At 44.1% G+C, this 283,568-nt stretch overlaps 1 protein-coding gene across 5 annotated transcripts; it reads right to left on the reverse strand.

The window, feature by feature from the left end:
* Window positions 1-18,001: 18,001 nt before the first annotated feature.
* LOC140191921 (formin-like protein 3) lies at window positions 18,002-200,010 on the reverse strand. 5 transcript variants are annotated; one of them, XR_011883960.1, is made up of 28 exons: window positions 199,533-200,010; window positions 118,049-118,132; window positions 116,211-116,291; window positions 115,111-115,187; window positions 96,974-97,057; window positions 94,770-94,922; window positions 87,810-87,918; window positions 87,521-87,597; window positions 86,372-86,465; window positions 82,521-82,595; window positions 80,771-80,881; window positions 77,375-77,524; window positions 75,501-75,602; window positions 74,229-74,484; window positions 65,185-65,274; window positions 62,439-62,563; window positions 59,500-59,702; window positions 56,611-56,845; window positions 54,372-54,440; window positions 52,487-52,567; window positions 47,968-48,097; window positions 37,376-37,539; window positions 35,481-35,582; window positions 34,396-34,491; window positions 31,845-31,968; window positions 28,622-28,733; window positions 27,839-27,885; window positions 25,358-25,442 (listed from the first exon to the last, which is right to left on the reverse strand). XR_011883960.1 is itself a non-coding variant. In XM_072249786.1 (27 exons), exons 1-26 carry the CDS (start codon window positions 199,644-199,646, stop codon window positions 28,642-28,644), a joined length of 3,078 nt encoding a protein of 1,025 aa, XP_072105887.1. In that variant the 5' UTR covers window positions 199,647-200,010; the 3' UTR covers window positions 25,358-25,442; window positions 28,622-28,641. The 5 variants fall into 5 exon arrangements, 4 of the variants coding, with proteins under 4 accessions (XP_072105888.1, XP_072105887.1, XP_072105889.1 ...); XM_072249786.1 differs by lacking the exon at window positions 27,839-27,885; XM_072249787.1 differs by lacking the exons at window positions 27,839-27,885; window positions 28,622-28,733 and having other exon boundaries at window positions 18,002-25,442.
* Between the last annotated feature and the right edge of the window lie 83,558 nt (window positions 200,011-283,568).

Genomic DNA, 283,568 nt, shown 5'->3' on the forward strand with positions numbered 1-283,568 from the left:
AGGTAGTGTTCATGGACTGATAAGTAATCTGATGGCAGAGGGGAAGAAGATGATCTTAAACTGTTGAGTGGGTTTCAAGCTCCTGTACCTCCTCCCTGATGGTTGTAATGGGAAGAGGGCACATCTCATATGGTGTGGATCCTTGGAGATGGGTGTTGCCTTCTTGAGGTATCACCTCTTGAGGTGTTCTTGATGGTGGGGAGGGATGTATGCACGAAGGAGTTGATTGAACCTACAGCCTCCTGTGATCCTGTGCTTTGGTGCCTCCATAACAGGATGTGATGCAACCGGTCAGAATGCTCTCCACTGTGCATGAATAAAAATTTGTAAGAGTCTTTGGTGACATACCAATCACAAATTCCTAATGATGCAGAACTGCTGATGTGCCTTCTTTATGATTCCATTGATGTGTTGGACCCAGGGTAGATCTTCTGAGATGCTGGCACCTCATTCATTAAGACAGCCCTGAAACAGGGATCCCATTAAAAAAAACTTGCCTTTACAGTTATTCTCAACTTTTTTTCTCCTGACACTTGCTGGTGTGGGAGTTATTTTCTCCCTCCTTCAGAATACAAAAATTCAGTTATTAAATGACGTCGCAATTACTTTCTTATTTTAATGTGACACAAAACTATATTTTGGATCAAAACAAATAGTTTCCATGTGACTTTTTTTTCCTAAAGAGTATAACTTGAACAAAGAATTGATCAAATGCTCTGTTTTGATGGATGTTGTCTCTTCTCTTACACTGTGCTGCTTTTGGAAGAGGTGTAGTTCTCACACAGCACAGAAACCAGCTCGAGAACCTACCATGTCCATTTATTTAGTAATACAGCACAGAGTAGGCCCTTCTGGCCCTTGAGAATGCTTCACTCTTCTATGAGATCATTACTGCTTGGTTACAACTGCATGATGCGTATAACACTAGGGAGTGGGAAGAATCCATGTGACATAGGTTCATGCACTTGACTTGAGAAAAGTCATTTTCAGTTCCACAAAACTGAAATAAAATGGCATTAGTCATCTAATTTTTTAGGGAATAGTTTTATGATGGAAAGGCACTGGCACTTCTACTATTATTGATCCATAAGACACAGGAGCAGAATTAGGCCATTCAGCCCATTGAGTCTGTTCTACAATTCAATCATGGCTGATTTATTTTCCCTCTCAACCTCATTTGTTTGCCTTCTCCCCATAACCTTTGACCTTTCTCCTCATAATCCTTACTAATCAAGAACCTCTGCTTTAAATATACCCAATAACTTGGTCTCCATAGCCATCTGTGTCAATGAATTTCACAGATTCACCAACTTCTGGCTAAAGAAATTCCTCCTCATCCCTTTTCTAAAAGGATGTCCTTGTATTCTGAGGCTGTGCCCTCTAGTCCTAGACACTCCCACTATAGGAAACATTCTCTCTCCATCTAGACCTTTCAATATTTGGTTGGTCTCAATGGGAACCCCCCTCATTCAAAGGTTTCAAAGGTACATTTAACGTCAGAGAAATGTATACAATATACATCTTGAAATTCTTTTTCTTCGCAAACATCCACGAAAACAGAGGAGTGCCCCAAAGAATGAATGACAGTTAAATGTTAGAACCCCAAAGACCCCCCAGCTCCCTCCCATACACAAGCAGCAGCAAAGCAACGACCCCCCCCTCCCCACCAGCAAAAAAAATTATCGGCACCCCTCACCAAGCACTCAAGTGTGCAGCAAAGCACCAATGAAGACACAGACTTGCAGTACCCCAAAGACTACTCGTTCACCCGGTAATTTGACATACCACAGGCTGTCTGTCTCCCTAATAAGGGAAAAAGGGATGTCTCCATTTCACAGCAAGGGGGCAGACATAACAGAACAACTCACTGATTTACAATGTTAAATGTGTATTGCATTGCTCTTACCGAGCTCTGTGCCAAAGAACTCGGGTCTCTGGGCACATAGCCAGCAGCCAGCTAGCTGACTTTGATCTTCTGTGTACTCCCATGACACACCAGGTTCCTGCGGAGGCACTGACCTCAAGTCTGCCCGCCTCCAGAGCCACACAATCCCATAACCCCGAAGGCGCACGAGTCTTCTGGGCCGCGTCCTTGGTATATTAAATAGTGGCCAGTCGTGAGACCCCGAGAGCGGGTCCCATTCCCACAAAGAACCAAAGTCATCATGTAACTCCAGGTCAGGGTCTTCAAAAGAACCCCGAAGGGGAATAATAGTGATATTAAAGATAGAAATAAAGCTGTTTCCAAAGATGCAAGCAAAGGGGTCACCGATAGGCACCATCGTCTTCTAAGCTCCACCCCAGAGCCATCAGATGCTCCTCATATGAGAAAGAGAGGTTGGAGAAGGGGCAATAACTTACATGGACGATCTTCCATGAAATGGGTGGATAGCAGATTTGAAATGAAGAGTTATATTAGAAAGCACAAGAGATCCTGTGATGCTGGAAATCCAGAGCAACATTCACAAAGTGCTGGAGGAGCTCAGGTCAGGCAGCATCTATGGAGGGAAATGAACAATCAAGGTTTTGGCCGAGGCTGTTCGTTTCCATCCATAGATGCTACTTGAGCTGCTGAGTTCCTCCAGCATTTTGAGGAACACTGCATTACACTGATCGTGACTTGAAATGGACAGAAGAATGTTGACGCATTGGGAAGTTTTCTGAGAACCTGGGGGCACTGTTGGTATGGAGTTTGTACGTGCTTCTTGTGACCATGTGGGTTTCCCCGGGTGCTCTGCTTTCCTTCCATATCCGAATGATATGCAGGTTGTTAGGTTAACTGGTTACTATAAATTGCTCCTAGTGTGGCTGGATGATGGGAGAATCAGGGGTATGTGTGAGAGAATAGGTTATAGAGAATTTCATTGGGAATGGGATTGACAGGTTGCTGAGCTAGCATAGTCTCGATAGGCTGAATGGTCTGATTCTACGTTGTTCAGAAATATGAAATGTAGCAAGAGCAGGAAGGACTGCTTCAGGTGCATATTCAAGGTTACTCTGTACTCCAGAGAGCAGTATTAGAGTACAGGAAGAAAGGTACATCGCATCCGGAGTTTCTCCTGTTAGCGGACGATTTCCCTCCACGCCTCTCTGACGTAGTGGGGAACCGCGTACGAGGCAAGTGACAGCAGTGGTTTGCCATTACCTTCTGCCGGGTGAGTTTCCAAAGAGATCACCAGCTTGTAACCCAGAACAGATGGAAAGCGTGCAAGGGAACCGGCTGGATTTAAACTCGGGACCTTTTGTCCCGGCACTGATGCCACTACGCCACCAGCCGGGTCAGAGTACAGGATATGGCCTTAATTAAGAATGATTCCCAAGAAGCTGATTATTCCACTAGAGGGTGGATCGTTTTACTATTTTCAGTTCCTCGTTCAGATCAGTCCTGAAACTTTGAAACTCGGGGGGAATTGTAAGTGGATCGATGGCAGGAAGTTAGTACATGGCATCCAAGATGAAGCCCAGGAGGCAGATGTGGAGAGAGGAATGTCGGCAGTATCCGTTGGGCTGACCTTGGCTAACCATACTCTGCTCTTGACTCACTTTTTTAGATGGATTAGAATGCGTGCAGGAAATAACGGCTCTGCCCAAGATCGCATGAAGTTGCAGAGAGTTGTGGTCAAAGCATAGTTTATCAAGAAAATCAGCCTCCCCTCCAGGGACCCCATCTACACTTCCCACTGCCTCGCTAGAGCAGCCAATATAATCAAAGATGCCACCCACCCTGTATATTTGCTTTTCTCCCACTTTCCATCAGGCAGAAGATATGAAATCCTGAAAGTGCGTACCACTAGGCTTGAAAACTGTTTTTATTCCATTGTTATAAAACTCAAACAGGCTTCTTGTGTATTAAATATGAACTCCTGATCTCTCAATCTATCCTGTCGTGGTTACAGTTAGAGAAAGTGCAGTCCAGTTAGACAATATTTTGCATGCTGCTACTGATTTCCCTTTGAATGACCTTGATGTACAAAAGTCTTTGGCACACGTATATCGCTAGGGTGCCTAAGACTTTTTCATAGTACTGTATTTGTCCGCGGAGAGCGAATTTGTAAATCTGGTCGGAGCAAAGGATGTTGGGGATGGCGAGGGTGGAGCGCCGTGGGAGGGGTGCGGGACAGGTGTCGGGGCCAGGGGATGGCGTGGGTGCAGACACAACCAGCCCTGAGACACCAGGCCTTGATTCCAAACAATTGCTTTATTGATCATTACAGAATGTATCTCTGGTGCTTCCCACTCCCTCCCCTCTCCCTTCCCCTTTTCCAAACCATGATTCCCCTCTCCCTGCCCCCTTCCCACTCTCAGTCTACAATAGAGACCCATGTCAGAATCAGTTTTATCACTTACATATGTCATGAAATTTGATTTTTTTCTGGCAGCAGTACAGTGCAATACATAAAATTACTACAGTACTGTACAAACGCCTTGGGCACCCTAGCTATATATATATTTGCTAAGACTCTTGCACAGTACTGTACTTTTATGTATGGAATGGTTTGTATGGATGGCATTCAGAAAAAAACTTTTCACTGTATCTCAGTACATATGAGAATAATAAGAAACCAATAGACCAATTAACGAATACTGAGGGGGGCCATTAAAGGGGAGTTTGATGATTGACAACTTTATTGTTTTTTAAAAAGAAATTCAGTTTCCACATTCAAAAGCCTCCTCAAACCATGCCCTCATTAATTTGTGCTTGGCTCCGGTTCAGGATCAACCACTTGTCATCTATTCCCCACTCAAAGCTTCTTTTACTGCCCTAAACTATATAAAATCCTTTACAAGTTTACACAACCTTCAGCGTCCTGGCTGTTTCTGGCTCTTCATGTGCCGATCCCCTCTAAATCTTCTTGTGAATCATGTAGTGCAACTTCCTTGGTGTTATCATATTGTGGCCATCTGCGGGCATGGTTGACAGTCCACCACAGCGTTCCTAGTGGCCTGCACTATTTATTGTTCTTGCTTCAAAATGTGTTCGTGGGATTATGGTGGCATGTTCAAGTTCATTTATTGTTACATTTTAGCCTGGGTTATACAGTTATTACTTGTGTGTTTGTGTGTCACCCTGACTGTAACTGGGGTGTGTAATAATCACCTCCCCCATCTGTATGTGACTGAGTGGGTTCTCCGCTAGGTCACAGCACCTGGTCTGGTTTTGTGCTTGTCGTTATAAAAACTGCTGTTGAGATAAACGAGCTTTTCTCATCTGTCATCATGGACCGAATGCTCACCACAATATCAAAGGATCTGTCCTGGGGACCAGCAACAACCTCTACTTACTTAAGTTTGTGTAGATTCAGGGTGTCAGCAAAAATATTGACAAGCTTCTATAGATGCACAGCGGGTTGCGTCACAGCTTAGTATGGAAAGACCGATGCCCAGTCCATCATCAGCAGAGCCCTCCACCCTTGAGTACATCTACGTGGAGTGCTGCCACAAGAAAGCAGCATCCATCATCAACGACCCCCCCCCCCCCCGCCACATCCAGGACCGTGGCCTCTTCTCACAACTACTATCAGGCAGGAGGTACAGAAGCCTTAGGTCCCACACCACCAGGTTTGAGGAACAATTATTACCCTACAGACATCAGGCCCTGAACCGACATGGATAACTTCATTCTCTGACCTGCAGACTTTCCAGGACTTTACAACTCATGTTCTCAGTATTATATATATTTTCTATTTGCACAGTTGGTTTTCTTTTGCACACGAGTTGTTTGTCAGACTTCGTTTATGTCTAGTTTTTGTTGATTCTACTGTATTTTTTTATTTTTCCTGAAAACACTTGCAAGAAAACAAATTTCAAGATGGTATATTGTAACATTAACATACTTTAATAATAAATTTATTTTAAACATTGAACTGTTCAGGGTAGCATGGCCCACTCTCTATGCCTTCCTAAGCATCTTCAACCCTTTCTCTGCTTTCACATGTGCCTTAAAGTCTAACTTTTGGATTGAGCACTTGGTCATTTACCTTAACACCTTCTGGGGCTTGGCTATCTTTTGTTTGACAATGCTCTTATGAGACTTGTAGAGGACCATACATATATATGGAAACCTCTGCTCCATGGACTCTGAGTACACTTTCCACTGCCTTGGGAAAACAGCTAACTTAATCAAAGACCCCTCCCACCCTAGTCGTTTTCTCCTCTCACCCATAAGACCATCAGACATAGGAGTAGAATTAGGCCATTCGGCCCATTGAGTCTGCACTATCATTCCATCATGGTTGATTTATTGTGCCTCCCTCCTGACTCCTATTCTCCCTACTGTGACGGGGTCCTGAATTACCCCTATGAACTGTGCTCGATTACACCTATGAACTGTGCTTTGGAAAAGAGAGAGAGAGCGAGAGAGAGAGAGAGAGCTATTTAACACCAACTTCTTGTTTTGAAAGAGAGAGAGAGAGAGAGAGATGAAGACTGCTCACAGGTTGTTTATACTTTCTTCAAGGACATTTGCATGCTGGCATTTCTTACACACAGAGAGGAAGGAGGAGTTATTTGAATGACAGTTGGTACTCAGTACGGTGAGATAAATAGGAGATCAGATGATATAGACCTCCAACACATGTTTTGGACACTGAATGAGCTTTGTTGTGCCCGCAGAAAAGGTGGGTTTTTGGAGGATCGATCAGTCAGATCAATCAGTGGCTCTTGCAGTGGAAAGAAAAGGCAGTGACTGGTGGGGAGTTGTCCGTGTGTCCACCCTTGCCTGGGTGATAGCTCCACCACAGAAAACCCGGTCTCCTTTTGTTGTGGTCACAGTCGGTGACTTTTAAAGGATTTCGGGGGACAACGAGAAGATCGACGTCATCAGCTCACCTGAAGACTCAAATCTCTCCCTCTCTCTCCATCACTACTCAACTCAATACCATGAACTGAACTGAACTTTACTCGTCATCGCAAGACTGTATCTTTTTACCCCTAGACTTGAAGAAGCTTGATTTTCATATATATTCCACACTTACTTTTATATAATCATTGCTAACCTGTTTGATTTATCTACATTTATAATACTGTATTGCGTAGTTACTAATAAATACTATTAGTTAATAGCAATACTGGACTCCAAAGTGTTTTCCATCTCTGCTGGTTCTTTATACCCATCACGGGGTACGTGACACTACATTCTTTGACACCCTTACTAATTAAGAACCTATTAAACTATTTTAAATCTACCCAATGACTTGCCCTCCACAGACATCCGTGGCAACAAATTCCATGGATTTACCACCCTCTGACTAAAGAAATTCCACCTTATCTCTGTTCTAAAGGGATGATGCCCTCTGGTCCTGGACTACCCCCACTATAGGAAGCATCCTTTCTACATCCACTCATCTGGGATTTTCAATATACAATAGGTTTCAATGAGATCCGCCCCATTCTTCTAAACTCCTGTGAGTGCAGACCCAGAGCCATCAGATGCTCTTCATGCTTTATCCCTTTCATTCCCAGAATCATTCTTGTGAACCTCCTCTGGACCCTCTCCAATGCCAGCACATCTTTTCTTAGATAGTGGACCCAAACCTGCTCACAATACTCCAAATGCAGTCTGATCAATGTCGTAAGCCTCACCGTTACATCCTTGTTTTGACACTTCAGTTCTCTCGAAATGAATGCTGACATTGCATTTGCCTTCCTCACTATTGACTTCACCCACTGCTCTACTTTCTCCACACCCACGATTCTGTACATTTGCTGATGCCACAGCTATTGGTAAAATTTCAGATGGTGATAAGGTGTGCAGGAGGAAGACAGATCAGATCGTTGAGTCGTGTCTCAACACCAACCTTGCAATCAACGTCACTCAGACCAAGGTATTGATGGTGGAATTCAGGAAAGGGAAGTCGAGGGAACACACACCAGTTGGCATCGAGGGATCAGAAGTGGGAGGGGTGAGCAGTTTAAGTTCCTGGGTGTCAACATCTCTGAGGATCCATCCTAGGCCCAACATATTAAAGAAATTACAAAGAAGGCACAACAGTGGCTATATTTTGTTAGGAGTTTGAGGAAAGTTGGTATATCACCAAAGATACTCACACATTTCTACAGATGTACTGTGGAGAGCACTCTATCTGGTTGCATCACCACCTGGTATGGAGGGGCCACTGCACAGGATTGGAAAAAGCTGCCGAGGGTTGTAATCTCAGCACGCTCCATCATGAGCACTAGCCTCCCCAGCATCCAGGACACCTCCAAAAGGTGATGCCTCAAAAAGGTGGCATCCATCTTTACAGACCCCCACCACCCAGGACATGCCCTCTTCTCATTGTTACCATCAGGGAGGAGGCACAGGAGCCTGGAGACACACACTCAATGATTTAGGAACAAGCTTCAACCCCTCTGTCATCAGATTTCTGAATGAATAATGAACCTATGAACACTACCTCAATGTTTTTTCTTCTCTTCTTGTACAACTTATTTAACATAGTTTTCTTTTTTATATATACTTATTGTAATTCAGAGTTTTTATTACGATGTATTGCAATGTAGTGCTGCCGCAAAACAAATTTCATGCCAGTGATATTAAACCTGATTCTGAACCCGCAAGTTAACCTTTTTAGGGAATTCTGCACGAGGACTCCCGTGTCCCTTTGCACCTCCGATTTCTGAGTTTTCTCCCTGTTTAGAAAATAGTCTATGCCTTTATTCCATATTCCAAAGTGCATGATGATGCACTTCCCTACCTTGCATTCCATCACCCACTTCTTTGCCCATTCTCCTGATCTGTCGAAATCCTTCTGCAGACGCTCTGCTTCTTCAAAACTACCTGCCCCTCCACCTATCTTTACATCGTCCGCAAACTTGGTGACAAGGCCATCAATTCTGCCATCCAGATCAGAATTGGAATAGTTTAATATCACTGTCGTGAAGTTTGTTGTTTTGTGGCAGCAACACAGTGGAATACATAATAAACTATAAATTACAATAGAAATATTTTAAAAAATTAAATAAGTAGTGCAAAAAAATAGAAATAATATTGAGGAAGTGTTCATGGGTTCATTGTCCATTGAAAAACCTGATGGTGGAGGGAAAGAATTTGTTCCTAAAACATTGTCTTCTGGGTCCTGTACCTCCTCCTTGACAGTAGCAATGAGAAGAGGGCATGTCCTGGGTGATGGGCATTCTTAATGATGGATGCTGCCTCTTTGAGGCATTGCCTTTTGAAGATGTCCATGATGGAATCCAGGAACTTGAAACTGCTCACCCTTTCCACTGCTGATCCCTCGAGGACTGGAGTGTGTTCCCTCAACTTCCCCTTCCTGAAGTCCGCAATCACTTCCTTAGTCTTACTGATTTTGAGTGCAAGATTGTTGTTGTGACACCACTCAATCAGCTGATTTATCTTGCTCCTGTACGCTTCCTTGTGAGCATCTGAAGACCGTCAACAATAGTTGTGTCATCAGCAAATTTCTAGATGCCCTCAGAGCTGTGCTTAGCCACAGAGTCATGGGTGTAGAAAGCGTAGAAAGCACGCATCCTTGCGGTGAGCAAGTGTCAGCTGACTGTGGTCTCCTGATGAGAACGTCAAAGACCCAGTTGCGAAGGAGATACAGAGGCCCAGGTTTTGGAGTTTGTTGATTCATACTGAGGGTATGAAGGCTGAGCTGTAATTAACAAAACAGCAGTCTGACATGTTGGGCATCAAAGGTTATGGTGAGAAGGCGGGGGAGTGGGACTAAATGGGAGAATGGATCAGCTCATGATAAGATGGCGGAGCAGACTCGATGGGCCGAATGGCCGACTTCTGATCCTTTGTCTTATGGTCTTATGTATTATTATTGTCCAGGTGATCCAAGGCTGGGTGGAGACCAGTGAGATTGTATTTATTCTACTGTGTTTCTTTGTATTCCACCAAGTCTAGGTGACTTGCCTACATTCACACTTCTCAGCTTCCCAAACACCTTCTCCTGAGTAATAGTGACTACATTCGCTACTGCCCCCGACACTCTCCAATTTTTTGGCCCATTGCTGGTTGTTCCACAATGATCTCCCAATCTACCTTGACATGGCCCTTGCATTTTATTTGACTACCGGCAGTGGACAGCGAGGAAGATAATCAAAGCTCGCAGCGGGATCTGGACCAGCTGGAAAAATGGGCTGAGAAATGGCAGATAGAATTTAATGGAGACAAGCGTGAGGTGTGGCACTCTGGGAGGACTAGCGAGGGTAGGTCTTACACGGTGAGTGGTAGGGCACTGAGGAGTGTGGTGGAATAGAGGGATCTGGGAATACAGGTCCATAATTCATTGAAAGTGGTGTCACATAGTAGATAGGTTTGTAAATAAAGCTTTTGGCACATTTGCCTTCATAAATCACAGTACTGAGTACAGGAGATGGGAAATTGTATAACATATTGTTGAGGCCTAATTTGGAGTAGTGTGTGCAGTTTTGGTCACCTACATACAGGAAAGATATAAATAAGATTGAAAGAGTGCAGAGAAAATTTACAAGAATGTTGCCGGGTCTGGAGGACCTGAGTTATAAGGAAAGATTGAATAGATTACAACTGTACTCCGTAGAACACAGAAGATTGAGGAGAGATTTGATAGAGGTATACAAAATTGACAGGTATAGATAGGGTAACTGCAAGCAGGCTTTTTCCACTGAGGTTGGGTGAGATGAGAACAAGAGGTCATGAGTTAAGGGTGAAAGGTGAAATGTTTAAGGGAACAAGAGGGGAAGCTTCTTCACTCAAAGGGTGGTGAGAGTGTGGAACGAACTGCCAGCACAAGTGGAGGATGTGATTTCAATTTCAACATTTAACAGAAGTTTGGATAGGTATATGGATGGGTGCAGGTTAATGGGATGAGGCAGTTTAAATGGTTCAGCATGGACTAGATTTGCGGAAGGACTTTGTTTCTGTGCTGCACTGCACAGTTCTAACCGTACTGCACTTCCTCTGTAGCTTTAACGCTACATTCTGCCTTTTGTTTCCCTTTTTTACTACCTCTATATATGGAATGACATGTCTGAATAGCCCACAAACAAAAGCTTTTCATTCACAAATACTGGAGGAACTCAGCAAGTCAGCCCTATCTACGGAGGGGAATAAGCATTCGACATTTTAGGCTGAGACCCTTCAACAAAACCCATAAGACCATAACTAACACACATAGGAACAGAATTAGGCCATTTGGCCCATCAAGTCTGCGCTGCCATTCAATCATGGCTAATCCTTTTTTCTTTCCCCTCCTCAGCCACACTCCCTGGCTTTCTCCCCGTAAGAGGACATCCTTGACAATGGATGCGGCTCTCCAGCAACAGTGCTCCTTGTAGATATGCTAAAAGGTGAGGAGAGTTTTACCCGTGATGCAAATGCTGAGTATACTCTCCAGTTGCTCAAGATTTCCAGCATCTGCAGAATCTCTCACGTTTGTATCTGAGTGTTTTGTAAGTTTTAAGCCACTTTGCTGTGACTTTAGGCCCAAGTACTATTCGAGAGGCAACCTGTGCTAATGGATCTTTGCTCTGCCACTTTCTTCCTCCCTGAATATGCAGTGTTTCACACTCGTGAATAACAGGAGACTTGACTTCAAAAGAATATGGAATGAGGCAACACCTTCACACAAAGCGTGGTGAGTGTATAGAATGAGCTGCCAGAGGAAGTGGTACAGGAAGGTGTAAATATGGTATTTAGACATGGGTAGGAAAGGTTTAAAGGGTCTGAGGTGAAGAGAAGACAAAGCTCATTTTGAGCAGCTGAATTTTTAAGCGCACGATTTCTCAATACCTTTTCCAACCAGATGCTCCTTTTTGTGAACCTTGCCCAGTAGGGGGAAGTGTTGGTTTATTCCAGGCTCTGCTCTCCCAGTCATTTCACCACTAAACTATCTGAAAGCAATCCAAATCCAGTCTTTTAGTTTAAACATCTGTAAAAATAAATGAAGATCAATAAAACTGCAGACACTGGGAACCTGGAATGAAAACACAAAATGCTGCAAAGAACTCAACACACACAAACTCCTGGCGGAACTCAACAGGTCAGGCAGCATCCATGGAGGGAGAACGCTGACGAGGTGTCTCGAATCTGAAAAGTTAACTCATTTTCTCTTTCCACAGATGCTGCCTGACCTGTTAAGTGTTTCCAGCATTTTCTGCTTTATGTCTGAAAAATAGCCTTCCTCAATTCAACATCCAGTTCAATAAAATCTTAAGTTTTCCAAATGATTCACTCAACATTTAAAAGAACTGTGAGAGGCAACATCTTTACACAGAATGTGCTGAGTAGCTGGAATAAGCCTGCCAGAGGAGTGGTCAAGGTAGGTACAATTGCAACATTTAAGAGACATTTAGAAAGGTCCATGGAGGGGACGGGCTTGGGGGGGCTATGGGTAAAAAACCGGCAACTGGGACTAGCAGAGGGTGCTGCAGTCAACATGGTCTAGCTGGGCTGAAGGGCTGTTTCTGTGCTTTGATTCTAACATAATCCAACTTTCCACTTCAAAAGTTGACCAAGTAAAATGAAAATTCGACGTCTTCCAGTTGATTTAGCCTTGAATTTCGGAGGGCCAGTTAGTGTAGAGTTTTGGTAGCCTCTAGCTATTTTCTTCTCCATAGGCAGACCATTGGGATAGAAAGCGACCTGCTTCCACTCCAGTGCTGTGGGTTATGAGGCCAATGTGGGACCAACAGCCTCTTCTGCAGATGGGGGCAGGGATGCGTGATGGGCTGGGTGGGTAGTCTGAGAGATGGTGCTCTTTCTCTGCTGCTTACTGTGTGCTCCCAACGCATGCCTCGAGCTTCCCAATCCCATCCTGAGTGCTCCTTCTCCACCTGAGTCAGAGATTCCCAGTCAGTGCAGGAGCTGCATTTCTTCAAACAGGCTTTCAGCACAGCCTTCAATCTTTGTCTCTGGCTTTTGGTCTCTTCCCATGACAGATGTCGGAACATTGTCATCTTGGGAGATAAGTGTCAGGTCTGCACACAACATGGCCTGCCCAACATTGCCAACTGTAAACAGGGCCTCAGTGCTGGGGATGTGATGTTGGTTCACATCCTGCAAGTGAATTTTACAGAGACATTGTTGCTGACATCATTCCAGTGCCTTGAGGTACCTGCTGGAGGTAGTCTGGGTATCAGTAGACTGAAGGAGGGCAGGGATCACTCCTGTCTGTTACACCGCGAGTCCTGAGCCATGTTTGGAGTCTTGATCTTCAAACGTCTTTTCCACAGTCATCCAAAGGGACTGGAATTGGGATTGGTTTATCACTGTTGCATGTACTGAGATACAGTGAAAAGCTTGTCTTGCATATTGTTCATACGGATTAGTGCATTGAGATAGAACTAGGTACAGCCAACAACAGAATGTGGAATAATATTTAACAGGATGCACTGGTGCTTGATAGTGATGGTGAATTTGGTCTCCAAATTTGAGGAAGGACATTCTTGCTATTGAGGGAGTGCAGCATAGGTTCACAAGGTTAATTCCCGGGATGGCGGGACTGTCATATGTTGAAAGATTGGAGTGACTGGGCTTGTATACTCTGGAATTTAGAAGGCTGAGAGGGGATCTGATTGAAACATATAAGATTATTAAGGGATTGGACACGCTGGAGGCAGGAAGCATGTTCCCACTAATGGGTGAGTCCAGAACCAGAGGCCACAGTTGAAGAATAAGGGGTAGGCCATTTAGAACGAAGTTGAGGAAAAACTTTTTCACCCAGAGAGTGGTGGATATATGGAACGCTCTGCCCCAGAAGGCTGTGGAGGCCAAGTCTCTGGATGCTTTCAAGAAAGAGATGGATAGAGCTCTTAAAGATAGTGGAATCAAAGGTTATGGGGATAAGGCAGGAACTGGATACTGATTGTGGATGATCAGCCATGATCACAGTGAATGGCAGTGCTGGCTTGAAGGGCTGAATGGCCTACTCCTGCACCTATTGTCTATTGTCTATTGAATCTGACAGCAACACACAAGATGCTGGAGGAACTCAGTGGTGGGGGAGGGTGGGGGGGGGGTGTCGGAGGACAGACGACGTTTTGGGTCGAGACCCTGCATCAGTCCAGTTTTTTAGGCTTGAAAGGATATAGATTAGAGTGAAGCTTTTTTAAGTGTATAATTTACAACTGTTTTTCTTGTGAATGTGAATCTGATGCTACAGTATGTCTGTTTTGCTGCTGCAACTTTTTCATTGTACTTGTGCATACAACAGTAAACTTGACTTAGACCTTGACATTCTATTCCCTTTCCTCAGTTCATTCATCTCTGCTATAACTCTTCCCAGGATGAGGCTTTCCTTTCCAGGACATCAGATGTTGTTCTCCTCCTTCAAAGAATGAGGTATCCCTTCCTCCAGCACTGATGCTGCCCTCTCCAGCATCTCCTCCACTTCCTGGGCACCCGCCCTCACCCCATCTTCCCGCTGCCTTAACAATGATAGAGTTCCTTTTGTCCTTACCTAACTCCTCATGAGCCTCTGCATCCAACAGATCATTCTTTGCAACTTCTGTCATCTTCAATGGGACCCTACCACCAAACACACCTCTACCTTTCCCCCACTCTCTGCTTTCCACAGGATCACTCCCTCCGTGATTCCCTTGTCCATTCATCCCCCCCCACACTAATCTCCCTCCTGGCATTTATCCCTGCAAGAGGCCTAAATACTACGCCTGTGCATTCACCGCCTCCCTCACCTCCATTCAGGGCGCCAACCAGTCCTTCCAGGTAAGGCAACACTTCACCTGCAAGTCTGTTGGGGTCGTCTACTGTATCTGGTGCTTCCAATGAGGCCTCCTCTTTATTGATGAGACCCAATGTCTCACTGGGGGACTGCTTCGTCGAGCACCTCTGCTCTGTTCGCAAAAAGTGCAATTTCCCGGTGCCCAACCATTAAGATCCAATCCCCATTCCTATTCTGACATGTCGGTCCATGGCTGCCTCTACTGCCACCATGAGTTTACTCTCAGGGTGGAGGAGCAACACCTCATTCTGTTTGGGTTGCCTCCAACCTGATGACATGAACATCAATTTCTCCAACTTCTGGTAACTTTTTCGCCTTCCCCCCTTCCTCCCCTATTCATTTCCCCATTCTGGTTCCCTCTTACCTCTTCTTCACACCTGCCTATCGCCTTCCCCCCTGGCGACCCTCCTCCTTCCATTTCTCCCATGGCCCACTCTCCTCTCCTGTCAGATTCCTTCTTCTCCAGCCCTTTCTTTACCTTTGGCTTGTACTCCTTCCCCTCCCCCTACCTTATTCTGGCTTCTTCCCCCTGCATTTCCGGTCCTGATGGAGGGTCTCAGGCCGAGATGTTGACTGTATATTCGTTTCCATAGAAGCTGCCTGACCTGCTGAGTTCCTCCAGTATTTTGTGTGTGTTGCTTTGGATTTTCAGCATCTCAGAGTTCAAAGTGATTTTATTATCAAAGTATATATATGTCACCATATACAACCCTGAGATTTGTTTTCTTGTGGGCATACTCAGAAAATCCAAGAAACATAATAGAACCAATAAAAGACCGCACCCGACAGGATGGCCAAACAGCCAGTGTGCAAAAGACAACAAACTGTGCAAATACAAGAAAAAAACAATCATAAAATAAATACCAAGAACATGAGGTGAAGAGTCCTTTAAAGAATCTTTTGGTCAAGGTTCTTGACCTTGACTTTTGACTCTGAAAAAGGCTGTTTCTCAAGCATTTGGTTATGTTGTCAGTTACATTGATTTGCTCAGTAACCGAAAGCACGATCGCTACCTCCTGTTTATACCAGTCAGTCTGCCCAGCTTTAACAATCACTCAGCACATTGCCCCGTGCTATACAAGTCCTTATATTTCTTCGTAATGATACAAACTCTGAATACAGGTTATCCTTCAGTATTTAGGAGCTGGTTTTACATTGGGACCGTGGCCCCTTTCCCAAACTCCCACACAAAGAACACAAGGAAAATCGAAGCAGGAGTAGGCCATTTGGCCCCTGAAGTCTGCAGCACCATTCAATATGATCACAGCCGACCTGCCCTGGGACTCATCACCCAGGGGATTAGGTTCCTGGTAATACAAAAAAAAGGTAGGTGTTGAGCCTGGCCTAATATGTAATAGAACATGATTGGGTAATTTGTAGGAAAACCCCTCAATAGCAAAATGCAGTTAGCAATAAATAGAACAGCAAATTCAATGACATATACCAGTGACACTAATTCTGATTCAATAGATGGAGAATGTATTATTTGTCATTTCCCATCTAGTTGCAATTTACTATAGAAACCAAAAACTGATTCATTTGCACAATTATCAAAAGTACCCGATTTTCCCATCAATGAATAACCAAAAACGCCGCGCTGAACTGAAAATAAAAACTGCAAAAGCTCTGTGAAGAAGCCTGCTAGCTAGCACTGGCCGCTGATCATCAAGGAGGCTGGCACACTGACAAAGGAAGAGGGCTGTGGTCGTTGGAGGTCAATCGTCCCAGTCTCATGCAGGAGTTCCTCAGGGCAGTGCTCTGGACCCATCCCTTCCCGTTTGAGAGCCATGCCAACAATTCTCAAGAAAACTTGGCAACATTCATAACAAAGTAGCCTGTTTGTCCACCACCCTCAGCAGTCTCTCCCCTCACCACCGGTGCACAGTGGCTACAGTGTGTACTGTCCACAAAATGCACGCAGTGCTCACCCAGGCAGATCCGACAGCACCTCCCAAACGTGAAACTTCTACCTCAAAGAAGAACAAGCGCAGTAAATGTGGGGAGCACTACCACCTGCAGGTTCCCCTCCAAGTCACACGCCGTCCTTACTTGGAAATGGATCGCAGGTCTCCCACTGTCACTGGGTCTCCATTTTGGAACTGCCTCCCCAAAAGCATTGTGGGAGCAGAGAAGGGCAGCTCACTCTCCCACCACCCCCACTCCCGTCTCAAGGGGCAGATAGGAATGGGCATTAAATACTACAGATGTCCATGTTTAACCAGTCACATCACCAAGATACTTCTAAGAATTTTGATGACAAGAGCTAAAAGAAAGATACAAGCTGAAATAGATAAAGAACAATGTGGTTTTGTGAAAGACAAAGGTACAAGAAACGCAATATTGATGTCAAGGATACTTTCAGAACAAGCTATTCAAGTCAAAAAGATTTGTTTGTTTTATCGACTACACAAAAACATTTGATAAAGTGAAGCACCATAAGTTATTTGAAATACTACAGAAAACTCTAGATCTAGATTCGAAAGACCTCCGCCTAATCAGAAATCTGTACTGGAAACAAACTGCCGCTGTAAGAATAGATGGAGAAGTGAGTCAGTTTACAAAAATCAAGAGAGGCGTTAGACAAGGGTGTGTTTTCTCCCCTGATTTATTTAATGTGTACAGTGAAACAATATTATAAAAAATAAGAGACATCTTGGTGAAAACATCAATAATTTCAGGTATGCAGATGACACTGTGTTAATTGCAAGTACGGAGGAAGAACTACAAAACTTAATTGATATAGTTGTTGAAGACAGTGCAAAAATGGGTCTATCTATCAATTGCAAAAAGACAGAATGTATGGTGATATCCAAAAAGAAGGAGAATCCTATCTGCAGGCTGAGAATAAATGGGGAAGACATAAAACAAGTACAGAACTTTTGCTACTTAGGAAGCTGGGTGACATCAGATGGCAGGTGCGACATGGACATCAAAAGAAACCTTTAGAACATAGAACATAGAATAGTACAGCACAGTACAGGCCCTTCAGCCCACATTGTTATGCCGACCCCAAACCCTGCCTCCCATATAACCCCCCACCTTAAATTCCTCCATATACCTATCTAGTAGTCTCTTAAATTTCACTAGTGTATCTGCCTCCACCACTGATTCAGGCAGTGCATTCCACGCACCAACCACTCTCTGAGTAAAAAAACCTTCCTCTAATATCCCCCTTGAACTTCCCACCCCTTACCTTAAAGCCATGTCCTCTTGTATTGAGCAGTGGTGCCCTGGGGAAGAGGCGCTGGCTATCCACTCTATCTATTCCTCTTATTATCTTGTACACCTCTATCATGTCTCCTCTCATCCTCCTTCTCTCCAAAGAGTAAAGCCCTAGCTCCCTTAATCTCTGATCATAATGCATACTCTCTAAACCAGACAGCATCCTGGTAAATCTCCTCTGTACCCTTTCCAATGCTTCCACATCCTTCCTATAGTGAGGTGACCAGAATTGGACACAGTACTCCAAGTGTGGCCTAACCAGAGTTTTATAGAGCTGCATCATTACCTCGCGACTCTTAAACTCTATCCCTCGACTTATGAAAGCTAACACCCCATAAGCTTTCTTAACTACCCTATCTACCTGTGAGGTAACTTTCAGGGATCTGTGGACACTTACCCCCAGATCTCTCCGCTCCTCCACACTACCAAGCATCCTGCCATTTACTTTGTACTCTGCCTTGGAGTTTGTCCTTCCAAAGTGTACCACCTCACAGTTCTCCGGGTTGAACTCCATCTGCCACTTCTCAGCCCACTTCTGCATCCTATCAATGTCTCTCTGCAATCTTCGACAACACTCCCAACCCACCCTTCTACTCCCACATCCAGGTCGTTAATAAAAATCATGAAAAGTAGGGGTCCCAGAACCGATCGTTGTGGGACACCACTAGTCACAACCCTCCAATCCGAATGTACTCCCTCCACCATGACCCTCTGCCTTCTGCAGGTAAGCCAATTCTAAATCCACCTGGCCAAACTTCCCTGGATCCCATGCCTTCTGACTTTCTGAATAAGCCTATCATGTGGAACCTTGTCAAATGCCTTACTAAAATCCATATAGATCACATCCACTGCACCACCCTCATCTATATGCCTGGTTACCTCCTCAAAGAACTCTATCAGGCTTGTTAGACATGATCTGCCCTTCACAAAGCCATGCTGACTGTCCCTGATCAGACCATGATTCTCTAAATGCCCATAGATCCTATTTCTAAGAATCTTTTCCAACAGCTTTCCCACCACAGACGTAAGGCTCACTGGTCTATAATTACCCGGACTATCCCTACTACCTTTTTTGAACAAGGGGATAACATTCGCCTCCCTCCAATCCTCCGGTACCATTCCCGTAGACAATGAGGACATAAAAATCCTGGCCAGAGGCTCAGCAATCTCTTCCCTCGCCTCGTGGAGAAGCCTGGGGAATATTCTGTTGGGCTCCGGGGACTTATCCATCCTAATGTATTTTAATAACTCCAACACCTCCTCTCCCTTAATATCAACATGCTCCAGAACATCAATCTCACTCATATTGTCCTCACCGTCATCAAGTTCCCTCTCATTGGTGAATACCGAAGAGAAGTATTCATTGAGGACCTCGCTCACTTCCACAGTCTCCAGGCACATCTTCCCACCTTTATCTCTAATCGGTCCTACCTTCACTCCTGTCATCATTTTGTTCTTCACATAATTGAAGAATGCCTTGGAGTTTTCCTTTACCATACTCGCCAAGGCCTTCTCATGCCCCCTTCTTGCTCTTCTCAGCCTCTTCTTAAGCTCCTTTCTTGCTACCCTATATTCCTCAATAGACCCGTCTGGTCCTTACTTCCTAAACCTCATGTACGCTGCCTTCTTCCACCTGACTGGATTTTCCATCTCACTTATCAGCCATGGTCCCTTCACCCTACCATTCTTTATCTTCCTCACCAGGACAAATTTATCCCTAACATCCTGCAAGAGATCTCTAAACATCGACCACGTGTCCACAGTACATTTCCCTGCAAAAACATCATCCCAATTCACACCCTATAGCCTTATAGCCTCATAATTTGCCCTTCCCCAATTAAAAATTTTCCTGTCCTCTCTGATTCTATCCTTTTCCACGATAATGCTAAAGACCAGAGAGTGGTGGTCACTGTCCCCCAGATGCTCACCCACTGAGACATCTGTGACCTGACCCGGTTCGTTACCTAGTACTAGATCTAGTATGGCATTCCCCCTAGTCGGCCTGTCAACGTACTGTGACAGGAATCCGTCCTGGACACACTTAACAAACTCTGCCCCATCCAAACCCTTGGAACTAATCAGGTAACAATCAATATCAGGGAAGTTAAAGTCACCCATGATAACAACCTTTACGAGAATGAAGAGTATACTGACCAATACTAAACTAGGCATGACAACTCGCCTCAGAGTACTGAAATGTTACATTTATCCAGTTATGTCATATGGCTCAGAATGTTGGACAATATCTAGTAACATGAGGAAATGAATTGAAGCAGCAGAGATATGGTTTTCGAGGAGGATGCAAAGAATATCATGGACGAAACGAATATCTAACGAGGATGTCATGAACAGAGCAAACACAAAAAGAGAAATAATGTATGAGATCATGAAAGGGCAATGTAACTTCATTGGACATGTGATTAGGAAAGAGGAGTTAGAATGCACAGTAATTATGGGAAAGATTGAAGGGAAGAAAGCAAGAGGAAGACAAAGACAAATGATGATGGAGACAGCAGCCAGAGAACTGGAAATGGATACCAATGAATTGATCCACTTGACCCGAAACAGGAGTGTGTGGGCCATGGCAGTCAAAACTCAAACTGGGCATGGCACCTGATGATGATGATGATGATGATGATGTCGATGATGATGTCGATGATGATGATGATGTCCATGTCTCAGAACTGCTGTATTCCAACATGCTACTGTGTGCAAGATATCACAGCAATAAAAAAAATGTCCTGAAGAAGTAATTGAACTATCACTGGGAAAACTTTGAGAACAAACTGTTGTCAGCATCTTAGCCTTCATACTGCACACTTGGAGATAAAAACTTACTGGGTCTTGGGGATATGAGCTGTGAACAGCAGTATGCTCTTCTGCCAATTCTCACCCCACCACAGCCCCTCACCCAAAATCTGGCTACAAGGTGTACAGTACTTGAGTAGTCTCCGACTATAGTTGATCTGTATTACTTCAACTTTCCACTCAAGATTTAACAGATAAATCACGACACTTAGACCAGAGAGCTGGATTTATAATAATTATTAAGAATAATATGTACAGAATTGTTGAAGAGACTGAAAGCCTCAACTTTGGCATAGTTTTTTTTAAAAACAGCTTATTAAAAAACATTGAACATTGAAAATAATTGAACTTTTCTTTACACGATAATGAAAAGATACAGTAAGCTACAAGGTTGCAGAGTCTGGAATGAAATGGAATGGTTAAAATACAAACTAAATACTTCATATGGAATATATGGAAAAAAGACAAAATAAAATAAAGTGGCAGCTTTATGAATTTGTACAAGGAAGGTAGAGAGGCTGTTTCTCCCCAAGTCCACTGTATACTTCTCCTGTAATAACCACTGGTGGGTAGACATACCACCAACCCTACTCCCTCATTATTATTTCAGCTGTTCTACTGGATGTTGACATGAACCTAAGCAGTGATGCAATCCATGACATCACTGAAAGATTCCATTAATACTTGGGGTGCAGGAGAAGTAATGTATATTGAAACTTTTAACTTTTTTTTTAACTGTCATTTAAAAAGTTTTGCTATACAGTTTAGTGCATTAGGAAATGAAAGGCCAATGAATTACTTTGAAACCATAACAACATCTTGCTTTAAATAGTTTTGTAGTCTTTGGACAGCAATGTTTACAAACATAATTTAAGAAAAATGTTTTCCAATAAATAAAACTGCTTTCACGCCAGGTTTAGGACACCGTCATCAGTAAACCAGCTGATATATATTGATTCTCCACAGCCCCTGCCTCCAGAACAATTGGGAGATTTATGGTCACTGATGCATGCTCCAAATGATTGCAAAGGTCATTATTTTGCCTTTGATGGGACTTGTTACCTCACTGGAGAAAGCTGGCTACACCTGTTATAAAGTTAGGTAAGTTTAGCGACAAGGTTTTGGCCTAATCAGGCCTAAGGCAATCTCTGTAATATAGCAGCATAATGGGCTTGAGAACAGGCCAGAAAGTGAGTGAAAAGGATTTGGAGAGAGTCTCATATACACACACAAGAAAAACAGAGAGGGAGGACGTGTGGCCATGGAGGCATTGCTACTTTTGGGAGTCTATACAAGCATTAGGACATAATGTGGTCAGTGTGACAAGTGGAGTCAAGGTGAAGCTTCCACATTGCACTGGCACTAAACTAGATTTCCATTTTTCGTAAAGTACTCTGTCCACTGAGTATTGACACTCACTCAATAGAGGAAATATTACACCCAAACAGTGTTCAGGGGAAATAACATCACAAGAGAACATCGCAATGAATAAAATTCAGTGTCATACTAACATATTCAGTAGAATTGTGTGCAGCCAGGACACAGTTAGTTGGTCTGGGCTTCTGCAGAGCTGCTCAATACTTGGTCACAGTAGTCATGTTTTCTTAACAAGATGGAGTTTAGACCACTGCAGGACCATTGTGTGGAGTTTTGAGCCTCCCAATAAAGGATAGTTGTAGTAGTTTTGGAAAGGGAATGGGAAGATTAATTTTAAATAGTTGTAGGCCAGTTCATAAATTAGAGCTTTTGTCATTGGAAAAGTGAGAGACAGGCTCTCACGGTTTCCTACATTATGGAAGAGGAGTAACTTAGAAATATTCATCCACAGAATGCCAGCATTGATGTCAAAGCCAACATTTACTTCCCATCTCTCAGCACTCTTTGAGTGCCATAGTAGAGCTGTTGACAGTTAACCAAATGGAGTCATATCTATGTCAGGCACCATAAAGATGGTCGATTTCCTTCCATGAAGGACACCGATGAACCTGATTTTTTTAAAAATAGAGGTCCAACAGCCTTGTGGTGTTATGGCTAATCTTTTAATTCCAGATAATAAAGTCCCCAGCTGCCTTTCCTGGGGTTGTTAGTTCAATAACCTCATGAGATGCTGCCAAATATTGCTTTGTACATTTGAAAATAAAAATGGGGTCACTGACTATCAATTGAAATGCCAAGAATAAGGAAGAAATTGGTCCAGTTGTTGGAAAGTGGAACACAGGACCTATCACTGAAAAGGGAATTGGATCGGATTTGAACAGGAAGAGATAAAAACTTGTGAGAGAAGAGAAACAGGATGAGAGTACATGGATCTAGTTAGGAAGCTAACACTGAGACAGGCCTGATAAGAAGAGTGACCTTCTTTCTGCTTCAAATGGTGATGATGTATTGAAAGACTAAGAACCTGGTTTAGAGTGTAGGCTGATTTTAAACATGGTCCCATACAAAATCATTTTCACTACTTCTGCAAATGACATAGGAGAAAACCATAGCTATAAAAAGGCGTCTGAATACCATATATTTACATGTAAACCTTTTGATTCTTGGCCTTCAGTTTAAGACTACAACCTTCAATTCTCCAAACAGAATGTGGACAGCTTCCAGGAACTCATTTTAAGGTTAAAAGCAATGAACAACTTTACACAAGAAAGTATAAATTTAGTACTGTCTGAAAAATAAAAGCAAACCTGTCAATCTTTAAATTGCTTTAAGCTTGCATTTGGGTAACAACATATATTTTGGGAACCATAACTTACCAGTGAAAACTGGACAGGTAGACTCCCTGGCCATGTTGATTTTGATAATTGCACATATTCTGCCAGTGTCTTCCACACCTACTGTGCCCACTCCACTCATCACCTCATGTAAATCCGTCTCTGGGACCTCACCCAAGAGGATTCCCATCCCCCGAAATGAGCTGCAGAAAACTACTGGCTATTTAACCACAAAGAACCCTTATGTGGCCCCAATCAGGAGAGATGCTTCATTTAAGTGAGCTCAGCAGAGATAATTGACCATGACACCACTCATTGACAGGTCTGACATTGGCGTGGTGGGGAATGCCAGGCATGATCCAAGGTGTGTATCATGGCATTAAGGGGTTTTGGCCTTGAAGTGCAAGTGTTCCTTTAATGCTGAATCAATAATCTTTCTTAACTAAAAACCATAACACTGCAAATGAATGGTCCTGAGAATGCTAACAATTCCCAGGATCCTATCCAATTCCAAACAGGAGATGCCACACTAGTTCACAAAGGAAGAGAGAAAAATACATGAAATAAGAATCAAATTAACTCCCAGATCTCAATTCCGATTGCAATGGACCGCAGTTACTTTAAATCAGGAGTGGACACGTTGGGTCCAGAATGTGCAGTGGCTCATTAACTTGAAGTTACTCTGTTGGACACAAGTTGCATCCAATGTAATTACCCCTTGGCAAAAGATTAACCTTTGAACTTTGCAGCAGTGATAAGCAAATGGATAACCTGGAATAGACTGGATGTCAAACTCTGGATAAAATCTATGTAGTTTAAGATTCACATCCTGCAGATTTCTAAGCATCTCCAAAGGACTGAAAACCCATAGTTACTACAAAAGGAGATTCATTTACCAAGAAAAATATACCTTTACATTCATGTCTAAAGAGATTATATAGGTCTAATATTTTTTTTAAATTGAGAATTCCCTAACAGAATGGAAAGAAAATTCTTGTGCCTTTGTTAAATAACTTCCCATATATATAAGCTGCAAGAGCAACTGGAGCCTTTGTTCCTGCTTTGAAGATGGTTCCCAAGAAAACCCAAACACTGAGAGAGCTTATTAGCTCAAAATGCTCAGAAGTTCCATGTGGGTTCAAAATCAATGCAAGGAAAGACAAGGAGTACAAACTTGCCTGGTGCTGTTTGGGCTAAGATATAGTCATGTCTATGCATTGAACTCCCCTCCTGAAATTTCAGTGATTAGATGTACATGATGCTACATAATATACTTAACATAAACAACACAGGCAAATTTCTACACCAATGGCTCCACCACAGAAGGCAGCTGCCATTTTACTTTGGCAATAACAGATGACAAAGTTTCTTTGGACTTGCCTCAGAAGGCCAATTCTACAGTGACAACAGAAAAAAAAATCTTAAATTAATCAAGACTACAAGCACAGTAAAAAAATACTTCATAATACTGATTGGAAAGGCATTAAGTTTTCATGGCACCCCAAGTTTGACTGGAAGGACACTTCAAGCTTTTTTTTTTAATCTCATTAATGGATGCTTTCTTCCCACCCAACTTCCAGCATCATTTTGAGAGTTGGGATGTCAAGTGCACTACAGGGTAAGTTTCGCTTGCTAGGCAGTGAGCGAGTTCGGTGGATTTGTTCGAGGTAAAAGTTTGCTCCCCCACCCCCACCTCAGAAAGTAGCAGTGTTCTTGTTTTGCTCCCTCAAAGCTTTTCTCGACACAATGCCATATCTTGTGCGCCTCTGTGTAGTGGATTAGAAGACACATGTTCAGGAATTTCCTCGTTTCAGAGTGTTGTATGAGCCAATGAAAAGTTCATCTCAAAATGTTCCTCCATGGAACAGATTTTAACAGGTTTTGGTCGCAATTTCACCACCTCCCCTATCCCTCTGATCTGACCCAACCCCACTCAAGTCTTTTCTTCAGAGGTGTTTCCATCCATGTCGCATCACTGCATCTGCACGCCGGTAAGGTTGATTTCTAAGATCTATGAGAGACAAACCAGAGAGAAGGGTAAAGGCCTTTGGCACCAGTGGCTTCACTGTGTTGACTGGACAGTAAGAGTCAATCAATGTTAAAGCAAAGCAACTCTACAGGGATGCAGGGAGGGCACAGTGGCAAGACGTCAAGCTTTACACAAGCAAAAGTTCAGCAAGCAATAGCAACGGACACGTTTTGTGTGCACATTTATCCAACTAATGGTGTGGGGAACAGCATTTAATTTGAAATGGACTGCTGTAACGGGTGTTTGGTATAGGCTGGGCATAATGCAAGTCTCCCCATGTATTACACTTAAACAGTCCCAAACTCTTTCCTTTTAGTTTTAGAGTTTCAGTGATTTAAAAAAAAAGTACTGCTGGTCCTGTCCTACCTCTCTTGTGAACAGGTAGCATTGCTGGGTGACCTGCCTCCTATCAGAAAGGAGGAAACTTAGTCAAAGGAAACCAAAACAACTCCATAATTCATGTCAAATGGGTAATCCCTCCACCTGCTTCACACAGGAGGGTGAGGAGGAGTGGATAGACATCACTACTCAACAAGAGAACCAATAGCAGCTATCCTCACATGAACCTGGACTGCTTTAGGTTCTTCCCTCCTACTTCATTATGATGCACTAACACTGTGCTCTAATTAATTGGCTAGGAGCCAGCAACGCATATGCTCTACATCAGCAGAGCCACAAAGGTGGGTGGGGTGGAGAAGTTGCTTGGAGAATGCTGCAGATATCTTCTGAAGGGCAAGAGGTATTAGATGATTTATGTTCTTAAATAAATGAGATGCATTCATTACACAGGAAATGGAGGTGGTCGTCCAGCCCCTTGAATGTCTTCTGCTGCTTAGCAAGTTGATCTCTGTCCTAACTTTAATACCCATTTATTTATAGATTCACAGAAATACTCAACCCTCCCCAACCTGCCTTTCTATCACCTTCAATCCTATGCTTTGAAGCAACTTGTGTAAGATCTGCTCAGAAGCCTACTTTCATGCCTGGCTGCAGAAATGCAATTACTTGACTGGCAACCAAGAGTCTCAAATTTGTCCCATTATCCAATCAAAAAGAGGCACCCTTCCAAACCTCCTTTCTCTAAAGAAGGTGAAGTAATGGTCAAGTGCAGATCTCAGAATATCATATTCTTCAGCTGGCATTCAACATTCCAGAAATATAACAGGGAAGATATTATTTTGAAAAGAGGATATCCCAGCTTTTGACTGAATGGGGAAAGTGCTACACTATTGGGCTGCAAGGAACAGGAAATCCTGTCAAATTGGGGAGCAGTGGGTTCCCATTATGGGGAAACACAAAAGCCTTTCACAAACTCAAGATGCCACAAAGTTCTTTGAAGAACGTACTTCTGGAATGAAGCCATGGTGGATGTATGAATATAGGAAATACCAAATAGTGCACAAACATATGGCACTCCTTAGTGATGTTGGATATAGGATAAGTATTGATCATGATGCTAGAGAAATGTTCTCTTCAAATACTGCAGTGGAATCATTTAAGTCCACCTGAGAGGTTAAATGGATCCTTTCTTTAATGTCTCATGTGACATTAAACCCTTGGCAGTGCAATACTTCCTCAGTAATGTATTAAAATACATGCTCAAGTCCCTGGAGCGGAACTTGAAACCATGACCCTCAGACACAACAGTGTGACCCACTGAGCCGCAGTTGAGAATGGGTAGAACAAAAACAAAATCAGTCAGGGAATCACCTCTGCTCTGGTGCCTGCCACACTTCAATAGCCTGGCACCTCTAAAGTCTCTGAGCACACTTGGGTGTATGGTATTAGGGGAACATCATTGCCTTCAGCTGAGCGAGGGAAACAACTTGGAAAACAAACTAGCTGGATAATAGTGTTGTGTCTATTTTGTAGGGAAGAGTTAGTGATGCATCATAACCAGTTGATTGGAACAAGGCAATGAGCAGACACATAACTATTTTCATCCAATTTGTAATGGTCTATAATAATAAGTGAAAAGGGGCCTTAAACTGCTATGCTGTCAAAGACCTACTTTATTTTCAATCTGTTTATAGATCACCACACTGGTCTGTGAAAGAAACGAGTCTCAGAGTTGCCTAGGAACACCCATGTTTGAGCCAAAGTGGCATTTGTTCCATAATTTCAATTGGTTGCCAATAAGTTCTCAACTTGTTTGGGAAGGATTAAACAGTCCCGTGTTCGAATGGTTACCGAAGGTAGATAAGTTGAGCTAGACTATAAAACAAAAGCATCTCAAAGCTGTCTCCTAGCTTTGCCTTTCCCTGAGGAACCTTTCTTGATGCTTGAGCCACATTAATATTTGACTTTGAGCTTGGGATGTGTAAGCTGGCGAGCACATTGCTTTCACAACTGCTCCAGGTTGCACAACGAATCCTTACCCGCGTTGGAGCGTTTGGAAAATTATGGATCACACTCTTCCCGTTCACTAAAGAAATGAAGAAAATGAAGATGAGTGAATGATGGCGAGCAAGAAGGAGATAAATTTCTGGGAAAGAAAGGAACAGAATTGTATGGATGCCAGTTTTAGCTGGAATGATAGCATGAACTGAGTGTGCTGAAGAGAGGAGACAATCCTGTGGGAAAATGAAATTACTTTGATAGTCCCAGAATAGGTAAAGCTTTTCCATTTAAAGGAGATGGTAAGATGTCACTTGAGATAAAATATTCAATTCCTGGTATAAGGAGAAGTAAAAGTTGATGAAAATAATTATGTGAGGAGAATAAGACAAGAGCAATGTAGAAATATGAAATCAGGCACACAAAGACAGACGAACCCCTTGGGTGCCCTGAAAGACTTGCTTCATAAGTTATGGCACTGCAATGGACTACAGGAGAAGTTTCTAGTTAGCCAACCACAATGCTCCTTGGCAATGGCTACTGAGAGGCAGTACCCATTCCCCACCTCAACCATCCTAGTAGTTCCCCTCTCAACCCGAGCATCGATCCAGGAGAGCTTGCACTGGGAGCTGAACGAGTTAGTTTAATGTAATGGCTGGGTGAATCCTGATCTGGCTACATTTAAGCCTCAGTTTTGCCATCCTCTGGAACAACAAAGGCTTTCTTTTTTGGGAATTCTAAAAGGACATCTGTTAAGTGGATCTGGAAATGAGCTTTAAGAACAACAGCAATGCAATGAGAGAGAGAACAAAAATGATATAAACCTGTCAAAACGGCAGAAACATTAACAATTGGACTCTTCACACAATGTTGTTTCACAGAAGAACCGGGAGCCACGTTTAGCAGTTCGGGCTGTGAAGGGCACACTCTTCAACACTGTGGGAAGAAGATTGTGCAAGAGAGAGGGGAGGAAGGGAGAGACAAATTGAGAGAGAGAAAAAACGAGGTGAGAAGGCAGTAGAAGGATTGGGGAAGGAAAAGAAAAAGAAGCCACATTAAATCACAGCATTGGGAACTGCCTTGTAATGCTGACAATGTAAACAACGCAACACGTGCAATGGAAGGTGAAACCTTTGTCAGAAAGACCATCACTTGTTGGATCAGTTCTGAATCATGAAGGAATACACATGGCTGGAACAGTTTCACTGAAAGTGAAGAGCTTGGGATACTAGATTGGAATAATCCCAAGAATGATCTTACCCAAGACCAACACACTGCAGTACTGTAAATGGAATGGGGCTTTAGCTCCACAAATTTCCATCGTGCTGTGTTGGCTGGCTGCTGATTGGAGGGCAGATACTTATCCATATGAAAACAAAACTGCAGCCATTTCCTTAACTTTATGCCCACCAGGCATAAAGTTATGCCTTATAAAGTTATGTTGGTCACACTCCCAATACCATTCTCTTGTCTTTGTTTTTAAGTTAAAAACAGCAGAACAAGAGAGGAGGGGATTCAAAACCAATTTTATACGAGGCCCAACACGTCGACTGTACCTCTTCCTACAGATGCTGCCTGGCCTGCTGCGTTCCACCAGCATTTTGTGTGTGTTGCTTTATATGAGGCAATGCCTGTGTTGAAGTATTGAGGAAGGAGTAGCAAAAAGTGTGCCCAGAGCCATGGATTAAGCAAGAACTGGGTTGCAAGTAATAATACATTGTAAATCATTGCTACCTGTAAATTCTACTGTTCCTACTCACTCCCAGCTGCGCCCCCCCCCCCCAATTATGCTGCCCGTATTCTCACACGATCTGAGTTTTCAGGCCTACACTGGTCCCCAGATGAGCTACACTTTAATTTTTAAAATGTTCTTCATTGGTCACAGGAACAGAGTCATAAAACATTAGTAGTGCACAAAGAAGCCATCTGAGCATCTCATTGAAATCTACCAAATGTTGAAAGGACTAAATAAGATGGATGTGGAGAGGATGTTTCCTCTGGCAGGGGTATCCAGAACTAGAGGGCACAGCCTCAAAATTGAGGGCTGATCTTTTAGAACAGAAGTAAGGAGGAATTTTTTTAGCCAGAGGGTGGTGAATCTGTGGAATGCTCTGCCACAGACTGCGGTGGAAGCCAAGTCTGTGGGTATATTCAAAGCAGAAGTTGACAGATTCCTGATTGGTTGGGGCATCAAGGGATATGGTGAGAGGGCAGGTGTATGGGGTTGAATGGGATCCAGGATCAGCCATGATGAAATGGCGGAGTGGACTTGATGGGCTGAATGGCCTAATACTGCTCCTATGTCTTATGGCTCATTGGATCTGTACCAGTTGACAGACGGCCCTCTGGCCTCATCCCACTTCCAGCCCTATGGTGAATGTGTCCTCCTCTCCTACCCTTTCAGACCCCTACCACCCTCTCTATGAGGGAAAAAGAAATACTTTCCTCATTCCTCTGAGTCCTTCCATGCCTTGTCCCCTGCTAAACCTCTGGAATCTCCACATCTACCCTCATTTGATCCTGGCCTCTGGACTTTCAATGGCCCACCAATGGAAGCTATGGCTTCACTTGCTTAAGTCCAAAGTCCTAGTCATCTGCCCTCATGATCCTCTCATTCTGATGGTGTTCCTGAACCTCAGACTTGATCATGCTCAACAACGTGGCATCCAGAGTTCCGAGCAAGAGAAGTGATTGCTGCGCTAAATGCAAGTTCTTTCTAAATATTCTGAATCTAAAAAAATTCTGCTTGAAAAAAAGATTTCTGCTGTGCTTTTTAATTGCAGTGATATAATATAGCCAGCAGCTGTTAACCAACCTTTATATTAAGATATGTGCTTTGTTGTGAATCCAGCATCAGTCATAATCAAAAGCACATACATGCAAGTATAAATGAGCTGGGATATTTTTAAAGCCTTCAGGTATTCGTTCAATTGGGAACAGCATCCAGACAAGATGATAGGGGTACACACACAAAATGCTGGAGGAACTCAGCAGGCCAGGCAGCATCTATAAAAGCACCCATGTACTCTTTTCCATAGATGCTGCCTGGCCTGCTGGCTTCCTCCAGCATTTTGTGTGTGTTGCTCAGATTTCCTCTTGTTTGTGATTGAAGATGACAGAGGTTTCACCTATCCAAATAAAACAACAAAAGAAAACACATCCCTTCTCACCTCCTACCCCTACCCATCATCAATAGATTACCTACTTCTAAATGATGTCAGAGACTTAAGCACTAGCACCAGGTAGCTGGTAGCGTATGAGAAAGAAATCAAAAAGGAATGCAGTCACCTCGTGCACACACGGGTTATTCATGTAGTGACAGCAAAAAGAGACGCTAATCTACCCGCTCTGGGGCTTCGTCATAGCTGATTGGGGGTTTCAGCGTCTGAGACACAGAGAGAGAATTTTGGACGGAAGAATTCAAAGACAAGCTGAACTGCAGGTGACCCGCCCCCTCCTAAGTCTGTATGGGGCAGAGTTGGCCCATGTCCCTTCACTTTTGAGTAGAAGTACAGACACACACAGTGAGCAGGTCAAGCTTACAACTCACAAGCACTAGTTGGCAACAAATCAGAGGCTGGATTAATGGACGAGTGATGTCGTTCACAACCCCTTAATCCAATGACAATCAGTTGATTTGATTCCTGACAACGAAAGGGTTCCCTACTCCAGGTGCCTGCGAGAGGCCTCTGCTGGGGTCCCTTCCACCTCGGGATTGAGCCATTAATATTTACACACAATATCAAGAAACGCTTGGCCATGCAGGCAAGCAGTTAAACGAGGCGATTGGTTCAAGCAGAATGAAGGAAATTCAACTCAAACAAGGCTGTTAATCTTGGCACTCAAGTGAGTTAACCAAGTCAAGTTTGCAGCAAGAAAATTAAGGTCAGTGGTTTGGACAAACAGCGCGGGGAAACATTCCAAAAATTTCACTGGAACTGAATCAAATGTACACAAACATGCTGCCCAACACACATTGGCAAATTATCAGCCTTGAAACACCCAGGCTCTGTCTAGGCTGGCCCTGCGCGTATCCTCACACTTTACCTGTGATGATGTCTTCAATGGTTCCATCTTTCCCTTCATACACCGACGGGTGATCTTTGACCTGGCGCCTTCGCAACTCAGCAATGAGCTCCTGATGTTGACGCTTGTTCCTCGAGCATGGAGACTGTAAGAAACAAAAGCACCTTTATGCAGAGCAGTGACTGAGTATGCTTGCCAGTGAATGCTCAGAAGCCGACACCAAAGCATACCAAGAGCCGAGACGGAAGCTAATTGGAAGGACTAAAATGCACGATGAAGAGATTTGAGGGGCTGGCAATATAAAACCTGCAATCATTTCAAAGGTTTGAAGAGATTACAAATTTGTGTCCAAGTCAAATAAAGAATTACCCAGGCTTACCACATTTTTAAAAGAACTTGGCAGAAGATTACAGTGCTGATCACTAAATGATAGACGGTGCAAAAATAAAACAAAGTACTCAAAATGTTCAGTTCTATTTACAAATCAAGCAAGGTTTTAGGCCACTAGATCGCTTCAGCTTTGCTATCACATGACCTTACATTTTGAAGTTAAGACCCTAAGTCCAACTTGGAATGTAAGGATTCAATGTGAAATATGGGTTGTGGGTTCATGATCTAATTTGCTCTTAAAAAAAACCAGATAATCATACTGTTATCACTTTATTGCTTGTGGGAGCTTTCCCTGCAAATTAGCAGCAGAAAAACAATAACTACACTTCACTAGCTGTTCTCTGGGTCATGAAAGTTATTAGAAAACAAGTCTTTCTCCCTTCATTCTTTTTTTTTTAAAAGAGGTCTACGGTGTACTTTATAGAAATAGCACTGCTCCATTATGCGAGCAGTGGCTAGTTGATATATGACAATGCTGCAACATCCCTTTTCATTATAAAACCTGTAAAACATGCTCTAGGTACTGGGCCCATTCTACAGCATCCAACATCCAAATGAAATTGAGGTTGTGGAGAGAGTGCAGAAGAGGTTTACCAGGATGCTGCCTGGTTTAGAGGGCATGCACTATCATGAGAGGCTGGATAAACTTGGGCTGTTTTCTCTGGAGCACTAGAGACCAAGGGGAGCTCTGATAGAGGTTTATAAGATTATGAGAGGCATAGAAAGAGTGGATGGGGAGCACCTGTTTCCTAGGGTTGAAATGTCTAATACCAGAGAGCATGCACTGAAGGTGAGAAGGGGTCGGTTCAAGGGGGGTGTGAGGGGTAAGTTTTTTAACTCAGAGAGTGGTGGATGCCTGGAATGCGCTGCCTGGCATGGTGGTAGAGGCAAATACATTAGAAGCTTTTAAGAGACGTTTGGATAGGTACGGGGATGTGAGGAAGATGGAGGGATATGGACATGGTGTAGGCAGGAGGGATTAGTGTTTCAGTGTTTTTGATCTGCTTTTTTGGCTGGTTTGGCACAACATTGTGGGCCGAATGGCCTGTTCCTGTGCTGTACTCTTCAATGTTCTTTGTTCCATGGAATGCCACATTTGACTGTTCAAGATTTGGTTTATACAAGGAATCACACACACATGCACACACAACTAACATAACTTGTTATGGATAATATTTAAGGCTGAGGAAGATTTGACCTCCTAATTATCTAAGGTAGGTGACTTGAATCCAATAAGGCAATCAATGAGACCCCTGAAAATGCCAACAAACTCGAGGAGCAGGCTCAAATAGTACGACAGGTCCCCAGGCTGCTGATTCGTTTCTTAGGTGACTATTTCTTACCCATCATGCACCTGGAATCAGTGGCTCAATGCAGAGCACTCAGACGCTAATTCAGATTCATTTTATTTATCACATGACATTGAGACATCCCGTAAAATCCGTCCTTTGCGTTAACAACCAACTAATGTGCTGTGGGCAGTCCGCCAGTGTCACCACACATTCCGGCGCCAACTTAGCATGCCAACAATGTTCGGCAGAATAACACACAGAACTTAGAATCTCCCTTTAGGATCAGGAAGTTCTGGGTTCAAGATCCGTTCCAGAGACTTGAGAGCGCAATCTGAACTGACTGCGCAATAATGCACCCTCCTTCGGATGAGGTGTTCTTTCAGGATGATTGAGTGGTGTTTTGAAGAGAAGCAGAAGAGTTCTCTTTGTTGTCTTTCTATCCTTTACTCCCCAGTCAACATCACTAAATGTGATCACCTGACTGTATGTGATTCACAACATTGCTGGGAGCTTGCTGTGCACAAATTGGCTGTCCAGTTTCACATATTACAACTGTGAATGAAAAGGTACCAATGTCTGAAAAGTCCTTTGGGACATCCAGAGACAGGGAAAGGCACGACGGAACCACAGGTTTGTTCTCACTTCTGACAACAAATTTGTTACCCGACCCATTATGGGTGAAGCCCAGAGCTTTCAAAACACAACAGCCATACAAATGCCCATTCCAGCAGTAGTCCTGGGAAGCAATCAGCCCAAGTGACCTCCTGTGCCTGAAGCTGATTGCTTCTATCCCCACCCGCTCCCCCACTGTCCCTGCCCCCTGTACCCAACCCATGATTATCTCTGGTTTGTGTGGCTCGAAGTGAGATTAAAGTTTGTGCGTTGCTTACCTTTTGGTCCTGTTGAAGTTTAGCTTCCTGTGCAAGCATCTTCTCCCTCAAAGCTTGTTCCTGCTTTTTCCTCAGTTCATTTTCCTGTTCTGCTTCCTGCAAACAGATTGGGAGAAGCAATCTTAGCATTCTGTTGTTCTGTATCTCCAGAGATCACTCGTCAGTGGCGAGGAAAGATGAGCATGAAGGTGTTCACTCTGTCCCTCCTGTGATCAAACTATTGGACCTCTCCTCAATAACCACATCTCAGAATTCATGCATACAAACCTGCAGCAAAGAGGAGGGGGACATTCAGCCCATCATGCCCATTCTACTCTGCAAAAAGCAACCCAGGACTGAACCCATGTCCCTTGAGCTGCAAGGCAGTGGCTCAACTTGCTGCACCATTGTGTCAGCCAAATCTCACAACTTGGTAGGATGTTTCCCTCCAAGCCTGTTGCCAAATCATTGAAGCTGTGTTCTCTAATTACTACACTGTCCTCTGGCAGTGGAAAATCTCCACCCACTTACTCCATTAGCACCCTTCAGAATCTTAAGTGCCACTTATGAAATCTTCCCTTAAACTCCTCTGCTCAAAAGAAAGGGTGTCAATAGGGAAGGGAGAGGAGAAGAAAAAACAATCCATTTTTTTATTTCAGTGTAATGCAAGCTGACAGTCTGAGGTGAAGGCACACCATAATGTCAGGCACATCATCTTAAAAGCATGCCTGATGAATTTTTTGCAGATTGTCTACATAATCTCATAATAATGATACCCCAAGGTGAAGCCTGAACAACAGGGCCTACCGTCTGGGTCGATTTGCTTCTCAAACAATTTTCCTTTCTTGTTCAATTTGCAGCTAATGATTCTGCTAGATAAAAGTTGTTTCAGTCTTCAAAGTAGGGAATTACCACATAAAACTTAAAAAGGCAGGTGGATAAATAACATCAAAGCAAACGCCTCATTAACCTCTGTGCAACAAATTAATGGCCACCTGACGTTTGGATGGCATTTGAAAATCTGTCTCCACACATTAACTACTGTTTGAAGACATGGCAATAGTAAACAGATGCAAAGAGAGAGCACTTCACTTCCAAGATTTTACCTTGTAGGATGTCACAAAACGGACAAAGACTGGGAAGAACACAGATGGGGGTGTAGTCTTGGGATTTTCTCCAAAATACTCAACCACTTTATTATATGCTTCCTGTACAGGGCAGAAAGGAAGTTAGGGTTATAACAGTAGTCAGCCTTATTCTTCAAAACAAACGTAGCAGCCATCTTCCACTCCCTTGCCAGTAAAGGTTAAAGGTTAGGGGGTCAAGCAATTAGGCATTATTGCAAAATATCAAGAATTAATGACCTCCTCTCCACCGCTGTTTTTAAGTGTTCTTTGCAGTCTCTCCCTCACTTTCTCACCAATAATGTTTATTTAAAAACTTGGCTGCAAGTTCTCTGAAGTCTGTAACATTTTCCCACACATTCCATTTTATCCTAGTCCCTTCCCACCCTTCAGTGAAGAGTTATGCAAGGATTCTCTGCTGGACCCAGAGCAAAGGACAGTGAGGAACACCCACTTTACAATTTATTTTATATATCCTGTACCAGAGTGTGATTCAGCAGACTATTGTTCACTTTGAGCTGTGACTATTGTAAAAAAAATAACAGCAAACTAACTTAGAAATCTGCAGCACCTCCTATTGCTTGTCAGCTCTCCCGGAATGCCCTGGAGTCCCCAGAAATTACAGATTCGTTTCCAAGAGGTGACTGTGAGCAAAACCTCAAGCGAAACATCAGAGCGACATTAAAGAAAGTTCCATTTTCTTTGCAATATTGGATATGGAATAAAGTGCTGTTAGACTAACAGTCAAGAACAATCTAACTGGTAATCAGCCATTTAGAATGCAGCATTGGAAACATAGAGACATGAAGAGGCCACTCTGCCCTTCAAGACTGTTGCATATTTAATTAGATAAAGGCCGATCTGCTCTCTAACGCTTTACCCACTTTCCCCCTGATTTCTTTTAATACCGAGATATTGCTTCATAGCCTCAATGCGCCTGATGTACTAACACATGGATAGTCATATGGCATTCAAAGCAGTTTTTGTCACCAATTTAGTATCTTCAGCTGTGGGCCACACAAGCAGACCTACACTACTTTCAAAGGGGTCCTAACTGAGCAGGCCAAGAGACCGGGAGTTGGAGCCGGACCCAGGCCAACTCCTGTAAGTCAGTCACTTGGCTGATCCTCCACCACAGTCCTGCGCTCCCACAAAAATAGTAGCAATCGCCAAGCTTGTGTTCTTGACCTAGCTCCACCATGCAGCAATCTCACATCTGGACCGACATCCTTTCAGCACCTGACACACCCCCCACCCGCCCCCGTCCCCGTCCCAACTTAATTCAACTTCCAACTGCCCCACTAATCCTTGCCAGCCAACCTGAGACACCAGGTTTCTCCGGGAGGCCTTTCCTCATACAAGGCCAATTCAGCAGCATCTGAGGCCTTGGGCTGAATTCACAGCCCATCCATGTTTTATGTTGTGGGTCAGTGGGGCGAGGTCAGGAGGGAAGAAGGGCTTTCATAATAGTCACACTACAAGGCATTGGAATTGTTATCATTCAATTGACTCACAAGGCACGGCAACCATCTTTTGTACATCAAGGTCTCACAACCCATAATGCAAGAAGGCACAAGTAATTGGCCAAGGGATAAACATTGGCTAGATACATGTGAAATAGTGGGAAGGAATTCTTTGAATCCTACGTAGATGGTGCCTTGGTTAAGCTTCTCAGCTAATATGTTTTTAAAAAACCATAACCCCTTTCAGTATATCAATGGCAACTCTTCTGCTGAAGAACTAAAACAAAGTAGATCCTAAACATTTATGTGTTTAGGGTTTACACTGAACCTGTACTCAAAGCCCTAGGCTGAGAACATGAGTGCAGGAAATACAGCTTAACGTGGGAAGGATACTTAGTGGCACATTCTACTTGCCTGTGCAGTTTTGGAATCTCGTTGCAGTTTTTCCAACTTCCCTTCATTTTGTGACAGGAAATCCTTCAGCACCATGTTGTGCTCATGCATACTGCTCTCCCTCTTCACCAGTTCCATGTTCTGGCCCATCTCCTTTACATCCAATAGGACGTTTTCCAGTGAAACTGTGGGAGGAAATAAAATGGTCAGGAAAGGACCCAGAAGCCATCTCCATCAATGCCTGTCCTGTTGGCAAAGAAAGCCCCCATGAGACCAGAGTGTGATTTGAGTTGTATCATCCGTGTCTCTCTCTCTCTCTCAGAAATTCAAAGAGATGTTTGACGCACTTCCCATCCAAAAGCTAATTTTTTCTTCTCGAAAACCAGCTGGATTCAATGTGAGGACATCTAGAGTGGTCATCATGTAGCACATTAGGTTATGATGTCCCATCTTACTGTAACAAAGCACATATGGTTGAAACACTTCATTCAGTAACTCAGAGCCTGGAGCAGCATGCACAAAATCAGAAAATGTCAACCAACTATTGAAAAGCCAGGTGGACATCAGGTCTGAACTGAGGCTTCTGACACAAAAGTTCAAAGTTCAAAGTAAATTGTTTATCAAAGTACATATATGTCATCATATACAACCCCAAGATTCATTTTCTTGTGGGCATTCACAAAGTACAAGAAACACAACAGAATCCACAAGACAGACAACCAGGATGCAAAAGACAACAATGTGCAGTATAAAACGAGAAGTATAAACTGTGGTCGGGCATGGCAGGGAGAGTTTTCTTCCTTTTCCTGTCTGCATGAGATGTGGGACATTTGAGAGACTTTGAACTTTTTTACTGTGCCATGGCCTGTTCTTCATCAAGTTATGGTATTGTTGCACTGTTGTAACTATATGTAATAATTATGTGGTTTTTGTTAGTTTTTCAGTCTTGGTCTGTCCTGTGTTTCTGTGATATCACACTGGAGGAATATTGTATCATTTCTTAATGCATGCATTACTAAATGACAATGAAAGAGGACTGCGTGTCCTCATAATCTAAACTAATAAAATAATAATAAATAAACATTGAGAAAATTAGTTATAGAGTCTTTAAAAGCGAGTACATAGGTTGTGGGAACAGTTCAGTGATGGGGCAAGTGATGCTGAGTGACGGTATCCCCACTGGTTCAAGAGCCTGATGGTTGAGGGGTAATAACCTGGTGGTGAGGGTCTTGAGAGCATGACCTGGATGCCAGGGGTCCCTGATGATGGATGCTGCTTTTCTGTGATGCTCCATGTAGTTGTGTTCGATGGTGGGGAGGGCTTTACCTTGATGGACTGGACTGTATCCACTACTTTTTGTAGACTTTTCCATTCAAGGGCATTGTTGTTTACATGGTGCAACCAGTCAATAGACACTCCAACACACATCTACAGAAGTTGGTCAAAGTTTTAGATGACATGACAAGTCTTCGCAAACTTCTAAGAAAGTAGAGGCACTGCCATGCTTTCTTTGTAATGGCACTTACGAGCTGGATCCAAAACAGATTGTCTGAAATGATAACACTGAGGAACTTAAGGTTGCTGACCCTCTCAATGTCTGATCCCCCTGATGAGGGCTGGCTCATGCACCTCCGGTTTCCTCCTCCTAAAGTCAATTATCAGCTCCTTGGTCTTGCTGACATTGAGCGAGAGGAAATGTAGAAAGCAATCTATCACTGGATTCAAACTGCTGAGCACTGAGAGGCAGCTTGCAAGGAAAAGCATTGGACCAGGAAACTTGATTGGTGTGAAAAAGGATTAACAAAAATACCACAAGGTTCCTGGTTGTGGTCCAGTGCTCAATGCAAGAAGAAAATAGCTGGTTCCGTCAACAATGTACAATGTTGAATGCACTGTGCTTGCTAGTAACAGCAAATACCCTCTTCAACCCCAAGAAAGATATCAAGCATCATCTTCTGAGATTTGTACAAAGTTGTAGAATATATTGAATGTGTATACACCTTTAAGAACTACACGTGCAATGGGGTATTACAGTTGATATATTGTTGTTAACTGCTTGTTCTCCATCAATAAAGGATGTTTGGCCAGATGCTATATCCTGTTTACTAGCCTCGCTATATGGCAAACCCACGCACACTGGAATGACAATGGGTATGTGAGGCATATTGAGGAAGCAGCTGGGCAGAAATCTGAGGTGAAAGAAAGGAGTTCAGGGTCTCTGGACAGAGCAGTAACGATGGCAGGCAGTGCAGGGGTTGGTGACAAAAATGGACGAGGCAGCCATTTGTTTTGTACATGGAATGGATGGTGATTCTCCTCAGAGTCACAGGAGTGGACAAAGAATAGAGTGAAGCTACAGTATTATTAGTAGTAGGTGTACTAAATACTAATGGGTTTGATAGTACTATGAACATTAGATGAGGTCTTTCATGGAGATACTGTAAGAATTCTGATTTTAATCTAGCACCACAGATTTCAGAAAATTGACAGGTCAAAGTAAATTTATTATCAAAGTACGTATCTGTCACCATATACTACCCTGGGATTCATTTTCTTGCAGGCATTTGCAGGAAAATAAATTAAACATAAAACAAAGACTGACAAACAACCAATGTGTCAAAGAAGATAAACTGTGCAAATAAATACATAAATAAATAAACGCTGAGAACATTAGTTGTAGAGTCCTTGAAAGTGAGTCCATAGTTTGTGGAATCAGTTCAGATTTCATGTGAGTGAAGGTATGCACGACAGTTCAGGAGCTTGATGATCATAGGTGAATAACTGCATGCATCCAGCTAGGGGCATAAGGACACTCTGGTAAATACTGTATATAATCAGGATAAGAACATTCACTATAAAATGCAACTCGCAGCCTTCTTTCTTAGACTGGGCCCTGCGGAAACGTTTGGTGTGTCGACTGGGAAAGAACTGCTAGACCTGAGAGCTGAGGCAGGTTGACTATGAGGGTGGCAGTGCCAGGCATGAAACAGCTTTTATCAGGGTGCAACCAACAGCCACAGAAGGTGCAAACGGACAGGCACATTTTTGTAGTCCCTTGGGTTTGGGGCATAACATGTTCCGAGGGTACCGGAAGCATTTGACTTGGAGCCGCATAAACTGCGAGGCAGCGGCAGAAGAGGATCTCTGCAACTTGCAGAGAGATAGGCTGTTGAGTTGCCAATGGAAACAAATGAGCTCCATCACTTACTATGATGATGGGCCAGAGCTGTATGCCTGCGTTCATGGGCATTGGTTAGATCGAGTTACAAACACAAGAAAGTTTGCAGATGCTGGAAATCCAAAGCACCACACACAAGATGCTGGAGGAACTCAACAGGTCAGGCAGCATCTATGGAAAAGAGTGTACAGTAGACATTTTGGGTCCTGAAGAAGGGTCTTGGCCCGAAACAGCGACTGATTACTCTTTTCCATGGGTGCTGCCTGGCTTGCTAAGTTCCTCCAGCATTTTGTGTGTGTTGGTTGGATTGAGTTATGTGAGCTGAGGACTGTGTGCTTGAAAGCATTCTGGAGACACATAAGCTGTGGGGTACATTGGTTTTGCCTAAGCCTACCAGTAGTCAATGGGCTCCAGAGGTGCCAAGAAGACTCAGGCTCGCAACGTGGCCACACCAGGACCACCAGCACTAACAGTGCACCAAGGCAAATGAGAAATCAGTAACAACTATTCCATTATCTGGGAAGCAAAGCTAAGGTGTGCCTGGGGAGGAAAGCTTGCTGGAGACAGGCGATTCTCTCTGTCAAAGTGAGAGATATGATTGTGGTACAGATAGCAATAGCCTGGCATCCATACAGTTGGTGAGTGAAGAGAGCCCTGCCAAAGAGCAGGAGGTAACATGGGCTGTCAGGTTAGAGGAAAAATTAAATGAAAGTAGTTTTTTTTTTAAAAGGAGGAAGTCAGGACTTGGGTCAAAACAATGATTGCCAACACAAGAGATAGACAGAATGGTAATCTAATGTTGTGGAGTCAAGGCTACCCTAGAAGTACATCACACCATATGGAATGGAAATATTCCCCATCCTGGGAATATTAATTGAAACATAAACTTTCCACAGTCCTGGATGAGTGCTTATAAAACACTGGAATACGCAGCATTGACCATTCAGTGTTACTGTGCTGTAGGGTAATTCAGCCAAGTGCTGCTATACAATTCAGGGAGACATGGGCAGAGAGAGAGCACGGTAGAAGCAACCATGGAGGCCAGCACAAGATGCAGAGAAGTAATGGAGCACAGTGGCAAGGCAACCAAGAATAGAGACCGAGGTGAGGTGCCTTGGAGTGACCGGCAACCCCTGCTAAGTCGTTTCAAGATTCAAGATTCAAAAACTTTATTGTCATTCTAACCGTACATCAGCTCTGCAGGGCAGAATGAGATAGCGTTTCTCAGGAGCAGTGCAATCATAACATAACAAACGCAACACTAAATAATAAACATAACAATAAATAGTAAAACACAACAGCCACATGTCAGTTAAAATCAGTTATAAGTGTCCAGTGCAAGTTAAAAGTGTCCAAAGCAGAGTCAGGTGGAGCAGCTATTTAGCAGTCTGACTGCCTGTGGGAGGAAGCTGTTTAGTAGCCTTGTGGTTTTAGTTTTGATGCTCCTGTAACGTTTGCCTGATGGCAGAAGAACAAACAGTTCATGGAGAGGGTGTGAGGGGTCTTTAATGTTTGAGTCTAGTGTACAGTGCAGACAGTGACCTTGCCTATTTTCTGGATGATGGGAGTCCTCACAATCCTTGGCAGCAAGCAGTGTCGGCCACAGAAAGCTGCTGGCACAATGGCTGCGACTTTGAGGAGCTCGACATGGGGTGTTGCCCTGACACCTTTTCCATTAGCTTGGAGAGTTCTGCTGTGGGGAGGGGTGGAGCTATGGCTTGCACTCCTGGAGCAGGACGCTGCTGAGAGGGGAGACACTGCATGGGTCCCTGGAGAATGGTTGCATTGGTTATTGTAATGGTATTGGGTTTGCTGTCTGTGAAGTTCTGAACTCAAACGAAGATCTTAAGCCCTCTCCCATATAGATAGCTATGGGTGCCCTCACTAACAGGTGGCTTTACTGTGGCCTCTTACTCTTCAAAGGCTAGACCACTTCACTGTTTATCCTTCATAACAATTCTAGCTGCCAATATCCACTATCTGAGTGGTGGGTCCTCCACCCCAAAACCAAGGAGGAAATAGTTCCAGCTAGCAATGTAGTTTAAACACAGTTTGTTTATGTTTTAGCGATACACATTTAGATTTAGATAAAATTCTCAAGACACATTTAAAACTCATCAAATATTTCTATCTTATAAAAGATTTCCAAATTACAAACGATTTCTAAATCACAAGCGATTTCCAATACACAGGTAGAGTTCTGATAAGCTAAAAGAACATATCAGCAAGTTGGAGACAAGTGAGTCGTCCATCGCAAAAATTGGAGGCAGAGGAATGGATTCTAGTCACCCCGGCTTTCTGACATTCTTCTTGTCGGTTCATGACTATTCTTGACAAGCTAGACTGCTCTCTGACATTTATACTGTTTTTTGCCACTTGATGAATTTATACACGTGTGATTTTTTTCACATATCTTCACTGGGAAATTCACACACACAGTTTAAAAGCTTCTGGGGATAGAGGTCCCAGACACCCAAAATTAACACTGTGAGGGCTGACTCACTGAGTACACAAATCTTCTGACGATATATCAACTATCCAATGTGCTAAGTGATAGTATCAATCTGGTCTGCAAGCTTCCTTTAACTAAATAACTTAGCCAGTGTTGACTGGTTTGATGTAGGACAGGGGTCCCCAACCTTTTTTGCACCACGGACCGGTTTAATATTGACAATATTCTTGCGGACCTGCCAACCGGGGGTGGGGGTGGTGTTCAAATACTGTTAAACTCACCTCAACATGTCTTTTACAGTTAGGGTTGCCAACTTTCTCACTCCCAAATAAGGGACATAAGTAGCAGTCAAATCCCGGGACACTTTACCCCAGGAAAGACTACCATGACCATGAAGCCTTGCGCGGGCACCTGTGTGCGCATGCGTGACTTGCGCATGTGATGTGCTCATGCGCGTTCATGCAGATTTTTTTCCCACAAATCGGTTTTGCCTTCATCTTCCCGACTATATTGTACATATATTATTTCTACTTTATATAGGCTGTGTATTTATCATATCATTCCTGCTTTTACTATATGTTAGTGTTATTTATTTTCGGTTTTATGTGTTATTGGGTATGATTTGGTAGGTTATTTTTTGGGTCTGGGAACGTTCAAAAATTTTTCGCATATAAATTAATGGTAATTGCTTCTTCGCTTCACGCCATTTCGGCACGAAAGGTTTCATAGGAACGCTCTACCTTAGCGGGGGAAATACGGGACAAACCAACTTAGCCTAATATACGGGATGTCCCGGCAAATACAGGACAGTTGGCAACCCTATGATCAAGGTTAACAGTGCGTGACAGGGAATGAGGAAAAGTGCAGCTGACTCATATTGTTTCATCACGGCCCAGTAGCACATGCTTTGCAGCCTGGTGGTTGGAGACTGCTGATGTAGGACCAGTCAATATAACCCCTTTGTTTTATACTGCATCTCTTATGCAGCCAGCCCTGTGATGTGGGCCAGCAGTCTGTGCTCTATAGACAGTGTGGTTTGTTTGCAAAGCTGTCCTTTTAACTTCAGACTGATTATTTCTTACAATTTATATTGCAAGAAGCTGAACAAGAAATATTGGTTGGGAGTTTAGCTTACTCTAAAATAACTCTTTGACCCCTGGAAGAGTCAGTTGCTGTGTTAGAAAGCTGAGCTTAACAAAAAAGCCCTGGGCCCCAGACAGTGAATATCCGTCACATTACAAGACTTCTGTTCTTCTTGGAGTTGCCCTATGGCCTGAACCGGGCTGTGGTTGAGATGGCTGCTCTGCAGCAGGAGTGTGTTGCTAGGTAAAGCCTGAAGACCTCAGGGTTGGCCAAGTTGATGCCAGCTCGACACACTGTGCCAAAGTATGGCTAGAGAGGCCAAGAAGTCTGATGGCTGAATTGCACTCACTGGAAATCATCCTGAGCGGGAAAGGCAGCACAAAGACTTGCTGCCTTTGAAATGGTCAGCAGAGGAAAGGAAAGGTCTAATGCCCATGAAGAGCCATAGTGAGATTTGCATTCTGGAACAGAGTAGACCTGAAGGCAAGAAGGCGGGAATCAGCAAGACAAGTTGGAAATTGCTACTGTTGAGTTGCACACACAAAATGCTGGAGGAACTCAGCAGGCCAGGCAGCATTTATGGAAAAAAGTACAGTCGACATTTTGGGCCAAAACCCTTTGACAGGACTGGAGAAAAAATGCTGAGGAGTAGATTTAAAAGGTGGTGGGAGGGGGGAGTGGAGAGAGAAACACAAGGCGATAGGTAAAACCTGGTGGGGGTGGGATGAAGTAAAGAGCTGGGAAGTAAATTGGTAAGATGAGGTGAGAGAGGGAAAAAGGGATGGGAAATGGAGAAGGAGGGGAGGGGGTGGTTGGGAGGCATTACTGGAAGTTAGAGAAATCGATGTTCATGCCATCAGGTTGGAGGCTACCCAAACGGAACATAGGGTGTTATTCCTCCAAACTAAGTGTGGCCTCATCACGACGCCATATCGGAATAGGAATGGGAAGTGGAATTAAAATGGGTGGCCACTGGGAGATCCCGCTTGTTTTGCCGGATTGAGCATAGATGCTCAGCGAAGCGGTCTCCCAATCTACATTGGGTCTCACTAACGTACAGGGGTCTTTTAGAATATAAAGAGCCATACTTATTCAGCACAGAAACAGGCCCTTCAGCCCATTGAATCTCTGCTGATCATCAACCACCTATTTACTTTAATCCAATCTTATTTTATCCATATTACAATCAACTCCCCCCACACTCTATCATCTACCCACAGACTAGGGACAATTTACAGTGGCCAGTTAGCCTACCAACCTGCACCTCTTTGGGACATGGGAGGAACTGGAGCACCCAGAGGAAATGTATGCGCTCACAGGGAGAACGTGCAAACTACACAGACAGTACCAGAGATCAGGATCGAATGTTGATCACTGGGATTGTGAGGCAGCAGCTCTACCATCATACATATCTTGCAAACAATTTGTAATTGCAATTATTATTGTGGTTAATGGAGTAGTGGTCTTTGTTAGATTTTGGGAATTCCAATTGATGTTGAGAAGTGCAAGTATTGTAGAGTATTCATGAATTTGTATGGTAAAATAACTCTTTAGTACAAGATGTAAGACTTATCATATGTGAAGCTAATTGAATTTATCTGCATCCAGGGTACAGTATATAGTGCAATGTTGTTACATACAGTGTGCCAAGCACTTCTGCCTCATCTACCATAAGCGGGACTTCCCAGAGCCCAAACATTTTAGTTCTCATTTCCATTCCTGTTCCAACATGTCGGTTCATGGTCACTTATGCCAAGATGAGGCCACCCTCAGGGTGGAAGAGCAATCTGGGTCACCTCCAACCTGATTGCATGAATATCGATCTTTCCTTCTGGTAAACAAAGCTCCCCCTCCTCCCCCCAAATCTATTCCCCACTCTGACCTTTCACTTCTTCTCACCTTCCTATTACTTCCCTCGGAGTCCCCTCCTCCTTCCCTTTCTCCTATTGTCCACTCTCCTCTCCGATCAGATTCCTTCTTCTCCAGCCCTTGACCTTTCCCACTCACCTGGCTTGACCTATCACTTTCCAGCTAGCCTCCTTCCCCTCTCCTCAACTTTTTATTCTGGCATCTTCCCCCTTCCTCCTCAGTTCTGAAGGAGGGTCTCGGCCCAAAACATCGACTGTATACTCCTTTCCATAGATCAGCGGTCCCCAACCACCAGGCCGCAAAGCATGTGCTACCGGGCCGCGAGGAAACGATATGATTTGGCGATATGAAACGATATGAGTCAGCTGTACCCTTCCTCATTCGCTGTCACACACTGTTGAACTTGAACATAGGGTTGCCAACTGTCCCATATTAGCCGGGACATCCCGTATATTGGGCTAAATTGGTTTGTCCCATATGGGACCGCCCTTGTCCCATATTTCCCCCACTAAAGGTAGAGCATTCCTATGAAACTGTTTGTAAGCCGAAATGGCATAAAACGAAGAAGCAATTACCATTAATTTATATAGGAAAATTTTTTGAGCATTCCTAGACTCAAAAAATAACCTACCAAATCATACCAAGTAACACAAAAAACTTAAAATAACACTAACATATAGGAATGATATGATAAATACACAGCCTATATAAAGTAGAAATAATGTATGTACAGTGTAGTTTCACTTAACAGAATCCGGAAGATTATGCCAAAACCGATTTGTAGAGAAAAAAAAATCAGCAGGTACATGTATGTACACGTCATGTGTGCACATGTCACGCATGCGCACAGGTGCCCACGCAAGGCTTCATGGTCATGGTAGTCTTTCTCGGGGTAAACACAAGTGTCCCGTATTTGACTGCTACTTTTGTCCCTTATTTGGGAGTGAGAAAGTTGGCAACCCTACTTGAACACCCCCACCCTCCCCCATGGTTAGCCAGTCCGCAAGAATATTGTCAATATTAAACCAGTCCGCGGTGCAAAAATGGTTGGGGACCCCTGCCATAGATGTTGCCTGGCCTGCTGAGTCTCTCCAGCATTGTGTGTGTATTGCTTTGGATTTCCAGCAGGTCGAAGTTTAAAGAGATTAGCTTTATTTGTCACATGTACATCGAAACATTAAAACAGTGAAATGCATTACTTGCGTCAAAGACCACCACAGTATGAAGGGGTGCTGGGGGCCGCCCGCAAGTATCGTCACGCTTCCGGTTCCAACGTAGCATTCCCACAACCTACTAACCCTAACCCGTGCATCTTTGGAAGGCGGGAGAAAACTGGAGGACCCGGAGGAAGCCCACGTGGTCACAGGGAGAATGTAGAAACTGCTTACAGGCAGCGACAGAATTGAGCCTGGGTCACTGGCACTGTAATAGTGTTATGCTAACCGCTATGCTGCCGGGCTGCAGGGTTTTAGTAATGTTACAGGTGCTGAGTGTGAAGATATGTGCATATCAGGAGAGAGACATTGGATGGCTCAAGTCTGGAATATATTATTGCGTGGCTGTATCTTGCTATCTTATACGTGCTATGTGTGCTTTGTACTGTGTGTGACTGTTGGTCCTATGTTTAGCACCTTGGCCCCGGAGTAACACTGTTTCATTTGGCTGTATTCATAAGTACTCATGTATGGTTGAATGACAATTAAACTTGAATTGAATTGAATTTTAATTGTATACTGTATGTGAATGGTTAACTTTACAGAGTAATATATGAGTTATGTTGTATTTATCCCTTTTGGTAGGGAAAGCTGAGCAGTGTATATTGTTGTGCACAATGGGACATTACTGTATCAGCTGCTGCTTTTTTTTTGGGTGTTGTTCATCACCACTAAAGGATGTCCTGGTGAAAAGCTCTATCCTGTTTACCTGCCTCACTGAACGACAATATAGTGAAGGAGCCTACAGCCTACAGAAGTCAAATTCTGCCAATCTCCTGTTGACAGGAGACAGCTGGAGGAGAAAATTGGCACAAACCTGTGGCAGCTTTCTCAATGTAGTGCAGCTCATTCCAGAAGGTGGCGATGTTGGAGTATTTCCTCTTTACAATGATTGCAATGTAGTGCAGCAGGGTCAGTTTGCGATCCGTGGATTTAGTATCTGAGAGCTGGACAAAAAATTCAGAATCAATGCAGAATAGCTTTAGCTTTTATTCCTTTTCACTGGACACCCTTGACAAACATCAGATTGCTATTGGGGTACCACAATGAGAGGAAGTAGCCCTGTATCTTGCAATCACTTCCCTGCTCGAGCCAAGTTGACCCTCCACCTTAAGGGGTGCTGCACCCCAACCCGGCAAGTAACCATGGTGTGAGAGTGAGAATGGGAATCAGTACCTCCCCAGGGTCTGGTGCTGCCTGGGTGTGGATGTCAAGATTTTTGCCACACATCAGGAAAGTTTTTCATGTCTGAATTCAGGCATAAGAAGCTCGCCAGCTTCAGAAGAGTAGGGGCTCAACTTAAATGGCCAGGACACACTATCACCACTAGAAGAAGTAAACTACTGTGGGCTTCCTAGAGAAGACTACTCTTGTCCCTCCCCCATACCAGTCCTCACCTTCCCTCATCCCCCATCCTGGAATTGTAGCTTAACTTAAAGTTGGAAATGGATCTTTCTCAAAACTGCCACATGAACTGAAATATGTTGAAGGGAGATTCTATGAATATTGGCTTGTACCACCTCAAACCGAGAGTGATGCCTGCAGACCCAATACCACCATTTATTTTCTATCTCTGATTGCCCCTAAACTGGGCAGGTGGTTAGAAACCAACTCCACCAGTTGTTCTGGAGTCACACACAGGCTGGAACAGAGATATTTTTCTCTGAAGGGCACTATTGAACTACATAGGGTTTTATAACATCCCAGAAGCTTCATAGTTAAAATTACTGAATTTTTAAAAAAATTTCAGATTTAATTTGTGACTCTAATTTAGATTCCCGAGCTGCTCTGATTGGATTCGAACTAGTGTCTCTGGATCACCGGACGCAAGACACCGCAGAATGCAAAAACAACTTCAAAGACTTGGCACAGCACGTCAATAATTTTGTTAGCATTATCAGGATAAGCCAGAATTTGTTGTCATTTATCATTCCAGGAGCTGAGTGGTATGCTGTGACATTTCAGAGGGCAGTTTGCAGTCAACCACGTTACTAATGGTCTGGAGTCACAAAAAGGCCAAGGCGGGTGAGCTTGGTAGTTAACCTTCTCTAAAGGTCACAAATGAACTCAGATGGGCTTTTGCAATGACTTGGCCACCATTCGTTACAGAATGGATTTGTTAAAATTTACAACTCACTATTTAATTTTTCTAATATACTGTATATATCTTATTGTAATTTATAGTAATTTTTATGTACTGTAGTGTACTGCTGCCACACAACAACAAATTTCATGACATATGTTAGCGATGATAAAACTGATCCTGATTCAGCTGCTATGGTGATGAACAACCCAGTGATACAACCAATAATCTACCATATTCCTAGTATGATAGGTACATTTCAGTTAAGACCATGAGATATAGGAGCAGAATTTGGCCATCTGCCCCGCCATTTCATCATGGTTGATGCATTTTCCCTCTCAGGCCCAATCTCCTGCCTTCATGTCCTGACCAATCAAGAATCTATCAACCTAAGAGGGGAAACTAGATAGGCTGGTTTGTTTTTGTTGGAGGGGGGAACCTGATGACAATATTCAAAATTATGTAGAGTGTAAGAAACCCTTCCCCAGAGCGCACATATCTAAAACAATGGGTTAGGCGAAGGGACAGGAGTTTTAGATGGGCTATGAGAAAGAACTTTTCCCCCAGAGTGGGGGACGGGTGGTTAGAATCTTAAACACACTGCCTGAGGGGGTGGTGGAGGCAGAGACGCTCACACATTTACAAAGTATGTAGACGAGCACTTGAATCATCAAGACAGAGAAGGCTATGGACCAAATGCTGGTAAATGGGATTAGTTCTGATGAATGTTTGGTGTTGGCAAGGAACTGGTAGGCTAAATGGTTTGCTTCTGAGCTGCATGACATCATTCCTAATTTAAACAGCAGCACAAACTTGTCCATCAAATATTTTGAGAGTGTGGGGTGAGGTCTACACAGTAGTCTTTTGGCTCCAAGATGGACTCAGCAAAGACTAACCATCCAGTTAAGCTCGTTTCATAGAAATGTTCTTGGATTCTAATGACTGCCAACAGAAGATGACATACCGCCAACTGGCAAACGCAGTATCATTTAAGTTAGCTTGTTGCTGTAATCATGTGGAAAAGAGGCACTTTAAAAATATTTTATACAGAAGCAGATTTCAAAGAAATGTCTTAGTGGAAAGAAATAGAAAATAAACTACTTGTCATGTAACTGGGTGCTCCACTGGCAAGGGAAAGAAAGGAGGCCATTCAGCCCCCAGAGCCTGTTCTGTCATTCAGCTAGAGCACAGCTGATTTGGCTATTTATTGAGATACAGTGCGGAATAGTCACTACCAGCCCTTCGAGCCACGCTGCCCAGCAATCCCCCGATTTAATCCTAGCCCAATCACAGGACAATTTACACTGCCCAATTAACCTACCAACCAGTACGTGTTTGGACTGTCGGAGGACACCCACATGGTCATGGGGAGAACATACAAACTCCTTACAGACAGCGATCTGTGCCATAGCTTCATTTTATTTATTTATTTATTTATAGATACAGCATGGTAACAGGCCCTACCAGCCTGCTGAGCAATTAATGCACTAACCTGACGTCTTTGGACTGTGGGAGGAAAGCGGAGCACCCGGAGGAAACCCACGCGGTCACGGGGAGAACGTACAAACCCCTCACAGACAACGGCGGGATTGAACCCGGATCGCTGGCACTGTAAAAACGTTACGCTATCCGCTGCCTACCATGCGGCCTTTCCAGACCTTGTTACGTATCCTTGATTCTCACTAACCAACAGGGAGAATCTGCTGGACATGCAAGGCTGCGATACTGGAATCTGGAACAACAAACACCCTGCTGGAGGAACTCAGCAGGTCAGGCAGCATCCGCGAAGGATAACGGCCAGTTACTGTTTTGGGCTGGGACCCTTCATCCAGACTGGAATAAATCAATTGAACTGAGGTCTCGAAAGCTCCAACTGTCTTTCAATTGGAACTTTCAACAAGTCTCAGAGTTGCAACGGTAACTTTGCTCCTCTTTCCACAGATATTGCCTGACATGCCGAGTGTTTCTAGCATTTTCTATTTTTATTTCAGAGTTCCAGCATCTGCTGTTATTTTCTTGATTTCCACCAATTGTCTTTCAGCCTTTGGTAAGAGATGGGGATAGCGTGGGAGTAGCACAGTCTCTTGATTTTCACTCCCCTCTGTTTCCACATCTTGCTGAGCTCTGCTTATATACGATTATACCAAAGGCCTGGGCACATTTTGAAGGTATTGACCAAATCAGCCTCCTGACCTGCCTGGGTGTTGGAAAGAAGTTACAGGGGATAACTTAAAGTAGAAAAAGACCAGGAAACAGCTGACTTCTGTGAAAGGGACATAAGCAATATCCATGAAAAAAATAATCTGCCTGCACCCTGCCCACTCATCCACTGTTAGATGCTGTATGAACCATTTCCAGCATTCCCTGTCTGTTTTGTACAACCCCCTTGAAAATGTGCTGATCACAGACTAAAATATTGGCAAAGACTTGGATGATTTTTTTAACACACTAGTGCACGAAATAAACAGTTGGGGAGCACATCCTGTTTCAGTCGGTAATGCTCAGAACACAAATGAAAAGAATGTGATTTTGATTAACTGAGTTGCTATATTTAGGCCAAGTTATGTATGTTTGTCCTGAAGGGGGAGGGGGGAATCAGGCAATGACAAGTCTGCCTTTATGTCTCCAGAAACTGTGAAGTTTGACCCAGTCCGGCTAGTTAAATGGTTCCTGTCACTGTCTCTCTAGCTCTCCTTAAGTCTCTTTCTCTCTCTCTCTCTCTCTCCCCTGCAGGGCTTCTCTACAGACCTGAATGCTACTCAGAAACAGCTGATAACATCCAGGTAGCTTGTGCCAGAGACAAGATGCTGGGCCACCTGAGGCTCCCTTCTGACACAAGGCTGAAGACTCTGCTGGTCTTCACTGAAGTCACATGTCTGCTCAGTCAGATGACCCACATTTTGGGCCCAAAGTAGAAACATTCACTTTGCCCCTGCTTCCGCCTTTTGCTTTCATAAGGCTCTCCTGTCAAGGCCCATAGCCCATAGACCACAGGGAAGGAGGTCAGCCATCCTGGAGAAAGAGTGGAACAGCAAATGAGGGCAATCACTGCATAATCTGATTTTAAGGCCCCTTCATAGTCTACTACACAATTTTCCTAAAATGGGGCTGGAGCACTCTCCAAAATTGTACACTTAAAGCATGACAATATTAACAAAGAGTACCCACATGGAGCAGATTACACCAGCCTTTAGAAAAAGGGTATCACGAGAGCATAATGCTGCAGAGAGGGTGAATGGGATCGTGTACATACCAGGTCCAGGCTCTGTAGTTTGAAACCATACACAGCTCCTCGTTTACTACTGTTCATGTAGTTACCAAGTGCCAAGATAATCTGCCAGGAGTGAGGGGTGGAGAAAAATAGGAACATTATTGGAAGCATTACAGTGTGCAAACTTTACAAAAGACAAGAGTTCTGTATAAACCATTGCAGCATTGAAGGCAGCTGTGATTTCAGACTGTGCTCTTGGAGTTCACAGTCACTCTCTGGGGTGGATGTATTGTAGGCCTGAGGCACCAAATTGGTTACCTTCCTCCACCTGCGGCCTTCTGGCACTGCTGTTCAGCTTGTTGCGAACGTCCAGCCTGGGGACAGTTTTGGAGCTGCTCCCAGTGCAGTGGTGCCAAGGTGTGGCTGTACTGTTGGAGGTGCCAACTCTCAGATGGGACTTCAACCTCAACCCTGTCTGACTTTACAGGGTGGAAACAAAAGAACCATGGTCACCATTTCCAAGAGGGTAGGGAAATGGCTGGATCAACATTGGTATGAACTTGGCATTGGTGGCCACTTTCTGTGTTGATAACACTTCATAATGATTGCATCAGTTACTGCCTGTGGGAGCGTGCTTTGTACAATATGGCTGAAGTGGTCACTCTCTTACATGTCAATGAGAGTTTGTTGGCCACAAAGCACTTTGGGAAATTATAGGGTCATAGAAACATAGAAAACCTACAGCACAATACTGGCCCTTCGGCCCACAAAGTTGTACCGAACATGACCCTACCTTAGAAATTACTAGGGTTACCCATAGCCCTCTATTTTTCTAAGCTCCATGTACCTATCCAAAAGTCTCTTAAAAGACCCTATTGTATCCGCCTCCACTACCATTGCTGGCAGCCCATTCCACGCACTCATCCCTCTGCGTAAAAAACTTACCCCTGACATCTCCTCTGTACCTACTCTCCAGCATCTTAAACCTGTGCCCTCTTGTGGCAACCATTTCAGCCCTGGGAAAAGCCTCTGACTATCCACACGATCAATGCCTCTCATCATCTTATACACCTCTATCAGGTCACCTCTCATCTTCCATCGCTCCAAGGAGAAAAGGCCGAGTTCACTCAACCTGTTTTCATAAGGCATGCTCCCCAATCCAGGCAACATCCTTGTAAATCTCCTCTGCACCCTATGGTTTCCACATCCTTCCTGTAGTGAGGTGACCAGAACTGAGCACAGTACTCCAAGTGGGGTCTGACCAGGGTCCTATATAGCTGCAGCATTACCTCTCGGCTCCTAAGTTCAATTCCACGATTGACGAAGGCCAATACACCGTACGCCTTCTTAACCACAGAGTTAACCTGCGTAGCATCTTTGAGCGTCCTATGGACTTGGACCCCAAGATCCCTTTGATCCTCCACACTGCCAAGAGTCTTACCATTAATACTACATTCTGCCATTATATTTGAACTACCAAAATGAACCTCTTCACACTTATCTGGGTTGAACTCCATCTGCCATTTCTCAGCCCAGTTTTGCAACCTATCAATGTCCCGCTGTAAACTCTGACAACCCTCCACACTATCCACAACACCCCCAACCTTTGTGTCATCAGCAAACTCACTAACCCATCCCTCCACTTCCTCATCCAGGTCATTTATAAAAATCACAAAGAGTAAGGGTCCCAGAACAGATCCCTGAGGCACACCACTGGTCAGTAAGGTGGTATAGAAATGCAAGTCCCTTTCTTTCTTGGCCATAGACAGATGGGTAACTATGGCATGCAGCAACTGAACGTCAAATATACCCTTTCCAGGCAGAATTGCATGGCTTCTGCGGAGCAGTGCCTCTTAACTGAGTTTGGGTAAATTTGCCCAGGAATTTCACATCAACCTTTCATGCCGATCGTACTGAAAACACTCACCTCCAACATTCCCTTCAACTTCTGTGAGGTCTTAATAGATGCTGAGGCTGCTATGATCGCATTCAATTGCTAAAAGAAAAAAAATTACAACAAATATATCTTACAGGACATCTCCACACATGTAATATTATAAAACCTTATATTAGACCAGTGGTCCCCAACCTCCGGGCTGCGGACCGATACCGGGCCATGAAGCATGCAGGGGTGCAGTGGTAGCCAGAGTGCACCCAGCACATCTTTAAGAAAAAAGCCGAAATAAAGAAGCTAATTACCGCCCAGAAGCCAGCCTTCGTTAGAGGAACTGAGGTGGAGAGGGTCAATAACTATAAATTCTTTGGCATTAAGGATCTACGTTTCTCTCTCTGAAAAGTGTCAGAGGATCTGTCCTGGGACCAGCACGTAACTGTCATTACAAAGAAAGCATGGCAGCGCCTATACTTTATTAGAAGTTTGTGTAGATTCAACATGTCACTTCGATCCTGACAGCCCAGTCTTTTCAGCCTGTCTGGGCTGGCGTTTAAATTGACCAAACAATGGAACAGCTAAAGGCTCCAGTGACCTTGAAAGAGGAGTGAACATCGCGTAGAGCAAGTGAAATCGGCAATCGCCTCCAATCTGGGCCGACATTTACGTGCCAGGTGGCACCTAATTAATTAGCTTGTTTATTTCGTTTTTTTTCTTAAAGATGTGCTGGGTGCGCTCCGGCTACCACTGCACCCCTGCGTGCTTTGCAGCCCGGTATTGGTCCGCGGCCTGGAGGTTGGGGACCACTGTATTAAACCATTCCACACTGACTGCTAGTCAGCAGTTCTGTAGCTGAGTGAGACTTCCACATCTGTCCTGTAGTGCAGCAATACAGAACACACTGCAGGTCAGATGATGGTCACTCTGCTGAACCCGGGGGCAGATTCTGTCCATACTGAGCTGACAGGCCAAATACACTTTGTATCTAGGCATCCCAACTTTATGTCAGCTGCAACCAGTGCATGTAATGTAGCCCTGTTCATTTGATGATGATCACTGGCCCTCTTTGTAAAGATAAGAGAGTTAAATGTGCTTTTCTTCTCTTTTGTTTTAATTAACTTATAGAAGAAAAATGTGTTTTCAAATAAATTACTTCCAAAAATTTTAAGTAAATTGAAGTGTTTGGATTATCTAAATGAATCTGATCATCAGATAATTTTGAAAATCGTGGAAACACCTTGTGACAGAGAAAGGTGTCTGAAAGTTAGTTCCAGGTAGGAGCTTCTGTTTCTGTCATCTGAGGCCTAGCTGAGGCTCACAGGAGGCAGCAAGGTATCAAGGATGTTAGAAGGTATACGACCATGGGATGGATGTGGAAGATAAAGACAAAATGAGAGCCCTTGAGTACAATCCAAACTATTGTAACACCCTGGGAAAGGTTTCACTGCCAATGTAATGGTTGTTCTGTAGAAGCAGTGCTTGGGTTATGGTTAGAGATAACAGGTGCTTTGGAATGTGAGCCGTCCAATCAGGGGAGTGGGTTTTTGTGTTGTGTGCCTGACACCGGCACGAGCTGGGGTCTTTTGTTCCGCGGGACATGAAGAGAGAAGACGCTTGAGGGAACTGGTCGTAGGATTCGACCCAGTGAGGGGACCATGGTTTGATGGAGCAACGCGCTGAGGATCGGTGAATATGACTTTTGGGAAGAGTTGAGCTCCAATTTGTACACATTTGACTGTTTAATTACAACGGGCCGTTTTTGTTTTTTCCTTTCTTTTCTTTCCATTAGTTAAGATTTATAAATATAATCCGTTTAATCGTATGCAGTGTGCTGTCTGTTATTTCTCGGCACTGAATTGCAACAGGGTAGCAAGTGACACAGCATCCAGACAAACCAGGGCTTCGGGTGGGAGAACCGCCCTAATCTCCCAGTTTTGCGGGTTTGGCAGGACCCGTAGTGTGTATTCCCTAGACTTAAGCAGCCAAGGAAACCGGGGGGGGGGGGGCGGGGGGTTCACTATTGTTTGAGGGATTCCACCAGGAAGTGGAAGGTTAACTTTGATGCAGACTCGAAGGCATCCTGAACACAACAAGTGACAGCTAAAGAGAAAGCTGAGGTGTGGGTACCAGGAAGGGAGGAAGGGCAAGGAATGGTGGGAGTTAGAGAAAGGAAGGGGGAAAGGGAAAGTTGGGGGTGTGGGGAGGGGACGAATGACAGAATGACAATACCCCACCAGCACCATCCTGATCTCAAGGTACTGTAAAGGAGTCCTACCGGATTTAACATCTGGATGTTTTCGACGAAGTTGCCAACAAATGTCATGATGGTCATGCGTTGGGGGAGCCGCTCAATTTTGCTGAAGTGCATCATGAAGCGGTCCTCGTTGGACAGCTCATCCAGTGGCTTCCTCTCCTTCTCATACTGCTTCAGGAGCTTCACCTCATTCTCGAGGGGTAGGAAGCGATTCAAACACTCCACAAAGTCGAGGGGAAGGGTCTTCAAATCGTACCTGGAAGAGGGGAGTCAATGCTTTAGTCCAGAAAACTAAATTCATATCACAAGTCTTTACACCTGTAAATAACACAGGGGAGACAAGTGTGGGGGGCATGGGATTTGTTTTCATGCACATCATAAACCTGTCATTTCAAGAGAGCCACAGAGCCCACATCCTTTACCCGGCATTACAAAATGGTTCCCATCACAGAATGGCTGCTTGCTGATATAGCGCAATATTCTCGCCATGGCATTGCTATGCTTGCAAACGCAGGACAAATTGACTTTTGAAGTCCAGCCCACATGAGTTCAGTTTAGTTTTTTTTTTGCAGCACCCTCACTTGGCGCATGTGGCAATTACTTGGCTTTCCAAAAGTGCAGGGAGTCACCCAAGAGTACCCACCCAAACTGTGATGGCTTAGACTTATCAATGGGCTTGGAATTATGCAGATAAATGCCCGTTTCCCTCTGGGACACAGATGATGCTCTCATTTCCAAAGCCAATCCAATACTCTCTGAATAGAAAGAGGGTTAAGGTACCCAATGGTGTTATTTTTGCGCCCTTTGTACATCGCAGTTGAGAATAGATGCAAGACTCACCCATACTGTGACAGCAATCACAGACCCAGTTATTGCATGAGCACTTTGCTTTGAGCCAGTCATTCCGTCATCTTAGGGAAGGGTGCACTGGGCACCAGGTGGCAGTTGCTGTTGGCACTGAGGAACACCAATGCCACTTTCCACCTTCAAGCAGAATAGGACAAACTTGCAGCCCATTTCCAGGCCTGTCCTGCTCCGGAAGATTGGACCAATGGGGGCAATGGCTGGGGTGAGGGAGGGAGTGTCACTTCACTGCATAACTCCCCAAGCATCTCCGAAACAAATGCTTCCAAGCACAATGCTCAGCTTCGAAGAGGTCTCGGTGTAGAGGGATTGGCAAAATCCACACGTCACACTAGTGAGGATGGCTCATAGGTTGTAGCAATGCAGAAAGATTGAAGAATGCAGCAGCAGCTCTTGGTATACGATAGCCCCAATTGTTAACCCCTGCAGAAATCCAACACTGTGTCCACACAGCTTCCCACCCAAGCTTTAGCCTCACAGAGTGCTCCCATTAATCATTACCACAGTGTACAAAGTGCCTGTCCCCAAGTAGGCTTAAAGGAAAATCCTCACACAGTAAAAATTTGGGTCTAGTATTTTTGGACTGGAAATTGTTGATGGTCATATTACTTGATGGAGAATTTATCACATGCCAATAGTAATTTTCTTGCTATAAAATGAAAATGACTCTAATAAAATGCTAAGTAAAGGAACGGCCTCTGAAGAGGAGAACTGTCCATCCAGTAACACCACCAAGGGTAACCTGAGCTTTTGCTTCTTTCATTCGACATTCAGTGCAACAAGTCCCTGCAAGTATTTTCCAAGTGAGTTAGAGGTGGCAAAGAGCCCATTTCAGAGCGTAGAGGCATACAGTCACCAAGGTTGCCTGCACTGTACCCATAAGCTCTGCCCATGAGGCTTCCAGTGTTGATGCCACACACGTTTCATGGCAGGTAATTCTTCAACTAGAACTGTGCAGATAAGTGTGACAACACTCCTCCCCAGATATGCCTGGAAGCTTTGGCGCACTTGCAGCTGAACGATGCAAGTAACCCTACCCAGATGGCATTCTTCATCGGCAACGAGGCTCAGTGAGATTGTACAGCAGGGTCAATAAGTAGATTGGAGATCCGGCTGAAGAGTGATTGAAAAGAGCCTGCAGGGAGCAGGCATCCTCTCGGCCTTCTGGAGAAAGTGGAGGAAGGGATGTCACAACACAGGTGAAGAGAAAACTGGTGTTGGAAGTGCACAAACCTGTTTCTTTAAAGTTCATGGAAATTTGAATGCCTTTCAAATTAACATAGCATCAAACCTCGGCACAGTAAAAGACACATGGCAGTGGACACATCATGCTGGTAAATGTATCAGAGAGCCAGGAGAAGACCAAGAAGTGAAATAAAATCAGTGACTCCAACATCCAGTGAGATGGGACAAACACGTGCAGTTACATTTACTGTTAACTGAGCTGGCTGGGGGTCTGTGGGCCGAGCCACTCAAGCCGACTACTGTAAGGTGACCATGGAAATGGGATGGGGCAAAGGATTGTGGCTGAAACTTTACGTGCCCAATAACTCCAGGGCTTGGGCAGTCACTGTGGACTGAATGGTGTCCTTCTGTGTGGGAGCAAGGGGAACGGTGGCAGGGTGGTAATACAACAGGAGTATTGACAGCAGTGATTGTGGAGGTGGTGGGATTGGGGTTGGAAGGAACATTCGAAGGTGGAGAAATGGGGCTGTGACACCAGGGGCCAGATGAGGGCTGGAGAAGACAAAGGCAGGATTAGAAGTGGGGGCGAGGGAGAAGATAATTCATGTTGAAGGTATTTGTTTGGGGCTGGTCCCATCCCTACCCCACCACCACCCCCAGAGATTCACCCAGATGATAAACCTTAAGTATTGAAGCCTTCCAAGCAAAAGAGATACAGGCAGAAAATTGGGAACCAAGCCTGGATTGGATAGAGGGATCGGGTGGGGCAGGGGAAGGTTCAGCAAAACGATTACGCAAATGCAAGCAGTCGTCAGCCCACACTTCACACAATTAAAGAGGTCTGAAGGGTTTACAACATACATTTGAATGGCCCTGCAAATCTCTTCAGTTGTCTTGCCAGCCTTGCGCAGCGTAATGGCGAGATTCTTTGCTCGGTTGGCTTCGAGCAGCGTCACTTTACTCAGTGCTTTCTGCGCACTTTTGCTTTTCTGACAGGAGATTTCAATGGAGGGTCCCTGGGCTTTCGTCTTGAAGAGGTCTTCAAATTCATCCAGGTCAAGCTCCTACAGCACAAAGTGATTGGATAAATACCTTAATTATTATTTCACATGCAGTGGACTCCCATGCTCACAGGCAATCTCTTTTGTAATCTGAGCTTCCCTATCCCTGAATTCTCCTCAGGACATATGGCCAGCTTTCTTCACTCTCTCTACCACTGCAACTCTAAGGCACCTTCACTTCTCCACGTTAGTAGATGATTCCAATAACTTCTCCTTTGTGCAAGACACTCTGTCCCTTTGTGGCATTTCTCCTGCTTCCACTCCCAATGCGTCCATCTCCCTCAAAAAATTTGAAGGAAGTACCAGGATCGGGTAGAGGGCAGACTGTGGAGATGTTTGGAGAGTGCTGATTGGGCCCAGGACTAGGCTGCGTGGAAGCTGGAACCCGGTGGGAAATTGGGCCCGTAGAAGAGAAGGCAAATGAGCAAATAACAGCATGGGAGCTTGAGAACATGAGAGAGTGATATAGAGATACCTAGATTGGAGGGTGGTGGTAAGGACAGAAGGTGATGGCATTGGGATGGAAGAAACATGGGCTTGGAATTTAGCTCTGAGTAGGCCAGAAGTTGTGGATGTAGCACCCCATGCCTGAGGTTGAGTTTGTCAGAATTCCCTGCAGTTGGCTAGGAAACAGGATCTGAGGGTTTAGGCTGGGAATGAGCAAGGCAGTGACATAAGAAGACAGGGCTCAAATTTAGAGGAGGGATTGGGGGTTGGGCAAAAATGTTACCAAGGTCCAGATGAGGAGAAACATGGAGGTTGCCTGATCAAAGCTGCCGGGAGGAAGACAATGAGGTCCTTGGGAGAGGAGCTCTGACACATAGAGCACAATGTGGGCCCAGCAGGCAGAGCTGGGAAAGAAGGAAAAGGACAATGGAAGGAGGAGCATGGCAGCATAAACAAGTGGAAGGCCCTCAAAGAGTTCATTGGTCCAAGGTGCGATGTGGTTTGAATAGAGCAGAGTCTCAGAGTAAAGGGGCACCACTTTAGAATTGAGATGAGGAGGAATTGCTTCAATCAGAGGGTTAGGAATCTGAAGATTTCATTGCACAGAGGGCTGTGGAGACCAAGTCACTGGGTGTACTGAAGGCAGAGATTGATAGGTTCTTGATTGGTAAGGGGGTTAAGGGTTATCGGGGGGAGAATGGGATTGGAAAAAAAATCAGCCATGATTGAATGGTGGAGGAGACACACTAGGCCCATTGATTTAATAATGCTCCACTATTTTGCAGTCTTATGGTCCAATTAACAATGTTAGAGGCTCACTCCACAATGATAGTCCCAAGCGTTCAGACTGGAGTGAGATTCATGTGCAGCTGATGGTTTAAAGCAATTAATATTCACACGCTGGCTCAGTTTCTTTTCTTGGCTTCATTTTACATTCTACCCCTCAAGACTCCCGCCCAAAACTGGCGGGAACCACTTCCGAGAAAATCTAGGCTGCAGGGAGCTGTTGTTGAATCTGATCCCCAGCAAGGTTGCTAGTGAGGGGTCGGGTGGGGGGTGGGGGGTGCAGTTAATAAGAAGCCATCTTAATTGCTCATCTCGCTAACCTGGTTTCTACTATACATAAGCAAAAAAATTCTGGAAGAGCTCAGCCAGTTAAGCAGCCTCTGTGGAAAGAGAAACAGTTAATGTTTCAGGTCAAAGGCCTTTCATTAGATCTGAGAAAGAGAGAAATATGAAGGGTCTTTGACCTGAAGCATTAACTTGTTTCTCTTTCCACAGTTGCTGCCATGACTGAATTCTTCCTGTACTTGTTTTTGTTTCAGATTCCATTACCTGCAGTTTTATTAGCTTCTACCATACTTGTGGGTGCAGTTAAAGTGAAGTCACAGAATGTGGTTGGATATTCTAAACTAAGCTCAACCTGATCAAGGCATTCACATCTCACTTTGGCTGAAGTTAGACTTTCCTCCACTATATGCACTCTGGGCTGAGTATGGTTGTGAGTATAGGTCCCCAGTCAAACACACCTCCCCAACATTCAGTTCCCTTCATTTCAAATGAATCAAATGTGCAGGGGAGAACCAGTGCTTGATGTTCTTTCCTCCAGTGTGAGTAAGCCTGGCTTAGCTCTGGATAGATGTCAGGAATTGCATAATGTCTCACAGCAACCCAAAAGCAATGCCCCTTCTACCAACCAACTCTGGAAAACTCTGCTAAAAACCTCAAGCAGCTGCAAGTTCGAGCTCTTCATCCATTCTGAGCCAATCTTGCCAGAGGTACAGTTGCGACATCTTTCTCGCTGCACTTTAATCTCATCGTCCTCTTTGCTCCTATAGCTCCCATCGTCCTTTTACATGGCTTAAAAATCAATATCTAGCCAAAATATCAAACCCACATGGAACAATCCTTGGGCCATCAAGTTTGATGGTGCAGGCAGGGGAGCAGAATAAATGGGGAAAGTGACTACTGTCCAAAAGAACAATGAAGATTGAGCAAAGTCAAGCATAACAACCATAATGAAAGATGATTTGACTCAAAACATGAATTCTGATTCTCCCTCCACAGATGCTGCCTGACCTGCTGAGGGTTACCAGCATTTGCTGTTTTGATTTCAGACTCAACATGCACATTGTATTACTCAGTAGGGCCGGGCAGGGACAATGGTGAACAAGCATTTGTCCCAGGTCCCTTGCTCAGTTCTTATGGCTCGACTTAACTTGCGTCCCATGGTCTCATCTGCACCACAGGGATGGTGAGGGGGAAAGTACGCAAGTCAATCACCCAGCTTACCTCTAATATCTTTTCATCATCAATTTCAGTGAAGACAGTCCCATTGATCTGGTTGGGTTTTAGTGCCATCCAGTTAAATACTGGCAAACGGAACTTTGTTTTAATTGGTTTCTTGATCCGGATGGCTGAAAGGAGAAATGGAAATACTTGGCTCAGATCAAAGCACTAGCTTTGGGTTAGTGCTTATATATGCTGGACAACCCGAAACTTTGTCCCAGGGCAGAAGTAGTATACAAGAGGGCAAAATGTTAAAGTGACTGGAGGAAAGTGTAGGAGGGATGTCAGAGGTAAGTTCTTTACACAGAGAGCGCTGGGTGCGTGGATTGCCCTGTCAGATGTGATGGTAGAGGTAGATCTCATTTAAGAAACTCTTAGGTACATGGATAATAGAACAATGGAGGGCTATGTAGGAGAGAAGGGTTAGATTGATCTTAGAGGAGGTTAAAAGGTCAGAACAGTCTTTAACCTACACTAAGAACAATCTAACCCTTCCATATTCTGTGCTATAATGTTCTATGTTCTCACTCCTGAGTCAGAAGCTGCAGGATTCAGATTCCACTTGGGATAATATCTGCAAATAGCTCACAATTCTGGATACCCCAATGAGATACCCATCCCCGGAGTGTGTGGGTTTACTGTGCCTCATTCAATGTTTTTGAGAGTCCATAAAACCCTGATACCACGTAGAACCTAGCCACCCCAAACACTGCCTGGTATAAAGATGATCAGGGGCATAGAATGGGAACTCACATCATGGGCCATCAATTCCGTCCACTCCTTCACACTGTTCTCTAAAGGATGTACACAACACTAATTATACAAAGGTGCCTGGTGTGTGAGGTCTGGAATAGACAGGTGAAATGTCACCTGTAATGGGGTTGGAAAGAAAAAGGACTGGATGCATTTCTGGAAATGCAGCAATGTTCCTACCAACCTACACACAGAATAAAAAGAAATGGACATTCTCACCCATCTGGTCTATGCCACTACATGCTGGTCCTATCTATTCCTCTACCATTACGTCACTGGCTTTGATGGGTTTCATCAAGCAACTTCCTCCAAAATGTGGGAACTGGCTCTAAAGAATGTGGGTTGAGTTGAGGTGTACCATACCCTGGCAAGCTCTGTGTAAAAATATTTGCCCCTTTTCTGTTTCTGGCACTACTACTAGTTTTCCCCCCTTGTTACTTATTCATAATACAAATCTCTTAACATAACCCCTCTCAAATACTTCCACTATGAATGTTCCCTCTCTCACTGGAAGTTCTGCAATATGGGACATACAGGCCAAGTACTTTAAGGTGCATCAAAGAGCCTTCCTCCTGACAAGTAAACTACTGACTGGATGATCATTGGACCGAGAGGCCATTTGGCCCTCTAAGCCACTTCTACCATTCAACTGCTGTCCCATGCGCTAATTCTATACCCTCCCATATACCCCCATGTTGCTATTTAATTGGTTAGCAAAAATACAACAGCCTAGCATTTAAAATTAACATCGGATTTGACACAATTGCTATCTGTGGAAGGGAGTTTCAAATTTCCACCACCCTCTGTGTGTAGAAGTGCTGCCTAACTTCATCCCAAACCCTGGCTCTGACTTTCAGACTCTGTCCCCTACTCTTAGACCCCTTGACCAGTGGAAATGGTTTTTCTCTGCCTGCCCAGTCTGGCCCCCTCTATAACTTAAAAATTTGATCAAAAAACTCTAAATTTCAGAGAATATAACTTCACTTTAAGCCCTTAAAGCAGAGTGTCTGATAGGACAGAAGATCGTTCAGGCTACATTATTTTAATGGAAGCCTCCTCCCAGTGTTGTTCCCAGATGGTGTTCCATGTCCAACCACGAACGGAAAAGAAAGGAAAGGGAAATTACTCAAGCAGCAGCAACCTTTTCAGACGAGACAGATAGAGAGGCAGATAGAGGGATTTGAGGAGGAAATTGCTGAGTTTAAGACTTTGATAGCCAGAGGCACAACAGCAATTGAAGAAAATTAAGAGGCCAGAGTTTTGGATGGGAAGGTGGTAGGTGGTTAAAGTTTATTAAGGCTGGTTGGACTAGAGGAGGTTACAGATAAGGTCCAGTACATAATGGGTTCAGCCCTCCTAACAATAGAGCACATCTACATGAAACCCTGTCCTCACCACCCAGACCATGCTCTTTTCTCGCTGCTGCCTTCATGTAGAAGGTACAGGTGCGCCAGGACTCACACCACCACCAGGTTCAAGAACTGTTACTACACCTCGACCATCCGGCTCTTGAACAAAAGAGGATAATTACACACATCTATTGAGATGTTCCCACAACGAATGATCTCACTTTAAGGACTCTTTATCTTGTTATTTCACACTCTCGTTATTTATTTATAGTTGCATTTCAACAGTTTGTTGTCTTCTATGCGCTTGCTCTTTCATTGATCCTGTTTACAGTTACCATTCTATAGATTTTCTGAGTATGCCCGCAGGAAAATGAATCACAGGTTTGTATGTGGTGACATGTATGTACTGTACTTTGATAATAAATTTTACTTTGAACTTTGATAAGGAGAGACAGCAGTTTCAGGAAACAAGGAAATCAGATGATAACGGCAAGGATTATTATCTTGCTGCAGTAACCACAATTATCAGTTAAGTGAAACAGAAAGAGCATGTGTCGTATCAAACACAGCAGAGCGTGGTACAGAAAGACTTGCTGTAGATACATTTTCCATTTTCTCATTGCTCCATAAAATACAAAGACCATTACCTGATAATCCATGGCTAAGGATCACTGATAGAGAGCTACCAGGTAATGGAGGAGCTGCAGGTGGTGGAGGTGGCACTGGTGGGGCTTGACCTGTGGAAAGAGATTCACAGTTTATTCCAGATATTACATAAATTAAAATTCCCCGGTTGCCGCGGTGGGATTCAATCATTAGTCCAGACCCTTGAATGACTGGTCAAGTAACCTAACTGCTGTGCACTCATACAAGTGGTTAGATCAGGAAGAATGCAAGCCCATGTGGGATCAGCTACAATGCCCACCAATTCCCATGTGACTGACCAACCCCCTCCCCGTACCACCTGTACTGTCCCAATGCCCAGTCTGAGGCAGTGTGGTGGGGTGATTTACCACTGGCACCTTGAAATGCCAAAGGTTAGGAGGCCTACTCGACACAGTACTCGTGCGAGCAGCTTGGGGTAATCTTAGGAATCCGGTCCTACATAGTGGGGCATTAGTAAAGCTGCAAAAATCAACTTGGAAAGTGAGTGCAACTATCAGGGAAAGCTGGTGCTCTTTTCTATATTTCCAGATTTCTTTATGCAATAAAAAAAGAGGTCAGTCTATGCCAGCTCAAAAAGCAATCCCATTTCCCTGTTAACTTTGTCCTATAACCTATATTTCACATGTTCCATCAACACCCCCCAGACTCTACCACTCACCCAGCTATACTAGAGACAATTTACAGTGGACAACTAACTACCAATCCGCGTGTCCTTGGAAGGTGGGAGGAGACCAGAGCACCTAGGGGAAAGCCCAAAACGTCACAGGGAGAACGTGCAGACTCCACATAAACATCACCAGAGGTCGGGATTAAACCCAAGTTGCTGGAGCTGTGAATCAGCAGCTATACTAGCTGCATCACTGTGCCAGGAGAGACATGGCTGCCCAAGTAGGGATTAACGTTATGAAAAGGTTTCCAGACCCTAACTTCAGATGCATTCCTGGCCCACCATGTGGACTGACCTCGCAAGTAAGGCACACGTTCTCATTCTTTTCATGCCTCTGGAACAAGTTTGAATTGGAGCTTTGGGTGGATCCACAGACTGTAAATCAGCAGATACCAAGGGCACAATGCAATCAGTCTACTATTAGGAAAGTGGCAAAATTTCCTCTCACTCATTAACCAGGGCAGAGGAGATGTCCAGTTCTGTCCCTGTGTGCATAAGTTCTTCCCTCTTTAATCCTTTGGGATTTCCTACTGAAGCTTCCACGCCACCTATGACCCCTTCCAACTCTTCAGCTGAAGTCAAAAGATACATCAAGTCATATTTTCCAGCGGTCCAATCAGATTGTAATTCATTAGCAAAGGCAAATAATAATGAGGTAGGGACAAGCAGAGCGGCCATTGTGTGAGTGGACCAGCATTGGAGTGGGGAGACTTTGGCTCACCAGGCCTGGGCTAGGTAAGTATGTGGTAATTTTCTTATTCTTCAATCTTCCTCTGTTAGCACATAGAGTAGTGAGGATGGCTCCAGGGGCTGAGTTGTGTTCTTTGTGTGAGATAGAGTCATAGAACCATAAAAAGTACAGCACAGAAACAGTCCCTTCGGCCCATCTAGTCCATACCAAACCATTTAAACTGCCTACTCCCATCAAAATGTGGGACTTCTGGGACACCTCCAGCCTCCAGGGTAACCACATCTGCAACAGGTGCAATTCCTCAATGAGCTGGAGCACAGCTCAATGACCTTCGGCTCATACGGGAGAATGAGGTGATAGACAGGAGCTACAGGGAGGTAGTCACAACTAGGTTGCAGGAAGCCAGGTAACTGAGTGACAGTCAGGAGAGGGAAAAGAAATGTGCAGCCAGTGCAGAATATCCCCTGTGCTGCAGTGATAGGGTCTCTGGCACGGAATCTGGCTGTGGCTCAGAAGGGAAGGGGGAGAGGAGGACTGTTTGATGGTGATAGGCGATTCCATAGTTAAAGGAGAAGTCTTTGGACATGATAGAGATACCCAGATGGTATGTAGCCTCCCAGGTGCCAGGGTCAGGGGTCAGGGATATCTCGGATTGGGTCCACAGCATTCTAAAGGGGGAGGGTGATCAGCCAGAAGTCTTGGTGCACATTGGCATCAATGATACAGGTAGGAAAAGGGAGGAGATCATGAAGAGCGAATTTAGGGAACCAGGTAGAAAGCTGAAAAGCAGAATCTCCAGAGTGGTGATCTCCAGATTGCTGCCTGTGCCATGTGCCAGTGAGGGGAAGAACAGGATGACTTGGCAGATGAATGTATGACTGTGGAACTGATGCAGGGGAGAGGGTTGCTGATTTCTGCATCATTGGGATCTCTTCTGGGGAAGGTATGACCTGTACAAAAGGGACAAGCTACATCTGACCAATATCCTTATGGGCAGGTTTTCTAGAACTTTTGGGGAGGGTTTAAACTGATTTGGCAGGAGGAATGGGAACCAGAGTGATAGGGCTGAGGATGGGACAGTTGGTTTACAAATAGGGCAGTATGTAATGAGACTGTCAGGAAGGACAGGCAGATGATGGGGCATAATTGCAGTCAGTAGAATGAGTTTCAGTGTAAAAGGGGGACAAAATCAAAATGTGTGAAAAATACAGGACTGAAGGTGTTATATTTAATACACATAGTATATGAAATAAGGTAGATGATCTTGTAGCGCAGTTACAGATTGGCAGGTATGATATTGTGGGAATCTGAGTCATGGCTGAAAAAAGATCATAGTTGGGAGCTTAACATCCGTAGATACTCATCGTATCGAAAGGACAGACAGGTGGGCAGAGGGGGTTACATGGCTCTGTTAGTAAAAAATGAAATCAAACCCTTAGAAAGAGGTGACATAGGATCAGAAGATATAGAATTATTGTGGTTAGAGTTAAGGAACTGCAAGGGTAAAAAGATCCTGTTGGGAGTTATATACAGGCCTCCCAACAGTAGCTGGGATGTGGACCACAGATTACAATAGGAAATAGAAAAGGCGAGTCAAAAAGACATTGTTACGATAGTCATAGGGGATTTCAATATGCAGGTTAGTGCTAACTTTGAATCCCAAGAGAGAGAAGTTGTAGAATGCCTACAAGATGACTTTTTAGAGCAGCTGGTGGTTGAACCCACTAGGAGATCAGCTATTCTGTGTTGGGTGTTGTGTAATGAACCGGATTTGATTAGGGAACTTAAGGTAAAGGAACCCTAAGAAGGCAGTGATCATAATATGATAGAATTCACACTGCAATTTGAGAAGGAGAAGCTAAAGTCAGATGTATCAGTATTACAGTGGAGTAAAGGGAATTACAGAGGCATCAGAGAAAAGCTGGTCAAAGTTGATTGGAAGGGGACACTAGCAGGGATGATGTCAGAGCACCAATGGCTGGAGTTTCTGGGAGCAATACGGAAAGTGCAGTACAGATATATCCCAAAAAAGTAGTAGTATTCTAAAGGCAGGATGACACAACCATGGCTAACAAAGGAAGTCAAAGCCAACATAAAAGCAAAAGAGAGGGCACATAATAGGGCAAAAATAAGTAGGATGTTAGAGGATCAGGAAGCTTTCAAAAACCAACTGAAGGCAACTAAAAATGCCACAAGGAGAGAAAAGATGAAATACGAAGGTAAACTAGCCAATAATATCAAAGAGGATACAGAAAGATTTTTCAGATATATAAAGTGTAAAAGAGAGATGAGAGTAGATATCGGACTGCTGGAAAATGACACCGGAGAGGTAGTAATGGGGAACAAGAAAATGCCAGATGACTGAATAAGTATTTTACAACAGTCTTCATTGTGGCAGACACAAGCAGTATGCTGGATGTTCGAGAGTATCAGGGAGCAGAAATGAGTGCAGTTGCTATTACTAGGGAGAAGGCTCTTAGGAAACTGAAAGTTCTGAAGTTAGATAAGTCACCTGGATCATATGGTCTACACTCCAGAGTTCTGAAAGAGGTAGCTGAAGAGATTGTGGAGGCATTAATAATGATCTTTCAAGAATCTGCTAGATTCTGGCATGGTTCTAGAGGTCTGGAAAATTGCAAATACCACTCCACTCTTCAAGAAGGGAGGGAGGCAGAAGGAAGGAAGCTATAGGCTAGTTAGTCTGACCTCAGTGGTTGGGGAGATGTTGGAGTCAATTGTTAAGGATGAGGTTTCAGGGTACTTGGAGGCACATGATAAAATAGACCATGGTCAGCATGGTTTCCTCAAGGGAAAATCTTGCCTGACAAATCTATTGGAGTTCTTTGAGGAAATAACACAAGTAGGATAGACAATGGAGAATCGGTGGATGTTGTGTACTTGGAATTTCAAAAGGCCTTTGACAAGAAGCTGCGCATAAGGCTGATTAACAAGATAAGGGTCCATGGTATTTCAGGAAAGATACTAGCATGGATAGAAGATTGGCTGACTGGCAGGAGGCAGAGTGGGAATAAAGGGAGCCTTTTCTGATTGGCTGTCAGTGACTAGTGGTGTTCCACAGGGGTCGGTACTGAGATCACTTTAAGTGGAACGTCAATGATTTGGATGATGGAATTGATGGCATTGTGGCCAAATTTGCAGACGGTACGAAGGTAGGTGGAGGGTTAGGTAGTGTTGAGGAAGCAGGGAGTTTGCAGAAGGACTTGGACAGATTAGGACAATGAGCAAAGAAGTGGCAGATGGAATACTGTGTCGGGAAGTGAACGGTTATGCACTTTGGTAGAAGGAGTAAAGGTGTAGACTATTTTCTAAACAGGGAGAAAATTCAAAAATCTGAGGTGCAAAGGGACATGGGAGTCCTCGTGTAGAATTCCCTAAAGGTTAACTTGCAGGTTGAGTCGGTGGTGAGGAAGGCAAATGTAATGTTAGCATTCATTTCGAGAGGATTATCACCTCCCCAGGGGTCCCCTCCTCCTTCCATTTCTCCTATGGTCCACTCTCCTCTCCTATCAGATTCCTTCTTCTCCAGCCCTTTATCTTTCCTACCCACCTGGCTTCACCTATCACCTTCTCGCTATCCTCCTTCCCCTCCCCTCACCTTTTTATTCTGGTGCCTTCCCCTTTCCTTTCCAGTCCTGAAGAAAGGTATTGGCCCGAAACGTCGGCTGTTTATTCTATAGACGCTGCCTGACTTACTGAGTGTCTCCAGCATTTTGTGCGTGTTGCCAAGGAAAATGCAATGTTAGCATTAATTTCGAGAGGACTAAAATATAAAGACAAAGATATATTGCCGAGGCTTTATAAGGCATCGGTGAGGCCTCACTTGGAGTATCGGGACCAATTTTGGGCTCTTTATCTCAGAACAGATGTGCTGATATTGGACAGGGTTCAAAGGAGGTTCACAAAACTGATTCCAGGATTGAAAAGCTTATCATATGAGGAGGATTTGATGGCTCTGGGCCTATACTTGCTTGAATTTAGAAGAATGGGTGTGGGGGGGGGGGGGGAAATCTCATTGAAACCTATCAAATGTTAGAAGGTTTAGTGGATGTGGAGAGGATGTTTCCTATAGTTGGGGAGTCTAGGACCAGAGGGAACCACCTCAGAATAGAGGGACATCCATTTAGAACAAAGATGAGGAAGGATTTCTTCAGCCAAAGGGTGCTGAATCTGTGGAATTTGTTGCCACAGTCGGCTGTGGAGGCTAAGTCATCGAGTATATTTAAAGCAGAGGTTGATAGGTTCTTGGTAAGTCAGGGCGTGAAAGGTTACAGGGAGAAGGCAGGAGTATAGGGTTGAGAGGGAAATGGATCAGCCAAGATCAAATGGCAGAGCAAGTTCGATAGGCTGAATGGCCTAATTCTGCTCCCATTTCTTATGGTCTTAGTTAGTTAAAAATGCAAATTAGGTAATTATTTAAGTAAGTGCTGGGTAATGACTCTGAACATTGCTGACCTGATCTCATTATAGTGATGTGTAGGGGTAAGGCAGAGACATGGTACCTTCATATTTCTCACTGAGGACAGGGGCATTGTTGACATCCAGACTTACTAAGTTTCAAAACTAATTTCAGGCAGATTACAGGCAAGCATTAGAACCTGCCATGCCCCATAACCTAATATATGCTTTGGAAAGGGCAAGGTGGATTATGTGGCTTTTGGGAGGAATTTAAGTGAAGAGAAAAGATTAAAGACGGGGGCTAATAAAGGGAAGACTTCAAGGTAAGGGGGTTGAAGTTGCAGGGACCCTGAAGGGAATCTCCGGAAATATTTACCACAATGAAGTTTCAAATCCCTGGGGTTCTCGGGATTAAGAAAGGAGTTAAGTGGAGTACACTGGCATCCTTTTACACTAAAGATTTAACAGAATCAGGTAATGTGCTAACTGAGACAAACAGTGCTGGTGGAAGAAACAATTAGTGCAGTTGTGGAGAGCAAGAGCTGATGTACAGTAGATAGCAGACAACTATATAATGGAGTATAAAGGTATGAATTAGGAGCCAAGTAGGTCACTCACTACATTTAATATGATCTGTGTGTAACCTCGACTCTACATTCCTGTTTACTCAGAATGATCTTCCTTATTAAAGTCTCCTCCCTAGTTGTCAAAGCACCTGAAATAGAGCTAGGCCATTATCTGACTATGTGCTGTAAGACTGTGTAGTGCATGCTCAAGAGTTTGGTTCTCTTTGTAAACTGAGTGAGGGTAAATATTAACTGGGAGAACAAGTTAAGACCACTGAGGCTCTATCAGATGAGCTGTATGCTAGGGGGCTGGGCATTATCAATGCAGGGAAGTGGGGTCTTAAAGGAAATTTAGAAGTTTGCCCTCCAATTCCTAATACACTTCCATGCTTTCTACTTTTTTTGACATACTTCTATTTTCTTGTTGGTTTAGCATGCCATCAAATATTCTGACAAATGTCTACAGATGTACAGTGGAGAGCATTCTGGCTGGGTGCAGCATGATCTGGTATGGGAGCTCCAGAGCATGGGAACACAAGTGGCTACAGAGGGTGGTAGACCCAGGCAGCTTCATCATGGGTACAGCTCTCCCCACTGTCGAGGACACCTTCGAAAGGCGATCTCTCAGGAAGGTGACACCCATCATCAGGGCCCCCCACCGCCTGGGACATGCCCTCTTTTCTCAATGCTCCAATCACGCAAGAGGTACGGGAGCCTGAAGACCTGCACCTCAAGCTTCAGCAACAGCTTCTTCCCCACTGCCATCAGGTTCTTGAACTGACCTGAAAAGCCCCAACAGTACCTCAGATTATATTCCCCTCATGTGCACTGATGGTAAGCATTATCAGGGATGCACCTCACCCTAACCGTGGACTTTTTACTCTCCTCCCATCTGGTAGGCGCTACAGGAGCCTCTGCTCCCACACCAGCAGGCACAGGAAGAGCTTCTTCCTTGAGGCTGTGACACTGCTGAACCTCTCATCACAGCGCTAAGCAGTATTGCACCCGTATTGTACTGTCTCAGTACTTTTATATTTGTGTGCTGTAGCACTTTTTTATTCACAGTTATTTTATAAATAACACTATTCCCTGCATTTCTGGTCAGATGCTAACTGCATTTCATTGGCTTTGTATCTGTACTCGGCACAATGACAATAAGGTTGATTCTAATCTAATCTAATCTACTTTTGTTTATTTTGTCACATATTATTTCTTTATAATTTATGCTTCAGTTTGCAGTATGTTAACTTATGTTTGTCTTTTTTTTAAATGTTCTATGCTGCTGCCACAAAAAGATAAATTTCATGGCAATTATACTCTGTGTCTGTACGTCTATAAGAATAAACTTGAACTCTACTGCCAAATTATACAGCAACCCTTTGACTCAAGTGATAGGTGTTCAGTCCTAGGTAGCCAATGACCTAATCTCATCTTGTGGCCCAATGTCACCGATCAAATGTGTCTAACATTTTAACAAAACTGGAATCAGATTTATTACTAATGACATACAGTATATATGTATTGTGAAACTTGTGCTTCCTCTCTGTGTGTAGGGGTCCTTATTGATGGATGATGCCTTTTTTGGGGCATTGTCTTTTGAAGATGTCCTCGACGATGGGGGAGCTAGTGCTCATGATGGAGCTGGCTGAGCTTACAACACTCTGCAGCTTTTTCCGATCCAGTGATTGGCCCCTTCACACCTGAATCAACCAGTTGGAATGCTCTCCACAGTAGTAGGCAGCCGTCGATCCCAGGGGATCATGGGTTTGCGCCTCTGGTGGACTGTGTCCTCTCCAGGGCGCGAGCCTGGGCGGGAAGATTTGAAGAACCGGCTGTTGCCCATGCAGTGGGCTCCCCCTCTCCACGTCACTGATGTAGTCCAAGGGAAGGGCAAGCACCGATACAGCTTGGCACCAGAGTCATCGCAGAGGCTGCCAGAGTGAAGTTGTAAACAACATCAAACTGCCTTAGGGACCCCAGCTCCGGATTTCTTCCTTGGGTTTACTCCCGAAGCCCTTCCCATGGGTGGGTCTGGCCGCAAAGCAGCGGAGGTTTAAAATCAGAGTTTTCCTCCTCCTAGGCGGGCTGCCGTCCAAGGCTGATGAGCCCCACCTGTCCACAGTACATTTGTAGAAACTTGCGAGTCTTTAGTGACATACCAAATCACTCAAGCCCTTAATGAAATATAGCCTTTGGTGTGCCTTCTTCATAATTGCATCAATACGTTGGACCCAGAATAAATATTCAGAGATGTTGACACCTTGGAACTTGAAACTGCTCACTCTTTTCACTGCTGACCCCTTTGGTATGTGTGATCCCTTGACTTCCCCCTTCCTGAAGTCCACAATCAATTCCTTGGTCTTACTGATATTGAGTGCAATGTTGTTGTTCTGACACCACTAAATTAAACAATCTATCTCACTCCCATACACCTCAGAGAATCAACCAAGGCATGCCGTCCTGGTCTAGCTGGCAGAAGCTGGCAGCATTGCACCCAGAAAAGGCAGGGGTCCATGGGTATGTGCAGTTTTCTTGTGGGACAGGAAGATGCAAGGGAGACCTGGAAGTTTCAAATCTCATGGGGTAAGAATGGACCACTTCAGATCTAGCAATCAGCAGCCCCACATAGCTTCAGGACACACTCCACCCACTTGGCTTCTGTGAATGGTAAGCACCCAACTTTACCTGGTAGTGGTGGGGCTATTGGTGGTGGAGGAGGGGTTGGGGGTGCAGACGATGCAGGAACGCTTCGGCTCAGATCCGAATCCATGGAAGATCGAGACAGTGTGATAGGATCTCCATCCGGGCAATCCCCAATGGATCCATGCTGCAGGTCGGCCATTTGCCTCCCCAGGTGAAACTGCCGCTGGAAAGCCTCCTCCTTCTCTTTGATCATCTTTCGCAGGGTGTGCACCTGGCTGCTGGCATCTTTGTAGGTTTCCTGTCAGGATATAAAGGTGTCAAAGGTCACGGGGAGAAGGCAGGAGAATCGGGTTGAGAGGGAGAATGGCATAGCAAACTTGACGGGCTGAGTGGCCTCATTGTTCTCTTATGTATGTCTTGTGGTCTTACAGTTGACACGAATGGCAGACTGCAGTCAAATCACATCTGGTGACTAAACTACTGCATCTGTCCAAGAGCAGATCCTCCCCAGCCGGAGGTGGTAAGTTGTCTATGCAAGTCACCTGGTCAATAACAACCAGCCAGGAGCTGAAAAAGTGGAGTGCCCCTAACCCAATTTCTGACCAGCCAGCGTTAATTCATTAGAAGGCTACAGGCTCTGGTACGGAGAGCCGTGTCAAAGACTGTGAATTAAAATGCATTCATTCACAGAGCGTGGACATCACTGACGTTGGCAGTGATTCATTTCCCCCTCTAATTGCCTCTGAACTAAGGAGGCAGTAGAGAGACAATCACATTGGTTGGTCTGGGTGATGAGGCCAGATTTCCTTCCCTGGACAACATGAATGAACCAGAGTGGCTTTCACAATAATTCTGTAGTTTCATGCTTGCCATTACGGAGTCTAACTTAATTTTTATTTGAAATTCCAGCTTTATTTATTTAATTATTTGAGGTAGTTCCCCAGTTGAAATGGTGGGATTTGGACTCTCCTTCAGCATCAGCAATCCAGGTTTCTGGTAACCCACATCTGAAGGAGCCTACTTTTGAAGCCCAGGTTTTTACTGGAACTTACAGTATACCATCTATGGTACAGGGAGCCCTAAACATCATAAAGAAAGTAATTGTGAATTTATGTGTTCAGCCATTAATTAGATCATATATTCCTTTAAAGGCTTGTGCAATTCTGTTGCCCTCACTGGAAACTGAAGGCAAGTACAAGTCAGTCCTCCCCAAGATGGAATGACAGCTACTGCTCTGCACAAGCTTGCTGTCTCCGTTAAACTGAGATTTCAGCAGCCCGCACATCCGGCCCAATCTCAGCCAGCAGGCCCTACCTTAATTGTTGCCAGTTCGTTATCTCGATGGAGTAACTGCTTCTCCAGTTCTGCCACCCTCATCATATTTTCATTCTCCAGTTCCTGCAGCTTCTCTGTTAACTGGAACGAAAGATAAGAGTTTCAGCTTCAGTCCATATGAAACAAATCCCTGTTCTCAGAACGTCCGTGTTACCCTGTCCAGGATATGGAACTACAATTCAGCTGAGGGCACAGACCCTGACGTTCCTACATTCTGGATGGTTAAAAGTGTCACCACAACAGGATTTTCTTACCAGCGGCTGGTCTGTCTCCAGATACACATTCAAATCGCATTTCCAAAAAGTCTTAAGCTAGAACATAGGAATGGTGTATTATAGACCCAATAAGTCCTCATTCCTAGCAACAGATATGGGTATAAACTTCCCACTGGTAACAAAAATAAAACGTTGGTACCACTAAAGCTGCTAACAATGCCACTAAGGCTGCAGTAACATGAGGTGGTCAACCCCTCCAGGGCTATAAGCACAAGAGATGCTGGAAATCCAGAGCAACACACAAAATGCTGGAGGAACTCAGCAGGCAGGATCCATGGAGAGGAGTAAACAGTTGACACTTCGGGCCGAGACCCTTCACCAGGACTGGAAAGGAAGGGGGAAGATGCTAGAATAAGAAGGTGGGGGGGGGGTAAGAGAAGCACAAGCGAGAAGCTGAAGGGCAAAGTAATTTATGTGTAGGTTTCGGCTAATCCAAACTATCACTCCCCACCCTAGTTCCAACTGCAAACCAACCCATGATGCCTGATCCGTGATGTTCCCAATCCTAGCTCCAGCTACACATCCACTATTGCTAATTCACTGCTTGGCAGCATAAGAAAGTAAATGCATCTGACTTCAGAGGCCAGGACTCTGTATATTGTGTGGAATCACACAATATATCGTATACCAGAACACCCAGGAAAACACGACAGGCCTTTAAATAAGCAGATCTGCAAAGAACACGTCAATGACTACTGAGGACTTAGTATAGTAATAAGCCACAGATAACGTAACTGCAATTCTACATCTCACTGCGAGATAGTGAATCGCCTCTGCAGAATCATAAACAAGGGAAGCATAAGCAAATCTATTTTATCTTTCAGAATGTTTTCCTCTGTTTTAAAGATTAATCATCTGTAAGCTTACAGGCATAATAGGCAAGCTTCTTATAACAGTGAGTGCATAATTTTCTTCCTGATGCAAAGTTGTGGGCAGAGGCTCCCATCCTAAAAAGCCAGTGACAATAATCAGCCTGTTATGACTTTATATGGGAGATGGTATGAGACAAGAACACAACTTAGCTGCAACCAGTTACTTTACATCTTCCTTCCCGTTTGCCAAATCATAGTGTTTGCCTGACTCCGTACTTAGTTTTAAATGATCAAGTATCAAACCCCAGTGAGCTCAAAAAAAGACAATTAATCTCCTATTACCTAATTTTATGCTGTCCCACCCAAAGTCTCACTTATCATCACAATCTTATGCCAAAGTCACAAGACTGAGTCTTCAAGTCTCACTTTACCAGAGTTGAGAAGTCGAGCGGCCTCCTCCTGTGCCTAATCTGTATGTTTGTAAATAGCTCATGATAGGAATTAGTCCACTATGTCTTTATATGGGAGATGGTAAGAGGCCAGAGCAGGACATAGCTGCAAATTATTGCTTCACAGATTCACACTTAGATAGCGCTCTGTTGTTGGTGCCAAATTTTGGAAGAGACTTGAACTGAAGCCCCACCTGCCTTTGCCGGCACGCAAAGCTATTCAATTTGAGTTGACGCCTTCACCGCAGTGAAAACCACCAGATTGCCACGCAGAAGGGAGAAAGGTCAGAGAACAAGGTCACAAAGAATTCACTCACGTGCGACATGTGCTCTTCCAGTTCATCTACCTTCTCCAAGGCTGCATTCTTGGTTTCGGCATCCTCGAGTAGGCCACCCACATCAAACACGTTATCCAGGTACGCCTGGATCTGAACCTGGAGCTTATCGCTCTCCGTGTGCTTCGATTTCTGAGGTGGGGTAGAAGCCAATTGAAACCATTGTTAGGGATGCAATAACAGGCTGTAATGCTCTTTGAGTAAACAGCATGCATTTCCAAAGCAGGAGTGAAACGGTGATAATGCCATTGACGTTGTGTGGAATGAGGAAGGCTGATTTAAAGGGCTTCGAGGCTGTGTTGAGCATAAGGGAACTTTCCACCCTCACATATCTGGTCACTTTGGAGTCTCTGCACAAAAGAAAAATTGGCAGAGACTTCAAACTGTCTGAATTTGAGTGTAAACTAACAATCTGCCATTCTTGGAAGGGACATGCTATTTTTTGAGCAAAGGATTTCATAGGCTGATTGTGGTCACGTGTCTATCTCCTGTATTTCCTCATGATATAGGAAATAACCATTTGGCTCATGGCATCTATGCCAACTCACAGAGCGATCCCAACATTCCCATTAGTTCCCAGTAACCTATTCTCTCTCACTTTCTTATCAACTCCCCTAATCCTCCTGCCCTCCACACATTAGGGACAGTTACAGGTGTCAATTAACCGACCAACCTTTAAGTCTTTGGAATGCGGGAGGAAATGGGAAAACTCAGGGAAAACCACATGGCTAAAGGGAGAATGAGGAGACTCCACCCAGATAGCATCAGAGGTCAGGATTGAGCCTAGGCCTCTGGAGCTGTGCAGCAACACAAGTTTTATCACACCGAGTGGTGAATATGCTGCCGGGGGCGGTGGTAGAGGCTGATACGATAGGGACATTTAAAAGATTCTTAGATAGGCACGTGGATGAAAGAAAAATGAAGGGTTATGCAGGAAGGAAGGGTTAGATTGAAATGTCAGCACAACATCATGGGCCAAAGGTCCTTTATTGTGCTGTAATGTTCTATGTTCTACATTCTTAACAGCTCTACCAGCTGCATCATTAAACGATAATAAAAGGTGATTATGGTCTCTCTCTGTTTCCTGGCCTTAGGAGCTGCTGCTGATCTCTGCCACATCCCACAGTTTGCTGCTCACTGCTGCATTAAGAAGGTCACACAGACTCCATGCTCAAGGAGAAGAGACTTCATCTACTTGTCCCTCAGCACACGGGAGCAGGAGAGTGGGCACAGAGATTCACCTCCATTGCAATTTCCCCAGTTTTCGTACATGCAGAGATTGTACTTATCCTTACAGAGATCTCCATGGCAACCACTCCCCAGGAGCACTGGAAGATCATCACCCCTTTGCACATTGGGCTCTGTCCTGGACCCTCTGATTCTCTGGGAACACTCTTCCATTTGCCAGCTTGTCCCAGTCCCTCTGATTCCTTAGGAACACCCTTCCATTCTCCTACCATCACTGCAGCATCCACCCATTCAGTAGCAGCACTCTTGTGTAGCTGGTACTGTGGTGTCCCTTTAAGAGCTGGCTGCAGTGATAACACTTGCTGGTCTACATGCTGGCAGCTGTGAGAACATTAACATTTCTGCTGAAATGGTCAGTGTCAGTGTGATGTTACATTGGGAAATCTACAATGTTGTTCACTGAACTTCACAATACAAAACTTCGCTTTTTATATGACCTTCATAAACAGCATTAACATGACCCACAACCCTACTTTAGTCTGGAATGATTTTCAGCCTCAAATCTTTTATTTGTTGAACTTATTGTAAAATCCTTTGATCAACATTTCCAGCAAGACATTTTTGGATTCAAGGCGAAATACTCAGAATGTAACTATGCTGGAGCATAATTCAAGCAATGTTTGGAAATGCTGGCCATTCTCCAGGGGATGGTGCTTCTATATATCACTAAGTGAACTATGTGAGATTAACTAACACACTGAGACAAAAAATTTCCAAAGCGACGGTTTAAGGTAAGAAGGGACATTATAAAACTGGATGACAAGACCTATTGTGCAAGAAATTGGGATTATTAACACTTTTTCTGTTTAAACACTATAAGGAGTTCCAAATAATGGCTATACTATACAAGGAATGTTTAAGCACTACAGTTATGGGGAGCAACTAATTCTCAATCTGCATGCAACACTGATTTGATGCCAATGCTGTCATTTTGGAACTTTGTTCCAGATATGAGGCTACTGTCATCTTCAGTAGTCACTGGCACAACCCTGGCTCCTTTAGAGGATTTGGATGCACAGGCAGCCCGTGTCCCTCTGCTCCCCTCTTGCTGTCTCTGGGCCACCTTGTCCCCCAGACAGGGAAGAGCACGACTGTGAACCTTGCAACATGTTTGGGGGATTTGCCTCTTGTGGTTGAACGGCCGGCCATGCGTGCGAGCTGTGGCGTGAGGTTTGCAGAAAGACTGGGTCTGCATTTGGGGAGCACAAGCTGCGTTCTGACAGTGCGTCTGCAGCAGGGTCAGATGTGTGGTCCACTGAACGGTGCCCTAGGCTGGTGGAGCAGTTACACCATAAGACACAGCAGCAGAATTAGGCCATTTGGCCCATCATGCTTGCTCTGTCTTTCGATCACGGCTGATTTACTTTCCCTGTTAACCCCATCCTCTCGCCTTCTCCCTGTAATATTTGACACCCTTACTAATCAAGAACCTTCAAGCTCTGCTTTAAGCATATCCTTTAACCTGGCAATGAATTCCACAGATTCACCACCCTCTGCCTAAGGAAATTCCTTCTCATCTCTGTTCTAAAGTTAACGGAAACTGGGGTCTGAAGATCCATCATTGACCTTGACCACTCATGTTTGGGCATTAAACTTGCAGCATTGCATTCAGGTACATGGGCTGGACTGATGGCCTTGACATCCTGGGAGATGTGCTGACCTTGTGACCTAGCCCTGTGGATACAGGACACTGCTCCTCCTCCTCCAGAGTCAGCACCCAAAATCTCCAGTGTTGTGCTATTTGTGACTGTTTCCAGGGCCAGATTCAATTCTTCACTGATTTCTACCATCTGACCCATCCACAGTGAAGCTCCCCTTCAAGAGATGAACACTGACTTGAAGCAGCACAGGGTTAGCTTGCACTGCTACAGGACAATCGTGACACAGACAATCCTGCTGATCTTCCCAGCCAACAGTTAGCTAGCAGTCATGCAAAGTTGACACACTGCATGTAGCAATCAACCTTGCTCATCTCTGGGGGCTTTATGACTCACTTTGGGGGGGGGGGTGGATGGAGAGAACTGACCACTGGCTTCAGTAATTCCTGTCCTTGGGAAGAAAGGGGGTTGTGAAACAAAGTAAGGAGTCACCATGTTCTGCCATTGCATAATGATGTTCCTCCACACTCACCTCCAGGAACTCGTCCAGACCAAGTTTGGTGAATTCAAACTGCAAGTGGACACGGAAGTTCATGTCCTCAACAGAATGAACCACGATGTTGATGAACTGCATGCACGCCACCTGGCAGAGAGCAAGGGGAAAGCAACAGACCTTAATGGCGACGTCAGAGTAACTTCACACGCAGCATTGAGCTGCAGAGTTAAAGACAAGTCTCATGAAGGTGTGAAATGCAATGTGGAAGGAGATTGAACGATAACTTTCAAATGGGAATTGGATAAATAATTGTGCTATAACCTTGGTACTTACACTACAATCCTTGCACCATTTTGTTGCTTTGCACTGCCGCTGGATAGAATGTTGTATTTATTGTTACTTATGAATACAGTTTACTCTGTAAGCTTCATACAAGCAAAGACTTTCATTGCACTCTGATGCTTACGGAAATAAATTAACCTGGATATAAATAAATAAAGGAAAGGAAATTGAAGGCTGTGTGTCTCATTGGACCATTTTCTCAAAAGGACTAGCACAGGCACAAGTGCTACAATGACCTTGCTGGAAGGGTCCATGGTCCTAAAATAATTATTAATTTGTGTACCATGTTTCCAATCCGAAGGCTCTTATCCTCCTACACATATTGTAAGTTGGATGATAATAACCTACAAATGAAAGGATTGGAAATAGAGTACATGATATTAATAATAAATCGGTCAACATTGATATAAGCCGGACGGTGGTGTAGTGGCATGTGTACTGGACTTTAAGGCGACTAGTCCCAGGTTCGAATTCAGCCAGCTCCTTGCACGCTTTCAATCCATGCTGGGTTGAATGTCAAGCCAGCAACTCAGCCTCGTAATTAAAAAAAGGACAAATTCTAAAGAAATGGCAAAGTTGCCACCTGATGTGCCACAAGGCACGGCATTAATATAAACTGCAAATCTGAATTTTTAAATAATAAAACATGCTACTCTATTTAAAGTAAATAGAGGACAACAGTGACATTAACAGATTGTGTTAATCACTCCACCTTTTTGGTCAATCCTGAACCAACACCATCTCCAGCTCAGAACTCAACTCTTACCCTTGCCTGCCAGTGAAACAAGAGATGATCAGATTCACCCTTCTACAGGTCCACAAACTTTCCATGTACTGCATCTGGAAGACACACTTGCTTACACTACTGCTAATGAAATCCTAATCATATGACACCACGTCTAGTCTATTGGATCTTTCCATCCTCACTGACAGGCTACGCAGCCCTCACAGTAGCGACAGCAAATGGCAGCACAGGTTTCAAGATTCAAGTTTCAAGTTGGTGGATAATGCCTCTTGCATTAACAACCAACACATCCGAGGGTGTGCTGGGGGCAGCTACGAAGTTGAAAACTGTTCTTCCCACCTACATCCCCACATGCTTCTTGGCCGAGCTTGGCCGAGAATTGTCCCATCCCAATTCTGTAACTATTTCTTTCGTGCCTCTGTCAAGTTCCTCGAGGCGGCCTGCTACACTCCAAGCACTGCAAAAGTGCAAGTAGTTATTACTGAACTCCATTCTATCTTTTATCCAACCAGAAACTCTTCACGAAGATATAGAATTTCCTAATGAACATCTCTGCTTCCCTTTCCCAATATTCTCATATTGCAGCCTTTATTGGCAATGGATCCTCGCGAGAGGCAAATAAAAGCCAGAAAGTCATTGACTGTCAGCCCCCTGTCCTATCCAAAGCTGAAATAAGGAGTGGACTTTTCCAAAGCTCACCATGAAATCTATGTTGGTGTCTTCATTCCGAAAATATTCCATCAGGTTCTCGAAGCGATGCTTTTCCTTGCACACCTAAAAATTAAAGAACCAGGATTAGGGTGCAAACTTGTGAGCAGGACAATTGTCCCTCTTGTGTTTGTTCTTATTGTCACCCATGATATTTAGTTTCACTGGCAACTGTCCCTTTGATTCAGTCCATATCTTCACTGCCCTCAGTCTATCTCCATGTGGTCTTATCCAGCTCAGAGGGGGGGGGGGGGGAGAATGAGAATAAATACATCATTTCCCAAAAAGGTGGCCTATGCTATTGAAGGAGCAGCCACACATAGCATTATGATAAAGCTTCTAACAATATTATAGCATAAGATTAGGTATTTCGGTGTTTCAGGGCAGGGTTTGAAGTCAGGGTGACCTACTCATTAAACCATGGCTCAGGGGTATGTCTTAGGAGATCAAAGTGCAGGGTTTGTTTAAGGGATATGTGCATTTCTGTTATTCTATTAAGGGGCACTGAATATACCAGTTCATTATAGGAACTAATTTCATTCCTGTCTGCCTGTCAGGCCAATTTATTTTGGAAGGTTCACTTTTATGTCTGCCTGTATTTATCTTAATTATATTTGGGTCATACCATTTAGTAACTGGATCTGTAATTTTTCAATCCAATATCTTTCTGAACAATTATGACCTGAAACCTAACCCGAACAGGGATTTGAGCCATTGGACCTCAGATTAAAAGTCTGATCTTTTATCATCTGAGGGTTAGGATTAGACTTGACCTTTGCTATTTCTTAGCCAAAAAGAAAACAGATCAACATAAGAGAGAAAGAGAGAGAGCTAATGTTTGTCATACCCTCTGACATATGAGCTGCAGTCCTGTTGAAGGAAAGCAATAAATTCATATCCTATCTGTGGTTAAACTAGGAAAACTGATTAGCATTGATCCTGATTAATGTAAAGCTGAAGACCTGGGGGTAGCACAATGATACAGCTTGCAGAGCTGCTGCTTCATAGCTCCAGTGACCCAGGTTCGACCCTGAGCTCCTGTGATAAATGCATCAGGTTGCATGTTCTCCCAGTGACCAAACAAGTCTTCTCCAGGTGCTCCGCTTTCCTCCCACATTCCAAAGTTAATTGGCTAATGTTAATTGCCTCTAGTACATGAAAATCAAAAAAAAACTACAGATGCTAGAAATCTGAAATAAAAACAGAATATACTGGAAATACTCTGCAGGTCAGTCAGTGTCTGTGGAAGAGAAACTGAGTTAAGGTTTCTGATTAATTAACCCTCTAACAGAACTGGGAAAGAGTAGAGCAAAACTTGTTTCTCTCTCCCAGTTCTGATAAAGTGTCTTCAACCTGAAATGTTAATTCTGTTTCTCTTTCCAGAGATGTTGCCTGACCTGCTGAGTGCAGCCAGAATTGTCTGTCTTTATTTATATTTGCCCCTAGTGTAGATGACTGCAGGAGAATCGGAGAGATCAGGGAGAATAGGTTGCTTGGAAATAAGTTGAAAAACCATATTGCTTTGTGAGCTTGGCACGGACTTGATAGGTCAAGTGGCCTACTTCCTTCTTCTATGTTGTAGAAGAATATGAGAACTTTGGGCAAATAAACAAGAGCACAGCATAGGGAGGAGATCTTTAATGTAATGAAGCTGAACTCAGAGCTCAATGGGCTACAACCAGTGTGTACTGCAGCAGACACACTCTTCTCCTACGTGCCCAGGTCTTTGGAAGGGAAACCTGCCTGGCATTGATATAAATAGTCACTGGCGGCAGCACCAGAGACAGCCAAACCTGATGGACTGCCTTGTCCATGCTTCACATTTGTGTCCTTGATGCTGAACCTGTATTGTGGCTGCCCTAGGTTGGCTAGAAGATAATCACATGTGCATCAGATACCAATGTTCAGAACTCCACCAGCACCATCACTTCCTCAGCATACCTTCACTGCTCCATACAAAAGCATTGCAGGAAGGACATAACAGCACTGGGAGAGATACAGGCGGGACTTACAAGGATGTTGCTGGGGGTGGAGAGCTATAGTTAAGAGGAGAGACTGTCTAGACTGGGCTTGTTTCCCCAAAGCAAAAGGAGTTTTAATTATGTAAAACACACAAAATGCTGGAGGAACTCAGCAGGCCAGGCAGCATCTACGGAAAAGAGTACAGTTGATGTTTCAGGCCAAGACCCTTCAGCAGGATTGGAGAAAAAAAGATGAAGAGTCAGAGTTAGAAGGTGGGGGGAGGGGAGAGAAAAACACAAGGTGATAGGTGGAACCAGGAGGGGGGAGGGGTGAAGCAAAGAGCTGAGAAGTTAATTGGTGAAAGAGATATAGGGCTAGAGATGGGAGAATCGAACAGGAGAGGACAGAAGGCCATGGAAGGAGGAAAAAGGGGGAGGAGCACCAGAGGGAGGCGATGGGCAGGCAAGGAGATGAGGTGAGAGAGGGAAAAGGGGCTGGGGAATAGAGAAGGGGGGGCATTACCAGAAGTTCGAGAAGTCAATGTTCATGCCATCAGGTCGGAGGCTACCCAGATGGAATATAATGCACTGTTCCTCCAGCCTGAGTGTGGCCTCATCGCGACAGTAAAGGAGGCCGTGGATTGACATGTCAGAATAGGAATGGGAAGTAGAATTAAAATGGGTGGCCACTGGGAGATTATAAAATGCATGGGCGCAGAGGTCTTAGATAATTGGTGAAAGGATTGGAAGGGATTTGGAGCAGACTCAATGGGACGAATGGCCTAATTCTACTCCGATGTCTTATGGGAATTTGGAAAGATACTTCAAGCAAAGCTTGGTGGTGTCTATGACTCACCATCAGGCTGCTGGAGGATGAAACTGTCACCTGGGTGACCTGGCCATAAGCTGCCTGGTAATGGACTAAGACCTGAGTAATCTAAACAGCTCCTCTTTTGGTTGTCATTGACAAAATGGCTTCATCTGTGCAGTGAACATCTCTGATTCTATAATACTGATTAAGAACAGCATCTTCTCCTGTTTCCACTGAATGCAGGATAGATGGGCATTGTAAACTTCATTGTGAGCAGTTTTGGGCCCCATATCTTGGAAAGGATGTCCTGAGACTGGAGAGGGTTCAGAGGAGGTTCACAAAAATGATTCCAGGATTGAATGACTTGTCATATGAAGAGTGTGTTTATCCACTGGAATTCAGAAGAATGAGGGGTGACATCATTGAAACCTATCAAATGCTGAAAGACCTCAACAGAATGGATGTGGAGAAGATGTTTCCTATGGTGGGAGAGTCTGAGACCAGAGGACACAGCCTCAGAATAGAGGGGCGTCCTTTTAGAATGGAGATGAGGAGGAATTTCTTTAGCCAGAGAGTGGTGAATCTATGGAATTTGTTACCACAGGCAGCTGTGGAGGCCAAGTCTTTACATTTATTTAAGGCAGAGGTTGATAGATTCTTGATTGGTCAGTGAATGAAGGGATGCGGGGTAAAGGCAGGAGATTGGAGCTGAAAGGGAAAATGGATCAGCCATGATGAAATGGCAAAGCAAACTCAATGGGCCAAATGGCCTAATTCTGCTCCTATATCTTATGGTCTTATGGTAAGGTTGGGCATTCCAACGAGGGACCACTGATAGGTCTTACCCAAGCGAGAGATGGGAAATCCACCCCTCAAGATAGTCAAATCATAATCACACCATGCACCGGCCTGCAGCACCACCCACCTCTCTCCCACTTTCTCACTGGGGGCAGGATTGGTAGCAGGAAGGATGAAGTTAGAGACCCTGCCCTTACTCCCCATTTAACACAGACATCAGCACTGAGATGTTGGGAATTCCTGAGCTCGTATGCAAATTAAAGCTCTTGTACCTCTTTGAAATGGTCGAACGCAGAGAGAATGATTTCATGTCCTCCTCTGACAAGGCAGACTGCCGCAAGTAGCTCCAGTACCAGGGCTTTGGTTCTGCAAAATAAAAGAGGCCCTTCTTTACAACTGGAGAATAGCAAGTGGCATAGACTAAGAGGCTATCATGTTCACACTCCAGCAGCCAGGCAGTTCCATGGAACAATGACATTGGGTTTAACAACTATTGCAAAATCATCACCTTCAGTGGGTCCCCAGCAGCCCAGGCAAGAGGTAAGGAATCACCAAAGGGGGTGTGAGATTTGGGAACCAGAGGCACCCCCACCCCAGCCACACCTTCCCACCAAAACTCACTCACAAATATCCTGCAAGGTTTGTAGCTGGATTATAATCAGAACGAACGTTGGCAGAGTCTGAAGGGAAGATGATAACTCAGTGACAGGGGAAGGAGGAAGAGGCCAGGACTGGGAACCTGGTCCGCTGCATCCGGTCATCACGGGAGGCTTCAGTGCCAGAGTACAAGTGAGGAAATTCCTTCCGGCCTTTCAACTGCAGTAGCTGGGCGGTTAAGCCTAAGGATCTGTGTGTGACTGCCCACCTGGTGTCACTTTGGTGACTCACTAGCAAGTGCTGCAGTGCCAAAGTTAGCACCTCCCTCCTCTCACTAAAGAGCAGGACTTTGCACATTAACCAGTTAGCAGCCAGTAACTCCCTTACATAGTTAAGCCAAAGGCAGCATTTATCACCCTATCCTTAAGTGACCACCCTCTTGATCCACTGTACTCCTTCCCATGAAGGTGCTGCCATAGTGCAGGTGGGGAGGGAGTTCCAGGGCTTAGACCAAGTAGTGATGAAGGAATAGCAACACACTGTATTTCCAAGGGAAGATGGTGTGTGAATGGAAGGGGAACCTTTGGATGGTGCTGTTCCCCTGTACCATCCTAAAGAGTGAGCACTGGGGAGAGAGATCGGACAGTGTCAAAATTTCACCCCCCTCCACCCCCCCCCATAACCTCAGTTTGCACTTTGCAAGGAGGACAAGGGAAAGAGGACACCTGATTTTTTTTATATATATATACTGATTGAGAAGTTGCCTGAGTATGTCGGTATGAAGAATTGTCTTCACAATGAGGCTCAAGGTGTTGGTTTCTTACCTGGGATTTTTGTTGTTCAGGCTAAGTGCAATTTCATTTACTGCGTGTGGGTGTGACATGACTAAGTTGAAGCCATACTGAAAAACAGAAGGGAGAATGGGAAGAGATATCATTAGATCATCATAAGACACCTCTATTTTACTGAATTAAACTTTTGCAAAGGTTGAGTCCATTGCAATGGCATCTATTGTGGATGGAAACAGGCTCTTTTACATATATTGTTTGGAATGTATAACGCTGTTTCAGTTAATCAGAAGCTTTGAGGAGCCTCAATTTAAATTTGCCATACCTGGTAGTTCATGACAGCCCTCAAACACATGATACAGAGGTGGACATCGTCCTTCTGGCTTACGAGTCTGGAATTCTTCAGAAATTTCCTGTCAGGCAGAGTGTTGTAGCTGTGGAAAACACTCAATGTTACTCCAGTCACCAATGGATGGGCTGCATACCCACCATAATATAGCCACCAGGACTAAGACCTTTTCCAGATGGTGACCCATTCCTCTGGCAACCTAGATGACTAGAACAAAACTGTGTTAAGGATTTCCACACTAAAACGCTTTGCTAATGCTTGCAGTCAAGATCACACACAAAGTTTGGGCTGCTTAGGTGAGGAATGCAATAATTTGCTTTAATATGGTGCCTCTAACATATCAAAATACCCCGACATGTTTCATAGGAGCACTACAAAACTAGAACAATAATGATAAGGACAAGTGATCAAAAGCTTGTAAGAGACACAGGTCTAGGGAGGGGATCCAAAGCTTAGAAGAGTTACTAAAATCAGGAATTGAAGAAACTGCATTGTTACAGCACCGTTGGTGACCTCAGGGTATCCCAAAGCTATTTATAGCTGTTCAAATATAGTCAGTCGAAAGTGTAGTCACTCTGTATTATAGGGAATACAGCATCTGGTTTCTGCAGAGTAAGAATCCACAGTCATATAATCTGTAGTGATATTTGCACAAGGTTAGGGTACTAGGGAGGACTTCCTGTGTTATTCAAAATGGTGTAGCAAGATCTTGCACATCTGAGCAGGTAGTTCCTCTGTTTCATGTCCCATTTTTTGGAAACAACACCTTCAACAATGATGTACTCTCTCAGCGCTGCACTGCGTGTGCCAGCCTAAACTCTTCTGCTCAAGTTATTGAGTGGGTCTTGAGCTCATAGCTTTCTGATTAAGGAGAGATAATGCTGCAAACTTTGCCGTAGTTGACACACCTCGAGGCCATAACTGGTGAAGGCTCAACATCTGTCAGCGTCAAGGTGTCTCAGAGCTTGATGAGCGTAAACCTGCTCAGCTAAACCTTTTTGATTTAATCATGGGTCCAACGCTGGCAGGTCATTTGTCTGAATTATATTTTAGTGGAAAACCATGAGGCAAAGCCCTTCCTGGACCATTTCAGTGAATGGCCCCACACTGCTAACACAACATGGCTCACAGCAGTTCTGAGAGCAATCTGAATGGAGTCTGGCTTTACTTAATTCAATCTCAGGATGTGACATCACCGGCAAGACCAGCATTTATTGCCCATCCCGAATTGCCCTTGAGAAGGTGGTGGTGAGCTCCCTTCATGAATCGTTGCTCTGCTTCTGCTCTCACACAGTGCTGTTTGGGAGAGAGTTTCAGGGTTAGACCCAGCTGTGATGAAAGACTGACGATAAATTTCCAAGTCAGGACAGTTTGTGACTTTGAGGGGAACTGGAAGGTGGTGATGCTCCCATTTGTCAAGAACTTTTGTCCTTCTTCATTTACAGAATAACAGGTTTAGGAAGTGCCGTCAGACTAGCTTAGGTGAATAACTGCAACACATATAAAAGTTGCTGGTGAACGCAACAGGCCAGGCAGCATCTCTAGGGAGAGGTACAGTCGATGTTTCAGGCTGAGACCCTTCGTCAGGACTAACTGAAGGAAGAGTGAGTAAGGGATTTGAAAGTGGGAAGGGGAGGGGGAAGATCCAAAATGATAGGAGAAGACAGGAGGGGGAGGGATGGAGCCAAGAGCTGGACAGGTGATTGGCAAAAGGGATATGAGAGGATCATGGGACAGGAGGTCCGGGGAGAAAGACAAGCGGGGGGAACCCAGAGGATGGGCAAGGGGTATAGTCAGAGGGACAGAGGGAGAGAAAGGAGAGAGAGAGAGAAAGAATGTGTGTATAAAAATCAAAGAAAGTGTCCCGAAGGTGTGGAAAGGTCTGGGATAGGGACACCAAGTACCTCCTCATGGCGGAGAGAGTCGCCTTCAGAGCTTGACGGGAGAAGCGGCGAGAGGCAGAGTCAATAAAATGTGAGTACCTGGGATCCTCAGAAGGTCCAAACTGAGAGGCTCGAAAACGAATCCTAAAGCCAACTGGAGTAAGTTGGCGTTATCCCTGTTGTTTGTTAGGTGAATAACTATTCTATTTTGTAGTCAGTACACACTTTCGCCACCAAGGCACCAGTGGCGGAGGGAGTGAGTGCTGGATGGGGTACGACTTAAATGGAACTGACACAAGCTCTGCCTCAGCTTTCTAAATGGTGATGTTAAGGGTTGGACAAGTACTCCTGTCAGGCTGGCTAGAAACAGAGAGCTGCAAGCTCCTGGGGAGAGGTGTTGTTTATTTAATTATTATTTGACTGGACAGCTTTCCCCTTCATTGCTCCATCTAGTCATCAGGCTGTAGACCATAACACTGGACAGCACCTTGTGCTCTTCCCCCAACACATCCCATTACATACCATCAACCTGATGGATGTTGAATTAAGCAGGCAAAAAGATCAAAGTCCAAGAGTGTCACTGTGTCTGCCAGTGGCGGATGCACAGAGAAAGGAACAGCAGCCCGTGCCACGTGATTGGTCGAAGGGAAAACGACCACCCATAGACAATTAGTCAATTGAGCAGTCATGATCCATCAATATGCCCCCTTGTTTCACCACCAGAATATCTAAAGACATGACCATATGTTGGAAGGAAAACACACGCTGCATAAAACTGGAAGGTCATAAATAACCCACCACTGTCATCTCCGTGGTATTTAATATCATGATCTCAAAAACCAAAACCACAATTATAAACTTCACAGTGATGCCAAAACAACCATTGGAGACCCACCTATGGCCAAACACAGGTCTTTTGAGCACATGGCCATTGGAATTGAGGAATTGCGGGGAAAACAGTGTAGAATGACTGACCTGAGTGCCTATTTTGATTGGACTTTGCAGCAGACTCCCTACCCGTTCCACTGAATGCCTTTGCAAGCCAGCTCAACATTACAGGAGCCAGCTGTGCAGGACCGAGACCCAGGGGTTGCGCAGAAGCTGATGATAAATAAAAGGGCTTGCTAGGTAGCTGTCACTGTTATTAATTTCACTTATACTGAAGATAGTCAGGCTCTTCCAATTTTAGGCCAAGCACGGGCTCCTGCTCCATGGGAGGCACACATGACATAATTTCAAACATACTCTGACGTTTAAAAAAAATCGGAGCAAACTGGCATGAACTTTGGGTTGGCTCAGGGCAATCTGAACTCAGCTTCTATGGGTGGTGTCGCAAAGGCTGATAGAACGAAAGGGAGCACGAGTCAGGAGGACGCACAGTACAAGGCCCACCTTCTGAACAGCAGTTCACTCCAGCAGGTTATGAGGCACCAACATTAAGAAATGTACTGTCAAGACATCACGGCAACACTCTCCAACGCTTCCACACCCCACCCTCCATGCTGGGGAGGGAGGAGGCTGAGTCAGAACGTCAATTGGAAGAAATATGCTGTGAAGCAACCACTAGGAATGGAGTTGTTTAACATTAAAAGGCTCACAGCATAGCAACTGGCCCTTTGAGCCAGCAGGTCCACACCAATCATGAGACACACTTTTACATGAATCAGGCACTAATCCCGATTTTGTTCTCCTCACATTCCCATCAATTCCTCCCCTCACATTCTTCAACCCACCTACTCACTAGGGGCAACTTACAATGGCCAATTAACCTACCAACCCACAACCCTTTGGAATGTCGGTGGACACTGGACCAGCCAGGGGACACCCATGCGGTCACAGGGAGGACATCCAAACTCCACACAGAGAGCGCTGTAGGTCAGGGTTGAACCAGGATCTGTGGAGGTGCCAGGTAGCAGCTCTACACCTGCACCACTGGGCCTCCTCTACACTTGGGGAGATTCATTTTCTCCCAGCATGTGATGCAATGCTTCTGAGCAGTAGAAGATACTTCTCAGGGAAAGCAGTATTAGCATAATTCCAAACATAAAAAAGTCTGCAGATGTGGGAAATCCAAAGCAACACACACAAAACGCTGAAGGAACTCAACAGGTCAGGCAGTGACATTTTGGGATGAGACCATTTTTCAGTCTTCAAGAAGGGTGTTAGCCAAAACATTAACTGTTTACTCTTTTCCATAGACATTGCCTGATCTGCTGAGTTCTTTCAGCATTTTGTGTGTGTGTGCGTGTGTGCGTGTGCGTGTGTGTGTGTGTGTATGTGTGTATGTGTGTGTGTTGCTTAGTATAATTGCAAAGCACCAAAGGCCATAAACCTAGAAGAGAGACAAAAAAAATTCTTCAAGTTAAACATGTGGGATGTACAAGAGCTTTAAACATGTGGGATGTACAAGAGCTCTTTCCCAAGGCAACTGTAGTACAAAGTTCCTTACTGATTGGCCGGAGGTTTTGTTGAGCCCACGTTCCATGAAATGGCAGGGTATCGGCACAAAACTTCAGCAGCACATACAGGAGGCAACAGGCAAGTTATCAGCACATTGTAAAGCCAAGATTCCAGGGATGCAATGGTTTAACTCCTACTCACTTCCATCCCCTTTAGGGTTAGCAAGGTTCAATACAACTCCTGTCTTCATGGTGGATCACTGGCAGTGGCCCTGTCCCTTTAAGTGATCTGTCAAACTGGGAGCACAATGGTTTTGGCTGGTAGCTTGAGAAGGTGACGAAACCTTTTCTCATAAAGTCAAGCAGAATTCCTCGTGTTTGCGTATTAAAAAAAATTGTAGTGCAGCCCCCATTTGTCTTCAAGTTTGACAGTTCTTATATAAGCACATACCACACATAAACCACACACATACTGTACATAAATATACATTAAAACATGTTTAAAAGGAACATTGCCACTTTTAGTGTCCAACCGTTTTTTGTTTGCATTTTGCTGGATCTGGAGCAAGAGGATCACTGGGATTGACATTCCACTACAGTCTTGATAAGAGCAAGAATTTCATTAGTGTCCTTTGAACTTTACGTTCATATTGGTGATGCACTCATTCCTTTATGTTTAATACAGTGACTGGGAGAGGGAATGATGAGATCACTTGTCTCGTGTTGCACCTCTGGTGTCTATTCCTGGAGGTTTCAACGCAAGACCTTCCAACCTTCAACTGTTCTAATCACCATGCTCGCTGTCATTCAAAAGGGTGGCTAGGGGCAGGCCAACAGAGTCTTAATGACTGGAGCTCTTTCAAGGAAGCAAAGGAGGGATTTATGGTTCTAGAAAGGGCTGCCCTTGATCCACTTGACTGAGGCACAGCAAACATCCCTTGTCACTGATGTCCTTTAGGGAGAAAATCTCCTGCCCTGCCCCAGTCTGGTCTCCTTTTAAATGCCCTCTCAGTCAAGCATAATTAAAAATGTACAAAAATATTGGCATTGCCACTGATGCCACATCATGAGAATGATAAGATCTTAAAAAAGATCAATCAAAATGAATTCTCTATCCAAAGGGATGAGCTGCTGAGTAGGTTCAAGACAGAGTGATAGATCATTTGATATTAGGGGAATCAAGGAAATGAGGGTGGTGGAGGAAAGTAGGGTCAGCCTTGATCTTACTCAGAGCAGAGCATGTACAAGGGGATGAATGACCTTCTCCTGCTTCTTTTGGGACAGCCACTCTCTGAGTGCTGGCAAAGCAACGCTTCCTTTACTGACGTGCCCTTTTAGGGAGAATTGTATTTACACCGTCTTATCAGTGGGTTCACTTTGCTTTGCTGCACAATAGCCCAGGGTGCTTGGAGTGGGGAGAGAAAATAAAAGGAAATGCTCAATTCAGATTGCCATGCTGCTCTCCAACGGTAGTGCCCTGACAGCCAGAATAACGGGCATGTGGGACTGACTGCACATCTGCTTCACAAAGTACCCATGTGTGCTCCAGACGCTCGTGCTAAATCTTTGCTCCTCGCCAAGCCGCAGCAGTAAAAGCCAAGGCCAGGGCTGGACTGGTGAATCCAGCACAGAGGGTGAGTGAAAAGGGCAGAGTGGGCTCACAGAGACGGTGGAAGGCCTCCCTTTAGCTCGCCGTTTGCAGACAGGGTGTCGAGCCACCAGTCTGGGCTGTTAAAATAACTGCAAGTCTATTGATGTGTAAGTGCTGCACCAATTTGACTGAACACGTGGATTGATGAATTATTCTTCTGAATAATCTAAATCTGCGTAAAACTGTCGAGGCACCCAGTGTCCACTCAAGCTGAGAAGCAGCGTAGGGACAAGTCAAAACTAAAGCTCTCTCCGAGAAAAGACCTATCTCAGCAGTGTGTCCTCTGCTGAAACATTGTGAGCTTTATTTTCTGTTTGTTTCCATTTGGCTTCTAAGAACTAAGAACTGATAAGTAGGGAGAATTTTGCTTTGTGAACTTTATGTCCACAAGGACACGGATTGACGTGACCCAGGCCCATTCCTCAAGGTGCTGACATCAGCTTGGCCTGAAAATGAACCCAGATACCGAAGTATAATCTACAGTAGTGATATTTACTGAGAGGCTGCAAACAAGCTAACAGCACTTTCACTGAGCTTTGAACAATACTCCTCTCATTTTGTATTCATTTTTTCAGTTTTGGGCAAAATCCGCATTTATTGCCAGTTCGAAATTGCTCTTGAGAAGGATGCTGTTGAGCTGGCTATGAATGAGTGGCCTACCAGCGCATTTAAAGGTCAACCATATTATTGAGCCTGGAGTCACATATAGGCCAAACTCAGCAACGATGGCAGATTTCCTTCCTGGAGGATATGTGTGACCAATTGGATTTTTTACAATAATCAGGTAGCTTTCATGGTCAGCATTACTGAGACTGGTTTTTTCTCCAAATTCAGATGATTAACTGAATTTCAATAGTACAGCTGCTGAGGTGGAACTTAATCTCAGGTGTCAGGATTAGTTTTTTGTGCGGGAAGGAGGTGAGTAGGTGACGCTGATCTTTCTGCAGCTGAACCTAGTAGTCATTACATCCCTGGCGTCTGTTAGAAGCCGAGCCGTACATACCGTAAGATAGATTGCCTGGCAGAGCGAGAGAGGCTGTTGCTGAAAGCCAGGGGCAGGACATTGCTCTGGTGCAAATCTTCTATAGACCTGCCCCAGGGTTTTGACTTGTCGAGTGCACCATCATCACCATTCTCCACAAGGTCAAAGTCAAACCTAGGTCACAATGGGATAAAAATCTCTTTTGGTCACCCCCATCCACAGTCAGTTAACATGTTTCCCCTTTGAGGACAGAAGCTCCCATCCATCTTCTTCCATTATACCAACAGGAAGAGAATACACATTCATTAAAATGGTTGCTGCTAGAAGTTTAGGTGAGGATCAAGGAGATCGCCAAGGTGGGATTGTCACTTTGGAAGAGTTGTACCTGCTTTTGGACCTTGCTGTCATAACACCAATTCCAGAACACTATTTCTCACCAGTGGTCATGCCCCAAGAATAAAACCCTTAGAACCGTGCCCTGGAAAGATCCAGTTCAAGGCAGATGGGCTTCCTGCAAAATCTACATTGCAGCTCAACTCCGCCTGGTAGTAGAAGCCAATTTCAATGGGACCAAATTTCAGGGGAACAGGAGATATACATCAGGGGATTCACATTCCAGTGCAACCAAAGGCAAATTTGTACCCACTGGCCTTTCCGACGCGCAAAATGTGCCCAAGGGAGCTTCCGCTGTGGAAAAGCATGGAAGTATGGAAAGTTGGTACATCGACAGCAGCAGCTGGATGGTAGAGGGCACTTCGGAAACAATGCGCATTCAAAAGATCCGGTTACTGAAAGCATCGAAGAATGGTGAGAGGCTGCAAAGATGAAATGAAAACAGAGCAGTAAAACAAATGTCATTAGTAGTTAGTAAGCCCTCTGGAAACAAAATCCAAGCAAAGTTACCAATGTAAGCTCACACAAACTTTCTCTTTCTGTGGGCTGTTTGGGAGTGTATCATAAAGTCTGTGGAGGTTGCATAGAAAATTTAATCTCCAGTTCCTGACAAACAAAACATAATGTTCTGATTTAAGATTTACATGAAAGAGCTGTCAATTTTGAGGGATGTATCTCTTGACCTCTGAGTTTTGCTGATAAACCAGTGAGTGTGAAATGTAACCCGAATAAGAATCAACTCGCCTGGATTTGGCAAACCAAAATGTGGGTAGCTCCAAAACCCTTGGTATGTGGCAAGCGTTGACCTGTGTTGTATTTCACACCCAGAGGGTCATTGGTGGGAGGCTTGTTTTATAGAGAAAGGTTTTATTGCTGGAATTGTATCTGCTGGAATTTAGAAAAGTGAGAGGGAACTCGGTTGAAATGTATTAGACCCTTGAGGGGTCTTGATAGTGTCGATGCAGAGAGCACGTTTCCTCTTGTGGGAAAATTTAGAACTAGGGGTCACTGTTAAATATAAGGGGCTGCCCATTTAAGACAGAGATGAAACTTCTTTTTTTCTCTTAGCAGTTTGTGAGTCTTTGGAATTCTCTTCCTCAAAGGGTGATGGAAACAGAGTCTTTGAATATTTGTAATGCACAGGTAGTGAGGTACTTGATAGGGGTGAAAGGTTCCTTAGGGTGAATGGTACTGTAGGGTTAAGTTACAGACAGATCAGCCACGATCTTACCGAATGGCAGATTGATCTCGAGGGGCCAAGTGGCCTAATTGATAGGTTTCCATGTCTGTCACCAAAGTGAGGAAAGTTAACCTGGAAATCTGCTGTGGTGGAAGTCACCAGGGGGAAGCCCAAGATGGATAAACGCCCCAAGGTAGATGTGAGATGCCCAGGTGCACAGAGTGTAGCTGGTGGTTGATGGGAATTAAATCTGTTCACAGGTGGTGAATCCTACATGGTGACAGGATTAGCCTGGCCGGAGATGGATACCACAATTAACACTGCAATTTACATATAAAATACCACAGATGTGCAGAAAAGTAACACTCTCCTTGCTACTGGGCCACCCAAGAGGTAAGAGAGCACATTTCCACACAATTCACTTACCGCAAAAGTATTCAAGGGACTTTAAATTGTTTAGGTTGCCTTAATGAATCCACTCCTAACATCTGTTGTGCCCAACTTCTGGTGTTGAAAGATTTCAAGGACAGCAAAGATAAGAAATGAAAAGCAGAGAATGAAGTCTTTAACAGAACTGAAATTTAAAACATGATGCGTGAAACAACCAAGATGGATAAGTGTGATACCAGATAAATCTCCTCAAGCTACTTACATGACTGCACATTGTGCAAAGGAGAGATAGTCCACCAGGACATTGAGACCTTGGTTTTCATCGTTTAAAAATTCTCTAACCCACCTAGAAAAGAGTAAAATAGAATTAATTAATGCACTGTCATACGCTGATTCTATTCCTTTGATTTGACAGTATTACATGTGGCAGGAGTGAAGAATTATTAATATTTACCAGTGCAATATTACTGCCTCCAACCCACCAGACTTGGGATAAACAGCCTGTGTGGGCTAAGGGCAATCATAGAACTTAGATCAGTACAGCACAGGAGGAGACCATTCAGCCCATGACATCTGTACTGACCATGATGCCAAATTACATTAAAACTACCTAGCTGCACATGGTCAATATCTTTCCATTCCCTACATGCTCATGTTAGCGACTAATAGCCATGGATTTCCCTCTACCACCACCCCAGGCAGCACATTTCAGGTACCTACCACTCTCTGGGTAATAAACTTGCCCAACACATCTCCTTTGAGCTTTCTGACCTCACTTTGAAGCCATCCCTCTCGTACTTGACATTTCACTGGTATTTGACGTTTGGCAGGTCATGGTGTGGTCAGGGACTGACTTGCAATTCCCCCTCCTTTCTTTTATGACTCTCCACTCAACCTGCCTAGTGTGTGGCTTGTGGTCCCCTCTCTCTCCTTTCCTTACCCCCCTGGACACCGAGTGTGACACTAACATTGACACCTCACTCCAAGATCAACTACTTCTACTTCTGCAACATCACTTAACCATTCCTGTCTCTCTCATCTGCTGCTGAAACCTTTCCTCACATCTTTTCTTTTCATTAATCCAACACATTCCTGGCTGCCATCTATCAGTCTATCATCCATAACCTTACATAGCTCCTAAGTCTCAACTTAAATCAAATCTTATTCACATTAACTTACATTTACACAAAAGCTCAATTAAAAAAAAACTCTCATCCACATTTTTGAGTTTCTCCATAGTCTCATCTCTCCATAATTCCAACCTCCTCCAGCTTGAAAACCCCCCAATAGATCTATATACTTCTCTGATTCTGGTCTCTTTAATTTGCCTGGATTTTAGACACTCCACTATTGGGGGCTATGCATTCAGCTGCAAGTCTCCCCTTCCTAAACATATCTGCCTTCTTTGGGATTTTCCCTTAAGCCTATATCAACTGATCTGTTACTCTACACTGCCATCATAAAGAGCATCCTCACATCAGCCATTACTGTCTGGTTTGGTGCAGCATTGCCTCACAACATACAAAAACTACAGCGAACTGTCAGGTCAGCTGAAAAGGACATTGGCTGCAGTCCACCATCACTGCAGGACTTGTATGTGTTCAGGACAAGTCAAGTCAAGTCACTTTTTATTGTCATTTCAACCATAAACTGCTGGTACAGTACACAGTAAAAACGAAACAACGTTCCTCCAGGACTATGGTGCTACACGAAACAACACAAAACTACACTAGACTGAGTGAGACAACACAAGGCTACACTAGACTACGTAAGACAACACAAAAACTACACTAAACTACAGGCCTACACAGGACTACATAAAGTGCACAAAACCGTGCGACAAAGAAGCGGGCAGGAAAAATCATTGTGGACACAACCCACCCAAAAAATTGCCTTTTCCAAAAACTCCCTTCTGGAAAGTGCTATTGGGCTATTAAAACAAAAAAACTTCTCACCATCTTGACAGTTTCTTCCCCCAGAAAGTTAAACTGATCAACCATTCTTGTCAGCCTCCTCCACCCCACCCCCCATCCGCTCTGTCTATTACTCCAGTCACTGCACTGTACTGTAAACACTTCAAACTTCGTTTTATAATGTTGTAAATTCATGCTGGTATTTATGTATGTGTGATTCCATATCCATACTTTAACCTCTAACTTTATTTTTATATGATTCTTTATTCTTTAATAATTGCTGAATGTTGTTTTGTTGCATGTCACTCCCTGACCAACACGTGACAGCAAATTCCTAATACATATAAATGTATGTGGTGAATAAAGTTCTGTTTAAATCCTTAAAGTTGATCCTTATTTCCTTGTGGAGATGGTACAAAGCACATGGAATGCATACTACATTGTTCTTAGACCATAAGACGTAAGAGCAGAATTAGGCCACCTGGCCCAGCAAGTCTGCTCCGCCATTCAATCATGGCTGATCCTTTTTTTTGCTCCTCCTCAACCCCAGTTCCTGGCCTTCTCCCCGTAACCTTTGATGCTGTGTCCAATCAAGAACCTATCAATCTCTGCCTTAAATACACCCAATGACCTGGCCTCCACTGATGCATGTGGCAACAAATTCCACAAATTCACAACCCTTTGGCTGAAGAAATTTCTCCAGATTACTGTTTTGAAAGGGCGCCCTTCTATCCTGAGGCTGTGCCCTCTTGTCCTAGACTCTCCCATCATGGGAAACACCCTTTCCATATCTACTCTATCTAGGCCTTTCAACATTCGAAAGGTTTCAATGAGATCCCCTCTCATCCTTTTGAATTCCAGCGAGTACAGACCCAGAGCCATCAAACATTCCTCATAAGATAACCCTTTCATTCCTTTAATCATCCTTGTGAATCTCCTCTGGACCCTCTCCAATGCCAGCACATCTTTTCTAAGATGAGGGGCCCAAAACTGTTCACAGTACTCAAGGTGAGGCCTCACCAGTGCTTTATAAAGCCTCAGCATCACATCCTTGCTCTTGTATTTTAGACCTCTTGAAATGAATGCTAACATGGCATTTGCCTTCCTCACCACTGTCCAAGTCTTTCTGCATCCTACCTGTTTCCACAACACTATCTGCCCCTCCACCAATCTTCGTATCATCTGCAAACTTGGCAACAAAGCCATCTATTCCATCATCTAAAACATTTATATACAGCATAAAAAGAAACGGTCCCAACACCGACCCCTGCGGAAAACCACTAGTCACTGGCAGCTGACCAAAAAAGGATCCTTTTATTCCCACTCACTGCCTCCTACCAATCAGCCAATGCTCTAACCACGTTAGTAACTTTCCTGTAATATCATGGGCTCTTAACTTGGTAGCAGCCTCATGTGTGGCACCTTGTCAAAGGCCTTCTGAAAGTCCAAATATACAACATCCACCATATCCCCTTTATCTATCCTACTTGCAATCTCCTCAAAGAATTCCAACAGGTTTGTCAGCCAGAATTTCCCCTCAAGGAAACCTTGCTGACTTTGTCCTATCTTGTCCTGTGCCACCAAGTACTCCACAACCTCAACCTTAACAATTGACTCTAACATTCTCCCAACCACTGAGGTCAGGCTAACTGGTCTATAATTTCTTTTCTGCTGCCTTCCTCCTTTCTTAAAGAGTGGAGTAACATTTGCAATTTTCCAGTGGTCTGGCACCATGCCAAAGCCCAATGATTTTTGAAAGATAAGTTCTAATGCCACCACAATCTCTAACGATACGTCTTTCAGAACCCTGGGGTGTAGTTCATCTGGTCCAGGTAACTTATGTACTTTTAGTTCTTTCCGCTTTTTGAGCACCTTCTCTCTTGTAATAGTAACTGCACCCACTTCTCTTCCTGCACACACTATAACATCAGGCATACTGCTAGTGTCTTCCACAGTGAAGACTGATGCAAAATACTCATTTAGTTCAGCAGCCATCTTCTTGTCCCCCATTATTATTTCTCCTGCCTCATTTTCTAGCGGTCCTATATCCATTCTTATTTCCCTTTTATTTTTAACATGCTTGGAAAAGCTTTTACTATCCACTTTGATATTATTTGCTAGCTTGCTTTCATATTTCATCTTTTCCCTTCTTAGGAATTTTTTAGTTGCTTTCTGTAGGTTTTTAAAAACCAACCCAATCCTCTATCTTCCCACTAATTTTTGCTTTGTTGTATGTCCTTTCTTTTGCTTTTACAATAGCCTTGACTTCTCTTGTCAGCCACGGTTGTACTATTTTACTGTCTTTTCCTATGTATGAGGAACTATGTAAGTGAAAAATAGAAAAGGAGATCATTATCAGCTGACATTGTTGCATCATTGGATAAATACCCACAACGCATCTGTCCCAGGGGCAAGAGCCCAACATGAGAATGTGGAGTTACAAAGCATCAGCCATGATCTTTCTGTTTAGGAACGCAGGCTTGAGGGGCCTACTTTTTGTATAACGTTCCTGTGAAACATCTTGGTGGTTTGCTGACATTAAAGACACTATAAAGTTGTTGGTTCATATTCAACCAAATATTTAAAAAAATGGGAATAGGATGAGGAACCAGGATTACTCTGATGTAAACAGGATATTTAAGCAGAAGTAGGAATGGAAGGACAGAGATCTTGGAAGGTCACAATGTTGAAAGAGGGTGAGAGGGCGAGACCACAGAAGAATTTGACAACAAGAGGAAGAATTTGAAAAAAACTGGAGGCATTTAATTTTAACATTTAAAAAAGCCAACTGCTACAAGACAGGCAAGACCTCTCCCAGAAGACACGGCTGGTTCTGGACTGCAAGCAGGAGCTCTTCCAGTACATCCTGCCTCTCCTGAACAATCACAAGTCTGTCCATTTTCATTATCGAGAAGCGGCAATAGACTGTCTGTTCTGATTTGGAGGAAGCAGTTCATTTCCTCCCATCACCCCACCCCCACCGCTCCACCAGCTCACGCTAGCAAAGTGAAGCCCAGGAGCTGTTTTCCACATCTGTGCTGGCGCTGTGCACAGTGCAGTGTGCGGCCATTTAACTTCAGCCTGTTGATTCTGAATGCACCTATTGCCTAAAATAGCTGTGCCTGTAATAGGCAGGAAATGGAGGCCAAACATCAGATAGGATGTGTGCTGCAGGCAAGCCTGTTTTTTGTCATGTATAGATTTGGCATGACTTGGACTCACAGATGTTGCTGCAGCCCATTTTGATTTATTTGTTATAAAGAAGAATTATCCCCTTCTTGGTTGACTGATACTGCCCCTATTTCATCCTGCATCCTTTACCACTAGCTTCTATTTCCATTTGTCATCCCGGCAAATGTGATGCTGCCCCCCATTTAAAAGCATATTATTTCCTTCAGTGATGTATTTTTTTCTAATTTGATTAAGTAAGAATTAAAAGAATTCATACAGTCACCCTAAAATAAACAGCTACTTTGTTGATTGGGTAAATGCTGCATCTGGTGTGGTGACTCTGGCAAACAGACAGGACAGAGTTCCAGTTTAACTGCAGGCCCAAGTTGAGCTCATCCATTTCAGACTTCTAATGTACCGCTGACAGCCTTGACAACTCTGAACTCAGGAAAGGAAGACAGAAACCATCCAGGGTTAGTGACTCCGACAGTCAACCAGCAAATCCCACTGGGAGGTGCTCGTGTGTGGATGACAAGGTGGGGGTTGGGAGAGAGGAACGAGGTGGAAAAGGACCAGGCGACTCTTGTCTGTTTGGATCTTCATAGTAGAATATCTGTTCAGAACAGATCCATGAAGCATGGCCACTCGGATATGGCAGTGGTGGAATTGGATCCAACAGGGACACAACAAATAAAAACAACACAAAATGAATATGCTGCTGCCAGCAGAGTTTCAGGTACTGGACAATTGTCTCCAACCCACAAGGCTCCTCTGACAAAGATGCAAAAGTCGCAAGTGGACCCTTAGGTCAGCCTTCCCTTACTGTAGTCTCCTCAACATGCCTGCTCTCTCTATTAACTTGGCCAGCTTTTGGTCCAGAGAACCAAGCAGGCCTGGGCTATTACCATCTGCCCTGGAAGACTCCCATTACTTCTGTGGGGTCACACCGTCTGCCTTAGTTATCCGACTGGGATCAAGATGGACGATTGAGGGTGCAGGAAAATGCATCTTCTCTGTAAAGGTTGTCAATAAACCCGCAACACAAGGAGGGTGAGGGAGCTCCACCCTCTTCCCTGTCCACTTCCAGGGCTTCCCACTGAAGAGGGTGCAGATCAGGTAGAGAGGAAAGGGAACAGGATGCAGAGCCAAGGTGACAAGACGAGGTCAACTGCGAGTGGGACTAATGTGTGTCCGTTCCGGAACTCACATCCTATATCAACAACATTCCGAATTATTTTTATTTTGGCATCATCTCCTTCAACCCACAAAATCTGTTTATGCTGTGTGCAGCGTTTTCAACAGACCTTCCCAAGCACACTGGATACATGTTTATCTGCAAACAACTCAGCAGAAAAATTCTTAACAAAATGCTACACACTATCACTTGTAAGGAGATACAGAACACTTCCTTGAAGCACACTTTCCCTTTGCACAATTAAAAGCAGAGGATGCAAAAAGTGGAACAAGAAAAACTTTAAGTATAATAGCGAAATATAAAGTTCTAACGAGCAGTAAAGACTGGAGTCCTTTAGAAAACAAAAAAAATAAGTTGAGAGTGAGGGAGGAGGCCAATTAATACATAACCTTAATGTGTGACCTTTCTGCAAATGGGTTCAGTTCACAGGCCACCCTGATGGCAATTAGGCACAATTTGTCAGACTACGCATTGGATTGTTTCCAATTGATTTATTGAGGACTGTGATGTTGTTCTCCGATGCAGATCCCTTTCAAAAAGAAAATCCCTACAACAAGGGCTCAGCATAACCCAGACCCCTGTCCTGGTCTAATTCAGTGCTGACATGCATCCCAGATCCCTGTGGGGTCTTAGTGCACTGATGAGGAGCAGTGATGAGTTGAGCCAAAGACCACAGCCCCTTAGACAGGAACTTGTGTGGGAGCAGTGGTCTAGCCAAATATGAAATGCTTATCATATATATACTTTTTCTTTGAGATATACATCTTAGATCATTTGGGGCTGATGTTCTGCAATGGATAGAAATATAAGATAACATTCCAGTCATGTCCATCCATCAATGCTGATATGTGGGTTGAACAGTGGGGTTATATGAAGCTTCACAGAAATGCAGTAAAGCACAGAGTACAGCATAGCGCTCTCTCAGAAGATCAAGGGGGATAAAATTGGATGCAGGCAAAAAAAACAGGTGCATGGAAAATGATGCACAATTAAATCCGTCAGTCTTGAGCTTTGCTCCCTCACAAGCTCAGCAAGGAGTGCAGATACCCGGATGTGGAGGCGGAGTTAAGATGGCACTAAATGGCGATCCCTTTGCTTGCATCTTTGGAAACAGCTCTATTTCCATCCTTAACATCTTTATTTTTCCCTTCCAGGGTTCTTTTGAAGACCATGACCTGGAGTTACACGCTGACTTCAGTTCTTTGCGGGAATGGGACCCGTTCTTGCGGTTTCAGGACTGGCGGTTGTTCGGCACGCCAAGGGTTCGGCCTGAGAGTCTCGATCATGTTTGGAAGCCTAAGCTCTCAGGGCTCTGGAGACAGGCAGATCGAGGGCCAACGTCACAGCAGGAGACCCATGTGTCATCGGGGAGTCTAGAAAATCTTTCGCTGTGGGCCCGAAGACCCGAGATCTTTGCGGTCTTCAGGCACAGAGCTTGTAAGAAGTGATGAAACGGACTTTTAAAATCGTAAACTAGTTTGTTGTTGTTATGTCTCCCTGCTCGCTGTGAAAATGGGGGACACCTATCTCTCCCTTATTAGGGAGAGAGAGAACCTGTGGTTTGTTGAATGCCGGATGAAATGCGATAGTCTTCGGGGTAACTGCAAGTCTGTGTCTTTGCTCACGCTGTGCTGGGTGGCGGTGCCGATGCTTGCTTTTTTTTGCCGGTGGGGGGAGAGGGGATTGTTGCTCACTGCTTCTTACGCACGGGAGGGGGGAGCTGGTGGGGGATTTTGGGGTTCTCACATTTAACTGTCATTCATTCTTTGGGGCACTTCTCTGTTTTCGTGGCTGTTTGTGAAGAAAAAGTATTTCAGGATGTATATTGTATACATTTCTCTGACATTAAATTGGACCTTTGAACCCTTGAGATTTGTCAGTGTTGAGCCCAAGTTGAAACCAAAGAAGGAATTGCATTGGAGATGGTGAAAGTGAGTGCACAACCTGGGACAGAGGCTTTGACTGAGGAAGTACCCACGTACCCTGTCCTACTCTAATCGGGGATTGAGGAGTTCTCGTGGCAGAAACTCTACAGGGCAGAAGGAAGTGACTGGCCATGGAGTCAATGCCAGGACTCAAGCTACGAGGATTTGGATGCAAAGTCAATAACCTTACAGGAGTGTTAAAATCAGTCAGTGCATCTTCAATTTTATTTTTATATAATTCTTTATAATTGTTGAATGTTATTGTTTTTGCTACATGTCGTGCCAACACACCATAGCACACTTCTAATACATGTAAATGTACATGTCGAATAAAATTGATTCTTGATCCTTAAAAAATGCCAGCCCCCACCAACTGCTTAACTCGTTGCATATACAACTCCGAGCATTTTGTCCTGTTATGCAAGCTGTCTCACTCTCCCAACTAAATAAACAAAAAACAATAACCCTACAACTGATCCTTAAGGAATGCCACTATTCACCTTGTAAACAACCATTCACCATGGCCTCTGTTGTCTTTTACTGAGTCAACCTATTGCAGAAGCTTTGGAATGAAAAGAAGCACCCCAGCTGCAGGTACACCATTCCTGTAGATGTCATATCATCATTGCCGTCATCATCATCATCATCCACTCGTTAAGTTCAAGCAAAAGCCCTTGGAAATCAATTAGCAAATTACATTTATTAATCAGTGCCATCTTTAAGTAGCTCTGGGTGAGTTGGGTGAGCAGACCTGACCTGGTGAAAACATTCTGAGAAGGGCAAGAAAATTCAGCACGGCCCCATTGACGGTCACCAAGTTTTAGAAAGCATCCTATCCAGATGTATCACAGCTTGGTAAGGGAACTACTCTGTCGGTGACTGCGAGAAACTGCAGAGAGTTGTGATCAGAGCTCAGTACATCACAAAGCCAAGCCTCTGGTGGATGGGCTCTGTCTATAGTTATTGGCTGCTTCCGGAAAGCAGCCAGCATAATGAAAGATTCCTCTCCTCCCACCCAGGACGTTCTCTCTTCTCACCCTCCCATTGGGCAGAAGATACCAAAACTTGAAATCACGTATCCCCAGGCTCAAGGACAGCTTCTGTCCTGGTGTTATAAGAAAAGACCTCGCTAATTTTTATAGATGCACCATAGAAAGCATTTTTCTAGGGTGCATCACAACCTGGTATGGAAGTTGTCCTGTCCAAGACCGAAAGAAGCTGCAGAAGATGGTGAACACGGCGCAGCACATCACACAAACTAATCTTCCATCCTTGGACTCACTTTACATCGCACGCTGTCGGAGCAGTGCTGCCAGGATAATCAAGGACACGACCCACCCAGCCAACACACTTTTTGTCCTTCTTCCCTCCGGGAGAAGGTTCAGGAGCTTGAAGACTCGTACGACCAGATTTGGGAACAGCTTCTTTCCAACTGTGATAAGACTGCTGAACGGATCCTGACCCGGATCTGGGCCGTCCCTCCAAATATCCGGACCTGCCTCTCATTTTTTTTTTTTTTACACTACCTTACTTTCCGTTTTTCTATTTTCTATTTATGATTTATAATTTAAATTTTTAATATTTACTATCGATTTGTAATTCAGGGAGTGGGAAGTGCAGAATCAAATATCGCTGTGATGATTGTATGTTTTAGTATCAATTGTTTGGCGACAATAAAGTATGAAGTATAAAGTAAGACCTCTTGTATGATAAAAATGAACTCCTAACCTCACAATCTATCTTGCTGTGGCCCCTGCATCTTCTTGTCTACTTGCACTGCGCTTTCTCGACTGGACATCTACTGCCATCATAATCAAACCCACTTCACAGCGTAATCTACATGCACTGGTGCTGCACGCAGCCATACGCTCCTTAATTTGGTGACCAAAGGTGTGCCGACAAGCAATGGACACCAGACTGGAACCAATCTCAGCATTCAATATATCCGAAGGTAGGCACCACCAAGTGGAATTTTGTGTCTCAAGACTCTGGCAAAGAGACCCATTCAGAGCATCAACCTGTCGTTCCCTCTGTTGGATGCTGAGTGGACTCGAGCGGGCTTGAATTCCCAACAACAATGCCTGTGTCATGATGTAATCCATTATCAGAACTTTGAGAGCATACTTTTACAGCAAAGTATGTTTAATTTTTGACAAGGCCACTGGAAGTAAAAGGCACTTCAGAGACTGAAAGCAGGCGTGCTAAAAGCAAAACCCCTACACAGAGGGAGGGCATTGGGTTCATTTTCTAAACACAGTGCACATTCCAAATATACTTAGGGCAGGAGCTTCCGACAGGAGATCTGCAACAATCCATTAGTCCTCTTGTACCACTGCTGTCAGAGTGCCTTCCCAGGCCAGATGCAGACATACATCTGATCTCCAAACATCCTGCTGAGAGGCCTATGCAACAATGCAATGAGTACCCTGGTACTCCGTCATCTGCGAGGGGAATGTAAGACGGGAGCAGTGTTATCACTGCATCCCAAGGATTCGGCAGTCTGCAGGAAGCCATTGTATTGCAGATAATGTGAGGCTTTTCCTCCCTGCTATTTAAACCCAATCTGCTGTGTAATTGAGGCTGTACAAAGGCATTTCCGAAGTATATTTCCACCATTTGCTAACTTACAAACTCCACCCCAACCACCATCCCCCATCCCGAATTTCTTGCAAGCCGCCTTCCTCTTCATTTCAGCACCTCCCCAGCTTAACCCTTCCACTGCCGTCGTCATTTGCCAGTCTCTAGGCCTGCAGTTATTGCTTATGATTTATTTTGCTTGTGCATTAATTAGATATAAAGCTGCATCCCGACTGGGGCTTCCCCACCCATAGAATGCATGACAGCTCAGAAAGCCAGGAAGAGAATTACTTTACCTATTTCACTTACAACCTGTGCCGCATCGAGTCTTATGCCAGATCTCAGAGCAATCCGATCCTCCCATTAATCTCCCTGTAGCCTTTTCACTTCCACCTACCCATCAACTGTCACTGGTCCCTCAACTTCTCAGCTACACACTTGGAGGCAATTAACCTACCAACCTGCATGTCTTGGGATGTGGAAGGAAGTGGAGCATCCGGGATAAACCCTGATGGCTGCAGAGCAACAATGCATCGGGCTGCTGGACCGGCTTCGCTCGCCACCGCGCTGGACTGACACCGCAGCTGACTCGGGGACTCTACAGCTCACTTCCTGTGTATTATTTGTTTACTTTGTGTTTACTATTTGCACAGCTTGCCTTCTTTTGCACATTGGATACTTGGCAGTCCCTGTTGTGCATGGGTTTTTTTAATGGATCCTAATGTGTTTCTTTGTCTTGTGGCTGCGTACAAGAACATGAATCTTAAGGTTGCACATGGTATACATACTTTGTACAAGAAATTTGAACTTTAAACTTTAAACACAGTCACAAGGAGAACATGCAGACTCCACGCAGACAGCTGAATGGAATACGGGTCACAGGAGTTCTGAGGCAGTGCCACTACAGAACCCCTTGGTGTAGTGGTCCACATTCCCAGGGCATTACAGCTGATGAAGAATTCTTGAAGTATGGTCTCTCGTCATGTACGAAATATAGCTGCCAAATCACAGACAGCAAGATCCTATTGCAAGCAATGGGATTATGTCCAGATAATGTTGAGATGCTGACCTTTAGAAAATTATTGTCTAGAACGCTGAGAATGCTTCCCCTGATATCCCTCTGAAAGGATACATAATGTTTTTTACATCCTGCTTGGTTGCTGCTTCTTCTGATAATACAACTCAGCTTACTTTTGTGCTGATAATTCTGCAGGAGTCAAACCCCAAACCTCTTGACCCAGATGCTCCCCACTGAAACTTACAACAAATTGCCATATGCTGGTAATTACGTCGAACACAGAACAATGGTTGCAGCATAATCATGCTTTGCTACAGGAAGTGGTTGAAGCAGAGACTATTGCATCTTTAATGATAACACTGTTTAATATTGAATGAGAGAAAGGTGCGAGAGGAGAGAGAGAGAGCGCGCGTGTGGGAGAGAGGGGGAGAGAGAGATGGGGGGAGAGGGGAGGGGGAGAGAGGGGAGAGGTGGGAGAAAGAGGAGGGAAGGGAGGGAGGTGGGAAAGAGGGGGGAGAGAGGGGGAGAGGGGAGAGGGGGAGGAGGGGGAGAGGGGGGAGAGGGGGGAGAGGGGGGAGAGGGGGGAGAGGGGGGAGAGGGGGGAGAGGGGGGAGAGAGGGGGAGAGAGGGGGAGAGAGGAGAAGGGGGAGAGGGGAGAAGGGGGAGAGGGGGAGAGGGGGAGAGGGGGAGAGGGGGAGAGGGGGAGAGGGGGAGGAGGGGGAGGAGGGGGAGGAGGGGGAGGGGGGGGAGGGGGGGGAGGGGGGGGAGGGGGGGGGAGGGGGGGGGAGGGGGGGAGGGGGGGGAGGGGGGGAGGGGGGGGGAGGGGGGGAGGGGGGGAGGGGGGGAGGGGGGGAGGGGGGGAGGGGGGGGAGGGGGGGAGGGGGGGAGGGGGGGAGGGGGGAGAGGGGGGAGAGGGGGGAGAGGGGGGAGAGGGGGAGAAGGGGGAGAGGGGGAGAAGGGGAGAGAAGGGGGAGAAAGGGGAGAGGGGAGAAGGGTGGAGAGGGGGTAGGGGAGAGGGGGTAGGGGAGAAGGGGGTAGGGGAGAAGGGGGAGAGGGGAGAAGGGGGAGAGGGGAGAAGGGGGAGAGGGGAGAAGGGGGAGAGGGGAGAAGGGGGAGAGGGGAGAAGGGGAGAGGGGGTAGGGGAGAAGGGGGAGAGGGGGTAGGGGAGAAGGGGAGAGTGGGGGAAGAGGGGAAGGGGGTGTGGAGAGATAAGGGGGTGTTGGGAGGGAAGGGGGAGTGGGGAGGGAATGGGGAGTGGGGAGAGAGAGAAGGGGAGTGGGGAGGGAAGGGGGAGTGAGAAGGGGGAGTGGGAAAGGGGAATGGGAGAGGGAGAGGGAGGGAGAGGGGAGGGGGAGGGAGAGATTTTGTCTTTACTGTGGCAAAGAGCTGGGCACAGACAGATTGAGTTAATTTGTCTTCTGTGCCGTGAGCCTCTGTGCGTCCAATTTTTCTATTGTTTTTAAAAAAGTTTAGAGGCTGGTTTTGAAAGTGAAAGAGTTGTGTCATCTGTGATAGTGCTCTCCCGTCTTCGGTGGAAAGATGTGGGTTCAAGTCAGACATCAGAGACTCGAGCACGCAACCTTGGTCAACACTCATATGAGTGCAGAACTGAGAGAACACTGCACTTTTGGAGGTGCTGCCTTTCAGTTCAGGCATTAAGATCCCTATGCTATTTGAAAGAGCAGAGGTATCTCATCAACATCTCTCACTCACAAACATTCAAAACAAATTCATAAAATACTAGAAAAACTCAGTAAATCAGGCAGTATCTGTGGAGTGAAGGAAGGTTATTTTATTCTCTATTCGTGGATGCTGCCTGACATAGAAACACAGAAACATAGAAAACCTACAGCACAATACAGGCCCTTTGGCCCACAAAGCTGTGCTGAACATGTCCCTACCTTAGAAATTACTAGGGTTACCCATAGCCCTCTATTTTTCTAAGCTCCATGTACCTATCCAAAAGTCTCTTAAAAGACCCTACCGTATCCGCCTCCACCACCATTGCCAGCAGCCCATTCCACGCACTCACCACTCTCTGCGTAAAAAACTTACCCCTCACATCTCCTCTGTACCTGCTCCCCAGCACCTTAAACCTGTGTCCTCTTGTGGCAACCATTTCAGTCCTGGGAAAAAGCCTCCGACTATCCACACGATCAATGCCCCTCATCACCTTATACACTTCTAATCCTTCGTCGCTCCAAGGAGAAAAGGCCAAGTTCACTTAACCTGTTTTCATAAGGCATGCTCCCCAATCCAGGCAACATGCTTGTAATTCTCCTCTGCACCCTTTCTATGGTTTCCACATCCTTCCTGTAGTGAGGCGACCAGAACTGAGCACAGTACTCCAAGTGGGGTCTGACCAGGGTCCTATATAGCTGCAACGTTACCTCTCGGCTCCTAAATTCAATTCCACGATTGATGAAGGCCAATGCACCGTATGCTTTCTTAACCACAGAGTCAACCTGCGCAGCTGCTTTGAGCGTCCTATGGACTCGGACCCCAAGATCCCCCTGATCCTCCACACTGCCAAGAGTCTTACCATTAATACTATATTCTGCCATCATATTTGACCCACCAAAATGAACCACCTTACGCTTACCTGGGTTGAACTCCATCTGCCACTTCTCAGCCCAGTTTTGCATCCTATCAATGTCCCGCTGTAACCTCTAACAGCTCTCCACACTATTCACAACACCCCCAACCTTTGTGTCATCAGCAATCTTACTAACACATCCTTCCACTTCCTCATCCAGGTCATTTATAAAAATCACAAAGAGTAAGGGTCCCAGAACAGATCCCTGACTTTCTGAAGATTTCCATCATTCATAGATACATAAAGTTATCTAGCATGGAAATTGACCCTTTGGCTCAACTCATCCATGCCAATCAAGATGCCCATAGAAGATAATTTAATTTGTTTGCATTTGCGATCATATCGCTCTGAACTTTTCCTATCCATGTTTCTGTCTAAATGTTTATTCAAACATTGTAATTGTACCTGTATCTGCCACTTAATCTGGCATCTTGTTCCATATACCCACAATCCTCTGTGTGAAAAATTGCCCCTCCAATTCCTTTGAAATCTTTCCTCTTATCATGAAGCTAAGCCCTCAAGTTGAGACTTCCCTAACCTGTGTAACCTATGTACCGTATGCTCCTTATAATTTTGTAAACCTCAATAAGGTGACCCCCCTCAGTCTATTTAACTCCAGGGAAAACTTTTCTGACCTATCCAATCTCTCCTTATAACTCAAAAGCCTTCCAGTCCCAGCAACATCCTTGTGAATCTTTTCTACACCCTTTCTAGTTTAAGCACATCCTTCCTATATTGTGGTGACCAGAACTGTACACCAGCCTAACCAACAATTTGTACAACTGTAACATGATGACCAACTCCTATAGTCAATGCCTAAGCCGATGAAAGCAAGCACACCAAACGCCTTCTTCACCACTCCATCTAACTGTGTTGCCACTTTCAGAGAACTATGTACTGATATCCTAAGGACTCACTGTTCACTAACACTTCTCAGGGCCCTGCCATTCACTGTATGTCCTGGCCTGGTTTAACTTCTCAAAATACATCATTTCACACTTGTCTGAGTTAAATTCTATCAGCCATTCCCTTGTTTGCTTTCTGAGTTGATCTCGTCCTCCATTTCTGTTTCAAACTTCCAGTATCTGCAGTGTTTACTTCAACCCAAACCATATATAATCAGCATTCTGTAGATCTGTTTATTCATATGCATGAGGGGCCGAATGGCTTCTGGAATCATCCATAGTTTATTTACCATCATGAACCTACTGCCCTCACTAATTACTGCTCTTGTAAACTTATGATTTGGAGCCCCATCGTCCAGGCCATGCTCTCTTCTTGCTACTACCATTCAGGCAGGAGGTACAGGCCCCACACCACCAGGTTCAGGAACAGTTATTAACCCTACATCCATCTGGCTTCTGAATGGGCATGGTTTGTGTCACACACCTCAACACTGAACAGACTCCACAACCTATAGACTCACTGTCAAGCACGCTACATAGCGCACATTTCATTTCTGAACACATGCGCTGGAGAAAAGGCTGTTAGAATAGGAGTGGCTGAAGATTAACCAATCACAGTCCGAGATGAAACTTCCTAAAGTGGAACCATTGTTTGTTGCTGTTCAGCCCCTCCCACAATCCTCCCTGTCCCTTTCTGTTACCTGGGCTGCAGCATCCACTGGTGGGGGTGCCAGGAGGGATTTGAATCTGCTCTTGCTCAATCCACTGCCTGACAACCAGTTCCATTCTTTCATCAATCCTATCCTCACTAAGTACCACTATTTCCCAGCCTCTCCCACCCCCAATTTCCTCCCCCAGACTACTTCCAGCATTAAATTTCAATTCCTCATCCCCATAAGAAGCAGGAACAGGGAGGGGCTATTCCGCTCCTCCAGCCTGCCCTGCCATTAATCAAGGTCATGGCTGATTGCCTTCCTCAACTCTGTTTTCCTGCCCAGCCCCACACATCACTTAATTCCTTTAATATCTTCCGACTATAATCAATGACTTGAGCCGCCACACCCACTGGGGCAGAGAATGCCAAAGATTCACCACCCTCTGAGTGAAGAAATTCCTCCTCATCTCAGTCTTAAATTGCCTCGGTTTTGAGACTTTGACCCCTGGTCCTTGACTTCGCAGCTAGGTGAAACATCCTCCCTTCATTCTGACTGTCGCGCCATTAAAGATTTTTGCAAATTGTAATGAGATCTCCTCTTGCACTTCGAAGAGAATACAGGTTTAGTCTACTCAAATCTCTCCTCATGAGGTAAACATTTACCTCATGCTGTTGACTCTTTAGTGTATGGGTACTTGATATATATGATGAGTGGACCATCCTCCATCCATAGAAACACCTTGTACTGACATTTCATTTTGCTCAGCCTTTAAGATTTATGATATTTTACTTAAGAAAACTTTTCCAGGAAGGCATCCCTTTTGTAAATTGAGGAATGGCTGCACAGTAGGTACAGTCTCATGAAATCCATTGTAATCATAATAAGTCACCTTTACACCAGAACTCAAATCCTCTTATAATAAAGACCAACATATTATTTGCCTTCCTCACTGTTTCTTGCATTTGCATCCTTGACCTCAGATGTTTCTGTGACCTCCTCCCCACAGTTCTCCAACATTTCCAACATCATGGCAGATGCAATTTAATGTGGATAAATGTGAAGTTATCCACTTTGGTGGCAAAAATAGGAAAACAGATTATTATCTGAATGGTGGCCGATTAGGAAAAGGGGAGGTGCAACGTGACCTGGGTGTCGTTATACACCAGTCATTGAAAGTGGGCATGCAGGTACAGCAGGCGGTGAAAAAGGCGAATGGTATGTTGGCATTTATAGCGAGAGGATTAGAGTACAGGAGCAGGGAGGTACTACTGCAGTTGTACAAGGCCTTGATGAGACCACACCTGGAGTATTGTGTGCAGTTTTGGTCCCCTAATCTGAGGAAAGACATCCTTGCCATAGAGGGAGTACAAAGAAGGTTCACCAGATTGATTCCTGGGATGGCAGGACTTTCATATGAAGAAAGACTGGATGAACTGGGCTTGTACTCGTTGGAATTTAGAAGATTGAGGGGGGATCTGATTGAAACGTATAAGATCCTAAAGGGATTGGACAGGCTAGATGCAGGAAGATTGTTCCCGATGTTGGGGAAGTCCAGAACAAGGGGTCACAGTTTGAGGATAGAGGGGAAGCCTTTTAGGACCGAGATTAGGAAAAACTTCTTCACACAGAGAGTGGTGAATCTGTGGAATTCTCTGCCACAGGAAACAGTTGAGGCCAGTTCATTGGCTATATTTAAGAGGGAGTTAGATATGGCCCTTGTGGCTACGGGGGTCAGGGGGTATGGAGGGAAGGCTGGGGCGGGGTTCTGAGTTGGATGATCAGCCATGATCATAATAAATGGCGGTGCAGGCTCAAAGGGCCGAATGGCCTACTCCTGCACCTATTTTCTATGTATGTTTCTATGTATTTCTTTATCTTCTCTTCTCCATAGTGCTAACTCAGGCCTTGTGGTCTGATAATTAACAGAAGAGCCTTTAACCACCTCAGGACAACTGTGTAATATTGTCATGAGCCCTGTGGGCCTGTGCATCTGCATTTGTTAATTGGTGTCTGATCCAGAGTCATTAAGCCCTTATACTTTCTGTTTAATCTTGTCAAATTTATTGTGACTGGCATAGGTTTTCAACATACCATATTTATTTAAAGTGGATTCCCAATTAGAGCAGGTTGCGGGGTCCTTGTGTGTTTCAAGCATGGTTCGTCTTGTGGAGTCGCTCGTTTGACCACCGATGTTCTCTTGGAATCCCTATGAGTAAACTCTTGTTTCTGTCTCTACGTGGAAGTCTGTCGTTCCTCCTCACCCGGGTCAGTCATTTGTCAGCGTGCATCATGACAGCAATACTCTGCATCAACTCTAAGGTCTGCCAAGCCTTCTAAATAGCCTCCCCTCACCTCCCCTCATCTCCCCTGTATGCTTCCACTCTTTCCTCATGTTCCTGCCTTGCAACTGCTGGCTGCCTGTAATGCAGCACTGTGCACTCACCCAATGTAATTAGTCCGGAGGGAGATCTCCAGCTCTCGCAGCACCTTTGTGGATTCCTGCACGCGGCGTCTAAACTTCTGTAAAAAATTAAGAAAGGTCTGTGGGTGCAGAGCTGATTAATTTTAGCCTGGGGTGATGAACAGAGGGACATATTAAAGGAGTTTTATAGTGCTGCAATACACTGCCCTGTAGGTACAGATAATGGCCATTTTCACTCTGCCTCGCATTGTGCATTCATCCTCCCTATCCCTGCACTCTATCCCCTCTCTCTCCATGCATCCTTTCATTCCTTGTTCCTCACTCTCCCTCCCTTTCACACTATCCACCCCCTCACTCTCCACACCACCCTCCACTATTCCTCATTCTCTCTCTCTCATCCTCCGCCTCAATCCGTCTCCCTGCTTCTCCCTCCCTCCTGTCCCTACTCCTTCACTGCCTCCTTCACAACTCCTTCCGCACTTCCTCCCTGGTTCACATTGGAACTGACGTACCACCAGCTCCGCAAGATTAACACTGAGAGTATCACGGTGCTGAAGTGGATTGTCTGAGAGGAGAAGCTGTATTGGAGATGAGTACTCTCCATGACTGTCTCTGCATCCCCTGAACTACATCCACTTGTCCATGCTGTAACAGAGAAAATTCAGCATCCAGCCTACTTTCAAGATTCCACATATTTAACCAGTTGGATTTATTCTGATTGATGCTTACTCAATCAAAGATTAGCTTTATTTGTCACATGTACATTGAAACATACAGTGAAATGAGTCATTTTGTGTCAACAACCAACGCAGGCCAAAATGGTGCGAGGGGCAGCCTGCAAGTGTCGCCACACTTCCAACATAGCATGCCCACAGCTCACTAACCCCTATGTCTTTGGGATGTGGGAGAAAACCGAAGCACCCAGAGGAAACCCACACAGTTATGGGGTTTAATACCTATCCCACATACAAATCAGCCTCACATTCCCCAAGGCTAAAGAGCAACTCACACATGCTCACAGAAGTTATCCTTAAGGACGTCTTATTCAATGTGTTGCTGCAATACTCAAGGTTGTGGCCCTCCTTATAAAACTGTTTCACTGGTGTACATAGTTCTTTTACCTTCCTGGTGACCCCTGGGTCCAGGTAGCTCTTGAGTTTCTGGATGTAGGTGTGTGGGGGGTTCTTCACCTGAAACCGCTCCTGATCATACAAATAGAAACAGTCAGTCATTCAGGTTGAAACACGAGAACCAGGATCAACAGATGATGGACCAATTTACTGAACCTTTAGAATGGTCTACCCTAGAAAGCTAAGGACACTGAGACCTCATTCATTCATGGACTAGAGCAAGGGTTTTTTTATTCACAAGGGGGAATTGAGGAATATGGGATTGGGCAGAAAAGTGAAATAAGTGTAGGATCATCTGAAACAAAACAGAGAGTGGTGGAAACATTCAGCTGATCATGAAGCATCTGTGGAGAAAAAAGCAAGATCAATGTTGAGGAAAAAAATAATTTCTGACAAAGGGGCTTTGACTTGGAACTTTGTTTTTCTCTAAGTGTTTCTATCAATCCCTGTTTTGTTTCACCTGGTGCATTTTGCTTTCGTGGGATATTGTTGAATAGCAGGACATGCTTGCTTTCCATTGGGAGATAATTATAGTGGGAAAGTGGGGGCAGAAACCCTGGCTGATTTATTTTCTGTGACCTGTACCAGAGATGTCGAAAGCCAAAAGTAAGACCACATTCTCCACCTGTCAGTAAGTGGAGAACAGGTAGCTTTGGGCCAAATGGAGATCAGACTTGTATCTGCCCACTGGACACTATGAGGGGGCATGACTGAACCCATAATAAATGAACTGAGTCAAACAGCCTGTGTTCAATCTCAATTGCACCACTAACGGTGGCCATGCCTTCAGTAATTCCCTCCATAAACCTCTCTGCCCCTCTACTGCTCTCTCTCCTCTAAGGCCAACCAAAACAATTGTGGTATTCTGTCCCAATGTCTCCTTCATTGGGGTCTAATTGTGTCTGAGAACATTTCTGTCAAGCACTTTGCTAAGTGTGCAATGTTTTCCTTGTTGTAGTCAATTGAGTTGTGGAAGCAGAATGGATGCGCCAGGCTCCCTTTCCTCAACTTATTGGTCTCCCTGGAACACGACGGGAGATTTTGCTGGGAAGCTTCACCCATTGGAGGACACTAGAAAAGACAAGTGCACTCCCAGTGAGTGAAGTGAAGGGCCGTAAATTCACTGGCATCCCCCTGTGACTGATGCGTCAAGTTCCTCTCTATGGAAACTTTTTCGTGCAAATGTGCATTTAAAATACTTAATCTCCACCTCCCACCCTACGCTTTCCAAATCCTCACTTCAAGGTACCTGTCAGGCTGACCAATCTCTCATAACCTTATCACCAACATCTCAGGCCTTCCACCATCTGAATTAGAATCCAAATAATATGTCATGTTAATTTTTTTTGGATATGAGAATACTAAGTCAGTTGGATACTTCAAATTTCAGTGGAATACACAGAAGACCAGCCTGGGTACAGAACTCTCACAGTCCAGCGATGGTTAATTGGCCAATGTAAACTAGCCCTTGTGTGTAGGTGACGTACAGAACCTGAAGTTGATGAATGTGTGGGGAGAATAAAACAGGGATGAGTGTGAAAATGACTACTTGATGGTTAGTGTGGGCTTAGTGGGCTAAAAGGCCCATTTCTGCATCATATAGCTCAATCCATCCATGACTCTGTGTTGAACACACTGCAAGTCTCACATCCTCAGCAGAGCAGTGAGACAGTGGTCTGGAGATAGAAGTTTGTCAAGGCAAAGCCCCGAATGAGAGGAGGAAATCCAACTCCACATCACCCCCAGCCCTCCCCAAACAATGCTGGGGGCGGGGGGGGGGGGTCACTGCATCCCAACCTGTAAGGTAGATCTTATCAGATTCCAAGTACCTGATCACAGATGAGATCCCATTTCTTCTCATTGTCATACTGCCGTAAGAGTCGTGCTTTATCTGGAGGAAGATTCATAGAATTCTGCAAAGGAAGCAAATAGGGAGAATATTATTTCCCAGTGGAAACCCTTTCATGCCTGCTAACATAACACCACACAATGGCCAAGAAATCTGGGCAGATTTCTGCCTTTCCATCCAGACATAGAAGAGGCCCATTATAGAAACGGCCTGATAATTCATAAATGAGTGAAATCAGTAACAGCCAGTGGATCGGCAAAGTCAGGTCACACACCTGGGTGTGTGTTGGATTGAATACTCCTTGAGTACTCCCAGCCACTGAGACTTGGACAGGTCCTGCCCAGCTTCTGGGCTGAGGATAATTTGCCAGGCACTGAGCTAGGCATACATACTAGCAGCATCTGTAATGTCACACCAGACCCCCAGAAACATAGATTGGCAATGGCAGAAGCAATGAGTGAGGTACAAGCAATAAGCAAGAGGAACTTGCCAAGCAATAAGTGATTCAGGGTGTCCAAATCCCAATCACCAGTTGCCCACACAATTGAGGGAGAGCTTGGGATCCAACAGCAAAACAAGCTGAACCTGTGTCCGTTGGGGGACAAAGCCCAATCTGAAGCATTCTTCTGCAACTTGCTAATCCATTTAACTAGCCTGGCAGCCTCTTGGCATCTATACCATACCTTCTACTAGTCTGACTGTACACCACACAAAAAATTAGACTTGTAGATACCCTCAAGTCATTTGCACCCACCGGCAGTTTTGTACAAATGAATGTTAACATCAATCAACGTTGTATAGAGAAATGCAAATTTCAAACATTCTGGAGCCCATAGTGCTCCCAACACCTAATGCCTGCACTAAGGATTGAGAACAGGTGAATTGTTATTTTGTGGGACTGTACTCCACCCCTCAGATATCCTGGAGAGCTGCACAGAAGCGAGTATCCTTGTTGAACATAGCACCCATTCCATGCACGCCTAAGTAATACAAATCAAAGTGAATCAGTTTCTGGTGTTGGTGGAGTCAAGATCATCTATTCTGATCCATCCACTAGTGCAGGCTAGTAGGTTTTTGGTTTAACCTCTGGTCTGAAGAATGTCTCACTACAGAGCAGTAGTAAGTCCCAAAATAGAGACTGAATGCAGAATAGAGATGGAACCCAGCGATTTTTCAACTTATGTCACGTGAATTCATCTGCAAGTTGGGATGATAACAAATGTGCTAAAAGATATTGCAGAGGTTGGATACAATCAGGATGCAAGATATATTAAACAAAGTCTGCAGATGCTGGAAATCCAAAGCAACACACAGAAAATGCTGGAGGAGCATTTAGGTCAGGCAGCATCTATGGAAATGAATAGATAGACAACATTTTGGGCATGAAGAAGGGTCTCGGCCCAAGACTGCCTGACCTACAGAGCTCTTCCAGCATTTTGTGTGTGTTGCAAGATATGTTGGCTATTTTGACAGAATAGATCTTGGAAAGAGTTACTTTAAAACATTCTCTTTAGCTAAAGCTCACTTGCTAAGGGAGAAGTTCCGAAGAGCAGTCCCACACTGTGATATAAATCCAAAGCCAAATGTGTCTGCTTGGATGGCATCGGCTGCGGGTCTTGTTATAACGCTTCCCAGATCACATTCATACCTCGACAACTCAACGACCTCAGGCTTTTTGAGTTCTGCACAGAGCTCAGCGCAAGCATGGCCGACGTGCAGGTGGCTCTTCTGACACAGACCCTGCCGTGCCCAGTAAAGTCAGCAGCAAGAATTTGGCAGGGAAGGGTTTCCAGATCAGCTGGGTTCCGTGAGCACTCAGCCTTCTTCAGAGGTAGAGGCCTTGAGAGGCTTTTGCTGGGGTGGAGAGGTTCAAAATGCAGGAAGGTGGTCAGAAGCCCACTTGCTTCAGTGAAGTAAAATGACCCATTGAGGTAGGGTGGCATAGGAAGAAGAAACATTTGCTATAACATCTACCACACCCTCAGATTTTTGAGCCGTTTTACTGACACCCTGTCCACCTGTCCTTTCTGTGGCTGGGAGGATTCAGAGTACCGTGCTTATAGGTAGTGTGAGAGGTTACAGCCCCTGATTGAGTATCTGAAGGGGTTGCTCCTCGAGTTCTGTTTTTGCACTTCAGCCCAGTGTTCCTGATATACAGTCACCCTGTAAAGAGGAGGGTGCGTCGGTTGGGGGATCGACTGGTGAGCTTGCTCCTGGGTCTAGCCAAGATAGCCACTCCCAGGTCCAGGTGGTGAGCAGTCAAGCGCTCTGCCCGAGCTGACTGGCTGCCCCTCTTCCGGGGCTTTTAATCATCCCCAGGTGTCCTTGGAGTCTCTATTGGAACAGTGCGAGGGATGGGGGAGTGTTTTGAGAATGGTCCCCCACCCCCCCTCCCCGGAATTGAGTGTTTTGTAGATGATAGCAACCATATTTTAATTTGAAATTGTAGATAGTATTGTAAGTCACTGATCATTGTGTGTATTTTGTGAGTGAATAAACTTCTGTTGTTTTGTGATAAAAAGCATTCAGGCAATTTGTGAGCGTAACCAAGCAGGCTGAGCAGAGCTGAATTCATTCTGCGTTACTTGCATCAGAGCAGCCCAGTCTGACTGGCACAGGGGAAGGTTACACCTGCTGGGACAAAGACAAGGCCAATGCTGCTCTCTCAGTCGTAATCTGGGAAGTAAAGGCTCAAAAAAACCAGGGCATTTCGACTGATGCCAGTTCCCCATTTGAGGTATTGAGCTCTTGGGGGTTCCTAGAAAAGAGGTTTCTCTCAGATGACAAGTTAGGAACATATTGCTTATAACGAAGCAAGAAGCCATTCGCCCATTGAATCTCTGCCAGCTCTCAGGGTCATCTCATTCCCTCTCTTATTTTCTTGTAATCTATTTTCTCTCTTATGCCACCAACATATTGGGGGCAATTTATAGCCACCTATTAACCAGAGCACCCAGGGGAAATTCATGCAGTAACAGGGAGAACATGCAAACTCCACACAGACAGTGCCAGAGGTCAGGACTGAACTCTGAAACTCTATCTGCTGAGCCATTATGCTTCCCATCTGGGTATGCAAGATGCCCAAGACTACGTGGCCTGGGCTAGAAAGATCCCAATAATTAGGAGGCAGCTTTTCTGGCTTTCTGGTGAGAAAAGCAATAGATACACCAGGAAGGATCAGAGAGTTGGACAATCTGGACACTTGACCACAGACATCATCCAGTTGTTAATAAGGTATTCCCTTCCCCGACATTTTTATAATCCTAGCTCCCATAATCTATTTATTCAAGACTAAACTGAACCTACAAACCTGAGCCAGAGACTAAAATCAAACATTAAATTGGCTTGGATCAAGTTTCAAAAAAGATGAATTTAAACCAAACAAATCAACTTTATTTTATTCCTTTAAAAACAATACCTTGATAACTTGAGATGTATTGCGATCAGCAGCTGCGCTACACAGAGCAAACAAATGCCAGGTTCAGCCAGGAGTGAGGCTCAGGCAGTGCAGCCTTTTCCCTGGATGGTGGAGGACAGACCCAGTCCCCTGCCATAACCCTCAAGTGTGAGAGTTTGGGTGAGACTGAGCACCCCGCACCTGCGGAGGGGAGCGAGTACAGCTACATGCGCCAGCGAGAGCGTGGGAGGGCAGGTGTTTCCAATCGTGACTGATGGCACATAATTGCCAGAGTGATGCAGACGTGAAAGGGAACTTTGCTCGTGCCATGTGTGAGAACGCTCAGGCGAGTAAAAAAAAGAGAGCTTGCATGTGTGAGTGAAAATTATTGTGTTCGTGTGCACAAGTGAATGCATGCATGGTTGTGAATGCATGTAAGTGCATAGGTGAATATAGGTGAGTGAGTGCACGCACAGATGCCTGTGAGTGACAAGGGGACAGTACGGTTTGATTCCACTGACAAACCCTGCATTAATATCTCCCCTCCATTCACGTTTAAGATCTGCACGTGTTGAGTGGTTACTTCACCTGCCAGGGTGTGAGGAACCAGATATGTCAAGGGTCGCGGGTGCTAGGCAAGGGGACCAGCAAGAGGCTGGTTGAGAAGCGTGGCTTCACAGCTTTCGCAACAAGGAACATGGCAACCGTCCCTGCCAACATTGTCCATCAACAGCCTGAGCTAAGTACTTGAGCTTTGTCTTCGGGAAGAGATTAAAGAGACTTCAACATTACTGAGAGCACATTGTGGACTATCTCATATTAATTAGCTATATAATTCATGATGACACTACCTTCACCTCCACTGACCCACATTGGCTCCCAGTTAAGCAAAACCTTAACTTCTTACTCCCATTTTCAAATTCTTCTATCGTCACATCCCTCCACTTCTCTAATCTCATTTGCCACTTTAAACTTCTCAGATCATTGCCCTCTTGAACAATAGAGCTCTTTCACCTCTGAAAGCCGTGACTTTGACTCCCTGGGCAGATAAAGTGGAAGTTGAGGGGATGTTTCCAATACTAGGGGAGTCTAGGGCCAAAGAGCACAGCCACAGAATACAAGGGCATCCCTTTGGAACAGTGATGAGGAGGAATTTCTTTAGCCAGAGGGTGGTGAATCTGTGAAATTCACTGCCACTGATAACAGTGGAGGCCAAGTTATTGGAAATATTTAAAGTGGAGGTTCTTGATTAGTAACGGTGTCAAAAGGTTACGGGGGTGAAGTGCAGGAGAATGGGATTGAGACAGAAAATAAATCAGCCTAATTCTACTCATGTGCGTTATGGTCTTATAGTCCTCTACTCAGACGCTTCTCAGCATCTTCAACCAAGGATAAAAACAGAGAATGCAGGGAAACAAGTACCCTCTGATGAAAGGTTGTCAATCTGAAACACCAATTCTATCAGATACTGCCTGACCTGCTGGGTGTTCCCAGCATTTTCTGGCTTTAAATTTTCAGATTCAGCTGTGTTTTGATTTTCAATTGCTCTTTTTCCAAAGTTTCTGCCACCCTTCCTAATCCCTCCACATATGGCTCAGGGCTGAACTTCCTTTAATACTAGATCTGTGAAACTCCTTTGGACATTTTGCCACATTACAGGCACTTGAATGCAGGCTCTGGTTGTTTGCAAAAGTAATTCCCTGGATTAAAACCACTACTATTTAAATTGATGGAAGTGGTAGATTTGTCCTGGATGGTGTCAAGCTTCGTGAGGGTTGTTGGAGATGCACTCATCCAGATAAGTAGAGAGTTCCCAGCCTCCTGTTTTTACCTTGGTGATAGAAAGGCTTTCAGATGTCAGGTGGTGAGACCTCCTCCTGTAGCCACGGTATTAATGTGACTGGTCCAGTTGAACCTTTTGTCAGTGGTGACTGCAAATGTTGACGGTGATGGTAATGCCACTGAATATCAAGGATAGGTGGTTGGACTCTCATAAAGACTCTCCCTTCTTGGAGAGGATCATTGCCTGGTACTTTTACGGTGCCACTGGCTGAAAAGAGTGGTAGAAGAAGATTTGACCACAAACTCCAAAGAGAATTTGGATAGATTTTGATAAGGGATGATACTTGCAGAGATATAGGGAAGAGGCAGGGGGTATAAACCTAATTGGAGAGCCCTTTCAAAGGACTAGTTTAGACTCAATGGACAAAGTGGCTACTTCAATACATGGTTAATTACTTTTTCTTACTAAAGAAGGTGTACAGGAGTGAGACAAATCAGCTGGTCGAGTGCTGTCGCAGCAACAACCTTGCACTCAACATCAGTAAGACCAAAGAATTGATTGTGGGCTTCAGGAAGGGCAAGACGAGAACACACACCAGTCCATGTAGAGGGATCAGAAGTGGAAGGGATGAGCAATTTCAAGTTCCTAGGTGTTAACACCTCTTAGGAGCTATCCTGGGCCCAACCTATCGATGCAGTTACAAAGAAGACACGACAGCAACTATTTTTTCATTAGGAATCTAAAGAGATTTGGTACATCACCAAAGATACTCACAAATTACTACAGATATACCATGGAGAGCATTCTAACTGGCGGCATCACCATCTGGTATGGGCGGGGGGGGGCAGAGGGGGGCACTGCACCGGATCAAAATAAGCTGCAGAAAGTTGTAAACTCAGCCAGCTCCATCATGGGCACCGGCCTCCCCAGCATCCAAAATATCTTGAGGCTTCACTCCTTGAAAAAAAGGCAGCGTCAATCATTAAGGACCTCCAGCACCCAGGGCATGCCCTTTTCTCACTGTTACCATCAGGAAGGAGATACAGAAGCCTGAAGGTACACACTCAGTGATTCAGGAACAGCTTCTTCCCCTCTGCCATCCGATTCCTAAATGGACATTGAACCCTTAACATTACCTCACTACTTTTTTGCCCTACTTATTTAATTTAACTTTTATATTACATTATATATTTATACTTTTATACACACATATATTTTTTTTTACTGTTATTCACAGCTTTTATTGTTACGACTGCCACAAAAACAACAAGTTTCACGACATATGCTGGTGATGTTGAACCTGATTTGGATTCTAAAAGAAAGCAATGGGTAGATACGGGGGAGGGACGATTATTCAGTACCAACTTCAGAACCCTCATAGGTAGTCACAACCACCTCTGATATCAAGAAAGAAAAAAATATTTCCACAGCTTTGGAAGTGAAACTTACAAGATTGTATAATAATGCAAACAGCATCATTTCCTGTCTGGAGTGCAGTGGAGGGGTTGGGGTGTGTGGAGGGGTGGGGGATGTGGGGTTCTACTGCTTTAGGCCACACACTGTGCACATCTCACACAGCGTTCCAGGGACATGAGTAACTTCCACAGGAGGAAACCCTACTTGTGCACTTTGCTTATTTTTTTAAAAAAACAAATGAAAACTGTTGCTAATGCGGGAGGAATGCAACGAGTTTGAAATTCTAATCAAACCCACTTCAGGCCCACGGCTTGGCTCAGTCAAAGTGATGTATACAGCACTTTGCCAAGGGCAGCTGAATTGCACCTCCGTCGCAGTGCAGATCTGGGTTTGCGTCAGACCAGCACACACCTTGAGAGGAGCTCACTCCCTCCCGGCCCGGCTCCACTGGCTTACAGCACCTGGCACTCAGAGCGAGCAGCAGGCTAAGTTATTAACATGTCCATACTCAGCCAAGCCATGCGTGCAAAGTAGACGTCTGGATTGAAAGAAGCAACCTGGATTTAAATAGCGCTTTTATCACTCCAAAACCTCACACGGGGAGGATGAGAAAACAGGCTTGGACAGAGGCAGGAAGAGTGAAGAAAAGCAGAAAGGTTTAAGGGAGAGAGTTCACAGGCACAGAGCTCACAGATGCCAATGGTGGAGAGATTAAGCTCAGGGCAGAATCCTCAAGAGGATTAATTTTTACTTTATAACAGCTTAGGAAGTGGTTCAGACTACTGAGTCTATGCCAGCTCATGGTGCAATCCCATCATCCATTCACTTCCTCTGTAACCTATTTTCCCCACACTCTGAAGAACTCCCTCCTGATTCTACCATTCACCGACACACTAGGGACAACTTACAGCAGCCAATTAACCCACCGATCTGCACATCTTTGGGATGTGGATGGAAACAGGACCACCCAAGGAAAACCCATGCGGTCATGAGGAGAACGTGCAAACTTTGTGCAGACATCACTGGAGGTCAGAATCGAACCTGGGCCCCTGCAGCTGTGAGGCAGCGACTCTACCTTCTGCACCTCCGTGGCAAGTTGGAATAAGATACAGATGGGGAGATTCAAAGTCACAGAGGAGAGGATTCATCCATATCTCAGAAAGGATGTATTGTCATTAGAAAGAGTCCAGAGGAGGTTCACGAGGATGATTCCAGGAATGAAGGGGTTAACACATGAGGAGCAATTGGCAGCTTTGGGCCTGTACTCACTGGAACTTAGAAGAATCTGTGGGGATCTCATTGAAACCTACCGAATGTTGAAAGGATATGGAGAGGATGTTTCCTCTGGTGGGGGTATCCAGAACTAGAGGGCACAGCCCCAAAATTGAGGGTTGACCTTTTAGAACAGAAGTAAGGAGGAATTTTTTTTAGTGAAAGAGTGGTGAATCTGTGGAGTGCTCTCCCACAGACTGTGGTGGAGGCCTATTCTGGGACCCTTATTCTTCATGATTTTTATAAATGACCTGGATGAGGAAGTGGAGGGATGGGTTAGTAAATTTTCTGATGGCACAAAGGTTGGAGGTATTGTGGATAGTGTGGAGGGCTGTCAGAGGTTACAGTGGGACATTGATAGGATGCAAAACTGGGCTGAGAAGTGGCAGATGGAGTTCAACCCAGATAAGTGTGAGGTGGTTCATTTTGGTAGGTCAAATATGATGGCAGAATATAGTATTAATGGTAAGACTCTTGGCAGTGTGGAGGATCAGAGGGATCTTGGGGTCCGAGTCCATAGGATGCTCAAAGCAGCTGTGCAGATTGACTCTGTGGCTAAGAAGGCGTACGGTGTATTGGCCTTCATCAATCGTGGGATTGAATTTAGGAGCTGAGAGGTAATATTGCAGCTATATAGGACCCTGGTCAGACCCCACTTGGAGTACTGTGCTCAGTTCTGGTCCCCTCACTACAGGAAGGATGTGGAAGCCATAGAAAGGGTGCAGAGGAGATTTACAAGGATGTTGCCTGGATTGGGCTGCATGCCTTAAGAAAACAGGTTGAGTGAACTCGGCCTTTTCTCCTTGGAGTGACAGAGGATGAGAGGTGACCTGATAGAGGTGTATAAGGTGATGAGGGGCATTGATCATGTGGATAGTCAGAGGCTTTTTCCCAGGGCTGAAATGGCTGCCACAAGAGTACACAGGTTTGAGGTGCTGGGGAGTAGGTACAGAGGAGAGGTCAGGGGTAAGTTTATTTTACGCAGAGAGTGGTGAGTGCGCAGAATGGGCATCCGGAAACAGTGGTGGAGGTGGATACGATAGGGTCTTTTAAGAGACTTTTGGATAGGTACATGGAGCTTAGAAAAATAGAGGGCTATGGGTAAGCCCAGTAATTTCTAAGGTAGGGACATGTTCGACACAACTTTGTGGGTCGAAGGGCCTGTATTGTGCTGTAGGTTTTCTATGTTTCTATGTATATTCAAAGTGCAAGTTGATAGTTTCCTGATTGGTTGAGGCATCAAGGGATATGGTGAGAGGGCAGGTGTATGGATTTGAATGGGATCCGGGACCAGCCATGATGGAATGGTGGAGCAGACTCAATGGGCCAAGTCCTCTCTGATGTCTAATGGACCTCAGGACCCAACAGCATCCACAAGATTGGAAAAGGAAAACTGTACTTGAAATAGTCAGAGTATTTGGCTCTAGGAAGGGTTATCGAATGACCCTCAGGTGACATGGGAAGTCAGAACATCTCACTGGTTGGAATAGTTGGCACTTCAGGCTGGAGTAAAAGCTGACCTCCAGGTGACAAGTCTGGTCCCTCTTCTCTTGAACAAGGGAGGAAAAAAAATCACAACCACCTCACAATTCTAAATGGTATTTTGAGAGAGTAACTTTTTATTTTACTTTCATCTGGAAAGGGAGGAAGAGGAAGAAGACAAGGTTGGTGGGGTGTGTTGTGGCTAGATTATGGGGAGCACAGGGAAAGTTGTGACCCTTCAAAGTTCAAAGTAAAATTTATTATCACAGTACGTCATGCAACCCTGCGATTCTCTTTCTGCAGGCATATGTAGCAAATCTATAGAACAGTAACTGTAAACAGGATCTGTAAACACCTAACCTGTAAAAAAAACTGTACAAATGCAGATAATAAATAAATAGCAATAAATAAGAAGCATAATAAACAATGTAAAATAGTTTAAATGAGTGAAGGTATCCCATTTTGCTCAAGAGCCTGATGGTTGAGGGGTAGTAACTGTTCTTGAACCTAGTGGTGAGAGTCCTGAGGCTCTTGTACCTTCTACCTGATGGCAGCAGTGAGAAAAGAGCATGGCCTGGGTGGTGAGGATCTTTGATGATGGGTGCTGCTTTTCTATGGCAACATTTCATGTAGATATGCTCAATGGTTGGGAGGGTTTTACCTGTGATGGACTGGGCCAAATCCTCTTGTAGGAATTTCTGCTCAAGGTCATTGGTGAGAAGGTACCATCTCAGCAAGAAGTTGGCATCAGTGCCTCGCAGTAATGAGGAGAAAGTGCCCTTGTTGCCTGGTCTATAATTGATTTGCCATTCCTACTATCTGACATAGTGCAGTAGTTTACTGTCGCCCTGAACTGAAGAGGGGTTGAATTATATTTCCTTGATCAACATGTTTATATGAAGAACATGCAATTTATACAATTTCCACCCCTGCTTTCTGCTGCAGAATGAGCTGGATCAGCCAATTGTTGGTGAATGGGACCTTTGTCTAAAATTAGCTCAGTCTGACTAGTGAGAGAAAAAAAATCCAACAGCAGCCCAGCCCAACTTGGAAAACCCAGGAAGGTCACAAAGTCCAAAATGTGGGCATTTTGGAAGCTAAAATGAAGTCTTAGCCTTTATAAAGAGTAAAGGTCACACTTTTCCATACAGCAGTCCTACCCAGGCTGGATTTGAAATGCTAACAGACCGACTTAAACACGGGCCAGTATTGAGAAAGGAGCCTTTTAATTTTACACATTCAGTAAACTGAGAGAAAGAGAAAGAAAAGAAAATGGCACAGAATTCCTTTGTTGATAACCTGGCACGGAGAGTTGAGGGACTGGCATTGTGTGATGAGGTGCTGGAGTACACACATCAGAAAGGTCTGCATTTTGATTGTAAGTCTGTTTGCTGATCTTGGCTGGGACAGCCACAAGACAGCTAAAATTAGCCATTAATACCTCCAGGCAAGATTTGGGTTCGGCGATCGAGAGAGAAAGTAAAAGAGAGGGAGAGCAAATGAAAGAGAGGAGAGAAGGAAACAGAAAGTGAAAGAGAGAAATAGAGAAAGAGGAAGGAGAAAGACAATGTGAGGGAACGTAATAGGAAGTGAAATAATGGGAGAGAAAGGCACTGAGAGGGAGAAGTAAAGAGAACGAGTGAAAGGAGGGATGGGAAAGAGAGGAGCAAAAAGGAAGAGAGAAAAGAGTGCAAGAAAGTGAGGGAAAAAGAGAAGATAAAAAGACAGAGCAAAAGAGAGCAAGAGGGGGAAAGGGAGGGAAATAAAGAAAGGGAGAAAGGGAATATAATTCTAGGGCTCCAGTGCCTCTTGCTCATGTGCATTATTCAGAAGAGTAGAGTGCAGGTCAGGGCCAGTAATGCCAGCTCGCAGTGGTCATATTCCATGTCCTCCCAACACGACAGGTTAAATCGTATATACTGCTGGCCAACAGCTCTGCAGAGTGCTATCTGCAACGTTCTCCTCAATGTCCAGCTCATCCCTGACTTCCACACCAGAAAATTCAAAAACAAAATCAGCAATGAGCTGAAGTCAGCTGATAGCATACCTGCTCTGCAGCTCAGTGCCAACGAACACTTTGTATCTGGCTCATCGGCTTTACACCAGAAATTGCTGACATCAACAGCTTCTCATTCAATTAGGGTTGTGCTGAGAGCAGGTGAATGTTCCATCGAAGAGTCACAGATGGGAAACATTAACTGTTCCTTCTCCCATAGGTGCTGCCTAACTTGCTGAGAGTTTCCAGCATGTTCTGATTTTGTTTCAGTATTCTTATATCTGCAGGTGTTTTTCCCAACTTTAAGTAGCTTTTTTATTTTCTTTTATTTTACTTTGTCTTTTTTCTTTCTAAATTAATCTTAGACAGTTTAAGGGAGTTCATAAAAACATCTTTTTATTTTAGAGAGATGCAGAATCACATATGTTTAATATAGCCATGAGAAGTGTATCAGTGGAAGCTGGTGAACTAGAGCATTTGGTGGGTCAGATCAGGCAAGATCCGACCTAAATATTTTCTATATGTAGCTATTAAAGAGCTGAGATCAAATCAAAATGAAAAAGGGAACAACATAATGCTATTATTTCCCCTTAAAGCGTTATCTAAGATATTCAATCCTGAAGGCTCCAGAACACAGTTGACTGTTGCTTTTGTAAAAGCTGAACAGCCAACTTTGAGACCATGTGATCAGGAGAAGCCAATGCTCATCAAACTGTAGAGGTGCAGTACTTTTTGTCCAAAGTCAGACAGTAGGCATCAAGGTAGGAGACAAACCCCTTACAAGACAAGCATAGTTACTGGACATGGGTGCAAAGGAGAAGGACTGTCTGACAAGGAGTGAGGTTGAGTGATGAATTCGAGAGAAACAGAAACACGAGGGATTCTGCAGATGCTGCAAACGTTGAGTAACACACACAAAATGCTGGAGAAACTCAGCGGGTCATGTAGCATCCACGGAAATTAAAAACAGTTGATCTACCTTCTCCTTCAGCCTTTCACCTATCCCCTCCCAGCTTCTCAGTTCATCATCCCTCCCCCAATCCTTCCCCCTCACCTGGTTTCATGTGTCACTTTCCAGCTTGTACTCCTCACCCCTCCACAAGCTTCCTATCTTAGCTTCTTCGCTGTTCCTGATGAAGGTTCTCGGCCCAAAGCATTCACTGACGATTGCTCTCCATAGAGGCTGCCTGACCTGCTGAGTTTTTCTACGGTAACACATTCTGTTAGAATGGGGTACCCTTCACTGTGATCACTATGTCACAAGGTCCATTTAACACTGCAGGCAGGATCCCAATGACATTACGCCCGCACAACACCGCCCCCCCTTGCATACAGGGAGGAAGCAAACCTCCAAAATGGCCCCCCTCACGTAAGCTGTAAACATTGCACTGAGGTGCCATCAGCATTGTGTGAAGACTGCTTGGTGTTTGAATTTTGCCTTCTGCATCTCTGCTGTTTACTTTGACCTAGCTTCTTCCAGGGGAAGAGAGGACAACCCACGTGGGAAACATAGGACACCAGTTTCTTTCACAAAAGTTGAAGCAGTATGTTAGATGGAATGAATTTTCCCTCAACCTCTGTGTTGTTGCCATAGAAATGCAGGACTGACATGTTTCTTAACTCCTTATAGTGTTCTTCCGACAGCTCCTCAAATATAACAATTCTCTGCTCATCCTCATGAATGGAGGAACTCAGCAGGTCAGGCAGCATCTATGGAAATAAATGACGTTTCGGACCTAGACCCTTCATCAGGAATCAAGAAAGCCCTGGCTGTAAGCAATACCTTTGTTGTGTTTATGTGTCTCCCAGTGCCACAGCTGTTGGGCCACTGCCTCACAGCTTCAGTGACGGGTTTGATCCTGATCTCGGGTGCTATGTGTGTGGAGTTTGACCTTGTCAGTAGGTTAAATGGCCACTGTAAACTGACCCTAGTGTGTAGGTAAGAATCTGTGGAGAATAAAGATATTGGGGGATTGGGATTACTCTGAGCTGGGCATGGCCTGGTTGAGCTGAAATGGTTTCTTCCTTCTATGCTGTGGAAAATACGAAATATCCTTTCATTGAAATACAATTGTTGTTGTAAGGTCAGATACACGACAGCCAATTTGTACACAGTAAGCACCCACGAACAGCACAAGAAGTCAAAGTCAGCTGTATGGTCCTTTGAGTCTGCTCTGCCATTCAAAAGACTGTGGCTGAACTGACTTTGCCTTCAACTCACCTTCCCTGCATTACCCACGGCGTTCAATTGAGTAAAAATCTGCCCATCTCTCCCTCAAATATATTCAATGGCTCTGCCGCCACACCTTCTCTGGGGTGGAGAATTTCAAAGATTCACCAAACCCTGAGAGAAGTCCTGTCCTAAACTGGCAGAGCACAGTACGTGTGCTTGCAACACTGTGTGTCCAACAGAATGATCAGCAGCACTGGGGCTCCACAGGGGACTGTCTTGTCTCCCTTTCTCTTCACCATTTACACCTCGGACTTCAACTACTGCACAGAGTCTTGTCATCTTCAGAAGTTTTCTGATGACTCTGCCATAGTTGGATGCATCAGCAAGGGAGATGAGGCTGAGTACAGGGCTACGGTAGGAAACTTTGTCACATGGTGTGAGCAGAATTATCTGCAGCTTAATGTGAAAAAGACTAAGGAGCTGGTGGTAGACCTAAGGAGAGCTAAGGTACCGGTGACCCCTGTTTCCATCCAGGGGGTCAGTGTGGACATGGTGGAGGATTACAAATACCTGGGGGTACAAATTGACAATAAACTGGACTGGTCAAAGATCACTGAGGCTGTCTACAAGAAGGGTCAGAGCCGTCTTTATTTCCTGAGGAGACTGAGGTCTTTTAACATCTGCCAGACGATGCTGAGGATGTTCTGTGAGTCTGTGGTGGCCAGTGCTATCATGTTTGCTGTTGTGTGCTGGGGCAGCAGGCTGAGGGTAGCAGACACCAACAGAATCAACAAACTCATTCGTAAGGCCAGTGATGTTGTGGGGATGGAACTGGACTCTCTGACGGCGGTGTCTGAAAAGAGGATGCTGTCCAAGTTGCATGCCATCTTGGACAATGTCTCCCATCCGCTACATAATGCACTGGTTGGGCACAGGAGTACATTCAGCCAGAGACTCATTCCACCAAGATGCAACACAGAGCGTCATAGGAAGGCATTCCTGCCTGTGGCCATCAAACTTTACAACTCCTCCCTTGGAGGGTCAGACACCCTGAGCCAATAGGCTGGTCCTGGACTTATTTCATAATTTACTGGCATAATTTACATATTACTATTTAACTATTTATGGTTCTATTACTATTTATTATTTATGGTGCAGCTGTAACGAAAACCAATTTCCCCTGGGATCAATAAAGTATGACTATGACTATGAAAATGGTTGGCCACTTATCTTGCAATTATGTTCCCTAGTTCTAGTTCCCCACATTAGGTAACCACATCCTTTCATCTGTCTGTCAGAATTTACATACTTCAACCCGATAACCTCTGACTCATTGAAACTCCAACCTGCTTAACCTTTCCTCATTTATAGGCATCCATTAGTCTCGTGAGACCGTGGATTTGCACCTTGGAAGGTTTCCAGGGCGCAGGCCTGGGCAAGGTTGTATGGAAGACTGGCAGTTGCCCATGCTGCAAGTCTCCCCTCTCCACGCCACCGATGTTGTCCAAGGGAAGGGCACTAGCACCGATACAGCTTGGCACCGGTGTCGCGCAGAGCAATGCGTGGTTAATTGCCTTGCTGAAGGACACACACGCTGCCTCAGCCAAGGCTCGAACAAGCGACCTTCAAATCACTAGATGAACACCTTTACCATTTGGCCACGCGGCAACACAACACACATCAACCCCTTCTTCTCAGAAATCAATCCAATAGATCTTTTTCTGCACTGCCTGCAAAGCAAGTCTACTCTTCCTAATTAGTTCATCCACAGTGTGTCATTACAGACAGCTGAAAACCTCTGGAGAAGTTTGGGTAGCTTGGGGTACACGGGCTTTTGGTGCACAGCTGGGGTAGGAGGGAAGAAGGTGATCAACAATTGAGGTGGCAAGCCTGAAGAAAGCAAGCCTCTGGCAGCAAGAGTGTGGTAGAGAGAGTGAGAAAGCAAGGGGTAAGGGGAGGAGCAGGGGGCTGAGATGAAAGGGTTCAGGGGCAAAGCTAGAGACAGCATATTTGGGGACCAAAGTGGGCAAGCTCACGTGGATATGTCTGTGTATGCTTGTTCACATACTGTGTCTAACAGAACTTGGCCCCTACTTGTCATGGACACCCATGTCAATGGACCCCTCAGCCCCTGCTCCTCCAGAGAAAAGCAACTCTACTTTGGCCAAACTCTAATCCAGGCAGCATCTGGTAAACCTCTTCTTCACCATCTCCAAAGCCTCAACATCTTTCCTTTGATAGTGTAAACAGAACTGAATACAATAGTCCAGATGCTGCCTAACCAGAATTAGACCATAAGAGCATAAGACATAGGAGCAGAATTACCCCATTCAGCCCATCGAGTCTGCTCTGCCATTCCATTACGGTTAATCCTTTTCAACCCTGTTCTCCTGCCTTCTCCCCATAACATTTGACACCCTTACAAGAACATACCAACCTCTGCTTAAATATATTCAATGACTTGGCCTCCACAGCTGCCTGTGGCAATAAATTCCACAGATTCACTACACTCTGGCAAAAGAAATTCCTCCTCATCTGTTCTAAATGGACATCCCTCTAGCTTGAGGCTGTGCTCCCTGGTCCTAGTGTCCCCCACTATAGGAAACATCCTGCCCACATCCACTCTATCTAGACCTTTCAATATTTGATAGGTTTCAATGAGATCCCTCCACGCCCTCATTCTTCTGAACTCCAGCAAGTACAGGTCGATAGGCATCAAACACTCCTCATATGATAACCCTTTTATTCCTGGAATCATTCTCGTGAACCTCCTCTGGACCCTCTCCAATGCCAGCACACCCTTTCATAGACAAGGGGCCCAAAACTGCTCACAATACTCCAAGTGTGCTCTGAGCAATGCCTTATAAAGCCTCAGGAATACATCCTTGCTCTTATATTCTAGTCCTCTCAAGATGAATGCTAACATTGCATTTGCTTTCCATACTACTAGCTCAACCTGTAAGTTAACCTTTTGGGAATCCTGCACAAGGACTCCCAAGTCCCTTTGCACCTCTGATTTTTGAATTTTCTCCCCATTTAGAAAATAGGACATGTCTTTATTTCTTCTACCAAAGTGCATGACTATATACACCCCTACACTATGTTCCATCTGCCAGTTCTTTGCCCATTCTCCTAATCTGTCTAAGTCCTCTGCAGACTTCCTGCTTCTACAACACTACCTGCCCCTCCACTTATCTTCATGTCTTTTGCAAACTTGGCCACAAAGCTATCAATTCCATCATCCAAATCATTGACATATAATGTGAAAAGAAGCAGTCCCAACATAGACCCCTGTGGAACACCACTAGTCACCGGCAGCCAACCAGAAAAGACTCCCTTTATTCCCATCCTTTGTCTTCTTCCAGTCAGCTAATCTTTTGTCCATGCTAGCATCTTTCCCGTAATACCACGGGGTCTTATCCTGTTACGCAGTCTCATGTATGGCAACTCGTCAAACGCCTTCTGAAAATTCAAGTACACAACATCATTCAATTCTCCTTTGCCTATCCTGCCTGGTATTTCCTCAAAGAATTCCAACAGATTTGTCAGGCAAGATTTCACCTTAAGGAAACCATTTTGCCTTTGGTCTATTTTATCATGTGTCTCCAAGTACCCTGAAACCTCATCGTTGATAATGGACTCCAACAGCTTCCCAACCACTGAAGTCAAGGTAATTGGCCTATAAATTCCTTCCTTCTGTCTCCCTCTCTTCTTAAGAGTGGAGTGATATCCTCCAGAACCATTCCAGAAGCTAGTGATTCTTGAAAGATCATTACTAATACTTCCATAATTTCTTCAGATACCTCTTTCAAAACCCTGGGTTGTTGTCCAGCTGGTCCAGGTGATTTATCTACCTTCAGACCTTTCAGCTTCCCAAGTATCTTCTCCTTAGTAATAGCAATAACACCCACTTCTGCCCCCTGATACTCTTGGATATCTGGCATATCGCAAGTATCGTCCATAGTGAAGACTGACACAAAAACCTCCACCATTTCTTTATCCCCTATCACTACCTCTCTGACATAATTTCTAAGCAATTTGATATCCACTTTCACCTCTCTTTTACTCTTTATAGATTTGGAAAAACTTTTGGTATCATCTTTTAAATTATTGGCTAGCTTCCCTTCATATTTCATCTTTTCTCTCCTTATGGCTTTTTTAGTTGCCTTCTGTTGTTTTTTTTTAAAAGCTTCCCAACCATCCAACTTCCCACTAATCTTTGTTATATTGTATGCCTCCTCTTTTGCTCTTATGCTCTTTTTGACTTCCCTTGTCATCCACGTTTGCCTCGTCCTCTCTTTAGAATACTTCATCTTTGGGATGTATCTCTCCTGTGCCTTCCAAATTGTCCCCAGAAACACCAGTCATTGTCTTTCTGCTGTCATCCCTGCTAGTGTCCCCTTCCAATCAACTTTGGCCAGTCCTCTCTCATGCCTCTGTAATTCCCTTTACTCCACTGAAAAACTGATATATATGATTTTTCCTTCTCCTTCTCAAACTGTGGGGTGAATTCTATCATATTATGATCACTTCTTCCTTAAGGTTTCCTTTACCTTAATATCCTTAATCAAATTTTGTTCACTGCACAATACCCAATCCAGAATTGCCCTTTTCCTCATGTTATAAAGTTTTATAAAGCTGCAATATAACTTCCCAACTCTTGAACACACTTCTTCAACTAACAAAGACAAGCATGCCATATGCCTCCTTTACTGCCCTATCAAGTTGTACTGCCACTTTCAGGGAGTTATGGACTTGGATTCCAAGATTATCTGCTCATCAAACACTTAAGAATGTCTCCACTAACAATGTATTTTCCCTTTACATTTAATCTCCCAAAGAACAACACTTTGCATTTGGCCTGGTGAAACTCCATCTGCCATTTCTCTGCCCATATATGCAACTGATCTATATACTGCTGTATCCTTTGCCAGTCTTCTGCACTATCCACAATGTCACCAATCTCTGTATTGTCTGCAAACTTAATAACCCACCCATAAAGGTCATTTACAGCAAATACGGTATATCACCAACAGCCAAGGTCCCTATACAGATCCCTGCAGAACACCACTAGTCACAGACCATCAGCCAGAATAAGTACCATTGACCACTACCCCCTATCTTCTATGGGCAAGTCAATTCTAAATCTAAACAAATAATTCACCATGGATCCTGTGCTTCTTAATCCTCTGGATGGGCCTCTCACTTGGGACTTTGTCAAACATCTTACTAAAGTCTATGAAGACAACATTACCTGTTCTATCTTCATTAATCACCCTCATCACTTCCTCAATAGGTCATGTGGTGAAATCTCCAGGAATATGGCCAGTGGATGCTGGAAGCACTGGCTCAGAGTTGAACTCTATTCTTCCTCAACACTACACTCCAGCACAAGGCGCTGGAGTCCTGGCTTAGCTAGCAGGATCTTCCCCTCACACAGGAGGTTGTGAATTCCAGACTCACTCCAGAAGCATAAGCATAATCATAGATAACGCTTGAGTAAAGCACTGAGGGGGTGCAGTGCTGCGGGAGGGGCGGTACTGAGGGAACATGGTGCTACAGGAGGGGGGTACTGAGGGGGCACCACTCTGTGGGAAGGGCAGTACTGAAGGAACATCACAGTGTGGGAGGAGCAGTACTGAGGGAGCACTACACCTTCAAGGCGGGAGGAGAAGATGGCAACGCGACGCAGCTTGCAGCGGCCACTCTGGTGGTGGTGTCTGTTATTTGTCAAGTAGGGTGCCGTGCACAATCCTGATTTGATGGAGATGGATGTGAGAACACGGAGGAACATCTGGTGAAACTTATGAAATGCTGCTGCTTCTGTGTGGTCCAGAATCTCCGGAGGAGAAGGCCCCGAGTCCTCGGCTTTGCTTGTTGCTCGGCAGCCGAGGCAGGGTCGAAGCACTTGGCAGAGGATGGTGCTCGGTGTCGGAGGCTTGAAGTTTTCGGACGGACTCAGAGTCCGCTGCGGTCAGGTGCTTCCAATGGTGCTGTGTTGGCGGTGCTTGGAGGTTCGTGGCAGGAAGAGTTTCTCCCTTCTGCCGCCTGCATGAGATGATGAGGCTATCAGGACTTTGAGACTTTTTCTTACTGTGCCCATGGTCTGCTCTTTATCAAATTATGGTATTGCTTTGCACTGTTGTAACTATATGTTATAATTATGTGGTTTTGTCAGTTTTAGTCTTGGTTTGTCCTGTGTTTTCTTGTGATATCATTCTGAAGGAACATTGTATCATTTTTTAATGCATGCGTTTCTAAATGACAATAAGCAAGGACTGAGTGTCCTCATAATCTAATCTAATCTAATCTACACTGTAAGGGGGGGGGGGTGGTACTGAGGGAGAATCATACCAAGGGAGAGTTGTACTATTGAACGGGCAGTACTGAGGGAGCTCCATGCTGTGGGAGAAATGGTACCGTGGGAGAGGCAATATTGAGGACAGAGCAATGCTGAAGAACTGAACTGTGGTAGAGGGAGTACTCAGAGTGTGATACTTTGATCGAGAGCCAGTGCTGAGAAAATGCCTCTCTGGAAATGCACACCATCCAACTTTCAAAAGGGAAACAATCCAGAACCTGGCCTCTCTCGACAAAGATGCTACCAGGGCAACCAACATCCGATCTCATGGTCCTGCCCAGTATTCTACTGCCACACAAGCAAGCTCCTCTTGGTTCTCTGGACCAGCTCAAAGGCAAATGACACTAATTGTGGATGGAAATTTCCATGGCATTCTGAGCACCTATGCGATATTGAAGCAAATATTGCCTTATTTTCCTTATTAATTTACAGATTCCCAGGCTGCTTCACCCCTAGGCTGCCATGTGACACTCCTTTCATCCACAAGCCTTTGGTTGACAGCATCAGCAGCTCTGCCAGGGTTAAAAAAGAAGCCTGCGAATAACAAGATGGTTTGTGCAGATACTCAGAAGGTATTGGTCAAATACAGAAACTGGTACTTCACTTGGTCTCCCACCATCCCCATTTTATAAGTTGAATGAGGAAGCCTTGTATAATCTTTACATGCGGTTGTCAAGCCTTTTGAGCATTGTTTTGCTATTGAATGCAAAGTAGTACAAAATCACTTAGTCCCACAATGCTGGATTGCTACCTCACCCTCCCCAACAATACAGACACAATAGAAACCAGAAGCCCTTCACAGGTCAGTCAGCTTTATTAGTGTTCATTAAAAGTTGAGGATGGCTTCAGAATCTGGACCAAAGTTTCTGGAAGCCAAAAATCACACAAATCTTTTTTACACTCATTCTGAGAAAGTCAATTTCTACAGCTCGATGAAATGAGTCAAGAATTAATATGGTTGTCCAAACACTGGTTCTCCGTCATGGGGCCCCACTTCTCAAAGTCTTCCAGAACCATCTTGGTTACAAAATAAGGAGAAATCCATGAAAAACCCAAGAGAAGGACAACGAGTTAGATTGTTACAAAGGCAGTCATGGAGGGTGAGAGCAGAGGAAAGTGCTGGAGCTGCTCTAGAACTAGAGCCCAGATACGTAGATTGTCAGATTCATTTCTGCATTAGTAACTCCAACAGGGTAAATTCCTGGTTGGCTGACAACTTGCCTCCACCAGTCCTGTCCCTCTACAAAGCACTGCCCCATCCCGTGTTTCCCCATTGGCTGTTCAATGTTTGCACTCTAGTCAGTTTCCCCACACTGATTGGACAAGGAAAAGACTATCTGCCTCCTGACTGGCTGGTACATAACAACTTCCTTCCTAACTTCATGGGAGTGATAAGCCCAGGATTGCACACGGGTGCAAGCACAGTACTGGTCCCATCCTCACGCCTAAAGCTGCATAGGTATTAGGTTTGAGGAGGGGAACCAGTACTATACACACACCCATAGAGACAGAAACAGATGTGTGCCTAGATTGTTGAAGGGATCATGGATATGGGAGAGAAACTCCAGTCAGTTGTACCAATGTCCCTTTACACCTCCCAATATTCAAGAATTATTTTTTGCTTCACCCCACTGCTTCCGAGCGAAGGCCATTCCAGATTCATTCCATCCTCTGTGCAAGGTAGTGCATCTTACTTTATGGATTTTGCAGGTTGGTGACTGTATTAAATATATACACCTGGATTGTATCTGTATCCTTCCAGAAGCAGACTCTATATTCCCCTAAACAACAGGAATTCTGCAGATGCTGGAAATTCAAGCAACACACATCAAAGTTGCTGGTGAACGCAGCAGGCCAGGCAGCATCTCTAGGAAGAGGTGCAGTCGACGTTTCAGGCCGAGACCCTTCGTCAGGACAAAGGGTCTCGGCCTGAAACGTCGACTGCACCTCTGCCTAGAGATGCTGCCTGGCCTGCTGCGTTCACCAGCAACTTTGATGTGTGTTGCTCTATATTCCCCTTCTCCCCGTAAATATTCCCAGTCTCTGCAGCCTCTCCTCCTCTTGAGGGGCCCTGATTCTCTCATTTTTGTGTGATTGGAAGTGCACCATTCCTCACTCAAACGTAGTCATTTATCGCTTTTCAAAAAGTGATGCTGAGGCCGGAAGTTAGAAGTAAACAGAGACCACTGGAAATGCTCAGGCCAGGAAGCATCGGTAGAAATAGAAACAGTTAAAGATTCCGGACAACGACCTTTAAGATGCTGCCTGACCTGCTGAGTATTTCTAACTTTTTCTCTTTTTATTATCATGGTTTGAAAGGCTGGGATCTAATCTACTGGGTCCACTGCTGAAAATCCTGTGTACTTTCTTTCCAACCAGCACGTACGGGTTCACCAATATCTCCCAATGACCAATCACCATTCCCTCACACTTCGCTCATCAATATTTCAATACCAGTTTAGCTTGCATTACCAATCCTGAGTGGATCGGCCCACATAGAGCAACATATACCTCAAATGGCCCAGTTCTCCCAGCTATCCTGGTCCCACTGAAGATTTTCCTAGTTTGGCGTGTTGTGCACAACTTGGAATTTTTGTTTCTCTTCCCATTCCCAAAAGACTGGTGTGTATGAAAAACAGCAACAGCACCGCCACACCCCCACACCCCCACTCCCATCCTCCAAAAATTAGTGCATGGAACCTAATGACTGTTTCTAGTGTCCACTTATTCATGCACTTGTTAAACGATCAAACTGTTAACAGCAGACAGTGGCACAATTAGTGGCATACGTCCAAGAGAGTCAGCTCCTTTTTGCTGGAGGAGAGATGGGAATGAGAGGCACACACAGGTGAAACGAAGAGTCCAAGTCCCTCAAGTCTGCTGGAGTTACACACTCTCAACTCCCCAAGGTCTTAGTGACGTGTTGCAGCCCTTCCAAACACACAGGCTAGCCGGAGTAATATACTTCTTGTAGCCTGCATTAGCTCGGTCAGGACAACTCATGGATTTGGTCTTGGTGACGATCATCCACTTGCAGGAAATGAAGTTGCTATGGTGACCGAAGAGTTTCCTTGCCAGAGCTTGGTCAGCTGGATGCTGTGTAATGAAGGGGAAAACACAAATGGGTGGAGCAGTCGCTGACTTAAGGCACAAAAACGTGTTGGTAGGGCAGGGTCTGGGAGAGGGTGCGCAACATCTAAGCCATAAATGGTCTCAGCTCTGAGGCAATGTAACTCTCCTCACTCCCAAAGTCACAATATGAAAGAAGGAAGAACGGAAAATGTGTTTTTCTTTATGACTCATCGATCATAAGGGCCCACAAGAGGCACGAAGCTCAACAGGACACTAAAAATAACCAAGCAATTTCAGAGGCTAACTCCAAATCCTTCATCCACAAACAGGAAGATCCCTGTGGCTGCCCAATTACTGTTGGCCAAGTCCTCAATCTTTTGATTTCTCAAAGTTGAACAGTCAAATGCTGTTGGACCCAAATGAGCTCATGGCCAGTTTGAGTGACCACTAAAAGAACTGTTTGTATATGTCTTCACAGCTGCCAACAGGCACTGCCCTTTTATAATAACCAACCACCATAGCCAATGGATAAACAAAGCCAGTAGTCCCATTGTTTGATTCAGCCAGTAATTACACTAACCCTCAAAGCCTCAAGTGCCTGCACCAGACAATTCCACGTATACTCAGTTATTAAAGCAGTGTTTTCACTTTCAGTGGCTTGCGAGTCATTCCCGTGAGTGCTTAGCATCACTTGCATCACCAGACGATGCACTTGTTCAAGCACTTATCCTACACAGAATTACACAGGCTAGGGAGCAACATTCCCAACCACCATAGCCAATGGATAAACAAAGCCAGTAGTCCCATTGTTTGATTCAGCCAGTAATTACACTAACCCTCAAAGCCACAAGTGCCTGCACCAGACAATTCCACGTATACTCAGTTATTAAAGCAGTGTTTTCACTTTCAGTGGCTTGCGAGTCATTCCCGTGAGTGCTTAGCATCACTTGCATCACCAGACGATGCACCTGTTCAAGCACTTATCCTACACAGAATTACACAGGCTAGGGAGCAACATTCCCAAATTATGTACATCTGCCCGGTATTTCATGGCCCCCATCTAGCCTGGTGCTACACTCCCCAATTGTTCTTGCAGAATATCAGGTCATAAAATTAGATTTTATTTGAAAGTCCCATGCTCTGCTCACTCGAGAGGGTATATAAGGAGGTGTCTCTAAGGGGACTTGTTATTTGATTAATTTAGGCCTGAGGAAGACGGTCGGGTTTACTGTTGAAACATTGCAATCAGTATCTGCAAGTATGTGACTGTTAAGGCCAAAGATTTAAACGGATCATGAGCCGAGAGTTCAATATGACCAGCACCAGGTTAGAAAGGTATCACTTCCAAGTTGGTGTAAGCCAGGTCTCTCTGACCAGAGTACCTGGCAGCCTCCATTCCAAAGTCAGCACCCATGGAGACAATTCTTTCTTTAAAGCTGCACTTTACCCTCAAAACCCCACCGGAACACAATTCTTTCCTTGTCCAACAGGAAAGACGGGGGGAAAGTGGCAAACTCTTTACTGTTTGGACTTGCTTCAATGGTCTACGTTTGTGTTCAAAACAGACTCTCCTAACTGTACACTGGTCCTCTCATTCCCATTGGAAGCCCTTCCACAGACCTATAACCCACCAATAGAAGTAGATCCCCACTTGAATCTGCATTTTACAGCCATGCTTCTTTGCCAACTGAGATAGAACAAACCTTCCTCCTAGGCCTCAGAAAGTGAATAATTGTGGCAACTGATGACAGGACACAGAGAGAGCTCACTTTTGGGAGAAGTAGGGGTGGGAGAGAGACAGAGACACAGTATTGTGCAAAAGTCTTAGACAAATATATACTATATAGAGCTAGGGTGCCTAAGACCTTTGCACAGTACTGTAGTAATTTTATGTATTGCACTGTACTGCTGCCACAAAGAAAAAGCAAATTTCATGACATATGTAAGTGATGATAAACCTGATTCTGACATTGGTCTCTATTGTGGACTAAGATTGGGAAGGGAGCAGGGAGAGGGGAATCATTGTTGCGAAAAGGGGGAGGGATCGAGAAGCACCAGAGAGACATTCTGCAATGATCAATAAACCAATTGTTTGGAATCAAATAACCTTGCCTGGTGTCTCAGGGCTGGGTGTGTCTGCACCCACTCCACCACCCACCCCCCCATCTCTGGCACTCCTTCTCTGCCACCTGTCCCCCACCCCTCCCACAGCGCTCCACCCTCATCATCCCCAACATCCTTTGCTCCCGCCAGATATACAAACTCGGTCTCTGCTCCATATTGACAAGTACGGTACTGTGCAAATGTCTTAGGCACCCCAGCTATAGATATATATATACGTGCCGAAGGCTTTTGCACAATATTGTATAAAGACAAGGAGATGCAGAGATAGAGCTATGGGGACTGAGCTACAGAGGGTGTGTGTGTGCTGGCAGAGTCTCACACAGCAGTCAACACTTTTACAGATGCTCCCCAAGTATTACTTGTATCAGAGGGCCACTGGTATTCCAGTGCACTGCACCAAGCCTCCCCCAACCCCAGAGCAAACAGGAGTTCAAACTCAAACATTCTGAAAGGGAGGCCAATATTTTCTAGCACAGAAGCATTAGGGACTCTCCTGTTTACAAGCTGTTATTGGACAGGAACACTGGCCAATGTAAAGTCTTCATCAACTTTCTCACAATGTGGCAAAGCTCTCCCAGCATTTGTAAATCAGAGTGAATTATGTTTTACCGTTCAATGCTGGTTTTGGGTTTACAAAAGAGCTTTATTAAAGTTCTGAGGTGTGGCACTAGCCTTTTTTAAAAACTATTTCAGCTCAGTCTGAGTTATCTAATTATGCAGCTTTAACAAAGCACAGTACAGACGGCACAGTAGTCTTGTTTTCAGGAAAAAAATAAAAGAAATAAAAGAAAATTTTATAAGGGGCAGCCAAAATCAACAAAACACAGCTGTAGAAAATTAATGAAAACTGATTGCCAAGCTCAGACCGTCAGTAAATTGCCTGCAAATTCTGCTCTCTGCATCCCTGTAGTTTCTGAAAATGAGGCAGTTGTCTGTGGAGGGCTGGAAGACGGCTGAACTATCAAAGCTTTCGCACCAGAAGCCATGCCCGTTTCCCCCTCTGCCAGAGCAGCCCCAGCATTTCTGAGGCTTCGGTCATTGAGAAATACAGCTGAGACATGGTGCCTTCATGCCGACCATCAACCACCCAGTTCCACTGATCCCATTTTATCCACCCCACACTCCCATCAATTGCACCCAGATTCCACCACCTATCACATACTAGGGGCAGTTTGCAGCAGCCAATTAACCTACCAACCCCCATGTCTCCGGAGGAAACCGAAGCACCAGGGGGAAACCCATGCTTGTCACAGGGAGAACTTGCAAACTCCACACGGACAGCAGAGAAGTTGGGATTGAACTGGAGTGTCTAGAGCTGTGAGGCAGATGATCTACCAGTCTGTGAGGGTCATGGAATCTCCTGCTCCAGTTCTAGGTTACCACCATCCCTAAAGTACCTCATGCTTTCCACTGTCCCACTGCATTGAATAGACAAATTGTTTATATGACTAGACATCATGTCTATGGCTAAAAATATGGACACTGTAGCCTTGCCCCAAAGGAAACTCTGCTTGTTAGTCATCATACGGCCAGATTTTATGCATCTGTAACACACTGATTTATGAGCATGTATATCTCAACTTGACCACTGGAAACTGGAAATACAACGCCCAAAGCAATTTCGCCCAAATGAGGAAGGAGGTTGAGGAGGCCATATTTACACTTGCATCAAATGAGGCTCATGCCCCCACATCACAAGCTCATGGATCCAGGAACCAGAGCAGAAAATCCAGGCTGACACTCTTAGTGTCTTACTAAGGATTGTATTGCTGGAAGTGTTGTCTTTGAGATGAGACACAAGAACTTAAGAAATAAAATCAAAAGCAGGCCATTCCGCCCCTTGCATCTGCTCTACCCCAATAAGGACTGTCTTCTCAGCTTCATTTTCTTGCACTAACCCCATATCCCTTGATTCTCCTAATATCAAAAAAATCTATCAATTGGACTTCAGTATACTTGGAGCCTCCATGGCCCTTTTGTGTCGAGAGGCCCAAAGATTTGCCACCTTCTGGATGAAGAAGTCCCTTCTCATCTCTCTCCTGAATGGCCAGCCCCTTATTCAGAGACTGTGGGCCCTGGTTCTGGACTCTTCAGCCAGAGGAAAATGGTCATCCCACAATATAGCCCAATCAGAATTGTGTGATTGTATCAACAAGATTGCTTCCCATTCCTCTAAACACAAAGGAGAATAGGCCCTGTTTGCTTAATTTCTCCTCATAAGGCACTAAACTAGAGCTCCATCTGGTCTTTTGGTTGGACTTAAAGATGTTTGGCACTATTCCAAGAAAGAGTATAAGCATCCTCTCCATTGTACTGAGTCCAATATTTATTCTAAAACCAACCACATTGAGACAGAAACTCTGGTCACTTATTCACTGCTGCTTGTACAAAATGGCTGTTGACTACTTCAAAGCTGTTCCAGCAGGCTGAAAGCACTTTGGGGATGTCTCGATGCTGTCAAGGATGTGAAGTAAAAGTCAGCCTCATTGCAGAATGGATTAGAATTCATCTGAAGCCTAATTGAGGGATTGGGGCCAGGAGTTTGGTGGGGAGGGGTCACAAAGCACCCTGCTCCATTGAGTGATATCAACAGGATGTTGGCACTGCTGTTGTGGAGACATGGACCTTAGGCAACTAACCTGGAATCCATCCACAAAGTCCTGCAGGTGACCGGTTAGAGGAGGTGTCAGGAGTTTTACAAATCAGTGTGGGCAGCTGCCCTCCCAAGCCAGCACTTCCAACTCCAACTGAACACATTCTGAAGGGGAAGGAAATAAATGAGGAAAGAGGAAGTCCTCTTCGAGGCCAGAACTGTCACGGTCCTGATCGGTTATTCCCTGGTTCCCTTTAAATTTCCTTTGTGTCACAATCGGGACCGTTGACTCCTTGTTTTCCTGTAATTCATTGTTTCCCCGTGTTTCTTGGGCTCTGTAATTAAAGGCACTTGATTCTCAGCTGAACGAGTAGTACTTAGTGTCCAGCTTACAGCTACTCGGCGCTAGACCGTCACCTGATGTCACCGAAGCAAATGTGAGCAAGTCACCTTGCCGGAGCGAGCCTAGTCACTTCACCGGAGCAAGTCAAGTCTTCTCCCCGAAGCGAACGCCAGTAAGTCGCCTCTCCTCACTGGAGAGAGCCCGTCAAGTTACCGCGCCTGAGTGAGCCTGCTATGCTACCTCACCGGAGCGGGTCCGTCAAGTTAACCTGCTGGAGTGAGTCAAGAGCCACTGTCTGTAGTTCCGGGGCCGAGTCGAGAGCTTGCCGCTACTTGGAGCCACTTCGTGCCAAGATAAAGAACTGTCTATCGTGTGTGGTTTTGTCTCTTCGTGTCCTCGCCTCCGCTGGGTAGGTCCAGTCGTTTGCCGCTACCCTGAGTTGCGAACTGTCTCTTCGCGTTCTGTGTTCTGTGTCCTGTGTCCAAGAAGAGTCCCAGCTATGTGTCCTGCGTCCAAGGAAAAGTCCCGGCTCTGTGTCCTGTGTCCAAGAAGAGTCCCGGCTCTGTGTCCTGTATCCAAGGAAGAGTCCCAGCTCTGTGTTCCGATGTTCTGAGTTCCAAGTCCAGGCTCCGATGTTCCAAGTTCCAAGTCCCAATCCAAGTCCAAGTCCAGGTCCTGAGTCCCAATCCAAGTCCAAGTCCAGGTCCTGAGTCCCAAACCAAGTCCAAGTCCGGGTCCCGAGTCCCAAGTCCCAAGTCCCAATCCAAGTCCAAGTCTGGGTCCTGAGTCCCGGGCCAAGCCCAGGCCCTGAGTCCCAGTCTAAGTCCAGGGTCCGAGCCTAGCTCCAGCCATGCATATTCCCGCTTCCGCTTCATTCATTCCTTGATGTCTCTCTGTACAGTTCTTGCTTCCCTGCTCTCCTAGTAACTATTAATAAACTCTATTTTTGTTAATGCTACAAAACGTGTTTGCGTCCTGAACTTGGGTCCATCCGTGCTCCGCACTTGTGACAAGAACATTTGCCTGGGTGTGAAGGCAGAAGACATGAGTAAAATTCTGAGTGGATGTTTTGCATTTATGAAAGAGGAGAAAGGTAAAGGCATCAACACCAAGAAGGAAGAATGTGACATGTTTGCAAACCATGGCGAGAGCATGGAGCCCTGGGAAACTTGTAGATTGTCGGGTATATGAGGAGTGTAGAATGGCATATTGGAACAGCAGCAGCCATACTCTCACTCATCACTCACTGCAACCTGTCTGAGTATATCCCTGGACTGGTAGTACTGGTAGATCGAGGGATATGCCATGAGGTTACAGGTCATGGTAGTGGACAGCTCTGCAGCTGCTGGTGGTTCACAGAGCATCGTGATGCCTACGTAGGGACTGCCAGATCCGCTTCAAAGACTATCCCAATTAGTTCGATTGTAATGCCACAGAACACAATGGAGAGAGTCCTCACTGTGAACACAGGCACAAAGACTTGCAGTAGTCACTCCTATCAATGCGATCAGGGACAGATGCATCTGCCACAGGTAAATTGGTGAGGAGGAGGTCAAGTAGGCTTATCCTTTGTGTTGATAAACTTACTTTCTGCCACAGACCCCAAATGGCAAGTATTGTCCTTCAGGGCTTGGCCAGCTCAGTCAGTGCTTGGTGATGGACACTGAAATCCTGCCCACCCAGAGTACATTCTGCGCCCTTGCTACTTTCAGTGCGTCTTCCAAGTATGTTCAACACTGGCTCATCAGTTGAGGGAGGACAGTAAACAGGAGGGGGTCTACCTGACCGAGGTATTGCATCGGAGAATTGCACACTAATTAATCTACAGCATGAGTATTGTGTACAGCTCTGATAATGGGAAAGATGTGACTGCACTGTACAGGTTGCAGAGGAGATTTATGAGGACGTTGCAAAGCCTGGAGAATTACAGTTATGAGGAGAGATTGTCTAGGCTGGGATCATTTGCTCTAGTGCAAAGGAGACTGAAAGGAGATTAACCGAGATATAGAAAATTAGAAGAGGCCCTGACTGTGAAAACAGAAAGGCTCTGTTTCCCTTTGCAAAAAACTAGGTGACCAGGGGCACAAGTTTACATTGGTTGGTAGAAGAATTAGAGGGAAGCCGAGGGAATTTTTTTTTTCACCTGAAAAATAGCAGGGGGTCTGAATCTCACTGCCTAGGAGGGTGGATGAAGGAGAAACACTCACCACATGTAAAAAGCGCTGAGATGACGACAGATGGTAGCTGACAAGGGGCGGCACGGTAGTGTAGCAGATAGCATAATGTTACTACGACAACAGAGAGCTGGGTTCGATTCCACCACTGTCTGTAAGGATTTTGTACATTCTCCCTGTGATAGCATGGGTTTCCTCTGGGTGCTCCAGTTTCCTCGCATATTCCAAAAACATACAGATTAGTGGGTTAATTCGTCACATGAGATTAATTGGCTGGCACAGGCTCTTTGGGCTGGAAGGGCCTGCTACTGTGCTGTATCTCCAAACTAATTTTAAGAAACTAAAGGAGGTGTATTCTTCAGCATCAGATTGGCTTCCTTTTGATGATTTTACAAGAAGTTATTAAACCTCACATGCTTTAGGGCCATTATCAGCAAAGCCTTTCACACCCTAGATGCATTGCCCTTCCATTGTAGCTTATCAATTGCACTGGTGAAAGAACACCACAAGATGGTTCCAGCTGAAGAGCCTTTCTCGCTCTCTTAAACCCATGTTAAATTACCCATTAGCTCCAATTTATCACAAACTTTGCCCTGATCATGATGTTACTGGGAAAGGGGCTGTGGGTCAGAGAAGAGGGACATCTATGGGCTCGTATTGCCTTGGCAGTAGAGCATTGTGGGATATAATCCAGAGAACAGCCGGACACTTGCACAACTGCTGCTGACTGCAGATACCTCAACCAGAAAGGAAGCAGGTGTGTGTGTGTGTGTGCTTGCCTGAGTGATAAAAGGGACCTTATAAAGCTACGGGAGGACAAATATATTGCAACATCAGGAAAGAAGGCAGCACTAGGCTTGGACAAAAAGGTCATAAGACCCTCTGCTTCTAATAGCAGAGTTGCTCCCAATTAAAAAAACTGAGTATGATTATGGCACTCAGCAGTCTTTGGATCAGCATTCATCTCACTTGAGAACACACCAGTATATTCAGTGTAGTCAAAATGATGTACACACTTCTCAGTGCAAGCCAAACCACAAATGCCACGCAACATCAGTTTTATTTCCAGCTCTCTTCCTCTACTCTACTGAAGATCACTTTCTCACTCAAGTGGTAAAAAATTCATCGTGGACTTGAACCCTGTCCCACCTTCCTGTAAACCAGTCCTAATTTCAGGCCATTCAGCCCACCAGCCCTGCTCTATTCTGACCCCTGCCAATTCTCCTCCACGTAATTATTTGATTGCAGATTTGTTTCTCTAAAAACTTATCACTGAATGAAATTTTTTTCAATTCCTCTGCCAACTCCTTGTATCCCTTAAACCTGGCTAAATAACTCTTGGCTGCATGGCAACATATTCAACAGAGCAATGCTGCGACGGTACCCTGCCAGCCTCGTTTGCAGAGTTTGAAACCCTTACCCTCTGGCCCCGCAGGAGTGTGCAACAGCAACTGATGCACATTTGGCAGGCGAGACAGGAACAAAGAAGCAGCAGAATATCATTGGTATCCATAGCATATCTGCCAAAGAACTGCGTCTCAGAACTTCGCAAGGTCAGACCCACAGAAAGGAGACCCAATACTCAAACAGATTTCTCAGGAAACCTGGTTGGCTCTGGCTGTACCAGTTAACAAAAGCTGGCCCTTCTGTAACAGGTTTCCTTCATTGGCATGAGTGCCAATGGTAGCTAATTTCACTTGTTCTGCTCGCTTTACACTTATGACTGTGTTGCTAAGCACAGCTCCAATGTCAAATTTAAGTTTGCTGATGTCACCGCTGTTGTAGGCCAAATCAAAGGTGGTGACAAATCAGCATATAGGAGTGAGATTGAAAATCTGGTAGTTCCATCTGGAACTACCTGTCCTGAATGCGGAAGAACTTTCAAAGCTGAGATTGGACTCATAAGCCACTTGAGAGCCCATAAGTAGATCAACAGAATGAAGACCATCACCCTCGACCTCGAGGGATAGCCACAACGATGGTGACAAATCAACATTTAGGAGGGAGATTGAAAATCTGGCTGAGTTGGTGCCACAGCAACAACCTCTCACTCAATGTCAGCAAGACCAAGGAGCTGATTATTGACTTCAGGAGGAGGAAACCAGAGGTCCATGAGCCAGTCCTCATTGGAAGATCAGAGGTGGAGAAGGTCAGAAACTTTAAGTTCCTCAATATTACTATTTCAAAGGAGCTGTGCTGGGAGTACACAGGTGGACTTACGAAGACGGCGTGACAGCACCTTTACTTCTTTAGAAGCTTGCGAAGATTTGGTGTGACACCTGAAACTTTGACAAGCTTCTATAGATGTGTGGTGGAGAGTCTATTGGTAATGTGTATGTACTTTGATAATAAATTTACTTTGAATTTTGAACTATTAACAGTCATCTGGTATCAATTAGAGTGCAGCCAACAGGGGGAAGACACAATCTACCACCTTAAAGCAAAAGATGCTTAGAGTCGTTAACTGCAGCTTTTACATAGAAAATCCACTGTAGCCAATTATAGGGACAAAACTGTACCTTCCCCACAACCAGGGGGATTGAGGCTAAACTCAGGTTGGAGGAGCAACACCTCATATACCATCTGGGTAGTCTCCAGCCCCTTGGTATGAACATTGAATTCTCCAACTTCTGGTAATTCCCTCCCCCTCACTTCCCCTATCCCTATGTCACTCTGCCCCTCCTCCAGCTGCCTATCACCTCCCTCTTGGTTCTGCCTCCTTCTACTACCCATTGTGCTTTCCCCTATTCCTTCCTCACCTTTCCTGCTTATCACCTCCCCCAACCCTTGATCTTTCCCTTTAATGGTTTTTCTCCTGGAACCCTCCCCCCACCTTCTTTATAGGGCCTCTGCCCCTTCCCTCTACAGTCCTGACGAAGGGTTCCGGCACGAAACGTCGACTCATTGTTTCCACGGATGCTGCCCGACCTGCTGCGTTCCTCCAGCGTGTTGTGAGTGTTGCTTCCTACACACTTCTGTTTCATTTGAGATTCATTTCCTTCATTTGAGATTCTCCAATTAACGGAAACACCTCAATATCTATTCGATAACACTCCTTAGGATCTTACACCTTTCAATTAGATCACCCCTAATTCTTCCCAATTCTAAGAATATAGCCGCAGCTTCCCTGTGACAGGTCAACCTTCTCACCCCAGGAATCAGCCCCATTAATCTCTTCTACATCATACTTCATGTTCAAAGTTCAAATTAAATTTATTATCAAAGCACATACTGTATACATCACTCTAAGTTACTATGCAATTCATTTTCTTGCAGGCATTCACAGTAGAGGAAATACAATAGAATCAATGAAAAACTACACACAAGTGGACACTGACAACCAATGTGCAAAAGAAGGCAAACTGTGCAGATAAAAAAAAACAAATAATAGATAGATTGAAAGATCGGTAGATAATACTGAGATGAGAAGGAGTTGTAGAGTCCTTGAAAGTGAGCCTATAGGTTATGGAATCAAATGAGTGTTGAAGTGAGTAAACACACCACCTCGCTGTTGGTAGCAATGAGAAGAGGGCATGTCCCAGATGCTGGGGAGGCTAGTGCCCATAATGGAGCTGACTGAGTTTACAACTCTCTGCAGCTTATTGTGCAGTGCCCCCACCTCCACACCAGACGGTGATGCAGCCAGTTAGAATGCTCTCCATGGTACATCTGTAGAAATTTGCGAGAGTCTTTGGTGACACACCAAATCTCCCCAAACCCCTAATGAAATATAGCTGCTGTCGTGCCTTCGTTGTAACTGTTTCAATAACGTTGGGCCCTAGTTAGATCCTCAGACATGTTGATACCCAGGGACTTGAAATTGGTCACACTTTCCACTTCTGATCACTCAGTGTGCAGTCCCTCATCTTACCCTTTCAGAAGTCCACAATCAATTCTTTGGCCTTACTGATTGGTGCTGCAGCAGCACTCAATCAACTAGCTGATATATCTCATTCCTGTACGCCCTCTTGTCACCATCTGAAATTCTGCCAATCCACACTGTTCAGAAGCCTGATGGTTGAGGGGGTAATAACTATTCCTGAACCTGGTGGTGTGGGACTTAAGGTTCCTGTACCTCCTTCCCAATGGCAGTAGTGAGAAGAGAGCATGGCCTATTCTTCATGTGTTCAGAGTACACAGCTGACCCAAGAGTTTGACTGACTCCTTTCAAAGGATAGCTCAATCACTACCGAGCTAGATTTCTGATCAACTTCTTTGGTAAGGCACAATTTGGTTCAGTGCAGCCAACTCACAACCCCTACTGCATATATCCTTTCTAAAATAAATAAGTCAGAAAGATGCATTTCTTTTGCCTCTTCCAGAATAAGCAGTGACTGCCCATTGTGTAACCCCAGTAAAGAATCTGACACCTCAGCTGGATGAGCTATAACTGCATGGTGCAAATGGAACAATCTGTAGAATCATCACTGCTCCAAAGTGCTTCCTAAATAAACTTCAAATATTTCAACTCCTTTGGCTCAGCCCTGTAGTCTAAACAAGAGCTGCAATCTACGGGCCACGTCTCATAGCAACCGCAGTAGCAGCTTAAGCTTGTCAAGGAAGGAGGGAGAAGCGTCACACAAATAAAACAAGGCCCAGAAAGGGGATTCAGGGCTTCAAAGCTGATCTGGATCTCCTCACTGGACTTGGGCCATAGATTAGATGGATGAGAGTGTGCTCTACTACTTCTTGTGCTCAGGCTGAACATTCTCAAGAGTTGACCCCAGCCTCAGCGGCCCTGGTTTGAATGAGTGGACATTAGTACAAAATATCTGTGTTTGGAGGCTGAACTTGACCATCATCATGCCTCCTCATGCTCAATAGCAAGTTACATGCATCATGGCAAAGCCTCTAATCCTTTGGCTTTTCTGCAGATACTTCCCGGTATGGAATATGTTATACTCCCTCCAGCTCGGACCGAGTCCTGTCTCCATTATTTTGTTTAAGCTTGGATAGCTATCCACTCAGCAATACCGATGAGGAAAGATCCCTCCTTCACTGAAGGAGCTCCAACATAACCAGCTTCTTCCATTCTCTCCTCCATCTGCTCTATCAATGTCACACAGTAACAAGGAGAGTCCTCAACGGAAGCAGCAGATGGCTAGACACGTATTCCCGGACTTCAGCGTCTTCCTTTGAATTAGTTTAATGTTTGTTAAACAAAAAGGCAGTAAACAGAGGAATTCATTGGTTCATAAAGAGTGATAATAATTATAAAAAAGCAGAAATGGCTGGCTACATCAGAAAAACTGACACATCTGATTACACAAAAGATAATTGGAATATGTATATTGAGCTAATTCAACTGTATTTTGAAGCAAGTGAAATAGCCAATGAGAAACAAGAACCAATTTTGCAAAGTTATTGGGTTTAAAGGCATACAGCTTCCTTTGAAGTTTGAGTGCTCCAACTAAACCAGCAGAAATGAGCTTTGCTGATATTGTCAAACTAATGCAGAAACATTTAGAACCAAAGCCATTGATGATTACACAATGCTTTAGGTTTCATAAGTGGAATCAAAAAGAAGGGAAGTCTATTTCAGCGTACATGGCTGAATTGAAGAGATTACCTGAGCATTGTCATTTCGGTAGTGGGCTTAATGATACACTAAGAGATCATTTAGTTTGTTGCATCTTACAAGAAAGCATTCAAAAATAGCTCCTAACTGAAGCACAATTTACATTTAAGAGAGCAGTTGAAATTGCTGTTACAATAAAAACCACAGAGAGATGCAATTGAGTTGCAGTCAGGAATGAAAATGAGCATGAATAAAATTGCAAAGTCTAAACAGAAACTAGACTGGCTGAATAAATCATGTTACCGTTGTGGCAGAGGCTCACATACACCAAGGTGAAATTTGCAGAATATGCGACAAAGTAGGATACATACATAGCGCATGTCAGGCAGACAAAAATAAATGGACTGCATAGGGAAGAGAAAAAGATAAAAAGTCAAGTTGTACCTCTAAAAAGAGCACTAGTCTGCATGCTGTTGATGAAAAATCTGATAATGATAAGAGTAACACAGGACTGACTAGCCTTAGGATTAACAATGTGAAAACTAACAATAGACAAGAAATATGGCTTGCGCCAGAAGTGAACAGCAAATTAATTAAAATGGAATTGGACACTTGTTTGGCTGTTTCAGTCATTCCACAAAATGAGTTTCAACAGCGTTTCAAAGATACTAAACTGAAGCTTGCAGATATCCAACTGGAGAAAAGATAATTCCTGTGGGAATGACGTTCTTAACAGTGGAATACAACAACCAACAAACTACATTGAACTTATATTTTGTTAAAAATAAGAGGACCAGCATTATGGGGATGTGATTGGTTGAGACAGCTTTTGTGAGTATAAAGAACCATGAATTTCAAGTGCGAGACAAAAAAAAACTGCTTTTAAAAGAAGATGCAAAGACCAAAGCCCAGCTGGATGAATGGAAGGCCAAAGAGAAAGGAGTCAATGGAGATACAAAAACAGAGGATTCGTCAGAGGATATTGTGGATGGGGAAACCAAGAGGGGAGATCATATCATAAAGGGAGCAATAGCTGGATTTATGAGAGATTACTCTAGTAAACTAAATGGACATTCCCAAGGTCAAGATGCACAAACTGGAAGAGAGAGGGAAGAGATGGAGAGAAAGAATGTTAGTGAGAGAGAGAAGGGATGTGAGAAAGGGATCAAAGTAGATCCAGAGAGAGAATGGGAGAAGAAAGGTGATGAAAGCCGTCAGAACCACTTCTTGCAGTCTCAGGGTCAACTCCTATAACCACCACACTGTGCTGGCGAATAACCACCTTTCCTTGACCTCTACACAAAACCATCTGCACAATGCATTAGCCGGAATGTCTGGACAGCTGTATTCCAAACTGCACACCGCCTGCAGCTGAATGCACAACACAGCGATCACCATACAATGATTTCAAGCAAAATCCAATGTTCACAGTTAATCAAAGCCTGTAGAGGTTCTGAGTTCTTCTCACCAACCACCTACACTCCCTGCCTTCCCCCCCACCCACTTGCCCCCTCTACCTCCATAACACCCCATCCCTCAATCCACCTCTTCCCAGGTGTCTCCCATATTGGGCTTCTGGTCAGCAAGTGTGTGCCTTTGAAGGGTGATAACCGCTTTCGATACTTGAAGGGTTAATGGCTGGAATAATAAACTGGGAGGCGGGGAGAAGGTTAAGAAAAACACACATAAAACAAAGAGAATTTCAATCCAAAATCAAACTTTGCCCTTTTTATTTCGAGTTTCCTGTCAGCAGGATCAGCTTGAACTGATGCTCAAGAAGTGAATGAGCAGATGGATTTTCTTTAATTATATTGTGACCATATAATGCAAAATCCACGATGGTTTTCTGTTTCTTTGTTTCAAAATATGCACATAATTCAAACAGGACTTTTAACAGGGACATCATGAATTCCCAGCACAGCCTGAAACCAAAAGGCCACTTGGTCCATCAAAATCACACAAGTTGTCCCGAGAGATACTCCCATCAGCTCCCTTACACACCTCATCTCTTTTTCTCTCTGTATTCATCCAGTCCCCTTTGTATCAACTATTCTACCACCTATCAAGCAACAAGCTCCAAATCCCAATCACTCATAGAAAGACTATTTTCTAGTAGGTCATTTCTGCTCCTTTGATTAATCACCTCAAAGCTCCATGTTCTGGTCACTGGTTCCTCAACTGTTGGAAAGAGCAGTTTGGGCCTGATGAAGGGTCTCAGCCTGAAACATCGACTGCTTCTTCCCCTCCATGGATGCTGCCTGACCTGCTGGGTTCCTCCGGCATTCGGCACGTGTTAGTCTGTAGAGCTGCTGGCTCACCGTTGTAGAGGCCCAGGTTTGATTCCGACCTCTGATGCTGTCTGTGTGGAGTTTGCACGTTCTCCCTGAGACCACATGAGTTTCCCCGGGTGCTCTGGTTTCCTACCACATTCCAAAGACCTGTGGGTTAGTGGGTTAATTGGTTGTGGCAAATCGCTCCTTGTGTGCAGGAGAGTGGCAGAGTGGGGAATTGATGGGAAAGTAAGGAGAATAGAATGGGTTAGAGTAGGGTTAGTTGAATACAAGTGCTTGATTGCCAGTGTGGACTCAGTAGGTCAAAGGGTGCTCTATCACTCCAAATGCTGTTAAACAACTTACTCCAAATCCACCTGCCAAGCACTTGTGAGAGTGCATTGTATTGAAACTTGAAGACCAAGCACTCTCAATAACAGCAGACCAAAACAAAGCACAATCACCCATTCACTCCACCAATTTATGGCAACTGTTGTATTTATGCAATGCTGGGCTGCAAAATCAAAGTGTAGAACACCAATAGGGTGACAGAGTGGGAAAAGGATGATGATGGATATCAAGAATTTGCAAGGCAGGGTGGTTTGTGTTTACAAAGCCTTCAAAGAGCTTAATCTATTTTCACACTCAAAACAGACCTGTGTGGTTTGAGCGACGTCCACATGATAATCCGAAGTATTTCATTAAAGGCTCACTTTCAGTACAGCGTCAGAGAGGAATGACAGTTTAACAAAGAGCATCTCGTTTTACAGTTACCCCTGTGTAAAAACGATCGACGGCAAAGCCACTGAAAATCATGATGTCATCCTGCCTTCCAGGTGGCATCTCACTCTGGAGAAGGTCACAGGTCATTGAGATTGTCAGGCCAGCTCTGGTACCCAGGGCCAATCTTCTTTTAACTGCTTCAAACATTTAAACATTTCCTCCATTGTACGACCATGAGAAATACAAGCAAGAACAGGCCTTTCAGCCCCTCAAACCTGCTCCATCATTCAAGAAGATCATAGTTGATCAAACCGTTCTCAGGTCCATTTGCCTTTAAATCTTGATTCCCCTTACTAATTGAAATTCTGTTTCAGCTTTGAATATACATCAGGATTTGCCCTCCACAGCTTTCTGGGGCAATAATTTCCAAATACTCTCAATCACTTGAAGAGAAGTCCTTTTCATCTCAGTCTTACTATAAGTGCTCACCTCTTGTTCTGTGACTTAGCCCTCTGGTTCTAGACTCTCTGCAAGGGAAATCATCCTACCAGCATTTACCCTGTCAAGCTCCCCAAGAATCTTGTGTTATTAATGGGGTCACCTCTCATTGTTCTAAACTCCAGTGAGTACAGGCCTAAACTGCTCGACTTTTCTCAAAAGACATCCTCTCCACATTAAAGATTACCTTGGTGAACCTTCTCTGATTTCCCTCCAGTGTTATCTTCTCTAATAAAGTGACCAAAGCTACTTGGTACTATTCAGTACTCTAGATGTGGCCTTACTGGTGCCTTTGACAGTTGTAGTAAGACTTCCCTTGAAATAAATGCAACCGTTTTGAATCACTATTACATTAATGTACCCAAGGCCAGGGGACAAGGAGGACAAAGTGCAGCCTGCTGCTGGATTAGGGTCAGTACTCTTACTGGATGTGTTCCTAGAAGTTTTCACATGGATTACCATTTCCAATTACCCTGCCTAATGAAACAACCACTTTACCCTTTGCCAACAACCTTTATTGTCAGGAAAGATGACCTTCATCTGGTCAGGGAAAGTGAGGAGGTGATAGAGACGAGCTATAGGCAGGTAGACACACCGGGGCCTGGGGAGACAGATAAGTGGGTAACAGTCTGGAGAAGGAAGGGCAAGAGTCAGACACTACAGAGTACCCCTGTGGCTGTCCCCCTTAACAATAAGTACTCCTGTTTGAGTACTGTTGTGGGGGACAGCCTTCCTGGGGGAAGCAACAGTGGTCGTGCATCTGGCACAAAGACTGGCCCTGTGGCTCAGAAAGGTAGGGAAAGGAAGACTCTATAGTTATGGGGTCAGACAGGCAATGCTGTGGACACAGGAAAGAAACACAGATGGTAGTTTGCCTCCCAGGTGCCAGGGTCTGGGATATTTCTGATCGCATCCACGATATCCTGAAGTGGGAAGGAGAACAGCCAGAGGTCGTGGTACATATTGGTACCAATGACATTGGTAGGAAAAGGGAGGAGGTCCTGAAAACGGACTACAGGGAGTTAAGAAGGAAGTTGAGAAGCAGGACCACAAAGGTAGTAATCTTGGGATTACTGCCTGTGCCACGTGACAGTGAGTATAGGAATAGAATGAGGTGGAGAATAAATGCTTGGCTGAGGGATTGGAGCAGGGGGGCAGAGATTCAGATTTCTAGATCACTGGGACTTCTTTTGGGCCAGGCGCGACCTGTACAATAAGGATGGGTTGCACTTGAATCTGAAGGGGACCAATGCCCTGGCAGGGAGGTTTGCTAAGGCTACTGGGGAGAGTTTAAACTAGAATCGCTGGGGGGTGGGAACTGAACTGAAGAGATGGAGGAAGAGGCGGTTGGCTCACAAATAGAGAAAGTTTGGAGACAGTGCGAACGGGAGGACAGGCAGGTGATAGAGAAGGGATGCGCTCAGACCGATGGTTTGAGATGTGTCTATTTTAATGCAAGAAGCATCATGAACAAAGCAGATGAGCTTAGAGTGTGGATCAGTACTTGGAGCTATGATGTTGTGGCCATTACAGAGACTTGGATGGCTCAGGGGCAGGAATGGTTACCTGGAGTGCCAGGCTTTAGATGTTTCAGAAAGGACAGGGAGGGAGGCAAAAGAGATGGAGGCATGGCACTGTTGATCAGAGATAGTGTCATGGCTGCAGAAAAGGAGGAAGTCATGGAGGGGTTATCTACGGAGTCTCTATGGGTGGAAGTTAGAAACAGGAAGGGGTCAATAACTCTACTGGGTGTTTTTTTATAGACCACCCAATAGTAACAGGGACATCGAGGAGCAGATAGGGAGACAGATTCTGGAAAGGTGTAATAATAACAGGGTAAACAACAGGAATTCTGCAGATGCTGGAAATTCAAGCAACACACATCAAAGTTGCAGGTGAACTCAGCAGGCCAGGCAGCATCTCTAGGAAGAGGTGCAGTCGACGTTTCAGACCGAGACCCTTCGTCAGGACTAACTGAAGGAAGAGTGAGTAAGGGATTTGAAAGTTGGAGGGGGAGGGGGAGATCCAAAATGATAGAAGACAGGAGGGGGAGGGATGGAGCCAAGAGCTGGACAGGTGATTGGCAAACGGGATATGAGAGGATCATGGGACAGGAGGTCCGGGAAGAAAGACAAGGGGCGGGGGGGACCCAGAGGATGGGCAAGAGGTATATTCAGAGGGACAGAGGGAGAAAAAGGAGAGCGAGAGAAAGAATGTGTGCATAAAAATGAGTAACAGATGGGATACGAGGGGGAGGTGGGGCCTTAGCGGAAGTTAGAGAAGTCGATGTTCATGCCATCAGGTTGGAGGCTACCCAGACGGAATATAAGGAGTTGTTCCTCCAACCTGAGTGTGGCTTCATCTTTACAGTAGAGGAGGCCGTGGATGGACAAGTCAGAATGGGAATGGGATGTGGAATTAAAATGTGTGGCCACTGGGAGATCCTGCTTTCTCTGGTGGACAGAGCATAGATGTTCAGCAAAGCGGTCTCCCAGTCTGCGTCGGGTCTCGCCAAAATATAAAAGGCCACATCGGGAGCACCGGACGCAGTATATCACCCCAGTCGACTCACAGGTGAAGTGTTGCCTCACCTGGAAGGACTGTTTGGGAGGAAGTGTAAGGGCATGTGTAGCACTTGTTCCGCTTACACGGATAAGTGCCAGGAGGGAGATCAGTGGGGAGGGGTGGGGGGGACGAATGGACAAGGGAGTTGTGTAGGGAGCGATCAGGGTTGTCGCAGTGAGAGATTTTAATTTCCCAAATATTGATTGGCATCTCCCTAGAGCAAGGGGTTTAGATGGGCTGGAGTCTGGCAGGTGTGCTCAGGAAGGTTTCCTGACACAATATGTAGATAACCCTACAAGAGGAGAGTCTGTACTTAATCTGGGTATTGGAAAATGAACCTGGTCAGATGTCAGATCTCTCAGTGGGACAGCATCTTGGAGATAGTGATCACAATTCTACCTCCTTTACCATAGCATTGGAGAGGGATAGGAACAGACAAGTTAGGAAGGCATTTAATTCGAGTAAGGGGAAATATGAAGCTATCAGGCAGGAACTTGGAAGCATTAATTAGGAACAGATGTTCTCAGGGAAATGTACGGCAGAAATGTGGCAAATGTTCAGGGGATATTTGTGTGGCAGTCTGTATAGATACATTCCAATGAGACAGGGAAAGGATGGTAGGGTACAGGAACCATGGTGTACAAAGGCTGTTGAAAATTTAGTCAAGAAAAAAAGAAAAGCTTATGAAAGGTTCAAAAAACTAGGTAATGATAGAGATCTAGAAGATTATAAGGCTAGCAGAAAGGAGCTTAAGAATGAAATTCAGACATCCCACCCTGCAAAAACTCATTTCAGGGAGATAGCACCACCATTTTAGGGAGGTAGCACCCCGCCCCCCCCCCCCAGTTGACCTCCAAGGGCGCATGCATACGGGACATTTGATTATGAAAGAACACAACAATTTATTTGACACATATTGAAAGTATTTACATATATATATATATATTCCTTGTTGAGTATTTTGTTGGCAATCTCAATGCTAATGCAAATAGCTTTTCTATTTCTTTTGCAAACTTTCCTTGTACTGTGATGTGGCTCTGCTGAAAAGAACTATGAAAAGAACTGTGAAATACTTGAGCAGCCTTCCCTGCGATTAGCCTCCCTAATATGTTGTGGTCCCTAAAAGAAATATAAGCATAAGGTGTATCGTTATTATATTGTCTTATGTAATACTTTGTTTAGTGATTCTGTCTGATCTGTAAACCAATCTGTCATCTGTAAACTGAATATATGCAGAAAATGTGACATTAAAATATGTACTTATATATTATCATGGAGTCATTTTTTAATTCTGTTACAACTTTAAGCACATCTACAGGAAGTTTGGCCTCATCATGTAGGACATCAATAGAGTAGCTCCTTAGCAGCCAGTTTAAATAACATTAGCTATGCTAATGAACGAATGACACTTGTTAAACTCACCTCAACATGTCTTTTACAGTCCTAACCCACCATGAGCAATAGAAAAGTCACTGTTGCAAACAGTGCAGCGAGCAACACTGTCATTATTTTTGACCCCTACTAGGCAGGGGTACACTTTAGTGTAGTCTGCGGTGAAGTGCGTTTTATATTTTCTTTTTTTGAAACGCTTTGCCATGGCGGTGCAGGACACTAAACTGAACTGATGTGGAGAGACAGAGGTCGACCGTAAAGCCTGCCCACAGAGAAAACTGATAGGTCTACTTAGCACAAAGAGAGACCAATCAGGATGCTTGCTCCCGCTCCCGCTCTCCCTCTCATTTCCGGGATATTGAATAAAATTTGCGGCCGTCAGGGAGCTGCTATCAATATGTGGGAGACTCACAGAACTTCCGGGAGAGGTGGGATGTCTGGAAATTAGGGAGCCAGAAAAGGCCATGAGAAGGCCTTAGCGAGCAGGATTAAGGAAAACCCCAAGGCATTCTACAAGTATGCGAAGAGCAAGAGGGTAAGATGTGAGAAAATAGGGCCAATCAAGCGTGACAGTGGAAAGTGTGTATGGAACCGGAGGATATAGTAGAGATACTTAATGAGTACTTTGCTTCAGTACTCACTGCGGAAAAGGATCTTGATGATTGTAGGGATGACTTACAGCGGATTGAAAAGCTTGAGCGTATGGACATTAAGAAAGAGGATGTGTTGAAGCTTTTGGAAAGCATCAAGTTGGATAAGTCTCCGGGACTGGATGAGATGTACCCCAGGCTTCAGTGGGAGGCGAGGGAGGAGATTGCTGAGCCTCTTGCAATGATTTTTGCATCATCAATGATGTTCCGGAGGATTGGAGGATCGGAAGGTTGTGGATGTTATTCCCTTATTCAAGAAAGGGAGTAGAAATAGCCCAGGAAATTATAGACCAGAGAGTCTTACTTCAATAGTTGATAAGTTGATGGAAAAGATTCTGAGAGGCAGATTTATGAATATTTGGAGAGGCATAACATGATTAGGAATAGTCAGCATGGCTTTGTCAAGGGCAGGTCATGCCATACGAGGCTGATTGAATTTTTTGAGGATGTGACTAAACACATTGATGAAGGTAGAACAGTAAATGTAGTGTATACGAGTTTCAGCAAGGCATTTGAAAAGGTACCCCATGCAACCATGCAAGGCTTATTGAGAAAGTAAGGAGGCATGGGATCCAAAGGGAATCTGCATTGTGGATCCAGAATTGGCTTGCCCACAGAAGGCAAAGAGTGGTTGTAGACAGGTCATATTCTGCATGGAGATCGGTGACCAGTGGTGTGCCTCAGGGATCTGTTCTGGGACCCCTACTGTTTGTGATTTTCATAAATGACCTGGATGAGGAAGTGGAGGGATGGGTTAGTAAATTTGCTGATGACACAAAGGTTGGGGGTGTTGTGGATAGTGTGAGGGCTGTCAGAGGTTACAGCGGGACATTGATAGGATGCAAAACTGGGCTGAGAAGTGGCAGATGGAGTTCAACCCAGATAAGTGTGAGGTGGTTCAGTATGGTAGGTCAAATTTGATGGCAGAATACCGTATTAATGGTAAGACTCTTGGCAGTGTGGAGGATCAGAGGGATCTTGGGGTCCGAGTCCATAGGACACTCACAGCTGCTGCACAGGTTGACTGCGTGGTTAAGAAGGCATACAGTGCATTGGCCTTCATCAACTGTGAGATTGAGTTTAAGAGCAGAGCGGTAATGTTACAACTATATAGGACCCTGGTCAGACCCCACATGGGGTACTGTGCTCAGTTCTGGTCATCTCACAACAGGAAGGATGTGGAAACTATAGAAAGGGTGCAGAGGAGACTTACAAGGATATTGCCTGGATTGGGGAGCATGCCTTATGAGAATAGGTTGAGTGAACTCGGCCTTTTCTCCTTGGAGCGACGGAGGATGAGAGGCGACCTGATAAGAGGTGTATAAGATGATGAGAGGCATTGATCGTGTGAATAGTCAGAGGCTTTTTCCCAGGGCTGAAACGGCTAACACAAGAGGGCACAGTTTTAAGGTGCTTGGAAGTAGGTACAGAGGAGATGTCAGGGGTAAGTTTTTTTTTATGCAGAAAGTGGTGAGTGCGTGGAATGGGCTGCTGGTAATGGTGGTGGAGGTGAATATGATAGGGTCTTTTAAGAGAGTCCTGGATAGGTACATGGAGCTTTGAAAAATAGAGGGCTATGGGTAACCCTAGTTAATTTCTAAACTAGGTACATGTTCTGCGCAGCATTGTGGGCCAAAGGGCCTATATTGTGCTGTAGGTTTTCTATATTACTATGAAATCAAACTAGATTATGGTGGGGGGGGGGGGGAGAGGGGGGGACACCTTATTTTGTCCCAGGAGATGAATGTGCCATTCGTGGAGATTCCTGGCAAACCCTCGAGTGGTAACCCAGCTTTTGTGCCACAAAATAAAAGGTTGGTTGCTTTGAAATTTTTAAGAACATGTGCACTAAGATGGAGGAACTCCCAATCTCCTGGCTGCACACACAAAACACTGGAGGAACTTAGCAGGCCAACCAGCATTTCAGGCCAAGACATCAGGATCTCGGCCCGAAACATCAACTATGCTAATTTCCATAGATGCTGCCTGGCCTGCTGAGTTCCTCCAGCATTTTGTGGGTGATTTAGCATCTGCAGATTTTCTCCTGTTTGTGAATCTCCTGGCTCAATTGGCTTCAGCTGGGAAGTAAAATGTATGGAGGGAAAAGAATTCATCATCGGGGGAGGGGGCAAGCAAGAATGATTAAACTGGCTTCCAGGTTGTGAGAAAGTTGCAAGGGATCTCTTGTCAGTGGAAGTAGGCCTTCACAGTTTCTGTTAGAAAGCGCTGGGTGACACAGGTCTATCATCAGCACAACCCCACCCACCAAACTTCCCTTAGCTGAGGGCAGGGTCAGGGCACATTATTGTCTTTCCAGCTCCAGTCACCGTCTGGGAATAATTAGCATCACACAACAGACCAGACAGAGACTGAGGCTGGGAACCAAGGGTCTATGAGCCTCCAGAATAATCTGAGGCATGTATTGCCCTCTTGAGACTTCGAGGGGATCATTACATTGGATAAAATGCATGTAGGACAGGTACTAAGGGTGCTTTTTGATTTACAGTAATTTAACTTTACTGCTAATTAGATGACTACTTAAAGTTTCAGGCCTGACCTTGGTTTAATAGCAATCCAGTATCAAATTTTCTGGTTAAACATGCTCCAGAAAACAGCACAGGGACAGTAATTGGCCACTGTAACAGCCCTTTGCTGAGCAGTTCACCCCAATAACACATCATCACTCTTGAATGGCTGACGATCAACACTGGTGCACCTCAGGGGTGTGTGCTTAGCCCACTGCTCTACTCTCTATATACCCATGACTGTGTGGCTAGGCATAGCTCAAATACCATCTACAAATTTGCTGATGATACAACCATTGTTGGTAGAATCTCAGGTGGTGACGAGAGAGCGTACAGGAGTGAGATATGTCAATTAGTAGAATGGTGCCACAGCAACAACCTGGCACTCAACGACAGTAACATGAAAGAGCTGATTGTGGACTTCAGGAAGGGTAAGATGAGGGAACACAAACCAATCCTTACAGAGAGATCAGAAGTGGAGACAGTGAGCAATTTCAAGATTGTCAAGATCTGGGTGTCAAGATCTCTGAGATCTAACCTGGTCCCAACATATCGATGCTGTTATAAAGAAGGCAAGACAGTAGCTATATTTCACTCAGGATTTTGAGGATATTTGGATTGTCACCTAAAACACTCAAAAACTTCTACAGATGTACCATGGAGAGCATTCCTACAGGCTGCATCAATGTATGGGTGGTGGGTCGGGGGACGGGGGGCGGGTGTGGGCTACTGCACAGGATCGAAAGAAGCTACAGAAACTTGTAAAATTATTCATCTCCATCTTGGGTACTAGCCTCTGTAGTATCCGGGACATCTTCAAGGAGCGGTGCCTCAGAAAGGTGGCGCCCATTATTAAGGACCCCATCACCCAAGCCCAAGACATGCCCTCTTCACATTGTTACTGTCAGGTAGGAGGTACAAAAGCCTGAAGGCACACACTCAACAATTCAGGAACAGTCTCTTCCCCTCTGCCATCCCATTCCTAAATGGACATTGAACCCATAAACGCTACCTCTGTTTTTGCACTATTTTTAATTCAACTATTGAATATATGTTACTGTAATTGATTTACTTATTTAATCTATAATATCATACATTGTACTGAACTGCTGCTGCTAAGCTAACAAATTTCACGACATATGCCAGTGATATTAAACTTGATTCTCATTCTGAAGTCCTGTGGAAGTGGCCACAAGTGCCGCTGAACTATACGAGGCCATTCATGGTGTACCAAGAACAAAAGCATTACCAACAGATTTTCACTCTGCCATTGTCTGGCAGGAGGATCCAGACATATCAGGACCTCAGTTCCAGCTCTTTCATCAACTGCCCACGGTAGACTGCCCATTGATGGCTCTGCACTTGCACTCATTGGAATTTAGAAGAATGAGGTGGGATCTCATTGAAACATACTGAATATTGCAAGGTCAAGATAGAGTGAATGTCAAGTCAAGTCAAATGTATTTATAAAGCATACTTAAAAACAACCCATGTTGACCAAAGTGCTATACAAACCATAACAGGTAGCTAAAATCACAAATACAAGAAACACAGATATAAGCAACAAGGCACACAGCTTACAGGCTCAACATAAATAACACATGAGCCTAGGCACAAGCCAAAAATCAGTGGAGAGGATGCTTCCAATAGTGGGGTAGTTTAGGACCAAAGTTCAAAGTCAAAAGCAAACTTATGATCAAAGTACAAATATGTCACTCTATAAAACCCTGAGATTCATTTTCTTGTGGATATACTCAATAAATCCAATAACCATAATAGAATCAATGAGAAACTGCACCAACCAGTGTACAAAAGGCAACAACTCTTCACATACAAAAAGAAAGAAATAATAATAATAAATAAATAAGCAATAAGTATCAAGGAGATGAGTCCTTGAAAGTGAGTCCATAGGTTGTGGGAACATTTCAGTGATGGTTGGGTGAAGTTGAGTGAAGTTATCCCCTTTGGTTCAAGAGCCTGATGGTTGAGGAGTAATAGCTGTTCCTGAACCTGGTGGTGTGAGTCCTGGGTCTCCTGTACCTTCTTCCTGATGGCAGCAGTGAGAAGAGAGCATAGTCTGAGCACTGCTTTCCTGTGACAACGCTCCATATAGGTGTGCTCAGTGGTGGGGAGGACGTTATCCGTGATGGACTGGTCTGTATCCACTACTTTTGTAGGATTTTCCATTCAAGGGCATTGGTGTTTCCATACCAGGCTGTGATGCAGCCAGTCAATATACTCCCACCACACATTTATAAAAGTTTGTCAAAGTTTTAAATGTCAACGACAAATCTTCGCAAATTCCTAAGGAAGTGGCGGTGCTGCTGTACTTCCTTCGTAATTGAACTTCATATCATAGTCAGTGATGATATGAGATTACGGAGGAATTTAAAGCTGCAAAGATTGACTCATGGACCTCTGGTTTCCTCCTCTTGAAGTCAATAATCAGCTCCTTGATCTTGCTGGCATTCAGTGAAAGGTTGTTGTGGCACCTCTCAGCCAGATTATCAATCTCCCTCCTATATGCTGATTCATCACCACATTTGATTCAGCCTATTAACAGTGGTGTCGTCAGCAAATTTGAATATGGCGTTGGGGCTGTTCTTAGCCACAGTCATAGGTGCAAAGTGAGTAGAGCAGAAGGCTAAGCACACAGCCTTGTGGTGCACCTGTGCTGATGGAAATTGTGGAGGAGATGTTGCCAATGCGAACTGACTGGGGTCTGCAAGTGAGGAAATTGAGGATCCAGTTGTACAGGGAGGTATTGAGGCCAAGGTCCTGAAGCTTATTGATTAGTTCTGAGGGGACGATAGTATTGAATGCCGAGCTGTAGTCGATAAGGAGCATCCTGACGTATGCACCTTTACTGTTCAGATGTTCGGGGTTGAGTGAAGAGCCAATGAGATGGCATCTGTTGTGGACCTGGTGTGCCGGTAGGTAAATTGGAGCGGATCCAAGTTGCTTCTCAGGCAGGAGTTGATATGGTTCATCGCCAACCTCTCAAAACACTTCACCACACTGGATGTAAATGCTACTGGACAATAGTCATTGAGGCAGATCACCAGCATCGGTACTATTGAAGCCTGCTTGAAACAGGTGGGTATCTCAGACTGCCGAAGTGAGAAGTTAAAGATCTCAGTGAACACTCCAGCCAGTTGATCAGCACAGGTCTTTAGTATTTGGTCAGGTACCCCATCTACACCGGCTGCTTTCCATGGGTTCACAGTGGTCGAGTGTGTTGGAACCTCTGGTGCTACAGATTATATGCTGATGGTATTTGGGCAGGGATTTCTTCAGACAAGCCTGATTGAAATCCCTAACGATGAGGTGAATTGCATCAGGATGGACTGTTTCTCGTTTGGAAATGGCATCATGCAGTATCTCAAGCGCTTGATTATAGTTGGCTGCTGATGCTATGTAAACTGCGGTTAGGATTATGGAGGAGAACTCCCTAAATAAATAGAATGGACTGTTAGGTGTTCAAGGTCAGGGGAACAAGAGTTCGACAAAACTGCCACATTGGAACACCACAGAGAGTTTATCATGATACACACACCTCCACCTTCTATTTGGAGGGCTCAGCCTCAAAATAGGACATCCCTTTAGAACAGAGATGAGGAGGAATTTCTTTAGCCAGAGGGTAGTGAATCTAAGGACAACTGAGAAGGCCAGGTCATTGAGTGTTTTTAAAGTGGAAGTTATTAGATTCTTGATTACTAAGGGAGTTAAAGGTTACGGGGAGAAGGCAGGAGAATGGGGTTGAGAAGGAAAATAAATCAGCCATGATCGAATGGCAGAACAGAGTCGATAGGCCAAATGGCTGAATTATGTTCCTATGTCTTATGGTCTCATTGCTACACTTCTGTTCAACTTCTGCAGTCTGCCTCCTCCCATCTCCCCCAGATAACCTCAACTTGTGAGGGAATCGAGAGACCTGGGGTTAGTGCTGGAAAGTGGTGTCAAGGTAAAAGATCACTTATTGGTTTTGTGAAAGGGAAATCATGTTTAACCAATATACTGGAGCTCTCTGAAGGAATAACATACTGTAGATAAGGAGAAACTGATGGAAATACCATACCTAGATTTCCAGAAGTTTTTTAATAACGTGCAACATGAAAGCATACTGTGGGAAACTAATAGGTCAGCATGTAGAGGTAACATATTCCTGTGGATAGGGATGTGAGTGTCCTAGTGCATAATTGACAAAGGTCTAGTGTGCAGATACATCTAATCATTTAGGAAAGCTAACATAATGTTATTCTTTATTTCTGGGATAATCAAACACAAAACTAGGGAGGTTATGCTCCAGTTATATAGGGCACTGATGAGCCCACATTTGGAGCACTGTTTACAGTACCAGTCTCCTTATTAAAGGAAGGATGTTAATATGTTTTGGAAACAGAGCAGTTAGAGGTTTACTTCAGTAATACCTAGAATGGGTGGGTATTCTTATGAGCAAATATTGGACAGACTAAGCTTGTATCTTCCAGAGTCTAGAAAAGTGAGAAGGGACTTTATTGAAGCATAGAAATTCCTGAACAGTTATGACCACCTGGATATGGAGAAGATGTCTCCTCCTGTGGGAGACTCGGGAACTAGAGGTCGCTGTTTAAAAATGTGGGGTTGACTATTGAAGACAGATGAGGTGACCTTTTTTTCCCCCTCAGAATGCTGTGAATCTTTGGAAATCCATTCCTCAAAGGGTGATGGAAGTCTTTGAATATTTTTAGTGAAGACAAAGATACATTCCTGATAAGGGGGAGAGATATTACTGAAGTAGGCAGGAACGCATCGTTGAAGGTGCAGTCAGATCCGCCATGATTTTATTGAATGACAGATTAGCCTTCAGTGAAAGAGTGGCCCAGTCCTGTTCTGAATTCTTGTGTTTTTATGGTTTACATGATCTCCTCAGCTGGGGATGTTTGTGTGACTTCACATCATACCTCATTGAGTGGCACTCTCTCACCTCAAAGTCAGAAGGTCATGGGTTCAAATCCTTCTTCAGGGAGCGCACATATCTAGGCTGACTGTCCATGTCTGTGCTGCTTTGTTAAAGGGGCTGCCTTTTGGAAGAGATGTTAAAGCAGGAACTTGCCAGATAATTCAGGTTGAACAGGACAGATCCTCATTTCAAAGTAGGACCACTTCCTGATGTCCTAGCTGATATTTATCCCTCACTTAAGTTGTGCTGTTGTCTCACAGTCCCAGCAACCTGGATTCCCACCTAACCTCCAATACTGTCCGCGAGGAGTTGGCTGGTCATTCAGCCCAAAAGGTCATAGTGGAATCCAACTCCAACCTTGGGCAGGGGAGGCTGGTTGTCAGGCAGGGGTGATGGGAAGTCCTTGGTCTGTCAGGTTAAGAGCTGCTGCTTATTCAATGAAACAAGGGTTAAAACTTGGCTTTGCAACCTGCTGTAATCTCACACAGAACCAGTAATTCCTATTCTGCAAGGGACAGAGAAAACTCCCTCTGCTAAATAAGCAGCTCCAACCTCCTTTTAAACTTAAATACAGGCTTAAAGCCATGGACTGGATTCAGATTCCATGCAGGCTGTTAATTAGTGTCACAGCATATTCAGTTTTCTGAATTTGCCCATTATGAGAAAGAGGCTACTGCTGACCAAGGCTCTGGAGATAATTTATTCAGTCTTAAAACCAGTGATTCTTATGACCTGCAGTGTTTGCCAGCTGCAGTTTCCTAGCTCCTCTGCAGGAACAGTACACCCCATTCCAACAACTTGTCTGATCCCACAGGACAAAGTGAACAGCAAAGAAACCCAACCGTAGTAGATAATCTCATCCTCAGCACTAGGCAGTAAGATGTCCACTGTAAGATCAGAAGCACTGGGTTCCCCTACTGACCCATGCTCCCATGTCACATTGTACATCAGGACACCACACCTTGAACTAAACTGGCTCCACGCAATTCTGTCCTCTCACCAAAGCTCCAGTTTTTTTTCTTAAGACAAAATGGAAGCAGTGAGCCATAGATGGAGATTGTGGTTGCCAATAACCAGACCCTCAATCCTCCAACTATGCGCTATCCTGTCAGTGCAGAATTGACATACTGGTAACTTTGGACCAACTTTATGTGTACAGGACACAAAAAAAGGGCAATTTTACAGGTATGCCATTCATTTCCAGTCTACAGAAGCAGCAGAGTGCACCATTTACAAAATGTGCTACAGTTACCTGCCCAGGTGCTCCGACAGCACCTCCCAAACACCAAGAAGGACAAGAGCTTGAGGAACAGGGGAACATCACTGCCTGAAGGTTCCCCTACAGTCACACACCACCCTGATTTGGAAATGTATCACCAGTCCTTCACCATAACTGGGGCTAAATCCTGGAACTCCCTCCCAAACAGCACTATGGGAGCACCTTCTCCAGAAAGACTGCGGCAGATTAAGGGGAGATTCAGTAAGTTCCAGTCAAGGTAGCGCCAACTAACAACGATTCCTCGGGCGACATCTTCCAGATGGTCAATCGTTTCAGTTTTTCTACATCTTCTACTTATTCTTTTTATCTCAATGTTGTGTTTGAAACTGTTGGAGCCTGGGACTTACAGTCTGTAGTTTGATCAAGTGAGCTAGTGCTCTGGTGTCCCCGAGAAAATTCCAGAAGAGAAGTGTGAGCACAAGATACCATGAGGAGAAGCTCAGAGATGAGACGAGGGGCCATGATCGAATACATTTCTCACTGATTAAAGCATTGAGGAAGATTGAAACATCAAGGCAAATGCGAAGGGGAACAAGTGCTTTTTGGAGGGGCTGCTGGTTTGTATCGCTGCTCTCAAAGATGTTATCAAAATTCTGAAGTTTATGGATTGGACTATAGTTCATTTCGGCCTCTTTCAGTTCTATGTTTTTTTCATGTTCTCGCCCATTCTTTCTTGGTCTGGATTGGCAGGCTGGGGGATTGGGTGATCTGTTAGCTTTTGTGCAAGGGAAGGGTTGTAAATTTTTGTTTTCTTTTCGTGTGTGCGGGATTGACGTCTTTCTTTCAGCTACTTATGTGGTTTTCCGTATTCTATGGCTATCTGGAGAAGACAAATCTCAGAGTTGTATTCTGCATACATACTTTGATAATAAAATGAACCTTTGAACCACCACCTTCTTGAGGAAAAATAGAAAGTAAATGATGGCCCGTGATAGAATGGAGTCTGTTCCCACTAAAGTACTACTTCAAATAATATAGCCTGCTCCCACTTACAACTTCTAATAATACTAACAAGCAACAGATAAATAAGTACACATAATCTTTCATTGGCTTATACACCTCCAATGCTCCCCCATTCCTCCCTTCCTCCGATAACCACCTTCTCACAAGGTATGGTGACACTGGTGCTCTTATTACAATGATCTAGGGATTATCCTGACACTGATCACAATCTTGGTTTTGAATTTTATCTTTGGTTTTGGATGCGTCACCGGACAATAATCAGAGACGAAGGATACTGGCTGATCTTTCACCTTTGGAAGCTTGGGGCCAATTGAAGAGCTGTAATCTCAGCCCTACATTCAACTGATCAACTCAGCACAAATGCTTGTCCTTTCCACTTAAATATGTAGCTGATTAACAGCAGAAGCAACCCCACACAGAAATGCCTGCTTGCCCCATTGGGCAAGGGATAAAGATGGGAGGTGAATTGGCTTCAAGGATTTGATGCTGATTCTGGAAAATGTCAGTCTTGTAAAATGGTGATGTAATTTCTCTTTTAAACCAAATATTCATAGCTTTACCCAAGAGGAGATTACTTTACCTCCACAAGATCCCATGGGGTAGCCCTGTTTAACTGAACTTCAACATGGTTAGTGCCAACACATACACATCTGAGGGGGAGGGAAAAAGGAGCGAGAGAGGGGAGAGAGAGGAGAGAGATAGAGAGATAGAGAGAGAGAGAGAGAGAGAGAGAGAGAGAGAGAGAGAGAGGGAGGGAGGGAGGGAGGGTGTGGGGGGGGGGGGTAGAAGAGCAACTGAAGGCACTTCTGCCAGCTGTGGAACAATTAAACTTAGAGTGTTCAAATGACCCAACTTGGAGAAATGCATTGTCTTGTTGTGCTGTTGCACTGAGAAGGGAGCAGTCAATAGCATTTGCACAAAGATGCCGCTAGACAAACACCGAGGCATTCACCATCAAAACCTCAGGAGCACCAAAAAGACTCGTGTCCTCGTTCAGCCACCATTACACTTGTCGGGCATCAAAGTGGGGAGCTTACTGTTCCCAATGACACAATGACACAGAGAGACTGGAAATGCACTGCATATTTGGGGGAGGAGCGGTAGGTACAGTGCACAGATCTAGAGGATCTCCTGCCTCACAGTTGCAGTGACCTGGCATTGATCCTGACCTCATTCATATGCTATGTGGAGGTTGTTTGTTAGGTCATCAGGTTACTGGCCACTGTAAATTGCTCCCAGTGTGTTAGGTGACTGCTAGAATCTGGGGAGTTAATGGAAATGTGGGGAGAATAATATAGGATTAGAGTGGGATTAGAGTAAATGAATTCTTGATGACTAGCCTGTTTCCATATCCATGTTTCAAATATTCTCTGAGTAGCCAAAGATAATATCAAAATCATGAAAGGAATGGTTTCTTCCTCTGGTACAATAAAGTTGTGAAGGTAGAGCAAGGAGCAGAATCCTGAAGGAGTTGTCATCAAATGTTTCACCAATGAACCATGTTGCTGATAACAGAGCCCATACATTTCAGAAAACTTGTTCTTCACAATCAAGGCAGGCATGATGCCCAATCAAGAGCGTTACCTTAGGTGCCATGCAGGAAGGTGCTGCTTGTGTTTCATGGGTAGACGCAAGCAGTTTTAGAGGAGGGCTGTTTCAAAAGGGTGTCATTGGGAGTAGGGTCGAGTCTACCTGAATCAACCTGGAGAAGGGAATGGTTTGCTTGCTTCAGACCACTTTGGTTTGGGAATGGAATCACCTAGGATCATAAGATTTTGACTTGGTGAGGGTCCTTTATGATGAAGGCTACCTTCTTGAGGCATCACATTTTGAGGGTGTTCTCGATGGTGGGGAGGGAAGTGCCCATGATGGAGCTGGACGAGTCCGTGACGCTCTGTAGCTTTTTATGATCCTGTGCATTGGCGCCTCCAAACCAGATGGTGATGCAACCAACCAGAATGTGCTCCACAGTCTACCTGTAGAAACTTGCTAGTCCTCGGTGACGTAGCAAATCTCTCCAAACTCCCACTGAAGTGGAGCCACCTTCTTCATGATTGCATCAACGTGTTGAGCCCAGGTTAGATCTTCAGAGACGTTGACAACTAGGAAGTTAAAGATGGCTCACCCTTTCCACTGCTGTCGCCCTCACTGAGGATCTGGAGGTAAATTATTTGCCACACGATACGCAGCCTCTGATCAGCTCATGTGGCCACAGCATTTACATGGCTGGCCCAGCTGAGTTTCTGGTCAGTGCTGCATTGTAGTTATTTATTGAGATACAGGGAGGGAGAGGCCTTTCTGGCCCTTTAAGCCACGCCACCCAACAACCCACCAATTTAACCCTAGCCTAGTCACGGGACAGTTTACAATGACCAATTAACCTACCAACTGGTATACCTTTAGACTGTGGGAGGAAACCCACACTGTCACGGGGAGAACATACACACTCCTTACAGGCAGTGGCGGGAATAGAACCGGTTCTGTAAAGCGTTGTGCTAAACACTACACTTCACTACTGTGCCACTGTAGAGACCCGATGGACCTAGCTCAAACAGATCACATGTAATAGGTTCACACTGTATAAATGTGTACCTGCTCCTTGGTACAAGGTTGGGACTAAGAGCTGAAACAGGGAAGGGCGAGTGCAGAAATGTGCGGTGCATATTGCAAGAGAGCTCGAAAAGTCTTCACTCTTGGTGTAAATAGTTGTCTGAAATACTCCATCGTGTTGCCTTCCAGATGGTTGGTTTCTGAAGTGCCTCACTTCAAACCTAAGCTCCTATCCTACCATCCAAACTGAATTTATAACAACACGCAATACTTTTACTGACTTGACTGATAAGCATCCAATTCAAATTGCAATCTATTTTGAACAAACTAAAAAAATGCCAAACCCACTTCCTCCCTGCTCTCAGCCAAAAGCAGCACAAGCCTCTGTAAATCACGCAGCGCAACAATAGTTGAGAGAAGGCCACTGTGGAAGAAATGCAACCATTTCCAAGGGCCGGGAACTTCACCCGACCCAGGCCCACACACGGCCCACTCCTACCCCACGGGACAGCCAGGCAGTGATCCCACACCACCCTCTGATGCCAACTGCAGGGCTCCAAAGTCATTGAGCAACTTTTGCGTTGGTGGCAAGACAATTCTCTGTTGTCAGCATTGAAGAAAGTTGCATGGACTAGAAATATTAAAACAGAGTTTGACTTCTTGCCCCAAAAATTAAAAGTCCAACTCGACAAGGCTTGATGATTTGGTCAATGATAATTATTTGCTTTCTTTATAACTAGAACACATGCATTTACAGCTTGTGTGTTGCTTGGCTATTCTTGCATATTTCCTTTTGAGAACATTACATTTCTTCCTTCAGTCTATTTTGCTCTGAGCATGCTCCATAGCTAGGGTGCGGCAATATAGAAAGCAGCCATTGTTTCCATTATGCTTGGCAGTTAATCTGTACAATTAATCACAAATACGAGGGCTAAAAGAGTTCACAGCTACTAAGTATAGTGAAGACCTCCTCCATTCAGGGATTAGCTAACCCAGACTATAGAAAGACTATCCACATCTCTTGCACAAAGTGTAGGTCTAAAGCAAGAACGAATGACAGCATAGGCTGGCAACACTCAGCAGGTCAGGCAGCATCTGTAACAACAAAATCAGTTAATGTCCCAGTTCTGATGGATACTGACCTAAAACATTAACTCCTCTCTCAACGGATGCTGTCATAGCTGCTGAGGATTTTTCACATCACATGTTAATACATCTTTGAGTTTTGATGGTCTCCTCGCCGTGTCCATCATATACCACACCCACAGGCAGAAAAGACTATGTATAACACTGGAACAAATGTGCTGCCATAAAGCCAAGAGGAAGAACTAAATATTAAAATGGGAAGGCCTGAAAATACACAGCATTCTTAACAATACTCAAGCTGAAGTGTTCACTACTTCTCTCTATGGATGCTCCTTGGCCTGAGGAAGATTTCCAGCTTTCCCTGGGTTTATTACAGATTTTCAGCATCTGTAGTTTTTTTTTGCTTTTGGTAAAGCTAAATACTTTGGGAGACACTACAGCCTTTAGACAGCAAGAACCAAGTGCAAATATTTCCCCTATTTTCCCAAAACACATGCAGAAAGTCCAAGCTGAGAGAGAAGCATTTCTATTGGTGCAGACCAGGGCTGGTAAGATAGGCGCAACCGCCAATCAGCAGCTTTGGATGTCCAGAAGGAAGTGAAGGTGTTATAGTATCACCATGTCAGAATTATGAAGCGTCTCTTCAAACACATTCACTACAGAATAAATAGCAATGGGTTTTCTGACTAACCCATGGAGGATGTGAGCTCCTCAAAGATTTTCCTCTGGGTGTGCCCAGGCCTGGCCCTGTCCAATGGGCTGAAAGCTCACTTTAATCAACCATCCCACACATCGGAGAAATCATCCCAATACTCAATGAGCTGGCTGAATTGTGCTTTTAACTTCTGGGTTTACAGAAAAACAAATGCAAGCTTGGGAATTCTTTAAAAAATAAATAAAGAAAAAACAGAACAAAGAGGTCAGAGAAAGTCTACAAAAGGAAAAATTCTCACAGAAAAACTTGCCACAGTTAGGCTATTTTTTGCAGCATAAGTTCCTGCATTATTAAGGTAGGAGTAGAATCGTCTGGGTTACAGTATATGAGTTCCAGGTTGTTTATTTACCCCTACTGTGTGAAGACCTGGGGGAATTCTTTTTTCTAACAGCTAAAAATGCTTTCATTATACCCCTCTTGCCCTTGCAGATTTTCTACTCTCCACACCAATCACCAAATGGATTTCATTCTAAACTGACTTGAAAGCTCCAGTTACCTCATCTAAACACAATGTAATTAAACCTACCATGAACAAAATCACAGGAGTTTACCAAGATGATAGAAATTTTCTACAGGGCAAAACTAAACCCCTGACTTTTATCAACAATTGACCTCCTCTCCTTTCGGAAACAAGGTGGATCTGCAGGAATAGCAGATGCAATGAGGTCATTGAATTGCTGCAATAGAGAGAAAGAGAGAGAAAGAAAAATCAAGATGATTTAAAAAGTGGGTTTACAATAAGAGACAAAGCCCCGTGGCTACAAGGACATACATTCTACACACGGACCTCACCAAATCCAAATCCTAGGCCAGATAGAAATGTGCACCTGGTATAACTAATGGGCTTTCCCTGCAAAATTGCCCATCAAAATGAGGACTGCATATTCTTCTCCTCCTCTCCCCCTCATGGCACGGCCTTGCCCTCTCACCCTACCCAACACCGTATCTTCCTTCCACAATGCTCCAAACTTTCAACTCCTCTCTCACACCCACCTCCATCCCCGTTCCACTTCCCATATCCCTCCCATCTCCTTGATGCTCCTACTAATCCCTGCTAATTGGCTCGCCGACACTTCAAAGATCCTGCCTTATTAGCTGCTTACATCAAGTATTAGAGGGCTCTGCTTGAAAATAAACCATGCATGGGGCATAGAGACAGGCTCAAGGGTGCAGAGTGCAGACAAACATAGGCAAGTAAGAAATCAGTGCCCCTCTGGCGTTGGATGTGCGATACAAGGCAGCCAAGATAACAATAACTGAAATTGTATGACGATCAATTCTCAGATAACTGCAGTGCAGAATAATCCCATCTGGGATCAGCGAAGGCACCAAAGATTAGCAAACACAGTACCTCTTTCAGAGAATGCCACAGGCCCACAACTCGTGAACTGCACACGTGCTCCAGATCAGCTTTGCCTCCCGTGGTGTAAAAGGTTGGATTGAATCACATGTTGAATGCCAACACAAACTTATGAAAATTCTCAACTAGGCCAGAGGTATATAATTTATGGCAGTGTTAGTCTGTCTTGGAATAAGGGGCAGGCTGTTTAGGACTGAGATGAGGAAAAATTTCTTCACTGAAAGGGTGGATAATCTCTGTGACCCTCTGCCCTGGAGGACTGTGGGGACTCAGTCACTGAATTTATTCAGTGATGTATTTCTGCCTATTAAGGGACTAGAGGGCTGTGGGGGAAAGTGCAGGGAAATGGCTGGAGGTAGAAGATCAGCAGTGATCATGCTGGAGACAGAGGAGACTGCAGATGTTGAAATAGGGAGCAACAAACAACAATCTGCTGGAGGAACTCAGTGGGTTGAACAGCATCTGTGTGTGTGTGTGTGTGTGTGTGTGTGTGTAGAAATTGTCAACATTTCAGTTTTGCAGGGTTTCATGGTTCCTTCCCGTCATAGATGCTGCTCGACGTGGATGATATTGATAAAAGTAGGACAGACTCAAAGGACCTAATGGCCCACTCCTGTACCTATACTTCTTGTTTGTCTGATAATCCTCACTTTCACGCTACCATCGATCCCATTGCAACTTCTCAAACATGACAAGAAACTCTCTATTTGCCTTTGACAGCTTTTCTCCCTCAACTAGGATGACCAGAGACTTCTTGCAGCTTTCAGTGGGAATTGGGAGGAATCTTGATGTATGCAGAATGACTACCACTTTTTGCAAAATGCTGGAGGAACTCAGCAGATCAGGCAGCATCTATGGGAAAGAGTAAGCAGTCAATGCTTTGGGTCTCAGCCCAGGCAGCTGACCCTGTTTCTGACAGAGGGTTCTCTCTGTTTATTCTGTTTCTCTCTTTCCGAGTGCTTTCAACATTTTCTGCTAAATTTTAGATTTCCAGCATCTCCAGAGTGGTTTTAAGTCAGTGTTGCCTAGACACCAACCTACTGATTTAAGTTAATTGGAAAGAGACCAGAGGAGACAAAAGCTTTTTTTAAACTGCTTTCTCAATGCAGATGCTATGGTCTGCGACAGATTCACTCAAAAGGAGAGGTGGAAGCAGGTTCAAAGAGCCAGCACACTCCTGATGCGCCTTCCCCACTCCTGCTCGCTGTCAGTTGGGTGGGCAAGGCCAAGACCTCCAGGGCCAACTAACCTGCCAAAAGTCACAGATCACACATACAACAGCGTAGTGGGTGAGGTGCTGGGCAGCAGATGATACTTGCTGGATCACATTACAAATAGATGAATTAAAAGCAGGAGTAAACCACTCGGCCCCTCAAGCCTGCCCTGTTGGCATGGCTGATCTAACTGAAAACTCAAAGTTCTACCTTGAGAGTCATTTTCTTGCAGGCATCTACAGGAAAAGAAACACAAACTGTACAAATAAAAAAGTAACCTGAGGACATGAGGTGTAGAGACCTTGAAGCAGTCTGTAGGTTGGAGAATTAGTTGATAGTGGTCTATCCCATCCACCCACAGTAACCTATTACTCCCTTTCATTGTAGGAGACAGCCAGACAGGGTGGGAGATGGCCCAGTGGTGGGGGCCTGGAAGTGGAATGCAGAGAAGCAAACTTACATAATTAATTAATGCCAGAACAAACACTTCTATGCCAATTACACAAGTCAGTCTTAACTGAAGCAGAATGTGAGCTCTTCTCATTTCACATGGGGAGATTGGAGAAACCATGTACACCAGCAGGGAAAAGAGCTTTAATCCCCTTCGCCCACCAGCTGAGAACTGCACCCACCCCAAGTGGAAATCTGGACACTCCATCCCAGCTTCCCGCAGTCACAGGGCCCCCCCCCAGCCTCATCACTGGATTGCTGGACGCACTAGAGGGTGGTTTGCCGCAGCATCACCTTGCACTGAGTGTGATGTAGACTGTACCTTTAATCAATCAATATTTGGGTCACATAGCAACAATGGCTTCTTCATTTACTCCTGCTGCTATTCTCACCTGTCTCACTGTATGCACAGCAGCCCACATCCTGCCCCAAGCCAAGTCTGCTTGCATAGCCACTCTGCTCGCCAAAACTCCACACCACTGCTCACTAAAAATCAAGCCCTCGCTGATGAATTGCCCTTCCCTCACTGCGGCCTCCCCACCTCTCGAAACTCTCCTGGCAGCACTCACTGCCTGCGCTTTTCAGTCTGGCAGCTGCTGCTCTCTGCACCAACCTGGGTCAAAGGCAGAACGGTCGGCTATCTCACAGTCATTCACATTACAAAAGAAGAATACTTCCTTCAGAAAGAAAGGCAGATTTGCATTTACATGGCACCCATCATGACCTCAGCTCCTGAGAGAGAGCCATGACTGATTTATGGTCTCATTCAAAAGTCTCTGATAGTGCAGTTCTCCATCAGCTCTGAGGAGCCCCTGGGAACACCACAGTAGGCTGGGTTTGGCCTGGAACAAGCTGCTGTAGTGCAGGGATGGGTGCATTGCCTGTTGAGCCACTGTAACCAGCTTTGCTCCTCCAAGAGGACCCCAACCTTGTCATAGGGTTTGGAGGATTGTGTGCCTCAATGACTCGGAGACCTATGTTGGCTGGAGTCAGGGCTTTATGCTTTGGCTCTTGGTCGGGTCACCCATGCCACACAGGTCAAAGGGTAGAGGCCAGACTAAGGTTGGTCCACCACTCCTCCAGGTTCAGGGGTTCAGCTCAACCCTGACTGGTCAAACAAAACTGTTACAGAAACAGCAATGAAGAATCCTTCTACATCTGAGTGCGACGGTATTACTGAGTCTCCGCCCAGAACTTGCACGACTGACAGTAGTGAAAACTGACAGGAAGCTACTGACACGATGAAGGAAGCCGTGAACACCGCCAGAGATGGAGGACTTTCATTGCTGCCCGAAACGCCAACAGCATAACGGGCAAAAGAAGAAACAGCTTTGCTAAATGGGCTTCTCGTGACTCCCTCACCAATCACATTTTCCAGGCGTGAAGCTGCTCTGTTTGGCAGACAGAAATGATCCTCTCACATTATTTTAGGGCAACACTGTGGCACAACTCCATGATCTCAATTGCCAGCTGTAAACGGATCCTACTGTAACTAGGTGTTAGAAGAATTTCAGGGGTGTGAAAGAATGGGTTACAGGTAAGTTAGTGGAGGTGTGATTGCTCTATCAACCAGCAAGGATCTGGTAGGTTGAATGGCCTCCCACTTTTTTTCATCTGAGAAGCCAACAAAGGGACCAAGAAGTTCCACAACTGCAAGACTGATCAAGGATTAACCATAAATTCAATGCAGCAGTCAGCTAGCTGAATGCAGATAGTAAAGTGAAGGAGAAGATGAAAATATGGGGGCTGTGTGTGAAATACGTTCATTTAAAAAAAGGGATTTGTTTGTGTCATGACTGACTGGGACACAAAGGCTGATCAATCAGCCTTTTGAAGGAAAGTTCACCGAGGAGGTGGGAAAGTGCAGCACAAAATAAGGCGGAAAGCTATTTCACCAAATGTCAGACACATTTAAATGCTGCCTGCGCAGTTAATGCCAGAGTGTTACTTCATGCAAAAGTAGGGAGGCTCTCACTGAATGTCATTTGGGCTGGTTGCAAGCAGTAAAGCAAAGTGGGGGATGATAGTCGCTGGAAACAGAGTTGGAATTTACAGATGGGGGAAAGGGGGGATGTTGGTGCTAGTGGAAAACATTACCTCAGCAACATCAGACACAACTGTGCTTTGACCATCAACATCTTCAGGCAGGCCTGTCACTGCATGAGCAGCCCGAGTGGCTGCTCGGGGCAGGAGCTACGAGCTTCCTGTGGAAGTGAGGGGCTTCACACCTTGTGGAGCAAGGCATGAGGAGCGTGGCTGGGGACCCAAGAGTCTAAAGAGCCTTTGGGTTTTGCATCGATCTGCTCATCTTGTTGAAGTTGTCAACAGGGGCATTAGAAACAGAATCAGCCCCCAAGGCCTGCAAGTATGCCAGTCTTTGTTCTCAGACTGTTTTCCAGTGTTGTCCTGTTAGGATTCTCCAAACTGTGCACTATCAGTTGTGGAGAGTGTGTGAGGCCTGGATTTAAGCCCTGTTACAAGTGGTCTACCAATGCCCAGCTTGTGAGACTGGGCAACAAGAAATGGATGGATTATTTTTCATTTTAAGTTCATTTTCTGGGATGTCCACATTAGTGGCAAGGCCCTCTTCATTGTCCATATGCAATTACCCTTGAGAATGTGATAGTGAGCTCCCTTCAATGGGCTGGACATCCTCCTTTAGTCCTGCGATTGGACAGCGAGGAGCGGCCTGGTGCTGAACAGCCACTGGACTGCATCCCAAGACTCAATACAGAGCCTGGCAGTCTGTGACATGATCATGCAACAGGCTCAGGTTTTGTGTCAGAAAAAAACAATCCATAAACCCCCAGGCTTGGGTCAGATTGGATTTTACAGTTATACCCAAGCAAACTTCTTTAGTAGCTTCAGGGGAAGGTTGGTGGTGGTGGGCCAAACAAGGTGAACATCTCTACAAGGAATGTTCAGCAAGAGGTTCCACAAGTGACACCCTGCTAACCGTCACTTTAAGTTAAGTTCAATCTGTGAATTCTCAGTTGCCTGGATGATAATCAGACTTATTAGCTCTTAGACAGGGGTATGACAGAATTAAGACATAGAGCCTTCTTGGTGCATTTGGCTATATCAAATTCAAGTAGTTGTTGGACTGCACAGGAGACAGGTGTTGCCATGACTGTGTAAGAAAGCTGGTCAATTTCAATGGATGGAAACCCGAGGCTCTACGTAGCAGATGAGGTCATGTTACACTAAGTTTAGGTGATTACCAAATTTAACATCTAGAGTACTGGAATTCTGCTAGTTGAAACATACAAGATTTCCTGTGGTGCCTGCTGCCATCCCCAAACTACTGAAGAGGATAAAGCTAGGGACGTAAATCAAAATTTCTTATTTAAAAATCAAATATTTTTTATATATCAACTATTTCCTAAATGCAGTTTCCCACACAAAGGATAGGCGAATACGTATAGTAAGTATCAAAAATTGCATTTTGGACTTCTCAAATAAAAGGGGAAAAGCCTTGGATCAGTCATTTGCAAAATATAGAAGGTGACTCAGTGTCAGCTCACATGCCCTGTTGATTAATTCAGCTCCGGTTCAGTACATGGACTCCCTAAGCCATGACAACATTGACAGCAGCCCATGCCAAGCCCAGGGAAACTCAGTGCATGCTCGAGAACACAGCACCTTGTTAATGGATTCAACTTCTGGATGCAACACAAAATTCAACAATTTCAGGTCATGATTTTGCTGCCAAATTAGCAGCTCCCCTAGACCCATATCTCACTGCTTTTTCCGTACCATTCCCACCCTCTTTCACCTTGCTCCATCACCCGTTCCTATCCAATCTAACAAAATTTCACGACACGAAGTTAACAAATTTCACGACACATGCCGGTGACAACAAACCCGATTCTGGTTCTGACCTCTCCTGCCTTCATAGTTTTGATACAAGATCACCAAGCAGTATTGTTAGCTCCTTTTCCTTCTCTCTCCACAAGTGCAGCCTGACATGTTGGCTGCTTCTGGCATTTTATTTCAGATTTTACGCAACTAGTGCTTCGTATCACAGTTCCCTCCATCCTCTCCTATTCACCTTCTCCTGTTGAAACGTCTTGCAGACTGATCAGCTGTGATTAACCAGCCTACATCAGCCTTTCTCGGCCAGTACCTCCACCACTATTACAAACACGCCCTTTGTTCCCTCCGTCCTTCCCCCTTCTCCACAACTTGTAGACACAGCTCGACACATCACGAAAACCAGCCTTCCTCCACGGACCCTGGCTACATTTCCCACTGTCTCAGTATGGTAGCCAGCATAATCAAAGACCCCACCCACCCCGGACATTCTCTCTTCTCCTTTCTCGCTCCCAATTGAGCAGAAGATACAAAAGCCTGAAAGCAAGTACCACCAGCATCAAGGACAGCTTTTATCCGTCTGTTATAAAACTATTGAAAAGTCCCCAAAGTATGATGCATTGAACTCAAGACCTCACAATCCACTTTGTTTTGTGGCCCTCACATCTTATTATCTGGTAGCATTGCAGTTTCTCCATAGCTAATGTACAACACCTTATTCTGCACTCTGTTATTGTTTTACCTCAATGTATTGTTGTAGTGAACTGATCTGTATGAAAGCTATGCATGGCGAGTTTTTCACTGTACCTCAGTACAATAATAAATCAATTCACCAATTTAAAACACATATTTGATATTCCCCATTCTGATGAAGGGTCATTGACCTGAAGGATTTGCTCTGTTTTCGTCTCCACAAATAACTGCCCAAATGCTGACTATCGCTGATGCTTCCTATTTTCATTTCAGCTGTTGTATTGCCACTTGCTTCCCATTGGTTTGCTCCCCTCCCTTCTTTCCCTGCTTGGTACAACCAGATCTTGCCTGTTCCTGCTTTGGACAAAGGATAATTGACCTGAGGTAAGACCATAGGAGCCGAATAAGGTCATTTGGCCCATCAAGTCTGGTCTGTTGTTCAAACATGGCTGACTTATTCTCCCTCTCAACCTCATTTCTTCTGCTTTCTGTTAGCTGGTTTCTTCTCCACAGGTGCTGCCTGACTTGTTGAGAATTTCCAATGGTTCCTTGTTTGATTATCTTAGATTCCTGCTCAGTTTATTGTGGATCTCCTGATTTCAGACAAAAGTTAATAACTGCCCTGGGCGTGTGTGCCCATACAGTCCATGAGAGGAGAGAGGGGGAATTATTCTACAATCCCAATTACTTTGGCTTTCAAATCCTTCCAGTCTTGTAAAACTTGTAAAATTAGTCAGCTCTGTCATGGGTACCAGCCTCGGGAGTATCCAAAACGTTGTTGTTGGTCTGTCAGAGATAGGTGCTGCACAGTAGACATAAAGTGAGGACAAGACTTTGATGGGGTGCATTGTGTGCCCAAATAGTCAACCAACACCTAGCCTCATGGTCAAATTGAGAGAACAGTCATTTCAAACAGGTGGAGGGAGCTACAGTCCTTTATGGCACCAACCTCCTGGATCCTGTATGTCAAAAAGCTTTGGGGAGAGAATTGGGTGGGGTGAAAAAACTTAACTGATGGACATGCTCAACGTCTTACAAGTTGCATACACCCCATTTACTTGTCATTGCAGGAGTTTATGTTTTTTTAAAGCATAAAACCTAACAACTCCACACATATCCCTCCGGTTAAGACCTGAAGGTGCTCCCACAGCACTTGGGGAGGCAATTCAGGATCTAGACCCAGTGATGATGGAGGAATGGTGATGTATCTTCAAGTCAGGATGGTGAGCTACTTGGAGGGCAACCTGCAGGTGGTAGTATAACCATGCCCTTGTCATTCATAGTAGAGTTTGCAATTTTGCAAGATGTTGTCGAAGTAGCCTGAGCTAGTAACTGTAGTGCATTTTGAAGATGGCATACACTGCAGACACTGTACGTCTGTGATAGAGGGAGGGAGTGTTTAGGGTGGTAGATGGGACGTCAAAAAAAAAGAAAGATGTTTTATCCTGGATGGTATTGAGCTTCTTGACAGCTGGACCACTTCATCTTGGATGGTGTTATCTATAGCATGCCACATTCTTTGTAAGCTTTGTTCCAGTTTGGTTAGACTTGAGTTTAGAAAATAAGGGGTAAAGTTAAACTGTTACCAGTGTTTCAAAATCTCTACTTGTCTACTTTACTTCCTCTGTTTGAATAATGAAGTCGAGAGGACACCATCTTAAAAGAGGAGCCAGACCATTTGGGAGGGAAATTTGGAAGCACCGTTTCATGGAAAATGTCATGGAAATCTGTGTACAATTCCATGCCCTAAAATGGCTTTAGTTGCTTGGAGAGGAGTTCAGGGATCCATTGAAGCTTTCAGGGATGATACTCATTATTCTTTGTTGACTGAAGATATTAAAAGGTATGGAGCAAAGACACTCACCCATGCGAGTGTTGGGCCCGGCCTGCTGGGTTGGATGGAGTGCTTGCCACCCCCAACCCGCTTCTGTCCCAAAGTTCTTATGTGCATCCAGCGTTGGATTTACAGTACAAGCCCAGGAGCATTATCAGATAAATTATGGCACTGGATCATTGAGAAAGATCACCAAGGTTTTCATCCTCAAGGAGGAGATGGAGGCTGAGGCTTTCCAGATCTTGGAGCCTTGGAGGCTGAAGCATGCTGCAGGCCAGAAGTAGAGGAGCACCAAGATCTGAGAGCTGGCCTGCCGAGGAAGAGTTGTGCGAGAAGACAGGACAAGGGTGCAAAGTCAGAGGCCACAGCACAAAAACAGGCCAGATGCCCTAACAAACCTTCGCTGTCATTAAAGCCCCACACTAGCTTCCCCCCATTTTACCCCATCTCATCCTAATAGCACACTCCTCAACTTTCATTTTTATTAAGATATACTTTATTGATTATATATACAGTTCAACACACACAAAATGCTGGAGGAATTGAGCAAGTCAGGCAGCGTCTTTGGAAGGGAATGAACAGTGGAGCTTTGGGCTGAGTGCTTATATATACAGTTCGCACCCCCTCCTTCCTGTCTCTTGCAATCTATGATAATTGTATCGAGCATTCGCTACGGCAACAATTCTGAATACTAAGCTATTTTAGTAAAGATTTCTCCTCAGTGACATCTATTAGTGACTACTTTGTACCTCTAGTCCCTGGTTCCGGTCTTGCCCACAAGCGGAAACATGTCTGTCTCAACCCTACCAAACACCTTCATCATTTTAAAGGTCTCTTGAACAGGATGAGGTTAATTGGAACTCAGCACAATCAAGTGAAAACAAACACAAAGTGCAAGAGTGCACAGCCTCATTCCCTCTGCCGCAGAACCATGCCAGCTTCAGACACAGATGACCCCGGCAGAGCGACTTTCCGAAAGGAAGCCCTGACGTTCAGTTGCAGGAGCACGCCCGTGAGGGAGAGCTGCAGATTTTTAGCTGTTGAGGCAGGATTTGAGGGTGCCCTCGCAGTTTCAGTTTATGTTGACAGGAAGCTGCTGATGGAAAGCTTGTTACTGAACTGATAAGCCAGTGTCCACACATGACAAGATAGACAGCGGTAGAGTTTCTCTTCGTGGTGAGAAGATTGAAGAAATTTAGAAGGCACTTTACACACCCCATAAACCACTTCAGCTGTAAAGGCATCCGAACTCCTGGTAGTGTTTGCAATGCTGGTGAGCGGCACTTCCAGAGTCCGCCCGCGGTAGGGAATTCTGGCAGACTCCAGAAGGGCAGGTTTCACCACTTTTCCTGGTAAAACCTGCCCTCCAACCTCCTTCCTGAACCCACCAACTGAAACGACCCCTGACCCACACTTAGGTCTCGGCCAGAGGCACTGAGCAAAAACAAAGTCACCTGTTTCATAATCCTCCCACGGGCTTTCCAGGCTATTCAACATGGATCTGTACATCATTTCACAAGCTCAGGAAATCCCAAATCTCTTCACAGCCAACAAACCACTTTTTGTATTGGAAAGTCCAGCCACAACTGATGTAGAACGACAGCAGCCAATTTTCTCATATGATAGTGGTTCTGTTCTCTGCTGCCACTACTCCCAAGAGTGTTGAGGGCTGTTCCAGCATGGTGCCAGCATTAATGTCACTTCTCAGGCAGGAGAAATATTCGAGTAGGAGTGGGGAAAGGATCCAGTGTTCACAGACACTGAATGAGATCCTGCTGAGGGCTTTTGGGAAACTTGGGGCAAAATTGATTAGAAGACTTCACTCTTTGAGTTGTGATGTGAAAAATACACAGGTTGGTGTAGGGTTCAAAAGGTCAGGCAGCTCAATGCAAAGTTGATAGCTCAATAGGTCAAAAAGGAAAAGGGGTTCAATTTGTGAGAAACCAGCACCAATCGTAGGTAAAGAGGGAGCTGTTCCATTGGGCTGGGCTCCAGATAAGAATGGGTTTGAGACACGAGAGACAGCAGTTGCTGGAATCTGGAGTAACATGCAATCCGCTGGAAGAACTCTGCAGGTCGAGCAGCATCTATGGAGGAAAAGAACTGTCCATGTGTCTGGTCAAAACCGTGCATCAGAGCCCAGCAGGCTGTTTGTTGCTAAAAATAGGTTGGAACTGGGATCCAGATAAGTTAAATAATAAGCTAGGGCTTGCAACTGAAAAACTTGATGACGGGTTTGGGTTGAAAAATTACAGAAAAGAGAGGATAAGGCTATAGAACAAAGTAACTGCATACAGAATGACAAGAAAGGATAAAGTTTAATTGCAATATTACATACGTAGCTACGTCATATCAAGGAAAACCCTAAAAAGTTAAATTTAAAGGCACCCTATTTGAATGTGAGAAACACAAGAGAGACAAGTTAATCGCATAAGTCAAAATTAATGAATTGGATCTGAGTTGATATAGAAACATGGCTCAAAGGTGACCAAGGCTGGGAAATAGACATGCTAGGGTACTTGACATTTAGAAAGGACAGCTGAAATGGATGAGTCGGGGGTTGGAAGGAAGTTGGAGGGGGGAAACAGGGATATCCCTGATGATAATAAGAGAAGAAAATACATAATGAAAAACAATCTTCGCTTAGGTGAACAGGAACTGGAAACAGTATTGGATAGAAGGAAGTACAACTAGTCAGCATTGATTTGCCTTTATGGTTTACAATAGCAGCAACACAATTATTGAGAGAATTAATTAAGAAATACATTTGAAGCAAATGTGAAGCACAAATAATTGTGAGGGATTGAACCTGGCAAAGCAAATTGGCAAGAGAAGAGTGGATAATAAGTTCATCAGATGAATTTTGGGACAGCCTCCTGGAAGAACACACCACGCAACCAACCACAAACAAGTTATTTCAGATCTAGCCTTGTATGATGTGACAGGGTTAATTAGTAATTTCAGAGTAAGGGATCTTCCCAGAGAAAGTGATCACAAAATGATAAGATTTATTTTTAGTCAGACTGAGGGGGGGGCACAATTTAATTGGAAATTAAGCGGTTTTATCTTAAACAAAGCCAACTGCATAGGCGAATTGACCAAGCTAAATTTGAAGGTTTCCCAGTAGATAAATAAAGGCATATATTGAGAAATATTTAATTAGTGGAGTATATATTTGTTGAAATAAAAGCTCCATAGTGACCTATCTGTAGCTAACTAAGAAGGTTAAATATAGTATTAGGATGAGAAGAAAAGGTTTATAACGTTGCTCGGAAAAGTAAATGTGAAGTCTGGGAGAGAATGTGAAAGCAGCCAAGGCTGACCAAAATATTTTTTAAAAGATGGATATTGAGAGTGGATTGTTAAGACATTTAAAAAAGTAAAATCTCCAATTATGTAAAAAGAGAAAAATCTTAAGAAACGAAAAGGTGGGCGAAATTATATATGTGAAATAAAGAAACTGTTGAAGCATCAAAAAGTTATCTTTTATTGTGACTTCATTCAATGAAGAGAGCAGAAATAATGTCTAATCACAGTGAGGAACTTAATTGAAGTCTGCAGAGGGAACTTAAGGGAATATAAGATGACAATCCCCAATATCTGACAGCTTGTGTTCCAGAATTCTAAAGGGGTGGTTGCAAAGCTACGAAATGCATTGGTGATGATAATCTAAAATTCCATAGCTTCTGGAACAATCCCAGCAGACTAGAAGGTGGCAATGATATTCAAGAAAGGCGGGTGTGACAAAATAGGAAATATTAGCCAATTACTCTAACATTAATTGGAGGCAAAATGCTGGAATTCATTATCAGTTACCTGATAAAGAGGCTCATGGAAAACAGATGCCGGAAATCTGAACTAAAGAACAGAAAATGCTGAAAACACTGAGCAGGTCAGACAGCAGCTGCGGACAAAAAAAACAATAATGTTGCTTTGACCTGCAGCATTGACTCTGTTTCTCTTTCCACAGATGCTGCCTGACCTGCTCAGTGCTTCCAACATCTTCTGTTTTTATTCTTGATAATGTGCCGTTTAAAAAATTGTAACATGATGAAAAGAGGGTGAACAAGTTTTAACGAAAGGGAAATGGTATTTGACAAATCTTAAGAGGCTGTGACCAGTAGTGGAGATAAAAGGGAAACCAGTGAATGTAAATTTGGATTTTAAGAAGCCATTTGAGATAAGATTATTACTAAAACCAGGGACCATAGGGTTGACAAAATTACATTAGCACAGATAGAGGATTAGCTAAAAATGGCAGAACTAAATAGGAATAAGATTTAAGCCAGTTCTGATGAAGGGTTTCGGCCCGAAATACTGACTGCTTATTCCTCTCCATAGGTGCTGCCTGACCTGCTGGGTTCCTCCAGCACTGTGTGCGTGTTGCTCTGGATTTCCGGTATCTGCAGAATCTTGTGTTTAAGATAAAGATTTTTTTTTTCTGATTGGTCTGCTGTCACGAATGGGGCGCCACAGGAAATTATCAAAGGCTTGTGCTATTTACAATCTACACAAATGACGACTGAAGGTTACAGAATCCATTAAGTTGCTGATGATGCAAATCTAAGTTGAAAAGTGAGCTGTAAGGACACAAATGTCTGCACAGGGATTTAAACAAATTAAATGAGTAGGCGAGAAGATGCAGTATAGTGGGTGAGATTATCCATTTTACTGGGAAGAATTGAACAGCATTTTTTTTTGAATGGTGAGATATTATAAATGTTTGTGTTCAAGGGGATCTAGGTAGCCTACTTCATAAATGCTGAAGATAAATATACGGGTAGAGCAAACAATGAAGAGGTAGGACAGTAAGGAGGTCTTGCTAAGATTACACAGAATTTTGGTGCAGCCACATTTTAAGAACTGTGTGCAGTTTTGGTCTCCGTGCTGGAGGAGGGATACACTGGCACTGAAGTCAGTAGGGTAGAGAATCACTGGATTGAGGACTTGTTCTATGAAAATCTATCAAGTAGGATTGGTCTCTGCTATCTATGAATCGGGGGAACCCAAGGTGATCCCATGGAAAGATACAAGGCTCTGCGTGGAACTGAGAGGGTAGGTGAAGAAAGACTGCCTCTGTTGGCTGGAGAGTCTGGAGGAATCACTACCTTGGGATGAGAGGACGAACATTTCAAATGGAAATGAGGAGAAACTTCTTCATGCAGATGGTCAGGAATCGCTTCCTCCAGAGTGCTGTGGATGCTCGAAGCGAAGGCTCATAGATATCATTGAATCAGATTCAAGGAGCCATAATAGACTATGCCTGCTATTATTTTTCAGGAAGCTCCCATAAACAGCGGTGAGATAATAACAAAATAATAACTTGCAGTGATGTTGATTAAGGAATCGATACTGAACAGGAGAAAAAAATGAATCACCTGTTACTCAAAATAATGTCAAATGATCTTTTACATCTATCTAATTGGACATAAGGGTCTTGGTTCAAAGTATCATTTGAATGATATTCCTTCCAGACAATATAGCCAATGATACAGTAAATAACTGGAATGCACTTGAATTAATTAACCTCTTGGAACAGTGGAAAGCTGGTTGCCAATTTGGACTGGGGTGACTGCCTAGATTTCGTGCTCAAGCCTCAGTAGCAAAAAATAAACCTAGAGCCCTTTGACTCATGGAGAGTTGCCAGGTGAACCACAGCTGACAGTTGGACTCATGTGCCAGCAGGAATCTAAATGAAGGGAAGGGGTTGGAGAGGAACACAACCAAACCTGATTTTATACATTCAACAGCATCAGGAGTCAGTGCAGCAGGAAACATGGCTGAGGCTTATTCCCCTATACCTCTGACTATGGGGTGTATCACACCGGCCTGAGAAGCATTTTTGTGGAGATCAGTTGCATGACAGCAATCCATAACTAAACCTTGCTGCTCCAAAGGCTCTGCTCAATTCAAGTAAAATGACAATGCAGCGATCAAGAACAGCATTCTTTGCTTATGAAATCACTTACGCTAAATCATAATACAATTGGAAATAAGTAGATTCTACCCCAATAGAGAGCAGCTCCATTGCTGCTCTGGTGGAGAGCATCACATGTAAAAGGGAGTTTCTACTTGTCCGCTGCGTTAGGATCGAAATAGATACAACAGCCTGCAGTTAGGTGTGCATTGCACTTGCTCCTTCGGAGATCCAGTTATCACACCTAGTCTTGAAAGCTGGTAATATCTTCTGCCTCAACCACTAACCTGGGGAGTGAATGCCCACAGACGCTGAGTGCTCTGTGCGCAGAAGTTTCTCCCGCTGCCAACTCTCTTCTATTTCATCTTGGATGCGGAGTCACTAATTCTAGAAGGCTCAACTTCTGAATGCTATCTGCTTCTTCCTCCGCTGACCCGCCCTTTCACCGCTTTAAAATACTCAATCACATACACAGAACCAAATTATTCTGTGACCATTGGATCAATTGCCCCATGACACTGAAATCAATATGTCTAGAGTAACTGAAAGAATCCTTCAGTGACCAGGATGTGGATAGGAGTTGGAAGAACAAGATAAAGGCAGCTTGTATGTAGCATGAATATCCTACAAAATTCAACATAGTTCACTGAATATTAATATTTTATTGAGATACCACACTGAAGAGGCTCTTCCAGCCCTTCGAGTCACACCATCCAGCAATCCCCTGATTTAATCCTAGCCTAATCACGGGACAATTTACAATGACCAATTAACTGACCAACTAGTACGTCTTTGGACTGTGGGAGGAAGCCGGAGAACCCAGAGCAAACCCACACAGTCACCGGGAGAATGTACAAACTCCTTACAGGCAGCAGTAGGAAATGAACCCAAGTTGCCTGTACTGCAAAGTGTTGTGCCAGCACTCTCTGTGAGGAGTCTGTATGTTCTCACCATGACTGTGTGGGTTTCCTCCGGGTGCTCCAGTTTCCTCCCACAGTTCAAAGACATACCGGTTGGTAGGTTAATTGGTCATTGTCAATTGTCCCGTGATTAGGGTAGGGTTAAATCAGGATAGCTGGCTGGCACGGAAGGGCCTATTTTGTACTGTATCTCATAAATGAATAAATATACCACTGTTGACTTAGAATATTCAATATGCTTTGGGCAATATTTACACTGGAGATTGATGAACCTAGAATGATAAAATTATTCAAGTGAAACCTCCACCTTCACCAGTATTTGAATGTTTGTTAAGGCTGCTCTGGGGCCTGATCACATGACCACACAGAAGAAAAACATTCACTTTTATGGAGCAAACAAATCTGACACAGCTGCCCCAGCAATTGAAATCTAATAGAGGTGGGCGGGGGAGGGATCACTCCATTGTCCCAATGTCTGTCCCAACATTCGATTAGATCATAACTCATTTGTACCATTAATCCACTTTGGTGACCCTTACATAACAAAAAATAAGGCAGCTCTTAACTGAACCACGCGAATTGAACACAGGATCACACAAGCACCCATATTTTCACACCAACCGTTTTGGAGGACTGATGGGGGGGGCGGGGGGTGGCTGGGGGAGAAGTTTCCAAGTTTTTCATTATCCTTTGTGTGAAGAATCACTTCATCCCAAACAGCAAAAATCAGGCTGCTCCATCTTTATTCTGGATGTCCACCCTCTCTCGAGGAAATGGTTGCTCTTTACCTACCCTATCTAATCCTTAAAATCGTTTTAGCACCCAAGTTATAACAGCACTCAAGAGAATAAACACAATGTGGTGCCTAAACTACTCACTTTCCCAGATCTTGCATTCTTCACCTCGAGGGGGAAATCAAACAAAAAACACCCACTCCTCTCTCATAGGAAACACCTGCATTTGTCGTCAAAACTACTTTCTGACATGTGATGGCTTTTTAGCCAATCATAATTAAAAAGACAGATTTCTTATAGTACTTTCAAGGAGGCCCCAAAGTGCTTGACAGTCACTGAAATATGTTTAAAATGTTGCAAGAGATGCAGCAGGAAATTTGCACTCAGCAAGCATTCTGCAGTGTGCCATGGACCACAAAATCTGACTTTTTTTTCTGATTTTAATTGAGGATCAGCATTTCCCATAATAACGTATTGTCATACAGCACAGAAATGGACACCTCGGCCCACCAAGTATCCATCTGTACCAATCCCATTTACCATTATATGGCCTGAGGCCTTAGCGATTCAGGTACTTGTCCAGGTACCTCTTAAACACTGTGAGAATCTCTGTCCCACCACATCCACATGAGAGAGCAGAAGGGACCTTGGTTTAATGCCTCACCGAACAGTGCAGCACTTCTGCACCATTACACTATGGAGTCAGCATGGACTGTTGTGCACAGATCTCCGGAGGTGAGTCCTGCGCAGAGCCGCAACTGACAACAAAATCAATGCAAATCAACCACAAAACTGCCCATCTTCCCAGGCATTTACATGGCTCAACAGATGGGTTATGCCAACTGGGTTTGGCAGTTCATAACACTCCCAAGACACAGAAAGGAACCACAATGCAAAAAAATTTACCCAAAGATTGAACCTTTGACTTTGGCCAAGAGTTGGAAAATAATTGCCCAAAGTGAGATTGGTTGCAAAGAAACAGCGGAAATTGCTTCCAAGCATGTGCAAAATTCAGCTGGGCTGTGTGTATATGCATGGGATACCAAATGAATTGTCTGCTGCGGATGAGAGACATGTACAGTGAGGCATGCAGGTCACTTCATCATCCAGCACCCCAAACAAAGTAATTTCAAATGCAACTAGCTTATCAGTGCCCAGACAGACCCCTTTTTTAACAAGGTGATCTCTCAGGCTGTGAGTGAATAGCCTCTTTTGAAGACTTCAACAAAGGTAACCCATTATTCCAAGAAACAACATACCCTTTTACAAACCTTTTCTGTAACAGACTTACATTGGTTTGTATTAGTTCATCTGGAGAAGAGTTAGCCCATTCTGCAACAATCAGACAGGATGATTTCCTCCACCTGTTGTGCTAATCTCATTAAAATGTGGCTAGTGCTCTCCAGTGTCAGTTAAAACAACAAAAACAGACATTTTATATTTCCATAGCAACACACACAAAATGCTGGAAGAACTCAACAGCTTAGGCATCATCATTGGAAATTAGAAAACTGTTAATGTTTCTGGCCAAGACCCTTCATCAGGGCTGGAAAGGAAGGGGGGAGGGGAAGGAGAACAAGTCAGAAGGTGATAGGTGAAGCCAGGTGGGTTGGGGAGTGGGGGATGAAGTAAGAAGCTGGGAGGTGATGGGTGGAAAAGATGAAGGGCTGGAGAAGAAAGAATCTGATAGGAAAGGAGAGTGGACCAAGGAAAAAAGGGAAGGGGGGGCACCGGGGGAGGTGATAGGCAGGTGAGGGGAAGAGGCAAGAGGCCAGATTGGGGAATTGATGGGGAGACAAGGGGGAATGGAAAATTATCAGAAGTTGTTGAAATTGATGTTCATGCCATCAGGTTGGAGACGACCCAAACGGAATACAAGGTGTTGCTCCTCCAACCTGAGAGTGGCGTCATCGAGGCAGAAGCGGAGGTCATGGGCTGACATGTCAGAAGGAGAATGGGGATAGGAATTTCAATGGTTGTCCACCAGGAAATTCTGCTTTTTGCAGGTGGAGTGCAGGAGCTTGACATAGCAGTCTTCCATTCCATGTCGGGTCCGACCACTGTAAGGGAGACTGCATCAGGAGCACCAGGTACAGTAGATGACCCCAACAGATACATAGGTGAAGTGTTGCCTCACCTGGAAGGACTGTTTGGGGCCCTGTATGGAGGTGAGGGAGGAGGTGAATGGACAGGTGTAACATTTTGGTTACTTGTAGGGATAAGTGCCACGAGGGAGATAAGTGAGGAGGTAAGAACCAGGAGGGTGATGTGGAGATATTTCCACATTTTCTTTGGGTATATTTCCTGGTGGCCAACCACTTAAATTCCTATCGCCATTCTCCTTCTGACATGTCGGCCTATGACTTCCTCTTCTGCCATGATGAGGTCACTCTCAGGTTCAAAGAACAACACTTCATATTCCATCTAGGTAGCCTCCAACTTCCAATAATTTTCCCCCTCCCCCTTCTCTCTTCTTCAATTCCCCAATCTGGCCTCTCACCTCTTCTCCTCACTTGTCGATTACCTCCCCCCAGTGCCCCATCTTCTTCCCTTTCTCCCATCGTCCACTCTTCTTTCCTATCAGATTCTGTCTTCTCCATCCCTTTACCTTTTCCACCTATCACCTCCCAGCTTCTCACTTCTCCCCCTCCCCCACCCACCTCGTTTCACCTATCACCTCGGACTTGCCTTCCTTCCCCTCCCCCACCACCTTATTCTGGAATCTTCCCCCTCCCTTTCCAGTCCTGATGAAGGGTCTCAGCCCAAAACATCAACTGTTTATTAATTTCAGTTCACAGAACAAAGTCATTCCCCCACTAACCTTCTCTATAAACTATTTCCCCCACATTCCCAACAACTCCACCTAGATTCTATCACTCACCTACACACTAGGGAAAGTGTACAGTGGCTCATTAACACGTAACTTTGGGAACATGGAAGGGGAACCTATATTGTCACAGGGAGAACCTGTAAACTCCAAACAAACACTGGAGGTTAGACTCTAACCAGTGGCCCTAGAGCTTCGAGGCAGAAGCTGTGTGCCACCTATTTGCATTTATATAGCATCTGCTCCAATAACCAAACGGTTTCACAGTCAGTGCAGGAAAAATGGCAATTGATTCAGGCACAGCAAGCTCCCACAAATAGAAATGTGACCGAGTAATCTGATTTAATGATCCTGGCTTGTGGAACAAATATTGGCTGGAACTTTGGGGAGAACTTCCATATCTTTTCACTAAAATTTCATGGGATCTTTTCTGTCAGCTGAAAAGTGTTGCTTTAGTGTACATTTTCATTCTACTGTTTATACATTCAACTGAGTCATACTCCATCAGTGATGGGATGGCACATTGATGTGGAAAGCTATGGTTTGGGACTGCAAACCACAGTGATGAGATCAGTGGTACTGAACCTCAACAGAGAGTGAGTAGATTTAAAGTTTGTGTGAGAGACAAAGAATGGGAGGAATGGGGCAGGTGAAATTGTTCCCCTAGGAGCTGACATGGACACAATGGCCTTCTTCTGTGAAATGAGAGTAAGATGTGTCACCCAGTAAACTTTCAGGTTTGACACCTTCCTTCCCCATAACTTCTAGCCCAATGGCTTGTCGCAACTATTGTGATACCAGGAGCCCTATAACTGCCCCCTGAGCTGAAAGGGAAAAGATATATAGGCCCCCATTTATGTTCACTGTTGGCTGTGAAACTTTGACTTGGGAATTTTCTCCCTAAACTACTCTACCTTTCTAACATTCCTTGAGATCTACCTCCACCTCTCTAATACATGGCTAGGCACCAGATTTTGGCAGGCAAAACTTAGGGATGGTTAGGATGTTGTACAGATGAAAGTTTATACAAAATAAACAAAACCCAGTTCACTAACCTCACATGAAATCACTAACATCACAGAGTTGGGCTAGGCTATTGAAAGAATATAAAGCAGCTTAACCTGACTAAGAATTAGATTCCACTCTTGCTTAATGCAAGAATTCAAATCTGTTCAAAGCCCAAGTGTGTTAAATAGCCCCAATACAACAGCATAGACCTAGTAATTATCAAGCTTTCGAAACTCGACACAATAGATGACAGGCCCTTGAGCTGGATCCCACCCCAACTCTCAGGTCTTTAAGCGCTAGAGTAGAAAACAAGGGAGAAGCCAAAGTTTCCTAAATGCTCTAGTGTGACCTCCAATCCCTGGCAGTCATTTGCTTCAAGGTTGGGGGGGGGGGGAGGAGAAAGAAAGGGTTAAACTTTAAGATTCACTGGGTAGCACATCTTTCTCACTCACTAATAATGACACAGAAAGAGGCCATTTGACTCATCTGATCTATGCCAGCTCCCGGGGGACAATTTCATCTGTGTTACATAATATTCACCTAAAATCATGGAGCGTTACTGGTCCCATATAAGGCCAAAACTAAAAAGCTAGCTTCCTCATTTCTTGCACCCTCTGCTGTCCATCACCAACTTACTACCTAATCCTTTCAACATAGCCAACAGTCCTGTGAGCTTCACAAGCATGTTATCAGATAGAAAGCAACACCAATCCAAAGGGGCAAGCGTTTGATGCTGGAGCAATTCAGGAGGTCAGACAACATCTGTGGTGGAACATTTTGGAATGAGGTCCTTCATTTGAACTGATGAAGGGTCTTGACCCAAAACATTGCCTGTCCCTTTCCCTCCACAGATTCTGCTTGACCTGTTGAGTGCCTAAAGTTTTTCGTGTGTTGCTCCAGATTTCAGCATCTGCAGTCTCTGGTGTCTCCACCAGGCCACGGGAAAGAACTTTAAGGTGGGTGATAAAGATGCAAGTTTTAGAACACATCTTAAACAAACAAGACAGGGGTCAAAAAGTTTAGGGAGGAAATTCCAGAGCTTGGAGCCATTAAATCTGAGGAAGGAGAAAGCAGTTGTAAGTTCTGATGAAGGATCATTGGTCCTGAAATGTTAAATGTTTCTCTCTCCACCAGCTGACCTGCTGAGCGTTTTTTTTTGGCATTTCATTTTTATTTCAGGTTTCCAGTATCTGCAGTTCATTTTTTTTTAGCTATTTTAGGGTAGGAAGTGGCGGAGGGTTGTTGGAATGGGAAGATTAGAGATTGGGGAAGGTGGGGAACGGGGACGCGTGCGGTCAAGACAGGTAACGGAATAATAATTTTGAAGTAAACGCAGTACCACATCAGGAGCCAAAAAAACAATTCCTGGAGGAACTCTGCATCCTGAGATCTGAGTCCTGGTACAGGGCTTCGACGCAAAACATTGACAATCCACCCGCCCCCCCCCACGCCCTCCTCACAGATGCCGCTCCACCAGCTGAGACCCTCCAGCAGATCACTTGTTGCCCCAGGCTCCAGCAGCCACGGTCTTTTTTCTCTGCTGGAGCAACTCATCGGGTCGGGCAGCATCGATATTTCGGGTCAAGACCCTTCATCCGAAACGTCGACTGCCCACTTCCCTCCACGGATGCTGCCCGGCCCGTTGAGTTCCTCCAGCATCTTGCTTTTGTCTCGTTCTAGGTTCCTACATTTGCGGTCTCTTTGCCAGGCGAACTAATCTGGGTACAGAACGGGGCATCGGGCGGCAGCAACAAGCCAGGAGAAGATAATAAACAAACACGCTGAATATTCCCTTGGCGATGGCAATCGCAGCATTTCATCATCAACGTACCCCCGACCCCTCCTAGACCAAAGCACCTTTCACCCCTCTTCTTCCCCACCCACAGAACTACGGAAGATGAACAGACTGCATCAACAAAAGGAGTGGAATCGAAGCGAACGACCCATCAGCGCATCTCGGCTGCTTCGCTGTTACACTCATCTGCCATCTGTTACTGTGCTCAACACTTGTCCCAGCGAGGTCCGGCCGTGACCACTTTGTTACGGAGTTGAGATTATACCCAAATGCAGGAACGTGCAGTATTCGGATTTCTTTCTAAAAAGACTCTGCGGAACTCGGTATTTACAACACCGAGGAGAGTGGCGGAGGGAGGGAGCAGAAATTTATTTCACAAGGAGCTAAAAATCTCTTTAAGATTGCAGGCTTCTTAGTGCCTCTCCGCCCCCAAAACAATAACAAGCCACCTCCTCCGGTCTGTGCCCTGATTGCAACTTTTTAAAGCAAGCAGATTACACTTATTAAACATACTTTCAGTTCAACCCAAACTCTTTCCCCTAAGACCCTCGGTTATTAAACTGTGTCCCTGCGGGAGGCAGGGAAGGGGTGGGAATGAGAAGGAAGCAAATTACACAGATAGCGGATAGCTTGTTGTCCTCTCCTTTCCGACATCTGCATTCCGTGACTGTAAAGTGAACTGTCAGCCGTCTGAATAAGACTTAGCTTCCAAGTGTAAGTGAGGAGCTGAGATATACACACGCTAATTACCCGAGTTCAGTCATGTAACTTGAAACGCGCCGTGGTGACAGCGCCGTTTGTCTGCATCGGTTCCCAGTAAAACGCAGCGAAAATAATCCCTTTCCCTTTAATTCACTAGAAAATGGTGACCGTTACAGGAGTATAGGGGCGCTGGCGAAGCCAGATTGTTAATTCTTCACCGACTCTGAGGATCGGACGGCAAAATAAACGGCTGATCCAGCGGCGTATTCGAGTTCAAACGGCACCGATGGAGGTCCAGGGGAAGAAAACTGATTAAAAGTCAAAACTCAACTTACCAAAACCATCGCAAACCTCTCCTCCAATTCGCATTGTTCGGGCATTGGCAATTTCAGCGGCATGGTTTGAGCACTCAAATTCGTCTGCACATCCAGACTTCCAGTGTTTCCCATCTCATCCGGGGCAATACAAGAGATTCAAATTCCCCTTTTTGTGTTGAATTCCCCTTGGGGAGGGGGTACAGAGTGGGAGACTCCCAAGAATTGATCTCCCGCAGTGTCCGGTCTGTCCAAAACTTTTCAAAAACTTTGTCCAAACGTTTTCTTCTGGGGGGAAAAACTTGCCAAAATATTTTTTTCTCAAATTTAAAGTTATTTTAACCTTTCCTCGCCGTCCTCAGAATAAATCGGTTTCCAGCAGTTGGAAATTACCCCACAGGAATCATTTCAGCAGCTTTCTGCCTGCCTGCCTAACTCGCTGTGTAGTAAGGACTCTCTAGCTCCATTCATTGTTCAGTGTCAGTTTCTCGCAGCCTCTCTCCGCTGTAAGCAACGAGGGAGCGTGAGCACGCGCCCATTCACTAATTCGGGGGAAAGCTTTATTTCCATTGGTCCGCGCCCGTTGTCAATCATGCTTATGACAAAGAAAGGGACGGGCCAGTGTGACATGCTGAAAATGGAAGTTCCGCTCATTGTATAGAGGATATTCCCTTCTGCCATATTGGTCTCAGGAAGCCTGGAGCACTGTAGGGTATCCCTGCAAGAAAACAATCTGCCCCATTCAGTGCACATTGCTTTAAAAAGAAAAAAAAAATATGCTTCACTGCCCTCTGGTTAAGCAACGCCTCAGATTAAAAATTCTCAAAACATCAAATAATGTTTGAGACGTTCAAGAGGGGAGGCAATATCTGCTGATGGACAAACAGAGTTAACGTTTCACGTAGATGCCCTTTTCAATAGAACTAAAATTCTCACTCCCTCTTTCAAATCCCTACATGGTCTTGCAACTCCCTCTTACTGTAACGTTCCACCTTGCAACCCAGAATCAGGTTTAATATCACTGTCATATGTCATGAGATTTGTTGTTTTGTGGCAGCGTTACAATGCAATATATAATTTAAAAAACTACAAATTACAATAAGAAATACATATATATAGGTTAAATAAGTAGGGCAAAAAGAGAGTGAAAAAGAAAAAAAATCATGTGGTAGTGTATACGGGTTCATTGTCCATTCAGAAATCTGATGGCAGTGGGATAGAAAGTGCTCCTAAAACACTGGGTGGGTGACTTTAGGATCCTGCACCTCCTCCTTAATGGTAGCAATGAAAAGAGGGCATGCCCTAGGTGATGCAGTTCTTAATGATGGATGCCATCTTCTCGAGGCATCGCTCCTTGAAGATGTCCTTGATGCTGGTGAGACTAGTACCCATGATGGAGCTGGATAACCCTTGGAGTTATCCACACTCCTTGGCTCCCAGTCAATCCTGAATTTAATCATTCCACCACCTTCAAACAGCCTTCAGACACTAAGGCCCTAAGATCTAAAACTAACCCCCCCCCAAAAAAAAATCACTGCATCAACCTTTCCTGTAAGAAATTCCTTAAAACATCTAACCAAGTTGTCTGTCCACCTGCCCTGTCCTGTTCGGCTTGTTGCCAAAATTTGTTTGATGACACTCATACGAAGCACTTTGGACTTCTGTTTTCTACATTTTGGTGCCATAGAAATGGACTTTGGTGTTATTTGTCTGGTGTCCTTGTCTCGCTCTCTCCATCATTTGCCTCTAACCATTTACTTGATTATTACTTACTGAAAACCCCTAACATTACCTCCAATTATATTTCTTTTACACTCTCTCTCTCAACTTGCTATGTTTAGTTTGTTGTGTATGTTATGTGTAATTTATGTTAGTTTAAGTTCAAGTTAACTTATGTTTGTAATGCACTGTACTGCTGCTGCAAAAAGCTGGTGTTCATGGCCTTTTCGCTTGTGTACGTATGCCTGTGACAATAAGCTTGAACTTGAAGCATGGTGATAGCTTGGCAGAATGACATTCAGACCATCAAGTTCATGCAAGCTCTTTGTAAAAGCCGTAACCTCTTAAATCTTCCCAGAGACCTTCAATTTCTTTCTTTCCAGCAATTCAATCTATCTCCACTAATCCCCACCCCCAGCTGTGCATTACAGATCTTTAACTACTCACTGTGTAGGAAAAGCACTTTCCTCAAAAAGCTAAGACTTTTTTTTTAGTTCTTTTCCCTTTATCTTCACTTGTTTACTTTCATTTCCCACCCCTCAAACTTCCAGTTACCTCAAGGTTATCACCAGCACAGAAATTCTGAGCCAAGAAGACTGATCCTAAATCACAAGCTGCTAATTGAATTTCCTCCACTCATGCTCTCTACTGCTGACATTGCGTTTCCTTGATCCATTGTGCCTCTGAATGCAGACAATGAAGATATTTTGGCTACTTCTCCTCTTCAAACCCTCCCAACCAATCACAATGCTTACTTGAATCAGCATGAGCATTTCTGGCTGTGGGATTGTGAGTTGTGAGGAGGATGCAAAGAGGCCTCCAGGTGGGATGCACTGGCTGAATGAGTAGGCAAATACATAGCAGAGACATTATAATGTGACTGAATGTGAAGTTATCTCCTACAATAGGGAAGAAACAGGAAGAGATTTTTTTAGATGATGGTGGACTGGGAAAAGTTGAAATACACAGGGATCAAAGTATCCTTGCACAGTTGCCACCGAAGCAGCAAGCAGTGAAGTCAAACGATTTATTGACTTTCATTGCAAGAGGTTTTTTATACAACAGCAAGGATGTGTTGTCTTGGTAAAGCCACAACTGGAATACCTGTTCTGTCACACCTTGAACTGGTCACCAGAGGGAGGCAGAGGTGACAACAACCTCTTCCTGCTCACCTGCCTATTGGGCTAATTATTAGTTCATTGTGCCTTATTTGTAGCTCTATAAGTTCCTTGTATCTTTGCTCAATCTTGGAAGCATCTTTTGTAAGTGAAGCATTGTCTTTGTTTGCAGGAATTGCTAGTTTCTGAAACTCTGGTTAATGTTTTTGACTTTCTGGACCCTCTGTCTGTACCTTGCCTGCTAAGGAATCCAGTAAAGCCTTGTTGGATTTTTTTCCCTCTAATTTCGTGTGACTTTTCTAATGCTAGTTTGACTGTGAGGAGGTCCTGATCACTGACATTGTACGTCTCTTGGCAGGGGACAGGTATCAGGGAAAGAATGAAAAGAGGTGAGCCTTATTATCTGTCACAGACATCAAAGAACAGCTCCAACACCAACCTTGGATGCATCTACCTCAACAATAAATTGTAGTTCAGCGTTTGGTACATCAGTATTGGGGTGGAAGTGACTTGCCTCTAATTCATCAAAAGGAGTTTGTGCCTCGGTCATCCAATGAATATGGGACAGAGCCTTTGGTAAGTGTAGGGATGGGTGTGGAAATTGTGCTGAAGTTGGGAATGAAATACCTATAGAAATTGGCAAAGCTGAGAAACCTTTGCATCTGCTTTAAGGTTATTGGCTGGAATCTTCCCTGACTCCATCTGCATGCCTTCTGGAGAGAAAACATAACCTAGGAAGGAGACTTTGGAAGAATGGAACTCATTTTTCAAGCTTCACAAGTTCTCATAGTTTCTGGTAGACAATTTGAACATGCTGAATGTGCTCCTGGAGAGTGTTTGAAATGATTAGTATATCATCTAGATGCACAAACAAAACTGTTCATCGTTTGCAGAACATTTTTTTTTGAAAGCCTGAAAAACTGTAAGGGGCATTTACCAAGCCAAATGACAAGATGAAATATTCCCAGTGGCTACTAGGGGTGCTGAAGGCTGTCTTCCATTCATCACCACCTCTGCAATGTATCAGATTGTGGGTACTATGCAGATTGAGCTTTGTGAAAATGGTAGCTTTCTGTACAAGCTCAAACACAGATGACATCAATGGGAGAGGATAATTGTTCTTGATGGTAATTTTATTGAGTCCTCAATAGTCAATACAGGGGGAAGAGGCCACTGTCTTTCTTGGGAACAAAAAAAAGCTAGCACTGACTGGTGAGATGGAAGGGTGGGAGAAGCCAGTCTTCAGAGCAAGTTGAATATATTCATCCATGGCCTTGGTTTCTGGAGTGGAGGGAGAATACAACCAACCTCTAGGGGAACAGCACCAAGGAGAGGTTCAGTAGCACAGTTTTATGATCTGTGAGGTGGCAACTCAGTAGCTCACTGTTTACTAAATACCTCTCTCAGATCATGATATTTAGGAGGCAAATGTGTAACAAGATCTAATGACTGGTTGAGTAAGTCACAGGAACTCACCCCTTCAACTGCTGCAGCTGTTTGTTTGTCCACCGGAGCTACTGGGGACACAGGAGAGATGCAGGAATTCAGCTTCCAACAGAGAAGAGATCCAGTGGCCCATGAGAACTGTGGGCCATGAATCCGCAGCCAGGGATAGCCAAGAATCAGAGGGTCTCAGGAGGACTTGAGATACAGAGAAATTGTTTCAAGGTGGGTTTTCCCCTATGATCAAACAAAGAGGCTTTGTTCTGTACTTTATTACTCCAGAGCCAATGGGCTTGCTATCTGTTGCTTGAACCTTCCAGGGTGAAGGACAGGCCTCAACTAGAATGCCCATCTTCTGTGCCAATTCTGTCAAAGTTATCAGCTGCACTGGAGTCCACAAATGAGTCTTCTCATTGGGGTCATTCCATTCATTAAGGCCCTCCAATGCACCCCCCCCCCAGCAAGTTTTTGGCTTTAACTGCTAACTCAGGGCATGAGACATGCAGGTGGCTAGTAGCTCCACAGTAAGACAGCACCTTTTCCTCAGGTGTCAGGCGAGTTCATCCTAACTGCATTGGTTCACTTTCTGGCTGTTGGCTAGAATGGGTAAGTTCAGGAGATAGTGACCTCTGTGACAACGGACTTGGAGTGACACAAGAAGTATGGCAATCTCTCCTCGTGAACACTCATCAATCCAGATGGCCATGGTTAATAGGTTGTGGGCAAGCTATGTTGGTGAAACTTGAAGGCTGCCCCTAGCACAATCCTTGGACTGTGATTGTTAACACAAATAACTAATTTCACTGAATCTTTCAATGCACATTTAACAAATAAAGCTAATCTTTAGATGCCTTGGAGTACTTTTCCAATTTAGATTAGATTATGAAGACATGTAGTCCTCTTTTATTGTCATTTAGTAATGCATGCATTAAGAAGTGATACAATATTTCCTCTGGTGTGATATCACAGAAACACAGGACAGACCAAGACTGAAAAAACTGACAAAACCACATAATTATAACATATAGTTATAACAGTGCAACCATAACTTGATGAAAAAGTCCATGAGCACAGTAAAGTTCAAAGTCTCTCAAATGTCCCACATCTTACGCAGACGGGAGAAGGAAGAAAAACTCTCCCTGCCATGCCGACCACAGTCCGACTCTGAGTCATCCGAAAACTTCGAGCTCTGATCAGCTCTCCGACACCGAGTACTAAGCGCCATTTTTGTCTGAACAATTTCACCTCAACCTCGCTCGCCAACAGCAGGCAAAGCCGGGGATTTTGAGGCCTACCCTCCAAAAGATTCCCAACCATGCAGTAATGACAGCAGCCAACCAGTGTTTCAGAAATTTCTCCAGATGTTCCTCTGTGCTTTCACGTCTGTGTTCATCAAATCAGAATTGTCTGCGGCCCCTATTTAATAGAATTTGTCAATTCTATAGCAACTGAGGTACCTTAAATACTTCAATAATCAGCCTCTGTGCCACCCTTATGTTTGGCTAACATTGTTGGCCTGGGCCACACCTCACCTGTTATGAGTTTGAGTTGCTCTGGATTGTAGGTGTTTCCTAGTGGTCCCGTCTTCTTCCCTGTCAACGTGACTGTTAACTCACAGCAGGCTCATCCACTCTTCTATTGGTCCTTTTGGAAATTTACTTAGCTCAGCTTGGACTCAGCTTTTAGCTTGAGTATTGCAAAATGCTAGCTTCCGTCTCCCCTCAACAAATGTTGATGTTAAGGAACGTGGATGAACGAAAAATGAAGGGCTATGTGGGAGGGAAGGGCTAGATTGATCTTGGAGTAGGTTAAAATGTCAGCACAACGTCATGGGCTGAGGTGCCTGTACTGTTCTGTTTCAGGTGCATATTAATAAAGGGACCATCACAGAGGAGCAGAACTGGTGACTGTCAGCAAATTGCAGCTTTGGTATTTCTTAGACCAAAGTGAAAGGGTGCCAATGCAATGCCACTTCCTTTCTGTTGGGAGTTCCGTTGTGCCATGTCTGGTAATTTGAGGGCAGTCCCCTGTATATAGGAGGGAGTTTCTGTGGCATCTACAACATTTGATCACTGCAGTGACAGGAGGTGACTCATGGGGGAAATCCTGACTAAAGGCTCAGTTTCACATAGACATTTCCCTCGTGTTTCTTTTAATTTCCTAACCATAAAAAGCCAGGGCATTTGTATTTTAGAAAATGATATTTGTAGCTTGGCTGTTGGACAGTTACAGACTAGATCATACTTTGCAATATATTGCATTGTACTTTTCTCTTCAAACAGAATTGACTGAATTTGATACACTGCTTCCATAATAGAACTTTAACTGTACTTTCCTAACTCCCAAGTAATTTTTACTCACATTATGCATTCTGAGACTTGTTACACAAGCTTTGAGTGTTATATAGACATGACCTTGTCAGGTATATACATATCTTAAATGTGACTTCTATTCCCTATGAACTTCTGCTTACCCAAAAGTCTTTTGCCTGTATCTTAAAACACAATGTCCTATTCACTCATCTGCTTACAGCTCAGCTTTAACTCGGTCTGAATTTTAAAATTCTCATCCTTATTTTCAGATCCTTCCATGGCCTTGCCCCTCACTACCTCTATGATCTTCTCCATACCCGAAACATTTAAGCTGTTAGTACAGAGGATTTTCTGGGCTGCACTACAGGGACTCAACCAACTCCCACTATAATCATAAGGACATTAGTGGAATGGGTTTGTGCTCGCAACTCTCTAATGTATGTGAATTTAATGTGACTCTTCAAAAACAAATGCAAATTCTCAAATCATCCCCAATTTATTCTCTTCCAATTCTCCCCCTGGATAAACCCCCTAAGTTTAATCACTCCAGCTTGGCGATTGCCCATTCAACTGCCTGGGCCTTAAGCTCTTTAATTTGCTCTGAAAGTCACTCTGCCTCTCTACCCTCCTTCAAGGTGCTCCTTTACAAGCTTTAGGTCCTTTGCTCCTGTATCTGCGGATGACTTTCCTGCAAGTCATTTCAGCATATTTTTGCTACGTTCAAAATCTGAACATGTATGGTGTGACGGAGAGTGCTTGGTAAACACACCCTTACACATGGGCATATTTTTTTTCTCTCCCTCCCTCCCTCCCTCTCTCTCCCTCTCCCTCCCTCCCCCTCCCTCTCCCTCCCCCTCCCTCTCCCTCTCCCTCCCTCTCCCTCTCCCTCCCTCCCCCTCTCTCCCTCCCCCTCTCTCCCTCCCTCCCTCTCTCTCTCTCCCCCCTCCCCTCCCCCCCCAACTCCAGCCATTTTTCTTTGGTAATAAGCCACGTATTGTAACATATGGAATCATATATTCTAGATAACTACATGTTTTTATTATTTATATGTGGCATGATAGCACTGCAGGTAGTGCTGCTATTTCATCCGGTGATACTAGTTTTATTCTGATCTCAGTTGCTGACTGTGTTGAACTTGCGTGTTCTTCCTTTGACTGTGTGGGTTTCCTCTGGGTTCAAGGCTTGCTGCTTGTTCGGTTCATTGGCTCCTGTAAATTTCCCCCTAATGCAGACTGGGAGAATCCGGATGTCAATAGGCATGGTTGAGAGAATAAGTTACAGGGAAATACGTGTGAAAATGGGATTGAGGGATTTTTTTCTATGACCTGGCATGGAACTAATGGACTAAATAGCTTACTTCTACATTATAAGAATCATAAACATCTATGAGAATATTCTAATGCCTGGCTCTAGTTATCTTCCCTCTTCTGGTTGATGTTTGTACTGCTGCCTCCGCAGTCTGCAGCACATTTGGGTAAAGTTTTGTTTAACACAGTGGGAATTGTTTTCAAAAATCTAAAAAAAACAGCAGGTTATTTTAGAAATCCACAATTATTACTCCAAAGATAAACATCAAATTACTGGCAAAATTCTCAGAGAAGATCCCCTGTTGGTTACTGAAGTACCAGATTGGTTATTAATCAGGTTATTTCAGGAGATTCTAAAAATATCACCGGTAATAATTTTATGCAAGTGAATTAAGTGAGATTAAACAGCAATTTACAAAAGGAATTTGAAAGGGCTGTTGGGAAAGAGGTGAGTCTATTGGAGCTAATTAGCTCTTTCAAAGAGCTGGCACAGGCATAATGGATTGAATCAGCTCCCACTGTGTGCTATAATCCTATGAAGGCACCTTCCTTAGTGCAAGATCTAGACAGTGAGTGACTCATGTGGAGTGTTATATCTGAGCTTGATCCAGTCCTTAAAATACTAATATACTCCCAGACATTTTCAGGCAGCAACTAGGGACATGTTTTCCTTCTCCCTAAGCCAAGGGTTTTCTTGCCTCAACTGTTTCCTTTCCTGATTCAAGCAAAAAGTTAGATTGTACTAAGTTGAAGCCGTATATCTGAAGTGAGTATTAATGATTGAGTGATGAAAAATTGAACACAGTAGTCATAAATTTGTTTGCACAAGCAAGTTGTGCATATTTCTGGGCGAATTCTTGCCATTGGTACTGTGGTGCAGTCCTTTTTTTGGTGCAAGATAGTCTTGTACTCTAGTACTGTTATTTTGATCTTCAGCCCATACAAGTGACATCAGTAGTCATGCAACACCCAAATTCTGTCTCCAGTGAGAATTGGCAGCACATTGATGACTGATATTGTTTGCCAACAGAAGCAGCAGCTTTTATTGACACTCCGCAGCTGTGTTATTTAAGGACCAGGCACATCTTCCCCTCAGAAATAGTCAGGACGATGCACAACTCTCTGCCAAATAAGGTTCATGTAGACTAGCCCAAACATGGATTCCAGTCATCACGTCCCCAGATGGTTTCAGCAGCTTTCCTCTCGAAGTGTAGTGGCGAGAAATTCCCACCGAAATCTTGCAAATAGAGGAATGGTTCCCTGTCAGTCAGATGAAAAATAGATGAGAAACAGGAGAAAGCTATCTGACAGATGAGATGGCACCCAAAACCACCTTTAGCTAGGCTTCATAGGGAGTCACTGTCCATCAACCTTTCTTGCGGGAGCATTGTCTGTGTGGCTCACTGTTCCACAATGTAGTCCTGACTTCCATCTATGTCCTCAGCAAGCCTCCACTACAAGCTTGTACAGGGGTAGGAAATGCTCTCAAAGTCAGTTGGTATCACCCTCACTCTCAGAAACCTTGCCCAAGATTGTAAGAAATTGCAGAGAATTGTGAGCACAGCCCAGTCCATCACAGAAACCAGCCTCCACTCCTTCAGCTCGGTCTACACTTCCCTCTGCCTCAGGAAAGCAACCAAAATAATGAAGGGCCCTTCCCACCTCAGTCATTCTCTCTTCTTCCCTGCTTTTTGGACAGAAGTTACCATAGTTGAAGAGTGTGTACCACCAGGCTCAAATATAGCCCACATGAAGGTTCTTGGCCTTAAATTCCCATTCATAGATGCTGCCTGACCTACAGAGTTCCTCCAGCACATTGTGTGTATGCTCTAGATTTCCAGCATCTGCAGTACCTTGTGTCAAAGGTGACTTGGCACTGTTAATGGACTCTTGAATGAACATCTTGTACAATAAAGATGAACTCCCAATCTATCTTGCTGTGAACACAAAATAATCTGCAGATGCTGGGGTCAAAGCAACGCTCACAACACGCTGGAGGAACTCAGCAGGTCGGGCAGCATCCGTAGAAACGATCAGTCAACGTTTCAGGCTGGAACCCTTCGTCAGGACTGTAGAGGGAAGGGGCAGAGGCCCTATAAAGAAGGTGGGGGGAGGGTGGGAAGGAGAAGGCTGGTAGGTTTCAGATGAAAAACTATCTTGCTGTGACCCTTGCACTTTATTTGTCTGCCTGCACTTTTTTCTGTAACTGCATTACTACATTCTGCATCCCATTTTCTTTTAGAACATCAACATAGTTATGTATGGCACAATCTATGTGGACTAACTCACAAACAAAATCTTTTCACTGTATCTCAGCACATGCGACAACAATAAACTAACATCTGATAGGCCATATGCGACACTTTGATGCTCACTGCTATAATGCAAAATCAAGAAAAGTTCAATTATCATGGTGAGGAACTCACTTTTGGTGACTGAATCTTTAACACTCAGAACTGCTGTATTGCAGGTCTCCCCCAAAATTCAAGCACTTAATAAGGTCTGCAAAGGCTGCAGCAGTTATCTCCATGGCAATGCTATGCAATAAATGCTTTTTGTATGAGAAAGCTGTCCCATGTGCAAGTTCCTCTATCTTCCAGATAGGCTTCTGCCTCCACTTCCCATTGTTGTACCGTGCACTCATACTGTCATGGCGAGTGCTGGCAATGACTGAACCCAGATGCAGAGGAGGAGCAGACTCCCATGTAGCGATGGAAGCAAGGGATTATACATGGTCATACCAACAGAGCATTGATGGTGCAACCAAGCGACACCGCGAAACAAATCATTCTAAACACACGGGCTCCGCGATGAGTGCTGAACGGGAGTCCGCAATAAATAATTGTAGAAAGCAGAAAACCCATGCCAGTCACAATTAACTTGACAAGGTTAAACAGAAAGCACAAGGCTTGATGACTCTGATTAAGACAACAATTAGCAAATGCAGGTGTTCTAGAAACCGAGAAGCCCAACGCTGTATGGCTCGCCTCAGATGCCCGCAGTGTTAATGATACATACCATGACAGTATTCCCCAGAAACTGGAACAGTGTTGTTTGTTTGATGGGGTAACTCTCTGGGAGTCACCTCCTGAGGTCAGAGCTGATAAAATCATAGCTATAGAGTTGTACAAGGCTGAAATGGGCCCTACAGCCTAACTCATCCACACTGACTGAATATCTCTGGTAATCCTGTCTCCCCACATTAGGCTCATTCTCCTATGTTCCAGTGAGAATAAGCTCATCCTATGCAGTCTCTTGTTATAAGTAAAGGTATCCATTCCAGGCAACATCCTGATGAATCTCTTCTGCACTATTTTTAGTGCGACCACAACTGTACACAAGCGTTGAGGAAAGGTGCTACTGACAGGGGAAATCTGACCAATAACCTCTGCAGTTCCTGAAAAAAATTTCTGTAAATACAAGATTTTTTGATCATTTTATATATATATACAGCTAGTTCATATTCTGTCCCTCTGCTGGTTGCACAAGGAGAGCACTATCGTTGTCTTGTAACTGGCTCTCATGAAATTCACAATTCTTCTGAACTTCAGGGAGACTAATGCTGGAAAAATCTCATGTTTCTAGACCATTGTCATTTTTGCAAAAGTCACACTCACATTTTGTGAAGCTTGCAAAATGATCCTTGTAATTAAGTCTTTGTCTGCTGGAGGTTTCATAAGTTGCAATGAGCAGACTAACTTCCACAGGATAGCATGGAATCAAATCCAAATGCTGTAATTGTCACCAACAGTTAGGAGCAGCTCTATTAATTTAGACTTTACTACAAAAAAGAATTGCAAATTTGCACCACTGTGATGTGATATGCTGTGCATTGTGAATCACTACAAACAGCTGCATTTTTAGTCTAATGAAATTGTTATCATACTCTCCATTGACTTTCATTGAATGTCAAGCAATTGCTGGCTTTGCACTTAAAGTGGAAACCAGAGTTAACACATTTCCTGTGCCAGAAGTGCCAAGCAACAAATTGCCATTTAGATAAAGTAGGGAGAAGTAGGGAAAATGGGGCTGGCTGGATTGTTCCTACATAGGACAGGCTAATTAGTCTTTTGAGGTGTAACCATTCTGCAGTCAATATTACAATATAGTCAATCACAGCAGCTAATCCACACACAGCAGGCTCTCACAAATGTAAAGCAGTTGGATAGGACATCAGTCCAACACCCCTTGTCAAATAATTGTGATATCCTTTACAACAAGGGAAAAGGGAGTGTCGCTTTAGTATCTGACTGAAAGATAGAAGCCCAAACAATGCACACTCCCTTGGAACAGCCTAAGTAATCAGATTAGGTCACTAGACTGGGATCTGAATCCATGGACTTCTGATTGAGGAAAAAGAGTGCTGCCTATTGACCCTGGAGAAAGCCATTCTACCCTAGGCAGGAAGGCAGGGGGAGTTTTATAATTAGCTTCAGCACTTTAATTCACAAATGAAAATTTGAAAAAGGTTCTTGCTTCCAATGCCTAAACAATAGAGTCTTGCTGTCCAGTGTGCATGGCTGTCAGCTGAGGGCCAGCTCAAGTTCAAACTCACCCACCATTAAATAGCATTCACTCTTCAGGCTCAACGGAAGATTACAATAGTAGCTTACCTGGAATGATACATCAGCAAGAGCCGATGCCTTCATCAGAGCAGGAGCAATTTTTTAAAGAATTATATTAAGTTCAATAAGTGTTATGTAAATTGTGGTCCCAGGAGCAATGAAAACTGACAATAGGCTGTTTATTTTTCTCTAAAGCTGCACATCATGACATAGCCATCCCTGGACAGAATGGAAACAAGTGGCATTTCCCCAGTCAATCAAAACTGAAGCCTGTATTGCTATAAGTGACTGAGATTGATTTTATGCACATAAGTTGCACTTAACCATCCTCGACTCATTGTATTTGACTGGGGAAATTGTCCTGCTTTTATCAGGAGAGGTTACAATAGCTCCTTAAATAGATTCCCAAAGTATGACTAAGTTGATGTACAACAGGAGTTTGCTGTAAATTCAGCCACACATCCCATCCTGCTTCTGTTGGTTGACATAATGTTGTCTAGAGTCATTTTAATATTGTGTGTAATACAAAGGCTTCATTTTCTCTCACCCTCCACTTGTGAAGTCACTGTAAAGCACTTGGGAGTATGTTCTTAAATCAAAGGCACACTCAACTGAAGACATTGTCAAAGCAGCAAATTACTAGTAATGATGACAAATGACCAGGTGGGAATCGGGGTATCGTATCACAATAGGCAATACATACAGGGACATAAGTGGTGATTTGGTGGAGGTTGGGTTTGGGGGGTGGGGGGGGGGTTGTATTATTAAAGCCTAAGGGACAACTACAGCACACTTGGCCTCTGTGAGTTTAGTCAATGCCAGACTGAAATGAATCAAATGGGAGAATTAACAGCCTGTGTCGATGTTGCTTCAGGCTTATGTTTAACTAGATAATAATGAAACAGTTGGTGTGTTTGCTGTATGGTTTAAGTCAATCAGGGTTATTTTGAAAATGCACAGATGGTTATCCTCAACTGTAAGACTACTGCATAATTTTGAGGCAAGTGTTGCTATCAGATATTGCAAACTTTGTTTCGCCACTGCACCACAAACAGCGGTGGCCAGCCATTTCAATTCTACTTCCCATTCCCATTCCGACACGTCAGCTCATGGCCTCCTCTATTGCTGCGACGAGGCCACGCTCAGGCTGGAGGAGAATCAACTGATGGCATGAACTTCCAGTAATTGCCCCCCCCCTTCACCATTCCCCATTCCTGTTTCCCTCTCTCACCTTATCTCCTCCCCCTTCCCTTTCTTCCATGGCCTCTCCTATCAGATTCCCCCCTCTCCAGTCCTTTATCTCTTTCACCACTGGACTTCCCAGTTCCTTACTTCACCCCCCTACCATCAGTTTCACCTATCACCCACCACCTTGTACTTCTTCCTCCCCTCCCCCCACCATCTTACTCTTGCTCCTGCTCTTCCTTTAGAGTCTTGATGAAGGGTCTCAGCCCAAATCGTTGACTATTTACTCTTTTCCATAGGTGCTGCCTGGCCTGCTGAGTTCCTCCAGCATTTTAGAACAGAGAACATAGAATAGTACAGCACAGTGCAGGCCCTTCGGCCCACAATGTTGTGCCGACCCTCAAACCCTGCCTCCCATTTAAGCCCCCACCTTAGATTCCTTCATATACCTGTCTAGTAGTCTCTTAAACTTCACCAGTGCATCTGCCTCCACCACTGACTCAGGCAGTGCATTCCACACACCAACCACTCTCTGAGTAAAAAACCTTCCTCTAATATCTCCCTTGAACTTCCCACCCCTTACCTTAAAGCCATGTCCTCTTGTATTGAGCAGTGGTGCCCTGGGGAAGAGGCGCTGGCTGTCCACTCTATCTATTCCTCTTAATATCTTGTACACCTCTATCATGTCTCCTCTCATCCTCCTTCTCTCCAAAGAGTAAAGCCCTAGCTCCTTTAATCTCTGATCATAATGCATACTCTCTAAACCAGGCAGCATCCTGGTAAGTCTCCTCTGTACCCTTTTCCAATGCTTCCACATCCTTCCTATAGTGAGGCGACCAGAACTGGACACAGTACTCCAAGTGTGGCTGAAACAGAGTTTTATAGAACTGCATCATTACCCCGCAACTCTTAAACTCTATCCCTCGACTTACGAAAGCTAACACTCCATAAGCTTTCTTAACTACCCTATCCACCTGTGAAGCAACCTTCAGGGATCTGTGGACATGTACCCCCAGATCTCTCTGCTCCTCCACATGACCAAGTATCCTGCCATTTACTTTGTACTCTGCCTTGGAGTTTGTCCTTCCAAAGTGTACCACCTCACACTTCTCCAGGTTGAACTCCATCTGCCACTTCTCAGCCCACTTCTGCATCCTATCAATGTCTCTCTGCAATCTTTGATAATCCTCCACACTATCTACAACACCACCAACCTTTGTGTTATCTGCAAACTTGCCAACCCACCCTTCTACCCCCAGATCCAGGTTGTTAATAAAAATCACGAAAAGTAGAGGTCCCAAAACAGATCCTTGTGGGACACCATTAGTCCACAACCCTCCAATCTGAATGTACTCCCTCCACCACAACCCTCTGCCTTCTGCAGGCAAGCCAATTCTGAATCCACCTGGCCAAACTTCCCTGGATCTCATGCCTTCTGACTTTCTGAATAAGCCTACCGTGTGGAACCTTGCCAAATGCCTTACTAAAATCCATATAGACCACATCCACTGCACTACCCTGATCTATATGCCTGGTCACCTCCTCAAAGAACTCTATCAGGCTTGTTAGACACGATCTGCCCTTCACAAGGCCATGCTGACTGTCCCTGATCAGACCATGGTTCTCTAAATGCCCATAGATCCTATTTCTAAGAATCTTTTCCAACAGCTTTCCCACCACATACGTAAGGCTCATTGGTCTATAATTACCCGGACTAGCCCTACTACCTCTTTTGAACAAGGGGATAACATTCGCCTCCCTCCAATCCTCCGGTACCATTCCCGTGGACAACGAGGACATAAAGATCCTAGCCAGAGGCTCAGCAATCTCTTCCCTCGCCTCGTGGAGCAGCCTGGGAAATATTCCATCAGGCCCCGGGGACTTATCTGTCCTAATGTATTTTAGCAACTCCAACACCTCCTCTTCCTTAATATCAACATGATCCAGAACATCAACCTCACTCATATTGTCCTCACTGTCATCAAGTTCCCTCTCATTGGTGAGTACCGAATTTTTTGTGTATGTTGCTTATTTTATTACACTTTGCCCATTTATTCACAATCAGATTCATTTTTCTTTTGGGGGTGAGGGAGGGCAAATTTCCTGCTCATGGTGTGGAGTATTTGACCAGCATGGACATGAGGTGGGTTAGGGATAACTACAGGGGTTGGACTTCATTCGTCAAAACAGCGGTGTTTCCAATGCCACAAGCCTAACCTGCTCCCGTTATCCTGCACTTCCTTCATCTGCTGATCTAGTTTGCCATTGTGGATAATCTTATTGAAGAAATGTTTGGCTAATTGCAGTGGACTACCGGGTTGCCTATCCTCTGGTTCCTCCTGTGTTTGATGCCGGAGTGCTGGGTTGGGGGAGGGGGCGCTGTGACGTCAGGTGGCACGACACGTGTTGAGCGCAGGCTGTCATTGGCAAGTGGCACAGTTAGGTTGCCCAAACCAGATTTCTGTGGCCTGCAGTAGCTGGATATATTGACAGGGTTTATGCAGTCTGAGAAACCCACTTTTCACAGGTAGGTGCTTTATTCCTTATCATTGCTACCGCCCGCCTTTCCGTTTGGTGTCTTCCAGCGCCTTCCATTCTATTCCCGATCATATAACCGTCTGCTCACTCCCGAAACGTCGACTGTATTTTTTTTTTCCATAGGTGCCGCCTGGCCTGCTGAGTTTCTTCAGCATTTTGTGTGAGTCGCTCACTCCCAACCTCAGCCCACGTCATGGTCCTCTCACCCACTCCCATTATCTTCCCAACTACTCCTCGAACAGGAGTCCTCCACCCCTTCTAAATGGTCCTTTTGATTCTTTCCATTTTCTCTTTTCCCTGCTCCCAATAAGTCTCTCCCTGCACAGTTCTCTCTCTCTCTACTCCATATTACCTCTATCTCACAATTCTCTCTCTCCTTTTCTCGCCTGAATATTGTTTCATGAACTTTCACACACGATCCTCCTCCCCTCTCTCTCTACCCCACAGTTCTCTCTCTCCTTTTCCCACTGAATATTCTGTTTCATGATCTTTCACACACGATCCTCCTCCCTTCTCTCTCTACCCACAGTTCTCTCTCTCCTTTTCCCGCCTGAATATTCTGTTTCATGATCTTTCACACACGATCCTCCTCCCTTCTCTCTCTACCCACAGTTCTCTCTCTCCTTTTCCCGCCTGAATATTCTGTTTTATGATCTTTCACACATGATCCTCCTCCCTCTTCTCTCTCTACCCACAGTTCTCTCTCCTTTTCCGGTCTGAATGTTCTCTGTTCCATGATAATCTTTCACACATAATCCCCTCCCTCCCTTTCTCTCTCTCTCATATCATTCTCTGTCTCATCATTCTCTATCCCCAACAAACAAGAGAAAATCTGCAGATGCTGGACATCCAAGGAACACACACAAAATGCTGAGGGAACTCAGCAGGCTAGGTTCTTATTTCAATGGAAAGGACGTTTCAGGCCAAGACCCGTCCGCGGCACTCCTATAATTCTCTCACACACACTGATTCACTCTTGTCCCAGTCACGTCTCCACACCATCATTGCCTCCCCCCACGTCCCCTTACCACCACTGTTATCTCTATCACTCTGTCACGCCCCCCTTTTCACCTCTAATCTGCTCCGTAAATTACAAAGAACTGTATATGCTCGAAATCAGAAATAAAGGCAGAAGATACTGGCAACTCTATGATGCCATCTATGAAGAGTGAACTACTTGATGTTTAAGGTCTAAGACCTCCCCTGTCAGCTCCTCCCTGGCGGAAGCTTACAGAGGGAAGCGTTCTGGGTGGGTCTCGCTGTGGGAGATTGGTTCGATCACTGCTGGAAAGACATCATTCCATAGCCAGTTGTAAGTTAGGCACTGCCTCACAACACTTATGTACAAATAATTATCTGTTACTATATCTTAAATAGCTTATATTTACCATCCTTGACCCCCCCCCCCATCTATTCTGCCTCAGCTCTTTATCATTTTAACCCCCAATTGAGACCCTCTGTTGATTGGGGTCGACTATGGATATCGTGTTGCAGCTGTCTACGTGATTTGCAAGCCAGGGCAGTATGATATGGAGAGCAAGCTGATACCCATGTGGCAGGCTTTCCCTCTCCACGCATCTGATGAATCCAAAAGAACGGCAGAGACCGATAAGTTTGCCACCAGAGATGTTGCAGGAGTCACCATTCAGTGTCGGACTGCCTTAGGGACTCCAGCTCCGGATTTTTCCTCTGGGTTTACTCCCGAAGCCTTCCCCATGGGTGTGTATAGCCACAAGGTAGCGGAGGTTTGAGATCAGAATTTTCCTTCTCCCAGATGAGTTGCCAATTATGGCTCATGAGCTCCATATATCCGAAGCAACTGGTTTTAAGGCCCTGTTAAATCACTTTATATACAGTAGTTGTCCAATAATCAATCTATGATAATGCAAACAGCTGCATATTTTGAATTAAGAGACCACCTAATTCCAGGTTGTTTGCTTGTTTGCTTCAACAATGTCCTTGAAATTCAAAGTTGAAAAGAGTGCCGCATCTCCATTCTCTGTACTGGCTGTGGTTTATGCCTTGATATATTTCTGCAAGATTTATTGTGCAATAATTGTTGAATGATATGAAGAAAATATATTTGCTACTTTCATCTTTGTGCAATGTCTATAGATCATGCACCAGTCACTGGACAGGGCCTCTGCTCATTCTGATTTAGTGGTCACACTGAGCTATTGCTCCTCTTAAGTTATCCCTGTGAGGAAGCATAGCTCAAGACCTGCCAGAAAACTGAATAAGAATTTATTGTGGAGAAGATTGATTGCAATGGCGCAGGATATTAGAAATCTAGAACTGGTTTTTAAAAGGCCTACAGAGATCTGTGTTTTTTTTTCCCAGGAGATCACTTATGATCCACTCTACTTCCTGCTCTTTAGGCAGCTCACTGTGGTTGAGGGAGTAGCTTAGAAACCCCCCAGCTCTGCCAGTCTTGCTCACCAATTGCTCTTTAGTCCCTGGTTCAGAAGCTTATGGTTCAAATTCTATGAGTGACAGGTACCAGAGGTAGCACCCTTTTGATCAGCTGTTGTCTGCTTCTAGATCTCAGACAATGATCTTGGATGAAATAAATTGCATTTCTGTAGCACTTTTCAGGATATCCTGGTGAACATAACAGCCAGTGCAATAGCCTCCAAGTGTTGTATAATTAGGTGGGCTCTAGTGAACAGACAGCAAAGATCGAAAGCAAGTTGTCAGAGGTACTAGACAGGGCTGGCCTTTGAGCCCCTTACTATCTGATATTGCCCTGGAGCCCTTGGCAATCGCTATTTGTGATTCACCCAATATATTTGGCATTATTCGTGGGAATGGAGCGCATAAAGTATCACTATATGTAGATGACCTGTTACTATATATCTCTAACCCAGAGAAATCCATCCCGGCAGTAATAACACTACTTGCTCAGTTTAGTAGTTTTTCTGGTTATAAATTGAATCTTAATAACAGTGTGCTTTTCCCATTAAATATGCAAGTCTCAATTTATAGACAATCACCATTTAGACTGGTTACCGATTATTTTATTTATTTGGGTGTTAAAATTACTAAGAAGCATAAGGATTTATTTAAAGCTAATTTTTCACCCTTAATTGATCATGTTAAACAACTGTTTACTAAATGATCCCCATTGTCCTTATCCTTGATTGGTCAAATTAATGTTATTAAGATGATTATTTTACCCAAATTTCTGTATCTATTTCAGGCGGTATCAATTTTTATCCCTAAATCCTTTTTTGACATTATTGATTCTAAAATTTCTTCATATATATGGCAGAATAGAAATCCTAGCTTAAGAAAGAAATATATACAGAAATCAAAAAAGGAAGGTGGTTTGGCTTTGCCAAATCTTAGATTTTATTAATGGGCAATTAATATTTGATATTTAACATTTTGGACACAAGAGTTGGATGAAATTCAATGTCCATGATGGATGAACCTCGAGTGTGAGCCTGTACAGGGGTTTTCATTGGCTTCTATTTTAGGAGCTGCGCTTCCCTTTGCACTTACTAAATTGAATAAACAAATGATAAATCCAATAATTAAACATGAAATATGAATATGGTTTCAATTTCATAAATTTTTGGACTGAATAAATTTATCGTGTCAAGTTCTATTATATCTAATTTTTTCTTTCAACCATCTAGAATCGATCAAGCTTTTCTTTTATGGAAAACAAAGGGAATAACATGTTTTCCTGATTTATTCATGGATGATTGTTTTATGTCTTTTGAACAGTTGTCTAATAAATATAGTTTGCCTAGATCACACTTTTTCAGATATTTACAGATTAGAAACTTTCTGAATGTTATTTTACCTATCTTTCCGATATCACATCAAATTGAAGTTACAGAAAAAAAATTAAGCTTAAATCCCTATCAGAAGAGTTTAATATCATTTATTTATGATTTAATTATGAAAATAAGCTTAGGTACTTCTGATAAAATTAAGAATGAGTGGGAAGGAGAACTTCAGATACCTTTGCCTACAGAGAAATGGGAGAAAATCCTTCAACTAGTTAATACTTCTTCAATGTGTGCCAGACATCCTTTGATATAATTTAAAGTGGTTCATAGGGTTCATATGTCCAAGGATAAGTTAGCTCGTTTCTACTGCCATATAAATCCTGTTTGTGATAGATGTAATTCCGAGGTAGCTTCCTTGACACATATGTTCTGGTCTTGTCCTCTTCTAGAAAAATATTGGAAAGTTATTTTTGATATTATTTCAGTAGTTCTGCATATTGATTTACAACCTCATCCTATTACTGCAATTTTTGGACTACCAGTGATAGACTCTAGTCATCTATCCTCGTCAGCTTGTCGTCTAATTGCATTTGTTACATTAATAGCCAGAAGATCCATTTTACTTAAACGGAAAAATTCCAATCCCCCTACTACATTTCAGTAGTTTTCCCAAACGATAGCATGCCTAAACTTGGAAAAAATTAGGAGTGGTACTATGGATCCTTCGGTTAAATTTGAAGAAACTTGGAGGCCATTTATTCAATATTTTCATATGATGTAAGTTGACCCTTTCTGAATCCTTTGTAGTAATTTTTTGTTCATGTATAGAGGAGCGGAGTTAACAACAAATAATAATTTTAGCCGATATAATATGACAGCCCAATCTTTGTGTTTTTTTTAGTTTAGGGTTTTTTTCTCTTTATAAAATATCTTTTTCATGGTTAGTTACTATGAGATTGGGAGGCTAAACTATATTTGTTACTTGGAATCTGTGCTTGTACATGTTAACCGTTATTAATGTAATCCTGATCTTTGTATCAGTATTATTATGTTTATTAATTTTGAAACTTAATAAAAAGATTGAAAAAGAAAGAAAGGAAACAAGTTGTTAAGTTTTAGGGCGGCATGGTAGAGTAGTGTTTAGCACACCACTTTACGGTACTGGTGACCCAGGTTCAATTCCCACCACTGCCTGTAAGGAGTTTGTACGTTCTCCCCGTGACCGCGTGGGTTTCCTCCAGGTGTTTCGGTTTCCTCTCACAGTCTAAAGGTGTACTGGTTGGTGGGTTAAATGGTCATTGTAAATTGTCCCGTGATTAGGCTAGGATTAAATTGGCATGGCTCAAAGGACCAGAAGGGCCTGTTCCACACTGTATCTCAATAAATAAATAATAAAAAAATCTGGTTTGGCCCTCGCTGAGGGATGTCCTTTGTCCTCCTGTTAGTAGCATGTGACTGCATCACATGGCACCGTCCAGCCACTTTCTGGGATCTCCTCTCTAAAATAAGCTGTGATAGCACATAACTACTTCACATAAAGGTGAATCAACAGTTGGGTCATTGTTCTGGAGCAATTCCATTAGCATGAACTAAATTAAGCTGCTAGAATAAATAAGTGGATTCAGCTAATAAATAACTGAAGATTGGGAAATATTCCAAGAAGGTACACATTCTAGATTAGATTCTGTGCCACTGTCAGGGAACTTTAAACACATTCAGTGATTTAGTCATTCATTAATAGTGAGAGCATGCAAGTTCACTTGCAATTCAGCAAGGAAATGACTTGTGTGATCCAAGTCTGATTGGTAATAATTCAAAATCAAAATACTTCGAATGCTGGAAACCTGTAAAGCTTAGCAGATCAGGTGGCATATGTGGAGAGAGAAACAGAGTTAATACTTCAGCTTTGATTGGTCATCCCTAAGTTCACAGTATGTTCAGGGTGGGCCATGATATCCATGGTTAAAGAATTACTGCCGCTGCCCTTAAGGAATTAATACGAACTGCCCATGACTGCATGGGCTTCCTCCCATAGGCAAGACATACTGATTGGTAGGTTATTTGGTTATTGTAAATTGTCCTGTGATTAGGCTTGGATTAAATTGGGTATTGCTGACCAGCGTGGCTCCAAGGACCTGATCCGTGCTGTATCTCAATAAATAAATTACATGATCAAACTCAGGGAGCATGGCAGTTCCAGGAAATTTTATACAATTCCGAGACCACATGTTGAAATGTGGTCTTGCTATGATGTCTCCTATTTTGTCCCTACCACTCTCCCGTTCATTCTTCCACTACATAGCAATAGCCCCCCAAGATCCAGTTAATTCTTCTTAGCGACCATTGCCTGACTGTGCACACAGGGGTCGTTCACCTTGATTGTCTCACCTCTTTATCCTTTGAAGAATTACATTACCACTTGGTGATTTCTCTAAAAATGGGAGTGGACAGAGCAGGAAGGACGATGTTCAATGGACTCAAGCTCTGCCTAACCTCTGTCACAGGACTGATGCCTGGCCAGAATCAGAATCAGGTTTAACATCACTGGCATTGTGAAATTTGTTGTTTTGCGGCAGCAGTACATTGCAATACATATTAATTTCTAAAGCACTTAAAATTAATTTACAACCTAATAAATTAACTGTGCTCTTTGGAATAGTTCCTCAAAATATTCATGGTATTTCTGTGTCTGACCAACATGTTATTGCATTTGTTACATTGATAGCTAGGAGGGCCATTTTGTTGAAGTGGAAGGATACATCAGCTCCCACTTTGTCACAATGGTTCTCTCAAATGATGCCATGTCTTAGTCTGGAGAAAATTAGAAGTCGAACCTTTGAACCTTTATTTGATCTTGAGAAAAGATGGGGTTCATTTGCTCGTTATTATCATTTGAGTTAATTGATATAATATTTCCACGATCTAATTGTAAATTTTTTTATTGTATTTTCTTTTCTTGCTGGCGGTTTGATGTTTATTTTTAGAAGCTTTTTGTTTGACGCATGACTCTGGGGTTGTACACCTAATGGGTTCTTTTTTTTCCCCTCACTTTTCTGCTTAGTAGCTTTTTTTTTGTTATCACAAAATTTTTTTTCAATCTTTAAGATAATGTTTTTTTGAGGCATTGTTAAGTGTTGTTACTTCAATGTACTTATGTTATTTTTCCTGTACATAACAATAAAAAAATTTGAAAAGAAATTTTTAAAAACTATAAATTACAAATAGATATAAAAAATTAAATTAAGTAAGTAGCACAAAAAGAGAGTGAAAAATAATGAGGTAATGTTCATGGGTTCATTATCTATTCAGAAATCTGATGACAGTGGGGAAGAGGCTGTTCCTGAGATGTTGAGTGTGTGGCTTCAGGCTCTTATATCTCCTCCTTGATGGGAGCAATGAGAAAAGGGCATGTCCTGGGTGATGGGGGTCCTTAGTGGTGGATGGTGCCATTTTGAAGCATCATCTGTTGAAGGTGTCCTGGATGCTGGGGAGGCTAGTGCTCATGATGGAGCTGGCTGAGTTTACAACTTTCTGCAGCCTTTTCTGATCCAGTACAACTGCCGCTCCATATCAGATGGTGATGTAACTAGTCAGAATGCTCTTCACAGTACATCTGTAGAAACTTGCAAGTGCCTTTGGTGATGTATCAAGTCTCCTCAAACTCCTAATGAAATATACCTGTTGTTATGTCTTCTTTGTAACTGCTTCGATATTTGGACCCAGGATAGATCAGAGATGTTGACATTCAGCAACTTGAAATTGCTCACCCTTTCCACTGCTGATCCCTCAGTGAGGATGGGTGTGTGTTCCCTCGACTTCCCCTTCCTGAAGTCCATGATCAGTTATTTTGTCTTAGTGGTACTGAGTGCCAGGTTGGTGTTGCAACACCCCTCAACCAGCTGATTTATCTTGCTCCTGTACGCCTCCTTGTCATCATCTGAAATTCTGCCAACAATAGTTGTGCATTAGCAAATTTATAGGTGGCATTTGAGCTGTGTCTAGCCACGCAGTTGTGGGTGTAGAGAGAATAGTACAGTGGGCTAAGCATGCATTCCTGAGGTGCGCCAATGTTGATTGTCAGCAAGAAGATGTTCTTTCCAATCCTCACAGACTGTGGTGCCCTGGTGAGGAAGTCAAGGATCCAGTAGCAGAGAGGGGCAAAGAGGTTTTGGAGTATTTGGATTGGAACTGAGGGCCTGATTGGGTTGAACTCTAAACAGCAGCCTGACATAGGAATTACTATTGCTCAGGTGATCCAAGGCCAAGTAGAGTGCCAATGAGATTTTATCTGCTGTAGACCTATTCTGGTGATAGGCAAATTGCAGCAGATCCAGGTCCTTAGTTAGGCAGGAGTTGATTCTAGCCTTGACCAACCTCTGAAAGCACTTCATCACAGTAGATGTGGGTTCCACTGAGCGATAGTCATTGAGGCAGCTCACCCTTCTCTTCTTACACACTACACTCCTGCCAGTTGGTTGGGACACACTTTCAGAGTCCTACCAGGTACACCATCAGGAACTGATGCCTTGCAAGGGTTCACCTGCTTGAAAGACATACTGACATCAGCCTTTGAGACAGAGAACACAGAGTCACCAGATGTTGTAGGGATTCGCATAGATGTAGTTTTACTCTCCCTTTCAAATCGTGCGTAAAAGGCATTGAATTCATCTGGGAGTGAAGCATCACAGCTATTCATGATGTTAGGTTTCACTTTGTAGGAAGTAATGGCCTGCAAACCCCACCAGAGTTAACATGCATCTGATTCCATTTCTAACCTCAATCAGAATTGTTTTTATCGCTCTTAAAATAGCAGTCTGTAGGTCGTCCTTGGACTTCTTGTATAGTTCTGGACCACCAGTCTTGAATGCCACAGATCTAGCCCTCAGCAGACTATGAATTTCCTGGTTCATTCACGGCTTTTGGTTTGGGTATGTCCGGTATGGGTTTGGCCAAGTGATTGTTAAATGTCTTCAGGGGTGAGGTGTAGAAACAACAGACAGTGGGCAAATGGCCTTTGCTGATTCCACAGATACTGAATGGGTAATGCCCATTTTTTTGTATGCCATCCATGTTCAAAACCAGGCCCAGGAGTTTGGGTGGGGAGGGAGGCCTACCGATGGAAGACCCAGTCAAGGCATGAGGACGGGGGTGTTGTCTGCACAGAGATCGGTGCCTCATTGGGGGTGGGTCTGTGTGTGATTAAGCTCCGCATTAAGGGAAGAGGAAGTTCCTGGAATTGGGCCAGTGGAAATCAATGCTGTGTAGTTAAGAGATCGATGATCAAGTCGGTGGGAGAGGGTGTGGTATCTGGTTGAGGGGAAGGGGCATTCCTGAGCTGATCGGTGGGCCAGAGTCTAAGCTGCACCATTTAGACTGCTGAGGGTGAAAGTGATGCATAGGTGAGTGGAGATCAGTACCGTCGTTGGCCTTTGTAGATCAACCAAAAGTTTGAAAATAATTAAAAGGATCTGGTGACCCAGTCCAATGTAGCTTAATCAGGGAAAGCAAAGTGAGAGTACTCACAGAAAATCTACAGACACCTTTGTGACACCAGGGGTATGTGCCACATGTGGCCAAGTATACAAACTATAACACATTACAAGTCCACCCTGCGTGTTAACGACAGTGACACCTCCCTTCCTGATAGGCTGAATGCCTTCTATGCATGATTTGGTGCAATGAACGATGTGATATCGAGGAAAGCCCCCTTTCCACTTGAGGAACAGGCCCCTCTGTCTGGCCACAGCCGAGGTGAGGAGGATCCTAGCCAGGGCAAACCCACACAAAGCTGCGGGGCCGGACAACATACCTGGTTTGGTGCTTTGTGATTGTGCAGCCATCTTTAATATCTCTTTGCGACAGTCCGCTCTTCCCCTGTAGGCTTCAAGGATAGCCACCATCATCCCAGTGCCCAAGAGAGCAACTGTAACTTACCGCCCAGTGGCACTGACCTCAACAATCATGAAGTGCTCTGAGCGGCTGGTAACGGATCGGATAAAGTGCAAGAATGGTGATTCTTGGGATGTTGAGATTCAAAATAAGGGGTCAGCCATTCAGGTCTGAAATGAAGGGAAACTTCTTCACCCAGAGGGTTGTGAATTTTTGGAATGCTCTACCCGAGAGTTATGGAGCATCAGTTGATGAATATATTCAAGGCAAAGATCAAAAGATTTTTTGATATTAAGGAAATCAAAGGTTATAAAGCAGGATAGTGAAACTGAGATAAAAAGATAAGCCACAGTCTGGTTGAATGTTGGAGCAGGCATGAGGGGCTGCATGGGCTACTCCTGTTTCTATTTCTTAGGTTCTTAGAATTCCCATAAAGAAAGAGTTCAATATATTAGTTGTCACTGTATCATAGCACCGCAGGAGAGTAGTGATGTTACCAGTGCAATCACAACATGACACCAAAGTCAATGTAGAGCTGCTTATTGAGTTACGGCTGTTAAACACAAACACCGTTGATGCAACAAGTTTGCGTGTAATTGCCACAGATGAGAAAACACAATATTGAAGCGTGCTTAGATACAATTTATAGATAATGTACTAGCATTTTCAGAGTTCCACTGACAAACCATAAGTGCTGGGTGGATTGGCTGTATAATACTGGTGTCAATCAAGACCTCAGGGTAAGGAGTCAGTGTACCTTGGATGCTAGCATTTAACATTTTCCAGGATATGATGCACTTGCTGTTTTTTGAAATACTTTATATTTGCAGCAATAACATGCAAAATGGCATTGAGGAAATCAATGGAGAGAAACTTGGGAAGGTGACTAAAGGGTTTGCCAGCAGTGTGGGAGCCAGGAGGGCTTTAGTAAGAGGCAACAAGGGGGGAATGATAGGTTTGGGAAGAGATTGGGAGACATAATGACTGGAAGATTAGCAGACTCACAAAAACACTATAGGTTAGGAGAACAGGGTGTGTTTCCAGTGCGATCAGTCCTAACATTAATAAATATTGAACATTAATATGAAGAATTTTATTAACGAATACTTTGACGCTGATGAGAAAGACACTTAATCTCGTTGCATAATTAAGTCTAAAAGTAATTTGTTTAAAGGAAAGCAATTTGGTTATAATTTGTGGAGGTTGTAGGTACTGAGCTATTTCAGACTTTGATCTTGTATTTCTAAACTAGACTTTCAGGAATGTGAAGTGATTAAATAAAGTTTATAAAATGAATGGTGCTGAGAAGGCAGTGTGGTCCTGAAACATCAAGACCTAGAACTTATGTTGTGTGCAACATTCATGCACACCGGGCAACAGAATTTAATTGAGGAAACTAAATCTGGAACTTGCCATATGTTTGACAATGGGTTCCAGATCCTCGGTGCACATGGCACACCTACATACAAAGGTACCCAGACAGACACACATGGTGCACCAAAGAGCATACAATACACAATTTGATGCCACTTCCAGATTTCACTTGAGCTCCTGTAGCCTTTGAGCAGTATGCACTACTCTCACAGACCTGAACGTGAAAGTATTTTTTAGCCCGTCCTGATGGCCCTGCCCATGGCTTGCTTGACGAAATGCTGCTGTTTCCTCTGTCTGACAAGTAAGTAGACCCCGCCTGTTGGGTCAAACATTTTTGTTCCTCCTCAGATGTTTAACTGACAGTTCTAATTATACTTCATGTTCTGGAGTGGGCTGAAAGTTTTGATGCATTGCTAGTGGTGGCCACATTGGTCCATTTATCATGAAGGTAGTTCATGGTTCTTTGAATAGGACTTCATATCGTAGCTTAGTATATAAACCAAAAAATTCATAAAGCTCGATTAAATTTTGCTTTTATTGACAAAGCAAATATGAGGGTATATTGCAGATTCAGATTTATCACGTGTACATCGAAACATAGAGTGAAATGTGCCATTTGCTCTACGAATCAACGCAGCCAAACATGTGCTGGGGCATCCTAAAAGTGTCACCACACATTCCACCACCAACATAGCATGCCTGCAATGTTGAGCAGAGCAAAACAACCCCCTTTCCCACCCCTCACACAGACATGCCCTCCCACCCCCAAGACAGGCTGCCTCCAGTGCTTGGCCCTAGACTTGCAGACACCGGGCCTTCAACCTCCAGTCCCTGATCTGGGCTTACAGCCTCTACCTCTGGACTTGCTGACTTCAATCTGAGATCTTTTCTCTCAGTCTCATGTTTGATTATTTCCAAGGAGTCACAGACTTTGAACCACAGTATTTGCTCGATGACAAACTCTGTTGATGGTGTCACATATTTCCAAGATGGATGTCAGGGCAAATCATTGAGCAAGCATGAACTGTCACTGTCACCTTGTCCTCTTCCTAGTGGCGGTTTCTAATTCATTGATTTGACTTGTTCTGTTATCTGAGTTAGGACCAGATGTGCTAAAGCTCAGGATGATTAGGCAGAGGGATGGTGGTGTAGAGTGGTGAAGATTTGCTCTTCCCTTGTGTAAGATTTGCTTCTCAATATTCCATTAACATTATTCAATCTAAGCCATTAACAGAATTAAAGCTATACTATCAAACCAATGGATTAGAGGGATGAGCGAGCAGTGCCTCGACCAAAAGAAATTAAGAAAAAAATAAGCAATGTTCACATTCATGAAACTTGTGAAGAAATAGACTAATTTTGCTGTTGGGATTCAGTTTCTGAAGCGTTGGAAACAAAATAAAGCTCGTATGCTTCAAACTTGCTCGGCTAATGAGCTAAATTGGAATTTTGCCTTCAAAGTTCAAAGTAAATTTATTATCAAAGTACATATATACCACCATATACTGCCCTGAGATTCTTTTTCCTAGTGGGCATTCACAGCAGATACAAAGAAGCACAATAGAATCAATGTAAAATTACACACAAAGATGAGCAAACTATCAAAATCCCAGGACATATCTTCTAAAATGATAATGCCAAGGAAGTTAAAGTTACTGACCCTCTCCACCTCTGATCCCCTGATGTGGACTGGCTCATGGACCTCCAGTTTCCTCCTTCTATAGTCAATACATATAACAGCCCACCTCACTATTCCAATTCTGCATCATTTCTAGTAAGAAGCTAATGTTCACGTTAAAGCTGTGGTTATGCATCTCAGATGCAAATCTGGGTGCTTTTATTGTCTTTAACTAGTACTTGAGCTGGCAGGTTAGGGTTTAGAAAAAGGGATGAGGGGAGTGAGAGGTCAGGGGCAATAAATGGAGAGTTAGGGGAAGGAGCCGGAGGGCAGTGTTCAGGACGGATTGCTCCTAGGCTGGAGGCCAGTGATCCCTGAGGACAATGAATCTCCAAGAATAAGGGCCAGTGATCCCCGAGGTCAACCAGTCCCAGGACTGGAGATCTGAGGTAGGAGGTCATAGAAACATAGAAAATAGGTGCAGGAGTAGGCCATTCGGCCCTTCGAGCCTGCACCGCCATTCAGTATGATCATGGCTGATCATCCAACTCAGAACCCTGTACCTGCTTTCTCTCCATACCCCCTGATCCCTTTAGCCACAAGGGTCGTATTTAACTCCCTCTTAAGTATAGCCAATGAACTGGCCTCAACTGTTTCCTGTGGCAGAGAATTCCACAGATTCACAACTCTGTGTGAAGAAGTTTTTCCTCATCTCGGTCCTAAAAGGCTTCCCCTTTATCCTTAAACTGTGACCCCTCGTTCTGGACTTCCCCAACATCGGGAACAATCTTCCTGCATCTAGCCTGTCCAATCCCTTTAGAATTTTATACATTTCAATAAGATCTCCCCTCAATCTTCTAAATCCCAGCGAGCATAAGCCTAGTCAATCCAGTCTTTCTTCATATGAAAGTCCTGCTATCCCAGGAATCAATCTGGTGAACCTTCTTTGTACTCCCTCTATGGCAAGAATGTCCTTCCTCAGATTAGGGGACCAAAACTGCACACAATACTCCAGATGTGGTATCACCAAGACCTTGTACAACTGCAGTAGTACCTCCCTGCTCCTGTACTCGAATCCTCTTGCTATGAATGCCAACATACCATTCGCCTTTTTCACCGCCTGCTGTACCTGCATGCCCACTTTCAATGACTGGTGTACAATGACACCCAGTTCTCATTTCACCTCCCCTTTTCCTAATTGGCCACCATTCAGATAATAATCTGTTTTCCTGTTCTTGCCACCAAAGTGGATAACCTCACATTTATTCACATTAAATTGCATCTGCCATGAATTTGCCCACTCACCTAACCTATCCAAGTCACTCTGCATCCTCTTAGCATCCTCCTCACAGCTAACACTGCTGCCCAGCTTCATGTCATCTGCAAAATTGGAGATGCTGCATTTAATTCCCTCGTCTAAATCATTAATATATATTGTAAACAACTGGGGTCCCAGCACTGAGCCTTGCGGTACCCCACTAGTCACTGCCTGCCATTCTGAAAAGGTCCCATTTATTCCCACTCTTTGCTTCCTTTCTGCCAACCAATTCTCTATCCACATCAACACCATACCCCCAATACCGTTTGCTTCAAGTTTGCACACTAATCTCCTGTTTGGGACCTTGTCAAAAGCCTTTTGAAAATCTAAATACACCACATCCACTGGTTCTCCCCTATCCACTCTACTAGTTACATCCTCAAAAAATTCTATAAGATTCGTCAGCCATGATTTTCCTTTCACAAATCCATGCTGACTTTGTCTGATAATTTCACCACTTTCCAAATGTGCTGTTATCACATCTTTGATAACTGACTCTAGCATTTTTCCCACCACCAATGTCAGGCTAACCGGTCTATAATTCTCCGGTTTCTCTCTCCCACCTTTCTTAAAAAGCGGGGTTACATTAGCCACCCTCCAATCCTCAGGAACTAGTCCAGAATCTAAAGAGTTTTGAAAAATTATCACTAATGCATCCACTATTTCTTGGGCTACTTCCTTAAGCACTCTGGGATGCAGACCATCTGGCCCTGGGGACTTATCTGCCTTTATTCCCTTCAATTTACCTAACATCACTTCCCTACTAACATGTATTTCCCTCAGTTCCTCCATCTCACTAGACCCTCGGTCCCCTACTATTTCCGGAAGATTATTTATGTCCTCCTTAGTGAAGACAGAACCAAAGTAGTTATTCAATTGGTCTGCCATGTCCTTGTTCCCCATGATCAATTCACCTGTTTCTGACTGTAAGGGACCTACATTTCTCTTAACAAATCTTTTTCTTTTCACATATTTATAAAAGCTTTTACAGTCAGTTTTTATGTTCCCTGCCAGCTTTCTTTCATAATCTTTTTTCCCTTTCCTAATTAAGCCCTTTGTCCTTCTCTGCTGGACTGTGAATTTCTCCCAGTCCTCAGGTGTGCTGCTTTTTCTGGCTAATTTGTATGTTTCTTCTTTGGAATTGATACTATCCCTAATTTCCCTTGTCAGCCACGGGTGCACTACCTTCCCTGGTTTATTCTTTTGCCAAATTGGGATGAACAATTGTTGTAGTTCATCCATGCGATCTTTAAATGCTTGCCATGGCATATCCACCGTCAACCCTTTAAGTATCATTTGATGATCATTAAGTATCATCAGGTCCATGGTCACCTGGGGTTATAACTCAGTTTGGCAATTCCAGAGTAATCAGTGAGCCTTGGAGTCAAAACCCAAAGGTTCGTGAGTCCAGAGGTTGAAGCCCAAAAATTGAATCCCAGCGTCAGTGAGACTGAGGAAGACCCTATTTTAGGCAAGTCTGGAGATCGGAAGCCCAATGTCTGTGAATCCAGGACCTGGGCCAAGGACCAGAGATTGGAGGCAGCCTATTCAGGGGTTGGAGGCCTGACTGTGTGTTTGGAGTGGGAGGGTGGGAAAGGGGCTTGTTTTGCTGTTGTTGTTTTGTCTCATTACTGTTGCTTGTTGCATGTTTGCTGCATGTTGTTCTGCTGAACATTGTGGGTATGCTATGTTGCCGCTGCAATGTGTGGCAACCCTTGCAGGCTGCCTCTAGCACATCTTTAGGTTGTGTTGTTGTTGAAACAAACAATGTATTTCACTGTTTAGGGAACCCCTGACACACCACAGCAACTAAAGGTGTAATAGTTTCCATGATAAATAGAAGCAGGAGAGAGGACTTAGTGTGCCCCCGGTGATCTGGAGATCCAAATGGATGAACTGCAAGGGGGAAAGGATGCTAGATGTCAAAGGGACCAGAGGCCTTCATAAGGGCCAAAACTCAGAGAGCTTATCAGGAATGACAGCTGTGCTTCCCGCCAGGAATGAAACGTATCTCAGTAAGGAGCAGTCACAAAAAGGACTGTAACCTCATGAGACACATCGTCACGATAGTGCCGGCAGTTCAATGTACTCCTCAAATATCTGGCCTTGTTCAGACATAGGCAGGTGGGCCGTACACCCACCTCACACAGACACGGGCAGGTGGACCCTCAAAGAACCTCTCTAGGGATGTGTGTAAATTTATGTCTTTGAGTGTATGTGAAAGAAAGGGGTAATATATTTGTATCTGAGGGAAAGAGAGGGAATATGTGTGAGGGAGAGTGGATAACTGCTTGTGTAAACATATAGAGATGTCAATGGCCTCAGGTTGCCAGTCCTGGCCACGTTCCTATCCCTCAGGAGTTGAAGAATGCCCACAGTGTCTCGGCTACCCTGATTCCACCATGATTAACAATTGTGAAGAGACTGAGCTTCTCAACTTTCAAATGACCAGACCAGTTTGATGAGAATACCCAGGAGATCCAGAAGTAATTAACTGCTACAAATCCTGTAATCTTAAAAAAAAATCAGATAATGGGAAGAAAAAGCACTAAGAGTATCAGCTGCTCACGGATAACCATAATTTTTCACAGTTCTCAACACTATCAAGGTCAAGAGTCAGCCCAAGAATGGAGATAAGTTTATCAAGAGCAGAGAAGCAAGCGAAGCTCATTGGAAGGCAGTCTTAGAGATATCAGAATCATGACTATCTTCAAAAAAGGAGACACGTCTAATTACAGTAACAAGACTGGGGTCTCCCAGCTGCCTGCCACAAGAATTGTCATCACCAGGTACTTCAGGGAGCAGCTCCTCAGCTACCTCCTCCCAGTGACTGAAGAGCTACTCCCTGAATCACAGTGTGGATTCCACCTATCCAGAGGCACAGTGGACATGATCACCTCCGCACAATGATCCCAAGAAAGTTACATACAGTAGTTCCGGCGACTATACATGCCCCTTTCAACCTCATAAAAGTGTCAGCATTCTAAAACTTGGCTCTCTGCAAATAAAACTCAAGAAGGTTGACACTATACTGGACATACAGTAGCTTTCTGTTTGATAGTCTCCCCATTCACAGGCATTCACTCACACCACCACTGACACGCAGTAGCAGCAATTTGTACCATCTACAGGATGCACTTTCGCAACTCATGACCTCTACCAGCTAAAAGGACAAGGACGGCAAAAGCATGCCAACACTACCACCCAGATGGAAGTTGCATGTCGCCCTGACTTGGAAATATATCACCATTTCCTTACTGTCACTGGAGCTCTCGCCCTAAGAGCACTGTGGGTATACCCATACGCCAATGACTGCAGCGGGTCAAGAAATCAGCTAACCACCACCTTCTCAGAGGCAACTAGAAATGGACAATTAAATGCTGGCTCAGCCTGCGAAACTCACATCTCTTAAATTAATATAAAAATAAATCCTTTCACTTGCGCTGTGATGCAGAAGAGCTATGATTCTAACTAATGAGTCCATAGCAGATTCAATCTCAGTGCATGTAATCATCCAATCATTTCCAGTACTGCACTTCACCTCCATCAAGCCTCCTGCTAGAGTTGAACTAATGTAAAGAACAAGGGAGCAGTTATTCAACATATGCATCCAGTTCACCAGAATTAAATTCAGTGCAACCTCAGTCATCAAGCTACAGTGCACAGACGTGCATGACCGGAGGCTGAGCTCCAGGTTCCTGTTAACTTGTTTACTGACATATAGAAGAGGATGGGTCTTGCACTCAACATCTGCAAGACTAAGGTTTTCTCCCAACCTGCCCTTGTGTACACCACCAACCTCTGGCAATGAAAATCCATAATGAAACCCTAGAAATGACCACTTCCCATATTTTATGAGCCACCTCTCAGCAAAGGTAGCATTGATGATGAAATTTATCACTGCCTTCAGTGTGCTAGCACAGCCTTTGAATATCAAGTCCACAAAGCTCGCGATCTACTAGGTAGCAATGATCCTTGCCCTCCATTATGGTTCTGAGACTTGTTCCACCAACAGCATGAACCCCAAGGTACTGGTGAGGGACCACGATCTCTATCAATCACAAAATGCCCTAAATCCTTTAGAAGGATAAGTGAACTAAAATCAAGGTCTCTCCCAGGTGAACTTCCCTAGCACTGAGACTCAAGTTGTAGTTAGCTCCTTTGGGCATCCCACTTTGTTTGCATGCCCCACACCAGACTCCTGAAGCAGAGAATCGATTCTGAACTCTGTCATGGACGGATATTATGAGATGGACAGTAGAGCCTCATAGGAAGTCATTCCTGCCTGTGGCCATCAAACTTTACAACTCCTCCCTCAGAGGGTCAGACACCCTGAGCCAATAGGCTGGTCCTGGATTTATTTACTGGCATAATTTACATATTACTATTTAACTATTTATGGTTTTATTACTATTTAATTATTTATGGTGCAATTGTAATGAAAACCAATTTCCCCCGGGATCAATAAAGTATGACTATGACTATTCCCCTCAACAAGTATACCGATTTGGATACTGTTGGGGGGATGACTTACCTGGGACAAGCTGCAGCAGCCAGATCTCTGGCACTGAGTCTGGTTCTGCAGTGCACAAGGGAGGGTGGAAGAAGAGGAGAGCGGTAGTGATAGGGGACTCGATCGTTAGAGGTACAGACAGAGGTTCTGTGGTCGTGACAGAGACTCCCAGATGGTTTGTTGCCTCCCGGGTGCCAGGGTCAGGGATGTCTCTGATTGCGTGCACAGCATTCTGAAGTGGGAGGGTGATCAGCCAGATGTCGTGGTACACAACGGTACCAATGACGTATGAAGAAAGAGTGAGGAGGTCCTGAAGAGTGAATATAGAGAGCTTGGTAGGAGGTTAAAAAGCAGGACCTCGAGGGTGGTAATCTCAGGATTGCTACCTGTGCCACATGCCAGTGAGGGTAGGAATAGGATGCTCTGGCGGATGACCACATGGCTGAGGAACTGGTGTAGGGGGCAGGGTTTCAGATTTCAGGATCATTGGGACCTCTTCTGGGGCAGGTGGGACCTGTACAAGAGAGACAGGTTACACCTGAACTACAAGGGGACCAATATCCTTTCAGGGAGGTTTGTTAGTGCTTTTGGGGAGGGTTTAAACTAGGGGGATGGGAACCAGAGTGCCAGAGCAGATAGTGGAGCGGGGATGAAAATAAATGATGTTAAAAGTTCATGCAAAGTCACAAATAGAAGGGTTGTGTGTGGTGGTAATAATCTTCTGAGGTGTATATATTTCAATGCAAGGAGTATTGTGGGGAAGGCTGATGAGCTGAGGACGTGGATTGACATGTAGAATTATGACGTTATAGCAATTAGTGAAACTTGGCTGCAGGAGGGGCAGGACTGGCAGCTTAATATTCCAGGGTTCTGATGTTTCAGATGTGATAGGGGCAGAGGAATGAAGGGTGGGGGGGGGGGTGGCATTGCTAATCAGGGAAAATGTTACAGCAGTGCTCAGGCAGGACAGATTAGAGGGCTTGTCTACTGAGTCCTTATGGGTGGAGCTGAGAAACAGGAAAGGTATGACCACATTAATGGGGTTGTATTATAGACCACCCAATAGTCGGCGAGAATTGGAGGAGCAAATCTGCAAAGAGATAGCAGACAACTGCAGGAAACATAAAGTTGTGATAGTAGGGGATTTTAATTTTCCACATATTGATTGGGATTCCCATACTGTTAAAGGTCTAGATGGGTTAGAGTTTGTAAAATGTGTTCAGGAAAGTTTTCTAAATCAATATATAGAGGTACCAACTAGAGAGGATGCAATATTAGATCTCCTATTAGGAAACGAGTTACGACAGGTGACGGAAGTGTGTGTTTGGTTCCAGTGACCATAACACCATTAGTTTTAACTTGATCATGGATAAAGATAGATCTGGTCCTCGGGCTGAGGTTCTAAACTGGAAAAAGGCCAAATTTGAAGAAATGAGAAAGGATCTAATAAGTGTGGATTGGGACAGGTTGTTCTCTGGCAAGGATGTGATCGGTAAGTGGGAAGCCTTCAAAGGAGAAATTTTGATAGTGCAGAGTTTGTATGTTCCTGTCAGGATTAAAGGCAAAGTGAATAAGAATAATGAACCTTGGTTCTCAAGGGATGTTGGAACTCTGATAAAGAAGAAGAGAGAGATGTATGACATGAATAGGAAACAGAGAGCAAATAAGGTGCTTGAGGAGTATAAAAAGTGCAAAAAAAAACTTAAGAAAGAAATCAGGCGGGCTAAAAGAAGACATGAGGTTGCTTTGGCAGTCAAGGTGAAGGATAATCCAAAGAGCTTCTACAGGTATGTTAAGAGCAAAAGGATAGTAAGGGATAAAATTGGTCCTCTTGAAGAACAGAGTGGTCGGCTATGTATGGAATGAAAAGAAATGGGGGAGATCTTAAATGGGTTTCTTGCGTCTGTATTTACTAAGGAAACTGGCATGGAGTCAATGGAAATAAGGCAAACAAGTAGTGAGGTCATGGAACCCATACAGATTGAGGAGGAGGAGGTGCTTGCTATCTTGAGGCAAATCAGAGTGGATAAATCCCCAGGACCTGACAGGGTATTCCCTCGGACCTTGAAGGAGACTAATGTTGAAATTGCAGGGGCCCTGGCAGATATATTTAAAATGTCCGTATCTACGGGTGAGGTGCCGGAGGATTGGAGGATAGCTCATGTTGTTCTGTTATTTAAAAAGTGCTCTAAAAGTAATCTGGGAAATTATAGGCTGGTAAGTTTGACGTTGGTAGTGGGTAAATTATTGGAAGGAGTACTGAGAGCTAGGATCTACAAGTATTTGGATAGACAGGGACTCATTAGGGAGAGTCAACATGGCTTTGTGCGTGGTAGGTCATGTTTAACCAATCTATTAGAGTTTTTCGAAGAGGTTACCAGGAAAATGGATGAAGGGAAAGAGGTGGATGTTGTCTACATGGACTTCAGTAAGGCCTTTGACAAGGTCCCGCATGGGAGGTTAGTTAGGAAGATTCAGTCGCTAGGTATACACGGAGAGGTGGTAAATTGGATTAGATATTAGCTCAATGGAAGAAGCCAGAGAGTGGTAGTGGAGGATTGCTTCTCAGAGTGGAGGCCTGTGACTAGTGGTGTGCCACAGGGATCAGCGCTGGGTCCATTGTTATTTATCATCTATATCAATGATCTGGATGATAATGTAGTAAATTGGATCAGCAAATTTGCTGATGATACAAAGATTGGAGGTGTAGTGGACAGTGAGGAAGGTTTTCAAAGCTTGCAGAGGGACTTGGACCAGCTGGAAAAATGGGCTGAAAAATGGCAGATGGAGTTTAATACAGACAAGTGTGAGGTATTGCACTTTGGAAGGACAAACCAAGGTAGGATATACAAGGTAAATGGTTAGGGCATTGACGAGTGCTGTGGAACAGAGGGATCTGGGAATACAGATACAAAATTCCCTAAAAGTGGCGTCACAGGTAGATAGGGTCGTAAAGAGAGCTTTTGGTACATTGGCCTTTATTAATCAAAGTATTGAGTGTAAGAGTTGGAATGTTATGGTGAGGTTGTATAAGGCATTGGTGAGGCCGAATCTGGAGTATTGTGTACAGTTTTGGTCACCAAATTACAGGAAGGATATTAATAAGGTTGAAAGAGTGCAGAGAAGGTTTACAAGGATGTTGCCGGGACTTGAGAAACTCAGTTACAGAGAAAGATTGGACAGGTTAGGACTTTATTCCCTGGAGTGAAGAAGAATGAGGGGAGATTTGATAGAGGTATATAAAATTATGATGGGTATAGATAGAGTGAATGCAAGCAGGCTTTTTCCACTGAGGCAAGGGGAGAAAAAAAACCAGAGGACATGGGTTAAGGGTGAAGGGGGAAAAGTTTAAAGGGAACATTGGGGGGGGGGCTTCTTCACACAGAGAGTGGTGGGAGTGTGGAATGAGTTGCCAGATGAAGTGGTAAATGCAGGCTCACTTTTAACATTTATGAAAAACTTGGACAGGTACGTGGATGGGAGGTGTATGGAGGGATATGGTCCAGGTGCAGGTCAGTAGCACTAGGCAGAAAAATGTTTTGGTACAGCCAAGGGCCAAAAGGCCTGTTTCTGTGCTGTAATGTTCTATGGAGCAATGAGGGAGATTGAAATATTGAAGCGTGTGCAGAGGGTGAGCACCAACTGCTTGCCTTTTGATCGGTTCTTCTGTACTAGACAGGGGAGAGCCTGCCGCTGCTCCCAGAGAGTGCTGCCCAGGTTTTTCTCCATTTTGGATGTGACTTAGAATATAGACTATTTTCCAGTCTTATACTTTTTATATTCTGTGTTTTCTTGCCCGATCTTGCTTTTCTTGTGCAGAAGGACTGATTTGGGGGTTGATGTGCCTGTTCCAATTTTGCTTGTTTATTTTTGCTGGGAGCTGGGATTTGTAGGCTGATGATTGGGTTGCCTTTCTTTTCTTTCCTTTCCTGGTTTCATAACTACCTGGAAAATTGAAGAATTTCAGAGTTGTGTACTTTGATAATGAAATGAACCTTTGAACTAAGTGTGAGTAAATGTCATGGGGGGGGGGGGTGCACACTAGTAGGGGATCCAAATGCGAGACACAGACACTGAAGTACAAGGAACAGGACTTGACTAGAGTAGGAGCATGACAGGATACAGACAAGGAGCAGGGACAAGAACGCAGACTTGGGCTAGGACACGGACAAGAAACAGGGAAGCCAAACAAGGAACTATGAACTAGGAGCCTGGGCTTGAACCCTGAGCCAGAGACTGGATAAGGATCCAGAACCTGGGTCTTGCCACAGGCTCAGGCCCCAGAACCCAGAACCAGGCAAGGACATAACGTGACTGCAGGCCTGGGGTCTCAGGGGCTTGGAATGCAGAGGCTGATAACTCAGAAGCTGGAGCTCAGAGACAGACTGGGAACTGTATATCAACATAGAGCCAGGACTCATCTTTAACACAACACCAACATGAGATAGGACAATACATAGACAGAGTCAGGACTCATCTTCATCTCCACACCAAGGTGGGACACAACCATCCATCAGGTAATAGCAGAAAGACCAGACTTACCCAACAGAGGCAGAGGCAAAGGCAAGACAAGTCCCCCCCCACAGGGCAACAGCAGAACAACCTGACTTACCCCACAGAGGCAAGGACAAGACAAGGCAGATCCCCCCCACAGGGCAACAGCAGAACAGGCTGACTTACCCCACAGAGGCAAGGACAAGAAGAGACAAACACCAAAGAACAACAGACAGTTCCATCTCTGCATTAGCAATTGAACAAGACAGTAGTATAGGCAAAATATCAGGCAGAAAGTCCAACAGGGAATCCCTCCTTTGCAGAGGTATTTATGTCTCAGCCCCAAAACAAGAATCATGTGCTTACAACAGAAACTGGGGAAAACCAGAAACCCTGGAATAAGGAGCTATGGACCGGACCGTGAACCGGAATACGGACTTCACGGACCAGGACAGTAAATGTGTGTCAGAGGACAAAGGTTAGTGTGTATGTGCCCATGTGTATATATGTGAAGGAGTTGAGCGTGAAAGACATGTGTATGAGACAATACATAAGAGTGTGTGTATGAGAGAACAAGTGAATGAGTGTGAGGGATTGCTGTTGCTCCTTTTCGCACCGTGTGGAGCACCAGGCGGCATTTGTTTGCTGTTTCCTTAGCATTTGTCTGATTTTTACGAGTCCGAGTTGCTAGTTTGATGCACGGAGCTGGCCAGATTCAAATCCAGAACCATTGGCCTAGAAGTTCTGTGCTGATGCCACTACATCACCGGCCGACTAGTGAGGGCTTGTGTGTATGATTAATACAGACAGATATAAGCATGACTGGCACTCTCCACTCCTCATTGTGCCCAGAGAGCAGGTGATGTGGCAGGGCGCTCTTATTTACCACATCACTGTTGCCCAACCTGAGACTCTTCTTTAGAAAGGGACAGTGTCAGACAAAGGACAGCCAACAAACTTCAACTATTTTGTGCTGAAATGACTTGCCCAAAACCCTTCAGTAGGTGGCAGCCTATCCCATAAGTTAATCTCTGGGTCATGCTCAGCTTTAAGGCTTTGTTTGTCAGGCTTGCGTTTGCCTTTAGACCCTTCAGATCAATGGTCACTGACCTTTTTGAATGAAAGCCCTACTTATTCACGCTTGTGTGCAGGGCTGGATTAAGCTAGTGTGGGGCCTGTAGCATATTTTATAAAGGGGCCCTAAATTTTAAAAATGCACATAAGTATTAAAACATAAATTATTTACTTGCACAGTAAAATAATTCAATTTTTTCATTTGCTATACAGCCAAATAATAGGACAAATGTCTGACACTTCAGTAATAGTATTACTTACATGTAGGTATCAATTTCAAATGTCAAAAGTAACAAAACTACAATTTAAAAGTTGCATTTTCTAGATTTAGCATGAGGAAATTTGTTGATGATACTGGAAATGTCTATTTCACGCAGAAGTTCATGTTCAAAGCTCATTAGAGTGAGATTGTTCAATCTGTTTTGACCCATGGTGATCCTTAGTTTATTTTTAATCCTCTTCAGTTTTGAAAATGAGCGTTCTCCACTACAGTCGGTAACCATGAGTGACAAATAGATGCGCAAGGCATTTTCTACATTTGGAAAACACGACTCCAAAGAATTGTCAGTTATCAAACGGTACAACTGTAACTCTACAAGGCCAATATGAGAAGTAAGATCAGTTTTCAACAGTTCAGTAAACTGCACAAATTCTTCATTAAGACTTTCTTCCAGATCTTCCGGATATGATTTAATAAGATTTGATATCCTCTTTACGATCTCTTCAGGTGTAAACGACTGTAACTGATGAAGGAATTCAAAAACACCATTCACCTTTAGATAAGCTTTCTGCCTTTTTGACAGGGCAGAAAGCAAGCTGTCAATAATGGCAAGAAATGTTCGACTTTTAAACTTCTGAGAAGGCGTTTGAGATTCAACAAGTGGATCAAGAGTGCTGGAACCACTGAAGTCATCATACGCGCGATTTTGCTTGTGTTTTCTTCGAGTTTGCTGTTGATAATCTTCACACTTAGTCAGATCCTTGGCTTTTTGCTCAATGTCTGAAAAAGTAGACCGCATAGCTTGAATATATCCATGCAAGGATTCAGAGTGCACAAGCTGTGTTCAAGTCTTGGCCAGAAGATTGCAAAGAAGCACTGGTCATTTGAAAACGTTGTAATACTTGATCCCACAATATGACCATTATTCCTGTTTCCAATTTCATGGTTGAAGGTAGTCCACGAGACTTGTCGACACTCTGCCTCCTGATCATTGTTATTTGAAATGTCATCCAAGACTTGTTTTATTGCAGAAAAGCTGTGTAAAAGTGCTTTTGTTGCATCTGCACGAGCTGACCACCTGGTAACTGACATTCTTTTCACAATGGGCAAATGAGCACCACCATCAGATAATGCAGCAAAAAGGAGATCCCACCGATAAGTAGAAGCAGAAAAAAATGTGTACAGGCTTTCTACAAATTGAAAGAAAACTAATGCTCCTTCACAACATTCAGCAGCACATTTTCCAACCAAATTTAGTGAATGTGCAAAACATGGAATGTAATCCGCAAACTCATTTAGCTCCTTAATTGGTGTTTGTAAGCCACTATTCTTGCTATTCATGTTGCTGGCATTGTCATAACTTTGACCACGGCAGTCTTTTATATCAATGTCACTTTCCTTTAAGTCAAGTAAACTTTGAGCGAGTTGTTCAGCACTATGACCTTCCATATCCAAAAAGTTCACGAATCTTTCAACTGGTCCAGACAGCAAAACATAGCGCACAGTCAAAGCCAGCTGGTCCACATTAGATATATCTGGAGTAGAATCCAATGAAACAGAATAATACTTGTATTTCTTCACTTCACCGATAATGTGATCCAGTATGCTGGATCCAATCAGATTGATGAATTCCTCACATGTTGTTTTAGATAGGTATGATTTATGTCCCCTTCCTTGGTTTGCATGAGCATTTATACCACAACACAGCAAGGAGCCAACACCTGCCTGCACACACATACTGTACCATGCAGCATGCAGCTCCCCCAACATGAAAACAACAGCATTGCCAGATCGTCGTTGTTGTGGCGTGGGTGAAATCACAGAGCGTTGCGTTACCGGTAGGTACAAGGAAGTTTCTTTATTCGACAAAACAAGGTTACAGCAGGAAGAGACCCCTGGCTGAACAGGTCTAACCACCTTGTGATTGAGGCTCGATATTTATTTGCTAAACACAAAGGACAGTTCATAGTTACAAGTATAGACAATTCTTTGAAGTTTTCACACCTTTTCATTCTACCGGCACCGGTACGCCTAAACTGACATTCATGGCCTTTAGGAATGCAAGTTAAAATCCATAATACATTATTTGGTATCTTACGTGCTAATGTAGAGGACAATTCATATTCAAAAAGCATAGATGTGGTGTCTTCGCAACTACCTGTAAACTTAGTATTCTTATCTCAGAGGTGCCAGGGATGCATTGTTACAAATGAAACTGGGTTCACAGCTTTTAGGAAATGCATTGTTATGAACTCAATCCACAGTACTTTGTCAAAGAACAGAAGACTGATGGCTGAAGTCATTTATTTAAGTGTAAATGAATCGTCTACCCAAAACTCACTCTAACAGTCGTGAGAATACAGTGAGATGCCGATTTCACCAGACTGCAGCTTGCAAGCATTTAGTGCGGGCAGGACCCTCGAAAATGCGGGGCCTGTAGCATATGCTACTAGGTTAATCCGGCCCTGTTTGGCAGAGCAATTATGCAATCACTCATGATGTCACAGGCCACTTTTTTTAAGGAGTTGCGGCTTTCCAAGGAATATCTGGGGACTGCTCATACTCCTACGTTTGGGAAAGCTGGTTTTGGGTATACTTTATCAATTCTGTTGTGAATTTCATTTTGTGAAATTTCTGATTAAATTCCCTCAATATTAATAAAGCCTCAGAGGCTCCCTGCAATCTTTTGAGAGTCCTCCTTCCTATCCCTTGAAGGGCTCTCACATCCCAGGTGAAGAACCACTGTTTAAGTTTCCTCCTAGTTCCACCATGATCCCTAATCTGTTTATTTATTTTCAGTATTATGACGCTTGATTCCTGGTGAACCATAATTGGGTGTACTCAAGGAAACACATAAGGATTTAGGAGTTTAAATAGGGTGCGGCATTTAACTCGATTCCAATTAGTAATAGCCATGTGACAGTGTGTCATCAGTGATATCATAAACATGCCTACGTACGGACACCATGGTAATGTAGTGGTTAGCACGACACTGTTACAGCTCTGGACATTGCAGAGTTCAGGTTTCAGTTCCGGCGCCATTCTGTAAAGAGTCTCAGTGCATTCTTCCCGTGGAAAGTGCTCTGGTTTCTTCCCCAGTCAAGATTACCCTCGTAACTGGTCATTGTAAATTGTTCCATGATTAGATTAGGGTTAATTAGGTTTGTCGGGGGTTGTTGAGACTGAGTAAACTGTACATTGCATTTGCAACTGGATAACTGTTCTTTTTTATTCTAAACTCAGGATGTTCCAGTGCACTTTGCAGCCAATTATATACCTTTGCTGAAAGATGGGAACTGGTCGTGGCTGAGGCCCTCCCTCTCCCTTGTGCTGGAGAGATTGTGGACAACTGTCCAGTCAAGATTCTGACTCGAGTGGTTGTGGGATAAGACTCTTAAGGCCTGGAACCTCCCCCCTCCTCCCTCACAATTGTCACCATATTTCTCCTTTAAAACTTACCATATTGACAAGTTTTTGGTCATCCACTCTCCTATCAGACACATTAAAGTGAGATCCTGCTTGCCTCTGATGAATCCTTTTGATTCTTTGAAAGATTTTCCTAAAGATCCTTTGGTTCTCTTGAGAAATGAGCAAGGTGAATCTCTTTAGTGATCTGCACAGTGTTTCTCTCCTGAAAGCAAGAACAAAGAAAATCTTTGACTTGTTGAAATAATTTTGTGAAGGGCGATGTTAATGTCTGTTTTCCTAGGTGAAAGTAAACATTAGAACATTAGACTGTTTTGACAAGAACAAAGCTTGCCAAATTCCTTTTCACATAGTGTGTTGAAATAACTATCGGGTTTAGATTTGAAAGTCTCTAAGGTACTACTCTCAACTACACAACCAGGTAGTTTGTTTCATGTGTCCACAACTTGTTGTGTAAAGAAATGCTTCCTGAGGTTAGTCTGAAATCTCCCTTAAACCAGTCTCTACCTATGGCCCTGTGTCCTTGATGATGGGTTAATTTTGAAGCAGCAGCTGGAATTCACCTTACTTATACCCTTAATGATTTTGAACACTTCTATCATGTCTCCTCTTGTTCTATTTCTACTTAGGCTAAAAAGATTTAATTCTTTCAATCGTTCTTCATCACTCATACCCCGCAGACCTGGAATAAGTCTCGTTGCCCTTCTCTGAACTCTCTCGAGTGACTTCACATCCCTCACAAGATATGGAGACCAAATTTGTACAAAGTAGTCAAGGTGTGGCCTCACAAGCACATTATACAGCTTAAGGAGAATGTCTCTAGACTTGAACTCCACAGAGTGCATTCTATTAGCCTTCCTAATCGCTTCTGTGCATTGTCTAGATGTTGATAGTGATGAGTCTACCAGGATGCCCAAATCCTTCTCGTACAGTGTACTTTCTAACTCAAGTTGCCCCCCATTGTATATTTATATCTAATATTTCTACTTCCTATATGTAATATTTTACATTTACTTACTTTAAATTGCATCTGCCATTTATCTGCCCACTTCTGGATTTTGTTCAGATCTAACTGTATTGATTCTGCTGCCTGAATGTTATCAACCTGCCCCCCTAATCTTGAAGAAGACCCCAATTTTGAAGAAGAGCAGAAGAGTTTATTCTTCACTTGATATTATTGAAAATACAGATGATCTGGACTGCTTTACACTGCATTTTGTATAATCACACTGTGTCATAGTGTCAGCAATGCTCTCCACACTTCAGAAGTACACCATTGGTTGCAAATCACCTCAATGTGTCATATAAGGGACTTTATTGGTTCTGTATGAATGCAGGTTTTTTTTCTCTCTTCAGAGATGGATCAGCTATTGTAGCTAATTAACATCTGTAAAGCACATGGGTGAGGTTAATTCTGGAGCAATAAACTGATGTTAAATGCAAGTATTTTTCCTGCTGCCAAGTTGAAATGAGCAAATGCATCATGTCTAAAGAAATGAACCCAGGCTGAGACGTACTTTACGTGCCCCCAAAGCTACAGGATGAGGCGACACCACATAATTAACCAACAAAGTTCAAAGTAAAATTTGTTATCAGAGTACATACATGTCACCACATACAACCCTGAGATTCTTTTTCTGTGGGTATACTTAGCAAATCTATAGAAAAGTAACTGTAAACTGTAAATATCAGGAACTGTAAACTAAACTGCAAATGCAGGTATAAATAGCAATAAATAACAAGCATGAAATAACAAGATAACATGCATCAATATAACAGAGTCCTTAAATGCCATCACTTACAGTGGTACTGCAATTTACAACATCTCCATGGCGCTTTCCAAATTCACGATAATTAGAATTGCCCACTCTTGTCCTCAATTTCACATTCCTCACACATTTATTTATTTGTTATTTATTTATTTATTTAGCGATACAGAGTGAAGTAGGACCTTCCAGTTCTTCGAGCCACGCCGCCCAGCAATCCCACAACCCCGATTTAACTCTAGCCCAATTATGGGGCAATTTTTCAATGACCAGTTAACCGACCTGGTACATCTTTGGACTGTGGGAGGAAACCAGAGCACCCGGGGAAAGTCCACATATTCCACATGGAAGATGTACAGACTTCTTGCAGAGGGTGTTGGAATTGAACTCCGAACTCCGATGTCCCAAGCTGTAATAGTGTCACGCTAGCCGCTAGGCAACCATGACATCCAGTACCCTTTAAGAATGTTTCTTCCTCTCCAACTATCACAGTGCACAGGTATTGAGTTACTGTCTTATGTCTGGAGACACAAGAGACTGCAAATGCTGGAATCTGGAGCGAAAAACAAAGCACTGGAGGAACCCAGTAGGTCTGATCGATGTTTCAAGACCTAAAACATTAACTGTTCATTTCCCTCAAAAGATCCTTCCTGGCCCATGAGTGCATCCAGGGAACTTTATGTCACTCCTGTCTTAAGTCTTCATGAATTCAACCTAAATTAAATCAAATCTTTGAAAAGCAAAAAAAAAACTTTATTTAGTAGAGCTCTGAAATAAAAAAAAATTCAGAAGGTTAGACAGCATCTGTGGAGAGAGAACTATTATTAATGTAACCCTTAGGTTCAGCTGGCAGCATTAGTCTAGGGAAGACAGTCTCTGGCCCCGCCAAATGTGTGAAACCTGAAGTGCAAAACCTCTTGTTTGTTTGGATGCTGCATGATGTGTTCCTCTGTTTCAAATCTGCCACAAAATAACAAACAGTACACTCTATGCAATTAAATGATTTAGCTTTATAATTCTTAACTTGACTGGAGGGTTAGTAAAGAAAGCAAAAAGAAAAGGGCCCATTTTAACGAAACAGTCTAACGGGCACGTTGGAGCTCACAGTTTTCCTCCGTTAGTCCTCCATCGATTTTCCCCGGGCAGCCTTGACTAGAACAAGTCCACTCTGTCCTGCAGTCTGTTCTGGCATCTTCTCTCTCCATCTTCTGCCGAACAAAAAACTGTGAATACCTCGCTCTCGGGCACACAAGAAAGAAAAAACACTCCCCTTATTGGACGGCACATATTCCAAAGCCCCCGTTATCTCTAGTCATAACCCAAACACTGCTGCTACAGAGAAACCATTACATTAGCATTGAAACCTTTCCCAGAGCGTTACACTCTCCCCCCACCAAATTTAGTCATGTCCTCATGACTTTGAGATAATTTGCCAACACACAGGCACAAAGCACAAAGTCGAACCCAGGTGTAAAAGGCAGTGACATAGCTCCCCACAGCGGTAGGGGCCACACGCTGTTCCCCCGGTGCTACATTGGCCAGCCTATCTGGTGGTCTCCTAATTCTTTGAGACCTCTGTTAGCCATCATCTACATCTGCTGGGGATACTTCTGGTCCACCAAGTGAGGCCTCTCCCGGCCTATCACTCATGCCCACCTGCAACTCGGACCCCTCTGCCCCTTGGCTGAGCCCTGCTTCATCCCCTGCAGGGTCCCTCTGCAACCTGGGCTGTCCACAGATGGCCCCGATTTCATCTGACCCAGCGTGAGAAGGGCTGGGAGTCTCTTCCTCAATCAGTGGAGACTTAGCAAAAAGCAGCATATAGCACACCCCCATGTCCTCATCCTCCGAATCAGCATCCCGCTCAGGGGCGGGGGCCGGCCTAATCTCTCCTGCTGTTGGTCCTGCAGTCACTCCACGTCGCAGCAGAGTTCTCTTACTAGGTGTAGGCTCCAGGTCAGGTTTTGGGTCAACCTGCGCCTCTTGTCCCAGAGGCAGAGGGTGGTTCCAATGGAGAATCTTGACGGGCCCATTCCAATCCTCTAGTTTCAACTGGTACGTTTGGCATCTGACTTTCCACAACATAGGGCGTAGCCACCCAGCAGTCAGCCAACTTATGCTTCTCAGGTAGCGCCAAGTTCCTTTTGAGGACTCGGTCTCCCGGCATGAGTTGCGAGAACCTAACTTTTTTTGATCATACCTCTTATTTCCTTGATACTGCTTGGCAGCCATGGCCCAGCTAATTCATAAGCCTTTTTCAGCTCCCTTCTCATATCAGGTACATACTTCAGATAAGTCTTCGGTGGTGGGTCACCTTCGTCAATCCCAAAACAAAGGTCAATGGGCAACCTTGCCTCGCGCCCAAACATCAGATAATATGGTGAGTACCCAGTAGCTTCATTTTGTGTACAGTTGTAAGAGTGGACCAGATGTCCAATATGTTGACTCCACCTGCTCTTCTTGCTGATCTCCAAGGTCCCGAGCATGTCTAGCAAGGCCCAATTAAACCCCTTAGACTGGGGATCACCCTGCGGATGATAGGGAGTAGTTCTCAACTTCTCGACTCCAAGCCTGCTCAGTAACTCATGGATGAGCCTATTCTCGAAACTCCATCCCTGATCACTATGTATCTGCCTGGGAAGACAAAATAAATGAAATACTTCTCTCACAACACTTTGGCCATCATGGACGCCCTCTGGTCCTCGGTAGGAAAAGCCTGCACATATCTGGGGTTGTGATCCGTGATGACTAAGACATTTGCCATGTTACTGGCACCTGGCTCTATTGACAGGAAATCCATACACACCAGGTCCAGGGGCTCTGCACTCTGCAAGTGGGACAAGGGAGCTGCCCGCGTAGGCAGCATCTTCCTCTGTATGCATCGAATGCACGACTTGCAATATTCTTCGACCTCCGTCTTCATTTGGTGCCAGTAGAACCAATCTCTGAGCAATCCATAGGTCTTTTCAACCCCCAAGTGTCCCGAGTCATCATGAAGTGACTTCAACACAATCCTCCAATACTTCTCAGACAGAACCAGCTGGGAATGCCAAGGTCGGTCCAGAGGTGACGTGACCCAGTATAGGATTTGGTTCCTCAACTCCAACCTGGGCCAGTCTCTCAGTAATGGAGGCACCGCAGTGTGTTTCATCTTCTCCACCTGAGCCAGGTCTCTCTTTTCGACCACTGACTAAATGGTACCGATGCCTGGGTCATCTTGCTGAGCAGCTGCCACTTCCTGAGAACTCAATTCCGGTAACTGGTTTGTCTTCAGAGCAGTCAGGTTACAGTAAACTTGTGAAATGGGGTCATCAGAAGCTCTCAATTGATCTACCGCTCGATCCTGCCCTTGCCTTCCGCCCGCCTTTACTATGATAGAAAACTGACACATGGCCTTCACCTCCGGGGCAGGAACACCCTCCCAGTCTCCATCCCTGTCCAGCCTTTCATGCGCACATTGGGACAAAGCATCAGCATCAATGTTCCTGCTTCCCGGCCAGTACTTCAGGCTGAAATCATAGGCAGACATCGCCGCCAACCACCGGTGGCCTGTGGCATCCAGTTTTGCCAAGGTCAGGATATAAGTTAGGGGATTGTTGTCCGTTCTCAGCCCAAACTTGGTCCCATAGAGGTAGTCATTCAGCTTATCCACCACTGCCCATTTCAACGCCAGAAACTCCAACTTGTGCATGGGATAGTTTTCCTCAGAGGGCGACAGATTCCGACTGACAAACGCAGCAGGTCTCAACCCAGTGCCCTGATCCTGATACTGGACACCCCATAAGCCCTCCCTGCTGGCATCCATATGCAGTATATACAGCAACTGGAGGTCTGCAAAAGCCAGCACAGGCACCTGGGTCAGCATTTCCTTCAGCAACTGAAAGGCCTCTTCACATTTCACATCCCACCTCGGTCTAAAAGGCTCCGAAGGGCTAGGATACTTTTTACCCTCCTCCCCTTTTGTCCTCCCTTTCTTCCCCAAGGGAGAGTAACCACACAGAAGCTGATTCAACAGGTGACTCACTTTCGCATAGCCCTTCACGAACCGCCGTTAGTAACCATGGAACCCGAGGAACGAGCGCAAAGTGCTCACCGTCTGGGGCCTTGGCCAGGTAGTCACCACCAATATCTTAGACGGATTTGTAGCTACTCCATCGCATATGACTATGTGCCCAACATAACTAACAGACGTCTTGCAGAACTGGCACTTCTCCAGGGAAAGTTTTAATTCTTTAGCTTTAAGGTGGCCCAGCACCTTCAGTAGCCTCACTTCATGTTCTTCCAAGGCGGACCCATACTCTATGAGTTCATCCAGGCACACCAATATCTCAAGCAAGTTCATATCCCGCACTGTTTTCTTTATGACCCGCTGGAAGGTTGCAGGAGCTCCTGATATGCCCTGGGGCATCCTTTTGAACTGGAAGAATCCCAGGGGACATATAAGTGCCGTCTTCTCTTTGTCAGCCTCACTCATGGGGATCTGGTAATATTCACTCCTCATGTCCAGCACATTGAACCACTTTGCACCACTCAGACAGGCCAGCACACCTTTGATCCCTGGTCAGGGACGGTATGCCTCTTCAGAGTCCTATAGTCCACACACATCCGTACCTTCCCATTCTTCTTTCTGCCCACTACTATTGGGGACGCATAGGGGCTTCAGGACCTGGTGATGATCCCAGCTTCCTTCAGCTTTCACAAATGCTGCCGAACGTCTTCCACCTCTGCAGAGGCCAGTTGCTGTGACCTCTCTCTGAACGAGGTGTCCTCGGTCACCCAGATAGTGTGACGAGTGCTCTTGGAACAACCCACATCAAGCTCGTCAGTGGAAAAGGCACCTTCCAGCTTCAACATCTTCCCTACCAACCTCCTCTTCCAACCCGCAGGAACTGGGGAGTCCCCGAAATTGAATGACGCAGTGGTCAACTTTCCCCCGCTTTCCAATAGTTTCTCCCCGGCTTGTCTCACAGGGACATTAGACATTACCGTCACCGGGAAAAGATGCTCAGGGCATCCCCTAGTTGAAGGTGACCTCCCTCTTTGTAGTGCTCCTGACAATCACTACCATCCTGTTCGCCTGTACAACTGAGGACTTCTGCAGTTCGGGTCTCACCAGTACCCCAGCAGGCACTCCTGACTCCTCTTCGTGGTCTTCCGGAGCATCCACCAAGAGGGCGTCGCCCTTGGGCATTCTGGGAAATTTGGGGATTCCCCATTACTCTCACTACTTCCCTCGCCTAAACTCGTTATCCGGCCTACTGCAGCCACGCACTTCCTCAAAAGCAGCTCAAAACACCGGGTGAATGGACAATGTTCTCAGGAAGCTCTCTCCAGCTTTCTCCCTGCAGGCCCCCAGGAGCCTCCTCACAATAGGAGTGTTGGTCCCCAGAAGAATTGAAACACCGCCTTCTCAATGGGGTCTGGACAAGCTAGCACTAATGTATCAAAGGCCTCAGCCACTCCCACATCAGCCTCCGAAAACTCCAGCTTCACTGACAAGTAGCCATCATATGGATAATCACCCGCACTAAGACCCCAAATCTCAGTGCACTGAAAGGCGTCAATGGTAAATGTGTCAAATAGTGGTTGTAAAATGAACAGTACAGCAAAGTGACCTGCGACCCTGTGTCAAGTAGGCTCTAGCATAAGTACCCTCTATCTGTAGTGATACACTGGAGCTTGGCCCCACTGAGCCTTCAGGAGTATGGTTCTTTGCTTTCGGGTGTTCCTTGATACATTGCTGGGAATGTGCCCCCCTCCCCCTGATATGCCAGGTCATCCCCTCACTGGGTTTCTTTTAAGTTTTCACAACGACTCTTTCTGCTTAGGTACCTGGGGGCTCATTCTCCGAAGGGTTTCCCATCGTTCACACTCCCGCCTGAAGTGTCCCTCTTCACCACAGTTATAACAGACCATACCAGCCACTCCTCTTCTCGCGTGACCCCGGCTGCTAGCAGCCCTCTGCATAGTCCGTCCCCTTAGAGGATCTGCCTCCCTATCAGCTCCATCATATGGGGCAGGGGGGTTACACCCGCTGATAACAACCGGGACATCTCAGTTCTCAATTCTGTCACAACCTCCTCTACCACTCCCCGGCGCAGGCTATCTGTGGTCACTTCACTGCAAGAAACCACTACAGAGGACTGTACCCTGGTGACGGAGGCCTTCCACGCATACTCCACCTCTTGTACTTCTCTGATCTGCTCAACAATCTAGGGAGGCGGGTGCATCTTACGAGACAGTCGGAGACCTCAAGTGATCAGGTCCTGAGACTGTCTGCCCTTTGTTAACTGGTCCATTCTTAACTGATCCACCTCAGCCGCTTGAATGGCCCCTCTGCGTCGCAAGCAATTTAGCTGCCAATCTAGCCGTTTGATGTAGGCAGAAAGTTTCTCCCCTTTCTCCTGACCGCATGTTCTGAAACCCCCTCATGAGATCCATTGGGCTTCCTGTTGTGCCAAATGCATTTTCCAGTACTCCCATGTAATCAGCAGTCTTGGCTAAGGGGTACCGAGACCTCACAGCTCTCACCACGTCAGCAGCCCTCCCCCTCAAACTCAACCAATCTCTGTCACTTTACGCCATCATCTAACAACTGAGAGGTCTGCTCCACCCAAGTCTCATGCTCCTCTTCCCTCTCCATCTTCCGCCGAACAAAAGACCATAAATCCCTTGCTCTCGGGCACACAGAAAAGCAAAAACACTCCCCTCATTGGACGGCGCACATTCCAAAGCCCCCGTTATCTCTAGCCATAACCCAAACACTGTTGCTACAGAGAAACCATTACATTAGCAGTGAAACCTTTCCCAGGGCGTTACATTAATATTTCAGGTTAATCAAACAGAAACATTAATTCACTTTCTCTCTCCATGGATGCTGCCTAACTGGCTAAGTATCCACAGTTTTTTTCTGTTTTGATTCAGAATTTCACCTCCAGGGAACACAGTGACTATAAATATCGCTACCCTTTAAAAATCCAGGTCTCCCATTGATTATAACAATTTTTCCTCATAAGGTTGTTTATCAGTTTTTAAACATTTATCAAAGCCAGGAGCATAGCAGTGTGATGAGACTTTCAGCTTCTAAGCCTGCTCTGCTTAGCTTGATCAAGGTTGATCTTGAGCCTTGTCCACTTTATTACATCATCCTTATATCCTCTGATTTCCAAAAATATATTGCTTTTAGCCTTACCAGAGCACAGTTCTCTGGGAGAGAGAATTTCAAAGATTTACAAGTAAAGTGACTCTCAACTTTGTCCAAAGTAGGTGACCCTTATTCTGGGATTAAACCCCCAGTTCTCCTCTATCAGGGACATAAAGCCCTTGCCAAGAGATATGGACAGGTTAAGTGAGTGGGTAAAAAGTTGACAGATGGAATGTAATGTGGGAAAATGTGAGGTTATCCACTTTAGAAGGAAGAATTAAACAACAAATTATTATTTAAATAGAATACAAATACAAAACATTACAGTGTACAGGGATCTAGGGACTCTAGTCCATGAAACAATAAAAGTTACCATGCAGATACAGCAAGTAATTAAGAAGACTGATAGATTATTGACTCCGATTGAAAGGGTTATGGACTGTACAGGAGGGAAGTTTTCAGAATATTTTTAGATTTCAGTGAAATCATATCTCACTATATTTCATTGATCATATCTTCATCTTCTAAGTTTGAAAGACATGTGACTGATGCACCATCCCAAAATCTGTGTGGTGAATTTTCACTGCATTTCCTCTACAGCAAGGATATTGTGAGATAAGGGGACCAAAATTGTAAACAATAGTCTCAGTGCAATCTTATCAAAGCCCAAAATAATTATGGTAAGATGCCTTTACTCTTGCACTCAAATCCATGCTATCTGTCTACCTAATTCCCTGCTGCGTCTTCATGTTAACTTTCCCAGGTCCCTTTGAATTCCTGTGCTCCCTAATCCCTCACCATTTAAGTAATACTCAGCATTTCTGTTTTTTCTGCCAAGGTGGATAACCTCACATTTTTTATTGGACTTCTTCTGCCACATTGCTGCCCATTCACTCAGCTCTTCTATATTCCATTGAAACCCCTTATCACTGTTCCCATTCCTACTTGGTTTTATGTCATCAAGAAACATTGAAATGTTAGATTTGGCACACTCAATCAAATTGTTGATACAGATTGTGATTAATAAGGCCTAAGCATCAATCTCCGAGGTACTCCACTGGTCAGAACCTACCAACCTGAGAAGGACTCATTTATTCCAACTCTTTATTTCCTGTCAATTAATCAACTATCAATCCACTCTAGTATATTATCTCCATCTACAATTGCTCTTATATTTTTCACCAACCTATGTGAGACCTTATCAAAATTCTGAAAATCCAAATATACTACATCCACGACTAGGTATACCTTTGAAGAACATCAACAGATTGTTCAAACACAATGTCCCATTAATACATCTACATTGATATGTTATTAGATATGTTATTCTCTTAGCATCAGGATTTTATATCCTTTATAATAGATTCTAGTACTTTTATAACAACCAATGTTAGGCTAACAAGTCAGTAGTTCCCTGCTTTCCTTCTCCCTCTTCTCTTAAACATTTTCTTGTCTCCAATCTTCAGGAAGCCATTGTACAGTCTGTAGAATGTTGGAAGATGTTAATCAGTCTGTTGTCTCCGTGGCAACCTTTCAAAACTCTAGGATGTAGATTATCAGGTATTTGGGATGACCGATTTTCAGGTTCATTAACTTCTCGAGTTATATTTCCATTTCTTTTACTTCCTCATTTGCAGTGGATTCTTAGTTTTGCAAAGTTTCTCTGCCGTCATCTGTGAAGACAGGCATAAGGTACTTGTTTAATTCCTCTTGTCATTTCCTTATTCCCAACTGTAAATTCTGCCTTCTCTATCCATAAAAGGCCCACATTTTTCTTTGCCAGTCATTTCATATAAAGCACAGTCTGTTTTCATGTTTCTTGCCAGTTTCCTCTCAAGTTCAATTTTCAATTTCCTTATCAATTTCCTGGCCACCCTATACTGAATTCTAAAACACTCTCTATTCTTAGGTTTGCTGCTTTAATTTCTGGCAACTTTATAAGCCTTTTCCTTCAATTTAATCCTATAATTAATCTCTCCATGACTAGGCCACTTTTCCGGTTGTATCCTTATGCTTTAAAGTATGTTGTTGTAAATCATGTATTCTTTTAAAACTGCTAGCTATTGTCCACTGTTTTTCCCTTATATGTAATTTCCCAAACTACCCCAGCCAATCTGTCTTCCATTACATCATACGTAGTTTCCTTTGTTTAAATTGAAAAATCTGGTTTCAGGTTGGACTACGTCGCTTTCGAACAAAGTAAGATGCTATCATGTGACGGTCAGTCTTTCCTGCAGGGCCTTTTACAGCAAAATTATTAATTAGACTTTTCGTCGCTGAAGCAGACCTCCCAAGTGCAGAAATTTGCTTCTGCATGAGTGGCCTATAGGCAATGCAGAGCATGCTAGGGAGGGGTGTCCAGTGTTGTGCTTTCTGCTAGTGGATGCCATAGCACACGCCTAGGCTCCTGGAGTAACAGCGCATCTGACTGACAGAGAATGCAGAAAAAAAATTGAAGCTTCATGGACTGCACGCTGTCCCCAATTTTTAAAGCGAGTTATTTTTCATTGGAACTAAGCAGAACACAGACATGTAGAGTCCAATTTCAATGCATTTTATTTTATTTATTTTTTTTGAGGGGGGGGGGGAAATCTGGTCATCATGGCAAATCCAGCATTTAGTTTCCACTCGTACATACACTGGAGGTGGTGATGGTGAGTCAGTTTCTTCAACCACTGCAGTCTTCTGAGAAAGGTAATAGTAAAATCGAAGGGTTCATAGGTTGTTCAGAGGGCAGTTAAGAGTCAGCCAAGTATGGTAGGTTTGAAGTCACATATAGGCTAGAAGGGTGAGGACAACATATTTCCTCCCCTGAAGGATATAAGTGAACCAGATATATTTATTTACAACAATCCAGAAGTTTCATAGTCATTATCACTAAGTCTTGATGTTCTTTTTCCAGATTCCATAACTACCATGGTGGGAGTTGAACTCATGTCACTATTTGTTAGGTCAGGCCTCTGGATTACCAGTCCTGTAATTTAACTACTGTGCCAATGCCATAATAAGACTTCCTTGCAATAAAGATCAATATACCATTTGCCTTCCTGGTTACTTTCTGCAACCTTAATTGTGTGAATGATGTACATGAGGTCCCTCTATGCATCAGTATTTAATAGTTTTTCAACATTTAAAATCAAAAGTTCTTCAATATGTCCAACAAAAAGCGATAACTTATCACTGCTCTCTAGCCACTATCTTCTTTCCCACTCACTTAACCTGTCTCTATCCCTTTGAGACTCTCTGTTTCCTCCTCACGGCTCTCAGCCAGCTTTGTATCATAAGAAAACCCACCAATATTACACTCTGACTTTCCATCTAAATCATTACGATGAAATGCCCAGTACTAATCCCTGTGTGATCCCATTTTTCACTACTTCCTTGGTTCTCTATACTTTAAAGTCACTCAGTTCATGACCTCGATGCAGCCTTAATCCAAATATAATCAAAAGAGCTAACTCCAGAGGTGAAGTGAGAGTACTGCCTTTGACAACAAGTTTGCATTTGATCAAGTATTGCATCAGAATCGTATTATTTATTGAGCTACAGCCCTATGAGCTGCACCGCTCAGCAACCCCCTGATTTAATCTTAGCCTCATCACGGGACAATTTACAATGACCAATTAACTTACCAACTGGTACAGCTTCGGACTGTAGGAGGAAACTGGAGCACCCGGGGAGAACATACAAATTCCTTACAGGCAGTGGTGGGAATTGTACCCAGATCGCTGGTATTGTAAAGTGTTGAGCTAACCACTACGCCACCGTGTCACCCTAACATATCACTGACATTTGTCATGAAATATTCTGTTTTGCAGCAGCAGTACAGTGCCATACATAAAAATGCTATAACTTGCACAAGAAATATATATATTAGAAAATTTAATAAGTAGTGCAAAAAGAGAGTAAAAATATTGAGGTATTGTTCATGGGTTGGTTTATTGTCTGTTCAAAAGTCTGATGGTGGAGGGGAAGAAGCTGTTTCTAAAATATTGAGTGTGTCTCTTCAGGCTCCTGAACCTCCTCTCTGATGGTAGTAATGAGAAGAGGACAGGTCCTGGCTGATGGAAGTCCTGAATGATGGATGCCACCTTTTAGAGGCATCACCTTTTGAAGATGTTCTTGATGTTGAGGAGGTTATTGCCTGTGATGGAACTGGCAGAGTTTGCAACCCTCTACAGCTTTTTCTGATCATGTGTAGTGGCCCTTCCAGTGATGCAACCAGTTAGAATACTCAAGTAGCCTGGCTAAACTGGAGTCAATTCATAACTATTCACTCCACCACTGACACACAGTTGCAGCAGTTTGTACTACCTACAGGATGCATTGCAGCAACTCACCCAGAGAGAGCAACTTCCAAACTCACCAGCTAGAAGGACAAGGGCAACAAAAGCATGGGGAAAACCATAACCCTGAATGTTGCCCTCCAAGCCACACACCATTCTGTCTTGGAAATATTTCACCGTTCCTTCATTGTCGCTGGGTTAAAATCCTGGAACTCTCCCCTTAACAACATTGTGGGTCTATCCACATCTCAGGGACTGCAGCAGTTCAAGAAGGCAGCTCGCTGCCACCTTCTTAAGGGCAACTAGGGATGGACAATAAATGTTGGCTAAGCCTGCAAAGCCCATATCCCTTGAACGATCTGAAAAATAATTAATCCTACTCATTTTGTTCTTAAGCTGTGCATTGGGATCACTTGCTCCCACTTCAGTTTAAAACAAAATCAGAACTCTGGAAGAACTCAGCTGGTCAATCAGCATCTGTAGAGGCAAAATTTTTTTGCCGACACTTCAGGTCAAAACCCTTCGTCAATGAAGAAGGAACTGGGAAGATTTCCAGTACATGAAGGAATGGAGGTGGTTTGTGGAGGGATAATGGCTGGTAGGTGATAGGTGAGACCAGATGTGGAGGGGTTAATTGATAGATGGAACCAAGTAAAGTGGGTGGGTGGGACAGACGCTGCTATGTAATATGTGGAAACAGATGGGGAAGGGAAGACAGGCAGACGGAACCTGGGTGGGGTAAGGGGATTTGAGGGATGAACAAAGGGAGAAGAAAGCCAAATGGACAGGTGAGTGTTTATAGGAAGAGAGCCACCGGGAGGGGAGAGGATGATGGGCAGTGAGATCAGAATCGGGTTTAATATCACTGACATATGTCATGAAATTTGTTGTTTTGCAGCAGCAGTACATTGCAATACATAAAAATTAAAAAAACTATATTATAATAAGTATATATTTAAAAAAATAATTAAATTAAATAAGTAGTGCAAAAATACAGGGAAAAAATAGTGAGGTAGTGCACATGGGTTTATTGTTCATTCAGAAATCTGATGGCAGAGGGGAAGAAGCTGTTCCTGAAATGTGAGCGTCTGTCTTCAGCCTCCTGTGTCTCTTCCTTGATGGTAGTAATGAGAAGAGGGCATATCCGGGGTAATGTGGGCCCTTAATGATGGATGCCACCTTCTTGAGGCATTACCTTTTGAAGGTGTCCTCAATTCAGGGAGAGTCTAGTCCCCATGATGCAGCTGGCAGAGTTTACAACTATCTGCAGCTTTTTCCAATCCTGTGCAAGGGCCCCTCCATGCCAGACGGTGATGTAATCAGTTAGAATGCCCTCCAAGGTACATCTGTAGAAATTTGTGAGGAAAAAGGAATGGGAAGAATGAGTGACGAGAGAAGAAAACTAGGTGGGCCTACAGTAGGTTGACTTACATCTTTTGACCCCACAAATGCTACTTGACTTGTGTTCTTCCAGCATTCTATCTTTAATTTCCAGCATCTGCAGTCTCTTCTTCCCTCTACTCCAATTTTGTGGGTTCAGTTGGCTGATGAAGCTAAAGTTGGACCCACACTTCCATAGATGGAGCAGGAGGTGATTGAAGTGGTAGGTGGATGGATAGTTCATGAGACCATGCACTCCTTCTGTCGTTTACACAGGAATTATGTGTCTTCATGTCCTCGAGGCTTTCAATACCATCCTCAATGCTCCTCCAACTTGAGCAGTAACAGAGCAGAGATCCCCAGGAATCAATGTGGATGTTGTATTTTTCAAGGCCACTCAACAAATCCTGGAAACTTTTTCTGGGTCTGCTTGGTATCTACCCACGACAGAGCTCAGAAGAGAGCACACACTCTACTCCCCACAGATCTACCGAGCCTTAGGAACATCATTTTACAAGGCATTTTACTGAATTTCTTTTACTATTCTTACACAGCCAAAGCCTATCAATCTCAACATTAACAGGGTGTCTTCAAACATAATCGAGTAATAGTTTATTGATGGATTTTCTCATCTGGTATGTATCACCACATCATCTCGCCATTGCAATTATTTTGCTATTTTGCCATTCTCTTCTCAATACTCCCCCTCCCTGCTCTTTGTGAAATAATTTCCTATTTTAAATGGTGAGCCCATGGCTGCCCAGCTTCTGAAAATGCTCAAGCACCAAGAATGGATTTGAACAAAGCATATGGGCAACAGCAATGCAGGTGGAAGCCTGATTTTCGTAAACACTCAGTGTGAAAAATTGCAAATTCCTCCATATTAAACATTCAGTATTAGGTACACCTGTGTACCTACTTGTTAATGCAAATATGTGGCAGCAACTCAATACATAAAAGCATGCAGACATGCTCAAGAAGTTCAGTTCTTGTCCAGACCAAAAATCAGAATGGGGAGGAAATGTGATGTAAGTGACTTTGACTGTCGAATGATTGTTGGTGCCAGATGGTGTGGTTTGAGTGAAGCTACTCATCTCCTGTGATTTTCACACTCCACAAGCTAGAGTTTACAGAGAACGGTGCAAAAAACAAAAAACATCCAGTGAGCGGCAGCTCTGTGGGTGAAAATGCTTTGTTAATGAGGGAGGTCAGAGGAGAATGGCCAGGCTGATTCAAGCTGACAGGAAGGTGACAGTAACTCAAATAACCAGGCGTTACAACAGTGGTGTGCAGAAGAGCATCTCTGAATGCACAACACATCAAACCTTGAAGTAGATGGGCTACAGCAGCAGAAGACCATGGTGAAGACACGTCAGGGATTAGAGCTGGGGTCAGGGGAGGGTGGAGTGTTGGAGTGGTCAGAAGAGAGGGGATACACTCAGTGGCCACTCTATTAGGTACAGGAAGTGCCCAATAAAGTGGCCACTCTGTGTAAGTGCACACTAATATCTCTTAGCCATTAGGTATTGATTCAATAGACCACAGAGAAAAGCCTCAGCAAACACAGTGAGACATTAAGTCCAGGGCTGACCCAACACTGAGCATGTGCAGTGCATGTAATAACTTGGTCTGTTGCTTATCCACTTTGTTAAAAAATAACAACTCTGGACACCCTGACCACAGTATTTCTAGATAGTCTCTGGAGAACATATTTCTTATCTCAGAGGGTTAGGAATCTTTGGAATACTCTTCTTCTGTGGAGGCAGCCATTGAATGAATCCAAGACCAGGTGGCAGGATTTTTAAATGCAATGACAATCAGTGTATATGGGAATCATGCAGGAAAGTTGATGAAGTGTAGGAACAGCTTTTTCTTTAATGATGAGCAAGCTTAAGGCTGAATGTCCTCCTCCTACTCATGTCTTTATATCATAACAAGCTTTGTTCTCCTGTACATGGGTAGCATGAAGAGGAATTGATACTATTTTTATCAGCAAGCATATTCAAAGGTATGATAGATGAATATGCAAATCCTAATTTGATTATATCACTTCCATTATATCTTATCTTGGGACAAGGGAGGGCTGGACATGTACAGTACCAGGAGTGATTATCAGCCCAATAACCATTTATGAGTTGGTGCTTTCTAAATATAAAAGAAAAAAAATTGTGACCTGAAAAACCTGAGTGTTATTGAGTTGGACAATTGAGATGCTTCCAAAGGAGAGAGTGAGATTTACATTTCCATCATGCCTTTCATAGCAACAAAAAAGTTTATAAATGGTACTGAAGTCTATAGTTTTTCAAACATTGTTTAAAAGGCATTTAAGCAGGATATAGATAAAAATGTTTTAGAGGAATATGGGCCAAACACGGAAAATTAGACTGACCGTATAGATTGGTGCTGGGTCCGTTGTTGTTTGTCATCTATATCAACATTCTGGATGATAATTTAGTAAACTGGATCAACAAATTTGTGGATGACGCCAAGATTGGGGGCGTAGTAGATAGTGAGGAAGACTATCAAAGCTTGCAGTGGGATCTGGACCAGCTGGAAAAATGGGCTGAAAAATGGCAGATCGAATTTAATGCAGACAAGTGGGAGGTGTTGTACTTTGGGAGGACCAACCGGGGTATGTCTTACCCAGTGAATGCTAGGGCACTGAGGTGTGTGGTAGAACAGAGCTATCTGGGACAACTAATTCATAATTCCTTGGAAGTGGTGTCACAGCTAGATAGGGTCGTAAAGAAAGCTTTTGGCACATTGACCTTCAGAATTATTGAGTACAGAAGACGGGATGTTATGCTGAAGTTGGATAAGATGTTGTTGAGGGTTAATTTGGAGTATTGTTTGCAGTTTTGGGCACCTACCTACAGGAAAGACATCAATAAGATTGAAAGAGTGGAGAGAAAATTTACAATGATGTTGCCGGGACTTGAGGACCTGATTTATCGGGAAAGGTTGAATAGGTTAGGGCTTTATCCCTTGGAATGTAGAAGGTTGAGGGGAGGTTTAGAGGGGTATAGGGGGTATAGATGAGAACTAAATGCAAGCAGGCTTTTTTCACAGAGGTTGGTTGAGACAAGAACTAGAGGTCATGGGTTAAGGGTTAAAGATGAAAAGTTTATGGGGAACATGAGGGGAAACTTCTTCACTGAAAGGGTGGTGAGAATGTGGAATGAGTTGCAAGCAGAAGTGATGAATTCAGCTTTGATTTCAACATTTAAGAGAAATTTGGAATAGTGCATGGATGGGAGGGCTATGGTCTGGGTACAGGTCGATGGGACTGGGCAAAATAATAGTTTGACACAGACTAGATGGGCCAAGAGGCCTATTTATATGCTGTACTGTCCTATAACTCAGATAGATATTTTGGTCAGCACTGGATGAGTTGGGCTGTAGGGCTTGTTTCTATGCTGTATAACTCTATAACGCGAGAGCAGAAAATGCAACAGCATAGCAAAATCCCATAGGTTACAGCAGATGACTGGCTAGGAATTCTAATGCTACCAATACACTGTTTAGGGGCTGAGTGCAGGATGTCTTGGGGAAGGGAAATGAGTGTGGATCAGAAAATCAGCCGACTGGATGGTAAGGGGCTGAAGGCACCAAGGAGTGCAATCAGAAAGCCAGTAGTTAAGATGGCAGGGGATAAAATCAGAGGTGAAATGTTTGGATGGGGAGGGCTTGAAGTTGAGTACGATGGTGGGATGCAGTGGGGGAAACTGAATCGTCAGTTTACATGGATGGCATTAGAGACAGAAAGTTTAAATGTTTTGTGGGGAGTAAGGGAAGTAATTGTTAATGGATGGGTGATTGGAGATGGACAGTTTGGTTGGGGGAGGGTGGTAGGATCAAGGGCAGGCAGTTTGAATGGGGGTGGGGAGGAGAAACACCGAGATAGACTGTGGGGAAAATTAAGGCTAGCAGTTCAGATTGAGGAAGAGTTCACAAACCATCGGCCTGAATCTAGGTAGCAAAAACAAATGAATTAGGAGGTGCTTGGACACTGGGTGGTGGCAAATTGGGGCAAGGGCTGCAGCGTCATTGGCTCAGGGGCATGATTGGGAATTATTGTTGTTACTTGTGGTTGGTGCAATGCTGGGGTGAGAAGAGTGGTGGGGGAGATGTGCTGGTTAAGAATGGAAGGTGAGTAATTGACCTGTCTTACAAGTGTCCCAGTCCAATCCTGTGCAAGGCAGGCAACATGTGCACCCAAAGGAGGTGCAGCCTCCTCTAAATCAGTGAGACCCAATGTAGATTGGGGGACCACTTTGTTGAGCATTTTCATTTCATCCACTACAAAAAGTGGGATTTCTCAGTTCTTCTTCTTGGGCCTTCTGCAGGGGAGCATAGGCCATCGATGACACCCTGTCTCCATTGTCCTCCAAAGTTATTGATATAGTTGGAGTTCATCAACTATTCTACAGTCCATTGCATCCACCATACAGGGGATTGGCCTATACAGCTTCACCAGAGCCCTGGTGGCCGGCCACCTCTCATAATGGGGACTTAGGGTTGGACTTTAAGAGGTGGGATTTCCGGGTGGCCACTCATCTTAATTTTACTTCCCATTTCCATTCCAACATATCAGTCCATGACTCCCTTTACATCACATGAGGTCACTCTCAGATTAGAGGGGTAACACCTCATAGTTTGTCTGAGGAGTTGCCAACCTGACAATGTGAACAATGCTTTCTCCAATTTCCAATAATTTCTCTCTCCTTCCCCTTCTCTCTTTTTCCATTCCCCATTCTAGCTTCACTCTTACCTCTTCTCTTCAGCCCACCTGCTCATCACCTCCCTTTAGTACCCCTCTCCTATCTCTTATGGTTCACTCTCCTATCAAAATTCCTCCTTCAGCCCTTTACTTCTTGCACCTATCACCTTCCAGCTTCTCAGTTCATCCCTCCCTCCCCCACCCAGCTGGTTTCACCTATCACCTCCCAGCTTGTACTCCTCCCCCTCTCCCAATTTCTTATTTTGGATTCTTCCCTCTTTCTTTCCAGTCCTGAAGAAGGGTCATGGCGTTCCTGTTCATTACCCTCTATGGATGCTACCTGAGCTGCTGAGTTCCTTCTGCATGTTGCGTACATTGCAATGGAATAAGTCTTTGAGAGATGAAACAACTGTGCAAGAATATGGTTTTAGAGTTAGTGTTTATCGTATAATTCGGACAGCTATAGACGAACAAAAAAATCCATTGTTTTACTGTTAAGGATCTTGATGTGTTAGATTGTTTGAATGTTAATTAGGAAAATGATTGAGCATCTTTTCTTCAAATTTCCCTTCATAAAATGGTTGAAGTTCTGTATTTTTTCTTTCATTTATTGATATTGCTTTATTTTATATTTCAAAATTTTATTTTTGCATTACAGCTAAATTACTTTCTCGTGTTTATAAATTACCAAAGCTTTTCTTAGGGGTTTGAAATTCTTGTGTAGAAAGGGCTGACATGTATGCCAACCTTCTTAGGTTAGAACCATAGATGTTTGCTGTGAACTAAAATAGCAATGAAAAGAAAACAATAGGTATAAGGGGTGCATCCGAGGAGATATTGATCTGATATATTCTGTTACATTCCAAAGCTTAAAGTTTCAAAGGCAACACAATTTTAAATGAAATCTGTATTTCTGTAATCCGTTTTTATACTACCCAGGCCTAGACCTGTCTATACTTTAAACAAGCCCAACCAGTATGCTCATTTTGTGGTTTCTCCAACAACCTATAATTATATGTTTCTTTTAATTATTTTTATTGTCTCATTAAATGAGAATGTAAAATTCCACCACTTAAGCTCCCCTGAACACAATGCTTGGAATGCACTCAAATCTGTATTCAATCACATCCAGACGTTTCGCCACTGTTCTTAGACTTCAGTGATGAGTGTGTACATACCCAAGTCCCCATTCTGTGCAGCAATATTCTAAACAGCATTGAAATTAGTGCCTTGGATAGTCTTTGTTAAATCTTGATCAAGACACCAGAATAATTTCCTGTTCTTCTTTGAACAGTATCCTGGGATCTTTGCCAGGCATTAAGCACCACATTGAGACCTTTGATTTGGTGGCCTATCTGAAGGCTGCCAATGTTCCAAGACTATACCCCTTGGTGCTTATGGTTCTGAGTGTGTTTTTGATATATGTGATACCTAATAAACTGTATTGAGTCCAGGGATTCAGTCAAAATTCTTGTATTATATTCAGTGAACAGTATCCATCGTATGCACTTACACAGTTTCTTCATCCTTGGAAGGCAGTGAAACAAACTCACTATTGGACCACAACCTACCCAAACAGATTATTTAACAGATAAAGAAACAGCAACAAATACCATGTTTAGATTCACAGCAGTAAAACCAGTTCCCAGAATCTAAAAAATAACAAAAGGGAGAGACCCTGCATTAACATCCAGTGAAGTTGGATCTGATAACATTCTTTAAGAATTAAGCTTTCTGTGATATTTTAACTTCCCACAGAACTTGCTGTCTTCATGTCTGGAGATAGTCTCATGAGATCCTGAATTGTCAGGGATTTTGTATACAGTCAAGCTATTGGTGGTAAGTATCATGCCATATTCTGGTTTGTCTTCAGTTGTTGAAGACCAAAGCTTTGGAATTTCATCCTTTAATGATCACAGTCACTAACACCTTCTTCCTTCACGCTCCTTAAATCTAAACTTTTGGTCACACATTCTAATATCTTGTTGCATGTTTCAATGCAAAATTTCATATGTTAGTATTGCTGTATCAAAGTTGTTTTATAAATGTATGTTGTTATTAAGTAATGAGTTTGTCATTGATATTGCTGAGAATCTCAGCTCCTGTGTGTTTTGTATAATTAACAGCATTTAACAACTTCTCTCAGGATCTGGGTCCAACACTGACCTCTAGCACCTTCTGTATGGAGTTAGCATGTTCTCCCTCTGAATGTGTGGATTTCCCCTAGGTTTTCCAGTTTCCTTCCACATACCAAGTATGTGTGGGCTGATAGGTTAATAGGACGCTGTAAATTATCCCAAGTGTAGGTGGGAGGTGGAATCTTGGAGGGGAGTTGAAGGGAATGTGGGGAAGAGTTGGTGGCAGAGGCAAATACATGGATATACATACGGGTGAAAGAAAAATACAGAGCTATGTGGAAGGGAAGGATTAAATTGATCTTGGAGTAGGTTAAAAGGTCAGCTCGACTTCATGGGCCAAAGGCCCTATACTGCACTGCACTGTTCTAATAAAATGGGATTAGCATATGATTAATGTAAAATGGACAGTTGGTATTTGATGTGAAACTGTTGGGATAGTCTCCCTGTGGCATACATTGATGTTATGCAATTTTTTAAACTGTATTTATTGACGCCACAATATTAGCCAATGAATCGGTTGTGGGATAAGGCACACAGTATGACTGTCAAACAATGTCAATTTATGCAGAAAACAGTCAGTTTAAAAGGTGGAGGAAACACAAACTAGACCAACTTCTCATGATACACAGTAGGCCAGGTAATCTGCCTCGGAAAATTCAGTGAGTAGAAGATAGTTATACACAGTTTCTGTGCATTAAAGTCAATCATGTGCAGCAGTGTGGTCATAAGTGTGATTTTTAGAGGAAATTTTCCAAACATCTTCACTGTGTCATCATATACAGCTATTTTCAGTTTGTCACACTGTGTTATATACACTATGCAATGCTGCATCTCTTCTGTTATAAAATACAATTATACTTATCTTCCATTATTGATAGTGTGCTTAATGTGAAACTGCTATAAGGTGATTTATAAATGAACCACAACTAAGAATTTGAATGCACTGCCCAATAAGGTGATAGAAGCAGGAACGATAATAACTTCCAAAAGGGAATTGGATAAATGCTCAAGGGAAGAAAAACTGCAGGGATATGGAAACATTGAGAAAATGCTACTATACTCAGTGGTCACTTTATTTGCTACCTCCTGTACCTAATAAAGTGGCCATTGAGTGTATGTTTGTGGTCTTCTGCTGCTGTAGCCCATCTATTTTAAAGTTCGACATATTATGTGTTCAGAGATGCTGCTCTGCACAGCAGCATTGCAGCAAGTGGTTGAGTTAGTGTTGACTTCCTGTCAGCTTGATCCAGTCTGGCTATTCTCCTCTGACCTCTCATTAACTAGGCATTTTCGCCCACAGAACTGTTGCTCACTGGGTGTTTTTTGTTTTTCGCACCATTTTCTGTAAACCCTAGAGCAGGGGTTCCCAACCCAGGGTCCACGGACCCCTCAGTTAATGGTAGGGGCCCATGGCATAAAAAGGATGGGAACCCCTGCTCTAGAGACTGTTGTGCATGAAATCCCAGGACATCAGCAGTTTCTAAGATCCTCAAACCACCCTGCTGGCACCAACAATCATTCCATAATCAAAGTCACTTAGATCACATCTCTTCCCCATTCTGATGTTTGGTCTGAGCAACAACTGAATCTCTTGACCATGTCTGCATGCTTTTATGCATTGAGTTGCTGTCACATGATTGGCCAATGAGATATTTGCATTAACGAGCAGGTGTACAGGTGTACCTAATAAAGTGGCCACTGAGTATATATTGTTTTCAGAAGAGTCACCACAAACTTGACGGGTTGAATGACTATATTATACCATGCTGCAATACTATATCTGCCTAATGTTTTGTGGTGTATTATCAAAGTATGTGACTAAAATTCCTGAAGCAGCAGTGAAATATGGGATCAGCTGGGTAAGTGACATTCAGTGGAGAGCTACATTTCACCCAGCTGCAGAAACTCTTGCCTCCTCACCTTGCCAACACTACAGTTTGCCACAAACTGGCTGGACTGTAAAAATGGTGATTTTTGCCCAGCTCTGAATAATAACAAATCACTTTTCCAGGATCTCATACCACCAGGACAGTACAGAGGCCTATCTTGGCGATCAGCCATTTGATAATGAAACTCAGCTAGCACAACAGTGAAGACTTTTTTTTTGTTGCAGTTTAATTTTACTGAACTTTTGAGCTTGTCAAAGAGCTCTAAGTTCAGAAAAGGGACCAGCAATTATATTTCTGTCAATCTCAGCAGTGCTTTATTACAGTCTTGGGTTTGTATGAGGCAGTTCATCGAAGTGCAGTCAACAAAAAGGGGAAAAAAATTACTGGGAAGAAGCCAGACCCTAATAGTCATTCTATTAGGGTAATCACCAATGACCACTGTCGAGGACTCGAGAGAGGAATGATGATCTCTAAACTCAGGCGTCTGAAGCATAGGGTACTGCAGCAGCCAAAGCTCGGTTGGTAGGTGTCCTGTCTCCGAGTGAGAAAGTCCTGCTGCAATGAAAGAGTGTTGCGCCGTCGGAGATAGTCTTTAAACCAAGGCAGTGTTTGCTCTTCTAGCTGGATGCAAATATTTGGGAGTTCTTCTCAGTGTCCTGGCCAATATTTTTTATATTTCAAGACTATGTTTATACAAAGATACATGCAAAGGAAGAAGCAGAGTGCAGTGCATTCATGATTGGTGCTTTCTGTAGTGAAAACTTTAAAGAGCAAAAATGCACAAACAAATAGAGCACCATTGCCACTTGTGTGGTCCCCTGGGGTCATACACCCAATCATTGTTTGCGAGGCTTTCCCACCTGACTCAGCCCCTCCATGTGCAGTAATGGAAGGAGCCCAGACTGTGGCCCTTCCCTACAGAGCCCTACAGAGCCTTTGCATTGGCTATACCATGTTTCAATGCATTCCTCAGCACATGCTCCTGCAAACTGTAATATACCAGTCAGCAGTATTCCCTCATGGACATCTTGCTGTACTGGCTGACCAACATGTTTCAGGCAGACCAAACGGTGTCCTTCACTGAACTGATTGATGACCTTCCAATAGCACTTCACGTCTGTCTCATAGTGTGTGTTCCGAGGAACAGCCTGTAGATCAGAGTCCTCTGTTACAGTTGTTGGGGATGTACCAAGGCATGGACCTTTGTATCCACCTCTGTACCCTCTTAACAAATCCAGTATACGAATAGGTGGGTGACCATCTCTTCCTTGCTGCAGCCAGCCTGAGGGCAGCGTACACTGGGGGTGATATGTTGTCTGTGGAGGAAAGCTCTGACTGGGAGGGCCCCTCTCACTGCCAGCTGTGAGGTCTTGGTGCTTGTTTGTCAGATCTGGCGATGAGGCGTTCTGCCTTATGGTTTGGACCGTTTGTTCAGAGAACAAACCAACAGAACGCAGAGTGTCCCTGTCCTATAGTGTCTGCAGTACATTGCACACTGACCACTGTCTGATGGACATGCTTACTTGGAAGAACTCTTCCATGAAGGACGGGTAGTGTAGCAATGTCCAGCTGACTGGGGTATTGAATGGAAGAGGGGCCAGTCCTGTCTTCCGTAACACCAAGGATAGACAAAACCTCAGTACATGGGGTCTCTTGGTGTTCATGTACTCTGGGTTGATACACTGATACAGTAACACACAAAGGTGGTCATCAGGTTGAAGGCAACATTGTTTACACTTTTGCCCCATTTTTATTTTCTTATTTTTACATTTGCACTTTATCCCATTGTAAAGCACTTTGAACTACATCATCTGTTTGAAAAGTGCCCTATAATATAAATAAAATTGTTATGATTATTATTACATTCTCAGGGGACTTGTGACCTATCTTGGACCTCCAGACAAAATGGAAGATGTCCTGGTTGATAATTGAGGCAGAGAAGCAAGGAACAGGCCACACCTCTGCCAGCACATCACGCTTGAGAACACATCACACGTGATAACCAAGATCTTCCCAGTTATTGACAGAGAGCGTCATTTTCACCGACCCAATGTTTGTTTGTCTTTCTCAATCCCCTCCAGCCAGTTCCTGTTACACAACCCAATATTAATCTCTCAGTCAACATCTCTAAACCAGATTATTTCAGCACTACACACACAAAATGCTGGAGGAACTCAGCAGGTCAGCCAACATCTATGGGGAGAAGAATAAGCAGTTGACCATTTTGGGCTAAGACCCTTCATTGGGACTTTGAGAGTAGACTTTCAACAAACGTTACCTTCTACTAGGATATCAGAATAGGCAACTAGTTTCAATTCTTCTTTATACACATGTTCAGTCATTATAGGTGACAGCATGAGATGCTGACATTTTTTGGATAGACTAGCTACAACTTGAATGTCAAGACAGTTCCTGTAAACCACCAGCTGAAATTATTGTCAATAGACAGGAGCTAACTGATGTTAATGAAACCTTCTTCCCAAAAGGCTTTTCCAATACTTCCCTCATTTCCCACAGCCTTCCCATCCTCCTAGCTCCACACTTACACAGTGATTTCCAATTTAAATTATCTCCTTCCTTACTCTTTATAATGGAGAAGTTACTTATGCTCAGTGTCAGTCAAGGTTCATTTGTGCTTCAGGTTACAGGATCAAACACTGGCACACTCCAATGTGGCACCAAGGCTGGAAATCATTACCTTATCTTTCAGGCCAGCTGCTGAAGAGGTCTGTCTATTAGTAATAGGTTCTATGGCTAAGAATAGAAATGTCTACAAAAAGTGGTGGTCATAGCCCAATCCATCATGGGCAAAGCCTTCACCACCATTGATCACATCGACAAGGAGTACTGCCACAAGAAAGCAGCATCGATCATCAAGGAGCCTCCACCAATGGCCATGCTGTCTTCTTGCTGCCACATCTTGAAGGAGGAACAGGAGACCTGAATCCCACACCATCAGGTTCAGGAACAGTTGTTACAATTCAGCCATCAGGCTCCTGAACCAGTGTGGATAACTTCACTTGCCTCAACTCACTTTCAAGGACTCTACAACTCATGTTCTCAGTATAACTTATTTTTTTTTAAAAGTTGGACAGTTTGTCTTCTTTTGCATATTGATTGCTTGTCATTCTTTGTGTGTAGTTTTTCATTGATTCCATTGTATTGCTTTGTTTTACTGTAGATGAATCTCAGGATGGTATACATACTTTGTTAATAAATTTACTTTGAACTTTAGAATGAATAATTTCTAAATAGGGAGGAAATCCAGGAATCTGAGTTGCAAAGGGACTTGGGAGTCCTTGTGCAGAACACCCTGAAGGTTAAGTTGCAGGTTGAGTCGGTGGTGAGGAAGGCAAATGCCATGTTAGCATTCATTTCAAGAGGTCTAGAATACAAGAGCAAGGATGTGATGCTGAGGCTTTATAAAGCACTGGTGGGGCCTCACCTTGAGTATTGTGAACAGTTTTGGGCTCCTCATCTAAGAAAAGATGTGCTGGCATTGGAGAGGGTTCAGAGGATGATTCTGGGTTATCATTTCAGGAACGTCTGATGGCTCTGGGTCTGTACTTGCTGGAATTCAGAAGGCTGAGGGGGGGATCTCATTGAAACCTTTTGAATGTTGAAAAGCCTAGACAGAGTAGATGTGGGAGAGTCTAGGACAAAGGGCACAGCCTCAGGATAGAGGGGCACCCTTTCAAAAGAGAGATGCGGAGGAATTTCTTTAGCCAAAGGGTGGTGAATTTGTGGAATTTGTTGCTACATGCAGCTGTGGAGGCCAGATCGTTGGGTGTATTTAAGGCAAAGATTGATAGGTTCTTGATTGGACATGGCATCAAGGGTTACGGGGAGAATGCCGGGAACTGGGGTTGAGGAGGAGCCATGATTGAATGGCGGAGCAGTCTCGAGGGGCCAGATGGCCTAATTCTGCTCCTAATTATAAGATACCATGGCTTTTATGTACCTTGTCATTTTGTGGCATCATTGGTTTGCGTAGGTAAATAATTATTTTAGCACTTCTCAATAAAATTAACTAGGTGTGTTTACTATCTGTCCTTGATGACGAATTAGTCAGATATTTTAAAAATCTGTTGTGCAACTTCTAATTCAGGGTCAAGTCATTTTGTCATTTTGTGCTACTGGATGAAAAGAGGTAAAATAATCTTATGGTACAAATATAGACTGGGTGCAAGAAAACAGAACACACACACACACACACTCTACTGGAGAAGCCTGTTAACAAAATAGCTGCTACCATTGGATATGCTTAAGGAATGAAAACTATTAAAATGCACCAGTAGGAGCTCAGCTAAAGTTTTTTTTCCTCAAATCATTAGTGAGAAAAAATAATGCTTGATGAAAATATGTGAGCGGTCTTCACCAAAGTTGGCAGGGGGGAAGGTCCTGAGTAAGAAATTTGAGGAACAACAAACTCACACTAAATGATCTGTCTCTGACTTCAAAGCTGTGCAACATTTTTTAAAAAGTATCCGGCTGATGAGTCATCAAGAACTGCTCATGAACACACATGGTTAATTTTATTTGTAAATTTTCTTTTCGATGTGGCTCTTTCTTCAGTGAGCACATACCTGTGCTTGTTGAAGTGACACGTGCAAGCAACCTTCCTGAATCTTAAAACAAAAATAAGGGCCACAAAGTATAAAATGTGATTTGTCAGTGCCTATTTCCGAAGGTTGTGGTGTACACAGAAATACCAAGGCGCTCACTCAGATCCCATCAGGTTGAAAGCAGCGAGTTATGTGGCCACTCCTTTTCATCCTGCACACTGACGTCTTCGACTTATTCGAGGCAAGGTAAACAGGAATTGCAAGGTTTGCAAAAGGACACGCAATATGTCAGGATCCTGCTCAGAGCGGATGAAGTCCTGAAAATTGAAATTGACACAGTTAGCAAATCAATAGGTTTCACTGACAGAAAGCCTGCAATTCTAGACAACAGGCACAGCTACACTATTAATGCCTAAAGTTTGGGGCACTGAATCCTTGTTAGCGTATATTCAATGGCTAGCTACATGATTGCTTCTCCCAGAAGCAACCATGTCCAGTAAATCCGATGCAAAAGATTTGTCAAGAAGTTCATCCCCTACAAGTAGCATCAGTGTGTTGTGCTCCGTTTTTGAAATTCTTTACAAGGGAGTCAATGGAATGCAGTTCAAACAAGGAATGAAACACAATGACTCAACCATAGATGAATTTCTAGACAGTATTTTCATCACCACCCCTATGCTTTCCTTTCGCCTTTTGCTTCTCACTTACACAACAGCAGGCATCTTAATACACTTTTACCACACTCAAAATGTCCCAAGAACACTTCTCAGCAATGTTACCAAGACAAAGGGCTAACAATGAGCCACATGAGAATCCATTTGAGCTTAGGACCAAAGGCATGGCCGCAGAGGGCAATTGAGAAGATCTGCTCGAAGGACAGAAGCAGAGGCAGGGAGGTTCAAGATGAGAATTCCAGAGTTTAAGGACTTGGCAGCTGAAGGCATGACTGCTAGTGATGGAACGATTGAAATCCGGGTGGAATTGGACGACTGCAGCAATCTCATAGGGCTGGAGCTGGAGGAGGTTACAGAGATGGCAGGGCTGAGGCGAAAATAGGAAATGGAGATGAAGATAAATCTTCCATTTCAAAGTGTTGCCAAGCAAGGATTAAAATGGGAGCGAAGAAGTGATTGAAAAAGAAAAAGAAAATCAGCTCCAATATTTTATTATACTTGAGAGGCTTTCAGCTCCTGAGTTGTGTACAAGCTAGTAATAACCCAGACAACATCAATAACAAGGAATATATTGAAGGACTGAGAAAATTGCCTCATTAAGTATATTCCAATTGCATAGCAACACTGTGTCAAATCACAAACTGCTCTCATGACTTACAGTTATCTCCCTGTGCCCCTCTCCCTGTGTGTAGTGCCTTGCTATCGATTTGTGTGTGCCACAATGGTGTACGCCAGAATATGCAGTAAGAATCCTGGAATCAATTTAGCTGTTAAAATATTCCCACTCAATATTTTGTGAACAAGAAAATCACAATGTAAATACAGGAAATGCTAGTAAAAGCTGAATTTTAGAGTAAATTTTGGTTGCCTTAAGTTGGATGTTGCATATATGATAAAACATTAAGGGAGTGTAAGTCCTTTAGTGTTAGTTTGGCTCAGTATCAGACTATCTCAGGATCAGAGGTTCAATAACTGGAGCTCATAGTTTTAACTTCACCTTGAGCACGTCCCCAGTGTAGCACTGAGGGATTCCTTCATTTCTGGTGGTACTGTCTTTCAACAGAGACATTAAATTAGCCTCTTCAGGTCAATGTAGAACTATAGTTTGACACCAATCTCTCTTGACTGGCTGGGCCAACATTCTCCTCTCACCTAACATGATTATAAACAAATTATTGATCATTTGTTTAATTATAAGCTGAGGAATGTTGCCAAGGCAGAACAATTTCTGCGTTGAAGCACTTTATAATAATGACTCCTTGCATAACATCAGGGAGTGTTCCACCCAAGATGCCCCGATTAAAAAAACATGTTCAGGGTATCGCGTATAGGATTTGAAATGTCATGTTACTGCTGTATAAAACATTGGCAAGGTCATATTTGGAGTAACAGAATCACAGATTAGATCCAAAAGTGGTGACTGTTTGTATGTGCAAAACACTGCCACGTACAGTCAAATCACTTGAGATTCTGCTGAGAAACTCACTCCTTAAAATGTGCACACAACAGGAATTCTGCAGATGCTGGAAATTCAAGCAACACACATCAAAGTTGCTGGTGAACGCAGCAGGCCAGGCAGTATCTGTAGGAAGAGGTGCAGTCGACGTTTCAGGCCGAGACCCTTCATCAGGACACACTCAAGTTGGAGGAACAGCACCTTATATTCCGTCTGGGTAGCCTCCAACCTGATGGCATGAACATCGACTTCTCTAACTTCCGCTAAGGCCCCACCCCCCCCTCGTATCCCATCTGTTACTCATTTTTATGCACACATTCTTTCTCTCGCTCTCCTTTTTCTCCCTCTGTCCCTCTGAATATACCTCTTGCCCTTCCTCTGGGTCCCCCCCCCCCTTGTCTTTCTTCCCGGACCTCCTGTCCCATGATCCTCTCGTATCCCCTTTTGCCAATCACCTGTCCAGCTCTTGGCTCCATTCCTCCCCCTCCTGTCTTCTCCTATCATTTTGGATCTCCCCCTCCCCCTCCCACTTTCAAATCTCTTACTAGCTCTTCCTTCAGTTAGTCCTGACGAAGGGTCTCGGCCCGAAACGTTGACTATACCTCTTCCTATAGATGCTGCCTGGCCTGCTGCGTTCACCAGCAACTTTGATGTGTGTTCCTTAAAATGTGCACTTTCCTGATTGATAGTCAACATAATACAACAGTGTTGTATTGCGCCCAGAAAATGGGTGTTTTTCTCTCTCATATGAAATCTCCACAGCTTCCTTTACATCTCCAATTGAGCTTCAAATGAGAGGACGGAGCTAAAATAAACCAGGATCGAATCAGCCCCCTTTAAAAGTGTCTGAGCTGCTTGTTGCACAGTGAAAAGAATGAATTTCCATTGTATAATACTTCTGTTGTAAACCAGCAATCATCTGACTGACCGTGAGGAACATCATGAGAGCCTGGAGAGCTTCTTCTCAGTTCCTTCTTACTGAAGTTGAGACACTTGCCAGCCCTGATGAACTCGCATTTTCCTCGTACAGTGAAACCAACACTGCTTTCAGTTGCAAGGACTCCAAGTCTACCATATTCCCTCTCCCCCCACCAGCCTACACCAAACCTCTCCTTCCTAGACACTGGAGGTCATCGCTTTTATCCAGATGCTATGTGCAGCATTCATACCCGTGCAACGAAATTCAGGGAAATAGTGAAAAAAAACTGTTATAAAATTATTTATGGTTTTCAACCTGAGTTGTGTGATTAACTTTACAGGAGTACAGATGTGAAAGTAAGCTGGTATTAGCTAGTCTGGATACATTAGAAAGTGGCTGATGTTGTGTTTATGATACCACCATACCAGCAAGAAATTGAAGTTATTTTCACCCCTTCCTGTGCAATTCTTGATTGGCTGACCTCTGGAAAGTGAGTTAAACCTTTAAGAATTCTCCCTATGTCAGCCAGAGCACAGTGGCAGGAAAGGTTGCCAAGAGGCTGAAGACAAACACCAGCGATCCCCAGCATGTCTGGGAACCTCTCCACACAATTTGGTGGATGACAACTCGTGTGTCCCAAGTGGCTCCAAGCCACTGTAAGGTGAGCTCACGAAGGGCCAATGGTCTTGTACTGAGCTGCATAGTGCAGAGATGCTGTGATCTCTGTGCTTTCCTGCGGAGCATCAGGAAAGCTCACCTCTGTCCCAGGATACTGACGGACTTTTACCGCTGTACCATTGAGAGCATACTCACCAACTGCATCTCAGTGTGGTATGGCAATTGTCCCGTATCGGACTGCAAAGCACTCCAGCGTGTGGTGAAAACTGCCCAGTAGATTATCGGTACCCAATTGCCCACTATTGAGAACATCTACCATAAATGCTGCCTGGGCAGGGTGAAAAGCATTATCAGGGCTGCATCTCACCCTAACCGTGGACTTTTTACTCTCCTCCCATCCGCTAGGTGCTACAGGAGCCTCCGCTCCCGCACCAGCAGGCTCAGGAAGAGCTTCTTCCCTGAGGCTGTGACACTGCTGAACCTCACATCACAGTGCTAAGCAGTATTGCATCCATATTGTACTGTCTCAGTACTTTTATATTTGTGTGCTGTAGCACTTACTTTTTATTCGCAGTTATTTTGTAAATAACACTATTCTTTGCATTTCTGGTCAGACACTAAATGCATTTCATTGGCTTTGTATCTTTACTCAGCATGATGACAATAAAGTTGGATCTAATCTAATCCCATCTCTGTCAGTCGTGTCTGTAGACAGAGCTGGAGTAAAGAAAAGTAAGTCTGGGAAAAGGTCTTTGTCTTTGGAGCATAGAAGGTTGAGGGGGGTCTTGATAGAGGTATTTAAAATTATGAGGGGGATTGATAGAGTTGACATGGATAGGCTTTTTCCATTGAGAGTAGGGGAGAATCAAACAAGAGGGCATGAGTTGAGAGTTAAAGGGCAAAAGTTTAGGGGTAACATGAGGGGGAACTTCTTTACTCAGAGAGTGGTAGCTGTGTGGAACGAGCTTCCAGCAGAAGTGGTTGAGGCAGGTTCGATGTTGTCATTTAAAGTTAAACTGGACAGCTATATGGACAGGAAAGGAATGGAGGGTTATGGGCTGAGTGCAGGTCGGTAGGACTAGGTGAGAGTAAGAGTTCGGTATGGACTAGAAGGGCCGAGATGGCCTGTTTCCTTGCTGTAATTGTTATATGGTCTATATGGTTAAAAGCAGCGAGTAAATGGGGAACCTCTATTTTCTATCTCTTTGCTGACTTAGTGAATAGTTTGTTCCTTGTTTTACTGTGAGTGAGAAAGGTAGTTCATTGGTCTTACACACGTTATAAGGCAGCTTCTGACAGCTAATGCAGAAATGGTTGCTAAGCACCAGAGTATTGAATAGGACAGGAACAGAGTGAGGTGCTGGCATTGTATGTGTGAAATAGTGGTGTAAGCTAGAACAAAGTGCTGATGACCACAGTGGCAGCTAACCTGAAGCGAGTGTCGGCAGGTGTGAACATAGGAGAGGATACTGCCCACACTCTGCAGTGGAGGGGGTGTAGCAAGGCAAGAGATGTTCCTGATGAACTGCAGCCAGGAAGCAGTGCAGCTCTACTCTCATAGATATGTGACAAGGCATGGTGTGGAATATATGTTGCATGGAAATACAAGGAAACTATTCTCCTGACAGAAGTGGGTTGAAAAACCTGAAATGTGTTTGCAAACCTTCTATCACCACAAAAAGCAGAAGATTGTTTGTTTAGTGAAGTGGTGCAATGTTTACCAGATCACTTTATTTCCAAATACTACAAAGTGGGAAGTAGGAAACAACAACCCCATTGGTTTAAAGATGGACCCATTTCTGCACTGCACGTTCCATATCTTTCTAAACTGGGTGCCAAGCAACGCATTTGTTTGTGGCTTAATCTATGAGCAAATCCAATAGAAACCATGAACTCACACCTGATATTGTGTGCAGAATTACGATATCCATGCAGATGGCCTGAAATAAAGCCAAAAGTACTTTGTGCAATGCAAAGTATATATCTACTTGCAGTACACGGCTAGAGAGTGGTAGTGAGAGTTGGAGCTCTTGAGTAGGGAGGATGTTTCTGTCAATGGGCACATTGTCCCCCACCTCTGGTGGTACCTACAAGAGGTGGTGCCTCAAAAAGGCAACATCCAACTATCAAAGACCCCCACTATCCAGACCATGCCATCTTTTCACAGCTCCCATCGGGCTGGAAGTACAGAAGCCTGAAGTCCCACACCACCAGAATCAAGAACAGCTACTTTCAATCACTCAGCTCTTGAAACAACTTGCACGACCCTAATCACTGCACTGTGACCATCTTGAACTACAATCAACTTCATTATTCTTGTTCTAATTGTGTTCTTTCTTGTGAAAATTGTGCATCATTTGCTTAGGGTTTTTTTTGTGAATGCTGCTTATCTGATGCTGTGCCTGTGATGCGTGCTGCAAGTCTTTCATTACACCTGTTCACACATGGACGTGCATATGAAAATAAACTCAACTTTCAGAACTGTTGTGACACTAAGTGGAGAAAGCCTGTCACTCCATTTGTGCCCTCAGGGCCTGCCTACGTTCCTTCCATGAAACCCCACAACCATTCTTTTCCAGTGATGCTCAACTGACAGTGACGCTCTGTGCTCTAATTCTTACTTGTCCAATGTTCTTACATATCCCCTTTCTTCACTTTTGCTCTCAATGAGTTGATGTTGAAAATTAGTTCGTAATGCACTCACCGAAGCTCACTGGATACTCAGAGCCTTCTAGAAGGGAAGCAGTAACCCAGTTTCTTCATGAAGCTGTAGCCTCTGCTGCCAGTGGCCTAACTGCACCTCTTCACCCATCACTCATGGGCTTCTTCAACCCCGTCTGTTCGCAGTAGGACAACACCTCACTTTTAAAGCTCTCACCATTCTTAAATACCGGAATGATCTTGTCCTCCTGTAACTTCACCCAGCCTTTTAACCTTCTGAGATTTCTGCATTCCTTTAATTTTGACCACTTGATCATTCACAATTTTAATTGCTCCACCGCCAACAGCCATGCCTTTAGTTACAGAACCCACAAGTTCTCTACAACCCTGCACCGTACTTTACTCCTTTTAAGAGACTACTTGAAAGTTAACTCATGGACAACCTTCTAAGCTAACACCCACTTACATGCCACATTTTATTTGTTAGCCACATCTTTGGTTTGATTGGCAATGTTAAAAGCTCAAGATGCATGGACACTACTTTCATAGCATTGCATTTTCAGAACTATTTAGCAAAGTAGACGCAAATTAAGTTTAATGCCGCCCCTGAAGGACTACAGTTCAGCACTTTTCTCAATACTGCATTAGATGTTTAGCCTGTTTCTGGAGCAACATTGGAACTCTTGACTTTCTGCTCTGAAGGCAAAACTGCAAGTCACTCAACCATGGCTGATAATCCTTCATGTCCTGGGAGGACCATCAGCAGTTCTAAAGCTGTAAGTGACTTTGTTAGGGTTAATGGGAAGTAGCAAGGACCAAGTGCGATGTAACTGCCATCAGAACCTTTCAACCTTCTCAGAACTAGAAGCCTGTAAATGACTAAACTCTTTTGCATATTTTGTTTGATCTGAAAGGAATATAACTTAATGCAAATCAGAGCATAGTGTCACGGATCTACTGCAATTTAATAACTTCTGAGGGGAATCCAGCCCTCATGGACAGCGTGTGACAGCTACCCCGCACCTCTAAAGACCTGGGTTTAATTTTGACCTCAAGTGCTGTCTGCGTGGAGTTCTCACCTTCTCCCTGTGAGTGCATGGGTTTCCCCTGGGTGCTCTGGTTTTCTCCCACATCCCAACGATACATGGGTCTGTAGTTTAATGACCACTGTAAATTGCCCCCCCTAGTGTGTGGTACAATCTGTGGGGCGGAGGAAGTTAATGGGAGTATAGAGAGGATAAGTTACAGAAAACTGAATATGGGACAGGACTGATGTGGTTGTTCTGAGAATTATATAGACTTAATAGGCAAAACGATCGCTTATGTGGTGAGAAGTAAGCAATGAACTTCAGAATCATGAGGGGGTCATGAAGTTTAGTCACAAGCCGACTGCACATTTAATCAGACCCTAGGGGTATTTTATCAGTCCCATGAATAATCTGTTTGGATAGGCTTTTGTTCTGAAATATGCTGGAATTTTCTTTTGAGGAAGGAGAGGGGGAATAGCTTTCATGCATAGAGTAGGTTTCTGACCGTTTTAAGATTCATTTAGCATGTCTGCTGGGTGTGATTTCATTTGAGACAATTACAACTCAAAGGTGTGCAGTACAGAAATAGATTATTTTGTTAATTGTCAGAGCTGGTTCTTTATTAATCAACCCCTGGTGAATGCTCTCTCCCCATTACCTGCAGCAATCCCAAATGAGTCCTGTGGCCCTATTCTCTCCTCACGACATTGAGCAATTTCCAGATAAGCCCCATTAAATTCTTTTCAACCCATCAGCCTTTACCAATCCTACACTAATTCCACTACTCTACTTAGTTCTGTATCAAAGTCGTAGTTCAAGACAAATTTATGCTCAATCTATGTATATGTCACTTATACTACCTTCAGATTCATTTTCTTGCAAGTATTTACTGGAAAATAAAGAATAGAGTAGAATTTATGAAAAACTATACATCCACAAAGACTGGTAAATAACCAATGTGCAAGAGAAGACAACTTGTGCAAGTAATGTTAAAATAGAAGTAACTAAAAAAATAATACTGAGAACACCAGTTGTAGAACTCTTGAAAGTGAGTCTATAGGCTGTGGAGTCAGTTCAGCATTGAGGTTAGTGAAGTTAACCCTGGAGCCTGATAATTTTAGGGTAGTGACTGTTTCTGAACCTGGTGGTGTGGAACCTAAGGCTCCTGTATCTTCTGCCTGATGGCAGCAACGAGAAGAGAGCATGACCTGGATGGCAGGGGTTCTTGATGATGGATGTTGCTTTCTTATGGCAGCGCTCCTTGCAACTGTGCTCAATGGTGGAGAGCCTTTGCCTGTGGTGCACTGGGCTGTATCCACCACATTTCCATTCCTGGGTATTGATGTTTCCGTATCAGGCTGTGATGCAACCAGTCAGGATACTCTCCACTGTTCATCTATAGATGCTTCTCAAAGTTTTAGATGACATGCCAAATCTATGCAAACTTCTAAGAAAGTAGAGGCGCTGTTGTGCCTTTTTGTGATGGCACTTTGGCTCTGGTCCCAGAACAAACCCTTTGATATGGTAACACCAGGGAATTTAAAGTTACTGACTCCCTCCACCTCCAATCACTTAATGAGGACTGATCAATATTTATCCTTCAGTCAACTTCAGTAACTGCAGTTTATCTGCTTATTATCAAACTGATGTTTGTGGGAGTTTGCTGTACTTTCATTAGCTGCCATGCTCCCTACAACTCCGAGCCGATTTAAACAAAAATACTTAATTGGCTTCCAAATGATTCGGGATATGTGTTGAGGAATGTGAAAGCTGCTATAAAAATACAGGTCTTTCTTTTTTCTCCCTTCAGACACTGCAGGCCTGACTTTAAGCCTTGCTTTCCAGTAGAAACAGAGTTGACAGACAGTTAAAATCAGGGTGGCAACTTATTTCTGAGACCCCTGGTCGCAGTGCATCCAAATGCAATGCACTGGGACTGTGGCAGAAGAGGAAGAGATCTGGGTTGTGGTTACAGGACAGTGAAGAATTTGGCAGGAGTACGGCTGTGAGATTACTTTACCTTTTTTTTTGTAAAGCATCTGGGATATCGTGTTGGAAGGAAATGGGTCTTGCTTTAAGTATGCAAACCATGTCATGAAAGTCCAGCTGATAATTTTGATAATAGGCGCAATGTAGACGAGCTTGCTGTGCCTTCTCAAGTGAGCCAACCAGGCTTGGAAAGTTCAGATACTTATAGTGTTATTGTTGCCTTGTACTGCTGGATGGAGCAGCGGCTCGCCTAGATCCCTGGGCATTTTCTCGCGCTCTTCCTCTGGAATATACTCCCCAAACCCTTCCTTCTCCACCTGATGGGACCGGCTAGCTGCTTCTGTCCTTATTCTGCTTGGAGATTCTAGATAAATGAGAGGCATTATAATCTCATGGCGTGAATGCTACAAAGCTGAGAATCTTTTTGCTATTGATACCACTCCTGACTGAGACTTTCGAACTGTATCCACCGTGCTACTAAGTCAGATTGGTTATAGGCCTGGGAAACACACAAGAACTACCCACTACTTCCAGTTCAGCCAGATGTGACTTTAAAATGTATGTGAGAAGCTTCACCTGGGGAAAAGTGATTTTACAATTGCAACAATGTGTAGAAATTTGTTATTTTGAAGCAGCAGCACAGTGCAAAATACATAAGGTATTATAAATTACAATAAGAAATATACTGAATATGAAAATTAAATTAAATATTGAAAAAACGAGATCAAAAATAATGAGGTAGTGTTCATGGGTTCACAGACCATTCAGAAATCTGATGGCAGAGCGGAAGAAGTTGTTCCTGAACCTACTCTCTGATGGCAGTAACGAGAAGGGGGCATGTCCTAGATGTTGAGTGATCTAATGATGGATGCCACCTTGAAGCACCATCTCTTGCAGATGTCCTCAATGGTGGGGATGGCTGCCCATAACGGAGCTGAAACCCTCTGTAGCCTCTTTCAGTCCTGTGCATTGAAGGCTCTATACCAGTCTGTGATGCAACTAGTCAGAATGCTTTCCATCGTACTTATATAGAAATTTGCTAGAGTCTTTGTTGATATACCAAATCTCCTCAAACTCCATGACACACCAATGTGTTGGCCCTAGGACAGATCTTCTGAGGTGTTTGACGCCTGGGAAGACGAAGCTGCTCACCCTTTCCACTGCTGACCCCTCAGTGAGGATTGGTGTGTGTTCTCCTGACTTCCCCTTCCTGAAGTCCACAATCAATCCCTCGGTCTTGCTGACGTTGAGTACAAGGATGCGTTGCGACACCACTCATCCAACTGATCTGTCTCACTCCTGTAGGCCTCCTCATCACCACCTGAGATTCTACCAACAACAGCGGTGACATTGGTGAAGTTATAGATGATGCTTGAGTTGTGCCTAGCATAGAGAAAGTAGAGCAGTGGGCCAAGCATTGGTTCAATACTTTGAGTTTGCCTGTAGTATTAACAAAAGCCAACATGAGAACTAATACACTGTCATCAAAAAATTGTGCAACATTATGCCACCACTATCAATGCTCAAGGTTGTATATAGTATAGATACTTTGATAGTAAATGTACTTTAAATTTTGAAGCCATTGTCAATGCTTTCACTGAAGCATACTAGACGATCAGCCTTATACTCAATAAGGTCAATGTCCTCTACTTCCCATGCCTTGTAATGGTAAAGGTACATGACGATGGTTCACATTGGTGGGGAATCACTTTCCATATTGTGGGATCCACCTTTCATCAAAGGCAAACATTGATGATGAAGTTCACCACCACCTTCAACACAGTTGTACATCAACAACTCAGACCACACACAAACTCATGGTCTACCAGCAGCTGTGATCCCTGCTCTCCTATATGCTTCCGAGACCTGGACTACCAACAGCAGGTACCTCAACGCATTAGAGAAATACTGGCAGCGCTATCTCTGCAAAATCATCCAAATCCACTGAAAGGGGAAGGATTGTGTCCATTGGAGTCCTCTCCATGGCCAATATCCACTGTACTGAGGCCATAGTTATACCCTGTCATTGTGCTCACCACATTATTTGCATACCCTCAAACAGACATCCTATGAGCTATGTGATGGGCTGTTAGAGCAAAAGTTTCAAGGACACAGAGTCATAGAGACATCGAGTCATAGAGCTATACAGCACAGAAACTGGTCATTCAGTGCAACTTTTGTACTACCCCACTATTTTTGCTCTCTTTTTGAACCACATTTATTTTTTTATGTACAACGTATTTCTTATTGTAACTTGTTTTTTTTCTTCTTCTATTTTATGCGTTGCACCATACTGCTGCTGCAAAACAGCAAATTTCAGGACATATGTCAGTGATATCAAACCTGATTCTGATTGTGATTTTGTCCATGCCAACAAAGTTGCCTACCTGAGCTGGTCCCATTTGCCTGTGTTGGCCCCTATCCCTCTAGGTCAAGGGTTCTCAACCTGGGGTCTACAGACTCTTCGGTTAATGGTCGGCATCCATGGCTTTAAAAAGGTTGGGAACCCCTGGTCTCCATCTTTTCTAACCACCTACCTGTCCAAGTGTTTTTAAAACATCAAGATTGTACCTGCCTGACCACTTCCTCTGGTAGCTTGTTCCATATGCCCACCATCAAATGTGTAAAAAAAAAGCTTGCCCATTAGATCCTTTCCAAATCTTTCCCCTGTCACTTCAAACTTGTGCCCTCTAGTATTGAACTCACCTATTCCGGGGAAAAGATGTGACTATGCACCATATCTATGCTCCTCATGATTTTACAAACTTCAGCAAGATGACACCTTAGCTTCCTTTGCTCCAGGGAAAAAGTCCCAGCCTATCCAGCATAACTCAAACCCTCTGGTTCCAGTAAAAGCCTTGTAATTTTTTTGCACCACTGCTAGTTTAATGACATCCTTGCTTAAAGTCTTCTTGAAGAAATACAGCACCCCCACTATTTCCTGGGAATCCATGGTCTACCTCTGCTCCAA

Source organism: Mobula birostris, chromosome X, assembly GCF_030028105.1.
Source record: "Mobula birostris isolate sMobBir1 chromosome X, sMobBir1.hap1, whole genome shotgun sequence".
NCBI classification, from domain to species: domain Eukaryota; kingdom Metazoa; phylum Chordata; class Chondrichthyes; order Myliobatiformes; family Myliobatidae; genus Mobula; species Mobula birostris.

Coding starts and splice junctions, on each gene's coding strand:
- LOC140191921 (XM_072249786.1), bottom strand. CDS start 199,646: ATGGGAAACACTGGAAGTCTGGATGTGCAGACGAATTTGAGTGCTCAA. Junction 75,603..77,374: donor TGGAAGAGCACATGTCGCAC/GTGAGTGAATTC, acceptor CTTTCGTTCCAG/TTAACAGAGAAGCTGCAGGA. Junction 52,568..54,371: donor AGTTGAAGGGAATGTTGGAG/GTGAGTGTTTTC, acceptor CACTCCTGGCAG/ATTATCTTGGCACTTGGTAA.